This window comes from Pezoporus flaviventris, unplaced genomic scaffold (genome assembly GCF_033815535.1).
Source record: "Pezoporus flaviventris isolate CSIRO_AGI_PZ_B2104156 unplaced genomic scaffold, CSIRO_AGI_Pfla_v1 ptg000016l, whole genome shotgun sequence".
NCBI classification, from domain to species: domain Eukaryota; kingdom Metazoa; phylum Chordata; class Aves; order Psittaciformes; family Psittacidae; genus Pezoporus; species Pezoporus flaviventris.
Genome location: NW_026892564.1, coordinates 960,951 through 1,249,308, shown reverse-complemented (window position 1 = coordinate 1,249,308; position 288,358 = coordinate 960,951). Strand labels below are relative to the sequence as shown.

The 288,358-nt window shown below is 40.4% G+C and overlaps 6 protein-coding genes, 1 long non-coding RNA gene and 1 other non-coding gene across 13 annotated transcripts in view; 5 read left to right on the top strand and 3 right to left on the bottom strand.

Annotated features, from left to right (window-relative positions):
- Window positions 1-84,030, bottom strand: part of LTA4H (leukotriene A4 hydrolase) — a 128,491-nt gene extending 44,461 nt beyond the window's left edge. The window contains exons 1-19 of one of the 3 annotated variants that reach the window (XM_061454570.1): window positions 83,865-84,030; window positions 82,786-82,916; window positions 80,890-81,010; window positions 80,310-80,378; window positions 79,510-79,614; window positions 77,956-78,008; window positions 77,654-77,726; window positions 77,197-77,337; window positions 76,956-76,979; window positions 75,883-75,953; window positions 75,658-75,769; window positions 74,606-74,750; window positions 74,399-74,502; window positions 73,832-73,902; window positions 73,210-73,264; window positions 72,279-72,374; window positions 71,677-71,759; window positions 69,922-70,026; window positions 69,455-69,608 (exon numbers count right to left, since the gene is read on the bottom strand). In XM_061454570.1, the coding sequence (XP_061310554.1) occupies window positions 69,488-69,608; window positions 69,922-70,026; window positions 71,677-71,759; window positions 72,279-72,374; window positions 73,210-73,264; window positions 73,832-73,902; window positions 74,399-74,502; window positions 74,606-74,750; window positions 75,658-75,769; window positions 75,883-75,953; window positions 76,956-76,979; window positions 77,197-77,337; window positions 77,654-77,726; window positions 77,956-78,008; window positions 79,510-79,614; window positions 80,310-80,378; window positions 80,890-81,010; window positions 82,786-82,916; window positions 83,865-84,017 (1,833 nt within the window). In that variant the 5' untranslated portion in view covers window positions 84,018-84,030 and the 3' untranslated portion in view covers window positions 69,455-69,487. Of the gene's footprint in view, window positions 1-69,081; window positions 69,609-69,921; window positions 70,027-71,676; window positions 71,760-72,278; window positions 72,375-73,209; window positions 73,265-73,831; window positions 73,903-74,398; window positions 74,503-74,605; window positions 74,751-75,657; window positions 75,770-75,882; window positions 75,954-76,955; window positions 76,980-77,196; window positions 77,338-77,653; window positions 77,727-77,955; window positions 78,009-79,509; window positions 79,615-80,309; window positions 80,379-80,889; window positions 81,011-82,785; window positions 82,917-83,864 lie in introns of those variants that run through there. The other 2 variants (XM_061454569.1, XM_061454571.1) reach the window with 2 other exon arrangements.
- On the top strand, window positions 31,208-32,827 carry SNRPF (small nuclear ribonucleoprotein polypeptide F). The gene is made up of 4 exons (XM_061454514.1): window positions 31,208-31,228; window positions 31,287-31,469; window positions 31,693-31,757; window positions 32,646-32,827. Exons 1-4 carry the CDS (start codon window positions 31,208-31,210, stop codon window positions 32,710-32,712), a joined length of 336 nt encoding a protein of 111 aa, XP_061310498.1. The 3' UTR covers window positions 32,713-32,827.
- On the top strand, window positions 37,243-48,216 carry AMDHD1 (amidohydrolase domain containing 1). The gene is made up of 9 exons (XM_061454572.1): window positions 37,243-37,427; window positions 38,935-39,041; window positions 40,038-40,102; window positions 40,659-40,936; window positions 43,055-43,280; window positions 44,205-44,329; window positions 46,638-46,731; window positions 47,127-47,287; window positions 47,949-48,216. Exons 1-9 carry the CDS (start codon window positions 37,291-37,293, stop codon window positions 48,061-48,063), a joined length of 1,308 nt encoding a protein of 435 aa, XP_061310556.1. The 5' UTR covers window positions 37,243-37,290; the 3' UTR covers window positions 48,064-48,216.
- HAL (histidine ammonia-lyase) lies at window positions 51,314-66,866 on the bottom strand. 3 transcript variants are annotated; one of them, XM_061454563.1, is made up of 20 exons: window positions 66,403-66,865; window positions 65,917-65,977; window positions 65,717-65,744; window positions 65,349-65,423; window positions 65,171-65,243; window positions 65,021-65,087; window positions 64,795-64,832; window positions 64,590-64,715; window positions 62,837-62,976; window positions 61,301-61,348; window positions 60,152-60,299; window positions 59,972-60,067; window positions 59,827-59,885; window positions 58,962-59,042; window positions 58,000-58,065; window positions 57,728-57,893; window positions 54,506-54,640; window positions 53,301-53,409; window positions 53,150-53,219; window positions 51,314-52,088 (listed from the first exon to the last, which is right to left on the bottom strand). In XM_061454563.1, the coding sequence occupies exons 1-20, from the start codon at window positions 66,692-66,694 to the stop codon at window positions 51,942-51,944; spliced, it is 2,025 nt and encodes a 674-aa protein (XP_061310547.1). In that variant the 5' UTR covers window positions 66,695-66,865; the 3' UTR covers window positions 51,314-51,941. The 3 variants fall into 3 exon arrangements, with proteins under 3 accessions (XP_061310547.1, XP_061310549.1, XP_061310548.1); XM_061454565.1 differs by lacking the exon at window positions 59,972-60,067 and having other exon boundaries at window positions 66,403-66,866; XM_061454564.1 differs by lacking the exon at window positions 65,349-65,423 and having other exon boundaries at window positions 66,403-66,855.
- Window positions 84,031-84,244: 214 nt separating the features above from the next.
- TRNAD-GUC (transfer RNA aspartic acid (anticodon GUC)) lies at window positions 84,245-84,316 on the top strand. The gene has a single exon. It is a non-coding gene; the product is annotated as a tRNA-Asp (tRNA).
- A 28,123-nt stretch (window positions 84,317-112,439) lies between these two features.
- On the top strand, window positions 112,440-123,808 carry LOC133269879 (uncharacterized). Its single transcript, XR_009743583.1, has 2 exons — window positions 112,440-112,565; window positions 123,477-123,808. It is a non-coding gene; the product is annotated as an uncharacterized LOC133269879 (long non-coding RNA).
- Window positions 123,809-130,869: 7,061 nt separating this feature from the next.
- ELK3 (ETS transcription factor ELK3) lies at window positions 130,870-170,736 on the top strand. The gene is made up of 5 exons (XM_061454562.1): window positions 130,870-131,022; window positions 148,415-148,623; window positions 158,706-159,503; window positions 164,292-164,414; window positions 168,119-170,736. Exons 2-5 carry the CDS (start codon window positions 148,417-148,419, stop codon window positions 168,215-168,217), a joined length of 1,227 nt encoding a protein of 408 aa, XP_061310546.1. The 5' UTR covers window positions 130,870-131,022; window positions 148,415-148,416; the 3' UTR covers window positions 168,218-170,736.
- Window positions 170,737-173,751: 3,015 nt separating this feature from the next.
- Window positions 173,752-265,947, bottom strand: CDK17 (cyclin dependent kinase 17). 2 transcript variants are annotated; one of them, XM_061454560.1, is made up of 18 exons: window positions 265,477-265,947; window positions 229,673-229,821; window positions 225,100-225,138; window positions 215,356-215,520; window positions 208,580-208,713; window positions 192,413-192,538; window positions 188,512-188,568; window positions 186,132-186,246; window positions 185,522-185,616; window positions 185,039-185,101; window positions 181,800-181,923; window positions 180,717-180,837; window positions 180,091-180,188; window positions 179,746-179,851; window positions 178,929-178,971; window positions 177,644-177,734; window positions 177,346-177,423; window positions 173,752-176,959 (listed from the first exon to the last, which is right to left on the bottom strand). In XM_061454560.1, exons 2-18 carry the CDS (start codon window positions 229,788-229,790, stop codon window positions 176,922-176,924), a joined length of 1,611 nt encoding a protein of 536 aa, XP_061310544.1. In that variant the 5' UTR covers window positions 229,791-229,821; window positions 265,477-265,947; the 3' UTR covers window positions 173,752-176,921. The 2 variants fall into 2 exon arrangements, with proteins under 2 accessions (XP_061310544.1, XP_061310545.1); XM_061454561.1 differs by lacking the exon at window positions 225,100-225,138 and having other exon boundaries at window positions 265,477-265,943.
- Window positions 265,948-288,358: the final 22,411 nt, after the last annotated feature.

The window sequence follows — 288,358 nt, the reverse complement described above, 5'->3', positions numbered from 1 at the left end:
TTCTCTCCTTTCCTGGGTAAATTGATATGCAGATATCAAGACAATGATGAAATTTAAATGCCACAGAAACCCACAGCAGCAACGCTTTCTGTGTCAGTTCTCTGCTCCATCCTGTGTGCTACAAATTATTAGGAGGATTAACCTGCTGGCTGCTTCCTGAATGCCACCTCTGCCAACTTCAGCATCCAGTCAGCAGAAAGCCTCTGAAACACTCTTGGCAGCCAGGGACTGCAGCCAGTGCAGTGAGAGATGGCCATGGCAGTGGCACAGCCAGCTATAGCCAGCAGCATTGGGGCTGGCAGCAGGGCAAGACTGGCATGGACCTCCTGGGCCCTCACTGGCTCTTGTTTCAGCCCTGGCACCTGCCCAAAAGCTGGGAGGGGGGATTTGCCGGAGGGCAGCCCAGCAGCAGCCACAGCAGTGGGACGAGTGAGCTGGGGGGACAAAGGGAAAGGGGTTAAGTGAGGACACCTGCTGTTCCCTTTCTGTCACCCTCCAAGCCATATGGGGAGCTGGTCCGGACACTGCCTCATGCTGGAAAGCCCCCAAGTGCAGCAGGGTCAGCACATCTTTCATCTCTGAGGAATGCCTGGCTGGCCATGGCATATTGCAGCCTGTTTCTCAGTTCCTGATGGGAGCATGTCTCTCAGCTTTGCTTTGCCTCACCATTCATGTAAGGACAGCCAAACCCCACAGGTTCAGGGGTTCACGGTGACCGAGGGAGGTGTCCTTTCTGGCCGTTTCTCAGGCCGTACTTGCAGGCTCACAACATGCATTTCAGATTAACCTGGCTCAGAGGAAGCTTCCAGGCCATCCTTTGCAGTGTCAACCCAACCAGTGCGCACCACTCATGTCTTCCAGTATCAGCAAGGAGTGGGCATATGCCAAACACAGTGTAGAACCGCCTAAAAACTATTTCTTTGAACACGACCCTGCCATGAAAATAAGAGCAGTTATTGCACAATAGCTGCTGATCTCAGCATGCCAGAAGCACCAGAAAGGCTTGATGGTGGTCAATGATGGCACCTTGCCACCAGAGCTTTCAGTCACAGCAATGTCCCTATTTTCAGGCACTCAAAATGCACCCTCTTGGTGCTTCTGGTGGGATAATCAAAAACCAGGCACTGAAAGTCAAGCTGAGCTGGAAAACATTGGCCTTTGTCCTTGTCCATTGCTTGCCTGCTTTGCTTTTTTACTAGAGAGAATTGTGTTATAATTTCTTTGCTTTTGAATCTTTCTTTGGGGCATCAGCGTGGTCACACAGTCACTTTTACCAGTCCCAGTCTTGTTGCCTGTGCAGTCTGGTGACCCCCAGCATAGTGGAAGATGCCCATTGCTAGGGAGCTTCCTGCTAGTGCTGATCCTTTCCACCAGGTTCATTAAAAAGCCCTGCATTATTCCCAGGCACACAAAGTCTTAATTCAGTGTTATGTAGCTTGGTCCTTTTGTCCACTTGCGAGTGAAATTGTCACATAATGTTACTAAGAGAAACGGAATGTGACAGCACGGATATGGTGGAGCACCAGGCACTGGATCTGACAGTGGGCTCAGGCAGTGCATTTTGTGGTGATGGAAGATGCATAAAGGTGTAATTTATCTTGCTGGCTCAACATCATCTTTTGTTCTGTTAGCTCGGGGTCTAAAAAGCTGCTTTTAAAGCCAGCATTTAAGAATTTGCAAGACAGAGTGGGCATACTGGGATCCAGAAAAATGCAGCTGGAGATGTTCTAGACCTTTTTGGGCACAGAAGTGGATACCCATGCAGGCACAGCCATGGAGAAACCCTAGTATGCTGGTCATGTCTCTTTTGGGGTTCCTGTAAGTCATGCTATGTATCTGGAGAGCTAGATTTCTTATGGCACAGGCTGGGACTGAATTTGGCTACACTTGTTTCTCCCTATGGGACTATTGACATCTCTGCAGGTAAATAGTAAAAAGTGGTGCATGGATACAGTGGCATCATTAGTGCTTGCTACGACCTTTACATCTGAGGGGACTTAAGTATCCTCACCAGAAAATTAAACATCTCAGATAGTATGTGTATTCCAAGGAGAGTGTGAATTATATACAGTGTAAAGAGATGACACTCTTGACCAAGCTGTCTTTAAAATCTTGTCCTCCAGCATGCTAGAGAAGTCAGTCCATTCTCATGCCCCTTTCCTTAGTATCAAAATCTCAGCTCAATGTTGCTTTTGATACAGGGTCTTGGCAGCCCTTCTGCCTGTTCTAGACATTGTTTTGCTTTCTGCTGTATGTACACACAGGGTGACATCATGGCTATTTCTGGTCTCTGATAATAATCCCCTCTCTGTTGATAGGTAGAAGACAAAGCCCTTTCATACTTACTATTCCTCAACCCATATGGGACTGATGGGAAATTTGTACAGTAAGATTCATCACATTGGGGTGCAGTATAAAAACTCGGTGCCAGAACAAGCTCATGCTAGTCTATTGTAATGGTGCCCTCATTACAACTGGACTTCATGCTGAAGATTACTGGGAGCATTACTGGGTGCTGGCATAATTCATAGTGGAAAATACACCTTAAAAAAAAGGAATTTCTTCTGTACATCTAACAGAGATCTAGTAAATTATCTGGAGTATATCACATAGTCAAATTAATTACCTTCTTGTAAGTGGAAGTGGAAGACCACTTTTAAACTGAAAGAGCTCCATAAATGTGGAACGTGCTCTGTCTGTACTGTTGTGGCAGCATAACATAGCAGAGCTATGGGCTTGCATAGCTTTGTGCCTGTGAGTCTGCATTTAGACTAGTCACCCTTTGGCTCCTTTCAAGCTGGGATCACTAGGGAGCTTTTAAATATCACTTTTTACAGATAGCTAAATATGACAGTGTATCCATGGATGTAGGACACGTACAGAGTGGGAAGACAGCCAGGGAACCAGCCTAAGTAACACTATTCTCAACTGCCTTATTCCGGCACATGTTAAAGATGCCAAGGGCCTCATGACTTTTGCTCTGGTTGAAAATTGAGCAATTAAGCTAAATTAGCCTGTATTAAGCTCTTGTTTACAGCTAGTTTTGGTACCTCCAAACCATGCTGGAGGCAGCAGTGCAGACATGAAATACAAGCATGGCCAGAAAGAAGCCTGATCTCCTCTGAGAGAGTCCTCTGGGGGATCTCCATCCTCTTTAAAGCAGCTCAGATTTCCAGGCGCTGGTGTGTGTGCCTCTGATTCCACAACATCCAGCAGGAACTGGGGAGCTGGAGACATTTTGCATTACATACCAGTAAAACAACAGATTGTTACCGGAGGACTCTGCATCTTCCCCAGATGCATTCCCAGAGCATCCCTCCATGAAACAGCATTGGCAAAGACAGTGACAAGACACAAAATCCATTGTGCTTATGGCTACTTAGAAGACAGATTTTCATGCCAGCACCATAGATCCATCCTTTAATTTCTGCCATCATGGTCTTTGATTCCCTCCTCTTCACAAAACCAACCTTACCCCTGTAGCCTACACCTGATATCTGTCTTTCCACCCCTGATCTGTCATTCATACCCACACTCTGTATTCCCTTCTCTTTCTCTTCCCTCATTCCCCTTCTGCTGTATCTTTTTTTTACCAAAATAGTATAAGATTGTGTGTAAGGAATTACCTTTACAGAATATCAGACAATCAAATAATACAGGAAATACTCAAGCATGACTTTTCTGGATCCTTACTTTGTGCTATAAAGCATGAGTCCAAAAGCCAAGTGATCTGCCCCACTGAAAAATGTGAGACAATCACTCTTTGTGCTTTCTGTCCTTATAAAATGAGTCTAGACTTCTTAGAAAAATGTCCACTGATGGCCTTGAAACCTCTCTGTCACAGGACAAGCACAGTCACCACAGTGACGAAGTAACTATTGTGCTTAGCAGCTGAAAACAGTGAAGTCCAGCAATGCAGTGGCATGTTTCCGCCATCCTACCCATAAAATCTCTGAAAGACAACCTTGGGAGTAGTCTTGGCACTGCAGGAGCAGTACTGCAGTTTGTAAACAAATTCCCTGATAAATTACCTACTTACTGCTCACTGGTTGGATTTGCAGAGCAGTTCTGCCACATGAGAATAAGATTTCCTTTGAAGGCTACTAAACTAGATGCTCTGCTCCACATGAGCATCAAGCAGCACTCCAGCACCCAGGGGCGCATATGGGATCACACAAGCGATCAGTCCTTCAGGCGACTATAAACCACATGCATGTTGAGAACATTATAGTCCAAAGAAAACCCCTTGGACATGCATAGTGTAGATGTTGCTTTGATCTACTGATCATCTAACAAGATGAATTACCTGCTCATGTCCTGGATTTTTAAAGCCCTGACCCCTGTATCCCATTCCCAGGCACTTAGCACTCTCCATCCTTTTACAGGGAGCACACATGGCTCACTCAGGCCAATACGGACAAGAAGGTGGCAAGATGCCTAAAAAGCAGATGATAGGATGCTCAGATTTGCAATACTTCTGTCTATTTGTGGCTCCAGTGCAATGGAAATTGCATTCCTACTCACTGAAGCACTGCTAAGCCTTTCAACCCTAGTCCTTTAGCTAGAGTTTTACGATGCCAGGGAGATTAGGCTCACTGCCCACCAACAACACAGGCAATGAATTAATGTTTCTTATGCCCTAAGACCTTTTTTTTTTGTAATAGAAAAACTCCTTAGACAGGACCTAGAGGGCTGTTCACTACCTTGGGAGACCCACTGTTGGAAAGATGCTGACATGCTGAAAGTATTCGTACAAGAGCAGGAGGAATCAAAGTGGGAGGAGAGACCTCTGCTAGACAGGTCGAGAACTGGCTGATCAACAACTGGAGAGAAATGCTGATGGTGTGCTGGTGGTATATAAGTCACGGTATGGTTGTTCAAGTGCACAGCACAGCTGAGGAAAGAAAATCATAAGTGAATGCCAGGAAAAATGAAATGAAAGAATAAATGAAAGATGTTTAGAGGATTTCCTCTAAACTAAAAACCATAATAATGGATAATATAGGAATATCACAGCACTGGGAGAGTGAGACAGATGAGAGACTCCTTTTTCCATTTCCAGTTTGTGCATTTTTACAGACCATAAAACAGAATGTGCTGACCTGCAGCGCTAAGATTTTTAAGGGAAGCAATAAACACATACACAGTTCTATATGAATGGACAGTCTGTAGCAATAGACAGCATCAAAAACTTTCTTAAGACATAGAGCATACACTAAACTCTGAGGAATATTCCTAACTATGGTCAAATAGTTTTGTAGTTTTCCATTCTGGGATCACTTGGCTCCTCACCAAGTTTCAGCCACTCTCAGAGGTGGGACACTGAATGACTGAGTTATGACTGAGACAATGTTCTTCCTCGGTTTAGAAACACAAAGCTCCAGAAAAGCATTAAGAGAGATAAGCAGTGCTTAGGAGGAAAATTCAGAATGATCCAGGGGTTAGTAAGTCTGGGAATATTTTTTATAGCTTTGCAATTTTGGCATTGGACAAAACTGTAAATACATTCCTGACAGATGAGATCCCCAAACATCTGGGGAGATATGAGCCGATAAGAAGCCATTTATTCACATTTCATAAAGGATATATTTAGACATTTCTAACAGCTGGAGTGGCTGTGAGAGCTGGGCCAGGCTGTGGACATAAGCTGTCAGAAGTGCAGGAGGGAAACAGTCTGATAGCCAGGCTGGAGACCAGGGTTTTATCTTGCCACTGGCAAGGGGAGGATTTCCCAAATGCAAGGCAGTGCAAGGAGGTGACAGAGTTCTCCCCGTGTCCCACATGGACCACTGCAGATCCAGGTGGTGAGAATGAGTTCGTGCTGCTCCTGTAGGCCAGTGATATCCTAAACACCCTGTGGGTACCTGGGACAGGAATGTCTACAGGAGTCTATACACTGAAAACAGTGAACCTCATCCATGCCAGGAGCCCTCTGGAAACATATTGCTTTGGGAAGAGGGGTTCTAACAACCTTGGCAGTGACACGGGGTGCCCTCAGGTCCCTTTTTCATGCTGGGTCCAGCCATAGGCTCTAGCAGCCTTGTGTAACCCTGGTATTCGCGGGACTGTGCCCTGCAAGACAGGGGACAGCCAGGATAAAGCTCAGACCGTGAACCAGGAGGTATTTTGGCATCTTACTGCTCTTACCTAAATACATCTGAGCTTCTGGAAACCAGGCAGGAGTGGGAACACCACAGGACAAACAGCTTAGACTTTTAATGGGTTTAAAATAGGTTTGAAATCAAAGAAGATGAGATCCAGTGATCCAATGTCGACTGACGTTCCTGAGAGGCAGCCAAGAAAAACAAGCTGCTGTTCAGAAAGCTGCCGAAGAACAAAGGAGAGAAGAAGGAGATGAAAGGGAGAATGGAAAAAAGCATGAAGCCACCAGCTCAATACATGTAGCTAGCAGATGACTGCCATATCGGCACTAGTGTCTAATGAGGTCAGATGAAAAAGGATCCTTCATTCAATAAAAACATAGTGACATGTTTGAAATGTCTCTGATTTTAATAAGAAAATAATTTCTGATTTCTAAACACATTTCAAGCCATGAATTCCCTTTCCAGATTGGGTGGAAGCAGAACGAGTTTGGGGGTTTGACATGGTTTAAAGGGAATTAAAGGGGTCATTTTTCTTTCTCTACACATCCTCCAATGTGTATACAGCAATATTGCATTCACGTTTGCTGATCTGAAGTACCTCCCTTACCCTGTAGTCTTTATTTCTCATTTCTAATGTAGAAAGGCCAGAGAAAAGGAAGAAGCAAAAATGAAAGTCACTGTTTTGTTGTTTTTTTTTTTCCTAAAAGAGATTAAATAAAAAAAGCTTTATACTTGCCTGAAACCACGCTTTTTTAATCCATTTCACTGAAGTTCTGTTCTAAATTGTTTCAACAGGAAGTAATACTCCTTTTAATCTGCTGCTTTAATTAACATACAGCATGTTCCCCATTGCTGCAGTAATAAACCACCAAATCTGAGCAAACTTCACTATTCCTTGAAAGGCAAGGAGATCTGGAACACATTATTTTTTATACATGTTATGAACAGGAATACAGACAGTGAAGAGTATCCCAGCCTGCAAAGGAAGGCAGAGCACAGGTTCAGAACAGAGCCTGCAGAATAGTCAACAGTGACTCATCAGTTTGGAAGAGTTAGTCCCCACTCTTCATCTGCAGTGCAGTGATTTATATTTTCTATCTTGGGACAATGATTTTTGCAGTGAGCAATTATGTCGGGTTGCCTGTGGCCTCCTACGCACAGAAGCTCTGTATCCTGTGAAAAGCAATGTCCGGTGGGATTGAGCTGTCTGACAGCAGATTTTAGTGTTCAGTGAGCAGCAATGATTGCTTGTATTTTTGAAAGCGAGAGTGGATATGAAACACAGTTTGGGTTCCTTTCCCCTAGTGAAGTTTCAAGATAATTCTAAAAAACACTAAAGCACAGCTCCCAAAACCAGGCAACCAGTTAGCGTATGTCCACAGACAGACCATAATATCCATGGTGTTGCTGGGACATGTGCTGTCTTTATGGGCTCTTGGTGTAAGAATTTTAATTTATCTTAAGTTAAAAGTTTAAAGCTTGTGCTAGCTTGTTCCGAAGACCTTTTGTAATATTAACTGAATTATGTCAAGCATTTTCTGTCAGCCATGAGATTTGTCATAAATCACAAGAAATCTTGTAGTAATGTAGTTCTGAGCATTATGTCTCCAAAAAGTCCCTTTCATAACGGGAAATACTGTCTTATGTTTTCTAATGCCTTTCTTCCCTCCCTTCCCTTGGGCTGTGCTTTTTTCTTTCCTTTGTCCTTCCTAGGGAAATGAAAGCTTTCCTTTGGACTGGCTGGAGAAAACCAGCCATTTAGTTAAATTCTATGTATCTATGTATCTATCTTCTTTATCTCCCTGTAATAGAGGCAATTTCCTTTTATCTGCACAAATATTTAGTACACTGGACTCCACATTTACCATTTAGTTTCTCCTCAGTAATTGCCCTTGTGAGATCTTTTAGCAAAGATGGGTATGAGTGAGCATATGGAGAAGACTTATAGGTGCTGAGGACATTCTGTTTGGAGCCAAAGACACCTCCTGTGAATGACCAACACCTACAAGCATCCAACTCAAAATGCTAGAACCAGGTAATGCTGCCTGGTGGAGCAGATTCTCCTAACAAAAAGAGATCTGGATGTCACTCTCCTTCCTGTACATCCTTGGGAGACCCAGAGCAGAAGGTGCCATCCCGCTGGCACAAAGATGCCCAAGGAAAGAAGGAAGCTGAGCTGAGATATGCACTCTCTTGCAAAGTTTTATTCCCCTGGGCAGTGCTAAGCCAGGGCTGTACACTGCAGTCCATAACACTGAAGGAGCATGTGAAACAGGAGAAGGAGATGCTGGCACTAAACAAAGCCAGTGAAGGGCTGTCTTTGAGGAGGGAACCCATCCAGGACCAGCCGATGGGAGAGGCCATGTCCCAGCTGATGTTACCACTCTGCAGTGACTCAAGGCAGCTTTGGCTATGCTGCACACAGAAGAGTGGCTGGGACGTGGCCATTTACTTGTTTCAGATCAAAACATGAAAGGAACAGCTGCTGCAGCCTCCTCAGTTTCAAGAAAAGCCTCGCAGGATTGTGCAAGCTTGTGGGGAATATGTATGTGCAGGGCTTGCATGCTGATTCCCATACTGGTGACTTTGATGTATTTCTGTGGTGTACTGAGAACCCTGTATTGATCCTGTTGCTTCACCTGCTTCGTCCTTTCAAAGGGTGCCAGCCTGATCATAGGGTGATGGTAAGCTTTGAGGCCAGTCTGATCAAACAGTAGTCCTTGCTGAGCAGTATCTGCGTCCTGCTCAGAGCCACCTCAGCATGTGAGCCTCACCTTCAAGGAGGACAAGTGAACCTGGGTGAGGCTGTCAGGTCACCCCAAGAGAGAGGCAGATGCAGCAATGTAATGAAGCAGGCACAGATGCTGGGGCTTTGCTCCAGAGCCTTGTTCAATGTGGACTTTAGGCTCTGAAGTACCCCTGAAATTACATGTAGCCACCCAAAAAGGCTTTGAGCAGCACTGAAGTGACAGGCCGGAGCCTAGTACCAGCCCTTTGCAGACCCCCTGGTCAGAGCCACTCAGGGCAGTCACGCAGCAGAGAGAGCACAGTTTTGGGAAATGAGTCTGAAGCATTCAGTGGGGGGTTTTAAACATTAGCTGACTATCTGGGCAAGCAACTTTCCAGCTATGGCTGTCCTGCAGGATGTTCCACCAATGAACCTTTGTGACTGAGGTGCCTTGTGGATGAGCTAGTGTGGTTTCTGATTCCCTAAGCAAACATCGACGTTCCCTAGCATGAGGGAGTTGAGTGGTGAGCAGTGACTAATGAACAGCTGGTATGAATTCTTGACACTCCTGGAATCCAGAAATATGTTGATGAATTCTGGCCGCAGTCCAAATAGTTGCAAAGTAATGACTAAGGTGGTAATGAAATACAGCTGACTGGCTTATTCATGTTCAGAGGCTCAGTGGTTTATCCCAGCATACATCCAGCATCTCTGTCCCAGTTCTGAGTCACCTCTTCATGTCTGGAAGGTGGTGGGTGCCTGGGGATGCTACAAGCACTGCTGTAGGACAAGGACTCACAGGAGTGTCAGTGCTCGGCTGCATCATACACGTACTCCATCTCAAGGCAACCAGGATTCCTGGCTTGTATGAGGGCTCCAAGCCCCTTCCTTTCTGCAAGGCAAGGTGCACAAGTAGCTCTACAAACACGGGCCCAGGGAAAGTAGGTGCCACAGGGAAGGAGGAAACAGCATCAAATTAGGAAATGTCAGTGGCCACACCTTGTACAAGGAGCAGGACAGGGAAGACTAAAGTTGATGAAGGAGATGGAGTGACTGCCAGGCCAGCAGGGACTGAAAGATTTAGGATTAGATAATTTCAAACTGGGAAGAGGATTACTCTCTGAAAATACAACCTATAGATGAACAACTGAGAAGGATGGAAAAAAATCTATGCTAAACAGCAAAGATTCTACACTGTGAACATATGTATTTACAGGTGCTGATAGGCACCAGTAAATCTTGGCATCTTCTACTGCGTCACCTTTGAAAATAGGACCTAGGCTGACTTTACTTTTTTGAACACTCTGCTTCCTGAGGAATCATATGATAGATTTATGTCAATGCCCTGTACTCATTTCAGTAAGGTTTCTCTTGTGCACAAACATAAATATGAACAGATCATTCCTTGGACAATCTTCGAGCAGTAGCTGGGTATGCATATGGCTTGTCTTTCAGCCCTTCGGTGCAAGCAGATACATTCAATAACTGTTAAGACGGGCATATATCCCAGCATGGAATGGGACTGTCACTCACAGATTTCCTTGAGTAGATTCAGGCAGGCATCTCAAATAAAACTAAATGCAACAAATGGCCTCACTTTTCTCTTTTTTGAAAGGGATTTATTCTGACGATAAATGAATACAACTGGTAAGCAAAACCACAGATGGGCGAACATGACAGATTGATGTAGCCAGATGGAATCATGTTTGTTTTAATCCACAACCAGTAGGCACAGCAGTGACAGCCTTTTCATGCCGCTTTACAGGAATCAAGTGCTCTGAAACTTGATTGGAATTATGTAATGAGAAATAAATAGCCCAGATTAAGCCAGAGATAACAGAGGGTGCAAGGCAGTGGTGGTGCAACATTGCTCCAGGAGAAAAAATGTGTTTAGAAGTTGTTGAATGTAACCGATTCCTGCTGAGAGGAATAAGCTGACCTGGGTGGACATTATGGCTGTCACTGACACCTCAGCAGCCAGCAGTGAAGGCCTCTACAGCATTCAGGAGCAGCGAGAAACAGCCCCCAAATAGCAAAATATATTTCTTGGCAAGTGCCATTTTCTGCTGCTACAACCACTGTCCTCCTCCTCTGGCCTCACCTTCAGCTTGAGGCGTGGACCCCACTGATGCTGCAGGGACACGGATGCCACCATCCACGGCCCAGCTCCACTGCATGCACCTGCTGGATGGGAACTTTCTGCTCGCACACAGGGACCTTGCATCAGGGCAGAGGTTTACTTACATGAACCCCTTTTTGGTTTGCTCACCACCAGATCTGAAAGGCGCGTCTGGACAGCTGATAAAGTTCTCCCCTCTCTCCCTGCTGGAGCCCCTGAGGCTTTTGTCATGAACAAGCCACAGTTGTTAGCGCTTTCCAAGAAAAGCAGCAGTGTTTTGCTTAAAGTGCCGACTGGCAGCAGGTTGGCATTGGGCTTCTTTGTTAAAAGATGACAGAGCTTGCGTTTTCCGGGAGAAAGAAAAGTCCTATTGAGATAATAATATCATGCCAGGCAGACAGCCCTGCTTGTGTAATCCGCTTTGAGCACAATGCTGTGTTGTGGCTTGAGCATTGATTCCAACTGAAAAGTGGCTGTGATTTGTGTGGTCAAGGACCTTATCCTGACTGACAGGTCTACAAAAGGAGACAGCATGCATGGTGGGCTGAGAAGCTGGGGAAGTCCACCTGAGGGGTGAGGGGATGGGACAGGGACTGGGGTGCGAGGACCTGCCCATGCGTACACCTCCTTTCTGTGGGTGGAAAGTGTGCTGGGAGCATCTCATGGTGCTGGTGGCATCCTACAGCGATGAACTCCTGTTTCTCTGATGCAGCATGGACTCATAGCAAGGCTCATTGGATTAAACAGATTCTACTGCAGGGCACATGGCCAGACTAGAGGAGAAGTAGGAAAAGTTACCCCAAGTTCAATCCACTTTCAGGGCTATGGTTTGATACCTTACCAGAAATACGATGGCATCTCTGTTTGGAAAGACTGAAGATGCTGGGCACCTGTTCCAGGCAAAATTATTTTTCTTCTGGAACAGTCAAGATGTTTCTTTGCATGCTTTGTATGGAGTTATTGCCAAAATCCCGGTATGTCAAGGCAATAGCAAAGCTAGTTTATAAATGCAGTGACAAGCTCCCAATACCACTAAGACCTTCTTCCTTTTCTTGCTTTCCCAATAGGGCTATAGACACTGAAATGGTCCTTTGCTCCCAGAGCTATGATCCCTGAGAAAGGTGGGCATTTAGAGTGTGAATTGCGAGTTTATCACTGACAGTTGTGAAGGCACTCACATTTGGGATGAGTACTTTCTTCCTGCAGAGAAGTAGAAATAGAAATAACAGAAATTAATATTAGACTACAGCATAGCAGGTGGCTCTGTCACTACATTCACCACTAGCACAATGTCTTGTTCAATCAGATGTCCTAGAGGTCACAGTAAACAATGGAAAACATGAGCAAAGCCAGGTTGATTATGTACATTACTAACAAAGAAGAGAGAACTTTTTTATTATTGTAGTTAAAACATATCGATAGTTTCTGCCTACCTAGAATTAGCAATTAGCTGCAAGGGTAACACTGATGTTTGCAAATCTAACAGTATTATATAAACAGAATTAGACACTTCAAAACCCCTTAATTTTCACTTTGGATTTCTTGCTGTTTACTGGCTACTGAAAAGCCAAACTTGTTGGTACTCTCAAAATGTGTGATGAATGTGACAATGTTTCTTAATGAAAAGCTTAAAAGATAGTACCATGTTGTAGGCAGGAATCTGCACTTGGTTTACATCTGTAAAATGCCCCTTTACCTTCCATCTCTTTTTGACAATTCAGGTGATATCAGAATCATGTCATGACTTCAAGACATTGGTTCTGGCTTGCTTTGGATCAGACCTCAAATCTTTGGCAAAGTTGAACCTTGTGGGGCTTTCTGTCACCTGATGGGCTGAACTTTGTTTTCAACACAGCTAGGGAATTAAGAGCTGTTAGAGCTTTGTAGCAGAAAGCCGGCTGCAAAATTTAACTACTATATATGTACTAACCTTTCTCCAGTCATACAGCATTTGTCATTGGCAAAATAGTGTCTTCTATCTAAAGTGGTTTATTACAACTGTTTGCATTTTATTGACTAACCCTAAGCCGTTTACAAAACCTTCTTCAGGGCTAAAGTTAACTACCAGCTATACAGTGATGCCCAGTTCATACTAAAGTCTTACAGAGGTTGTTCACGGGTCTCATGATAGACATTTGAACAGAGGCTGAGTTTCACTCAAACCTGAGGAGCGTATAGCAGCAGCACGGCCAGATGAATGTAGAGATTTGATGCATAAGCAGGACAAGGAATACAGCAAAGAAGGGAATTGTTCTCCTCTTTGGAGCTTGATACCCAAATCAACTTCCTTCTTCCAGCAAAACATATTTCAGTATTTTATTGATCACAAATGAGCATCTGCAGCAGGCCAGCTGAGCCATCAGCATTTTCATTATGTATTCAGGGGATGGCACTAGGCGATGACGCTGTGCAGATGGCCAGCACATGTATTCTCCAGCATCAAAGTTCCCTCTTCCTCTGGATAGGAGTTTTCGGATTTAAATGCCAAGTAGCCCTGTACTGGTCTTCAGAACCAGGTTGCCTTTCCCTCTCTGCATGGAAAAATGAGCGTGAAGCTGTGCATGCAATTAAACCAAACTCTGCTCCAGATGTTCAAAACTGCCAAGCTAAGCATGGCTGGGACAGTAGTTGATTACTGAAAGAAGTGCATCACCTGCAGTCTCTGAGACCACTCCTAGCTAAGGCAAGTAATTTTTTGTCAACTTCCCATCTAGTACTGACCAGGCCTGAACATGCTTAATTAGTGATATCTGATGAGTGCAAAGCCTGGGGTTGTATTAGCCTTGCTTCTAAATCTGGACACATGCTTTGAACTAGCAATACAGGAGTTAAAAGCATCATGTAAACAGGATTAGACTAGGCTTGCAAAACTTTGGCTTCATCCTTGTTTGAGGGAATAAGAGACAGCAAGAAAGCACACAGTGGAGCAGATGCTTCAGACAAAAACAGCTAGTAACTCCAAAGCCACACCTTTCAACATCTATCTCTAAGCATGTAACAACATGGTATGCCTGGAGTCCCACGATGGGAGTCAGCACTTTCAGGTGGGGTGATGTGTCTGGGTTGGCAGTGGCACTCAGCAGCAGTGGGGAGGGCAGTCTGCCCATGGGCCCGCCAAGCACAGACCTGGCCACCACCTTCAGAAATAGACACCCATGGGACAGCGTTGTACATTTGCAGTGACTGGAGCAGCCAGTACTATGGAACACCCAGGAAGGTGCAGCTTGGTCCAACCTCCCTGCTGAGAGGGAGGTCGGGACACCTAGGGCCCTTACAATGAGCTGAAAAGCCACCTGCACAAAATTCCCAGGTGGAAAAAAAAGAAAGTGTACAGGAAAAAATACCCTTGTGATGTTTACCCCATTGCTGTGACATGGTGCCTTCCCTTTTCCCTGGTTCCAGATCTGCTGGACTTCAGAGATCACTGACCAGGCAACCACTGCTCTCAACCAGGGCACAAACACGATGCAGTGAGCAGTGGAGGAAATAAAATGCAGGAGCCTTCCCCTCAGCAGTCTGGTGTAGGCATTTATCCAGGGATTTGCTGTCTCAGCAGGAGCGCGCGAAGCAGACATGGAGCTTGATATGTTTGAAAATACATCAGACAGCACACAAACCCATGCATCGAAGGATATACATACCTTACTGTGTTTCCTACGTCTGAAGTATAGTTTCATGAGAGAAATTTAAGCTTCTGGAAGGGAGTAGGCTTAACATGTGTAAATTCAGCCTGGCACATGAGAATCCAGATTCTGATCTGATTTCTTGACATTTTTCTATAGAAGAATTAAATGATAATTTATCACATCTTCTGAATATGATCATAAATGCCTCCCAGTTTTGCAGCTCCAGATGACATGGATGCTTTTAGAAATGTATGGTCATATCATCTAGCATCTATCTCCCTGAGCAAGGATCTCCCAAGCTAGCCAGAATCACTTCATTTGCATTTCTGTTTAAGAGAGAGTTAAATCCCTTTTATGTGCTATTTTGCCTTCTTTTCTCTTTCTCATTTATCTGAAGACACTTCAGGACTAGAGCAGAGTGCTTAGAAAAAAATGTCCCAGCTGATGAACAAAAGACAGCATTTAATTTAGTTACTTTCAAGTAATCCAGTCACGCCATTCAGACATTTGTTGCCAAACAAGATCATCAAGGCTAAAAGTCTTGTATATACTATTCCTATTGTTCTGGTGAGTTATTTGCCTTGTACTCAGAGCAGTCTGTAAGCTATTTCTCTCTATATAATGAGAAAGAATTGTACACATGTAAAGAATTCTCCATGCTTTGCTTTACAGATGTGATTTAACAGTACTTGCTTTCAGAGAGCTTGACAGAGAAGTATCTGAGGTATCTAAAATATTATAAAAGAGGTCAGAAATGGCACCAAGAACTTAATGCTGGCTGCTTTTCTGGACTCATTCAGCCTGTGGCAGTGAAAGAAGTGCTTTGACTTTAGAAAAGAGTGTTTAATGTGCTTGGAAGGAAGTGTACAAATGCCAAAAACATCTCTTTGAGAATCGGAAAAACTTCCTCTTTTTTTTTTTACATGTTTGTTTTCCCATTGACAAGTAGTTTCAGTGGAACATATTGAAATGGCTTGCTGTGAAGGCTTTCCAAACATTATTAAGATACATTTTATATATAGCTTCCATATCATAAACTGGGATTACTCATCTTCTGAAGCCATTTTTTCCTTGGCTTATATACTTCTATATGAACACACCCCCAGAAAGCAGAGCTGTTCACGCACTAGGAGAAGTAACATCAGCTCCTTCCCTGAGGAATATGAGCTGCAGTTCATTGTATTTATAGAGGTGGTGGCCCTTAGCATCAGTCTCCTCTGAAGGATCCTTCTCCTCTGTGGATTCCTCACTGCCCTTCAGACTCCTGCATTTCACCAGGCACTTTCAGCTTTGAACACTGGATACTGCCTTGCTTGCAAATCTTTGGTCTGGATGCAGTGAAGAGAATATTGGTGCAGGTATTTTATTTGAGATTTTAAGATGTTTGAGCCACTGGGCAGCTGCAACCAACGCAGCTCTGCTACTGCCTCTGAAATGGCAATGCTGAAATCTTTGCTCCTTTGGATTAATCTCTCTTGGCTGAGTCAAGTTTTGAATTTCCCTTTTCCTACCTCTTAGCAGCCTTCCAGTATCTGATGGGGGCCTGCAAGGATGCTGGAGAGGGACTCTTCATTAGGGACTGTAGTGATAGGACAAGGGGTGATGGGTTCAGACTTGAGCAGGGGAGATTTAAGTTGGATATAAGGAAGAAGTTCTTTACTGTGAGAGTGGTGAGGGACTGGCTCAGGCTGCCCAGAGAAGCTGTGGCTGCCCCATCCCTGGCAGTGTTCAAGGCCAGGTTGGATGGGGTTTTGACCAACCTGGTCTAGTGGAAGGTGTCCCTGCCCATGGCAGGGGTTGGAGCCAGATCGTCTTAAGGTCCTTTCCAACCCAACCCATTCTATGATTCCAACTTGGAAGCAAAGCACCTTTTTTCTAGTTACAACTGTACTGTTGGAAAATGCGGCGCCATCAGCTGGAATCCATTCATGTACAAGTGCAGCAACCACATAAAAGAGCAGCTTTTAGCAAGAGTGCAGCCACTTTCAAATTTTAAGGCAATTAAAAAATACACAGTCATATCCAGGATGATTTTCCACCCCAGAAGAAATTTCCACACCCAAGAAGATCACTATTACAAAACACTTCAAGACAAATAAATCCAATAGAATGTTCATTTTCCACAGTAATTAAGTGTTCAGCTTTTGCTTTGGTTTGGTTTGGTTTTTGTTTTCCTGCATGAGCAAGCTTTCAGTACTTTAAGAAATATTCTTCGGTAGTAGTTTGGTAAGCCAGAGTTCCTTAGAAATAGATAATAATGCTGCTTCTTACTCTGTATTGTGTGCTTAAAGGCAATTCAGGAATATGAACCTGCTCCAGAAAAGTGGATGAGGGTGAATTCCCTGGAGGAATGCTTCCAGAGGAAAGCCTCTCAGCTGCAAGTGGCTGCCTCCCTCCCAAGACCATTTTACAGCTTCACTCCTGCCTATGCTGCTGATCATAATTCCTTCTTCACAAAGACAGAGTTTCTCCCTCTAGCAACTGAACCTTCCTGGTGGGAGGGACAAGATACTTCCGTGGTTTATCCCAGCAGGAGACTCTGACTTTCCCTGTCTTTGACAAAGCACACATCTACATCCACAGCCAGTTCATTCCTCTCTTGTTTGAGTCTCCCATGAAGGACTGCATCTAGGGGTATTTTTCATGTATTTCTCAAGACACAGTGGGAACATGTGCCTTGTTTACTTAGCAGTACCTCACCACAGTCTTAGACCATGTCAACCAGCCTTTTAATTTGGGTTAATTCAGTTTCTTTTTCTCTCTTTGCACCTTTTTCCATCAATAGCTATGTTTTAGGCCACTGGGATAGCATCAGCTGTCACTTGCCAGCAAGTGATGTCACTTTGATGTGTATCTGCAGGCCTCTATTTTCACAAGAGGTCAGCTCCTCCGGCTCTGTGGACAGACTGCATGTGTTGGAAGGAGCAATATAAACCCTAGATCAATATATTTGGCTTCCTTTTCAACAGTTATAGCTCCTGAAATAGAATTATTTCATACCAATTCTGCCAGATCCTTTTAATCTCCACATTTGTCTTTGAGCAATTCTTCTGCCTGCAACACATCCAAATGCAACATTTTCTACTAATGTCATGGACATGCCCCTCCCTTTCCAGTTCATTAAGAAAGTTGTTAAAAACCTTTTGTTGGCCTTCAATATGGTTCACTACATGTGGTTGCTTCCATGACTCAGGGGCACTATTAGCAAGCCTGGAACATCTCCAGTGTGCCTGGAATATATCTCTATCTCCATAGTTTAAGTCCTGCTTACAAGACAGGCTGCTTAGTAGACAGAAATAATAGAATAACACAGTTCTAGACCACTGCATGTGGATTCATCCCTTCTTACTTCCCTCCCTTCTGAAACAGAAGATGCTTCTTTGTGATTTTACATCCCCACACTACTTCAGCAATACCCGTGAGCTTTCCCTGACCACAACACTGGAGTACTTTAAGAGCTGAGACTCAGAAAGTCTTCATGCTTACTTCTAAAGCGATGAGCTATGGAAACAGCACACTGTGATGACTCTATTTATTTATTTATTTATGGCCCGAATTGTTTTTTATTTTCTTTGCTGTCAAATGAGATCTTGCTGGCCCTTGATTTAGAGTGACTGATTCATAGATGGCAGTGCAGCAAATGACTTCTCTCTGTTTCTTGTTTCTGCATTATAATTGTAGAAAACTCAGTAAATGCTCATTGTCTAGCAGTATGCAGCCAGGCAAAGACTTTATAAATCGTTTTGCTCTTTCTGACTCTAATGATTAAACTTCGAAACATCAGCTGGAGGACATGCAGTCCAAGGTTCCAGTTCACATAGATAATTGTGTTTTGTATCAAACAAGATATATGTAGCAAAGCTGAAATGTGTGATCCCTTTTAAGATTCCCCATGTCTTGCTCCCATCCCATTAGAAGCTAGGGCATCTTTTGCCTGTAATGACTGATCTACTCCACATTGCTCTTGGTGGGTGCTGTGAGCAAAGATCTCTCCTTTGTGAGCATCGGTCTCCAAGCCGGAGGTAAGGTAACAACATTCCATGACAGCCAGAAATAAAAGGCTCTTCATGGATAGCCCTCCACATACCATCCTGCTGAACCAGCCTGAGAAGCTTGTAGGTGATGGTTCCCATAGACCAGTTACACGCCAGGAGCATTTCTGGTGTACTCAGGAGAGCCCTGTCTGCCACTCAAATGACACAGGGAAGTGAGCAGGATCTCACATGTAGCTCTCAACTGGGTCAAAAATCACAGGGCGGCTCAGTGCACCTGGATTTTAGAAGACAAGCTGCAGATGATAGTTAAAATCAACATTAACAGTCTTCCTGGTTCTTTCCTTAATTTCTCTTCTGAGGCTTATATCTTGATCATGGTGTCCTGATGAAGCCTAAGAAGGAAGAGAGATGACGCTATAGGAATCAGAGCCAGGACCTCAGAACTGAGCTGCTGCCTCGAGGGCAAACAGTTGTGTGCATGCCTAAGGGAGAGAAGCCTCCCATCCCTCTGAGCAGCTGTGGCTTCATTGTAGTATCATTCGACTCCCTGCTGCCTTCGTTTTTCTCCTCAGCACTTCTTGCGCTGCCAGTTTTCCAGGTTTTTCTCCCCTTGGAATTCTTCACAGAGCCACCCTCTGCAGACACTTCTTTCTCAGGATGAAAGGAACTTTTTTGGTAAATGATGGCCCCAAAAGTCCTGACCAGTGTTGCCCTGCATTGTCCTAGTCCCTCTGCATCAGTGGTGGTGATCCGTGGCAGGAACCGACTGTATCTCAGGCTAATGAGTTGTCAGAAACCCGTCCCCATGCCTCGCCTCCCGGGCAGGTTATTATTATGAGGGCTGTCAGTGGCGGGTGAGGATGGGGCAAGCAATCCATTTCTGCAGCCAGCAGGGAGCTATGAATCTGTTCACAGGGGATCAGCGGGGTGCTGTGGGAACTGGCCTGCCCTGCAAGCGTCCACCAAGGGCTACCATTCAAGAGAGCACTGTGGGTTCATGGCGAGCGCAGCGAGTTTGCCTCTAATGTATGCCCTAATGAGTCGGCGGAGGGCGTTCTGCCTGCCTGAATGTCTTTAGTGCGGCAAAAGCAGAGTGGACATTCCCATACAATAGTGGGCTTAAATTCAGCTTCTCACCAACGCCTAATTCATGGGCGGAACGGCTTTTGTAATACCTATAGAAGAGAAGTACAGTAGGTCATTTCATCAACTAATTGGAGCTGACAATCCCATATCTATCCATATCTCAGAGCCATTTGCATGAATTTGGAAATGGAAGTATTTTGTCTTCCCTCATGTGGCCAGCCACCAAGGAGGGAAAAGTATACATTTGGGTTTGCACTTCAGACAGCCACAGCTTTGCCGCAAAACCCAATATATCCTGGCAGTGCCTTTTTCACTTCCCGAATGGCAGGTGGAGTATTAAGTGTTATCTTTCTTACCTCCATTCTGCACCTTTTAGATCATGTTTCCTTCTCCCCACCCATGGTCTGATATCTCTGCAGGACACACACTTCATGTTTGTCGGGTGCCCCACAGTGCAGAGCATCCATCTTGTGTAAGTCTTGTAAGTACCACCATAACATCAATAAAATAATGGGGTGATGGTCAGGATAATACAAAATGTCCCTGGTTTGCAAATGGGAGCTTAACAACTTGCTGAAGGCCACTCGCTGGACCAGTAGCAGGGCTATGTCCAGTCCCCAATCCCACACCTGTAATGACAGAGTGCATCGAAGCTGTCATTTGCTTTAGTCTTTTGGGGCATAGCATGAACTTCTGCTGTTACCAATACTTTATCCACTGGCCAGTTCAGATACAGAAGTTGTGTCTGAGCATATACACAGATACTATTAATTTTTCCAATTTAATTAGGCACGTAACACCTGAGAAAGAAAACTTTCCAAATCCTCTGTGGAAGCCAAACGCACACTTTGGAGTGTTGTGCCAGTTAAAACTGGATGTTCCCTTTTCTCTGGTAGACCATTTTGTCCTCAAAAGTAACCACAGAACTAAGTCATATCCCCACCTATGAAAGTCTTTGGGAGGAATTAACTGTGATTTGAGCTAACTTGGGGGATTTTAATTTTTTTCTGTTTAAATAAAGGCTTGGTTTTGTCCACTAGTCATGCTAAAACCTCCAGGCTTTCTCAGTGCAACCCTCAACTCCATTAACAGTCTATGATGAAAACATAAAACTAAATTAATGGCTTCTTCCATTCACTAAATGTTTATTTCACATGGGATCTGAAATGCAGAATGTGGTAAAATTGCCTGGTTTGTACTTTATACTGGGACTGACGGAGACTGTAACACCACTTGGATGGAGACAAATAAACTTTATGCATTGATCCTAGCGACTCAGAGGCAATTTAGTTGTTCTTGTTGTGACATGGGAGTTTTCATGCTGTAGAGCTAGGAAACAGTATAAAGCTGCCCAACAAATAGAATAAAGATGAGCTAAATCACCACAATTTTTTTTCCCCCAAATATGTTCATTAAGGGTATTACTTTGCTTAGGATGAAAAACTTTACTACGTTTTTGCTCTTAAAAAACAAAGATCTGCTGGGAGTGTGGGAAATATGTTTTAAAAAGCCAGTAAATGGAGCACACGTCAGTAAAGACAGCTCGATTTCGTTACGGTGGTGTGATCACAAAAACGTTTTCTACCATGCAACTTTTAATTAGTCTCGCAAAAAATTATTCTGCTTCACTTATACAGAGTACAGTACATGGCTATATAAATGCATAAGGAATGAAATAAATATGCTTTGTTCAAACGTGGTGACCTTTGGGAGACAAAGATGATAAGAGAATGAAGTTTCTTTCTTTTTCCTCTTGTATTTATCATGTGGCAAGTCAGTGTTCCCTCATGAAATACAGTAATTATGATAAAAAATAAACTGAAATGAACTTCTTCACTTCACACTTCAACAGTCTTCCAGCTATACAAATGCATTCATGCATGTATGGCTGTCATTTCCAATCCAGACAATTTCTGATAAGCTTTAGCCATTCTGAGGTGCTGCCAGTTTGAGTGACAACCTTGATACCTGCAACTAAACGGTTAATCTGTTCACCCTTGTGAATGTAATCATTGCTCTCAGACACAGAGGAATCCCACATTTTTTCTGATGTCTGCAATAAAATGGTTGTTAGTAAATAATGTAGAGCATATATACACTTAAATATATATTAACATGCATGGTATTGTCTGCACTGTTCTGTGGTATCACATGTATTTATATATATATGAGTACTAAACCAGAGAAAATACGGAAAGTAAAACATATTTTTAAATAATGTAAAATGGATTTGCCTTTGATGTAAATAAAAAATCAAAATAAAATTAATCATTGCCTTTCATTAAAACATTTTAACTATACAATTCACATCTGAGTCATATATGCTCTATGACTTTTAGTATAATTCAGAATCCAGTTCCCATGGAACTCAGGGGCATTCTGCCCTTGAATGCACAGTCATTACTTCCATCCTGCTGCTATTTAAACACACTTGGAAATGATGTATGCTTCCAAATGTGAATAAAGCAAAACCAGTGAAGGCAAAGGTTATGTAGGCAAAGGGTATTTCCCTCATTTGCTAAAGACATTACAGCTCTGATCAATGTGCTTAGCTTGCACATTTTAGCCCATTATCTGAGGCTGGAGTCAACTTGGCAACATCAAAATGGTTGTATTTTACAGTTATATAAGCTATTATATACCCATACATTTGCTCAGCATCAGAAACACTGGTCTGCAGTATTTCCCATGTATACTTAATTTACTGATGTTGACTATTCAGGGGAAAAAAAAACCAATTTCATGCAAATGAACTATGTATTTTCAGTATAACCCCCCTGAAATTCTGCCAAGTTTAGCACTGCAAGTAATGGACCCATATGGAAAACATATAGTATGGATAATGTATTAGAAGAATGGAGATCAGTTATATCCTCAAAGATAACTCACAAAATACAGGTTGCTAAGTCTAGTAACTATTGCTCCCCAAGTACCACAGAAAGTAGAGTCATAAGGTCATTATCAACACAGCCTGTGGGAATGTCCCTTCACACACCTAAATTCAGCTAATTATTAGCTGGTGAACAGGGACTGTAGCAGTCAGGTTTCCAGCCACTATTATCTTCTGCATGGGTAAAGTTTCAGCCAGGGTCTTTTGGTGGAACCTGGTGTCCCAGTGCACTGTCACCCGCTGCCATAACCATGCTTCTTGTCGGACAGCCCAGTTCAGAGTAGCATAGGAATTGCCATGTACTTGACTATATCATGACTTATCAACTACTTAATGTAAAGTCATACCTCCATTAAAATTCTTGGGGTCTCAACATGATAGTACTGCGAATTAAACTTTAACAAGACGGTTTAGCTGTGGATTTGAAGTCTGTTGTTAAACCAATCTTTAATTGTATCATTTAATCTTCCAGATCTTCTTTCCCAGAGATAAAAAATGATTAAGAGCTTCTTCCTGAGCATTTAAAGCAAGCACCCACAAAACCACAGATGAGTTGAAGTGTTTTATGTCCAATTCACAGAAGCATGTAAATCCATAAAGTGTCACAGGTATGAACTAGCCCCTTTCCCTTTCTAATTACATATCTTTTACAATCTGTCAGAACAAGTAGTCACTTGCCTCACGCAAAGCATCGTATGAAAGCAACATCAGTATCAGTTCACTGCAAACTACAACTGATCAAACAACCTTAAGGACAATTTTAGAAGTACAACATTTGCCAGAAAATATTCAATACTGTGCATTGATATGCAAAATATTTGTTTATTGTGTAGCAAAAAAAAGGTACAATTGTTTTGTATCTAAGATAGTGTTTATTATATAAAATCCGTATTAAACACATCTGTTTATTAAGTGAAGTTGGCAATGCTATTATTAATGTTTCACTGTTTTCCATTCTATGCTCCTCTTTCTTAGTGGCTTATAACTTTGGCAGCCTTTAACTGGTTGTATAAACATTTACAGGAGGCAGTTCTCTAGAAAAGCTTTCCTGGAAACAGGAAATATCTGCACCAAGCTGATATTTTTCAAGAAAATTTCAGCCAAGAAGGTCACTTCCAAGAATGCTGCTCGAGGAAAAAATAGGTTCCTTTTCTCTTATTATAAAACAAAAAAAAACCAAAACCAAACACAAAACAACAAAACAAACCACAAATTAAAACATGTTTCTTCTGGAAAAATGATAATGAGCTTTGGAGCAAAGATCTGAGTATTGCAATAAATGTTTTTTGTTAAGGGTTGTTAAGGGTACACCTTTTGCTATGCTTGTGAAATGTGGCCACACTCTCACCCTTGAACACAGCCCAGTCCTCCAAAGTATCACAGTTTGCACATGCTGGTTGGAGCGAGCCAGCTCAGACACCAGAATATGTTTGTTGGCAGAGAAGCAGGCTTCTTTCAATTGTTTCTATTACCCAAACTAGCCCAAGGATCTCTATCCTGCACTGCAGTGAGCAATATGGTCAGAGCCTGACCTCTTTACTCACCTGATCAGCACCTACCCTTTCAAGTGTGTTTGTTGCTATATTCCTGACCAGAAGAATCTGGGCAGCTTCTCTACTGATCATCTCTGGGTCCCATTACAGGAAAACACTCCACTAACCTACTTGGCCATTCCCATTACCTGTGGTGTAAATTGCCACAGAGAAGACACTGCTCTGGAGAAGGAAGGCACCAAATGGACACAAATGTTTCTAAGACCATGCTGCATTTCTGAGGCCACCCATGCCAAGTGTGGACAACAACAGTGGCTATCATAAAAGACTGAAAGAACAGAAAAGGACACAAAGAAAGCAGTGTGGCAGCCAGGTCACCCGGGGCATGCAAGGAGCATCGAGCACTGAAATTGCTTGCTGTGATTCTCCAGGCTCTTGGTGCCCAAGCAGGGAATTCCAGGGTACATCAGCCTCAGAAACACCTGACAGGCAAAGAGAAGGCAGCTTTTACCCTCTGTGCACTTTGGGAAAAACAAAGGAACAGTTGCATAAGTGACCTAACAGACTATTCAGCAAAATGAAAGCAGAACTGCCAAACTAAGTGACTACTTAAATGTTACACAAAGCACTTGTGACAAGAGAACACCAGCCCATCAACAGCCTGCTAGATAGAAATGAACCAGGTAGAGCTGGTCCCTACAAGCACTGTTGTTGTTGACACAAGGCAGTGGAAACTTTCATGTCAAAAACTCCAGTGTATTAAACTCTTAAGGCATTTTGAAGAAAGGCATTTCTGTGGCGACACACTGCACCCAGCACATAGAGCTGGGCACTGCCCCAAGAAGCGTGAAAGTCAGGTCACTAGTAATTTGGGGATGGTTGACAAAAGGGTAAACAGCTTGTGTACAGACGGCTGTCCAGTGTAAACAGCTATAGCCATGCTCTGTCTCCTGGAGTAGTACCAGATGACGTATGTTGAACCATGGGATTTTGAGTTACTTTCACCACAAGCATGCTGTAGTCTTTTGTACTGTCTACCTTGGGCATCCGGTCCTAACTCACTGACCATACTCAACGTTAATTTCTGGTCCCTGTAATCCTTCCTGTCTCAGGTAGGCTAAGCCTGTTTGGTTTGTGGGGTCTGAGGAAAACTTGCCCACCTACACAAGCTTGGGATCCTGCTTGTTTCACTCAGGCAATGGGATGCTCCAGAGTTCTGACAGCTGACCAGAAACTGGCTGCATGAAAGCCTCTCCTCCTTTCTGCTCCATGGGGAAGGTTGTACATGCGCACTTGACATTGACCATTCCCTAGCCTGAAAGAGACCATCACAGAAGGACCACTAGTTTATCAGAGAGGCTCCCTGGTCCTAGATGCAGAGTAGTGATCACTGCCTCCCCACTGAGATGTGGGCCCTGGGCTCAGGTTCAAGTCAAACACAAAGCACAGACATCGCCTTTGGAACATTTTCAGGGTACAGGGGGTTAGGGATTTTTTTCTGTCTGCAGATCCTTCCTGGAATTGAGACTTTCTGGCCCCACTGCTCCAGGACCAGCTCTGGCTCCCTTGGGAGAGGCACAAATGCAAATAGACCAACAGACTTTGCAGAGGCTCTGACCTCAAATCACTCTTCCCTTATGTACCACAAGAATAGACGCATCTGGCCAAATTAATAAAACCACAGCACATTGAAGCCTCAGGGTGTAAAGGTGGGAGTTCAGGACATACTTGTCCCTACAGCTGCCAGTCAGCCTCGATGACTCACAGGTTTCTTTGGGACCCAGGCTCCCATTTTGCTGCCTTATCTCTTCAGAATATTACTTGGGCTCTGACAGAATTTTCTAAGAATGTCGGAAGTCCTGGATTTAGCTCCTATTAATCCAGCAGCATTTCTCTCTCCTAATTTCTCCTTTCCAGCTAGTTGCCTTCTGCTCTTTCTCTGAAACAGTGAAGGACCACTTGTACAACAAATAGCCTCTCTTCACCAGTGATCCCACATCCAACTACCCTGTTATCTAACCTCTCCTTCCTCTTCTCTCCTCCTGCAAGAGTCACTGTTAAAAATTCTTTTCCTGCTTGTTAGGGTAACTATTTGTCCAAGAGGATTTCTGGATAAATGAAAGACCATTCAGGTTTAGAAATATTTGTACCACCACCACCACTGGTGTTTCAGCCATGGCTGAAGGTAAAAGGAAGAGAGGAGCAGCAGATGATCTCCTCTTAAAATATAGCTTGCACATAACACAGAGAACCTCCACACTTTCCAAGCTCTGCCCAGATTTCTCAAAGCATCAACTCTTGAACCACTTCTGTGATTTGGAGCCAGCTATTAGTTTCCATTAAGATGCTTGTGCAAAAGCACAGTTTCCAGGTTCCTTCTGCAGAATGCTTGATCCCCCCAGTCCTTTCTGACACGCACAAGAATGCCATTTTATTATTTATACAGATCACATTGTTTTCCTCAGAGCATAATTTCAATTCTAATTCATTAATGTCAAAGCATAAAAGAAGCAACAGCACATAAAACAACAGAAGTTTGCCAAACCCAGAAGACAACAGCTGATAATTAAGGATGTCCCATTATTTCTTGGCAAAGGAGCTTGTGTTTTCAGAGGCACATTCTCAAAGGGCCTCTCTTTAATGTAGCTGCATAATTTACATGAATTCTATTTGCACAAATAAAGGTTTTCAATCTGCATAAAAGGAGGCTTTAATGTTCCCGTCATATCTGTACAATACCCATCCCATGCCCCTTCTCCCTGGCACAGCCCAGCCTGATGACAGGTTCACAGCACAGCCACTTGGCAAACCTTAGGGGGAGAGGGGGCACAAAAAACTGTTATGACTCCATTGAGATCCGGGCTTTTGTTAGCATATACCTGCTGTCCCCCCAGGTCTCATGTCATACTGACGTCACTGCAGGTAAAAGGCACTGTGTTGACCTGAAACTGCACATAAATCCTCTACCCAAGAAGAAACACTGTTTAAATTTTCACAGGCTCACCTCTGCCTCCTGCCCTGGAAGCCCTTTGCAGCACAGTTTCTGCTTGCTGGGCAAGTCCAACCCAAACAGACTTCGGCATCTTGCTTGTGTTTCCTCACATCAGTACACCAGCCACCACTGGAGATGCAGGGCTAATGGCAAGTCTCTTGTCTCTTTTTCTGTACATACAAAAAGTCGTATTTCTTACTGAAAAAGGGTTTTAAACAAAATCATCAAATACTTTCTACAGAAAATTGGGCAAGAGCAAATTTTCAATTACAGTATGACTTATAATGGCAAATCTTCCATTAAGCCTGGTGCTAAAGGAAAAATAAATTTATTCCATAGCAAGATTCAGCATCAGTCCTAGATCTTCTTCACATTTTAGCAGTATTGCTACAGCAGCAAAACTCTACAAGGGTGCACACAGCCTCAAAATCCTTCTGGGTCCATGACAGTCATAACCACTGCATTCCCAAGCAGAATAGAGGGCTTCTCAGAAATCAGTTCCTGATCTGCACAAGGCTACTTATCAGCTGTCTAGCTTAGACTGAGGCATCATATCACCTAGTATTTTCAAGAACCAGATGCTATGGTCTAGGAGTCTGTCAAAGGGAAAGCAAGGAGGGTGGTACACTGGTACACCTCCACCTGGGACAGGTTCCTAGGGGGAGAGCAGCAAGCAGGTTCTTACACCGCTTTGTCAATTATGAACCCAACAGAACCAGAAGCTGAGGTTCATCCACCCCATAGCAGGAGTAACTCAACACTGCTACACTGGATTTAGTTTGATGCAAACCTGTCCTTTAGGGTACTGTCTCCTAGTGGAGCCTCCTTTTTGTTAACTCAGTTCTCCCCACTCATAACTCAGGTCTGTGCCTTCAGGTAACGTGCTTTAAGTGGGAAAATACTGTAGCAAAGCAAAACCCAATTTACACTGGCATATCACTAGGAAAAGGCACAGGATGGTCACTAGAAGTGCAGCCCAGAAGCTGGAACATGGGTCAGATCTGACAGTTTCCTTAAGAAATGGCACGCAGAAGGGGATTATTGCAGGGAGTTCCTGTCTCAGCAAACTCAGCACAAACAAGCAGTATTCCTGGGCAGCTCAGATTTCTCTCACTGATGTGAGGGTACAGAGGCTAGCCCTCTCTGCCTGGCATTATGGTGACACGGCATGTTAATGATGTCAGTGAGCATTTGCACTTAACACAGATAACGCCATCTAATGAGTCCCTCCACCAGAAACGCTGCTGCCGTCGGATGTCCAGCCGCTTAATGTGTTTCCTTAGGAACACAGGCAGTTGTGCTAAATTCCCACCACTGAGCTGCAAGAGAAAGCCTATCCATCCATGCAAGATCTAAGGTTGGTATTAATCTATGACAAAAACTCTTTCCTGTTCATTTCCTGTTCAGCAGCAGCCTAAATACCCTGACCCAAAGCCAGAAAAGAATGCAAACGATTATTTCCCCTATTACACAGGGAAATGCAAAGAGGACAAAAGGTGAACTTCACCCCTGTGCTGAAGGTCAGGAGAAGACCCAAGTAAAACAGTCTCTGAGTCAGAATGATTCAGTCAACAAGGTAAACAGCAAATTCCTCACATGGGAAAAAAAGGCCAAAGCTATTTTGTTTCGTGATTAACCAAGTTATCCAGTTAACTACATCAGATGTAGTCACGCATTCTGTTCTTTCAGTACTCCTTCCTGCCCTACCGCCACACAAAATTGCTGCAGACCCGGTCTACAGCTGATGATGTTACTGACGCATGAATTTGTGCACCAATTATGAAACTAGAAGTCAAGCGCTCCTGCTCTCTGACTTCTGTGCTGATATCTATGACCCTGGAAAATTATTCTGGATTTTGGTAACTTTATAACAACAGGGCTGGAATATTTATTCATCTGTCAGAGGGACAAAGTGTATTAAATGCAGAATGTGATTGGCTCCTGTATTTCTGCATACACAGTAAGTTTCACCAACATTAGGAGACATTGTGATCAAAACTGTTTCAATATTTAAATGTAAGAAGTGCTGTTTACAGACACAACTCCAAACCCGTTATATTGCTCTTCACAGATACACATATCCATCCTTGTCAGTTGTCAGGGAAGTGCAAAAATTACTACCACAGTATGATTTTATCCATGACACTCTAAGCTCATTGTGTTCTGTCATATTATACATGTTATCTCTTGAAATCAGCTATTCTTTACTGCAAGTGGCATGAAATCTTTTTGTTATATATACACCTTTTTCCATCGTGTTCATGCTTTCCTATATAGTCTCCACAGACTTCCATACAGAAATCTTGTAACTTATATTTCTTTCAGCTGGCCCATGCTGAGCTTCGCTCCCAGAAAGGCTATTAGCATAATTTTGATGTTGTCTCTGTCACTTATCCAATGCACCCAAAAAAGAAAACCATGTGGATTTCTAATGATCACAGAAACGATATCTGAGTGCACTTCTCATACATGCTAGTTAAAAAAGAATTACAATTCCAACTCTTGTTTGCGTCTATCCAACCATAAAGGCATTGCAACCACTGTGTGTGAGGACAGCTGGATCTGGGCAAGATGTTGAGTCGACACCAATAAACACTCCTATTTAGCAGGTGATGATGGTTTTGCTTTCAACACCAGGGCACTAGGCTGACCTTTGGAAGGTAAAGTGCGCAAAAAATGTAATAGTTCTGTTACAGAAAGGTTAGCTCCTGAGGGTATATTTTCCACATTCAGCATCCAATATATGAAAAATGAAGCGAATATAAATAAACATTGTGGCATTTGATGACTTCAGACAGGGAGTAGTAGAAGACATTAGTGTAGACATGACAAGTTAGTAAATGGTACAAATGTTGGTTCAACCCATTTGCTTGTCAAAGGTTGTCACAAATTAAAGCTAGAAAAGGACTGGTGTTTCATGAGTTCCTGGAGAGGGACTTTTCCTGGAGAGAGCACGCAGTGATAGGAAAAGAGTATAAAAGAGGGTAAATTTAGTTTAGATATTAGGAAGTTCTTCAGTAAGAGGGTGGTGAGACACTGGAACAGGTTGTCCAGAGAAGCTGTGGCTGCCCCATCCCTGGCAGTGTTCAAGGCCAGGTTGGATGGGGTTTTCACCAACCTGGTCTAGTGGAAGGTGTCCCTGCCCATGGCAAAGGGGTTGGAACTGGATGAGCTTCAAGGTCCCTTCCAACCCAAACTATTCTGTGATTCTGTTAAAAACTCTGGCAACTTCTATGCCCGGGAATCAAATGAGACTGAGTAGAGCACTTGCACACTGGCAAGGCCATCACTTAAGCGCTTTACAAGCCGTGAGGTTTTCTATCCATGCGTGTAGAGTACAGAACACAGACCGGTCCACACATTTATTCTTCCACGCGAACCGCCGCCGCCACGCGTTCATGGCCCTCAAGGCTGGCTGGTGGCACAAGGCTGGTCCGCAGCTCCCGCTACGTGCTGCAGCCACCGCGCGGGTCAGGCGCTGCCACCTCGTGGACACCCACCGAGAGGGATGAGGAAGAAGGAAATGCAGAGCCCCACCGCTTCCGAGCTGAGCACGGCCCTCGGAGCCGGGAAATAACCCAGAGCTAGAAAGTAAGCGATACTCTACCGGGAGGGACACAGACACAGTGGTGCCCCCATCCCGGCCGGCAGGGCAGCCGCTGCTCTGCCCGCCCCGCTTCCAAGAGGAGACAAGGCAGCTGGGTGTCCGAGGGGGCAAAGCTCGCCCTTTGGGACCTGCGGGACAGCGAGGAGGGCACAAGAAGGGGGTCGGGAGGGAGGGAAGGAAGGAAGGATAAGCCTCAGGAGCCTGAGGTACTTCGGCAAGCAGCAGCACCACCCACCTCTTCCGCCCCGGCGCGGTGGCCGCGCGCTAGCCCCGCCCCGCAGAGCGGTTGGTTAGGACGGGTGGAAGGACAGCCGGGCCTGCCAATGAGCGAGTCTTACGGCGCCGCCAAGCCAATGGGAGCTCCGCTTTTAGCTTCGCGCGTGGGGGAGTTTCAACCTATTGAGAAGTGCGTGGCGGCGGGGGCGAGGGGTCGGAGGTGAGAGTGGCGCCCCCGGAAGTAAAAGCCGGGTCGGCGCGGCGGTCCTTTCTGCTGCAGCTCCACGGCGCGCACGAGGCCTCCCCGTGTGGGCCTGTGTGTGTCGGGCCGCTGTCCCGCGCCGCGTCGCCATGGTGAGGGCGGTGTCGTCAGTGAGCGCGGGAAGGCTGGGGCGTGGGGCGCGCAGGCAGAGGGAGCCGCGGCCGTTAGCGGGGCGGGGGGGGGGGGGAGCGGGGCGGCCGCGCTGACTGGCTGCTCTCCCGACAGAGCCTGCCCCTCAACCCGAAGCCGTTCCTGAACGGGCTGACGGGGAAGCCGGTGATGGTGAAGCTGAAGTGGGGGATGGAGTACAAGGGGTACCTCGTCTCCGTCGACGGCTACATGAACATGCAGGTGAGGGATGTGGGATTGGAGCTGTCGCGCTGGCTCTAGGCCCCGGTCCTGAGGGGCCGGCGACGTGGGGCGCTTCTGAAGGGTCGGCGGCGCCTCGACGGTGAGGGCGGGGCCATTCGGCTTCCCTGCCGCTGGAGCGGGCAGCGGGGCAAAACCGCCGTGTGCTTTGCAAAGCTCCTTTCGTTGTAATTATTCTGATTTTATTGCTGGTTTCCTTCTCAAGCTTGCAAACACAGAGGAGTATATAGACGGTGCGCTGTCGGGACACCTGGGTGAAGTCTTGATAAGGTAATGAGAGTGTTGGTGGTGGGGGTAGGCTGTCTGAATCTTAGCACTTGTATTAAATTATACCACTTGTATTAAAACTTGTATTGGTAATGCTGTGTTTCTTGTCTGGCTAAGACACTAATGTAGCTCCATGTGAAGGCTGTGAATGCAACAGTGATGTTGATATCCCTTCTGAGGGCAGGAAGAATGAATTTTTAATATTTCTAAGGAAGCATTTATGATCCTGTTTTGGGTAACAGAACTTTAGTTTTCTGGATTATTTTGTATCTGTCAATCCTTTGGCATTAAAGCTGGAGAGAAACACTTTAAAAGGGTGTGTAGTGATAGGACAAGGGGGAATGGCTTTAAGCTAGATGGCAGTAGGTTTAGGAAAAACTGTATAATATGAGGGTGGTGAGGCACTGGAACAGGTTGCCCAGAGAAGCTGTAGATGCCCCCCCCCCCCAGTAGTGTTCAAGGCCAGGCTGGACAGGGCTTTGAGCAATGTGGTCTAGTGGAAGGTGTCCCTGCATGTGGCAGAGGGCTGGAACGAGATGATGATTAAGGTCCTTTCCAACCCAAACCATTCTGTGATTATATGCTAACACATTGTTACTGAAAACATTTTGTATGCTGAAAAGTTAAACTTGACTCTATCCGTTAAGCCAAAAGTAAAAATTTCTTGTACAGCATTGTCAACCAGTTATTGCTTTTATAAACTTGGGGGGTGGGAAGGCAGGTGTGTGCAGTTGTAAGGAACATTGTGGAAAACATGTACATGGTCAACAGCAGCAATTTGTCATGCAGGGTTTGGCTGTGGTCAGGCTACACTAGAGCAGGAAATGCTTAAGGCTTTATATGTGGGGAGGGCTATAACACAACTAAGGAAACTCTTGGTTTTGTTTACAGGTGCAATAATGTTTTGTACATCAGAGGTGTGGAAGAAGAGGAAGAAGATGGAGAAATGAGAGAATAGGTGTTTTGTATATCTGGAAATAAACTTTTTTGTTTTCCATACTTTTGTAACAAAGTGTTCACTTTTTCTTTTTTTCCTGTTTTAATATGGGGGAAATTAAACCTTAAAAAGGCCTTTAATCTTTTATAGGTGTCTGAAAAACTTACGTGGAAGGAACAGACAATTATTTAAATTTAAGCTGAAAATATTAGAGTGGAAAATGAGTATTTAAAAAAACAACCAACCAAACCCAAAAGACCCTCCCAAAACAACTTTTAAGTATTATCAGTGTCAACAAATGCCATTACTGTGAAGGGAAACACCTGAATTTTAGTGATTGATGGACTGAATTAAATCTGCAAAGTTGTGTGCTGTGAAGGTAAACAGATGTGTGATGCATGTGTCAGCTCAGTTCAGTGTGGCTGTCAGCATGCTGCTGTCAGGCAGACTAACACATGGAAGGTGAAGAAGGTTTCATCATATGTATGTTGATTTTCTGTTCTAGCCGCACTGCTGAGCGGACAAGGACCTGCAGGAATAGCTGTTTCTAATAATGATAACACATGCTGTGGAATGAGCAACAGAAAAACTTTTAAAAAACATCCTGATGTGCCTGCTGCAGACTGCTGATGATTTTTCTGTCAGCTCTGAATTGTTTCATTGAGAGGATGCAGCTATACTGCTTTGTGTCCTTATTTTAGTAGAAACAAGATTTTGACTCCAAGTGAAAAACTGTAACTCATTCAGTGTTTGCAGGAACCTTGTTCTTAGTTGTGTTTTCTGCTTTAACAGCTGAAGGCTGCAAACAAAACACAGTTATCTTCCCATCTGAAACACAGGGAAAATACAGCAGTCAAGACTTCTTACAGTATGTATGCAGTTACTATTCAAATATACTTAATATTTCAACCTGTCTATAAACTATTTGGAAATAGCTGTGAAGGCTTCACTGCAGGTGAGCTGTGAAGATCTGTTATACTACAGTGTCTCTAAGAAATACTCTGCCGCTTTGAGTCGCGAAGCTTAAAGCGTGGCTGTACAATCGTAATCAAGGAAGGACAAATTTGTACCGATACTAGCCAATATCCATGCAAACAAAAGGCCTCTTGGCAGTTACCAATTTCTGAGGAATTTAGTGGCCTTGGCAGAGTTAAGATGACACACTGCAGAATGGGAGTGTACACAGTCTGCAGAGAAGAGAAAGCCCCTCTGATACCCAGTATCTGGAGTGTTTTGGCAGGTACACAATAACCACGTTTTCCAATGTTAAGAGTAAACACTGAGGTTAACAGAACCCATCCTTTACCTGTCAGTACTTCTTGGTGAAAGCAGGTGAGTGCTTTGCAATGCTGCCAGTCAGAGACCCTCTTTGAAGGTCTCTGTGATGCAGCTCATAGAAGTGGTCCTGCAAACTGGAACCCAGACTGCTGGAGGTGCAGTTCATGAGTCTCAGTTACAGCTATTGTTACTCTGACCCTTCACTCATCACTTAACTGCTGTCAAATATGGAAGTACTAGCCCTCTTTGACACATGGGGAAAGTAAGAGCTGTGCAAAAATCAGGCAGTGACCCAGCTGCAGAAGTAACCTTGCTGCTAGGGAACTTGCAGCCAGATGATGGTCATCAGTGGGGCTTGAATTGCTGGGAAAGCTGCTGCTGTACCTGTACCTTAGTTTCCACTGAAAAATAGAAATTGTAACTTGTCCCCCTCAGAGAGTTTTGAAGTAAGTGAAAAAGTTCCATGTAAAAGCTGCACAGGTGGTAACTGGGTTGGCGCACACAGAGTGCAGATCTGGTCCTTCAGCTGGGATCATTCATCCCTTGTGGGATGGCTGGAGTGAAGAGTGCTGGAGGCTGTGGGCTCCATCAGGATATAACACTGGTTGTGTGAACTGTGGGGAAACCCCCAGCTTTTTGGGATAAATTCTGCAGAGAAATACTGCCCTGTTTCTTTCTCACACTGGAAGTCATCCCTGTCGCTCTGCATGTGTTCCTTTAATATTTACATCTGTAAGTTGTCGTAAAAAGTAAAAAATTACATTTGAAGTACTTATGAAGCCTTTCATTATTTAAACCAGTTCCTTTTTGGCAGCTTGAAGGCTTCCCAGCTCTCCTGGCAATTGTAAGGCAATCCCTTTGGGAAAGAGAAGAGTTGCTGAAGTTGAAATTGATACTGGCAGCTTAGGAATCCTCAAAACAGCTAGAGTATGTGTTCTAGTTAAAGTGCTTCCAGTGGCAGGAAGGAGGCAAAAAAGCATCTGGTCTGTGATACAGCATGGCCGGTTTAGCATCTGCATGATGCAGATCAGTGCCCTCTCCGTGTTGTCACTGATAATCACAGTGGGTTTGATATTGGAAGAGGAGAAGACTGTGACAGTTGCCTTCTCATCCCATCGATTCCTTCTCTGGAGCAGCCTGGTGCTAACCTGAAAGCTGCTCCCTCAAGTGAGGTAGAAGTGAGGCTGGTGGGAGCTGTTAAGTATGACCCTAGCACTGCATCAGCAGATGGTGCCATCGCTATGAGAACACACCATGTGTTTTAATCCTTCAGCTTTTTGGAATAATGGTTTGGGAAGCCCTGGTGTATGCTGAACCACGCCTGTGTCTGCAGCTGAATGTGACTGCTTCCTCAATAAAACAGAGGCCTCTGTCTGTAAAAAGATGTCTTCTGAGTTGTGCTGTACTGACAGCATGCTTAGTTCCTCTCATGAGGGTAAAGAATACCTGACATACCTGATGTATGCTGTGTCTAGGTGAAAACGGTGCCTAGAAGAAAAGCGAAAAGAAAGCTACACTAAGATGGATAATAAGATGAATAATAGAAAAGTATGATCTTAGTGAGAACTAAGAAAACATAGGTTTTTCTCCCTCTTTCAAAGACTGAGAGCACCTGCTTTATAGAGCCTTGGGTTTTCATTCTCAATGAAAGCATGCTTTCATGTAGCTTCAGATCCTTTTGAGATATGAAGTGTCTACAGGTTGTTTTGTTTTGATGAGTATATTCATTAGACTTCAAACTCAGAAATCTTGCATAGGACCAGGCATCAAACACAGTGACTAAATCATACCTTGGCATATAACTTCATAGCTAATCTTAGTTCTGATGGCCATGCACTGCAAAGATGGGTGCATGTGTTTATCTTCGCACCACAAAGCATTCCATTCGAGTGGGAGAACCCATGCAGGTAAAGCTGCACAAAGCCTTACATGTGCTTAATTCAGATTTTGGTTTTAGGTGGTATGAAAAGAATTGCCATGCAGGTGAAAGTAAGGTACTCTGAATATATCAATGTAATAGGGGCTGGTCCTTAGTTGGTATGGAGTAAGTCCCATGAATTCAACAGATTTTCCTTTCTCGTGGAGCAAGTCCAAAAAACAGAACTGCAAATGTTCACTTATATATGTATTAAAGAAAAATAAAATAAATAAAAGGGCTCATGATTCTGTTAAAATATAAGGTATACACAGTAACTGAAATTAAGATGCTTTCATGTGTTTAAGTTGCTCAAATTGTATATAAGATAAAAGAAATCAGACCAAGTAGCAGGACATTCCAGCAGCAAAAGCTGATACCCTGCAAAAATACTTACTAACTATAGTAAGAAGTTATGTAGTCAAAAAGAGCCCAGAAAGACTTACAGCAGGATATGAGAAATACAAAACGTGTTGTTTTGAGCTTGTTTGCATTACTCATTTGAGTACGGGTGAAAAGGTGTCTAAAGAAGATTGCCACCACCAGAAAGGTGTTTGAGGGACCACTCATTTGGAAAGACTCTCTGGGAATTGCTGAAGCCCTGTAAGTGCTATGAATGTTTGAAGAGAGAAGAAAACAAAAATCCATGCTGAGAATAAATACTTGCTCCCTGATTCTCCCATTCCTAATTCTGTAGGGGGCAGCAGACTTGCACCTTTCAGTCGTGGAATTGGATAAATATCTGCCTGGATATCTGGTTCGGTGAGAGAGGTTTTCGTCCCTCAGGCTGGTGCTGGGACACTGGAGAGATGATGGATGCTAACAAGGTGATGGACACTAGGGAGGTGATGGGTGCCAGGGAAGGGAGATGTGGGCAGACAAATGCTCCCAGTTCACAAGCTCTTATTTTCTTGGCAAAGTGAAATCTCCAGGTTGTGCAGTGTGGACAGAGGGCTTTGGGAATCCCCGGATGGCAAAACTGGTGCTTTGAAGCCTAACATAAACCAGCACCGTGTACAGGTATTGTCACGTTGCCCTGCACCACGTCAAGAACAGCATCCCTCACCTGGGGCAGGCAGCTGCCACATTGACCCTGCAGCTTTTTTTGCCCAAATTCTGCCAAGTGGCGGATGTGGCCGGGGTGTGAACGGTCACCGCCATCCACCTCACCCCTGCCCTGTCCGGGTAGAATCATGCGGCCCCTCCTGCCCTGCTGCCCACCTCCGTGCCTTCACCCTCTAGGGGGAGGTTGGTAAGCAAAGGCCAACCCGGGCACGGGCAGAGTCAGGGGGTCAGGGCCAGGCCCGCGGGGCCGCAGGCGGCCTCCCCAGCACCGCCCCGGGGGACTTTGAGCCGAGGAGCGGCCCCCTTTGCACCGCTCGTCATTGTCCTCACCGCCGAGGGCCATGGCGGGCCGGCACCGGCTCCTGCTGGACAACGCGCAGCAGCTGGTGCTGGTGTGCGCCCGGGGCGAGGAGTACCTGCGGCGGCAGGACGCGGGCAGCCTGGCCGTGCTGCGGGACGCCAGCCTGGTGGTGGGGCTGTGAGTGCGGGGCCGCGGGGCCGGGGCTGGCTGCGGGAGGGGGTTGCTGCCGCTGTCCCCGCCGCGGTGGCTGCCGCCGGCTGCCTCTGGCCGGGAGCAGGGCACTGCAGCTGCCTGCCTGTGTGGAGCGGGACTTTGCAATCCCCATAGGATCACAGCATGGATGCTGTTGGAAGGGACCTTAAAACTCATCCAGTTCCAATCCCCCTGCCATGGGCAGGGACACCTTCCACTGGACAAGGCTGCTCTGTCCAACCGGGCCTTGAACACTGCCAGGGATGGGGCAGTCACAACTTCTCTGGGCAATCTGTGCCAGTGTCTCACCACCCTCGTAGTGAATAACTTCTTCCTAATGTCTGATATAAACTTACCCTCTTTCAGCTTAAAGCCATTCCCCCTTGTCTTATCACTGCGGGCCCTTGTAAAAAGTCCCTCTCCAAAGTTCTTGTAGGCCCCCTTTAGATTCTGGAAGATTTCCCTGAAGTCTCCCTGCAGCCTTCTCTCCTTCAGACTGAACAAGCCCAACTCTCTCAGCCTGTCTTCAAATAACAAATAATTTTGACTATTTCAATCGAAGTCCTGATAACTTCCTTTATCATGCTGTGGTCACACATCAGCCTCCTGAAGATAACTTGTGCTTTTGAACACTACAGCTATCTTCTTCTCCCTCTGCTTTCTATGTGAACTGACATGAACTAATAGCAGTGGTATAAATAATTTGTATAATGAATGAAATTACAGTTAATAATGTATGTAATTACATCTCTGTCATTTCTAAATGCTCTAACTGCTCTTTGCATCTTAAAAATTCATCCATGTAGCGCAGAGGCAACTTCATTGAGGTTCCCATGATGACTCCCAGTTGCTGTTCTGGTAGCTTGAACAGAGCTGGAGAAAGACAAGGCTTAGAGGACAGAGGTACTGCACATGCCCAGGGAACCCTGTTGTGTAGGTGAGGAAGAACTCCCTGCATGGCTGGAGGCAATTTGTCAAGTGCAGTCTGCGGTTCCCAGTACCATCCTTGAGCTCCACTGGGAGAAAACTGCTGTTGAACCAATGATCAGTCCCAAAGAGGTTTATCCCCATGGCTTCCAAGGGCATGAGGGTAAGATTCACGGCCAGGCAGTGAAGGCTGGTGATGACATTTTGATTTCCATGAGAGGGAGAGGGCCCTGCAGATACCTGCTGGAGTAATGTTGTGTATCTGCTGATCCACAAGGGAAAAATAATGTTGTCTAGCAGAAATGAGAACAAAAGAGTACCAAGAGTCCAGAGGGATCTAAGTAGATGACATGACAAGTGTCATGGCAAACAACATGGAATGCATGGCATTACTCCACCATTTTCTGTGCGTCTGTAAGATGAGCAAACCACGTCCCGTGTGCATCTTCAGTCCTGCTGAAGGTCCCTACCCCTGCTTCCAGAGAGTTGTTGCTCCACTAGTTCTGTCAGTGAGCACTATCCTTTTCAGCAGGCTCATGATTCCTTTGTCCATTGTTGTTTGCAGAGATGGTCGTATCAAAGCTGTGGGCCAGGCAGATGTTATTCGCGATCAGTTTTCAGGAGCAACATTTGAAAGAATAATTGACTGCTCTGGGAAGTGCGTGTTACCAGGTAGGTGTATTTGTTCCTAATGACACAGTGCTGAATTGTGGCAAGTGCTTAGAGACAAAGTACTCACGTGTGCTAATGCGTGTTAAACATCCCTCCAGCCTTTTTTCTTCTATGTTCAGTACAGGTTTGGCAGTATCTTGTGCTGGGGCAGAGTATCATCGCTTCCTCATCAGGAGTGCTGCAAGGAGAAAATTGCAGCACTCAGGATGATTCTTTTGGGCTTCATGGTGGAGCTTTGTCTCCTCTTTTTTCATGTTAGAACTGTTCCTCTATCATAGATCACATGGTGATGTAGCTGGGTCACATAGTGACTTTCCACATTCAGCTCTCTTTTCTGTACCCTTTCTGCCCATCAGCAGTTCAGCCACAGAGCTCTGTCTCCCTCCTGCCCATGGCCAGTTGGAGGCAAAAGGGCAGCAGAAGATTTTAAGTCACATGCTATGCAACTTCACCTGATGGAAAATAAACCTGGGCAAGTCTATTGCATGAGCTTTGCAACTGCTGTTAGAGCATGAGCTGTTAGGCCTCTGTTATGTTTGCAATGGCCTTGGGCATGCAGTAGGGTTGGTTTTGCAGCTTGTAGAAAAAGCTGGAGTAAGTGGACTATTGTTAGAATAAGTGCTGTTGTACTAAGCCCAGCCTAAGCAGTTTGCCTTTTTAAAGAACACAGATGTAAACTCTAACAAACTCTTTCAAAGTTTGCCATTTATAATTTATTCCACAGTTTGAAAATGTCATCGAAACACCATGAAAACCTCAGCAACTGGTGCACTCACCCAGAGACATTTTGCATAATGTGTCACACCTAAAAAAGCTGAAAGAAAATTAATAGCTTTTAAAGAAAATCCTAGATTTTGTGCTGCCTGGATTTTTCTTTTTCTGTAACTAATAGAGACTTTATGGGGAGTTTCTGCTGTTTAATTTGCTTGCATGTCCATAACCTTTTCTCTTACACAGTGAAGTAACGCAAGTGTACATTTACTTTGTTTCCTTTAGGCCTGGTAGATGCACATACACACCCAGTGTGGGCTGGTGATAGGGTTCATGAGTTTGCAATGAAGGTAACAGCATAACATTACACATCTGGATTTTTATTTCCTCTTTCTTTTTATTGCACATAACTTTCTAGTGAATCCCATCTTTCATTTGTAGAAAAATGCATATAATCTAAGGAGGGATGATTTCTGAATAACAGTAGTCTGAGAGAGAAGTGTAATTGCAGCCTTTGCAGCCAGCCTTGGTATAGTTTTGCATTAATTGAAGCAATGCAGGAGTGCCACCTTCTGTACCATCTAACCTTGATTCCCCCACCTCCCCCACCTCCCTTTTCTCCACATAAATGACTTTTTGAGCTAGAGATAAATTTTCCCCTTGGGCTCGGGGGGAAGAAAATCTTCAAAGTAATTCTCTTTATGTCGCTTCTTACAAGACTGCTTCACCCAAGTGGAGGGGAGAGAGAAGAGGAAGGGGAGGGAGGAAGAATTAATGGAGATTTCTGTCCTTCCCCCGACTTCTTCTCTTTGCAAAGGGTTCTCAAGGCACTTTGCAGAATCCCTTGGATTCATTTAGCAGCTAAATGTATGTGGGTGTTGGGTTTTGTTTCCTTTTTTCCCGAAGCTGGCGGGTGCATCCTATATGGAGATCCACGAGGCTGGGGGAGGAATACACTTTACTGTGGAACACACTCGCAAGGCCACAGAGGAAGAGCTGTTCAGTACTTTCAAGCACCGACTCGAACGCATGCTCAGAACAGGATCTACGTTGGTTGAATGCAAGAGTGGATATGGCTTAAATTTAGAAACGGAGCTTAAAATGCTCCGGGTGATCGAACACGCAAAGCAATGCATGGACATTGGCATTTCCTCGACGTACTGTGGAGCTCATTCAGTGCCAAAGTAATATGACTTAATTCTTCTTGCTCTTGTTAAGTCTTACTGCTTTGCATTGAAAATTGCCTGTTATTTTCAGAAACGTTTCTTCTTCCCAGCCCTCCTGAAATACTTTATTTGAAACAATAGCCAGTGTTTACAGAAGGCTCTCCTAAATTTTAATTCGAAGGAAGACAGGGAAGCATTATTTAATGGCTACTAAATGCCAGCGGCAGTTTAGCACAGAATCCCTGCCTCCAGCTGAACCTCCACTGAATATAACACAGATTACAGGATTTCCTGTACAGAAAGTTCTTCTGCTACTCTCAGTCTCTGCCATGAACTTTTATTTTAACCAGCTAAGAAAAATAAATGGCGTATCTGATCCTGATATACCTCAGTAAAAAGCCTTAATTATGCTTCCATGCAATGGAGAAATGCACACATCTTATATGTATGTGATGAGTAGAAGACTAAAGTAAACATGTTTAATCACAACTATTGGCTCAAATAGAGATGCCATAAAGAGCCTTTCTCACTTTGGCAGTTTTTCCCTATGACTGGTTGGAAGGACCTTAAAGCTCATCCAGTTCCAGCCCCCTGCCATGGGCAGGGACACCTTCTACTAGAGCAGGTTGCTCAAAGCCCCTTCCAACCTGACCTTGAACACTGCCAGGGATGGAGCAGCCACAGCCTCTCTGGGCACCCTGTGCCAGTGCCTCGTCACCCTCATAGTAAAGAAATTCTTCCTAATATCTAATCTAGCATCTTTCAGTTTCTGTGGGACCATGATATAGAGCATTGGCAATAGGCAGCACTTACTGAAGTATGCACCAAATGGTGCAAGCTACTTCAGTCTGAGCCATTCTAGAAAAAAATAAGGCTGCCCTGTTTAAAATGATGCTTGTTCCTGCCCATTGCTTTCAAAAACTGTTTCCAGCCTTGGGACTTCCAGACTTGGAGTATCTGCAGTTCTTTAGGAGTTGAACCTAGAAAATTTACAGGAGGGGGACAAAGAAATAACTGTTCATCCCTTTAGTTGTCATTTTGAATCAAATTCATGGGTCTTTTTTGAAGTGATTTCCTGAGCAGAAGTCTCTCGCATTAAAACAATGAGTTTTGCATTCTTGGGCATTATGTCCCGCCAGAAAGTGAAACCAAGACTTGTATTTCCCTCATTTTTTTCTTGGCTCTGGTGCTAATCATTCCTCCAAATGCTGCTGAGTCAAAGAAGAAAAGGGAGAAAGCTTGGTGTGGTAAAAGCCTGGGCAACCCCTATGACTGTTTCAGTGAGAGTGAACAAAATAAGGGCCCTAAGCCGGGTTCTGCTCTGCCTTATAACTGCACAACCTTGTTTATAAATCCAAGCAGAATTTGGCTTCTAGAATTTACTGCCACTGTAAAACTCCCATGTGTGGCACTTGTATAACACCGCTCTGTGCCTGAAGTGGGGATTGAGATGTCACAGGCATTTAGCTGCAGTGTACCACTTACCTGCAGATCTTAAAACTGCAAAATACTAGCAACCCAACTGCATATTTTGGGATTGTTAGCTCTTTTGATCAGAGGCATTTACTGATCTCTTCTGGGTTACCTCCCTCTAATAGGAGGTTTGTGAATGGATCTGACTTTGATAAATTGAACCTTGGGAGGCCCCTCTGATTCAGAAACAGTTGCCTAGCTATCGCTCTGAATAATGCAAAAAGATGAGAGGTAAATTTGAAACAATGATTCGTGCTGCACATCCCCTTTGAGCGTTGATCCTTGCATAAACATATTGCATGAACACCACTGAACGTATTTAGATAATCATTTATGTATTTTAAATATCTGTGTTTTAGGATACAGGAGGTCAGAATACAGGAAAGCAGAATATTTTGTTTTAAAATATCGCATGTCTTGGTTAGCATCTAAGGTACCCACCTTATAAAAAATGTATAGTAATGTAGTCCAATGTTCTTTGAATGGATAGTAATTCATATTTGAGAATATGAAGCAGTTTTAAGCTTTTAATCTGAAGGGGTTTTGAGTGATTTGTATTTGCATCATTTTCTAAACAATGTGGTAATTGCATGTGTGATGTGAGTGTTTGCCAGGCTTCAAGGATGTTATTCTTATGGCTCCCTAACATTTTCTTTTCATTAGAGGGAAAACTGCTGCTGAAGCCACAGATGACATTATCAATAACCATCTCCCTAAACTGAGAGAACTCAAACTAACTGGTGAAATACACGTTAACAATATAGATGTGTTCTGTGAGAAGGGAGTCTTTGATCTGGAGTCTACCAGGAGAATTCTTCAGGCTGGAAAAGATATAGGGTTACAGATTAACTTCCATGGTGATGAACTCCATCCGATGAAATCTGCTGAGGTACATCTTTGTTAACATTCAGTGGAGCCATTTTTTGCTCTTGGAGGGGCTGAATCTTTGAAAGAATTGCAGTTTTCAGAGGTTTTCTTTTCTAAGGCTTTATAAAACAGACCATTCATAGGCATCTGCTTCTGTCAGACGATGGAAAGTGCAGCCCTTGTGCAGCTTTGGAGTTAAGGACGTTGGAGGAAGCCTTGACCTGCATGCAGTAACATGCAGTGCCTAATCAAACATTGACTTTGCTTATCTTCCACATGGGGTACAGACGGGGAAGGTGGATATCCCTGAACCCAACAGCAACTTGAAAAATCTTTTTCCCTTAAATGTTCTGTTAGCAGCAACAAGTCAGGTGTGCAGTGAGCGCACTCAAGAAGGATGGTTTAGTCAGGAACAGGCTCCCAGATAGATTGATATAGAAAGTCACTCTAAGACCACATTTCACCATCATTGCTTTCTTCCTGTGGGGTCTGCTCAAGTTATTCTTTGCTTTATTAGAAAACAAACCAAAACCAAAGCCCAAAAAACTTGATTAATCATAAAAGCTTTTTTGGTGCTTCACTGTTGAAGGCAGCAGTTGCACTACTAGTTCTGCAGCCAGTGTCAGTTTTGTCAGCTGTTTTCTGCTGGTTACTTTGTGAATAGGAGTTGATAATGGTTTTATTCATAGCTGTCCCACAGTTTGCTTGTCAGACGGCTGAAGACACCACTGAAGGTACGCTTCCACTCAGTGGATGGTCAATGCCTTTTCGTGGACAACTTCTCCTGCAATAAATTAGCAAATACTTTGTCTCTGCATTCCATTTGTAATTTCAAGCATTCTTTATGGGTTTTCTTTAGTAAATTTTACATTAGCAGTGAGTTCTCTCCTGCAGTCAATTGCAAACAACATTGCTTTACTGCACTAATTGAGAATGAATTGCTTAGCTTGGAGCTGAACTCGGAGCCCGGGCTATCAGCCACCTTGAAGAAGTCAGTGATGAAGGTATCAAGGCAATGGCAAGAGCTAAGTGTGCCGCTATCCTTTTACCAACAACTGCCTACATGCTAAGGTAAGGCCACTAGATTGATGGAAGACTTTTGTAACAGCAAAACTGTATGGTTTTAGGGTCTTTTAATGTAAAAGCATAAGCCTGTATCTATGCCTCAAGGATCAGGCTTGATCAGTGAAGACAATCACAAACACAAAGAGATGCATGAGCCTCCTTAGGTCTTGTTTCTGGTGGAAATTCTCAGTAATGAGGCAATATCCTACTTCTGAGAAGTCTCACAGGAGATCTGGAGTGATGCAGTCAACGCTGGGATTTAACCATTGTGACAGGATGAGGGATCAATCAGAAAAAGAAGAAATCTGGATGGTTTTCTTTAACCCATTTAGACTTTTAAAACTGAGTTGGCTTCTTTTCAGGCAAATTATCTCTGCAGTATATGTATTTGCTCTCTTGCAGAAGGTTTTGCTGTAAATGAATCCATCAGCTATCAAAAGAGCTGAAAGACTGTGGGTAGCATTTTAAAAAACTTATCTGACTTTACCCAGGCAATACTGAGCAGAATTCCCTTAAGAACACTATTTTCCTATGCATATATTACAGATAAGCATAGGTGGATCACCTACTTACCCCTAATGCCAAAAATAAGCCAACTAGATGATGAGGACCATAACCCAGTAATTGACTTGATTTTGGTTTATTTTCAACAGCCCGCTTTGTGAGTGCCATAGCCACTGGTGCTCATGCCTGTGACCATGCTTGTGCTTGTATTTGTGGTTACCTGTTCATGTCCTGCACAAGTGTTTTTGAACCACTGATTGCTGGTACATGCACTGCCAGAAGACAGATCTCAGGGAGGATGTGTGGTCCTGCAAAGTCATCCCAGGAGCAAAACACCTGATCAGGCAAACTGACCAGGGAGGTGAAGGAGACAACAGAGATGCAGCCACCAATAGAAGGGGCTGTGGCTATAACTCACGTGTTACTCCAGAGACTCCATGCACTGGAAAGTTTATAACCTCAGGATAAGGCTAAGATGGAGATAATAACAAGCCATAGGAAATGAGGCCTCATTTGTTGCAGTGTCCTGTTTACTGAACACAGGACTCCTAGTCTAAAAATGAAGAAGCCATGACTGAGAGACTTGTTAAGAGAGTATTGGAGGTCTGAGAGCTGTGCAGTGTATAAGAAGTTGCTGTGAGGTAATGTACATCCTTTGCTGACCTCCTTCAGCTCCTTCAGTACTAGTTATGAGGGCTCAGATCTCGGAAGGTCCTGCCTGTACACAATCCCTGGTTTGAAGAAAAGCAGTAGTGGCCAGGGATCCTTCACTGGCTGACCAGGGCTGGTGGTCAGTGTGCAGCTGGAGAGTTGCTTAATGGTAAGCACACTCTTGTTTTGGCCTTTGCTGACCATTGCCTGCAGTACTCCTAAGGAGTCTGGCAGCAGAGCACAGCGGGGGATGCAGAGGCTGGAAGGACATGTGAGGACAGGGAATGGCACTTCAGACAAATCCTCTTAAACACAATTAATTCTTGGAACATCGTGTTATCATAAATCTGCTAAGAGTATTCTGTAGGGAAAGGATTGTCTTATACTCAATGTAAGTACTTCATTAAGACCTCGTTTATTGTTCTTTTCTGTTAACTGCAATGCTTTTAATACTACTTTCTGAGCAGCAGTCACTCTAGTGTTTCATTTCTATTGTTACAGTGCATTATTTCTGGACACGATGTTTGGTGCTATTGGTTTTACAGCAACTACGGCTAAAACTTCGTGTATTTCCTAGTGCCCAGCCTTGCAAACACCTTCCCATATTAATCCAATGGCTAAACAATTTTGAAATGGCCATTCCGGATATTGAAATTATTAAAGGTTCCTTTTGCATTAACAGCGCTAAGTGAGAAAATCCTCTAATATACACGACTTTAAGGTCACGGCTTCAACTTAACATTTCAAATTGACAACAGGGCTGGGAAGGGGTTATTGCATTGCTTGTGCCAAGTATTTGGGAGCCTGCCTTTGAAGCTGTAAGGACTAGAAAACACTTCTCAGAGAAATGAAGATTTTCACCTATTAAATCCTGGCATGGCTGAGGTCTGGATAAATACCAGAATTTCAGTGGCCTGAAGCCTGATGGTTGATCCTGGCTGCTCCCACATGATACTTCAAAAGAATGGATCACAATTCCCATTCTCGCTATCTGTAGGGTGATAGGTAGAGAGCCAAGAGGAGAATGTGGGCCTTCATCCCCAAAAGAATCAGTGTAGCTGAATGCATGCATCTAGCCAAACTGAGTGGTGGCTTTTGCTTTTGTAAATCATCACATAATAACTAAGTGAATTGTACTGACAAGTGTTTTTCCCGCTAGACTGAAGCAACCTCAAGCTAGAAAAATGTTAGAAGAAGGAGTTATAGTTGCTCTTGGCAGTGACTTTAATCCCAATGCATACTGTTTTTCAATGGTAAGCTATTTTTCATTCTTATGACACCACAAAATTACGCAGTCTCTTACTAGTACAACTTATGTGTAGATCTCGCATGCTTAAAACTGTCTTTGTATCTGCAAAGAGAGCTGTATCACCTGATTAGACAACTGCTCATGCTTATTGAAGTGTGTTGGTAGTTTTTGCCAGCAATTCTTGAAACCAGAAGGGGTTCTATTCTTTGTATAAGCTGAGAGGCTTATAAAAAAGGCTCTCAAAGTTCCTGATTTTAGATTTCTGATTCTGGAGTTGGCAAGATTTACATTACACAGAACAACTCCTGTTGCACAAGGAGGGAGGAACGCTTAGGGATCTGAGGCACGAACAGCTTTATTTGTGTTACTGATAACTCCCATTTTCCACTTGCCTATTAGCCTATGGTGATGCATCTGGCCTGTGTAAACATGAAGATGTCAATGAATGAAGCGCTGGCAGCTGCCACCATTAATGCAGCTTATGCTCTGGGAAAATCGGATACACATGGCTCCATAGAGATGGGCAAGCAGGGGGATCTTGTGATCATAAATTCATCAAGGTTTGTTCTTCCATTGTCATCTGAAATGTGATTTAACAGAAGGGACTGGTTTTCACCATGTTTGGATAGTGGAGAGGTTAGTGAACTCCTCGTGCCACTAGCATTTTAGACCCACTTTCATTCTCCTTAATTGCTCCACTGGAAAATAAAGCCTAGGACTTTTGGCACTAATATTACAAATAATCCATGCCTAATTACAACTTCTCTAAAGGCAATACATGCTTATTTCATGGAAGGAATTTTCTACTGATTCAGAATCATAGAAGAAGTCACAGGATGGTTTGTGCTTGAGGGAACCTTAAAGCTCATCCAGTTCCAACCCCCCTGCCATGGGCACGGACACCTTTCCACTAGACCAGGCTGCTCCAAGCCCTGTCCAACCTGGCCTTGAACACCTGAAGAACTTCTTCCTAATGTCTGATATAAACTTACCCTGTTTCAGCTTAAAGCCATTCCCCCTTGTCATATCACTACAGTGATAGGGATGATCACTATCATTTGCACATGAACTCACCGTATTCATGCAAAAAGAAATCAACATGTACACCTGGAATAGTGTTTTCCCATGGTTCAAGCAAATCTTTTATAATTACCAGGTGTACTAGGTATATAAGCCACTCTAATGCAAGTTTGGATATTCTTATACCTCTTGTCTTTTTAGGTGGGAGCACTTGATTTACCAGTTTGGGGGACATGAAGCATTGATCAGCTACGTTATAGTTAAAGGAAAAGTCATCTATCAAAATGAGGGGTGTGAGACAATGATCAGTTACTGAGAGATGATAATTTAAGAATGATGATAATTTGGAAGCTACTATTAGCATGGAGTATTTCAAAGCAACAGACAAATCAGGTTTGTATTGTACCAGTAAATTGTTCGCCTGCTCACCTTACCAGCCTCTTGTTGAAATAAACTTTACCAAGCATTACCCATTTGGAACATTTTCACGTCTGTTGTCCTTCTCTCTACTACATGAATATAATTCCTAGTTGTATCCTTTTGAAATAAGTCAGTTTCAAAAAATGGTTTCTTACACAATTAATCTATTAAATCTATTCATCTATAAACTTACATATTGTATTTGAAAATAACCCAAAGAAACCACCAATGAATGAAGAAGTTCATAATCAGGTAAGATTTATTGGGAAGAGTGACCCGTGACAGAGGGCCAGAGGCTGAGACATGGACATTTGGAATGGTCCTTGGTGGTACTGGGAGGCCCAAGGCAATGTTCATAGCTCCTGGGTCTGCTCAGTCCCAAACTAAGCAGATACCAGAACCGGAGTCGTGGTGGGAAGCACAGCATCCGACCTCTCCAAAATACCCATCTGCTTTCTGCAGCCTTCAAACTCAGCAAGAGCCAGCAGTTGGGAGCCCAGCAAGGTGCTGCTCACCAGCTGATCTGCAACATCTTCCCTTGCCAAGGATCAACCAGCTCCTTTGGAGCTACAGGGGCAAGAAGAAGGAGGAGAGGAAAATGCAAGTACACTGCTCACTGGCTGCTGGAAGTTGGAGTGCACTGTAGGTTAGAGGTTGAGTCAGGCTTACTGTTGGAAATGAGTGATGCCAAGTCTTTACAGTTTACTCTTACAGGCAGTTAACCCAGTGAGGTCTGATGAGTGCAGCCAAACTCTCCAAATCTCAATTACCTTGGGATTTAAAAAGTCACATGCAGTGTCATGTTGATGTTCCAAAATCCACCTGATTTAGTTTATTTTAGGCTGAATCTGAAATAACACAAGACATGTTTGAAGACATGTCAAGTTTGAATGTGCTTCTAATAATCAGCTAAGTTTGAACATGCTTCTGACGATAAGTTGAGTGTATGACAACACCTACTCAGAGCAATGTCAGAAGATCCTGTTTTTTTTAAAGCTCTCTTTCTTTTTTTCTTTCCACTGCTATTTTTATTCTTTTTTTCTGGGGCTTCTGCCATCATTTGGGGAAGTGACATGAAGAAAAAAGGATGATATAGCTCTGGGGAGTTCAAGCTGCTGCAGTGTTTAAGCAGATGGTCTGGGGTAGGGAGGGTCTCTGAATACACACTGGCTGAGGCTTTTCTTCAACTTCAAATGGTGGCTACAGAAACAAAAGAACTTCATTTTCTGAAAGTCATAAAACTACACCTGACAAGCACTAAGAACTCAGCATCAAAAATTATATTGATACAATCAGGTGGCATAACCTGTGGCACAGAGTAGTGGTTTAGTGAACCAGACCCCTGAGGAAGAACGACAGTCTCATTCTGACCAACAGATAGTTGAAAGCCATCACAAACATGTATGAGCTTTATTATGACCTTCTGATCTCCCGACCTTTGGCACATCTGCTAACATCCAAAATACGTAAGCCCCCATAGAGTATCTTTGTTCCTGCTTTGAGCCATGCAAGCCAACTAAATCAGTTTTCAAAACAATTTAACGGCATTCCTGCCACTAGATGTGTTTTCCCGTAAGCAGATGTTGCACCAGATGTGGGTGTGGACTTTATAGAGCTTGGAAGAACACCTGAAGTATGCAATTGCACAGTCCGTTCTAACCAAGGCAGCCTTCATAAATAACATCCAAGCAGTCAGTTGGGGGAGCTGTCAGGGTATGAGTGTGTGGCTAGACCAGTGCCTCTTGGCTTTGCACAGGCACAGTGTGAAGCTGAGGCCACCGTGCTGCAATCTGTGCTGGTGGTCCCTTGGTCCCAGCCAGCCAGAAGTGGTGTGAGTGGGACCAATGCCTAGCACCTCCCCTGTGAAGTGCCTGAGGCATTGAGGGGCCCAAGATTGCATAAGAAAAACCTCAAATATTCTTCTGCTGGACAGGAATAGGCATTTGTGGCCTGAAACTACTGATGTGAGGGGATTCTTTTCTCATGGGAACCATAAACCATGTGCTTGTCTGACCAGCTCAGGCAAATCCAGTAGCCGTTTGGAAATACACCCCAGGACTGTAATTAATGGCAGGTTTGCAGTTAGAGCAGGCGGGTATACTTTGGTGATGCAGCTGGCTTCAGTGCTCCCGCACCTCCACCTTCATGGTCCTGCCACTGCAGTGTTACCACCATGCCATGCAGCTGTCAGGGAGGGCACATCCCACTGAAATGCAGTTTTTTGTTTGTTTGCTTTTCATGTGGGAGCAATGACGTTCACTCGCTGGCTCCCACAGTGGCTGGGGGTGGGACATGGAAACTTCTGCTGGCTTTGCTGCTGAAGGAACCATATGGTTTAGCCATAACATGAGGCTGAAGGCAAATGTTGGCCCTACAAGCTCTAAGCCTGGCTGCTTGTTCCCACACTTGATTTTAATTAATACCTTATTTTACACAGAATGGAACAGCTTCAGGGGGAGACTTGGATATGCCTGCTACAGAGCCTTGGGCTGAAAGAGAAGGGACTGAATTGGTGCAGGAGAGACAGAGGCCAGAGATGCTGCAAGTGAGATGCAGAAGGGAGATAAAAGTTCTTGTGCCATGAGTAGATACCCCAGTTGCCAGGTCTTCTGGCCAGGTTAGGTGTCTCCCTGCTGGCTTGCCAACAGGCATGGGTCCTCTCCTGGGGGCTCATGTAACACTGTAGCTCTCAGACACTTGAGGGCAGCCCCATACTAGGCTTTTGCTGTCCCTTGCAGCACAGCTGACAGCCTGGAAAGATTTCTAGCTCATGCTGAACCCCCTCCAGCCATGGGTATCAGGCCAGTAGTGCCAGGGCTGGTGTTTGTTAACCAATCTTCACATGTCATCACTGCACCGTGATGTGAAGTCCAAGTCCTGACTCTTCCCTTGCAAAACAAAGCCTGTACCAGAGGTCAGTACTGTAACACAGTACACTGTGACACCAGCCCCTCTGTGGCGATGGAGCCTTTGGATAGCTGGTGAGCCATGGGAGTGTAGATGTTGTGCTATTGCTTCAGCACCAGCTCAGATCTACAACTCCTACATCTCCTCCTCCCCCTTGCTTTCCTGGCCCCTGTTCCACCTCTCCTATTTCCAAATTAAGCTTTTGCTTTACATTTTCATCATCACACATGACAGGAAAATAGATTGCTGCAGTTGTATATGAAACCTCAGTTTATTTATTGCAGGTGTGAGCTCATAGCTCTTAGAAAGCTGCATCGAGTGTAGTTTATCACCAGAACACAATATATTTGCTCTGGAGAACACCCTCCAAAGTGCATTTTCATGCACACAGCTTTTGTGATTTATGAAGCACCTGCTCTAAAAATACAAGAACCTGTACCTCACACATGATCTGCAAGAAAGAGGATAATTAAGTCTCCTTAAGATAATTTTGTTGAGGCAGAATGAAGGGGACCATAGCAGTTACTCCAAGGAAAAAAAATAAAGGCGAGAATATCAAACCTAGGCTGTTTGGTATCATTGGCACAGCTGAGGAGAAAACAAGAGAAGAGCTGAAAAAACAAATACAGGATGCCCTGTGCAAAACATCCATTAATGCTTTGTGTTAGAAGCTCAGGAAATTCAGTCAAAACCACACTATCATGATAGACTGTCTTTCACATGTAAGGAAACTAGTGAGCCATTTCTTTACTATCTCTATGCGCTCCTGAGCTACACAGTCAAGTCCTTTGGTTCACCTGAAAAAAACACACTGAGTTCAAACAGAACAGCTACCCTTGGGCAAAGTCCTGGAAAGGATCTGCTCTCTTAAAGTTCGTTCTGATGCCTGTGGTCATGACCAACACCTATATGATCCAGCGATCCCAGGGAGAAAGCTGTTGGTGAAATGGGTCTCGATTCAGGGATGTGTTCCCTCCTGTACTTTTCAATGTAAGGTTCAGCCACTTCCCACACCTGCAAAACAAGAAAGTGAAACAGCAGAAACAGAGGCAAAACAAAAGGTCAGGTGAGACATCAACGCACAAGTTCAGGAAACCCTGTAGGAAAGTTACTGGGATGGATGAGAATTACAGCCCTATGCAGATACATTGTATGTGATCAGCAGGACCAGAGAAGCGGCCAGAGTGAGGTTTAAGGAAGTGCATGTGGATGGAGTTGACCGGAAAAAATACACCTTGGGGCCAGGGTGGGGGTGGGGGGGCAGCAAGGTGAAAGGATTAAAGGCAAAACCATTGCATCTTGTATTGCTACCAGGTTGATGTTCTGTGTGCAATAGCTGGGAGAGGATCACTGTCACTTCCTACAGAAGTACTTGGTTATGATGGGGATGAGGAAGGAAAATAGCAGCAGGCATGGACAAATTAAAAGGGGAGGGATGGCAGCTGGGGTTTAAGGCATAAAAGCAGTGTTCTACAGCTTCCTCCGTCTCTCCTTCTGTATGGGTTGCAAGAAGGTAAAAAAGAGGTGATTTTCTTCTCACATTTGCTTACTCTCTTCAATTCTTCTGTTGTATTTTACGAACAAATAAAATGGACTGATCCTATAGCTATGCGGACACTTGGCCCAGGTTAACAGATTTCACCACTACTATTCCCTCATCCGTGTCTCATTGCATCCAGACCACGCCCACGGGCCTCAAGGCTAGGGAACCCTCACTGGCCCAGGAATGAGGATCACCCTCTGGAGAGGCTGCTGATTTCTGTGAAGATCTGTGGGCTTATAGGACCCTGCCCTTAAGCAGTTCTAAGTTGGACCTATGCCTGGACACTGCTGGACTTAATAATGTAACCTATCTATTACACAAGCAATACAAGGGCGAGTTTAGGAACTGATTTCTAAATCTATCCCACTAAAAACTAAGGAAAAATCAAACACCAGAAATCCAGTGGGTTTGCCCCAGGAAGACTGCTTTTAGTGATCCCATCCAGTGAATATACGGAAGGTTATTTCCGAAGCAGAGCTGCAGTGTGCTCCTCAGGACAGTTGTACCACTCGTGCCGAGACTCAACACTCACCTGCTGCTCCACGAGCAGCCTATGAGCTGCTTCAATATCTGGGGCCATGAAGCGATCCTTTATCCAAGGCCTGTAACGAGAAGCATTACAGACATTGGCCAAACATTAACCACCACTGTCAGCAGCTGGGGAGACATTTATCTGATCTTACCTCACAACGGAGCGCACAAGGTCGTAGACCTTCTCCAATGGGGTTGTTGTTCTCAGAGGGCGTAGGAATTCAATGCCCTGGCAGGCCGCGAGCAGCTCGATAGCCAGAACTAGGAAATCAGAACAGTGAAAGGGGTACTTTGCAGGACCAGCTCAAGGCAAGGTTTCCCTCATAAAGCTATTGCTGGCATTTATTCTAGATCATATGATATGATTTTAGGCAATGTGAACAGACCAGTGGATCCACACACCCCAGAGAGGTGGCCCAGCATCAGGATTGGGTTATGAATGGTGCTGGAGGCAGTATCCAGCATTTTAGCAAGCAGATTGTGAGTGCTCTGCAGTTCAGTGTGCCAGGAACTCAAGGTCACCACAGCCTTAAATCCATAGGAATCTCTTCCAGGGTATTTTGAATACTCAAATTAATGGCCATCGCAATTAAGAAAATCTCTTCAGGACTGAGAAGAAAGGGGCCTGAGCTATTAAAGAAAGTTCTGCCTAAGAAACTTGCAAGAGCCCACATGGAAGCACCAGGAAAATTACAGAGGTTTGGAAGAGAGTCTTCTGTCCAGAGAAGTTTGCACGTTATCTACCCACCTAACACCTGATCATTCATTATTGACATTAGTTCCTCACTTTTACAAGCCAGTTCCCCCAAGGATCTGAACGAACCAACTGGATCTAGGACACGCTGTTTCTCAGCACACTGTTGAAACACACAGTTCCTCAAACTCTTTTCTTTATGCACAAAAAATAGTTTCTATAGAACTAAGTCTTCAGAGCACTCAACAGTATAAACTTAGTGGGTGAGTTCAGTATTTGTGTGCCATGTATTACTCATACTACCAGTGACACACTATATCTAAGCACATCATCTGCCAAATAAATAAATAAACAACCAAGAGAGCAACCTGTAAGCAAGATTTCTGTAAGCAATCTGTAATCCCCTGTAAGCAAGGGAGGAAAGTTTTGCTGAGTGTCCTGCAGTAAGAGGTTTTGTTTCATAAGAAATATTTAGTACCAGATTTACCTGATTACTGGTAGAAATGTCAAAATGCTTGTAAAAGTATGTGAACATTTTTGAGACAGTTCTTTCAGGTGCATTAACTCCTTTTTTTCTTAAAATATATCTAAAAAGAATGGCACCAATATCTTCATGTAGTTACACATTTAAGGCCTGTGAGGAAATCAGTGTTTTAACTTTACCTTGTTCCACATGTTCAATAACTCTCAAGGCTTTTCTTGCAGCCCATCCTCCCATGGACACATGATCCTCTGTAGCAGCACTGGTTGAGAGAGAATCGACAGAAGAGGGGTGGCACAAGGCTTTGTTCTCAGAAACTGCAAGAAAACAGTGCAATGAATTTAGGACAGAATGGGCATGAGACAGCAGAAGAAATGGCCATTCTGGAGCAAAGAGCCTGTCCACCGCCTCAGGTCCAACTATTGTTCCTCTTTTGAGGATGCATCAAAATCCGTAATAAGCACCTTGAAAACTACCACTGCCTCTGAAAACAGCAATCAATATCAGGCTTAGAATCATAGAATAGTTAGGGTTGGAAAGGACCTTAAGATCATCAAGTTCCAACCCCCCTGCCATGGGCAGGGACACCTCCCACTAGATCTTGTCACCCAAGGCTCTGTCCATCCTGGCCTTGAACACTGCCAGGGATGGAGCATTCAGAACTTCCCTGGGCAACCCATTCCAGTGCCTCACCACCCTCACAGTAAAGAACTTCTTCCTTATATCCAATCTAAACTTCTCCTGTTTAAGTTTTAACCCATTACCCCTTGTCCTATCACTACAGTCTCTAATGAAGAGTCCCTCACCAGCATCCCTATAGGCACCCTTTGGATGCTGGAAGGCTGCTATGAGGTCTCCACGCAGCCTTCTCTTCTCCAGGCTGAACAGCCCCAACTTTCTCAGCCTGTCTTCATACGGGAGGTGCTCCAGTCCCCTGATCATCCTCGTGGCCCTCCTCTGGACTTGTTCCAACAGTTCCATGTCCTTTCTATGTTGAGGACACCAGAACTGCACACAATACTCCAGGTGAGGTCTCACAAGAGCAGAGTAGAGGGGCAGGATCACCTCCTTCGACCTGCTGGTCACACTCCTTTTGATGCAGCCCAGGATATGGTTGGCTTTCTGGGCTGGGAGCACACACTGAAGCCAGCTCATGTTCATTTTCTCATCAACCAACACCCCCAAGTCCTTCTCCACAGGGCTGCTCTGAATCTCTTCTCTGCCCAACCTGTAGCTGTGCCTGGGATTGCTCCCACCCAGGTGTAGGACCTTGCACTTGGCATGGTTAAACTTCATAAGGTTGGCATCAGCCCACCTCACAAGTGTGTCAAGGTCCCTCTGGATGGCATTCCTTCCCTCCAGGGTATCAACCGAACCACACAGCTTGGTGTCATTGGCAAACTTGCTGAGGGGTCACTCAATCCCACTGTCCATGTTGCCAACGGATGTTGAACAAGACCAGTCCCTCCCTACACCAATCCCTGAGGGACACCACTCGTTACTGATCTCCAGCCGGACACTGAGCCATTGACCACAACTCTTTGTGTGTGGCCATCCAGCCAGTTCTTTATCCACCAAGTGGTCCATCCATCAAATTGATGTCGCTCCAATTTAGAGACAAGGATGTCGTGTGGGACAGTGTCGAACGCTTTGCACAAGTCCAGGTAGATGACATCAACTGCTCTACCCCTGTCCATCAGTTCTGCAGCCCCATCATAGAAGGCCACCAAATGGGTCAGGCAGGATTTCCCCTTAGTGAAGCCATGCTGGCTGTCACCAAGCACCTTGTTGTTTTTCATGTGCCTTAGCATGCCTTCCAGGAGAATCTGCTCCAAGATTTTGCCAGGCACAGAGGTGAGACTGACTGGTCTGTAATTCCCCGGGTCATCCATTTTCCCCTTCTTGAAAATGGGGGTTGTATTTCCCTTTTTCCAGTCGTCAGGAACTTCACCTGACTGACATTATTTTTCATGTATGATGGACAGTGGCTTAGCAACTTCATTAGCCAGCTCCCTCAGGACCCGCGGATGGATTTCATCAGGTCCCATGGACTTGTGTACATTGAGGTTCTCAAAAGCCTTGAGATGCAAATATTAACCAAATATAGAAGAACTGCTCTCTCCTCCCCCACCTTCAGGGTTGTGTTGCTTTGACTCAAAGGCTTGATGGAAACTGAAGAAAAAGAGTGGGCAGCATCACTGAAATACAAGCCTGGCATGCCTCTTACTCCAAGGCAACCTCTGTTTTCGGTCACAGACATGCCCCCCCCGGTTTCAAGAAGAGAGCTTGAGATCAGCATCTGGTCTCTTCGCATCAGAGCAGAGGCCCTTGCAGAACTTGCTCTGGGAAGATGCAGGAGCATGATACAAATCCTCTCCCACCCTCCTTGCCTTGCTATGAGACTGCCCATGTCCCTCCTCTGGGCACATACACCCACAAGTTGGAAGCACTCCAGCTTTGAAAGACAGGTGGAAGACCTGGAGTAAGTCTCTTCAGCTGTGCTCAAAAGCAAGGGGAATTTGGCTGCAGGAAGGACTATAGGCACCATCCAAAACCAATCTGAGCTTGAGGACTGCTCTTTAGAACAGCAGAAATGAAGTCTGCATTCACAGTCCTCTGGATGCATGCAGATCTTTTCTAACCCATGGAGTCCTGGTGTCAGCTCAGTGATGAGTTAGGAGGCAGGGAGGTCATTTTCATTCCCTGAAGGAAAGACCATAAGCACCCCAGAACCTCTCACTCCAGATTGCAGACGTGAGCTGCAAAACCTGAAGCCAAGTAACAGCTAACGCCTGGAGCCAACCTAAACTCTGCCCAGCCAAAAGGAAAAGTTTCCATCCTTCAAAAAAGGGGACAAGCACTTCAGCTCCTTTTCCAGACCCACTTCCAAAACCAGCCTCTAGGCAGTGCTCCTTTATCACACTGATTTAGTTCACCGACTATTCTTTCCTGCAAGATGTTTACGTACACATTTATCTGACATGTTCTGTTCCTCTGTCTATTTGCATCTCTTATAATTTACCCTCTATACTCACAGCATGTTTACATTGGCTCTTGCTCTCCTGAACCTATGAACTGTAATATCCCAGGGCTCTTATGTTGGTGACTAAATGAGAAAACTCCGTGCCAATCCCATAAAGATGCAAACAGGCAAGTGTTCTCACTAAAGTCCACCCCTAAGGGTTTGCACGCTCAGAGCACTAAACTTGTCCATGGGTCAATGCAGAATAAAGAATCCTGAGCTGAAATAACTGTAGCTGGACTGAACTTAAAACTTTGTACCCAGCTCATAGAGAAGAGATGGAAAACAGGAGTGAGATGCCTTTGTATCTATTACCAAATTACAACTGCCTTGACATAAAATGGTCTTTCTAGCTTTCTCTTGATATTGCTCAAGCACTCACCCAGGGCAGCTGCTGTGCAGTGTGCTATCATGAAGCCAGAGTTCAGACCTCCTTCAGTGACTAAAAATGCAGGCAGTTCGCTGAGCGAGGGGTTGCAGAGCCTCTCAATTCTTCTTTCACTAATTGCAGCGAGTTCATGCACACCAATTGCCAAGTAGTCCAGAGCCTATACAAGAAGATCTCATTAAACCAGATGACAGGAGAAACAAACAAACAAATAGAAAACCAAAACAGAAACCAACTAGTTTTTATTTCTCCAAATGCTTAATTACCTTTGCAGGATATTCACCATGAAAATTTCCTCCAGAAATGGTCTCTGCTCTTTCAGCAAACACCATCTTTAAGGAGAAGTTAAGGTAAAAATATGAGTGAAAATTCAGTTTACATGACAGATATCTGTCACTAATCAAGTATCTTAACTGAAGGAATGTTTGTGTTAACAGGTTCCTATTTGCAAGCACATTATATCTGTGTGTTCACTTTTGAGAAAATGAAGACCCAATCTCAGTTCTCCAAACTTACAGATACAATTTTGACATCTATTTTTCCAAATAGACTACATGAAATGAGGTCTTTGATCAAGGGTGAGAAGGGTGCAAAGAAACACACGTGTCTGGATCCTAACATAGTTTCTCAGTTCTCTGGTAGATTCTCTCCATGCTAGGTACAATTTTAGATAGGTTACAAGCAGTCATGCTTATTAGCAGTTGATATGGTGTTACGTATAGCAACATTATGCTGCTGAGGGGAATCCAGCCTTGCCCAGTGCCAATATGAGAACTGTACACAGAGTTTACGAGGCTGAGCCACAATGAGGCTTACCAGCCAATATGTCTTTTGTCTGCCTTCCCAGAGTGCAATTTAGTACAGGTTTCACTCATGCTGCACCAACAGATGTTTCATATGACAAATCACCACCTGTCTGCGTCCATTTGGTTGCCAAATCCCATCTATCTACATATTCAATATAGACATATACAATCTAATCTAGGAAACATTTAACATGCACTAAACCACATGCACATGTCATTTCCTCTCCCCAATACACGCTTGGATGCACCAATGCAGACATGGGAAAAGGAAGAGAAGTTGCTGTTGCAGCTTCTTGATTGTAGTAGTTCTTGACTGAAGGCAGTTACAATGTTTTTTCCTCCGATGCAAATAATCATATAGAAGAAATGGATAAAAAAGACAAAGCAAAATTTTACATAGTAAGAAGGTCATCAAAAGATACAGGGTTATCCGTGGCACTATTGATTTCAGTCATCATGATGTCCTTCACAAAAGCAATTGTATCGTTTACAACTCCATGCACCTAGAACAAAGGACATTAGCACCTGATCTTAGTATCCATACTTACTTCATCTTCAGGATGTTGACTGAGCTGCAGGTACTCTCCCATCCTCCCAGTCTCTAAATCCATACATGCAGATGGTCTTGGATTTGCTCTTAAAATAAGGATCATCTCTGCCCATCCTAGACACGCAGAAGACTGTATTTACTGTTATTATGGCAGTATCGCTAAAAGGGTTACTTGAATATGTCATTCTTTACTTGTCTGGGTTGGTTTACCCTAAATGGAAGATAGGATACTTACTCAGTCGTAGAAGTGTTATTAGGGGAGAAGTAGCTTCATCAATCCCCCACAGAAAACAGTCTCATTAATTAATTAACTTCCATTAATTCCACTGATTTAATAACTTTGAACATGCTAAAACTTATGGGATTGAGTTTTCACTATGTTTGAGATATTGCAATCTGGCTGCTTCTGGAACCACCTTTCCTCAGTTCATGGTCTTAGCATCACTGCAGAAGAAAAGACTCTGCAAAGCCCTCAAGCACAGAAACCAGCACCTTCGCTCTGCTTCTCACACCGTGGTCTCTTCTAGACATGAACGTAGCTTTGTTAGATGCTGCCCAATGGGTGCATGCATGGGATCAATAAATTACATGTGTCCATTAATATTAACTTTGAAGTGAGGGAAATGCAAAATAAAACCTCTAACAGAGTCAGACAACATATAATTGATGCATTTCTGAGGTGGGAACTTCACCGTCATTTATCTATTGCTATGAAAAGAAATAAAAGTAAGTTTTACCTGAGGGCAGCAGCGCATTGTGTATGCATCCTGAACTCGGTCACAGAATCTATGGCTCTCTAAAAGGAAATAAGAGAGGAAAACCCAAATATTCCCTCATACGAAAGCATACAGGCTACTGTTGATGAAGGGCAAGATTGTTCACCTGCTATTTCTGATGGATGATGGTCAGAATCTAGAAGGGACCTGAATCGAAATGCCACTTCAGCCTGCCCTCGGTGTGGGCGCACTGCATGGATATCTAGTAAATCAAATTACACTGTCAGGTTTTGTTTCTCTTGCCAACAGCTGTTAAGTGAATAGACAGGAAAGGCTCAGTACCCACCAGTGTCAAAGGCCCTCGTTGTACCCTTCAAGACTTCAAGCGTAAGGGCAGCAATTATGTCAGCTTGTCTAGCTATAGCACCAGCTCTTTCAACCGCCTCACATCCCAGCGAGGTGATCATTTGTGTCCCATTGATGAGAGCCAGACCCTTCAAAGAGAGGGCAGATGTTAAGCAAATTCATTGTGGCTATTCCACATGCTGTGATAATTCCCCATCTCTGTGATAATTGTTTATCTTGTATGAATGAGTTAAAGACCTTTGCTCAGCTTCCTGGATCGTCCTGAAATCATAAAACGCACAGCTTGACCTGGCATCTTTGCTACATAAATTGTCAGCGTTCATGACTACTAAGTCACTTTAGGCAGCATTGGAGCTCCAGCAGTTTCAAGCAAGAGGTTTACTTAATGTTTTTTCAAGTTTATTTCAAGCAAGTAAAGCACAGAAAATATTTATTCTTTTCCAGTCCTTTGGAAGTGGAATCCTATTCTTATTGTTTCTTCTTAAATTATTAAACCTCAAAAGTTATGAGCATGGGGGGGTGCAATGAGGAAGTAGTATATTAAAAGAGCATTAGAAGTTATAACTGCTTTAAAAGATTTGTTCTAAGCAAACATGAGGCCCATGGGAGCCTTCATTTGCCTTTAGAAGACAATGAATTTGGCTTCTTGCTCCTGGTGCTGTTTTATAACTACTGAGGTCCATTATCAAAAAGGTCCACAGCCCTCAAACCTGTTGTATTCCCATGTAAATGTTAATATTCAGAGTGAGATTCATCTCACCTAGTTTTAATGATCTAGAAGTCAAACACCTGGTTCAAGTCAGTCATCTGAGCTCCTGTTACAGTCAAAGGGCAAATAGGTACCTTGAGAAGGCTTCTTAGATAGCTGTTTCAGGATGATATAAAGAGTTTTCTGAAGATGCCTATGTCCACCAACTACAGAGCCAATCTAAACATGAGGCTTGGGTCTGACATTTCAAGTCAAATAGGGTGATACTAAGAGAGGTGAATCCCACCCTTGATAATATTTCATTAATATCCTTCTGGAGCTTGATTTAAAATGACTGTTAATTCATTTCATGCTTAAATTGTAAGCATAGTGATCGACTATGCTTGTTTTCCATCAGCTGGAATCATTATACTTTATTACCTCTTTTGGTTTCAAGGTAATTGGTCTGAGACCATGGGCTTCCAGGACCTGTGAAGGCGTTTAATGAAAGGGTAATTAATACAAAAGGTTTCCAGTAATTCATTCACCAAAAATATTTCAAATCTTAAATGTTTCCATAAATAAAAATATTAACAAATCCCTTAAGCAACAGGTGAAAATGACCTTTCTATACAAACATTTAAAATACTGTTTTTCTGCTGGGCTAAATAAAGGACAGCATTTTGGGGCTTTTGAACTAGCACTTCATTTCCCAGTGCCAATAGAAGAAAGTAGTAGGAACAGCGGAGCAGGACACTGCCACAGCCCATTAACATTTACCATGTGTCAGCTGATGGAAGAGAGTAATTGTAGCCAAGGCTGGAAACACCTTGAGAAGGTAGTTCTGCCTACACCCTGCCTCATAACAGGTTTGGCTTCACATAAACTACTCCTTTATAAATGATTCCCTAACCATTTCTATGGAAGACCTCCAATGATCGAAATCCTACTCGGTTTATTCTATACATGTCTATTCCATACGGCGATCACTCTTGTGAGAAATAGAGGAACGGTATAGCTTTGACTCTGGTTATAGTCTTTTCAACCTTTCCAACTGAAGAGGTAATAACGTCTCAGAGGTGTACAACTGTAACTTCTGGTCCCAAAGGTGCAGAACACACCAGCCTGCTTCTTTCTTACTTCTCTCCCTGTGCAGCTCTCAGCATTTCTCCAGCCTACAGCAAGGGTACAGCTACCAATCCATGAATAAATCTGGTGTTCAAATATTCATGGATAGGAGTGACAGATGTATCAGAACAAACCATCACAAAAGACTCTGGAGGGGCCAGACTTGGAGACACTCAAAGCTAAATCAATCTGCTGATATCTTAGTGGCAAATTCACAATTAATTGAAAATTAATTCCATTGTAAAGCTTCCATCTTGCAAAGGAGAGTGTTATAAATGTTTCTTGGAACCCTAGTTAATTTATCAAAAAATGAAATGTCCAAACGTGTGTGTTCACTTAAAGTCATTATAAAATCAGTAGTAATGCTACTGATATGAGTTACTGCCTCAAATACTCTCCAGTTGCTCTCAGCATTTCAAGGTTTGAATTTGAGGTGATCTTTTTTTTTGGAACAGTGTTGATGTCCATGGAGCTCAAGATGTAGTAACTATACTTTCATAGCTGGTATCATATTCTGTCCCTTTCTCCAGGTCCTAAATTACATCACCATGCTATCTTGTTTTGCAATACTATGGCATGGTATTTCTTTAGGACTTAATAACATGCTGCACATTCGTATCTGCTCCACTGAGTGTGGGTCAGATACTCCATTCTCATGGATCCACCTTCCTCAAGGTGGAGAATGAGTACTAAAAGAAACTTAGTCCCAGTTCAGACTGGTACAAAAAAATCCAAAGTCTTTTACATACTCTTAATCTGAGAGAAAGCTCTCTTTCTCTCAAGGCTGCACACAGTTTGGCAAATGAGCCAGCAAGTAGAAGAAAAAGCAATCGGCTGCATGAATCTTACATATTTAGCATCAGCCCAGCCGCTCTTTGGGGACCACATTTTTCCCTCTCCAATTAATCCCAGAGCAAGATGAGAGAGGGGGGCCAAGTCTCCACTGGCTCCAACTGTTCCTTTTTCTGGGATATAAGGAAGGCAGGATGCTAGGAAGAAAACAAAAATGACTCCTGTTAGAGCTGCCTCTTGATACTCCTTGGAAAACAGAGAAGCCAGCATATGAGTGCAGTCACAATAACATCCTTTGATCATAGTCAATAGCACCAACAGGATTACTCTTGTTGCAGACTGGGATTTGTCCCTGTTCACAGGCTAGCTGTAGTTTATGAAGAAAGTAATCCTTTCTGCTTTTAGCCCTGCATTTAGTTTTGGAGTGGGGTGATCACAGTCCAGGGTGATTGCAGGTACAGCCACACAGCCGGGCAGGTAAAACATCACTCTTCTCAGCTCTCTAATGCAGGGTGAAGACTGATGTGGACAAACCTACCTCCTCATTCTCACTCCACTAAACTCCTAGAAATCAGCTTATGATAGAATGATAAAATGGTTTTGGTTGGTAGGGACCTTAGAGATCTCTCCCTTAGTTCTAACTCAGCTGCCACGGGCAGTGACACCTTCCACTAGATCAGGTTGCTCACAGACCCATACAGTCTGGCCTTGAGCAATTCCAGAGATGGGGCATCTCCGAGTCCTCTTCCCTCCATCCTAGTCTTCTGAGCACTGAATGGGTGGAAATGAAGAAACTGAACCCAGGGAACTTCAGAAAAAGCAGGGAAGGAACCAGTCCAATTCTCTTCTTTTGCAGAGCTAAACACTAAATTGCAGCTCCTTCACCCACTGTTGGTGGAGGGGGGTATAACAGAAGGCAGCGCAAAGCCTGTACTCTTTGGGCCCCTTGTATATGAATGTGACTCTTCTCTCACGTGCATGATCTATAGTTTCACAACAATCTTCCAATCTATAGTTTAGGAAAAATTAAAAGAGAAGGAAAGTTGAATGTAATACTCTAACATAGAGAGAAGATGCTCTTTACTCATCACTGCTGCACTGGCATGCCTTCCCAGAGGGACCATCACTGGACATCAGCTGACAAACAGCACAGCCACACCTTTGGTTTCCCTGCCACAACATCCGTGGCAAAGCAACTTCAACTGCTTTGACAGTTGTGGCCACATAAGCTGCTGACCAGCCACACACTTCTGCATTGCTGCCTTGTAGCCCTTGATTACAAACACTTGTGTAGGTGGGGGGGGGGGTTCTACTCACAAAACCAGGTGCTGCTTAAGTGGATCTGCTTGACAAACACCAATACACACAGTTATCTACATGGTAATAGCTACCTCCCTCCCCAAAATCCCAGCATTCCTAAAGATGGTGGCACACAACAGCACATACCCAACAGGACATTAGACTTAAGCCCTTGAGGAAGAGATCACCCCAAATCAGTCATGCTCCCAGTTCAGCCTAGTATTGCACTAATTACCTAACCTCTCAGAGGCTCATTTCCTAAACTCATGCCTATTGAAGTTCATCCCTTTCTCTCAGCCTTTCCTGTCAGTTCTTCTCATACCCCTCTTTTTTCAACAGAGGAACAGTCTCTAGTTGTGAGCTTGTCAAGCCAAGCTCTGGTCCTGATCTCTCACAACTACGAAGTTGAAAGAGCAACATCCATAGCTTGACCCATTAAGCTGCACCCTTTAATGAAACAGTTAAAAGAAAAAGATTAGGGAAAGGGGACTTTCTTTAAATATCTTTTTACCATTAAATGCTTCAATAACTTGTTGGAGCGTTTCTAGAGATATTCCACTGTATCCTTTTGCCAGGACGTTGATTCTCAGTGCCAGCAGCATGCGAGACCTCTCTGGGCTTAAGGGTTTCCCCACACCTGAAACAGTAACCTTTTTGGTAACTAACCTGCTACCAGCAGTGACAGAAGAGGGAAACATCAGGTGATTTCTCATTACCAGCTGAATGTGAGCGAACCAAGTTCACCTGAAGCTCCCTATGAACAAAAAGGAAAAAAGTAAAACCCCAAATAAGTCTCATCAGGGTTTATTTTGCATGGAACAGAGGGAAATACTGAAGCAACCCTCTCATCTAACCACAGAATATAAATGTACAGGGTCAAACCGCTCCCTCTTCTTCCTTTCCTGAAAGGAAAGGATGGAGCAAGCTGCACAAACAACTTACCTCAGCTTACTGTTTGGGATGACTGTCCTGGCAAACTTCCCAAACCCTGTGGTGATTCCATAAACAACTGCAAGAAACATACACTGCTGGTTAAGGAAGGAACGCAGTTAAGTTTTCTGAACAATTAATAGCTAGACTAAAAATATTTACCTGTCTGTTCCTTTACGATCCTTTCAATCACTTCTCGTGATTCATTGACTTTTGCTTCAGCTTCAGGTGTGAGCTAAAACATGAGCAGTTTAAATATTAGTTTATCTATTTCTATTATTATTTAGACTATAACAAGATAAACATGCAATTTTTAGCCACATTTATTCAGAATCTTTACCTTGATCTTGTAGAGCCCCTTTCCTAAATTGACCAAGTCTTCCGTTGTTAAACTGTTGCCATCTAAAAAAATATACTACACCGAAGAACCACCTTTTAGTTCGGGATATGTATCAAGTTGCTTAATAATCAGAATTAAAACAAATATACTTAAAACTCAGCAATGACAGGAAGGTTGCTCATGCTTATTTGCAAGACAGGAACCCACTAACAGAAACATAATAAGCGCATTATATAATTGAATTTCCTGGGCCCAGCCAATCTAACAGCCCCTGCACTTGCGAATGCTGCAGTGGTTCAACTCTCTGCACGTTTTTCGGTGAGTAACAGGATTTGTTACTGAGTTGTACAATCACTGGTAGTTCCTACCTGTTCTGGCTCTCGGTATTTGCTGTATCTGAAGGTTCTGTAAAGGAAAATAAAGGGCAGACCGGATTTCACAGTAGGGACCATTTGACTAGAGCCGGTAATGTGTTTTAAGAATGAAGGAACTCTAAAAGAACAGGAAAATCTAGAGAATTATAGATCTGGAATTATAAATAGTTCACATAGCACCAAAAAAAGGATACAAATGAACTCCTTCTGGCTGAGATGGTATGAAATTTGGAGACATTATATCTCCTTCTATAACTAGGAGAAATAAGCAGAATAAACACAAGTGGAATTAAATTGCACTCTACACATAAATTACTTTGTTATTCATTCTAATACAACTTCAAATTAGAATTATTATAGCTGTATCAACCCTGAATGTATTTGTACGCGTATAAGAAAATAGCAAGCAAATATGTATTCATTTAAGGTACTCTAAAGGCAAAAGCAGAACAGCCTAACCCAAGCATGTATTATATATGAAACCATATGCTGGTGATACATCTAGAATCCTGTACTTTCTAAGCTTTATATAGTTCTAACATTCTTAAAACATTATGGCATTTTTTCCATAAAAGTCATAATGCCCTCTCAGACGCAATTTTAGATAAACTAAGACAGAGTTTGCTGACACAGATGCCAACATGGTCACTCTGCAATGTGTTGCTTAACACTTTGCTTACCAACTTCAACAAATTCATTATCCTCCAGAGCATCCTCCACTGTATCTTCAAGATCCAGCAGGCCAAGTCCCTTGCACCTTCGAACGTAAAATTTTACTTCTTCTACGGAGGAAAATCCCCCATTGTCAGGTTTGTTCTTCATGTACCGTCTCACAGCTTCCTTTCCCAGCCACCCAACTGTGCTGGTGCTGCTTTGACATGGCACTGCCAGCCATTCTCCTCGGACATGCACTGTGTATCTCGGCATGCTTTCTCCCCCAAACTGTCCCTTGACAGAGAAGGGCTGCAGCATGCAGCAGCCTTACATTTACTATGTGATGGCCTGAAGACAGCTTCTAGCTGGAGTCCAATGTCACAATCAGTGAGAGGCAAAAATCCACCCTCAAAATCTCCACCTTTGTAAATAAGTGAGATCAATGTATTCAACTGACTTCATCCAATCAAACCAATCCCAGGGAGAACTCCCTTTTCATAGAAAGGCAAGTCCCCCAAACTATTGACACAGGACTGTTTTACCCCAAAGATCACATCAGGGATATAGAAATGAAAATCCAGGAGCTGGGTCTTACGTACCAATATTAGATAAATAAATCAGACTAAGCTGGAATGCAACTGTTCTAAAAACTTAAGGGTTTAACAGGAGTTAACAAAGTTGTCACCTGGCGGTAGATCACACTGATGAAAACCTCCATGATGGACAGGGCTGGAAAAGTCACCCTGTTAATATGGGTTGGTCAGGGCCGCTAAGTTTGGAAGAAAACGGATTATACTACTTTCATACCTCTATGTACTGCACGATAAAAGCAGGCAGCAGAGGCAGCAAGCCCACTTTGCTCAGTCCCATGCTGAAGTCTGAAAACATAATATTTGCATTGTAGGTGAGAAAAACACCTAAATTTTCATTACCCTTTCATTTATGATCTGGAAGATGTTGCTACAACAGATAACAAGAAGCATTAGGCCACAACTGCACACTACCAAGCCTGGTGCTGCTATTTCATGCTTCTTTTGCTGGCAGATGCAGAGGAAAAGAAATGGAGAAATACCTATCAAAATGGTGCCAAAATAAAGTTTAGCAATAACCATGTCCACACAGAGGCTGAAAATACCTTTGTCTTTAAAGATAAAACAATAACACCACTTGTAGTCCATGCTATCCACAATAGTGTTACCAGACAAAAGCACTATCATAAAGTGCACTTACCTGTGGTTGACTTATTGTGGGCAACTTTAAATTGAGACCCACAGGTGGGAGTCTCTATGAGCGAGATTAGACAGACAGACTGCCCCAGCAGAGCAGGACACTAGTGAAAACCATGCCTACCACCAATTTTTTTTCTAGCTCTGACAGCAAAAATACCAGGATTATCTGGCAGCATGAACTGCCAGATCACTATGTATGATAAATGGGCTTTTATGACAATGTATTACCCAAAACTAGTTATATAAAACATTTCTAAAACAAAGGAGTTTTCATTGCAATCTGATAGCTTGGACCAGAACCAATTAATACCAGGGACCCCCTTCTCCTACCAGAGACTTGCCCAAGGGAAATCTCATTCGTTCAGGTGACGCTGTAGCAGATGCCTGATTAGGTTTTGGGAGTAAATGAAAGGAATTGCATAAATTTCTAACCTGAAAAATAGAAAAATTCCTTTCAGGAATTTTCCAGCAGAACTTATCACTTGTTTAGAGGAGCAGCAAGGAGGGAATGAATGGCCTATTAGGTCCTTAACACAAGCCTGTAAACACTTTACATACAAGGAAATTATGCTATTATATTTCAAAAAAGCCAAGATTTCATTGTGTTTATTAGAAGCTGAGTGTCACAACATTCATAGAAAGAATTTAAACTCACTTTTGAGCCTCATGGACCTAGGAGTTAATTTTTCAGTCATTTTTATTTAAACTACATAGATATATAGGTTAAAGTTGCATGGAAGAACTCGGGATGTATTGAATTAATAGAATCCAACAAGACCTCTTCATGTCTTAATTTATATTAGAGCTCTCAGCATGAAAAGATTAATTTCTTGGTAAAGTACATAACTTCATCTGCTTGAAAGCTTATACTGATCAAAACTAAGAACAGAAATAAACTGATAGGCTCCCACACTAACTGAAGTAACTAACCCTAAGTTATTAAATAACTAATTCTAAATTATTAAACCCAAGCCTTGTGCCACAACCTGTATTTGGTAACTTCCTCCTCTGAAACAGCACTTTGTCAAAATGATTTTTACTCCACGACACAGGGGTTATCTCTGCGTTCAACAGAGGCTAACTGATCATCTCCAGGAAAAGCAGTTCTTGCCAAACTCACTTCAAAAAACAATCTACAGATGGCAGCATTCACAACAGCTTCACCTAAACCATCCACTTGAACTGCAGTGCTGTAAAAATCATAAGGAAAATGGCACCTCTGACTGTTTTTAAACTTATCTCTAAGTTGTGATATTAGCATAAGGGGAACTGCCCAGAACTGCTAAAAAATCCAACTATTAAAAAAATCAAACAGGGAAAGGAAAGACTTGGGCTTTAAACCCTCCTATACAGTAGGTTGAAATCCATTTCCATCTTCACAGTCCTCTTGGACCTGTAATAAAAATTGCTCCCTCAACAAAGAGCAAATAAAACTATTATTTGAAAACTTTTTGTAGAGATCAATACACAGACAAGTAGACAATGTAAAGATTTATTTTTTAGTCTTCAAGCATGTTGCTACAAAAAAGAAAGCTGTGCACAATGAGCCATATCACTCACCGATTAATTTTTCTTGTTTTTAAATTCCATGACAGACAAATGACTACGTCTTGGAACAGCTTTCCTGTGCGTTCTAAAAATCACTTGTAACAAAACCAGTCTCCCAGATACAGAGATTTAGCAGTTTTGCTGTTTTATTTGTAAACGCAAAATAGGAAGTACTGAACTTGATTTGGAAAGTTCATTTTCAGCTAAATTAGTACCAAAGCAGCAGAGCATTTCATGGTGTAATTGAGCACACGTATCAACAGTTTGTGGAATCAGTCTCCTCTTCCAGCAGCAAGAAAACATCAAAAAAAAAAAAAAAAAATCAATAAATTTGTCACTGCTCCTGTTTTAAGTCTTTGCCCACAAGCATTGAAGTGACTGGGTGCATAGAGGCTCTATGCTCCAGAAATGTCTTGACAGTCAGATCTCGACACTTGTCAAAACTGTAAAGGTCCCTGCAAAAGGAGGAGAAAAAAGGCCCCATTACAAGAATACAGGGAAATAGTACAATGGGGATTTTATCTAGGTTTTACTTTTCCTTTGAAAGCCTCACATTAAGGTGCATACTGGGACACTAAGCCGCCTTCTACTAAGAAACATCAGCAAGTGGATAGTAACTCTGAAGAGAAGCTTGTTCACAGTATACAGAAAATTCTGTACTGTATCACTTTGAAGCATAGCATACATGTACAACGTCAAGTATTATACATTCCATAATACTAAAAATGCCAACAGCATGAGCTCCTACAATTTGGTAATTGCTTTTACCTGAACAAGGGTCGAGTAAACTTCATCCTGCCCTGATCTGTTGCCATTTTTAGAGCCAGAGGAATAGCTTCTTCCCACCTGGCCTTGATGCAGAGTCTCAGCCATCTGAGAAAAAAAATAAAACCAAAAAAACCTTATACTTTTAAAAATTTTTATTTGCAGTAGTTATCTTATGATTCTGTTCCCATAAGCACACTGGGCAGTGCTGTGTCATCATGGGAATGATATTCAAGCCAAGTTCAACATAAAATATTCAGTGTTTGACTAGCATGCTACAAAAGTGGGCTTTTCTATAAAATAAGAAAAAATTGCTTCAAGCTTTCTCCAAAATGGTTTGATCATTTTCTGCAGCTATACATGTCTTCTATATTACAGTGGTGTCCAGTTGCATCACTCAGAATTAGGGCTGAATTATATAGCACTTGTCATATTTTACCAAGTGATTAAAAAAACTCCTAACAAAAGCCACCCCAGAATGCCACCAAGCAACTGGCACGCTTGTTTTGTTTTAAAGCTATTAAGAAATTGTTCTTGTTACAAGAAGTAGAAACTAGACTGTATATTTCAAATACTTAGGGCTTTTGATAAGAAACAAAGAACTCTAAGTTCGTTAAGGCAGAAGTCGTGCATAGTCTAAGAGAGTTAAAGCAGAATAATCGTGACTATTGCAAATGTATCCAAGTATGTAACAGTCACAAAACACACAATACTTCAAGATACTTGTAAAGATTACTTAAGTCCTCAACAGTAGCTTTTTTTATCGTGTGACCTGTGGGAACACAATGCATAAATACAAATCAGAACTGATTAGGACGGCAGAAGAATCAAGCCATTTAGCCAGGAGCATTTCCTAACTGATTAGAAACTTCCTTTGATATGTACTTTTTTTTTGATGTGACAAAAGGTTTGTGATAGTGAGCATGGAAATGAAAAAAAATTTTCAAGTTGTGTTGAAAAAAACCTCACTGGCATCGCAGCAGAAGTGAGTAGGTTAGTCCAGAGACCCAGACCTGAGTAAATAAATATTAGAAAGATTTTTCAGGCATCTCTGATTCACAGAAAGGCTTCCTATTCTATTATCCAATACCACCCCCAAAATAAGTTGTCAGGTTCCTTTGCTAGTATGGCAGATGAAAATAAAACAGAGCTAGTCCACTGCTCATGTCCAGCTCTACAATCCCAGGCACAGCTACAGGCTGGGCAGAGAAGAGATCCAGAGCAGTGCTGCAGAGAAGGACTTGGGGGTGTTGGTCGATGAGAAAATGAACATGAGCCAGCAGTGCGCGCTTGCAGTCCAGAAAGCCAACCGTATCCTGGGCTGCATCAAAAGGAGCGTGACCAGCAGGTCAAAGGAGGTGATCCTGCCCCTCTACTCTGCAATGGGTTGCCCAAGGAAGCTGTGAATGCTCCATCCCTGGCAGTGCTCAAGGACAGGTTAGACAGAGCCTTGGGTGGCATGGTTTAGTGTGATGAGTCCCTGCCCATGGCAGGGGGTTAGAACTTGATGATCTTTAGGTCCTTTCCAACCCTAACTATTCTATGATTCTACACTGTATTTACTCAATTTGCGAGTAACAGTACCACTCTGGTAAGCATGTTTGCGCATGCACTTGCAAAAAAGCCCACAACAACAAAACACTCCCAAAAAACCTGCACCGGTTCTGTACAACAGTATGTCTCAGACGATTCATGAAGCAGGACACTTTGTTCTATGAAAGCATTTAAGATTAGAAAAATGCCCATACTAGAACAAACCTGAATCTTATTTCAGAATTGTTTATAGCATTGAAGTCATATACTTGCTGCATTCGCTGGACATGCGACACTGGAAGAGGAGACTGAAAAAGGAAATTGCTTAGTCAGAATAAGCCAGAAGCACACTTCAAGCCACATATATAAAAAATAAACAAATTCATCCTAGGAAATTGATGATACAAAGGAATTAAAAGCTTACCATAACAAATATTTGTATTTGTTTCTTTCACCTTCTCATTGTATTAGGGAAGGGGCAAAGAATAAGCCTTAGCAAATTCCCACATCCAGTACTACCAAAACATTCAAAACACAATATTCTGTTGTATTTATTGCTTATTCGCTTTGACATCAAACAGACAAATTCAAGCACCTTATAGTTTTGGTTTTACCTTTCAATCCAAAATACTCTGTATGTTGTTTGTTAGCTTAAGAGCCAAACATAATCAGGGAGGCACAGCTGAAGGTTTCAGTAACTATGTATGCTGAGAGAGGATTATCTTTGTAAAACTTAAAAGAAAATGGACAGCTTAATTCCAAAGCACACTGGGCTCCATGTCTCCTCTTGTGATACCAGAATAAAGCAACCCTAGGTGTGCATTTACCTCCAGAAGCAACAGGGCCAGGAACTCAATCAACTGATGAGATGACATTTCCTTCAGGTCTGCTGAGCTAAATGAGCCCAAATCACTCTCTTTTGCCTAAAAGGGAATGGTTACTTAAGTTTTTAATTGGTATTTCAAAGTACAATCAGGTGTAATTTTTTGTTTGGACTATTGAGCCATTCCACATTTTTTATGATATTGATTTGTATTCATGCAAGATGTGACAAGGGAAAAGTAGGGACTTAAGCTACTATCTGATGTTTAGTATTCTTTATTTCAATTCCCACTTGTTTTCTATCCACTGTCCTTCTGTTACAGTTAAGTGAAAAATCAAACACTTTCAATAGGAAAAGTAATACTGAGAAGAAGAATGTTATGGCTAACGTACATATTCAACAAAAAGCCACACAGCTAGGTAACAAAAGGAAGGTATGCTGAATTCTCTATTAGTTGTATGAGTTTTATGGCTAAAATTATGAGAAGATTGTATGGTATTAGTTACTTATTATGATTGATGTATTTCAGTTTTTGATGAGAAATGCATACTAGCTCCAGTAAAGCATACAGGAATTATTGCTAATAGAATAAAATCAGTAATGTAGGGATACTTTGGTATTTGTTTTTAAATCAAACCACAATATCAAGGTTTCAAAAACAATATTCTCAATTTGATTACTACATACAATAAAAAAAAAAGCTGGCTGTGTGCCCCTTTAAAATATGTACTGCACTTCACATATAGAAGTTATAGGAAGTGCTCTGATTCTATGATGAAAGGCTAGTCTATGAAATGCAAATAACCCTGACGGCCATACCATCACCATAAATACACTCTCAGCAAACGATGTATTTCAGAAGAGAATGGCTCACTTTGTATAAAAAGAGCTAGCTTTTCAAGATACAGACACCTCAGCGTTATTTAATCACTCACTTTGATCCATCTTTGGCTCAAGGCAACACAAGCATTTGCTAGTGTCATGTCATACCTGTCAAATATTAAAAACAAAGGATCACACTTTAGAAACACAAAAAGCTCCGGTAATGTTTTTACAGAATGCTTAGAAATTATTTTCAAATGGCTCCATATTTGTCTGTTGTAGCCTTCAACTCCATACTGCAGTACAATTTACAAAATATCTGTTATAATGAAACATATTTCAGTTTTAGTTAGAAGCACTTTGTGCACAGATGATACTTGATCCCATGCACTTCTAAAACAATCAGTACTTCTGAGCGTATAGTCTAGTTTATAGCTGAAAAGAGAATACTGTTGTAACAAACTGACAAAAAAAAAACAAAACAAACAACTCTTTCCTGGCATATTTCAAAGCAAAATGAATTTCCATCAGACTAAAAAAATCAAAACTATTAACAGTGACACCTTTTTCTCCTGTAAACACCTATATCAATTTCCACATAGTAGTAGGACATTTTCAAATCAAAAGTTTGTGGGAGGAGTTCTACCCTGTTTACAAACTGCACATAATTTTCCAAACAGTCATAAATTACAATCTGGAGAAGGAAAACATGGACTATAAAAGAATGCAGCTTACACAGGCATCACTGGTGGCATTCCTGGAGCATGAAACCACGAGTTCCAATCAACTTTATCAAGAACATCTACCTACAAAGCAACATAAATTCTTACTCAGTTTGAAATTCTTACTCAGTTTGAAATGTTGTCTATAGAGAAAAGCATGCCCTATGAAAACCAGTACCAATATTGGTTTTGGATTTTGGGTTTTATTTTGTTGTTTGTTTTTTTTTTTTTAACATCCCTCCAATTACTCTGGAGAATTCTATCCTTCAAAACAAAATATTCCCTTCTAGGAAAAAAAACAAAACAAAACTAACAACAAAACGAAAACACATTCCCTCCTTCTCCCCACAAAAAAACCCAAACAAAACCAATGAACCAACCAAGCAAAAAACAACCCAAAAGCCCAAACCAACATAAGAATGCAAAGCCATCTTTTGTAAGATGCCAAACAACATCATATTAAGGTCCTTAGATAAAAGAAAACTAAGGAATTGGTCCTTAAAGAAGGTAATTCTTGAGCTATGCCATATTTTCATGTAACTAAAAGGTTTCAAGCAATTAGTTTTAAATACTATCCAACCTTATCCTTGAAGTAAGAGTATAAGAACTTCTTCCAGTCCTCCGTTATTACGCTCTTATAAGCGAACTGTTGAACGTAAGCCTTCAAGAAGCCAATGAAGATATCTAGCAGTTACAAGACAAAAAAAAAAACCAACAAAACAAAACTGTTTCAGTTTTTGAAATTAAAATGGGAAGCAATAATATATGAAGTCTCACTAACGCCTACCTGGTCCTCCAAGAAGTTGTTCAAGGTAAAAAAGCAAAGCAAAGCCTTTCTCATATGGAACAGATGAATAGGCAACATCAGGATCTACTTCATTCAGATTAGGGATGAGGTTAGTTACAGGATTTTTATCTCCAAGAGTATTTATCTGTGACAAAGACACAAGAAAATATATTCATCTAGGAAACCCAGCACTCCTGCAAATCACTACTAATTCTATTTATAAGGGTACTGTCCATCCAAAACTAAGATGACCTCATTGCAAAGCATTCTTTCTCATTCTTTTTCCTGAAGTTCTGAATCTGCACAAAACACAGTTTAGCTGAACTTCTTTCTCATCTTGTTTTATTAGTGTCTGATCAAAGATGTTAAGATAAATCACCCTTTGATCCAGCTGTCTCAATGCAGTTAATTATTGCCATGTTTGCCAAACATGAGCACCTAGTAAACTATCTATATTTCATTATATATATTTCTATATCTTCATTAACAAACTATTTAAACTACTTGATTTAAATGGGTGCTATCAAGAATAAAATACTAGAAAATATTCATAGCACATCAGGTAAAAGTACATCACAAAACTGAATGAGAGGGCTGGAAATATCACAGGCCAGATATCTGAAAATTAAGTTTAACTATGCTACCTAAACACAAAACTAAAACACTTACAGATTAGGAATATGCTCAATTATAACACAGTACAGAGGGAAAATTTGCATGAGGCACTGGAAATTCTGATGGTCATGCTTGCAGATAATTTTGATAAGCTTTCAGCTTCAGCTGCTTACCAGTATGCTAAGAAGTATTACTGCAATTTAGCCATACCCAGAACAACTAAAAGAATCTGCAAAGGACAGCTTCAAACAATTTAAAAAGCTTTACCTAATCTGAGTATAGTAGGCTATTACCTTGGGAAGAGATCCTATACCTTGGAATCAAAGATGCTTATCCTCCAATTAGGAAAGTGTTAGGAAAGCTGAATATACAAGTCTTTGTGGGAAACACATGAAATTAGCTTTGTTTTATTTGGGTATATGCTTAAAAATATGTACCGTATTCTGCAGTTCCCTCCATCCTCCTAGGGCTTGAAAGTGCCTGAACTGCTCACCAAACAACCGACCACCAATCCTGCGTTCCAGGTATACAGTATGTCCCTCATTCAGCCTGGAAATATATTGATAAAGTCAGAACTACTAGAATGGAAAAATTAATTTAGTTGGTTTCTTTACAGATTGATTTTAAATTATGATTTGCATTGAACTGAACATCACACCTACCAAAAATGCTCCCATGTTTTATTTGTTACCAAGTTTCCTGTCCAACTGTGAGAGATTTCATGAGCAATAACCTAAAACACAGAAAATAGTGACAGATCTATCATTTAGAGTCCTCTGGAAAATGAACATCAAATCCCAACAGAAAAACAAAAGGGATCTCCTTTATTGCATTACATTCCCAAAGCTGGTTAGCATTCACAGTTCTATAAACTTACCCATATGAATTTTATTTAGAGCATTAACACTATCATACTGAACCTATTCCAGTAATAATTTTGAATGTCCAGCCTGCAAGTCATAGACCCACAATGATCAACAAAATTGACTTCTCTGGTAGCACAATGCAGGCACTTGTTTGTGAAATCACATTTCAGAATACTGGATCCAAGCCAAGTGACAGACTAGTACTACCTTCCCACCTTAGCGACTTCTGCAGTGCTGGGATGATCTAAAATACCAAACAGGAAAAAAAGATCACCCCTAAAAGATAATGATTCATGATACATTAAAAAGCATCCATGTCAGATATTTCAGTTTTCTTGGGATAAGGCAATCATATCCTCTTTTCTTTTCAGCACTGCATCAGTCTAGTAGAAAGACATACGAGATAAAACAGCACCCAGAGTACTCAATTTTCCAGAAAAATTAGAATTTACTCAAATCACACTCATTATTTCCACTTTTAAACTACACAGTTTTAGTATTGTTCTGTACTAGAACTGAGTTCTAGTGCACAGAGAAGAAAAAAATTCCCTACAAACAATTTCAATTAGATCAATTCAGTTGTGGTTTTTAAACATATCTATACACAGGAGAGAAAAAAAGCTATTGAGCAGCTAACTTCAGTCAGACCCTTATGTATACAGGCACCCATGTTACTTTCATCTGTTTGTTATACAAAATAGGTACATCTACAGTTTTCTACAGCTTACTTAGAACTAAAACTCACTTTGTAAGACTTCTTGACTTACTGCCTTAATTTTTAATTCTCACAGGTTATCTATTACAAAGGAAGCTAAGATACAACTTCAAGTTGTGTTTTACTTGAAGACATTAACTTATTTTGCACTTACATTTGACAGTGATCGGTCACCTGCCTGAAAAGAAAACAAACCAAAAAAAGGCAGTCAGTTCAAGTAAACCTCAAATTATACCACTTAATGCATTTCCATTATGATTCCAAACTCCTGAGGGGGAGGAATCTTTACAGTTCTTTTGAGGGGAAACATTAATCCCATTTGCGGGTTAATATCCATCACTTGATGGATAAGCAAGCCCCAAGAAAAAGCTGACTTTTATCAGTGTTACACTTACCAATAGTGTTGGAGTTACAAAAGTAAGACAAGGATTCTCCATACCACCATAAGGAAAAGAAGGTGGCAAGACTAACAAATCATACTGTCCCCATACGTAGGGTCCTGCTAAATCTTCTGCTGTTTTCAGCATAGCTTCAGCCTGAAACAAGAATTCACATTAGCTTCTAACATCACTTCTGGCTACAAACACTGAACAAATAATAAGCTATGGATTTCATACTTCATTCTCTTTCACCTTGGCATGTCCCACATGCAAAATGAGCACAAGACTGTACCAATATTTACGTTCAGTAGTAGTTTTGGGTGGTGATAGAACAGCAGCATTTTTGGGGGTGGGAGGAAGAGAAAAGAGAGCTACAGATGAACACAACACTGAACTGCAGCCTGTTCTTTTCCCAATGCTACGTGAAACAGTTAATTTACAAAACATTTCTTTGTTAAAAAAAATTGCCCACCTCAGCAAATTCATAGGCTGATTTATCCACTAGCTCCTTTTCAGCCCACACCAGTGTCCTTGGGCCAATCTTTCTGTTGAAAGTAAAAATTCCACTAAGACACTATCAACTAGAAATAATTCTATAGGAAGCTAACACAGGGGCAAAAGTGAATCAAAATACATGCAGTTTGATACAAATAGACAGGTTCATTGAACTTCTAAGACCTTTTAAAGCTAGAAACAAGACCAAGAAACAAGCAAAAAAATCTCCAAAGATTTATTATGATTACCAATATTTTTACTTTGTGCAAATTCACTCACCTGCTTTCTAAAGCTCCAACCACTAAAGCAATCAAATAGCAAGGTATGGGAACCTAGTGGAGAACAAGAGAAAAAAAGGAATTTCTTTGTAATGTGAGCAATCAAAACCACTTATTCAAAGAAAAACAAAGGTATGTAAATAAGAAGTGTGCACATTTCCTCCATAGTTTCTTGCCTTATAACAAAGGCATTGTTTTTTCTCACCAAGTGATACTCCTTTATCTACAAGTACTCATTTCACAGATGTTTCACACCAGGGCCACAAAGTTGTATCATTTCTGTTTGAAAAAAATCTGCACAAAAAAATGCCACTGCTTTCATCACTGTTCAAAAGAAAGTCAGTTTTCCATATTCATTCCAGCTCTGTTAAATGTTACAGAAGAAGGAGTTAAGACATACTGCTCAGATGAAGGGCAGTTGTATCACACAGAAAGACACGGAAGAGCTTTAATGAACTGAAGCAAACAAGAATATTTTTGGATGTAAAAGATTCAGCAAAATCAAAAACTATATAATTGATGTCCATGCGTGAAATTAAAATATTTAAATAAAAAATGCTAAATATTTGTTATTTTAATGAAAAAAAATCCAAAGCTACAGTTTCTTTATACAGAAATGCTTTCTTGTGCTGCTCTGAAAATAAAAGGGGAAAATACAACCATCCCTACAAAAGTTCCATTTATCTGACTAAACAATGTTGAATAAGTAATATCATGTATGTCAATATATGATATATATATATCAGTATATCAATTACTTCAAATCTCTATGGCTGTTGGGTTATAAATTCATTTTTACAGACGCTGCTCTTCACTACATCTCTTACTAGCCTGGACGCGCAGGACCAAATAAAAAAGGTAGTTTTAAGTGAGCTTAGCACACACAGGTATCACTGAATTTTATGTGTTACCCTTATTTGTCTAAGGAAACACTTGCCTTTTCTAACAAATCAGTCTCACAGTTTTCTACGTTAGATGATGTGGGTGCTTTTTTTAATGCATTTCTCTTTTTTGATTTATATATTTGGTGTTTAATGCATTTTACTTATTTTTTGTTTGTTTGTTTAATGAAACACATGCCTTTTCTAACAAATCAATCGAATGGTTTTCTATATTAGGAAGTGTGTAATTTCAATTTGACTAAATGTTATTCCTTGTACATGTCCACCAAACTTACCAATAGTGTATTTCTAGATAACATACAGCCCTGGTGTCATGGTTTAAGCTGAGCTGGTAACTCAGAACCATACAGCCGCTCACTCACGTCCCTCCCCCCTCTTCTTCCTTCCCCCAGCTCCCGGAGGGACAGGGAGGAGAATCGAAAGAATATAACTCCCACGGGTTGAGATAAGAACAGGCCAGTAACTAAGGTATAACACAAAACCACTGCTGCTACCACTAATAATAAGAGAAATTAACAAGGGACACGTGGATAACTTATAGAAGCCTTATGCACTAGACAGAGGCAAATGTTTTGGCTCCACAGAGAAAGCAGAACTGCATGCATTGGGAATAAGACGCCTTAGGCATCTGCTTACTAGCACAGAGCACTTACGTTCTGACTGAAACAGTATATCTTCTGACTGCTGTCCTCTGGGTCAGGCATCTCTCCATCACGATTAGCACTCATAAGAGCCACCAGCTCTTTAGGAACTGATATCTGAAAGGTTACCCAACTATGAGGAAGTCAACTGCCACAAGGGACCATACAATATACTAGAAACAGTGATAGCAAAAAGAGTAGCCCAGATTTGTTGTTAAGTCCTCTCGGTCAAGTAGAATGTACGGCATATAGAAAATACTACCTTAAAGGCTGGCAATATTTAATTAACCAGAAGGATTACCTCTGACAGAAATTAAAAAAAAGTTCACTTTCTTCAGACTACTGAATTGTAATATCACATTGCACATCTCACTTTTTGCTTCCTTAAAACAATCAGACTGCTTATGCCAGGACTGCAAAGATCCCCTGACTATGTATCTATGTAAACGGAACATATTACTTATGGCATACATGAGAGTCATTTAAAGTGTTTATACTTTACAGCACTCTTTGTTGTCTTACTGTCAGCTTTTCCTGACTTAAAAACATAATTCTTTCCTACTACAGCACTTACTTTTTTATTTTGGAAAGAAAGATATATGTGAACGAAAAATGAGATGATATATCTAAGAGAAAATGGTAAGGCTACAGAAGTGCCACAAGGAAGATAAGTAGGTTTTGGCTCTTACATTAAGCTAAAAGTCAATATTCTCTGGTTTTATTTTTTTTGTAGCTGGTGGAATGTGGCCTAGAATAATAATTCACCCATTGTAGTAGTTGTCTTTAGTTAGACACATGACAAGTTCATCTACCTCTGCATAGTAGGTTAGTTTCACAGCAGGTGTGTCTTGGCATGGAAAGATGGCCCTGCAGTGGATAGCCTGGACAGGAGAAAAAAAAAAAAAAAAAATGGGAGCTAAAACATAACAATGCTTCTGATACAGAGGACTAGAAATAAATCAAACCAATATACAGTACTGGAAATAGAGAAAATCTGTTATCTGCAAACGAATCTGCAAATTCTTCCTATCACTTACAGCTTATAGTAGTTTTCATAGTTAAGACTTTTCTGACAGAAATAATGGTAGGTAAGACAGATCAATAGCCGCATATATTGATCACACGGGACTGTGCGTACTTCAACAAGAATACTGGAGAGGGTAAAGCAGTTCTGGAATTCTTAAATTCCAAACATATAATAAAATCTCAGCAATGCCCTGACTTATTAAGTGCTTTCAGTTAGGACCTCTGATACACATGCAATTAGAGGTTATGGGTTACTGTACTTATACCTACCAGCCCTGCTCTATGACTCTTTGGAAACCTGGGAGAATTACAGTCGTATGTAAATAAAAAGTGTTAAAAGTAAAAATAAACAATTATCCACTCAACCTGACACTGGCTGAAGAGAAATGGGTGTTTCTTTCCAGAAGTTTGCTCTGGAGTAAACCATTGGAGAGCTGAAGAGTTTGGAGAGCTTTCAAAAGAGATTTCAACAATAGCTTCTTGTCCCCTGTGTAATAAGGAATACAATCAGACTGTTTTGACACAACTCTTAATCGCTATTGAAATTCCTCTACAATGATTTCTAGAAAATAGGTCTGCAGCATTGTCTCAAAAACACTAAAAATAAGTTCAAGTAGCATATTAAAAACTCTTCCCTTTCAATTACGATAGTAAAGATTACCTGGTTTATTTGAATGTCCCAAGACACTTCTGTTTTTTATTAACTAGAAACTTTTCCTCTCCTCTCTTTAAGGAGAACATGGACTTTTTCTTTAAACCATTTGGACCAGCTATATACATATATATTTTTTTGTCACAACTACCTAACATTTTACATGTAAGTATAAGACCAGCTTGCTAACAAAAGAACACACACAAACCTTAAACATTCATACTTTTATTTTGTAAGGACATATCATAACCATCACTGCCACTAAAAGCACACAGAAGTACTGGCTTTTGTTATCAGTAAATTCCAGGTTAGGCATGCAACTCTCTGGAATTAACAATCCAGCCACAAATCAGAACACACTTCAGCTGACCAGAGGAGTTGGACACTAGATAAGCTGCCTGGTATACATATCTGCTTTATAACCAGCATTCCAAAGTACATCTTTGACAAGAAAGGAGAAAATAATTCGTATTGCCTTAAGGCGCACTGCTTACTGAACAGTCAGATTTTTAGTTTTAACTCCTACCCTTTACTTTTCACTGATTTTTAATGAGTACTACATCTCACACAAGATATAAATTCTTATAATCACAACTCCCAAATCCCTCCTTGTAGCTTTTTCCCCTTACAGGGAAATCTAGCAATAAAACTGAAAAACAGAAGGTTGAAAGTCAACCAAAAGAAGCCATGTTTCTGCTGAAGCCTGTTCACATACTTCTCTTGTTCAGTTTCACATCACATCATAAGCATTTCCCCAAAAGGGACTGACACTGTATAACATCCCTTTCTCTTCCACATTACAGGTGGTTCTAAACTGCACTAATTCCTAGGACAGCAGCAACAGAAGAGGTAGTAGTTTGCAGAGGTAGTAACCAGTTTTGGAAACAAAATAGTAAGAATCAACATAGTATCCTATTTTATTCAAACAAGGAAACTTTCTGATTCAATCAGAGCTCTCAGCTTTGGCAGGCAAGATACCATGGAGTTACAACATACATAGCAAACTGTCAAAACATGTACTGTAATTTGATAACAACTTTTAAATTGATCCAACTTGGGTGGTAGATTATGATTTCTTGTCTCCATCATGCTGCTGAAACTCAAGTTCCAGTTTGTAGGGACTTGGTTTAGCATAGTCAATACAATACAACCTTTATTGTTTGAAAACAAGTTTCTTTTTAATCCTAGTGATAACCTGCAGTTCTACAGAAAGACAGGATCAACCCTTGCATGAAAGAAAGGCAAAGTATGCAACTTCACATGTGAAATACTGTAGCAATTCTGAACATGACAAAATTCAGGTAGTTGAAGCAGAAAGATTATTACTGATGAGAAGCACTGTAAAAATTGTGACACACTGCACATAATTTTGCGCTTACTTTAGCAAGTCATTTTCTACATGATATAAGACCTGGGGGTACAAAACCTCCTGAAGTCTCGGCTAATGAAAGCCAGATATCAAGTCATCTACAAGATTACATCAAATAAATGCAAACCCCTATTTATAAGTCCCTCTGCAAGGTTTACACAACGACCCTACAGGCAGACAAACGGTTTACTCAGTGCATTTTGGAAAACATCGAAAGGAAGAAGCAACAGTGTGCATGTACCTTCTTAGTTCAAACGGAAGCATGATCTCCAGGGGGGTCCCCTTGAAACTGTGCTTTTCTCCAAAAACAAATGTTGCATCCTGTCCATTCACGGTCGCTTTAAATACCTGTACGTCTTTTGTATCCAACACCTGTAATGAAGCAAATATTACACGCTTCTTTAGCAGTGTAATAACCTTAAATACATGCCTCTCCAAAGGAAAAAGTATTTACTCAGTAGAATCAGAGAAATCAAGTACCTATGTTGTGTACTGGGAACCAGCATTTTAGGGGAGCAGCAGGGAGCTTACAAAACTGGAGGGGGAAAAGGAAGAAAACCAACTTCTGACCATGAAAGTGGAAACAGGAGTTCACTAAGTAAACTACAAAGGTGAAAGACTTCATAGTGCTGCTATAAAATGAGGGCACGATGGAAACTGCCCTGCCAAGGCTTCCATCCTGGAACTAGGATGGATGCAACAGAAGATGAGTTAAATAATGCAGCACTCTCACATGCAGCACGAGTGAAGTTTCACTCTTCGTTGTTAAAAGGATGTTTGGGGTTGGTTTTTTGGTTTTTTTTTTTCGTCTAAATATAAGTGCCAATCACAAAAGGATTTCATGGAGGCTGCATGAAGCAAACCCACAAACCCCAAGCTTCACTTCACATATAAAGCGACGCCGAGGAGGTTCACACGTTTATGTGCATCGGTAACTGAGAAAGAAACTGCCACAATAAAACACGTGTGGAAAAGCCATAAGCATAGCTTTCCTTTACTCCCATTTTTTCGGCAACAGGCTCTTCGCCGTTTTAACAGGAAAGTACATATTTAAAATACATATTTATATTCTTCTCTCTAGGCACAGGAAACCCGGGCCGCCGAGCGCTGCTACCCGCGGGTGATGGGGCCGACCGCTGCAGAGGCTGCAGCCCAGCCGGGGGCAGGAGCGGAGGGTCCAGGGAGGGAGCAAGGACGGCCGGGCCGGGCCGGCCGAACGAACGGAAGAGGCAGCTAAGGGAAGGCGGCTACGAGCGCGGGCCCGGCCGCGGGCAGCGCGAGGGTCGCCCCTCCCTCCTCCTGCCCCGCACCCGCCGTTACCAGGCAGCGCAGCGCCTCGCGCTCGGCGCGCGCGGTGAAGGCCGCCGTGCCCCGCAGCGCCCGCGCGCCGAAGTCCACGCGGCAGCGCAGGTACAGGTGCCGCGTCAGGCAGCACGAGGGAGACGCGAAGGAGCTGGAGTCGGCCACCGCCATGTCGCGCCCGTCGCCCGCCGCAGGGAGGGAGGAGCGTGCCGCGCACCGCCCCTGGAACGCGTAGTCCCGCCCTCCCCTGGAACGGCGAGGGCAGCGCGTGAAGAACTACATCTCCCGGAGCGCACCGCCAAGCATGGTGGCTATGAGGGGCCAGGGCAGGGTCACCGCCGAGCTGTCAGCGATTAAATACCATGTAGGGAAGGCTCCGGAGTACTTCGCTGTACAGCTCCTCGTTAGTATAGTGGTAAGTATCCCCGCCTGTCACGCGGGAGACCGGGGTTCGATTCCCCGACGGGGAGGTACGAATGCTTTTCTGCCTTTTTCCTATTGTAGACTCTACCCTAGAGGCAAACCCCAGTTCTTTCCCAAAATCAAAGCTGCTGCCAGACGGCCTTTGGAAATGCAGCGCGGCGTTAAAACAGGAAGCGCAGAAATAAAACACAGGCGTCTCGTGGCTGCCTACCTGCTCCAGGCTCGAGGCAGCATGGGGCCAGCGAGGCCGCTGCAGCACTTCACAAGCTCAGCCGCTTAACTGCCAGTACGTGTGAGGAAAGCATTCTCGTATTTAAGTGGTTTGATCAGCTAAACAGCGGGGGTCATTAAGCCTTTCAAAAACATTCACCATTTTCCTTACTCCCCCTCCAAACCTCTGAGGTCAGAACAATGGAAAGAGGGACAGACAGGTAAAATGGACACATTAGAAGAAGGAAGGTGGAAGGCCAAAGGCCATCTTGTGGCCTCTGGTAATGCAGCCCCTCATTTTAACCCTCAAAGTGAGAACGTGGGAGACCAGGAAGCTCTGAGCCTGTGCTTGCAGCCAGCAGACCCCATGCCATCTGCTGTGCTAGCTAAGAGTGCACTGCAAAACAACTGTGACACTTCAGTGTCCCTGCTTGCATTTACTCAGTATCATCAGAAATGCTCTTTTAAGCACTCCCTCACTCCCCCCCCCTTTTTTTTTTACTCCCAATCCTTCTGCCAAAAGGCATTATTTATTTATTCATTCATCCATTTATTGACATTTCAGCACAAGGATGGTAAAAGAGACTGCCTCCCTTCTGCGGGATGCCGAGCAGTAAATGCGATCACCCAAATCCCTTCAAGTCAGGAAAGAAAGCCATGGCTGACCACACACAAACGGAGTGAGGAATTAGGATGGGAGACAAGAGGCCAAGGCTCCCAGGTGTTAGGAGTGAGGGCTGGGTGTGCCTGGTGTTCAGTGCAGGAGGTCCGGGAGGCTGTGCTCTGGCCCTGGCTTTGTGCACTCAGACAGTTTCAATACAGTTAATGTGATGCTCTGACCTGGGCATTTAAAGCAAATTTCTGTAGCACAAGTGACCTCACATCAGCCACACAGACAGCAGCAAGCAGTCAACTGAGGACATACACAAGAAAAATGATTTCTGTTTAATAAGATCTAAGATCCAATTTGACAGCAGTGTTTGGCAACAAAGGGTGATCACTCTTGACAAAACATTGCCATAAGCCAACGACGTGTAATGCAGAATGCAGAACCTAACCTTTGCCACCCTTACAGAGTAGTTCTGAGACACCATGTCTTCAGCCTGTGTATGCACAGCTGCGGGAGCAGCACACCAGGGGCTCTGGGAGCTGCAGGCACAGGAGGGATGCAAGGCTTGAGATACAGTGCAAGACTAAGAGGTGCTTTCTGTGGGCTCACCAGCTGGTGGCAAAGCCCATGGGCATCCTGACAGCATCCCACTGCCCCAGCTGTCCCATCCGGATGTTACCCTGAGACGGGAATGTGAGGAGCACATGAAGAAAAGGGGGTGTGACAGTGAGCGTCATCCGCAGGAACAGTGATACCCTGGAGCTTTGTATAAACTGGCTGGACTAGAGCAACATGCAGGCAAGCCCAGATAAACCCAGGCAGAAGAGGAAGGGAATTTCAATAGGTCTGTTATTGCATGTATTGGAGAAAGAAGGAAAAATAGCCCAAATATTTTCCCTTTCACAATTTCCGAATTTCCTTGCATGCCAACTTCCCTTTCTCAAAACCCACGTACATGTCAACAGATAGACAAGGAAACTGACTTTTTTTTAGTAGGCAGTTTATTTCAAAACAGAGAATGGACTATAAAATAAGATGTAAGAACCATTTAGAAGTTCATATGTGCTGGCATCCAGTCAGGCAATTTCAGCTGTCATAAAATAATAAGGGATTAGAAAAGCAATTCTTTCAAAACAAATATGCTGTCAGTGCTTTGCAGGCATAAAAAAGAGTCTTGCAAGCAACTCCATACCTGCTTAGTCAGTGTTTCTGTTTTCAGATTAAGCTTTCACAGTGCATAACAAACTACCCAAGAGGCAAAGTACTGCTATAGATGAGCAGCTTTGAGAGTCCCAGGGAGTCATTCTCATTTGTGTGGGGCAAAGGTAAAAGGAAGAGGAACAAGGAGCTCAGGGCATTGAACAGGGTGTCTCCCCCATCTCCCCCCAGGTCGGCTTAACCTCTTTCCCCCTTCCTCTGGTAGCAAATCTTTCCCACACACCTGCTCTGTGCTGTTGTACCCCACCTGGCAGTGAGGAGCCAGCACTGCTGGAACACCAGCAGCAATGACAGCAAGCCCAGCCACAGCTGCTTGCACCATCTTGGCTCTCCATGAACATCCTGGTGTGGTCCAGGCTGGGTTCCCTTTGGGCAAAGTGCACAGGAGGCACAAGGGAAAGGAGCACTGGCAGGAAGCTTTCTGCAGTGTTTGTAGAGTAAAGTTTGAATGAGGGCCAGCACTGATGAAATCTGGAGGAGCAAACACTACTGTATTGCTAGCAGAAATCTTGCCCTGATTTCTTCTTCAAATACCTGTTGAATTACCCATGTACAGCTTTCAGATGCATCTCTTTTTATGCTTCTAGTCATCTCACTCCCCACCTTATCAACAGTTCAGCATGTATTAGCCTTAGGGCTAGCAGAGAAAGCTGTGGCCCAGCCACCAAGACAAGAGTGGACTGGTAAGTCAACTGCTGCTTGCAGCCTTGCTGATCACACAGCATGATAGCAAAGCAGCGCTGAGGGAAGGTCTGGGATGGAGGTTCAGCCCAAGCATGTTAACAGCATCTTGTTAAAAATCTTGTTTGAGCATGTTCAAGCCCTGTGTAACTCTATGTATTCTGTCTTCTGTGTGTTGTAGCCATGTGTGTATTTAACTAAGTGTGGTTTATGTATGCTTAACTCTGCCAAAAGTTTTAATTAACCTTTGTCAAGAAGATTTTTGGAAGGCAAAAGATTGCTTGCAAATGTTGGAAGCTGCTTTATGCTATTAGCAATGATGAAACACAGAGAGGAGCACTGAGAATCGTGGAAGTTTTACATTGGTAGTTACTCTAAGGAGAAGGAAAATAAGAGAAGACCCCCTTCTTAAACTTAATAACTATAGCAATAAATTCATATTTTAAGACTACTTAAAATCTAGTTCTCAGCAATTGTTCTGGGCAGTCCCAATGGGAAAACTTAAACAGAACCAGCTACTAAAAATACACTAATTTTGATCTCATTTGGAATGAAACTTGTCAACAAATAGGGAGATCAGGTAGAACATAATAATAAATAAATAAGAATAAAAAATGCCTCCATAAGTGCTCAGCAAGGGCTAATAACAGGAATAGGCAATAGCAAATTGTTCACAAGTTTTTTTGCAGGACAGTACATCCAACATGACTGTGATGAACTGACAAATTAGGAGGGTACAAGTCCTCTATTCCACCTTGATTCTTCTACAGAGACTTTTGGTGCTAAACTTTTTGGCTGGTCAGAGAGAAGAACATGGTTGTCCCTTAAAAAGTGATAAAACAATTTATACCAGTAGCTGTTATATGCTTCTGATCCCTAATCATAGTGAACCATCTGACCCTTGAAGTATTTAATGTTCATTCCAGAACTTTTAGCCTGTCATCATAAGTATCCATTAACTGTTGGCCCGAAGGATCCCAATGAGTCTCCTCCCTGCACTGAAGAGTTTGGCTGCTGATGCCCCAACCAGCTCTGTGATGGTGCCAGCCTTGGAGCAGCAGCCTGCTCCCACAGCTCCCTGGCACATCCACCTTCACAGAGCAGGACATGTGCCTGTGAGCACAGCCTGCCACAGAAAAGCTGGCACTTTGGGTCCTTTCACTGAAAATTGCCTTTACACAGGTCTAGGTCTTCAGGTGCTACACATCGCTGCAACCCCACTTGGGTCAGTGGAGCAATGCTAATATAAGCCAGATGGGATGCTGATTTACCAATTAAAAATACCCAGGCCACCAACACGCATTCAATCCCAACGTGCATGCTGTGCTTTTATGACTATTCCAGACTAGCCTGGCATCTTTCAACATTAGCTTATAATAAGGGTAAATTAGATGTTCATTTTTTCTCCTGGAACTCTTAACACACTGAGCACTTAGTACTTGAGCACAATGATTTGCAAGGAACTGTTCCGTTTTGTACATGAACAGTTAGTAGTGGATCCCATTTCCTGGGACAGATAGGGTGGAAAATATTTTAAAGCAATATCTTATTAATAGATTTTTCTTTCTATTTTTAAGCAGCTTTAAAGCATCTATTACATTTCCTTTTTTCCTGAGATAGTTTCTTAGTCTTGAATTCCCTGCAGAAGCCAGTAACCATTTCACACAGCTGTGTTTCTACATGTCAAATGGTCTGTTAAATATGATTTCCATCATACTTCTTTTTACTTGGAGGGAATAAGTTTTGCAATTTTTTCAGTTCCTCCTTTGTTCTGAACTTTAAAATACTTTTGCAAAGGCAGTTTTCTTTTTTTTTTTTTTAACTTCCATGTTGTTAGACATGCACACAGCTTACACCTCTCCAGAGGATGCTATTTAACCATGTGAAGAGATCTGGCACTCTCAGGGTGCATCATGACAGGCTCAAGGAAGGAAAACTTCTGCCTCAAAACCAGAAATCCAGATGATGAAAAGTTAACTCCTCTGTTAATTTGATGCTAAGCGTCTATTACACCACTTAGCCTGCTCAGCATTTTAGGTTTTTCTCAGCTACTTTCTTTGTTAAAGCTTTGGAAATCTTCTGGATGACAACACGTCTTCTTTTTGGTCATGATATTCACATTTACCAACAGACGGTTGCAGCATCCATCCTTCTACATCTGAGAACCAAAATACACACAAAACATATACCTTATACAGCCAGAATTGTAGTATATGAAGAAATCATCTGTGTGTTCTATGTATCTGCAATTATTATTAGCATCATAATCTTACCAATTATAAATTTTAAAAAACTTCTGCTCTGGGGTGACTGGGTCCTTTTTGTTCCATGGGGTGCAAACAAAAAAGCTCATACTAAATTTTAAGCATCCAAGAAATGGCATTGAAACAAAAGGTATGGTATGTGTGTTTTGCACAAAGCATGTTCATAAACACCTTGCTTCAAGAGGATGCAGATGCCCATTTTCTTTCAGAATAAACTCCATGATGGCAAAAGGGATTTTAGTTTCTGTGTTTAATATCTAAGTTTTTGCAAGATGAGGTTTCATGTTTGTTTTCAGAGGATTCAACTTTAAGTGACCCTTTCCTTGGAGATCAATACAAACTGACCTCTGGATAAACTCTCTGTATTGTTTTAGGGGCAGGAGTGCTATTGAATTGTGCTTACATCTGGTAGTGACTTTCACTAACAGATGCACAGAGATACATCCATCACCTCCCGCTTCCACACAAGGCAACGGCTTCTGGTCAGTGTAACATGCAGTAATTGGCTGCTTTTGAGTTCATTGTTGGGCCAATAGTCTATGACTGTAGATCTGTAGGTTGGATTTCCTTTAATCTGACTTGATTTTTTTTTAAGTTAGATTCACTTCTTTGAGCATTTTTTTGATTCTTCAGAGAGACAGTGCAGAGCTTTTGTATGCAGTTATCTGGGTATTTGTCCCTCACATCCAAGTTCATAGCAAGAATGCAAACCAGAGCAAGAGTAATACAACTGTGCAGGAAAATACCATACTACCCAAAGGCTTCAGCAAAAAGCAGATGACTCAGATATCTTAATTACAGATGTCTTTACTCAAGAATGGGAGAAGAAATATTTACTAAACAGCAGTAACTTCTATTGACTCAGATATCTTAACTACAGATGTCTTTACTCAAGAATGGGAGAAGAAATATTACTAAACAGCAGTAACTTCTATTACTGTTTTGGAAGAAAATCTTAGTTGTGCTTTCCTCATTTCAGTCACTGTGACAGTATCTCTCTATACAATTTTTGAGGTTTCAGAGGGTTTGCTTATTTCTCCTGCCTGGTTTACTACATTCACATCACCTGCAGGATTCTGCTGTTAACACAGCACCAACCAATGGAGATTTTGCAAACCATTTGATTTTACATTTCTGCTCCCTCTTATGTGTAGACTTGGCATCACAGCAATGTTTATATTACTACACATGCTTACGTGTTGTTGCCAGTCCCTCCAAATTTCAAAGAGTTTGTGTCAAGCACAGAAGAATCTTATGTTTTAAAATCAGAATTTGCCTTTGTGACTCTTCTTGTAGGCTTTGCTGGGCAGCAGCATTGGCTTCAGCTTGTAGAGGCCAAGCTGCGGAAGTGCAGTTATTCCATGCCAAGGCTTAACAAACTCTTCTTTTTCAGAACAAGCAATGAAAGAGCAATGAAAGAGGTTTAATCAAACAGTAAGTTATTGGGGGGAAGAGGGGAAGGAGAGAGAAGAGAAAGAATACAAAAGAATTATCAAAAGAGCCAAAGAAAATGCTTTCTCTAAAATTACTGGATGACAGTGTGAGTTTTCACCACTCCTTAATGAAGGGCTGAGGGTGTGAACAGCAATCACTTGTTCACAGTTTGTTCTCCACTCTATTCCTCAAATTCAGGCGTGCCTTCACTTACCCTCATCTAGGCTATTGGTTAACAAGTCCACCATTTACTTTGCAGTGGTGAGCTTCTCCCCACAATGCTCTTCATTAGTCATCTCTGTTAAACCTTTCCCCCAGAGATCTCAGCTGCTTTGCGGGAATAACGATAAAGCCCACACAATGTTCTTGCCATGAAGGGAAGACTCTCTAAACAGATGTACTGGCAGACTTCTTCTTTGTCTGTTATGGGGATGCCCTGAGCCTGAGAGCAACTGGAGATGATAGTCTCCAGCAGTCATAGTCAGTTTTTTCACAACACAGGCAGTAACTTTCATATTTCTCTGATGGCTGTTTTTTGTCATGGCAATCTCAAAAGGCAGAAATACCTTTTTGCTTCTCCCTCAACTTATTGCTTAGCATGACCCATAGCATGCAGACTGATTATGTCTGCCATTCAAGTGACACTCTCTTCACTAAAAACCTATGGAGCAACCCCATCCCTCCAGATTTCCATGCCTGTGGCACTCTCAGCAGAGGGATTCACCTTCTCTTGGCCCACTATGTGTAACGTCAGCTAGCTGACATTCCTACACGAGGAGGCCTATAGCTCTGCCCTTTCTGTGCATGGATAGCTCCAAAACTGTGAAGCAGCCTCTTCCTGGGAAAGGCCTTGTACCCTGAGGAAAGAGCTCCTGTGTAGGTTTGTGCAGAGCTGTTCCTGGTCATGAACTGCAGACCTTTCCTCCTCACCCCCTTGGCTTCCCTGCTGAAATAGGTGGTGGACATCCCCAGCCCAAGGGGAAAGCTTGGGGCTGCATTCTTACTGCTTGAGTCTGGTTGAGTTCAGATGGACAAGGGCTGAGATGATTTTTCATTGTACTCAGCACATGACCTGAAGGAAGTCTTTGTTGAGTTGTCTAGGACTACCTTCAGCAGAGAAAAAAGTTCAGAAAAGTCCAAGAGATCAGAGCTGAAAACTTCAGCTGAACAAGAACAGCACTGAGGTACAGGCAGACCCTCAGGCATCTTAAGAAACACTGCTGGTGAGACTCCTCTGAAGATGAGGTCCTCTCATCGTGGACTCTCACCAGGTTGCTTGGGTAGATCCTGCACAGCCTGGACTGAAGAAATAGCATAGATGGCTCTCTTTAGCAGAAGCTGGTGTCATTTTGTCTCAAATGGTCTTACTAAAAGGAAATAATTGGTTTGAGGGACCTCTTCAGAAGACATGCCTAAATACATTTATTTTGTAAGTGCCTGACATCTGCAGATCTGTGGCTGAAGTTCCAGCCAGCCCATTTAGATGTTTGGGATCTGGTTTCAGGCACTTCAGCGTGGCCAAGGGGTCTGTGTCTCCTCTATAGCTCTGGGGATTAGAATGTGTATTCAGGACCAGTGGTGAGACCTTCCTCCACCCGTGCCCTCTGTGAGCCAGGAGAACAAAGAGTCTCTCTCAAAACAAAGGATTTGGTCTTTTGTGAGGAACACAGCATGCACTCCAGCTCCCCAGACTGGCACGTTCCACCCTGAAGTAGCTAGGACTGGGCTGCAGGGAGGTCTGTGTGGGCTCTCAGGAGATAACCTCAGTCACCCTCCAAGGAGTCCACACCCAACTGAGTATTGGCTATCCCCACCGAAGTGGGTCTCAGAAGCAGTGCAGACAAACCACAGCCTTGTGCCAAAACCAGGTATAACAGCTTAAAGCCTACACAGCATCCCTCTCCTCATGCTTTTAATGAAGCACAGCTCAAAGCCTTCTCAATGTCATTCCACTCCCAGAATATAAGAAAGAGTATTTCTACTGGGAGTCAGTAGTTGTCTCTTCTCAATGGTGTTTTTTTCCACTACTCCCCACCCCTGTTATGTGTTTATATACATATATATATGCATTGGTTTTTTAATTGGGTTTTTTTGTTTGTTTGTTTTTTTGGGTTTGGTTTTTTTGTTGTTGTTGTTTTTTTCTGGCTGATTCTCATCCTCAGCTTACCAGCATCTCCTGGCAGGGTAGATTTTACACCAATATATGGGCTGCCAGAAGGAAGCTGAAAGTCTACCAACCACCTCCAGGAAATGAGCAAACAAGCAGGCACAGACATGCTGAGCAGCCTTTGTTTCCTCTGGGGCAGCAACGTAAGTCTTGTCAAAAGCAAATCCTTCATATGACCTTTCACACTGCACAGCTCCCCCATATTTATTAGAAGTAAGCAGCTACACCCAGTTTTGACTTCAGCTTGTATCAATGAATAATTGCACACCATACTTACTCCCAGCTGGCAGCAAATCTCAAACCCCAGGTTGATTCCTGTACACACATAGAGGCACTGGAAGTTCATCTGCCATTCGGGGACTCGCACCCATTGGCAGGTGAGATTTTCTGGCTGTCAGTCCAGCTCATGGGCTCACAGCACTTCCCCTTCTTTCACTGCCAATATCCAGCAGGATTCCGCCTTGTCCTGAATTTTCCTCCAGTTAGTTAGGCTCTGGAGCACCTTGAGTGTCTGAGACAGTCCAATGAGGGAAGTATTCATCCAGTCTTGCTTTTAAATAAGTGCTTGCTACCAAATCCTAAAAAAGAGGAAGCAATATTGCCAGACAAATACATAAAACAATGCAAGAGGCTCACCTGGACATATTTGCTTTTGTTGCTAAAATATGTGGTTGGACAATAGCCATGGTAGGTTCTGACTCAAGTAATATGAAACAGGTTGTATGTTTATGTGAAGACATTGATAAAAGCTCAGGGAATGTATTTTTAAACATTTTTTTAAAATAGATGTCTGTAAAACCACAAGTGGCCTGCAGAAGATGAACTGGGAATGGTTATTTATTGTTCCTTATAAAAGAAGAACTAGGAGGCACCCAATGAAATTTTTGGCAAGCAAGCATGCAAAAGAAAGTACTTTTCTTGCAGTTAAATGAGTACAATTGCAGCCATGTAAACTATGAAACTCATTGCCACAGGATGTTGTGGACACTGGGAGTATAAGCAGGTTCAAAAGAGTTAAACAGTCATGAAGCCCAGATCTAACAGTGCCTTTAAACATTTTTGAATGGATGCAGCTTCCAACCCCTGAAATTTATAACGTGTGGATTTCTATAACCTGAGAGATTACACCAGGGGGAAAGTCACTCCATATTTCTTTCTTATGCTGTTCTCCTTAAACAGGGAGAAGACACTGAGTGAGGTGGGGTCTTGGTTTGTCCTGTTTCTGGCTGGAAGGACACAGCACTGCTCAGTGTGGATCTTGTCACAGACACTGACTGGGACTTTGGAGCAATTGTACATGTTCAGGCTCTGCCACAGACTCATTTTCACTAAATGACAGTAGTTTCCCCTTTGTCTATGTTGTGATTTTGACTACAAAGCTTTGTGAGGAAGGCATATGGGCTATATGCAGAACCAAGGATCCTGGAGCCTCTGCAGCCTCTTTGGGTACAGCTACTATAAGAAGTAAGAGTACATTGAAAATAAAGAAAGCACTCTAGCTTCCCCCTAATGGGAGGGTGGAAGGCAGGAAGAGAAGACTATTACCATGGGAGCCTCCCACTTTGTTAAGTTGGTGTTGCTTTCCAAACAGTCCAGAAGAGGTTGCCACATCAGAGAAATGACTCTGCCCACACTCAGGCCAAAATGAGCTTGCTGTCTGCAGTTAGTGTGACAGAGCACTCGCCCATTAGCAAAGATTACAAATATTTTTAATTCCACATTGTTACCCACTTTCTGTCCAACAGTCACTCGTTTGTGTTGCTAGGTGCATACTGGTTACAAGAGGAAAATTTTACCTTGGATTTCCAAAGAATTCTTGTTTTTTAAAGGTATTGAATTAATTGGAAAGTCGTTGCCAGTTGCAGTCTGGCAATTCATGCCCCTGCCCTGGCCACTGTGCTCAGGGGGCTGGAGCTCTCCCAGTCTTCAGGGAGTGGAGTCAGGCAGTGGCACCAAGAGCCAACAATTTACAAGGTTTGCCTGAGGTTTTGTTAGGAATACAAGCTGGCACAGACCTAATCTGGTTGATCTAGATGTTTTGGCCATTGTTTCTAGTTTATGATGAGAACTTCCATATAAAGACCTATTTAACTTCATGGAAATTTCAGTGAAGATTGCTGGCCATCCCCATAATGTGACCAGTTGACAAATATTTCTGTAATTTCCAGAATCTGTTTTGCCGAGTAGATGACACTTGCTTCTCATAAGGGTAATTTTGTACTAACAGTGTTTAACTCCCTGTAGTACAGTCTCTCCTTATGGGGAAACTGTAGAGCATTATGGTACCTGAGGCAGAGAAGAATGTATTTCAATTTGTCTTTTCATCATGAAACAAAACTAGGCATGTTGACCTCACTGTCACATGGGGCCCTGTGAATCCATAGATAGTGTTCGCTGGACAGGTGCAGATGTTGTGAAGCCAAGCTGCATCACGTTCAGGCTGATTGCCCATCAGGAGCAGCAGCAAAGGCTCACTCCCAGCCATGAGTGGAAGATGAGCCAAGGCATAAGGCAAGCAAGGCACTCTGGAGGCCAGGCTGGAGCTTTCCTTTGCACTGTTGAGGCTGAATGTACCTTAAGTTGGACTTCAATATTAAAAGACTGACAGCAAACTGTTCCAACAATGCCAGGGCTTTCAGGATCTGCTCAGTCTCATCCAGCATCACTCTTGCTGTCTGCTGCAGTAGCTTAACTTGTTACCTAGGAAAATCCTTTTGTAGGAGTAGCCTGGGAAACCTTAAGAAAGAAAGGCTGCGTTTGCTATATTAGACCAGATTTTCTAGACCTACCTCCTCAGGAAATCTACTGTTGTGAAGCGGTGACACCTAATGGTAGGGACACAGTGCAAGATACAGCGGGGGTACAAATGAGCTAAAATAAGTTACTCTTAATGGATACAAAATACATGTCAGGATATCTTATATTACATGCACCCCCCATTGTGCAGAATTTTAATACAATATCTCATTTTCAGTCTTTGCTGTCTCAATGTGATGTATTATTAAGATCTGCTTATGGGGACTTCATTTCAAGTTCTAATACTATACTAGCCCTTTCCTCCTCCTGTGTTATCTGCTGCTCTGTTGACTCTGGTCTACCCTTTTTATTAAACCCTGCAATTTGTAGCTTGTCTCAGAGCAGCTTGTTCAGATTAGACTTGCCTAGGGGCTAGTTTAAATTGCTCACATGACTTCTCATAAGAAACATTACACACATGTTAAATTCATGAGCCAAAGCAGGCTTGTGTGTGGAATGCTCTCCCTTTCCATTTGTCCTTTCCAGGTGGCTTTTTCCTCATCTTTCTAAACCTTTCCCACATTCGCCTTTGCCTGCCCCCACCACACATCCATGTCTTTGTGTGGAAACAAAGAGAATGTCATCTCTGTACAGTGAGATACAACAATCCATTCTGACTATTCAAATATTCAGAATTGGAATCTGCCCCTATAAATCTCATTTGTAGATGACTGCAATGGAGTATACAAACATACCTGAAATGTGGAAAAGGTGCAGAGGGAGCCATCCACATACCCAGTGCATTAATAGACAGGGGAGGTATTTTTTGCCTCTGGTTCTGGAAAGCACTAAACAAAAGTGGCTGCTCCCACTTAGATTTTGTTTCATATTGCCCAGTATTGTTTTCAGTGCAGAGAACAGCAATTTTCTGTGGCCCCACTCTCAGTATGACCCCCAGTGTGTCTTCCAGAGCTGAGAGCAGGAGTCACATTAGTTAGATTACTCAGGTACCTTTCCTACAAAGAGCAACCCTAGAGTGTCACAAATACCCACTTATGGCTCTGTTACTCTGCTATGTCAGGAAATACAGCCTTCTTCTAGCTGTAGATTCTTCTAGCTCTTTGCTGGAAATCTAGTAGGCAGTCAGGATGCTGGTGCAGGCAGACAGGGTTTTATTTTTGCTTGGGAGTGAGCATTTACAAACCAAAATCACTCTCAGTGTGTCAGACTAGTGACAAATAGAGGTTAACAAACAGCTATTCTTAGCTCAGCTACTGCAAACTGAAGAAATAATGCTCAGTAAAATCGAATGAAAATACGTCACTTAAAGGGAAGAAAAATCCTATATAGTGCCTGTATTGAAGGGAAGGCTGTGATAGTTCACCCTCTTTAGGCACCATGGAGGAGAGCTATTATAAACCATTCCTTCTCAGCAAGAGGGAAATCGTCTACTAGAGTTCATACCTCCTTAGATGCCAGATAGTTCAAACATGAGGCACTACCAGGCCTTCCTATTGCCACCTCACAATAAACTACACCTCCTGCTTCTAGTTACTTAACAGACCGTAGCTACTGCACGTGCAAGTGGCAATATGGCAATGCAATTAAGTCAGTCATCTATTCCAGCTAACAGCACAAAAGCAGACCATGTTTCCACAGTGGGGAGAACTGTCTGAAGGAATGACACAACTGCACCATTTTTCCATCTGGATGTAATCCAAGCTGTTAAGCACAACACTGGATAGTAAATGGTTTAGAGGCTGGTATTGAATGACGTCTTCCTCTACAGACCTCCACGGAAACTCAGATAATTGGAGGTATTTTTCCTGAAAGACTATAAATGTGCACCCAGGACATGACATTGACATTGGTCAGTTGCTGAGGTGAGCAGCTCGGGAGAGGACGCCTTCAACACCGGAGCGGGGGGGGAGATCAGCGTCCAGGAGCCGCAACTCAGAGCTGCGAGAGCCACCGAGGGAGCCTCAAGTCCTCGACAGGACCTGCCCGGGAGCCGGCAGCTCAGCTGACGAGAGCGAGCAGCTGACGAGAGCGAGCAGCTGACTCACACGGGGCGGAGCCTGAAGCAGCGGCACCAGCCCTGGCTGGGTAAAAGCCTGCCCCGGGGAGCGCGAGCGATCAGGAGCGGGTGGAGGCAGTTTGAGCGGGCAGGGGAGCGGGGTGGTGAGTGCTCGGCGTATGAGCAGGGCCCGGTCCGGGAGCTCTGCTCTGGCTGCCCCGGCGGTGGCCAGCGGAGGCACCCAGACAGAGCCGGTGAGAGGGGAGGCTGCAGTGCAGAGCTCGGTGTGTAGAGAGGAGAGTGCCTGCACTGATCTGGTGAGGGGAGGGTGCACAATGGGCAGGGCTGCACTCGGTGCTCCCTGGTGGAGGTGCTCCTGCAGCAGGGGCTGAGCTGCGGGATGCTGTCAATAGACTATGAGATGTCAGGGAAGCTGAGAGGAAGCAGGAATGCTTGCTCCTGGCCCAAACTGTGCAGGGGCCTCGAGCTTCACCTCTACCTCATGAAGGAAAGAAGGAGGCCGTTAACCTGGGAAGCTGGGAATTAGTGATAAAAAAAAAACCACAACAAAAAAAAAGAAGGAAAAGGACAACCAAAAGCAAGGGGCTTCCCCCTAAATCCCCTGTCCCCACGCAGAACCGCTTTGCTGTCCTGCAGGGGGCTAATGAGGAAACGCACTTGAGCCAGAAACAGCGGGCTGATGCACTGCTAAAGAAGATCTCTACTGGTGCTGCTAGGAAAAAGCGGCGGGTCGTAGGAGTAGGGGACTCTACACTGAAAGGGACAGAAGCACTCGTCTGCCGGCCAGACCCCGTCTCAAGGGAGGTGTGTTGCCTACCAGGAGCACAGATCAGGGATGTGGCAGAGAGGCTGCCTGCTCTAGTAAGTCCCACGGACTATTATCCACTCCTGGTGATACATGTGGGTGCTAGGGACATAGATAGTAGTAGCCTGGGGAACATAAAGAAGGACTACAGAGCCCTGGGGGAGGTGGTTAGGGGCTCTGGAGCTCAGATAGTCTTTTCATCAATTCTCCAGGATACAGGGGAGGACCTAAAAAAAGCTAGGAGGATTAGCCAGGTTAATAAATGGTTAAAAGGGTGGTGTCATAGTCAGGGGTTTGGGTGCCTTGAACACGGGACCCAAGCTTGTAGGCCAGGTCTAGTGGGGGCTGGTGGATCTGGTCTGATAAAGAAGGGAAAGAGCAGTTTTGGTAGGAGGCTTGCCAGACTGGTCAAGGAGGCTTTAAACTAGATGTGTTGGGGGAGGGGGGGCATCATTCCATCCCAAAACACCCAGTCAGTTGCCAGAACCTATAAGAAATGCTCTGAGCAATGTAGAGATATCCCAGCTGCTCCAGCCTATGAGCCGGTTTCAGTTGGAGCTCGGCTCAGATGCCTCTATACAAATGCCCATAGCATGGGGAACAAACAAGAGGAATTAGAGATGTGTGCACGTCTAAGGGGGTATGATATAACAGGCATCACAGAAACATGGTGGGATGGCTCCTATTGCTGGAGTGTTGGAATGGAAGGTTACAGGCTCTTTAGGAAGGACAGGCCTGGCAGGTGGGGAGGGGCAGTTGCCCTTTATGTTAGGGATAGGCTGGAGAGTATGGAACTCTGTCTGGAGACAGATGAGCAGTCCACAGAGAGTTTGTGGGTCAGGGTTAAAGGGAATATAGCTATGGGAGACATTACTGTGGGGATCTGTTACAGACCGCCTGATCAAGGAGAACCTGCGGATGAAGCACTCCAAAGACAGATAGGAAAAACCTCACGCTCCCAGGCCCTTGTTCTCATGGGTGACTTCAACCACCCTGACATCTGTTGGAAGGACGGTACGGCCTGGCACAAGCAATCCGGGAGGTTCCTTGATTGTGTAGAAGACAACTTCCTTCTGCAAGTAATAGAGGAGCCGACAAGGAGAGGTGCCATGCTTGACCTCGTGCTCACCAACAGGGAAAGGCACGTCGGAAATGTGATGCTCCAGGGCAGCCTTGGATGCAGAGATCATGAGATGGTCGAATTTGAGATCCTCAGGACAGTGAGAAGAGCGTGCAGCAAGCTCACTGCCCTGGACTTCAAAAGAGCAGACTTTGGCCTCTTCAGGAACCTGCTTAGGAAGGTTCCATGGCATACAGCCCTAGAGGGCAGAGGGGCCCAAGACTGTTGGTTGATATTCAAGGATCACCTGCTACAAGCTCAGGAGTGTTGCATCCCACCCAGAAGGAAGTGCAGCAGGAGGGCCAGGAGACCTCCTTGGATGGATAAGGAGCTCCTGAGGAAAAGTCAAATGAAAAAAGAGGCTTATAATAAGTGGAAGCAAGGACAGGCGGCCTGGGAAGAGTACAGGGATGTTGTCCGGGAAGCTAGGGACCAGGTTAGGAAAGCTAAGGCCCAGTTAGAATTAAACTTAGCTAGAGGTATTAAAGATAACAGGAAGGGATTCTACAAGTACATAGCAAATAAAAAACAGACTAGGGAGAATGTAGGCTCTCGGGAGGAAGCTCTCGGGAGAACTTGCTACACAGGATTTGGAGAAGTCTGAGGTTCTGAATGACTTCTTTGCCTCGGTCTTCACTGGCAAAGGCTCTGACCAAACCACCCAAGTCTTGGAAGGCAGACGCAGGGACTGTGAGAATGAAGACCTTGTGCCCACTGTAGGAGAGGATCTGGTTCGAGACCATCTTAAAAATCTGAACATGCACAAGTCCATGGGTCCTGATGAGATCCATCCATGGGTCCTGACGGAGCTGGCAAAGGAAGTTGCAAAGCCGCTGGCCATCGTACATGAAAAATAATGGCAGTCAGGTGAAGTTCCCGATGACTGGAAAAAGGGAAATACAACCCCCATTTTCAAGAAGGGGAAAATGGATGACCCAGGGAATTACAGAGCAGTCAGTCTCACCTCTGTGCCTGGCAAAATCTTGGAGCAGGTTCTCCTGGAAGGCATGCTAAGGCACATGAAAATCAACCAGGTGCTTGGTGACAGCCAGCATGGCTTCACTAAGGGGAAATCCTGCCTGACCCATTTGGTGGCCTTCTATGATGGGGCTACAGAACCGATGGACAGGGGTAGAGCAGTTGATGTCATCTACCTGGACTTGTGCAAAGCGTTCGACACTGTCCCACATGATATCCTTATCTCTAAATTGGAGCGACATTAATTTGATGGATGGACCAGTCGGTGGATAAAGAACTGGCTGGATGGCCGCACACAAAGAGTTGTGGTCAATGGCTCAATGTCCAGCTGGAGACCAGTAACGAGTGGTGTCCCTCAGGGATTGGTGTTGGGACCAGTCTTGTTCAACATCTTCGTTGCTGACATGGACAGTGGGATTGAGTGCGCCCTCAGCAAGTTTGCCGATGACACCAAGCTGTGTGGTTCGGTTGATACCCTGGAGGGAAGGAATGCCATCCAGAGGGACCTTGACACACTTGTGAGATGGGCTGATGCCAACCTCATGAAGTTTAACCATGCCAAGTGCAAGGTCCTACACCTGGGTCAGAGCAATCCCAGGCACAGCTACAGGTTGGGCAGAGAAGAGATTCAGAGCAGCCCTGTGGAGAAGGACTTGGGGGTGTTGGTTGATGAGAAAATGAACATGGGCCGGCAGTGTGTTCTTGCAGCCCAGAAAGCCAACCGTATCCTGGGCTGTATCAAAAGGAGTGTGACCAGCAGGTCGAAGGAGGTGATCCTGCCCCTCTACTCTGCTCTTGTGAGACCTCACCTGGAGTGTTGTGTACAGTTCTGGTGTCCTCAACATAAAAAGGACATGGAACTGTTGAAACAAGTCCAGAGGAGGGCCACGAGGATGCTCAGGGGACTGGAGCACCTCCCGTATGAAGACAGGCTGAGGAAGTTGGGGCTGTTCAGCCTGGAGAAGAGAAGGCTGTGTGGAGACCTCATAGCAGCCTTCCAGTATCTGAAGGGGGCCTATAGGGATCCTGGAGAGGGACTCTTCATTAGAGACTGTAGTGATAGGACAAGGGGTAATGGGTTAAAACTTACACAGGGGAAGTTTAGATTGGATATAAGAAGGAAATTCTTTCCTGTTAGGGTGGTGAGGCACTGGAATGGGTTGCTCAGGGAGTTTGTGTTCAGTGTTCAAGACCAGGTTGGACGAGGCCTTGGGTGATATGATTTAGCGTAAGGTGTCCCTGCCCATGGCATGGGGGCTGGAACTAGATGATCTTAAGGTCCTTTCCAACCCTAACTATTCTATGATTCTATGAGTAGTTTTCAGCAGGAGGACCTCAGCTGTGCAGCACCCTCCTCCCAGCAGCTTGTTAGACCTCATTGGTCTGTGGTAACACTTACCTAGCTGATATGATGCCTTGATTCCCCATCTGAATCAGCTGCCCTAAGGAGGCTGGCTTTTGTGCTTTTTGGTCCTTTGGTCTAAAGCTCTTCCAAAGTTAAAACTCAACTATGAGGATTTCCCCTCCTGAGAATGTTCCTGCTCTATTCCCAGGGCTGTAAGACCTCCACCAGCACCAGACCTAGACCCCAAACCTGCCAGCCTTCCTGTACCCTATACTCTCCTGCTCTACCACCCCCATGACTTCAAGAAATGAAGTCCATAAGAAATCCCTATCCTCCCCACAACAGACTGCCAACTGTGTGGCGCAGAACTGCAGGCTGTGTCCCCTCGCTCTGCACCAGTTTTCATTTCCCTGTGGAATGGCCTCTTCCTACACAGACTTCCCTGTGATCTTTTCTGTAACCCCATCAGGGCCAAGTGCTCTCCTGCTGAGCTGTGGAGAGACCTCCACTGGTTCTAAAAACTGTTCCCATACATGACCATAACGAATGACTCTTCACTTTCCTGGCACCCCCACTCCCACTGCTTTCCACTTTAATGAGCCTTTCCTTTAAAATTAGTTACTGGGAATTATGGGAAGTTCTGTTTCACACAACCAGCAAAGGACAAATATGTTTCAAAACAACTTGCTGTCAAGGACTGTGTTCTCTTGATTCAGCAAATTGTCTTCTGACAAATTTTCAGAGCTTGGTTACACAGATAAAACAGTGAAGTTGCAAGGGCTTTCCTTCGAACATATATGATGCCATCAGATAATGAGGACTCAGATATGCACGTAATTACTGACAGTAAATATCTACTTACCATTAGTGTGCCTGAAAAATATGTATGTATTTGCTCTTCCTGCACACTCACTGGGGGTCCTGGGATGCTTAGCCACAGCAGCAACATCAGAGCAGCAGCTTGGAGCTACTGTGAAGTAGGCAGAAAGCTACTAATACTAAAGGAGGGTAGCTTAACTTCTTCAAGGAAAACAGTTCAATTTGAGGCTGATACAATTTTAACTGAAAACACATAAACCGTATTCACCTGGAATGGGATTCCCATTATTTATCAGTGAATGAGAATAAACAATAGCTTCATGCAGCTGAGGGAGGCAGTAGAGCACATGCTTTCCTGGCATGCTTGGTTGTAAAAACAATTTGGTGTCTTGCATCACAGTGAACTCATAAATGTCTTTCTTATTTACTGCTGTATTAGTGATTCTTTATTTGGACTACACAAAGCTACTACACAAAACAATACACAGAAGATCAAATTCTCTTCTAATATAAATCATGTTAGAAGGAGATCATTTCCATCTACTGACATCTTGCCCAGTCCAGCCTGAGGCAAGGCTTCCTGATGACAGCCAAATGATACCATGTAGATATAGTACTTCATGGCTGTATTTGGTGTTAGATGGTTGAATATTTCATACAAAATTGTGACTGCATCTGCAAAGTGGCAGAAACAACTTTTAAAGAATTTAAGTTTCCAGGTTGTACGCAAAAGCTGATTGAGAATTCATTAATAAAGTTAGCACCTATGTGGAAAGAAGTTAGTCTTCAATGAGCCATACATTTTGTACTGAAGTACAGGTACAAATATCCTTATTATCTTTACAGTGTTATTATTAGATGCCCCTTTGATTCACATTCACAAATACATGCAATGCAAGTTATTTTACTTAAGAGTTTTACTTATTACGTGACTATTGCACAAATTATAGACACCCTCCTGCCCCAACACTTTTCCTCATGAATGTCTCTCTGGAGAGACGCACTATTATAATTTCTAATTCAATACATATTGTTGTGTACCTCCAAAAGATTCATATTCTAGTCGTGTTTTATTGGGTGCAGCCTTGATGCTGTGCACTGTATCAAAAAATACTTTATATTTTGATGTCCTGATGGTGGCAGTAAGAGATTTTACAACAGAAGACAACAATCCAGTGGTAAACTGCCTCATTATGTCTTCAAGAGGAAAAGTTGCCTAACACATTGTACCATTAGTTGTTTTGTTTTCTCCATTTGAACACAAGTGACACATTCTCATTTACACACATCAGATAAATAACCAGGAATCAGGAGCTCTTTACAAAGCACTGATAGAAGTAAGCAATTGCCTGAAGCACAGAAATTTCCCTCTGTAAAGTTTTCTTAAGAGGAGAAAGGAAAAAGTTAAAGGAAGAGGAAAGACAGAGGACCCCTATCCATGCCCTTCAGACAGCAGAATACACCACACACCAGCCGTCTTCATTAGCATTTCATTACCTGTGTCAGTGTACTCATCCTGCCCCTCTTGGAGAACAAAAGGAGGTTGTATCCATAATGGTCAGAGGCTGTCCATTGGTGGCAGCGGACAAGTGTCACCCTATATGATTTGTGTAGGAGGCAAAAACCTGCCGTGTTGCAGCACTGAGCACATGCTCTCCTAATGTTACCACCTGACTCACAGTTTGCTGCAGCTGGGCGGTGTGAAAACAAGACCTTTTTTACCTGTCTCCCCTTGCTGTGTGCTCTTGTGTTCTGGCAGTGTCTAACTTCGCTCAGTTGGCCTGGCATCCACTGAGTACATGAGATAGCTGGGACATCCATAGCCTGGACTTAGCCAGTCCTGGCTGGCTGGGGTGGGCACCCCCAGCAGCACCAGCCCTACTTGGAGATGGGAGAGGAGACACACCAGGTCCTTCACCATGCAGGAGGGGCAGCAAGGTTGGCTCTGAGCTGTCCTGATGACCGTGGCAGTGTGAGGATCACAGGTAGCAAGGGGCACCACAGCTAGCCATGGTGGGGGCCTGAAACGCCACCAGCAGAGGCAAAGGCCCTCTTTGTCCTGCATACCTTACAGTGCCAATGTGTCCATAACACAACTGGAGAAGGACTTGAAAAGATAAAAAAGCAGGGAAGTAGAGGTACAAACATGCCACAGAGGGACACAAGTGAGTAGGTGCACAGTCCCCACCTCTGCTGCCTTTGTTTGTCCTGCAGCTTACACAGTGGCCATGCTAACAAGGAGCGATTAACGAGAGACTTAAGCAGCTCACTGAGTCTGCCAAACTTTTTGTCCTTAAAAATTAACATCAGTAGTTAAAAGTGATAATAGGGCTGTAAGAGACATTAGAAAGCTAAAAAGGATATCTCCATTGAACTGCCAGAGACTCCTTAAAAATTATGTTACAGGCAATTAATGCCTTGAAATGAAGCAGAATGGATATATTCACTACCCATATTGCAGAGGCAGACTCTGCTGCATGAATGCTTGGGAAAAGAAGTTGCAAATGCCAACAGCCTCACCCTTATCCTCCACTTACCCTCATGTAAAGAGGGAGAAGCTCCACAGGGAGCTCAAACCACTCTAAAACTGATTTGCATGAGACCCAAATCACCCCATTTTGTGCCCACCCCAGAATAGTGAGCTGAGACTGATAAAACTGTTGCCGTGGCTCTTGTTAAAAAACTGAGATAATACTGAAAGTTAAACAAAAAAATTGTAGTAGGACCTTAATAACTGGAACATGCACCAGCTACTATTTCACAGCCTGAAATCACAGACCTATATCAGAAAATGAATTTGGAGCATTAAAAATTTATAAAGCATTTTGAGTCCCTAGAAAGATCATTACTAGGCAACATGTTGCTGTAGTTCCCGTCACAAGGCTCTGAGATGGTACAGAGCTGGCTTCCTATCAGCCCAGCTCCCTCCACCCTCGCAGTACAGGAAAGGGAGCCTACTGAACACTTCAGTGCCATAAAGTCCTTTTGTGCAAGATCTTTTCCACTGTGAGGAGCATCAAGTCAGCAGGAGTATGTTGAGGTATGCTGAGGACTGAAGTCTCCAGTTACCAGCACCCCTCGGGTTGAACCATAGCTGTGTTATTTCCCATATTTGCTAGTCAGTGTAGCTTTGACCCTTCCCCTCTATTTAGCACTCTCCCCCTCTATTTAGCAGTTTGAATCTGATGCAAAATTCCCCATGGGAAATACTTCAAATAAACAGGTTTCATAAACATTCTTTGACTCTAAAATTGTTTAGTATTTCATAGATACTGTTACTGACTACCTTCAGTGTGACTGCCCTTTTTATGGTGCATGCAGTTTTCCCATTTACTGCTGGGTGATTCTGTGGCAAAAGCACTCAAGGGGCTCACAGTCTCCTCAAGGCTCTGTCTTTCTCTTTCAACCAGAACACTGAATGTGACATTTCATCTGTAACAGCTTCTGTAGTTTTGAATAGGGAAAATGATGCACTGCTTCTCAGAAGTATCAAAAAACTCCTCATATTTATGAAGTGCTTTCAGTTTTCAAGCAAAGGTGTAATGTGCTGTAAATACAAATTATTAGTAGTTATTACTCATGTAAATAAAAGAGAATTTTTATTTGGCAGGTCTCTGGTGAAGTGAAACAGTCATGTTAAGTATGTGCTGTGTTAGTAACAGATGGGTTAGAGGAAAACCAAGACTGAAAACTGTTGTGACTGCTATCAAATCTATACACAAATGTAAGAGGTCAGTGTTAGGACTAAGGCTCTATAAAAAGTTAGATGGGATTTACGAGGCTGTTGCTCTCTCACCAAAAAGCTGTTTTATTTCTTATGTCCTTATATCCATTGCTTTATATTGTGTCAGTTGTTTAAAATATTTGTGCGCATTCAGGAGCAGCAATTTCATCTCTCTAGCAGAAAAACATTGCAGCTGGCAGTGGCTCTGGGCCAATAATACACAGGATGTTAAAGGAGCCCTGTGGTCAGTGTTCCTCTGCCCTGGCAATCTGGCTTATGTTTTTGTAAATTTATTTGGTCATGACATTCATGAAAATGACAAATTAACATCAGTAAGTAGGAGCTAACATGGTCTCAACATATCCTGGGTAATCTTTGCCATAGCTCTTCTGCTCAGCTCAGTCCTGACCCTCTAGGCTCCTTCCTTTCTCCAGGTTACGTTCCTCTCAAGACTGATAGTGGTGTTGTACCATGTACGCTACAGATGCTGAGGGAACTGAAGGAGAACTTCAAACTTGGAGAATGACAAAATTTGAGACTAGCATGAAACCTAGTCAAGTTCACCATAATGTGAGGAATATGATACAATGGTACTTCAGTGCAGTAGTAACTGACCAACAACTGAGATTTTCATTGAAGCCTTGAGTATTTAAGAATATGTTTAGCTACATTCTTACTTTGCAATGCATTCCTATGTTAGTTTAACTTCCTTCATTCACACAATCCTATTGATTGTTTATGCTTTAAGTGAGTAGTTACTTTTGAATGTGACTGTAAGATGTGGTCCTTAGATGAAGAGAGTTAGTGGTTGAAGACTGATACAAGAAGACAAAACAATGCTGTTTAAACCTGCAGTACTAATTTCACACACACAAACATAGCATTTCAATCTTCTGAAGTGTTTTTCTAACCATTTTAAAAAGTGACTCACTTATGCACTCTGAAAAATAATATTAGTCGTCCTCGTGGATTTTGGCAATACTGTAAGAAAACAACAACAAAAATTTAGCATATGAAAAAAAAACATTGCAAACTATCCTTATTTTACATTCACTAATATGATATCTCAAGAATGCTCCAGGAGGGAGACAGGCAAACATGAAGTTGCCTCAGTGAAGCCATTTACATGAGCAAATCATTACCTTACAGTGTGTGAGTCCAGATGACACTCATGTAACTAACCTGAGGAAAACAGTCACTTGTCCACTTGAGAACTGTTCAGCAGGTCAGAGCAAGAGAGATCAATAGAACCAACTTTCACCTGCATTTTCATCCTGAGAGTTTATAGGAAATTAAATGGAATTTGATAGTACTATAATACCATACTACCATTTAATTGCATGGTAATATATCATATAAAGCATTCCCCAAAGGTTAGCCTGTTAGTTCATTTGGTTAATTGAACATTTAGCACTTCCTCCCCTGTCTCCCTACCCTCTGCTCCCTACTCTCTGAAAGAAAAATGAATCAATTTACTCATTATTGGCTCCTGCCATAGAATAGTTCATTCTCCAGTGTCAGTATCCAAGTGTCCTTAACTGTTTGAAAAAAAGCCCAACAAAACAATAAAAGGATAAAAGAGAGAAATATTTTTTTAAAGGAAATCACAAGCTAAAAACCATAACACTTGCATAGACCAGGACATTTGAAATTTTAACATTAGTGTCCATTTCTGTGACAAGCTAAACAAATCCATCACATCCAAGCATTGCCACTGACCCCTCTCAGGCTCACCTTCACTCTGCAATTGCTGTTCCAGTTGTTTTACTGGGCAGGACAATTGGCTTAATCATATCCACCTTCCCAGCAGATGGGGAGGGAGGAAGGCAGCCTGGCAGCCTGCTTCCAGTGTGGGGTCATTGCTGCCTTCTCCTGCCTAGGTGCAAGCCCTCTCTGTGCTGTGCTCCAGCAGTGGTGCGTGCTGGCCTGCATCCCAACTCTGCACTCCTGCTGGCACACCTCTAGACTACCCACAGCCATGGATGCCACATGCTGCTGCTTCCCCAGAAGCAGGTTTGAATGCCTTCAACCTAATCCTCCTAGTTAGTTAACAGCTAACTAGGTGCTCTAATCCAGGAGTGGAATTTTGAATATGAAAATTTTAGTGAAGTCAGGCTCACAATATTTTCCTGAAGATTCATACAGATGCATTTCACCAAACACTTCCCTTTTCTGCTTCAGAAATTATGCCCAAACAATTTTTAAGGCTTTTTCTTGCTTATCTCAGATTTTCAGATGTTTGATAGCTATAGCTCATTGTACACCACTGTCTCAGAGTTGGGACTAATAGAAGATTTGACCATATTTCTAGATTTTGACCTCACTGTTAGCAGATTGCCTCTTAAGCCTTGTAAGACTGGTCATATGGAAATCAGGAGGAAAAAAGAAAACGCTTCAAAAATTAACTCAACACCATAATAGCTTACAAATTGCTAAGAAATATAAGCCCTCTAAACAATGTCCACTGCTTTTTGTAACTCAGAATGCTCAACTGGCAGTAGGCAGTACGCTCTGGAGTTGCAAAGTATTTCTAAAATGCGATCTGGGATTTTGACTCAAATTTCTGCCTGCATAGCATTAAAAGTCTCATAAAATGGCACAGAGTAGAGGACCTCACACAGAGGAAGCATGACCAAAGCTGTTGAAGTGCTTGTTGCAGGTGGAAAGATGGGAGAGTTGGGCAAGCTTCACAGAGAACAAAAGCTGTCTGATTTCATGTGAGAGCACTGGTCCAGTTAGGAAGTACAGACAGTCTGGCCGGTATGAAAACGACATTGCCGTGTTGCTCCAGCGGTGGCTCAAGCTGTGAACAGCAGCACTGTTTTTATTTTTCCTTGAAAGACCACAGTATATCCTTGCTGAAATGTAAAATTCTGTTGTAGCTTAGTTTTGGCCTCTCTTGGGAACCTCAAGACAAGACAAATATGACTACTATGTCCATACAAGGCACAGCAAACACATGCAGCTGAGAAGCTGGAAGCTTTTCTTCCTGACCTTGGGGAGGAAACAGCAAGCTCCTTTGTGCTGGTTTTCAGTTTTCACAGTGGGTTGTTCACATCACAAAGTCCTCCTGTGGGAATCCCATTCCAGGTGGCTCCAGAGAGGGGAGAGGAAGGAGTTACCAGCATCATCGTTAAGGTTGCTGATGGAAGAGCTTGTGACATCAGGTCCAGCTGCCTCCTTAGCATAAGGCAGGAGGAACAGCAGTCTCAGAAAGAAAGACTGTCTGTTCTCTTCCTCTCCTCAGCAGCAGGACTAAGCTTCAGAACACGTAATGAGATATTACTGCTTCAGGCTCCCTGGTATGTGCCTAAAATGCTACTAAAGAAACGCTGACTTGCAGAAATGAGATTTGCCTTTGGTTTCCACTCACAAAACCTGCAGTTGTTCCCATCTCTTCTGTGAGTAAGGGGCATGGATTAATCTAGTTCTGTTTCCTCTTATTGGTAATAACATTGCTACTCCAAGAGAGTGCAAATGTTAAAGTAAGGTGCTGTCATGGACAGAAAGGAGTGACCTCTCTCAGGGAGCACCTTCCTATCTTAAGACCTGGAATTGGACTTTACTTTTGTTGGTGACTGGTGCTGAGACAAGCATCAGTGTGATGTGACTGTGCTGCCCCAGTCAGCAAGCAAAAAACAAGCAAGCAAAATTATTGTACTGAAGGGAGCTTTTTCCCATTGTACAAGTACAGGTACGCCACCAGCAAATTGCAGCTACTGGATGAATTGCTGATACTAAAGATGCTCTGACACCGTGTCCAGAAGTCCAGCTTGCAGGCTGTTACATTCTGCAGGATGGGGCTGGATAGAGGTGACCTGGAAGAGGTCATTCACCAGCATGACAAGTGCACTTGACTCTGCACCATGATCTGGCTGATAGAAATCCAGCAATGGGCAAGATGTGCTGGAGCCTCTGTTTTGCTACTGACAGACCTCTTGATGGCAAAGCCGTTTCACAGGCAACTGTAAACTTTTCTGAACGAAAGGGTATTTAATGCTCTCATTCTGTCTAAGTCCTTTTATCTGTGCAAATTGTGATTCTATTTTATTTTTTTCCAATGGAAAGAGATAAAATCTAATCAGAAATGGCCTATGGCTATCTTTGTTATCTTGCTGGAATAAAATTTAGACCTCCAGAAGGTAACAGCCAATAAATATCATTACCTCTTTCATGGGAGTAAAGTACTCAGAAGCAAGAGGAAGAAATATGCAGACTAAACCAAAGCTGATGACTGAAAGAAAAGAAATACTAAAAAGACGGAGCATACCAATGTTCAGATGAATTGGCTCATTTATCAGAACCAAGGGTTCTCTGATATGAAAATGTCAGATTGAAAGGTTTGTAAATCACTATTTAAAGGGGCTCTTCTGTTCTGTGATGAACAGAATGTTGAGTAAACACCACCTTGTGTCAAAAACCAAAATATACAGTCACTTGGAGAGTTGTATAATTTCTGTGTATCAGCATCATAAGATCGATAAAAAGAAGAGATATAGGAGTGCAGGTGAATAGAAAACACAGCAGAATGACCTAGATGTGTTACAAAAAGTCAGACAAACCAACAATGCTGCTGAGAAGTGGTCAGACCAACAGTTAGGGGGACAGAACTGCTTTCCCATTTGAGATGAAGATCCAGTCACAGAGCTAATGGATGCTAACATGACTGCTACCCTCACCAAATTAACTTGGTGACTCAGGAAAAGTTTCCGTTACCGTCAGCTGGCTCACCTGCCAAGAGGCTACACCGCTACAGACACTCACACACACAATTATAATGTGGAACAGAAAAAAAAGCTTGTTGAATTTGACACTTTGTCGGGGCAGTTGCTCTGCTACTGTAAGGACATGAATTTCTTGCATGCTAGGTTATTATTTTAATGTTCTGCAGGAGGTGAATTATTCAGGATTAGGAAACATAAACTACTGAGCAATTTTGCAGGTCTGAGTGCCTCTTCATAGTTATAATGTCCTAATTGTTCTTTAAAATCTACTGTAGGGAGGGTCACTGAATGCTGTGTCTAATCTAAAATGGCCCATATGAATGTTTCCTGTAGCTTGAAAACAAAATAAGGAGGAAAAAAAAACAATAAACCCCAAAACCCAAGAGGACAAAGAGAAAACCAGGAGCTATTTGGTTTGATTGTATTGTTAATGAACCTTTAAATTGCTACTTTTGACAATCACTTCATGAGGAAAAAGTAAAATGGGGAAATGAGAGAGATTCTCTCATGCCTATTTCTAATATATCTTACTGTCTCAAAATACTGAGGATTCAAACACCTGTTCTGCAGGACAGATATCCTATAAAATACAAATGATGACGTCTTTGTAGCAGAGGAGGTTAAGCCAGAGCCTATTTAAGGTCAATAAAAAACTCCTGGTGCTTTCAATGGGCTTTGTTTGGGTCAGGAGCAAAGTAAGTGATGGGCATCTACGGGGTCTTTGCTCCCTGCCTACCTCTACCACAGGAGTCCCAAATGCCCCCCACCAACTAATTTATGGCTTATGCCTCAGTTTCCCTACTTCTCTGAGTCTTCTGAAGTGCCTACCCAAAGGCATAATCAGGCTTAATGGCTCATAATGTGATTGAAAAAATCTTAGAAAGTGCTATAGGACTGCAAGGTATTCCTGGTACCCAGCAAATATTTTCTTTTATGGCTGGTTAAACACTTAATGTTTAAGATATGGGGGGGGGTGGGGGGTGGTGAACACAAGTGTTAATAGCAGGTTCCTGTAGATTAGGTTTTCTGCTGTGGGTCTACTTTGAACTTCGTTCCCATGTTTATTTAGCTGTGTGTATGTGTGCGCATGGCCCTGCATGCAGCAAAAGGCCAGGAGGCCCCAGCCCCTCCCTGAGGAAGCTCGGACAGAGGATCTGTGCAAATGTGCTTCCTCTTCCTTTCACTCCCCAGCCCTAAGGTCAAAGGATCTGGAAAATCCTCCTCCACCCTGTGACTTGATCTGACGATTGTAAGAGAACCTCGGTTCCCCCCGCGCCTTCCGCTCCCCACCCTTCCCTCTTGCAGCCCAGTAACCCTTTAAAGCCTTCTCCAGATTGATGCCTGTCAATCCTGTCCTCTGAGGATGGACACGGCGGTGCTGGTGCTTGTGTTTTTACAAGCTGAGCAGCCCTGGGTTTCCCAGGTGGTAGGCTTTCTGTGACCCTCACGGGCCAAGGCAACATGTGAAAACACTGCCTCAAAGATTTTTCAGGAGCATTGCTTCCTGCTCCCAGCCAGACAAGAGTCAAGACTGGAAAACGCATCAATTATTAACTCAGTTGAAAAGAGTTAACTGCTTTTTATTTATTTCCTTTTTTTTTTTTTTTTTTTTTCATTCTTAATCTCAGTTGTTTGGACTCAGGTCAGCCAAGTCAGGAATTCCTGCCTTTAGCTTCCAGCTCAGCTGCGGTGTAAGGGGCCCCCATGGCTGCTGGCGGCACCGTGGCTGGTGCTGGTGGCCAGCACAGGCAGGACCACTGGGGCTGTGAGGAGGCTGGATCAGGGGTGCTGATTTGGATGGAGCTCTCCCACTGGGGTGCTTTCCCACAGTTGCTGGTACTACCCTGAAACAACCACTTTGAGGACTCTTAGAAAAGCCCTCGGGGACCTCCAGGTGGAAATCACAGGGAAAGGGACAGTTGGCCAGAGGAGTGTCTCCATGCCCACAGCGTGTGTCCAAGATGGATGCCAGGCAAAACCATGAGCAGCCTCTGCACCTTTTTACCACCTGCATCTCTGTCCACTGCCTCTCTGCTGCAGTGCAAAGGGGGTGGCAGCTGCATTTCAGCTCAGGGAATCACAGAATCATAGAATAGTTAGGGTTGGAAAGGACCTTAAGATCATCAAGTTCCACCCCCCCTGCCATGGGCAGGGACACCTCACACTAAACCATGTCACCCAAGGCTCTGTGCAGCCTGGCCTTGAACACCGTCAGAGATGGAGCATTTACCACTTCTTTGGGCAACCCATTCCAGTGCCTCACCGCCCTCACAGTAAAGAATTTCTGCCTTATATCTAATCTAAACTTCCCCTGTTTATGTTTGAATCCATTACCCTTTGTCTTAGCACTACAGTCCCTGGTGAAGACAAGGTGAAAGCCCTTTTGCCCCATGCTATGCAGCCACAGCGTGGCCCACCCCACCTTGGAGGAATCATGCATTAGCCTTCTTTGGGCTGGAGATGTCTGAGGGAAACCCACTTCCCCCTGCCAAATCAACTGTAATTTGAGTTGTTCTCATATGCTTGCTGGCTCCTGAGCCTTTTAGTCACATTGGGATCTAGAAAGTGACTTTTTCCTTTCAATGAAAAGCACAATTTCCACAAAGAAGAGCTGAGGTGCTGGGACAGACACCCCAGCCAACAGTAGACAGTACAAGCATGGACACAAAACACGTCCCAGCCCAGAGGCCTGCACTGTGGTTCAAGATGGTGACTGCCCCCCTCAAACTGTGGCCGTAGGCTCGCTGAGGAGAGTGAGGCTGATTCACAGCCCAGCATGCCCATTCCTGCCACCCAAAGCTCTGAGTACCATGGGGCTTTTGGACTGCAAATACCCCAGTGCTTGTCCTTGGCTGCCATTTTCAATGTAATTCCAGTAAAATAGGGTGCCCAGCTTCCTGGTGGAGGGAAACACACAGGAGCCCCACTCACACCGCAGCCTGCAGGGCCTCTCCTCCTTCCCCCTGTCCTCTGGAGATGTGGCCTCACATCCCTTCTCACAGCTGCCTGTCTGCAGGAAGAGACCTCGCAGCAGCAACATGATCACTGGCTACTGGTTCAGGTCACAGATTCACTCCTGTCACCTGGATAGCCAGGGCAGCTCTGCCTGCCCTTGAAGCAGCCGGGATTGCAGGAGGGATGCTGGAGACAGGATGGCATGGTGTGCCTCCAATGACAGCCTTTGTGCCTTCTTGGCTCCTTTCAGTGAGCAGAGGACCATACCCCTCTAGGATGGGACAAAGAAGGTGGCAGTGTCCCACTCGTGGGTGGACAGTTGACCCAGCATTTCCCAGTGACGCTAAATGCTCTTCCAGACTGAAAGTACACCCTCAAACCTGATTATTTCATATTAATCTAAATGATTTTTAATCTAAATGATTTTTAAGGAATCGTTTATTAACATTTGTTGCTTTTGTACTAAAATTTCTGGTGTTGTGTGTAGACTTGGCCTCCTTAAAAGGAGCAGAAGGTACTCCCCAAAGACCAAATGCAATGTGCACCTCCATTTCTCCACTCAGTCTAGACAGAGCAAACATTTTAGGTTCTATCAGTGTTTGTGGTCTGCAATTAGAGCAGCTGAGACAGATACAGGTTAGTCTAGTTCTTCTGTAGATTGATTTATTACGGACAGGCAGGCCAGGGGCTGCACACTACAGCAATACATCTGACACACAGAATAAGTGTTTTCTAATATTAGCATTGACCCAGGCAAAGTACACAGAGATGCCTGCATAATTATGCCTCTTTGAAAGGCCTTTCAGTAAACATATATACATATAAAGTGTCTCTCAGTTACAGAACTCAGTGTTTAGGGCCTTACTCCACTCCATTTACACTAAGGTGCTATTACTCTTCTGTGGAAGTGAAACTATACAGCGATTCAGCCCGGGGAAAACCACAGGTGTTTGTGTCCTGCAACAAACATTTCTGGGTGCTACACTAGCGTTTGTAGAGGTAAGCACAAAATGAGTTACCATGGGGCCACAAACCTAGCTATAAATATATGCACAAATTTCATGTTTCCTGAAGCAGGAACTGCTATTTATTGTGTACAGCACCTGACAGACACAATGTAGTCTTGACCTGGTTAGGGTTCCTGTGCTGTTCGGCAGTGAAGTGGTACATAAAATAGCAATCATGTTATTTTCTCCTTCTGCTCAGTGTTATTCCTAGGGTATTTTTGTTTAGAGGGTCTAATTAGCTAACTTGCTACTGAATGAAGAGGCTTTAGGAGAAGGCATGGTTTTGCCATTTTGTGAATCCTATCTACTTCAAAACAGGGCATGGGTTTCTTGAAATTCTGTGAGAAACAAACCCGTGTTTTCTACAATAGTAATGAATTCTGCGCAGTGCAAAAGGTCATGTAAAAAGCATCAGGAGGACAGGATGCTGGGACAAAACACCGAGCAGATTGACTCCCTAAATTAACTTTTTTTTCTCCCTTTTTTTTTACTTTCCCTGGGACTTTGTGGAATAACAGCATCTTGTGCTAGACAAAGGAAACAAAAGAGCATTAAGCACAGGTATGCTGCAAACACAGTAGGCAAAATACTGGGACATTTCTAAAGAAACCAAAGAACCTAATGGTGAATGAAGATTTAAGTGGAAACATACAATTCACCTTATCAGCAGCTTTACATTTTATTCATTGTCAAATGTATTGGGAAGATATTAAGTGGGCAATTATATGTAAAAGCTGTCAAATATGGTCAACAAGAATGAAGTCACATGAGAAGCTTGTATGCGTCTACCCACGCAAGTATGAAGTAAGGTTATTATAGCTGCCTATATATTTCCGTATTCTGAAGAGACTGGATTAAATTCTTCTCTGCCACAATTTCATCACAATCTTCAGACATTTATTAAGCTCATGTTTGCCTGGAGTAAGTGCCTGAAAATTGAAGCTCCAATAACACTTCAATCCATGTATGAAAGATGTATGAAAGTTTGATTTAATAAATATAAGGGTAACAAATTCAAATGTCTGAGATGCTTGGAGAAAGTTTTAATTAAAGACAGGTTTAACTCACTGCAGCAGATAATTATTTGCACCAGGTGCTTGACTCACTAAGAAAAATCTATGGCAAGGCATAAGATGTCATGACATAGACTTTGAAAACCTTACTTTGAAAACCTGAGTTTATGAGAAAGGCCTATATGCAATTTGTTGCTTTGCTTTACTAGCTGGGCACTTCTGCCTCTGCACTCAGCTGCCCCAGGCCAGAAGGAGCACTGGGACAGCTGGCAGTGAGACTTCCTCCCCAGGTCCTTGTCCGCTCAGTGGTGGGAGTAACTTACCTTACTGTCTAGCTGTACCTTCTGGCCAATGCAAGCGAGGCTCAGAGCCATTCCTTGCCTTTCCTTATCGTTCCACACACCAAGGAGATGTGTAAAGCAACCCTGATACCCCTGTCCATTCTTCTCTGTTAACCTCCTACTCCACAGGACTATTTCTAATTTCTTGCCTTGCTGTCACACTTGCTGTGCACACCCATTCATCCTCAGGTTCCTGTGGGATAAAAGGAGGATTAAGTTACCTGATTTCTATTTCAGGCAAGAGTTTCAGAGCCCTTCCCTCTCCCGAGTCCCCAGAATCCTGCAGGGCTCTCCAAGGATAAGCCTTTTCAGAAGAGTGGAAGCAGAGAAGACTCCCATAGCAACAGCCCTCCTTCCTTCTATCTTTTTGTACCTCTTTGCATGAACCCTCTGGATTTTCATCTGCAGAATGGCAAAAGATAAGCTTTGTCCCTTTCCTTTACAACAGGCATTGGAAGGTTACCAAGAGGGCTGGGAGGCGTAAAAAGAATAAACACAAAGGAAAAAGAGAGAGAGCTGCAAGATAGAGAAATATATATAAAAGGAAGAAAATGATGAAATGATTAAGAGTGAAGAAGAAGGTCCAGAAAGGAATCATGATCTTAAGTATCTGTGTATCTGAGGCTTCTACTTCCATGCTAATGTGCACTTCCTAGACTGACATAATTGTTCAGGAGCATTTAGTGCATAGAAACACTAATTCCAACCAGAACCCGTTGAAAGGATCACAGAACCCTCACCTTTTATGAAATGTGCTGAAATAGCTATATCCAAACTGTGGTTCCAGGGAACAAGGAGAAAAAGTCAGAACAGCGCGGTGGACTAGAACATGCTTCCACATTCTGCTTGGGATTGCTCCCCAAATACCTCCTACTGGGATAATTTAAAACTTTAAAGATCTATGACCAGTACATGCAAATCATGCCCTCCTTTGCTTTTTCTTTATCATCTTCCTCCCAACCTTCCTCTTAGCTCCTTGGGTCAAAAGGGCATAACTTCCTGTCTGCCTCCTAAAACCATAGTCTTATTTATTTTGAAACAAGAATGAGCTGAAAATGGATTTTATTTTTCAGATAGCTGAACATGAATTTGAATTAAACAGGAACAGAATTTGAGTGCTTTCATTAAAAAAAAAAGAAGGCAAGCAAAGTGCAGTATTCCCTCAGAATACTTGCAAAAAAGAAACAGATGTGAAGGAAATCAAAACGTGAATATAAAATAAAATCCAGACCTGTAAAACTTTTTTTTTTTTTTTTTTGGCAAAGGAAGCCAGATTTATTGATATGTGCTCAAAATATGAAAACAACATATCTTAAAAAGTGAAAAATAAGGTGAAAATACAGCATCATAGGCATGAAAAAATCAATAAAAAGAACAAAGTGATCAAGGATTTGCAGAAGCCATTTTTCACTGACATGACTTGAAGAGAGCAAACAAAATAATCCTAACTAGCCAAAGGAAATCTCTGCATCATATGTGAAAAAAAAACTAGAGGTGACTTCGAAAGATGACCTTTTATCTTCATCAAGAATTCGCTTGCTGAATTCTGGCCCTAACGAGGCTGTAGTATTATCTGCAGCTGATCATCATGCTGCTTAAAAGGTTGTTTGTTTCTTTTTTATGAATCAGAGAATAAGGCTACTTTGAAGTTTCCAGATATTAACATCACATACACCCTACCACAGTGTGTGGGTTGTTTCCAAGCTGAAAGGTTTAGAAAATTGTACAACTGATCTGCTAAACATAAGATTCATCCCAATGAGATCTGTAAGTCAATCAATTTAACAAGTATAACATAAACTGTTTTTTTTCTCACTATTTTAAGGAATAACAAAATAAAAGCCACACCTGAAAACCCACACAGAAAAAAAGTGGGGTTAGAAGCTTCATCCTTATCTGTTGAACACTTAGCACACACAGCTACAGTTCTTATTCCCACTAGCAAATTAATCTTTATTCTCAGTGAACTTTGATGTTCAAAATACAGGCTCCCTCAAAAAATACCAAGTATGTATCTGACTACAACCAGGGGTTTGGTTGTTACCCATTTTTCTTCTTCAGAATTTTAAGACATGTAAAATGTTACACACACAGGTACGGATTCTAATTCTTCAATGAATTTGGCGCATCAGTACAGGGTCTTTCTGAAGCTTCTTAGGCAATGATGACAGGTCAAAGCAGCCATTTCTAAGCTTTTCCAGGTCCTACCTAACAGACCAATAATTCTCTGCATCCTCTAATGTTGGACCCAGTAGTGTACTGTATTCTCATACAGCAACACAATAAGTACAGAACAACCCTGTGCATAAGCATTAATGTTAGAGAACACACAATTTCTGTTGGGTGTATAAGCTCACAAACAGCTACATTTGAGGGTATAACTGCTGATTTGGGATATTAATGTGTATATGGTGTAAGCTGTTAGATATAGCAGAACACAGTTCAAATCCTCTCCTCTCCTCTCCTCTCCTCTCCTCTCCTCTCCTCTCCTCTCCTCTCCTCTCCTCTCCTCCCTTTCTCTTGAATGAATGTGCTCTTTGCTCTACAGCTCTTCAGTGTAGAACTTGTTCATGCTGCATACAAAAAAAACCAGAAATAACAGACTTAAATTATTTTTGCATCCTTTCCATCTTTGATATTTTCTCTTCTATACTCTGGAAGAATCCCATTCTTAGGTCACAAACAGCTGACTCTTTGTCATCTCCAGACAGTGTGAGTCTTGCTTGAAGTCACTCAAATAGCATATACCTGTTACAGTGACAGGATGATTCATATCTTACCAGCAGAGATTGCCCTACCCTTTCTAAGCAATTTAATTGAAAAGTTTAGCAGGTAATGCCAGAAGCCTGAACTTTGACACCTGAGTTTCCACTCCCTCCTCATGTAAGTACAAAAACATATTTTCCAGGCAAATGACCCCCCTTTTTCTCCGGACCTGAGAAAGGTGACAATTCAGTAATTTGCAGATCACTGAAAGATAATGTTCTCTTAAAGATATAAAATATTCTCCTAGTTCAGCAAAGATCTTGGAACAGTTAAGTAAGTTCTCCATTCCTGAAGCAAAGAACCATTATCAATAACTGGCTCATCACTTCACTTCCCGTCACCCTTGCCATGGCACCCATAACGTCTCAGTTCCCTCTTTCACCCTACACAACAGTTACGCAGAACTTTAAAGAAAAGTGATGAAACAACATGCATCTTGGGAAAAAGGCACAAACTTTGTTTTGATAGAGCTCCATGGAAATTAAGCTGTTTTTTGAGCAGAACAACTTCTTAAAAAGGACTGAAATGCTACAATTCCAGATTTCCTGTTTGCCTAGAGGTCTCTAAGCTGGCAGACCTACCTTAAAAGAAGCTGGCAAAGCCGCAGTGAGGCAAGTCAGAGGTGATTCATGCTGGGAGAAAGACAGGCATCATAAAAGTTGCTGTTTCTTCTACTATACCACACATCCTCGAGGGCATCTGTTTCTAGATTATTAAATTAATCTTTAGCCTGTGATTCATTTTTGTTTCTTCACAAACTCCCTTGACAGCTGTTCTGCTCAACTGAGGAAAGCATTAGTCCCCAAAGGAACGTTTTTGCATGTGGGAGAGAAATGGAAGCGGGGACTGTGGAACCTGGAAAGGCAGATGCAGCCCTGTTCTAAATACAGCTTACTGCCATGTTTTAGTGATGTGGCTCTTGAGTGCATGGAAGTCTTGCAGACCATGATAACTGGGGAAGTACAGGGAAGAGAAAGGAAACCCTTTCAGCACCATGGTAAATGCCCAACTTGGTACCTCCCACAGGAGACACAAGTCATGATCTGGCTTCACTGTTTTCAGAATTACACAAAGCCGTGCTTTTACATCAATCAAATCCTCACAGAAACACTCATATAGATTTTTTTTTTTTTTAATCAAATTATGGAACAGTTTTTCTGGGATGAAGAAATAATTGTTTGGAGTTGCTTGCAATGAGGTTTAAGTGAACAAAGACATCTGAAAGTGAAGGCTCTGAAAGAGTTGCTAAACATTTAAGAAGTTGTTCTTTACCTTCAGTAAAAAGTCTTCCACTAGAGCATCCCCTGTTCACTGGCAGGAAGGTTGGAACTAGATGATCTTTAATGTCTCTTCCAACCAAACCATTCTATGATTCTATGAAAAATGCACTAATGTAAGCATTAAACGAAACCAACCACCTTCATGTCTCATATCTCTATTTTAACTAATGCTGGTTTGGGTACATAAAGGTTTCTGCTTCTCCTAGAGGAAAGTTTACAGTCCTAAAGGAGAGTTTACAGCCTTATGCATACATGTAATTGGGGAAACTAGTTCAGAAAGCCACTGGTTCAAAACTGTCTGGCCATGCAATGAGAGAACCCTCTAGAGACTGAAGCAAGCTCTTCACCAAGATACTTGTTTATATTTTTTTCCTCTATAAAACTCAGCTAAGACTGTCTAATCTAATATAGCTGATCAGAAATGTAACTGATAAATTAGGCTAAAGTATACATTTCTTTTGTTTTCATTGAGTTTTCACCTTGGTTTTAATAAATGTTGTTCTTGTTAAGATCACTAGCACACTCAATTTTACAATGATGCTCTCAAGGAGACTCCTGTAAGCTATGGGGGAAGATATTTTAAAAGTTTGCACTGCTTTTGAGGTTAATTCAGAGATCAGAACACAGTTATCTATACCTTCTGAAATGTGGTTTCATGAGGCTCTGATAGATAAACCAAGATTATCAAGAGAACCAGGACCAAAGAAGAAAGATATAATCACACAGAAGCAAGTTGAAGACTATTATCTGTAACTGGTGTAACACTGACCTGCAAGACAGTCCAATCTTTCCTAGTAGCATCCTGTGTGTGTTGGACAAAAAGAGAAGAGTTTATATCTCTGTGGAGCTGTGGAAAACAATTTGTTCCAGAAAGGAAGAGATAATAAAGTCTGGCTTCATAATGGTTTTACATATTTTGGCTATGTTTTTTGGTGCCTGATAAAAGCAAACTCCAGTTGACTCTAATCGCATAATTAAGGCATTTATCATCATGTGGACTCACTTGTGTCCATGGCTTGTGGAGCTCAATTACCCTTCCTCCTGATGTAGCACTAACATTCCAAGAGCTGATTTTCCCAGAATTTTCATAGAACCTACAATAATGTTGGTTGGACTTTTGAGAGTATTTCTGTCAATTTGGCTGAAATGGGAAAGCTGGGTTACCTGCTATCAGGGAGAACTGGCAGACACCACACAAACACATCAAAGTGTGTAAGTACGTCTACAGTCGCACAGATATAGGTTCTCTCACCTCCACTCACATAGTGTGGGATGACAAGACTCATTTCTGTAAAAAATGGGCTAAAGATTTTTCTGCCTCTTTGAAATTGGGAAGCCAATATTTATTTCTGAAACATCAACAAGTGTCTGAAATGGTCCATAATTAACCCAGTAAAAGTTCAGAGGAACACCAATGGTTTGACTACAGTTCTGTTAATTTAGACATGAGAGAGCCTGGTCAGAACTGGAATTGGAGTCAAATCCATTGCCACAAAAGCAAAATTCTCTAACACAATCATAAATGTTTATTACATGCAAAAGTGTATTTACCACTGCTAACTGTGATCTTGGAATTTGCCTAAAAAAGTGCACTCTCATCTCAATTTTCAGCATCATTGTAGCAGCTTTAAACACAGGGGATTTTCTTAGGGACCATTCTTTGTCTTGTGTTAGCCTTGTGCTAAGTTACTTATTATTAAAGAAATAATTTTTATAGAATTAAAGTCAGGCAAGAACATTACAATATAAATAGGTATGATAAAATGAAAGTTAAATTGACATATAATTCTTAATAAGTTTAGTAATCAGCAAAGGCACAAATTTTAAATAATGAATTTTGCTGGCTACATCCTTATTTTGTTCTTTATATTATTTATTTCCTACAAGTCAGAACATTTCCCCTTATTCTGTTTGTCTGTTATATTTAGCACAAGAAGAAAGATATACAAGCCAATAAAATACATACCTTGTCAGAAAAGGTGAGGGGAAAATAAAAGGCTGACAACTCTAAGAAACTTTTAACTCAGCAGATCTCACTCTCACAGAGGGAGGAGTTTTGTTCTGTAAATGTATATTTTAAATCATCTACTTTGTATTATTTGGTAGGTATTTCAACAAATTGTCTGAAACGTGCATATTTTTACGTCTCTGCATTTTTGCATTATTTCAATTTCACATCCCTGTGGATAACTTATTATTTGACATACAGAGACCTCATTTGAAATGAATAATCAGTTTGTTTTCTGACCTCCCTGTCTACCAGACTACAGAATAATGCTCTTCCATTTTGACCACCATCATGCCTTATTGCTATTGCTGAGGAAGAACTGTTAAATGTTCTGAATGAGAAACATACATATATACGTTTGTATTTAGATGTGTGTAGGCTTCCAACATACAGAGTTAAGTACAATGGTAAAAGCTCACACTGACTTCTCAGGAGAACGGTCCATTAACATTAACTAAGCTTTTAAAGACCTGTTCCTTTATTTTATTGTAAGTATTGGCTTTTAGAATGAATTAAAGCTGAACTCAGATCAAAGGCCCTTACCGATTTCCTTATTTATTACTGGGAGTTAAGAAATTCCCTTACAATTCCCACAAGGATGCAGACAGAGTCTGGACAGACAGACAAGTGAAAAGTGGGAGCTAATGAATATTGCTCTAGTGTCAGACAGGTAAAGCACTCCCCTTTTCCTGTTAATTCAGTCGAAACAATGAAGAGAAAAACCCAACCCACTCTTGTCTTGTTTGGCTTAGACATGAACCCTTGATAAGACTCTGGAAAACAAGAAACTTTATGGTAGATTTTAGCTACCTTTGGCTGAGAAACTTGTATATCATAAAAATGTAAAAATGGTGTACTCCTGCAACCAATGTAGCCAGCTTGATGTGTTGTAGATAACAGAAAATTACTGAGATAAAGAATAATATTTTAAATTGAATATTACATGCTTTTCATTTCTCTACAGAAAGGATATCCCAGCAGGAAGGAGAAAGGTGGAGCACAATCCCTGTAGCATTTCTTGTTCTGCATTGTACAAAACTTTGTAGGGACACAGGAAGAGGATACGGAAGTTTCTACAGGAAAACGGAGATAAGTTCAAACGTAAATAACATCCAAAAAATTTACCATCAGCTTATAACATTTCCTTTTAAAAAGTTTAAAGACACTTATGTTACAGCATAGTTCGCTACACATTATTATGTGTACGTAGTTTTGCAACTTCTCTAGCAATAGTATCTCAAAGCCATTTTTAACATGAATTATGCAAGCTATATTATATGGAGCAATGTAAGAAATAATCTATTTGGCGTAGCATCCTCCTTTTAACAGAATGAGCAAGTATCAGACTAACAAGTTGATACTGCAATCTGTGTAGGTCTTTGATGGAACTTGCTATTTAACCAAAGACTCCCTGAAAACCAGTTCCACAATAAATCCCTGATTGAAATCCACTGAAGTCGAAAGAAACTTGTCATAACCTCAACACCTTTACATAAGGGTGTAAGATCTTGCTTCAGCAAAGCTTAGGAATGTACTTAAATCTCGTGTTGCGTGCAGCTGAACTGTGGATGAGAGGGTGATAGGCCAAAACTTCTCCTCACACATGGAGCAGCCACGCCTCACTGCATGATGTCAGTGGTGCGATACAGCCATGTTAGCTATTTCTATAGGTTTGTGGTTGCTGAATTTATTTTGTATTAAGCACAACGTAAGAGCACATTGCTAACTTTTAAGAACTTGTTTAGCAAGTATGGACTTAGGCTTGTTTTCATAGTCTTTTGCTAAGTCTGGTTATCCATAACCAGAGCCTAATTCTGGTTGTGAAGGAGCCTACAGTTTGTACAAAAAAAAGCTTTCAATGTAAATATGGCATCTCTTGATAACACCCAGTCAAGAGTGAACAACAGCCAACGCAATATACATATTACTGTAGTTTTGGCTGCACATCAGCAGTCTTCTTAGAACTGTAACTGTCACTAGTATGTGATAAAAAGGTATCAGGTGGGCAAATAGGTATCAGCTTTTCAACACGTATATTTAAGGCACAGGCAGGACACCATTCCTGATCCTGATAAAGCAAACCACTATATGAAAGATGTATGAAATGGGAATTTTTGGAGTAACAAGATCAAGTTTGCATTGCAAGCCTATGTTACTTGATTTTTTTAGAGGGATCAAACGTTGTCACTTTTAAATGACTTAGATGTATCTCCTGAAAGCTTTTCATACTTGTAGTTTAAATGTACAGTGAAAAAAAACCTGAATAAACCCCTTTCATAGACGGTTGAAAACTGATTCCCCATTTCAGCTGTACTGAAGGCAGAATATAGATCTGAGGGATATCTGTGTCTTTAACATTAAGCACATAATCTGGGCAGTTGAGTTAGCTGAGGAGCCTTGCCAGGATCCCTGCGTAGTCAGTAGAGAGAAGTGGGCACCTCTGGATCACTCACACCAGGGTCCTAACTTACATGCTTTGAATTGTTTTCTGAAGTCTCTCTCTGCTACCATTCACCAAGAAAAATGAGTGTACGTGCACATGTAAGGCAAAGGCGTTATGACACATTCATTTTTCAACTTTTTGTGTAATGTGAAATGTGACTTAGAAAAAGGATTTTCTAGCAAGCAGAAGGCAGCTACAATTATGCTGACAGAAGTAATTTCCCATGAGAAACACATAACACATGTACTTTCTGGTCTGCACCAGTCATTGGTTAATGGGTTAGTTTTGACTTTTAAAATGTAAAGATATTTTTAAGATTTACTTGATTTTCAAAAGTGCCTTTTATATGAGGTTTATAATCAAGGCTATGGAGGGTGAGAATAGGGGGGGCTTTAAGAAAACATAATATAGATATAATATATGCATAATATAATATGATTTTATTAGAAAACACACATCAAGAACATGCATAATTAATTTGTAACTACAAACATGATAATACAATCATTGGAACATCATAATCAAATACAGGGTAATCAGAAGAGAAAGGAATATTGTCATTTACACTTAACTGAAAATTGTTAAGTAGAAATGTGTCCTAAAGTTTGTGTCATACTGGGAAATATAAAAGCTATAAAGTCACATGTTGAAAATAAGATCATTCATCATTCAAAAAAGTGAGAATTAGTGTGGGCTGAATAGAAGTGGCAGTGAGCTGCGCTCCATTTGACCAAAAGCACTTGAGAACAGTAAAAGTCGTTTAATTACGTTCAGATGCTACAGTGATATTTCACAGTAGAAACACCTTAGTTAAGTTATATTTAGAGATTAGGTTAGAATAAAGTAGACAGATGGGAGACAGGGCAAAAAAAAAGAGAGACCAATAAAATGTAATTAAAGTTCTAGCTCAGACCTTTAATTAATTAGCTTGGAAAAGAAATTGCAGTAAAACTGATTGACGGATTTCAGAGAAGCACAGTGACCTCTGAAGTAGTTAATCTTTCCAGTTAACTTAGTCCTCACGGTTATGCAAAGGTTCTTGGAATCCTCTTTCCCTGTTTTCATGGGTTGCTCATTTAGGTGCTACAGGCTCCTTCAACACGCAGCAACACAGCATTCCTTAAATGACAAAAAATCATCGGCAATTACACTGCACACAGAAGGTAATTCCTTATAAATCTTTCATTAAGAATGCAAACCTAATGAAATTGTACACACAAGTGATGCTTTTACTTCAAACATGTTGGGTCATGTGCTTTCTTCCACAACATACAGGGAAAGCAAAACATTCCGGAAAGCAAAAATGTGCCAGAGGAAGAGGAGTGCAAAAGCAGTAATTTCCCCCAAACACTCCTTCCTGATCAAACACCACAGCCTTCCGGGTGTGGGTAGGGGAGAGGAAGAAATCCTTGAGGTCTCCAAAACATCATTCCCTTAAGACTGAGGGAAGATTTCTAATTGCAGCCCAGCAGTAATTCTCATTCACAGCCTGTCACAAGGGACTGCAACATGGTCCTGGAGGAAGACAGAAGTCCCTGGGAGGATGGAAGAGGCTCCCGCTTTCTTGCCAAGGTCATACCATCTGCACAGGATACTTGTTTCATGGTGTGAAGAAACACCCTTCTCCTGCTTCTAACAGAAAATAGTTGAGGTTAAAACTTGCAGAATTTCTTTGTTCCAGAAAGTGTGGCATGAGGTTTCGAACCTTCTGATGATGACATGCAATTTTTTTACTGACTCATCTGATCCAACTTTGAACAAGAGGTTTCTCAACATCAAACACAGTTCTGTTGATGTCTTCCATCTAAAAATTTTTCTAAAGCTCACAATTTTACTCCAGATAGCTCAGCAAAAACCCCAGGAAGAAATAATGCTTGTCAGGGAACAATGCGCAGTCGAGTTTCCCTGGGCTTACAGTCAGTGCTACACCCTGGAGGTAGCACTTTACAGTACTGCAGACAGCACTTTTCTTGCCAGTGGAGCTGGCTGTGAGATGAGATAAAACTGAGGACCTGAACACTTTGTGAGCAGTATGGATCCCCCGGGATTTTTTGCAATAATGAAGTTGTTGGCTCTGAAGCCCATGTTTGTCCAGCTACAGGAAAGTGTGAAAGAGAAAAGCCAAACCTGCTAAAGGAATATTCGTCAATAGCGATGCAACATTTGCAAGGCATTTAAATAGTATGTTGTGAAGGGCAACCAAGAATCCTACGTGAATTAGGCCATCATTCCTACTTCTGTAATTAGTTTCTATATACCCACTTTCCAAAATCCCCTGGAAATCCCCCTGTAGCCTGGCAGGTGGTTATTCAAGCTAGAATTAGTAGAAAATAAGAGAGAAGAATGGTTACGAGTGATTCTCCCACAGGATCCATTGTGTTGGTTGTCATAAAGGCAGACACAAATCTGAAGCCTCTTTACTGCAGCGCCTGTCATCTAGAAAGAAATACAAAGTGTTTAGAGAGGGTGAGACAATGTATACATTCATTAAATAGATTCATAATTAAAATATTAAATAAAACAACAATTATTTCCAACTGCTTTCAACTTTGTTCTTGATAATTACACATAATTATAAACATCTATGTACGTTTAAGGAAAACTGTGTGCTACAGAGTGACATTACAATTATTTAATTTAATTTAATAACTTAATTACAGTGGGACTCAAGGCTCAGGGTGAAATTACTCATAAACCTACACCAACACAGATATGAGCCTCAGCCTGAAGAGCTTAAACAGATCTCTGGAGCACAGCAAATTTGCCTTCATTTTTTTGTTTCTTTCTTTTAGAGTGGTTAATTACAGCAGCACATGAGATTTATGAACAATTTAAAAATATGGTAGAAACAATCTGAAAGGACAGACAAAGCCTGGTTTCTTAATTGATGTAATCTAATAAAAATTAGCCAGAATTATAGTCACTAAGCTCGGGAATGCTTTAGGGTGATTTTTTTCAACAGAAGGACAGGTTTATAAATACAGGCTCTTCTACAAACTCTACTATCCTTAGATAAACAGGACACAGGGACATCCTGGGTGCATATGTTTGTTCAAGGATTGCCTGAACCCACCGGATTAGGTCTTTCAGCAGCGGTAACCTGCCTTACTTGTTGAAGGGGAGCTTTCTCTAGTTACACTTAGTCCTTCATGAATGCAACAGCTGTTGTCTGGACCAACTCTGAGCAATGAACAACAATTTCCAAAGTTAAAACCCCAAATCTTCACAGCTTGGGGACAGGACTAGGGCTTTAGAAATAACAGTTGTAATGATAATATGTGCTGATGAATGGATGTGAATTGAGACACAGACATTGACTCTACCAACAAAATAACTAGCATTTTAATGACTACGTTAACAAACAGGTTTTCTGAGTGAAACTGCTTTTGCAGAAGAAAAAGGCTCTTATGCAATGCAAATCTGCAGTTTTCTTTACTCATCCTTTTGTACTTTTGTGTAAAATAATCCGTAAGGATAACTGTAAATCTACATTAAATTAGCCAGGCAGATACCGCAGATGAGAGTTTCAGTAACCATTCTGTTAAGTACAGTGCTGTTATAAAGAACATGGATGTAATTTCAAAAAGTATTTTCCCAATGACATCCATAGTGCTAGAATCAGTAGCCCTGGCCAAGAGCTCCCATTTTCTTCCACATTCGTCAGAGCTTTTGGAATTCCTCAGCATATCCTGATGGCTGTATTCCATTAAACAAGTTCTGCACTTTCTTCTCCAGCATCTATAAGGTAATATGAAGAGCTCTCATCTAGTGGTCATCCAGCCTCCAGCAGCTTGGTTTAGGTTTCTACCTCACTATCTAGACAAAAGTAAGGCTGGTGCTGTCAAAGAAATTCCAGTGCTGTCAACCAAGTTACAGCATAATAAATATCAGAAACATTTCAAGCTTTAAACATCTCTTTAAAGTGTTTACTTTTTGTAAAAGAAAAGAAGTTATACTGTTTTTGAGAGTTTGTTCTCAGATCTCCACACCCACCAATAACCATTCAAGGCAACTCTGGAGTATCTCTGCTTCATCTCTTGTTCACAAAGTCAATGAACATTAAACGTGAAAGACCAATGCTGGTACCCCCAGCTGTCAGTCAAACGTGGTATATCAGCACCATAAGAGCTCCTCTGTCTGCCCTAGTTTTGCAAATCTGGGTCTTCAGTTGTAGTTCACAAACAAAGATTGATTCCTGTGTCCTAACACTTCCAGCAAGGACATTGTCCACTGTGTTTTGATCTAGGAAATACACTGTCTCAAATTAAGCATTTTAATGATTCTGTATTTGGGAAACACAAAATGAGGATTTAGCAGACCTCACATCTACATTCTAAAATTCAGAGTGACTTCTAAAAGGAATTATTTCAGGAAAGTTAAAGTTACTGCACCAGTACCGTATTCTTGCTCCTTCATGTTAGAAAGCAAGAAGGAAGAACCCTGATGGACTTCCACAAGGGACCTGCAATTTGCTCACCACCAGCTGTTCAGATGCTACTGACTAATGCTCAGGGGCCAACTGTGACGACCTTTTTAATTCCATCAGAGCATGCTTTCATTCCCAGTGACACCGTAAGCAAAATCCCAATGGAGTGATGAAAAAAAAATCATTGCTTCTGTGCCAATGCATGTCAAGAACATCCTGAACTGCAGTTATTGGGCTGGATTGATAAATCTTGTGACTGTTAAATAGCTGTGCAGTAACGATTTTAAATCGTTATGCATTGAACATCACTGATGCATTGGTCAGAGAGAAGATAATGTCACTCACTTTGAGAATTTCCAAATGAAGTTAGAAATAGTACAATGCAGATCTATGAGACACAAGTGAAGACACAAAGGATGCAAACTCAAAATACTGGAAATGTGTGCCCTTCAATAAATCCAAACCAACACTTTTATTCTGAGATCTACAACTTGAGGGTCAGAACCTAAATCCCAATTATCCAGCTGGCACTGCCTGGTCTGTCTCTGAGGTATGATGTGAAGCTGGAAGACCTGGCTTGAATTTGATTATTTGAGAACCCCTTGACTTTCAATCTATGTTGTGCAATGGGGCACTGTTTCTGTATTTAGCCATCTGCATGAGGTGCAGCTCCGGAAGGTGGCCAGCGCATCCAGCAAGATCCCACACACCACCAGCCCTTCAACCTCCACTGACCTGAAGTGGAGGCACCCAACACCTTGCTTCACCAGCATCTGAGCCCCCAGCGTGGTGGCACAAGAACAGACACCTTTACCAAGGCCAATGCCTCACTGAGGCCCCTCCTGATGCTCTGGGAGGACAAAGCACTGCTTGTAAGCATCTCATACCCGTATCCCAGCTGTCACCTGGGGATAAAATGCATGGTAGATGTGCCAACCCTGGAGACATCCAAGGCCAGGCTGGACGTGGTTCTGAGCAACCTGATCTAGTTGAAGACATCCCTGCTCACTGCAGGGGAGTTCGACTAGAGGACCTTTGAAGGTACCTTCTAACCCAAGCTCTTCCATGATTCTACGCTTTTGGGAAAGCACTTGGACGAGCGGGAAGGCGAGAAGCACCGGTGGGCCAAGCGCTGGTCTGTCGGGAAGCTCCTCCCCAGGGGTGTAGCACAGGAAGAGGTGGAGGTCGGGGGAGCCGGCGGAGCTCCTTGAGAGCCTGCGGAGTTACCGTTACCCGTTTTACTATGTGTGTGTCTTATATTACAGCCATGCTGCACATCAGTGGCCAGAGCGAGGGGAGAGGGGAGGAAAAGCCTGTTTACACAGACTGCAAACCGCCTGGGGAATAATGCAGGAAAGGAAGTGAGCCGGCTCTCTGTCTGACTGCTCTGACTTCCTGCTCGCTCTCTCACACGGGCACACACGCACACATACACACACACACACACACACACACACACACACCCGGCCGAAGGGGAAAAAAAAAGGAGAAAAAAAAGGAGGAAAAAAAAAAGTAAAATCAGGATCTCATTACAAGAGCAACAGAGCGTTTGCAGAAGACTGTCAGCATGGAGAACCGGGGGATTTTACCCGGCTCCCTCTAAACTACCAGGAGAGAGCGGAGAAGTCCCTCAGCCGCTGGGTAGGTACAAGTGCTGCTGCGCCTGCCCCGACTCCCGCGAAGTTTCGGGGGCTGCGGGAAGGGGAGTGAAGGGGAGGCCGGCGGCTGCCGCGGGGTTCGGTGCACCCCTCGACGGCGGGGAAGCGGTGCTGGCGGTGAGCAGCGCCGAGGGGCAGCGTGGAGCCCCACACTGGGCCTGGGGTCCCGGGGGTCCTGCCCTGGGGTCGGGCCCGGCCAGCGCTGCCGTGGTGGGGGCAGGGGGTGGCGGTCAGGGAGCGGCGGGTGGAGGGCGCTGGAAGGGGGGGTTCTGCTGCCTCAGGGGGCCCCGCCAGCCCCCGGGAGCGGCGGGTGTAGGTGAGAGGACGGAGCGTCTGTTGGGGAGCAGGCACGGGAGGGGTCGGGGTGTGAGGAGAGGCTGGGGGGGGGGGGTGTGTGCTGCCTGACAGGGAGCAGCGAATCGGGGGGAGCCCCGGGACCCCCGCCGCCCGCAGCTCCCTCAGCGGTGCCGGGTCGTGTCCGGCTGCCGGGGCCGCGCGGGCCTGCCCGGAGCGAGCAGCTTCGTGATAGCGGCGTTTGGGGCGGCGGGGGCCGCCCGGGTGCCGGTCAGGACTGCGGGGGCGCCGTGGGGTCCCCGGCGCCGAGTGGGGCTGGGGGGAATGGAGAAAGGGGAGGGAGGGAGGGTAATGTTCCTGCAGAAACTGCAGAAGGGGCTTTAAAAAAAAAGGGGGGGGGGGGGAGGGAAGTGTCGGGAGAGTTTCTGGCTTGTCTGGAAACAGCAAGACTAATTGCCATGCGCTTCCGGTTTGAAACTGGCAGCAGACAACATCTTGAAAATGAGTCACTGCAGCTCACAAAGAAACTCTGTGGTTTTCTCCCTCTCAGGTTTATGTATTTGCTCCTTTTTACAGTTTCCTTTGTAGTCTTCTGCATTCTGCCCGGCCCTCCCCCTCCCCGCTTTTCTTAGCCAGCCCCTGCCCCAAGACCCCTTGGCCGATGTGGAGAGTTTCCACGAACAACCGAAAAAAACACTAAAAATGTTTGTAAGGAAAGGAAAAAAAAAAAAAAAAAAGAAAAAAGAGCTAGAGAAAGGGAGAGAAAGTGGAGTTGTTTTTGGATCCAGCTTTGCTGAAGGTTAGAGGGACTCTGATGCTGCAGGGGGAAAAAGTTCCCTGAATTTTCCACTGGCTGCAGGAAGAGAGCCCATTTAGTCATGGCTAAGTAATGTCTGCACACACACCAACTAATCTCATTAGGAGTTTCCGTTCCCTAACACAGGAGGGTTTTGTGAAGCCCTGTCAGCCTTTCTAACATTGCAGTTGAAAGGGAGACAAGTTACATCTTTATTTACTTAGGGGTATAGTGCTAACATAAGTTTATGCAATGCAGCATCTTTTGGGTCATGACTCCAAAAGTCAGGTTTCATTTAATTTAAAGCAGAAAGTCGTGGTTCATCTCCTATTTTGCTCATTCAGACTTTTCAATTATTTCTGATAAGGTAGTAGTTTATGCATAAATAGAGAAGTGCAGAAAGGAGGTGCACAGGAAACTACTGTAAGCATATTCTGTGCATCTGTGACAGTTGCATGTAATTGCATGATTAAAAAGCTTGTCCCAAGATACAGAGGTGATGGGCATGTTTGAAAAGTAGATTCACTCATGTAACCTTCCTGTATTGGTGCTTTTGCGTATCTAATTTTCAGGTGATTTTGTAAACACCATTTTTGACTTGGTGGTTTATGTATTATTTCGTGATGATTTATTTTCATAGTGGTCACAAAAGAAGTCTGTGTTCTGAGACAAGGAGGCACAAAAGTACAACATGTAATCAGTTCTAAGTAACGTTAAGTTTGATGGCTTTGTAACGGAAAATAACTGCGATGCTTGGAGGTAGTTGACTTAGTTTCAGGGCCTCAGAGCCTCAGTACAAAAGGTGTGAGAAAAGCAGAATAGAAGGACAGGACCTGGGGATGGGGAGTATCCCGGACTAGCAGATGTCCAGGATGAGAGCAGTTAAACTAACTGATAAGTAGAAGGCCAGGATGATTGCTATGTTATTAATTATTATTACTAATGTTAATTAAGCTTGTTGGGAAAAGTAAATGACCTTTAAAGACCACCACATTTTTGTATGCATGCCGGAAACCTTTTGGAAAATGATGTAATATGCTCAGTAACCATATAAGGATGACCTGTATAGCAATTCGGGGACACACGTTAGGAGGAGCTATCCCCCGTGTCTCCCGGCGCTGCAATAAAGAATACCTGCTTGTCAACTTGAAACTGTTGGCAAGTTTGTTCCTGGAGTTTTCTCCGAACCAGTTCAGAATGAGAAAGATTTTTGTCATGCACCACTGATCTTTAAATTTAAATTAGAAGTTAACAATTTTTTGCAAACAAAAAAGTCTGGACCAAACAAAGAAAAGGGAGTCTTGTATTAAGTGGGTTTTATCTTAAGGAAATGTCAAAAAATGGGCATAAAATTGCATGTAATAGGAAGTAACACTTAGCTACTTACTTGAATTATAATGTGGTAACATTAAATTAGCAAATACTATGAAGAAAAGTAGTACTTGGATGGAGAACTAATTGCAGTGTACCACGTGTATACCTTTGAGGATCTTCAGTGTTTCCCGTACTTCGTATTTCCAAGCTGCGCAGAAAAGTTCATTAACGTCACTTTACAGAGGATGTTTACTAGTGGATCAGTGACACAATCTCTAGACACAGATACCTCTTGATTTCCTAGTTAGATGGAGAAGAATTTTTAGAACAGTGCGTAAACCAGAAAATGCTTAAGTTCTGTTTCAATCAAATGCGGTCATTGGGTAGTGAGAACCGTTTTCCGGTTCTGAAGTTTTATTTCTTTTGTCAAATTCTAAATTTTAGAGAGGTTTCTAATTGGGTGTGATGTTCAGAAATGTGCTGAGTGTGTTATGGAACAGTGTGGCGTACAACACCAAAACTCTCAGTGAAGAGCCCTTCCTAGCTCATGTTATCTCTCTTAGAAATACGGACATAATTTGCCCACTTATTGCATTAAATATTGCTGGAATTTCGGTGTGCCGTCTACCGAATCAGTGTAGGTGAAGCACACACTTTCACACACACAGTTATATATATGGTCTATCTACACTACATAAATTTCATATATTGCATTCACTCAGCATAAGTAAAACCATCTTGATGTCCTCATAGAAAAAAAGATGATGTAGTAATGTACCGCTTGTGTGTTCTGTATATTCGAAAGAGTGCATGAGAAGCAATCCATAGATATGTTAAAAATGCAACATTTCTGTTTGAAACAAAAAGAAAAAAAAATCCAGATATCAAGTAGTGCATGATGTTTCCACTCAGATAATAAAAGTGTCTTAAAGGTGTTTCCACCATATGATTTTGTTCTTTTAACTGCTTTAATTTAAAAAAATACAATAGTGTGTGAGAAGAATACATAGTATCTGCTAAGGGATGAGATATTATCATAATTGCCTCTATCTCAGTTTTCCAAATCACTTCCGTGAGTTGTTCCTAAAAAGAAAAAACCTACAGACGTAGAGCCTTTCTGATACCACCTAGATGCAACAGCTGAAATAAGCAACACATCTCAGCTGCAGCCTACTTTGTAACTCTGTTTATAAACCACTCAGCATATGTATGTTTTTATATGTAGAAACACAAATCTCTTGTTTTATTCACTAGCAGTTCTTACTGCTTACTGATTCAGAGTGGTTCTTTGAGGTGAGAGCCTTGCTTTGTTTTCATGATTTAAGTTTAATGAAATAATATTAAGCAACGGGAGCAAAGACTGACGTATTCCCCTTTGCTGTGCATGAAGACCATTTATGTAAACCTTGCCTTCTCATTGTAATGCCTTTCTTGGGATAGAGGCTTCTTATGATAGAGGTATTCTCATGGGAAGTTATTACTGATCAAGTGACTTAATACAAATGAAGCTGAAAACTGCCTTAGTGAAAAAATCTGTTCTGGAGAACTTAGCAGAAAATGAAAGTAATTTTGCAGGTTCACCAAGGTGCATGGAGCTTGTTGCTTCCTCTGAGGGCTGCATATTTATATGTAGAAAGATAGGTATACGTAATATGGACATGGAGATCCATCAGCTGTACAGAAAATACGAATCTTAGCCTTGGGAATGGAATTGTATAACAACATGTTGCCAAAATAAACAGACATTTGGCTACTAAAGATAAGGAAGAGTGTGATAAGGGTGGGAGAATCAACACACAGTTATTTAGGATGCATGTATTTATAAAAAAAATATTTTAGCAAGTGTATCTTGGTGATGTCACAGTTTGTATGGTCCTGTAGTTACCGTTATCTCTGTGAGTGGATCTCTGTCACAATGCTAAATAATCTAAGGTAGCGAAGAACTGATAAATTAGCTCATACTTCCTGCAAAGATGTGGTGGGTTGGGCTATTTTTGTGCAATTCAGACAATTTATCAGTCCATGGTTTTCTTCTGGCGGTGGTGGTTCCAGTGTGCAGCATGCCTCGATACTGCTGCTGGAATCCACCTGAGAGCCATGATACTCATTACTGGATGCTGTCAGCCTAGGCCTGTTTCAAAGGGTACTTACTGTTGGTTTTGAGCTGCTGCGTATCTTTTGCAACCACACCCAATGGTTCATGCAGCAGGCTGTCACTGATGGGCCTGTGTTGCACTGTGTATCCCTGGATTGATTCACCATGGCTTTTTCCTGGTGTTTCCCACAGTAGGGAATCTCACAGTCTTGAATCATTAGACAGATGTTTACTTCATCTGTGGCTTGTTAAATGAATCAACTAATATTCTGGAGGCTGCTGAGAGCTCATGAAAGACTGAATATGTCTGTTCTTGTGTTGGAGTATTTTGTTGAATAATGAATGATGAAAGAATTAGTCACGATTTTGAGGAGAACATTAAGGTGTAGGCACAGGAAGTCCAGCTCACTGCACTGTAAAATACAAGGCTGCATGTATGGAAGCAAAGCAGATGAAGCACAAAGTACCTCACCTGTGCACTTCACAAAACCAAAATTCATCTTTGCCCTTGAAACTTTCTTTAACTAATTGTGGGTTTATATGCCAGTAATTTATAGGCCAGGTTGGATGGGGCTTTGAGCAACCTGCTCTAGTGGGAGGTGTCCCTGCCCATGGCAGAGGTTTGGAAATGGATGATCTTTAAGGTCCCTTCCAACTCAACCCGTTCTATGACTTTAGAATTATATTAGAATTCGCATTCTTAAGGGTTTGCTGTTTAGAGTGGATTTAAATTTAAAAGCTCTTTGGAGGAGAATTGCTGCTTTTCTGTAAACAAAACATAAAGAAAATACCTGCCATCAGTATTAATATGAAAATATGACTAAGGAACTACATGCCAAATAATTCAATGCAAATTAGTAACTGTATAGTCATTCTGCATTTTTAATTTTGTATGTATACTGTGGTAGTTTTGCAGTACCAAAAAGTACCCTGGAACTGTTGATCTGCTTAATCAGCTGATGCGGTGCTGTGTTTTTGACTTTCAGCCTGGGAACAGTGCTGATAACACTGATGTTTTTAGTTGTTGCTAAGTGATGTTTACCCCAGCCAAGGACTTTTTGAGTCTCATGCTCTGTCAGGGAGGAGGGGAAGCCAGGAGGAAGCAGAGAGAGGACACTTGACCCAAATTAACCAAAGAGGTATTCCAGTACCAGTACCACAGCACATCATGCCTGGTACAGAAACTGGGGGAAGTTTCTCCTATGCTACTATTACTGTAGTAGTACTGTGGTATTTTTGCCTCTCCTTCAGGAGGAATCCACTGCCCCCTGCATGCATGGGTACATGCTGTATTCTGCTCACCTGTATGATGACACCTATGAACTTTTAGGAAAAATATCAATTATGTAAAGAGAAGTTTGTTTCTAAAGACTGTACATGTGCTCTGTCTACATCTGAACGGTTAGGCACAGCTCAGGGTCTTCAGAGGAAGAATTTCTGTAGGAAGCCACAAACTTCCTTTGTTTTGATCTTTTCAGGCACTTAGGCATGTATTTATTTTTGTGTGTGTCGGCACTTCTGTTAATGCACTGAGACAAACTGCATGTTGCAGACATTTAAATGGTAGCTTAAGCCTTGAATGTAGCTAAGGCATTGGAGTAGCTCTTGCTTGCTTTGTGCAAGTGTCCTCCTGGTCTTCCATAGCTCTCAATTTTGCAGTGTCAGGATGTGCTGAATGTGTGAAGGTTATCGCCCATTCTATGGCTTCCCTCAGATACATTTCAGAGAGTCGTTCCAGTCATGCCCATGTCTCTGCTTGCCAATTTACTAGACATTTGAAGATTCAGGGTATAGCTTGGATAATCTTTGCAAATACCAATTATTACACTAATGTATTTTGGCTTGCATGCAAACAACCCTGTCTTCATTTCTTCTGCTTTAAAGTGTACAGTTTTTTTAATCTTGTTGATCCTAACTTGAAGACCTACTGAGGTAGTAGGAGAGGAAAATTTGCATCTTACACATTGTCTTTAGTTTGAGCTGTCATTAAATTATGTAATGGATCATTTGATTGTAAATTGTGTGATTCTCAAGCATTCAAAATTGATAAAAGATTTCTAAGCACTAACCCAAGTATTAAGTACTGTTAATGTAATTTTACAAAATGTGTATTTCTCTGAAAGAGAGGTTTGTGTAAAATATGCTTTCACAGTTGTACCAAAAAGAGTAGGCTTGGATTATGTACTTCATCTAAAGAATCTAAATGTTTTCAATCAAATGTCCTCCTATAAGTTTCCCATCCTCATTTTGCAAAACAGCTGAGAGTTCATCTGGAAAACAGATTTCTGTTACACATCCATTTGCCTTTAATGTGGTGTCAGCACCTCTTTACTGTATCTCTGTGTATTTCTTCATGTCTTTTGTTTGTTTGTTTGTTATGTAGAAAATTGATCAGATATATTTCAGTTTAAGCTTTTTGGGAAGGATACTAATGAACGTTATTGCTTTTAAATGTTTATATTGTGGTAATGTTGAGTGGCCTCTCTATCAAGTCACAGTACAGCACAAACAAGAAGTTTATAGACTCAATTGCCACTATTATCTCTTCCCAGCAATTAAGAGTAATTCATGAGAAGAAGCAATCTTTAAAAAGCATTTAAAAAGTAGAAACAAATTCCTGTTGCAGATCTGTTAGTGAAATCTGGAGAAAGTTGACTACCTTCAGAGAATTTCTTCCATATTATGCTAATATAGCTGAGATGGGTATGTGAGTTTAGATTCTAGATATAGACCTCTCTGAAGTCTGGTGACTCAGAGCAGACTCAGAGCAGCTGGTGTGTGTGGTTAGTTTAGCAAACTGTAAGTGTGGAATAGGGCTGGTGTAGAAAGTATGACTGCAACATTCCTTCAGTACTGCTGCTTTGATACTGAAGCTCTGCGATGCAAATGCTTCCAAAGCAGAGCAGTGTCAAGGCTGGGTTGGTTCCCTGGGAGCAGGGCACAATAAAACTGACTCTGCAGTGTCATCCAAGTTGAGGAGAGGTAGTAAATTCTTTATGTTTTATTTAAACATGAGGTTTTATCCAGGATTCAGCATACAAGTTGAAATAGTGGCTGTTGGGCATCCTGAGCAGCAGACACTAACAAACACTTAGTATACAGCAAAGTTTGCTGCAGTGATTGAAATAGTATGCCATTTGTCTCACCTTCATAATTTGCAGCAGCCACAGGAAATAGTTTAAGCACAAAGGACACACAGACAGTCCAGGAGAGTAACAACCAGATCTTCTCTTGGTTGAAATTTCATATGATACATTCTGTTGGGTATTCCAGTGTTTAATGAACAATGTTAGGGGAAACATGTAGGTGTGACCTTAAGTTCTTGTTTGTGTAATAGACAAGTGAATAATATCAGAAGATAAGAATCTTTTAATCTGGTTTCAGTTTAGTTTAGCTCATGATAAGCATGCATATCAGAACTTTGATTAGCATTGAGAAAGCAGGAGAATAGAAAAGTTTCGAGATTTTGACATGTAAGAATGACAATTTAGGTTTTTACTATGAGACAATTGCACACAGAAATAATAGCATTTAAAGTGAAATACAGACCTCCACTAGAGTTGTGACTAGTTGCTCGTTTTTTATGACTAAGGAACTTCCACCCTGGCTCATGCTGCAAGACCTACTGTGATAGCACTAATGTTTTGGGAAGAAACTGTTGGGGTAAAACATCTCCATATGCGCATAGGTTACTACCTGCTGAATTGTGTTACACTGTTTTCCGCACAATGCTGTGACTGACTCCCTTTGCTATATGAAAATATACAGGCAAACCTGTATGTTATTTAATAGTTTAAAGGCTCATTTTGCTAATCCAGCAAATTCTGAAAATTCAGCATGCACAGGGAGGTGAGCTCTGACTCTGTGTAAGCTGCAATGATCCTGCTGTGCTTTAGGTCTCGCAGAAATTACCAGCCACCTTGGTTTGCCTGAACAGAACTCCCAGGACTATGTTTCCTGCCCTTTGGCCGGGTTTCTCTCTGCTCAAAGTGTTAAAAAGACCTGCTTGTTTATCTAAGTTTGCAGTCAAGGAAAAATCAGTCAGGAGGGAAAGATTAGTTTAAAAAAATTGAATATGAAATGTATTAAAAGTAACATTTGAGGCAGTTGACGGTATTAATACACAATTTAAAATAGTAGGACCACTAGTATCAGTTACAAAGCATTTGGTCTGCTAGTTTAAGAAGGGAGTATAGATAAGGAAAAAGCATGTACATTTGGGAATAATTATTGCTTGGTATGTCAAGTAAACTTTCAGAAAAGCCACTGTTGCTGAAGACTTGATCCTCTGCCCTCCTTAGCTATCTTTTTGTTTTCATACTTATTTTCTCTGAATTTATCAAAAGGACTATCAGAAATTTTAGATAGGACAGTCAATCATGATCTGTGTCCTACTGATGCTGACAAAAATGTAAAAGGAAGTCATATGGGAAAAATAAACATATAGGGCTGGCTTTGAAAGCACAAGTCCCTGGGATTACAGTGTAGCATATTGCCAGCATGTCACAGATGTGCACCACATGAGCAGACAGAAAGCGGTGTGAGGAGTCTGCGTTCATTTTATGTCTGTCCCAAAGTGAATGGTTGGAGCCATTATGGATTTATGTAGTTTTGTTTATGGCTAGCTTGAGAAAGAGTTGAGCAGGTTATTTTTTTAAGGCTTTCTGAGGGAGGCAACTAGCGATGTTCCCTCCTGCTAAAGGATTTAACTCCAGTCAGTTTAAACCTGTTTCTTGAATTGCATCCTCTGGAGAATCTGAAAACACTGGTGTTTTAGAGGCGATGTCATCACACCCCTGCTTGGCAGACGACCAGTCCTTTATTGTATTAATTTGGAGGTTACAGAACTTTCCTCCTTGGGACACCTGCCTCTGCCTTTCTTTGACTTAGTTAAAAGAATTAAAAGCTCCAAACATTGTATTACCAAACATGCCTACTGGAGGCGTTACTGGACATGTATGTTAGTGCTTTCTTTTCTGCAGTGGAACTTCATGTTATCCTATAATATTTTGCTAGATCTTGCTGCTGTCTCTTTAATGTTGCTCTTAACAACGGGACTCTGTTTATTTTTTTAAATGTGCCGGGCCAGAACAGTGGGTAATCTTGCTTGAGAAGGAGACCTAAATTATTACTGTAAATAAGCTTTTAAGTTAGAATATAAAGTTAAGACTGTTATGCTGGGCCAGCAGAATAGGCATGCCTCATGTGACTCCGTTAAGGATATCAGCCAGCAAAACCCTCTGTGCTTTTTTGGCACATCCTTGAACCAGCCTGGATTTGTGTGGCAGCATTACTGTAGTTCTGCAGCAGGTCGGAACTTGTGCGCCAGGCGCCCTGTAACTTTTTCTAATGTTTCCACTGGGTGGTGCTGCTGCAGGAATTCCTATTTTTTTTTTTTTTTTTTTCACTTGAATCTGCATTTCCCAGAAAGACGCCTCTGAAATATAATAGGAGGAAGTCCTGATTTAGAAAGTTTTTGCAGTTTCAACACAATGGAAGAGCTTGGAGGATGCTCTGGCAGGAAATGTCCTGGTTGCTGGATGTGGAAAAATTACAAGCATTCTGTATCATACAGTTCCCTAAAGTGCCCCGAGTATGGATTGCAGCCTTAATTTGAGTTATTAACTTTACCAGAGAAAGTTCTGCGTCAAGTTAAAACAGGTATATTTACACACTTGGTTGTGAGATTAATTTTTCAAGGCCAATTAAATCAGCGGTAAGTTCTTCTGATGAGTACTTGAAAACTTTCTGAGTAAACAAACTGATATTTGATTTTCCTCCTTTCTGGCAGAATCACTAACTTCTCACCAACCACATCCTATTTATCACCCTTGAAGCATCTCTGTTGAGAAATAAAAGTGTGAGGACTGAGTCAGACTTTTGCCTTGTTCTTTGAAATGTTTCTGAGCAAGCATTGGGGCACATTTGGCAGTTGTCTGTAACCTCTCATGATATAATAACTGTTACACGGATGAATTTTCAGTGGAAAATGTTACAGCTGACTGAGGTTTTGATTATTGTAGGGAGGTTTCATTTCTGCACCAGCACCCTTTTGCTTCTGTAATCAAATATGAAACAAGTGTGCTTCAATTTTTTATAGAAAGTGAAATGTGAAAGAAAAACTGGCCTAAAGGATTTGTAAGCTGTTCAACTTTCCGTGCAGATGCTCACTTTAGAACTATGTTAAAAATTTATATAGCTAAAACAGCTAGAGACTGCCTTATTCTGTATTTTTCTCTCTTTAATGTTTGTCGTTATGGAATGGGCTTGTTTTAGTAGTTTCCAACAAAAGGTTTTAAGGACTCACATAACTGTAAGTATTAATATACTTAAAAAAAAACTTCAGTACGGTTTAGCAAAATCTCAATTTCTAGTATTGAGAAACAGTGTTTTAAAAAAGAGTAATGACAAACCAGCCATGTTCTTGCATGTGTTATTGCAGCAGTCATGTCAAGGGTTAAAATGAACCTGAGACACTTAGAAAAATAAAACCAGAGCTGCTGTTACAAACTGGGACAGATGTAGGAGGCCAGGTTTCCTGTGGCTCATTTTCCAGTTTCCTGGCTGCAACCTGCAGAAATAAAGGAAGCTGAATGCTAACGTGAATGAGAAGCTGACAATGCCCCACATCACGCTGCTCGGAGAAACGTGCTGCTGGCCAGAATTAGGATACAAAAGCAGTAAACGGATGTACAAAAAATATACACACGTTTTCCAGAGGAGTTGAAAAAGGGGGTTGGGGGTGGGGGTGTGGGGGTGTGTGTATGTGGAAAAAAAGGCATCTGTTACAGGGGAGTGCTGTGTGCTTGCAGAAACACACGCTTGCCTGTAAGGGAAATGGAAGTGGAGGTGTGCGCCTGCTGTGGTGGGGCATAAGAAAAGGAGCTGAATCTTTTGCAGCTGCTTTGGCTAGAGAAGGAATCATCAGTTTCTTCATACACTAAGGGAAATGAATTTCCCTGCCCTGACTCTCCCTCTTAATCTTTTTCATGTATATGTCTGATTGCCATCTCTGTGACTACCTATAGTGCATAATGCTGGCTAACACTTTTTATGTCTTCCTGATTTAATTGATCTCCAGCTGATTTTCTCAGCCTTTAGGCTCTCCACCCAGTCTGTCCCACTCAGCTGTCCCTCCTCTGCCCCAAGTCCCACAATAGCTCAGAGCCCCAGATGTACACCCTCTAAAACAGCAAAAGGCTGGTTTTGATTCTAATACCTGGAGGGATTCTTAGTTTTAGCCTTCAGAACTTGTTCTTGTTGATTGTTCAGGATCAGCAGTATATCTCTATTTTATAAAGGGTGCTTGGGAGCTAACATGGAGTGGGGAGAAAGAATCTAGGTAGGAAACCTGGAGTATGTGGGAGAATGGAAAATAAGAACACAGCTGTAATGTAGTTGTATGAAAGCTAAGGTCCTCTGCAGAGATCCTGAATGCTACAGAGCTGCTTTCCAGCTTTCTGCCTTTTTCTTCTAAGTTTTTCTGTGCAAGAGTCCTACAAAACTTAATGCCCAAAAGAGTATCCTACTTAACTCACAGTTTATGTCATAAATCTTTCTGATGCTGAGCTTTGTATTTAGCTAGCTTTGTCTCTGAACCCCCTGGTTTTCTACTGCTTGGATTTAAAATGGCTTTCTTATTGGTTTCTTTTCCCCAGCAGGTCAATGACTTTCTTTTGGACCTGAATACCACTTTACTGACATTTTGTCCTATGGAATTTTGTATGTATTGTCTTGATTAAAAAAAAAACAACCAGAAGGTAAAGCAGTCACCAGCATGTGTATTCATATGTCTTAACTTTTCTAGTGTAACTTACATAATGTTTTCATAATGCTTGCTCGTTCCCGTAGAAGTCAGTCTCCATATATTAGGGGGAAAGCCAGTGTTTGGCCTGTGGGCCTCTCATCTAAGTGAGGAATTTGGGCACCTCAAAATTCCAGGAATTTACAGGAAAATAACCTCTTAAATGGGATGCTTTGCGTGTGGATGTGTCTGTCCTTTTCTCTTATTCTCTTCTGGGAGAGTTTACAGTGTTGACTTTGCTGCTCCGAGGTCAGGCATTTCCGGTAGTCCCTTGATTTGGTTGAAATGAATAGGGGCAGTATTATCAGCACAGATACTCTGTGTTGTGTCCTTCCCACATCAGTTCTGAACTTAAAATGTGATGTGTGGAGATCACATTGTACCACACTGACCATGCAGTTGGTAGGCTTTGTATGGGGGGGACGTGCTTTTGAAGGGAGTGTAAATGGGTAACACAGAGGGTGTTAGTGTAGTTACTTGTCACAGCTGCCTGAGAAATGGACTTTCAGAAAACTTGGTTCTGAAACATCCTTTTGCTGTCTAACATAGCGTTTCCAAGTATAATTCCTTCTAGCTATGCTGGTGATAATTTGTATCAGTGGTAGTGGAACTGATCACAAAGTAAAATTACTAGGCTATTTAGGTCAGGTCAACCTAGCTATTTCTATTTCATGGCTTAGAAGATATCTTTGACTCTCAAATGCATTGTGTAAATGTTTAAAGAATGGTATGATGAGAAAACCACATGTGTTAAGGTTAAGGGATGAAAAAATTAATGGCCTTTTTTGTGTATATGAAATTTTGACTAGGCTTTCTGTCAGGGTCCAATTGGAGAAAACCCCAGTGTTGGACCCTGTTATGTTCGTTATCCCACAAGTGGAATTAAGACGCAAACAAGGTCAAGTACCATAATTGATCAATTGGTTTATTATGAAAAGACAGTTATTATAAAAAAGGGAAACTATTGTAATAAAAGGGATAATAATAGGACAGATTGGAAAAAAGGCAGAAAATAAAGCAAGAATTCAGGGTGCAGAGAGGGAGTCACCACCGTGGATCCAGTGGTGTCCTGAGGATCTGTTGGTTTTGGTGGTGAGAGTTCTCCAGTGTTTGTAGTTGGTATCGGAGCAGAGTGTCCCCTAAAGGTCCATAGTAGTCGTTGGAGGTGGGTGTCCTCATGAAGGTGTCCTTCTGGAGTTGTCCCCTTGAAGGTACACTGTGGACTGTGTCTTAGGGAGTTGTCCTTACGGCAATGTCTGTGGAGGGTGTCCATCAGGGTCCGTAGTGGTCATCGGTGAGAATGTCCTCATGGAGTGTCCTTCTGGAGTCATCCTCATGGCAGTGGCTCCTTCTTGTGATTACTTTTTCCCCCTTTTATAATGAGTTGGAGGGAGTACCTCTGTTCTTCATGTCATGTATTACATGGTCCTGATGGACCAGTTTCCCTGGTCTTGCAGCAGTTCTTGGGATAATGGATAGCAATTCCTCACACCAATCCTCGAAGTAATGGATGGAAGAGCCTTAGCTCTTTCCTACTCATCCCTCAGGCAATGGATGGTGGAGTACCAGTTCAGCTCCTCATACCCTTCTCCCAGGCAATGGACATTGGAGTCGTAACTCCTCCCACCCATCTCTGAGAAAAAAGATAGGTGGAATTCCATCTCAGCTTCTCATACCAATCCTTGAGACAATGGACAGTGAAGTCTGATTTCAGATCAGTCTCTCACACTTTCCATGACACAGAATGCATGTTTCTTACATAGGTTGCCTGTCTCATTCTGTAACATAGATGGATGTCATTATCTAAATAAGTGATTTTTTTGTCTAATCCATGTAATTTAGTATGTGGCTCCATGTATAATTTATTGTCCAGCATTCAGATCCTCTATTGAGCACAGAAGTGATGGGAATATTTATTATTTCTATTTAATATTAACAAAGAGTTGAATGAAATGTGAAATATATGCCTGGTAGGAAGTGACCATATCCTAACATCCAATTCTGTTAAATCAAGGCAAGACACTGAATTCCCTTTGAGTCAGTAAAAATTCAAAAGAATTAGAAAAGGCATAGATGCAGTACAACCTTTTCTGAAGATTTGTGACTCCTCCCACTCATAATTCATAATAACTTTTAATACAGGTACCACATTTTTGGTTAAATTATATTTGAACCACTTTGAAAAAGGTGGCAGTAATCTTTTGTGTAATAACTTGATGGAAGTCACCTCTCCTTAGTCACTGGGGCATACAGTATGGAATGGGTACTCCTATAGGTTGTTCTCACCCAGGCTTGTACTGTTCATGCATTTTGCGTTATGCCTATGGCTGAGTCACCGTGAGACCCAGTAGGTAAAAATGGAATCCAAAACTGTTTACATTTTACAAATGATAAGCATCAGAAAACAGGTTCGTAGTAGAAAATGTAGTACAATGTTAGCTGTAGGTTACCCTGTGAGTGTTCTTGGGCAGAGGTGAATGGGAGTGGAGGAGACTGCAGCAAAATGCACTTCACTGTGAGTTCCGTTGCAGCTGAACTCTGGGAAGAGGCATTATTGCTCTGAAGGAGAATGTAATTTAAGGTCTGATAGAATTGCATCTCTGAAGTGTTGTACTGCTTTGGCTAATGTCATGGTGGTAAACTTTATATTAGTACTTCTATGGCTCTCTTCCACCTTTAATTTCTTCAGCTGAAGTTCTACTGACAGGTCTTTTGTAGTGTGGGACACCTGTACACATTGTAAGACAATTTTAAAGGAAGATATTTAGAAGTTGCTTCTAATTTTCCAGAGCAAAAAAAGTTCTGTTTGTGATTTTTTGTTTGGAAGAGTTGTATGATACAAGCTGAAAGTATGCAGAGTATTGCTGTATGTGATGAATGGAAACTAAGATTATTTTAAAGAGTATGACTGTATATACCTACACATGTTTAGTGAAATTGCAAAATTTATGAATATTAATTAAAAAGTGTGTATATATGTTGCCACTTTAATAGGGATGCTTTATTAGCTATTATATAGATGAATAATCCATTAAAGATGTTAATACTTGCACAGTTGGTGTAGTTTAAAGGAACTTTTTAAAGACTGTAAAGCAAGTGTATAACTTTCAGATATATTTAATTTATTTAATTCTAGCTATAGATTTTTTTCTTGCCTTGCAGTAAGTGGAAAAGAATTTGTATAAAGTAATAAAACATGCAATGAAGCAAATGTAAACTTTTGAAAGCACCAGATCGTTTATATAGGCGGTTCTGTTTCAGGGATACCTACCAGTGCTCGGAGCCTCTACCCTCTCTTGAAGGTGCTGCATAGTTCCTGTTTTACACAACTGGGTGTCAGGGATAGGTACTTTTGTCCTTGTCATTCAGACTGGATTCTCGGTTAAAGAAATGAGGCTTCTGCCGGGACAAGAAAACCATCATTAATTCTGCAAACCCTTGTTTGGCCACTGTTGAAATTATTTGGACCAAAATAGAGCTCCAAATTGTGCTTTTCTGTAACACTATTGACGACATTCTCTAGTGTCTTTTAGTTGCTTTTACACTATCTTCTGCGATTTATTTTCCTTTATACTAGTGGAGTTTATGCAGCATGATTTCCTTATTGCTAGTGAACTTGAAGAGGCCAATTTTCCTTCAGCTGCCTGCTGTACTGTTCCCTGCGGAAGACGGAAGTTTTGTGCCCTCTTGTGGTCAACACGCCAAGGAAAGCGTCAGGCAGTAAATCTGGCATGTTATGGCCCTGTTATCTGCTAGGAAGCAAACAGTAAAATATTAAGGATCAAGGAAGTTAAAAAACATAAGCTTGTTTAAAGACAAAAATATCCATTGTTACACGTACAAAGATAAGTCAAATAACACCATTAACATCATAGTCAGGTAACTCAGTAATACTGGCATCTTTAAACCTGCATTAGTTACACATAACATGTCCTAATTAACTATCAGAAGAGGCCAGGAAAAACATTGTTTGATACAGTGGTAACATACTGAGACTTGGAATGTTTTTGAAAGTGGGGGGCAACCTCATTTTTAGCTGCATCTTCATTTCATTAATAAACTGTCTTCAGTGGTAATGCTCCCAAGTTTTGTGTGTATTATGTCTTGTGCTGAATTGAAATATACTAACTCTTAAGTTTGTCTAATTATTTTGAATGCAGTGCCTGAAAAAGAGGTTTATTTAGGGAGGGTTCAGTAGCACAGCCAGTTAGCAGAGACAAAAGTATTCAAGCACCCTTTAGCAGAGACAAAAAATATATTCAATCACCCTTAGAAGTTAGACTCAGGCACTGTTAAAAATATTCCTAGTTCTCAATCATACGTATGATAACGAGAAATCCTTGTTAGAGAAAGGTTCAGGGTAAACAACACTTACTTTTCTGTGCTTAAGTGTACTGAACTTTCAGCATTTCTGCAACGTAGATAACATCTTCTGAGCTACTTGAAATGGCAAACAGAAGCAGGAAAGAGGCATTTCAGACCCTGGAAGAAACAAAATAGGCAAAGGCCATATGATACCAGCAAGGCAGGTGCCTGTGGTGAGGAGGAAAGAGTTTGGTTTCTGGTCCTCTAACCAAAGGCAACTGCTCTGGTCTTTCCTTTTCCTCCCCTTCTACACAGTGACATACCTGAAAGAGTTCAGTATGCTCCTCATGACAGTAAATAGCAGTTTTTCCGGCTCATTTCACCAGATAGTTACATCAAGTACTTTCTTCTCTCCCTTCACCTCACCTCCCCCGTATGTTCCTTTGAAGAGTGGTTGCATACACTGAATTGAAGATACTAACTGGAGATGACTGTACCGTATGAACTATGTGGGCAGTGCTTTTCTAACTACTTACTGTTTTATGTATCCCTTCAGAAAATAGCTGTGGAAAAAAATACTGAAACGGCAGTGCGAGACCTGTAGGTCTGGTGGATGTTTGGTTGTAAATGATACAGCGGCTTCCTTTGCTCAGTTATGTAGGATGATTCTGCAAGTTCTACACAGAACTTGTTACTGAAAAAAGCATTGAGTGGACCGCCTGCTTCTGAATGTTTTTCACACTGTTGCTCTCCTTTGTCCCTTGTAGGTATGGAGAGTGCAATCACACTGTGGCAGTTCCTTTTGCAGTTGCTGCTAGACCAGAAACATGAGCACCTGATTTGCTGGACATCTAATGATGGCGAGTTCAAGCTACTCAAGGCAGAAGAAGTGGCTAAGCTGTGGGGACTCAGAAAAAACAAAACTAATATGAATTATGACAAGCTGAGCCGGGCGCTCAGATACTATTATGACAAGGTAAATTTTGTTATTCTCGTGCAGACTAAGAAAATACAAACACTAGTATCTCACCTCTATGTGGAAACAATTCAAAACTTCCTCTAACTAGCTTTTACAACAGACAGCAGTACTGAAGGCAATCACAGTGGAGGTAAGAGGGCAGCTGAAAGGTGCACAGGAAAACACTGCACATCCCACTGCCTGAGGAGGGGAGGTTTTGACCTAGGTTTACACTTACTGATGCTTTCATGTGTTTATGCGTTTGGCTACCCAATATTTTCTGTAGCTTTTGACAACAATAAAATAACTGTTGATAACAGAGAACTGTTTGATTATTACAGCCTGATAGGATCTTCTGTAATGCAGGGAGGTGGTAGACAGCAGTAATAACTGCAATGCAGCAGTCAGAGTGTGGCAGCTTTACCAGCGGGTATCACCCGTGTCAGAACAAGGAAAAGACAAACAACTAACTCAGCAGCATAGAGGGTGGGGTTGAGGTTTCACAGTTTTCATGGGAAACATATTTTGGAACATAGATCCTGTTGGCCAGTGTTTTAGCTAGTCTTTCGTGAGCTTTCTGATAAATCATTTTGACAACTGTATCAGATCCTAATTTATTAGCTGGAAATACAGTGCCGAAACATTCCTACAGTTATGACTGCAGTATTACCTCAGCAGGATCTTACTGTAACTATTCCTTTGTTAATGCTCAGTGTTTCAAGGAGTTTGGACATTTTCCACTATGTCATTTTAGGGCAAAGTCTGTGTTAGCAACATATAACCTGGACTGCTGTTGAAACTATCACTTAATCAGCAGCGATATGTATAAGAGAGCACTAATGTCGTATCTTACTGCATGAAAGTGCAGAATAAGGGTAGCAAGCAGAGGGAAAAGAAGCAGATCAGATGGTGGGCGTCAGAGCAGGGATGTATTTGGGTCCATTTGTCAAGGCAGTAGTCTCGTGCAGAGTTCATCTCACGTGAAGACTGTATTTGCTGTCGAATTTTAAATTTACTACCACTTGGAAACTTACCCTCTGGGTATCTCAGGTTAAAATAATGAAACGTGCTTTTTTTGGGGTTTCTTCATCCAGTTTTTCTGCCCTTGCAAGACCTACTACATTTTGCTCCTTCTTCACAGGTACATCTGTTGAGCTTTGATAGAAATAATAAGACCCAAGAAATCAGCACAGTTTAGGCAGCCAACTTATATCTAACAAGCTGTGGTTATTTGTGTATTCTCAGAAGCTGGTTACAGGCAGATAGTGTAGACATACACTTAGCACAGTAGGGCTGTTGGCTGCTGAGAGCTCCACTTTCAGCCTCTTTATTTAAAACTGAAATCTGAAATAATAACATATTTAATACAGTAATCTGTAATTTTTTTAGATCCCTCAATTTGCTTCTGATTTGCAGCCATCATGAGCATGCCCACAATCTAGAAGAGGTCAGTAGAGGTTACTTACAGGTAACTCCTCTGGAAATAAAACTTCTGCAGTGTAGTGGGTGTAGATAAGATCACTGTCACTCTCATGAAGCCATACTTCACTTTGGCATTTAGTCCTTGGTCTTATTCTTCATCAGGAAGCAAGGTGGCAACAGTACAACAGAGAATGCAAAAACAAGAACAGTGAATAACCAGGTTATGTGTTAGATTGTTGGAAGAGACAGATATTTGAAGGAAATCTTTCAGACCTATCAAGGTGCTAGAAGGAAAAGAATGCAGAGCACACATATGGAGGTGCTAAAGATTTTGCATATTCACCTTTCTCTATTTTTGACTTCAACAGGTTCAAGGAGTTTCCAAATTGTTTTGCCACCCTTTTTTGGATTAACATTGTATTTTGTTTATTGGTTAATATTAAATCTGTTCAGGATTATTTCCCCTTAATTGGAGTTTAAAAAATAACATGTCTAAATTATGTCTAAGTTTTACTATTTTCTATATTCTTGAAGATTAAATATGGAAAAGGACTGTTATAGATTTTGTATACTAAAAAGGAAAACTTCATAGCCATGCTTACTGGTCTGTTCTCATCTTGGTTTCTCAGAAGAGGCAGCGAGATGAGGTTATGCAGTGAGTAACACCAGTGTTTGGCATGATTATGGCATGTTTGCTGTGTGCACAAGGCAGAGGAAACTAGATACTACTGCTGAACTCAGCTTGGTGTACTGTTGTCATGTATTATTTAGTGCACTAAATGTATTAATTATTGCACTAATATATGCAATGTATTAATTATTGCACTATACTATATAGTGTATTAATTACTGTGCTGTATGCATCTTGTATTAATTAGTGCACTAATTCGGGAAGGGCAGAGTGGGGCTGGGCACTATGCAGCCAGTCTAACACAGCAGTCAAATCCCATGCTGATTGCAAATTATCCGTGCACAATTGGATGGTTAGACTTTTCACTACTCACATTGGAATTTGGAAGAGCTCCTCCTGTTAATTTCAGGTTTAAAGCGTTAAGTTTTGCAGTGAAATGTTTTTAGTATTTTGTCAATTAGAAGTCAGGTTTTCCCAGTTAACAAGTTCAAAGGAGGCCTGACTGAGAAGCACAAAAGGATTCAGGGAGGACAGTGCAGTGGCTGTTCCAAGCAGTTGGTGTGATGAATTCCCCTTCACTAAGTGCTAAAAAGGCTTCTGCTCAGCATGGGGAAGCTCGCTTCATTATATGACTATAACCCCTCCGATTATAAACTTGACTGGGATCAATGGAGACAGAGTGCCTGTTGGTGAGTGAACAGCATATCCAGGCAGAGCCCAAATACACAGTGACCGGATATTGCTTAAAAACAAGGTACGAGAGATTTGTAGCACTTGTCCTTTGAGCTCTCTCTGATCTCTTCAAGCATAACAGCTCCTAGAGGCTCCCTTTCTCCTTTTATTCCTTAACCCTTACTTTCTTAACCCTTACACTGTTTACAGTTGCCCCCTCCAGCGCACACACACCTCAGTCATCTGTGTTGTCTCTGCTCATGCAGCATCTGCCAGAGGAGTGCCTCCACAGTTTCTCTGTCACCAGGGTGACAGAGTCAGCAGGGCTCTGGCTGAGGTGATTGCTTGGTGTTCTTACACCTGCTTTCTTGGACTGTGTGCTCTCTTCTGTCTGCAGATTCCATCTAGGTCTGGCACAAGGATTTGGGCTGTTTTTCCAGGAGTTCTGCAGCCCAGTGGAGGTCATAGCTCCTGTGGAGAGAAGGATAAGCTCCTTCTTCCTTCTGTATTGTGATCAGGGTTTGAACCCCAAGCCAAAACCATAGCTATTGCTATTTAAATTGAAGGAATAACTCCTTTAGCAGAAAACAGTGGGAGCTTCTTTCTCTCTGGGTGTGGAGTGTTGGGTCCTGTTGGCTCCCAAGCAGTGGAGAAAGGCAGATTGTTAGCAGAGTGCAGAGGGACAAAGAACTTCCAGCAGGTTTTGAAGTGTGAGAGATAGTGACGTAAGATAGCAGATGATGAATCCTAGTAGTCTGGCAGGGAGTGCTCAGCAGTGCGTTCAGTCCTAAATGCTTCCTATGCCTTCAGTTCAGTCTGTGCTTCATGGCACAGAAAGGGAAGAAGGTGATGAAGGAAGGAAAGGCTACTTGGCATTCTTGTTTCTCTTCTGAGGACATAAGGGGAAGGCCTGGTGAGGTGACTTTTGTTCTCCTCTCCCCTGGACCATTCACCATTTTGTGGGGTAAACCAAGAGCAATCTAGACCTTGAGGTAGCCTTAAAGAACCTTCTGAGATCCTTGTCCCTTACCCTTGCTATTGGCAGTGATGGATGCATTGGCAGCTGGATGTGCTGGGGCAAATGGGATACACACTGAGCAAATGGATAAACATTGTGCTGCAGGCTGGGGAGTGCCAGTGGGGAAGACAAGAGGCAGAACTCTGGAGAAGACTCCATTTGGGTCATGGAATTATCAACAAGGACTTCTTTACCTATAACCCAAATGGTGAGGCAGCATGTGAGTTTGAGGCAAGGGGCAGTGATCTTGTGGAGATCATGGTGGCGCATGGGACGGGCCTTCCTTTCTTGGGCTGCCCTCTGCTGCTGCTGCGTAGAGCTGACACAGAGCTACTGCTTCACGGTTTGTCTTTGAAATTATTCACCATGGAGAAGCAGAAACTGATCACTGGATAAATGCGGGTTTATGAGCTCTGCCTTTTGCTTGGGGGGAACACTGGCTTGTTAAAATTCATCATCTGGTTCAGCTGAACTTAAAAGTAAATTAATTCCAGTACTGGGGAAAAATAACAGAATTAGGACATGTTCTTAGCCAGGCTTTGAAAGCAAGCGTGACGTGTTGTTGAGGCTGATGGCTAGATTTGTGTTAAATTAACACATAAAGCACCCCAGGAAATGTAGCGTGGCACGTCTTGATTGTAATTTGCTACCATGATTCTGGTTGCTGAAGGTTTGTAGATAATCTGAAGACTTTCCATTTCCTGTTTCGTTTGTTATGTGAATTTGCCTCCCCCCTTCTTATTTAATGCATTACCCCTGTTGCCTCAACAGAGCAGCAGAACAGGTAACAGCGCTGAGGAAAGGCACCCTCCACTCTCTACCTACAGCTCGAGTAGCATGTCACACACTTCTGCTGTTCAGAAGTCTCTTGTAATGCTTTCAGGAAACACTTCACATCTATTCCCACACAGCGCACTTTAGCTTCACATGTAGAACTAAAATATAAGTAGGATTAGTAGGTTTCTTTCTGTTGGAGTTGCTTAGTTGCTTTGTTTTATGGTAGCTGTAATGACAGGTATCTTTTAAAAGCCTCTGGAGGTTTCAAGACTACTAAAGCTCTCCATGAATATTTCAAGATGACACCACAAGAGGGAAGCTGGTGAGTTTTCCCCATTAGGTTTTTAGAGGGAAGGAGGGCAAATCCAGGAAATTCCATGCCGATACAGACATTAATAGGATGTAACAGTTGTGGAATCAAGCCCTCAGAAGTTAGGAAATGCAAGAATCGCAGTTCCCTGGGTAACCTTAGTGTTTGCATGAGTTATGCTGCATCTTTAATTACACAGACACATACCGTTGCGATGAGCAGCTATTCAATATTTTTGCATCCTCTCTAGCAGTGTGTGGCCCCAGGCCTTGCTCAGTGAGTGCTATTCAGTCTGTCTTCTAAAGACAGAATAAATCATTCTAGTTTTGGTTAACGGCTGCCCGCTTATGCAGATAGGTTGGCAGTATGATGTATAGAATAGAAATAATACCAGCTTCTTTGTGCTTGTTGCAGTGCTCAGGGGACAGAGCTTCTCATGCTCTTAGGATTCAGAGGAGCCCATGGCATTCCCTTCTTTAACAAGTCAGACCCAGTAGCTTGGTCACTCATCCTGTTTTTAATGCCCAAGTGTGGGTGGCAGTGTGGAATAATTGTTTTGGGAAGAGGGGCCTTGCTTGGTCTGCTTAGAGAACTTCAGGGTATAAACGAATAAAGAAAACTTTTATTTTACTTTTGGGAAGGTCTTCTTTTGAGTTATGTCAGGGAAAAAGAACATTACAATAAAAGAACGGGATATGATGGTGCTAGAGTAGCAGCTCTACATTTTGTAGTGGTACAGGTAGGAGATGTTACAAGGAGATACTTGAAGGAGCATTAGAAAATAGCTTTATTGAGAAGTGGAAGGAGCTTTGTTCAAAAACAGTGTGCGGAAGTCAAGAAAGTGCTTGTGTGAAATGGCATAGAAGTGGTTATTGAGTGCTGTCCTTATGGAAAGATGGGAGTAAAGAATCTGATACTCAGTAAGGTGATGGTAGAGGAGAAAACCCAAGAGCTTCTCTGAAAGGAGTGACAAATAGCTCATGTCTGATGTGAGAGGAAAGGGACTTACCGTGAACTGCAGCAGTGAAAGCAGGGAACCTGACCAAAGGTGCCAGCCAGAGGAATAGCCTTTGTCTTCCAGATGGAGGTGGGTAAGGAAAGACAGAAATCCAGCTAAATGAGCACCTTGTGCTTCCAAAGCTCAGCATAGCTGCACAAGCTGGTAGCACCTGTGTCTCCATTAAACATTTTACAGAAATCTAGCTTCTACACACAGTGTAATAAGCAGAGCGCATAAACAGAATCTGCCTGCCTGCACATGCTGATGTGGACACACGGCCCCTCTTTTTTAAAGCAAATTGTGCAGCCACAGGTACCAGCATACGTACTTCAGATATTGGACTGTGAGCAGCCCTCTCTGGGTAGGGTTCCCAGTGCTTGGAGGTAGTCTTGGCTCCCTCCTGATAGAGTCCTGTGAGGAATCCATAGCCTAAGCATCCCTGCATATGTTGCATCCCTCAGTACTCTTGGAGCTAGGAAATGTGCAACACATCCAAATGGGAGTTAAGTGCAGCAGCTACAGTTCTGGTCCTTCTCCTTCTTTCCCAAGCAGGGATGTTTGATACCTGCAGACAAGTTTATCCTGTTCTGATGAGTTTGAGTTCTCAGGTCAGTTCCTGGGAGGAGGAAAAAAGTCCCCGTCTGGTCTTCCAGCCCCTGAGGCCCCACATTAGTCTGAAGTTCAACTAGGAACTGGGTCCCATTTCCCAGCTCAGTCTCCCAAGTGGCTCCTGCAGCCAGAAAACTTGCTAGCTAGCAGGTTTGAGCCAAGCCACTAAAATCCCTGTGTCACACTGGTCATATAGTTATACCTTAGCTCTAGATGGCTCAAACAGGAAGTAAGAGTCAGAGCTGATGAAAATAAAACGCAAAAACATGATAGTGGAAATGAAGTCTGAGTTGTACCAATGCGCAGGGAAACTTTGGGAACAAAGAAAAAAGTGGAAAGAAACTCAGAGGTCATATGCTGTTGAGACGGGCAAACGGCTCCTGTGTATTTTGGGAAGGCTTCCTAAAGTAGTAGTGCTCCAACCACATTATAGCCTGGTTTAAGCTGCAGGGGGAACCAGGCCACTGAGCCTTTGGCATCTAGCTCAGCCAGCTAGTCTGTGGAGAAGGATGGGGAGAGAGCCCTATCCCTCCGATTGATTTACAGCACTTGGGTAAGGCTGGGTTTGGAGGTGCATGAACTGAGGGTCTGAAGTGATGTGGTGTGAGTAAGTCTGAGCTCCCTAACGGCTGCTGTGCTAGAGCAGACATCAGGCAGTGCTGTACTATTTGTATTGGCAGCTTTCAAACACTTAGCAGTGGCAGGTACTTACATTTGCTGTCATCAGTTTTACAGACTGGGGACAGAAGAGGGGAAGTGTAAAGCATTCAAGTGAGGACCAGTCAAGAAGCCAAGGGAAGGGTGGCATTCCCAGCTCCTGCCCTCTTTCTGGATGCCAGAGAGTTCTGTCTCTTGATAAGATTTACCCTTTTTTAAGCTGTTGGACTGGAGCCCTGCTCCTGCTGCCCAGTTCTCCTCCCCAGCAGCTGCACTGCCCCAGCAGTCACCATCCCTGCCAGCGCAGACACCAGCACTCACTGCAGGCCTGCTCACGAGGGACCTACCTAGGAAACGCAAATAACAAACAGGCTAAATGTGCACATACACTTACTGTATGTCCTGCTACTGAGCACGTGGTTTACCAGTCCTGCAAACACAGTCTTTAGACAAGGAAAACATCTTTGCCCTTTCAAACTGAGGGTGGTGGAACCCCTGCTTGTCATGATGCCTGTCACTGTCTTCTGCGGTTTGAACCGTCGTCCACAGCTCAGGATGGTTCTGACAGATCACTGAGGTGATGGTAAAAATCAGCTGCTCTTTACCTTCAATTATTCAGGGAAGTCAGTGGCATTTTGGAGGCACTTACTTAATTTGCGTCCTTATTTTCTCTTACATGCAGATGGAGATTCCCTCAGGCTCCACATTTAAGAGAAGCCTGCAAAGTGCTTGTGGGATCTGCACTAGAATCCTTTTAATCTCCAGGCATCATTAAGTGGGCCTTTGCTGCAGGCTTAGGGGGTCAGAGGAGCTGTACTGAGACCTTCTAAAAATACCACTATATTTAATAATAACAGAGGAAGTATAAACTCACCAGCCCGTTCAGTTGCTTTTTATAGCAATGTTTCTGTGTTTCAAGCCTGCACTGGTATAGAAGTGCCACCCTCAAATACATTTAATCTTTTGCTGCTTGATCACATTTTCCAAGTAAGATCTCTGTTGGCACTGCTTGATGTAACAATAACTCAAAGCTGCCAGGAGCAGAAGGGAGTTTTTATCTTAAATAATAATTTAAAGAAAAAGAGAGAGATAGTTAAAAAAGAAAACCAGACCCTGTTGGGATGTTTGTTTGGGTATGTGAATAGTTTGGAGGTTTTGCCTTATTTCAAGAAGAATGTAACGTTGGGTGCAGAAGAACCGTGTCCATCCAATGTTTCACCTACTTAGCATGAAAAAAATGTATCTAGGCCAAAAATGTCTAACCCCTGGGAATTACAGCTCATGCAGACAGATCCTGCAGGCTGACTGAACTTTTAGAGGGCTAAAGTAGGCATTGCAGGATCCATCAGGTGGGTAGATGTGCAGTTTGGCATGGAAGAGAGCAGTTTTGTACCTTTAGTCTGAACTTGCTGTATTTGATTCTCCTCCTTGCTACAGATCCCTGTTATCAACTTGGGAAACAACTTTCTGCATTTGTGCCGTAGCTCCTGACCTGTGAAGCAAAGCTACATCCCAGGGCTCTTTGTAGCATTAGTTTCGTATTCAGGAAGGTGCCTGGATGAAATGTCAGGACATTCAGATAGATGAATTACAGAGTGCAGCAGCTCGGCTGAAAGACAGAAAAGGTTCCAGTACTCAAGTGCAGACTTTTGTTTCCCAAACTGAGCCTTGCTTTTGTGACAAAGAGGTGTAGTGTGGGCACTGCAAACACTGGGTACTACCCATATATAAATAGGGGTGATTTTGTATTGATTTTTCTTTTTATTTTCAATCAGTTTAACAAATCTTTCCTCTTCTGGTCTCAGGATCTGTGATAGAATGAAAAACAAATTAGACTTTTAGGAATCCTGTAGGTATTTACATTCCCATATATACAGCAAAGCAGATGTCTGTTTGCAGAGTATAACCTGGAGGTGCAGCAGATGTGCTGCACTAAAGGGAAGCTTCTTGGAAAAGGGGTTTTCACAGGTGGCTTAAAGATACGCTCTCCATCAAGACCTTCGAGAAGAGAGAAATCACTATGGAAATCTCAGGAAATACTGCCTCTTATCTGCCACAGCACTTGGCTTAGGGTGGGAAATGTTCCAGGCCCATTCTTAGGCTAAGCCAGCACCTGGTGCCATAAAGTGTCTCTCTGGAGGAGCTCACATCGTGTCCTTGGGGATACCATGCATTGTGCTAGAGCAGGCAGTGTACCCGGGTTTGCAGGAAGAGAGCTAGGACTGGGAAAAGGGCCCTCATGAGAGATTCCAATTTCAAAGGGAATCAGTTCTTTCCATAAAGGGACAGTTTTATTGTGATAAATATGAAGAAAAATTAAATAGTTCTACAAACCCTTGAGTGGTTTGGGTTTTTTTTTGTTTAATAATTAATTTCAGTGGCCACTTTAGACTGATGAAAAGCACCTGTCTGCACCAGTGATCATCCTCACCCTCATTCAAACCTGAAGACAGCACAGGGCATACAGTACATTTCCAACCCATGCAAGTGATTGCATTTGTCAGAGACATTGTTCTTGACTCTTGAAAGGTCACTGTCAGCCTAGGTCAAGTGGTTTTGTCCTTTTGAGATATTTCACTCAGGGTAGTTGGTGTCATTTCTGGGAGGCACAGATGAGGAAATTTGCCTTCATTGTGAAACTCAAATGGTGGCATGTCTTGAGCCTTCAAGGTGGCAGGATTGTTTCTATTGGAAAGAAAACATTCCCAAGCTACCTCAGCAGAAGTGTGGGGGGGGGTGGGGTGGGGGAAAGAGCCCACCAGTAGGTCTGTATCACGCAGTAATGGTGATTTTGTTAGGCACCATGTGGAGCAGAGATGGTTTCTCTGGCTGAGCAGAGGTATGGGAATGAGCCAAGGATGAACAGTGTTAGGAGCCCCATGGAATGACCTGCTCAGCTTGAGAAGGGAGCAGTGCCCCCCTACTCTTGTGAGCTCCCTTATGTTTGCTGTACTTGGTGCCTCTAAAATGCTGATCTTTCTAGCATCTGCTTTTGTGTTTGCAGAACATCATCAAGAAAGTGATTGGACAAAAATTTGTGTACAAGTTTGTCTCCTTTCCTGAGATTTTAAAAATGGATCCACATGCTGTGGAAATCAGCAGAGAGAGCCTTTTGCTGCAGGACAGCGATTGTAAGATGCCTTCCGAGAGCAGGGATCAGCACAAGCACAGCTTGTCAGCACTGAAAAGCACAAGCCGTAATGAATATATCCACTCTGGCCTGTACTCCTCTTTCACTATCAACTCTCTGCAGAACCAGCCAGACCCTTACAAGCCAATCAAAACAGAAAAACTGGAGGAGAAGTCAGAAGGAAACACACCAGTGGAAGAGGTTCGGACTGTCATCAGATTTGTGACAAACAAAACAGACAAACAAGTTATGAGGTCCATGGTGTCATTGCCTTCCACTTCCGAAACAGCAGCTGCCTCTGCTTTTCTCAGCTCATCAGTATCAGCTAAAATATCTTCCTTAATGCTACCCAACAGTGCCAGCATTTCATCTCCATCGTCATCATCTTCCTCCCGGTCACCGTCTCTGTCTCCCACCTCACCTCTCCCTGCAGATCACAGGAGCCTCTTCCTTGATTCCAGTTGCCACGACTCAGATTCCCTTGAGCCTTTGAACCTCTCCTCAGGCTCCAAGGCAAAATCTCAATCTCTTCCCCCAAAGGCTAAAAAACCCAAAGGCTTGGAAATCTCTGCCCCACCTATGGTCCTTTCCAGTACTGACATCGGTTCCATCGCCCTCAACAGCCCTGCACTTCCTTCAGGATCCCTGACTCCAGCTTTCTTCACTGCACAGGTGAGACCTGCCTGTCTCCTGTACTCTTGCTATAGCCAGGTATTCCCTCCGTGTGGCCAGGAGTGTTACCTCTTTGCGCCTGTCCACCTGGTGGGACAAAAACCAACATACGGGGAAGAGGGCAACATAGCAGAGGTCTGAAAAAAGAGTGGAAAGTAGGTTCTTCCTGGGGTTCCTATGTGAGTGTGGGAAAAGCTGTCACAGTTCACAGACTGCCTGGAAGGATAACAAGATGGGCAGCCATTAGTGAGCATGAGCGAATCGCTTGTCAGTTCAAACCAGGTCTACAAAACAAGCAGGAAAAATCCAACAAGAAAAACACAAGGGTTTTGTAGGTCATGACTTGAGCATGTGCCCTGTGGGATGCTTGGTTGGGTTTCAGACAGTGCGACCTTTTCATTAGCTTTTGAATACAGAGTAAATTAAGTACTTTCTAAGGCAGGCTCGTAAGCCAGTTCCAATTTCCAAAGTTTTGTGCATCCACAGAGGCCTTGCCAGAGCTTCCTTTCAGCACAGGCCTGCTGAATAACCAGGAGGTTATTTTGTTCTCTTTAATCACATTTGTGCAATCACAGTGGCACATTTTTCAAGCAAGTCTAGGAAAAAAAATGTAGGAGGTCAGAGGGGAAGAGGAAAATCACATAGGCAATGGCCTGGTGTGTGCATTGGTGAGCTGCTACCGCTGCAAAAGGAGACCAAAACACCCAAGAGTGAAATTATCCCACTGAGGAACACTCCCAGCGTCTCTCCCATCCTCCCCAATAAAAATGCAAATACTGGCATTGAATGCAACAAACTGAAAGTAAATAAATAAACACAAAGGGGTGGTGGTGGTGGTGGTGTGTTACAAGCTGTCATTTACTTGCAGTTCACACACCTGTAAGCCACCAAGATACCAAGGTTGTGTTGCAAAGGCAGAGGATTCTGTGGGCCGTTATCTGTCATTTTTGACACTCTGAAGCCTTGAAGTGAAGTTATGCTTGGCAGGAAGAATGGAAGTGTGGCAAGCCAAAATTGGGGTGCATTGACAGACTCTCATGACCTCTAACTGTGGTATAACCACAGTATTTTGCTCGTAGGGAGCAAATCTGACAAATCACATCAGATGCCAAGCAGACACAATGACTGACAACATGAGTTATTACAAACTGGTTTTAATTTATTGCTGCTCCAAAACTCAGTATGAACAGAGATTCATTTCCTCATTTTGTAATGATTTCTTTGAATGTTTTGTTTTCTCATTCATCTATAAACTGGTGTACTTACTACCCCTGAAAGACGTAGAAGGGAAGTAGATAGATGATTGTGGCTGTAATACCATAATGCAAAATAACTAAAGCCATAATTTAGGCTGGAAATCTGCAGTCTATCCCATTATCCTAGGAAGAGCATGCATCATTTCTTAGACGATCTCTGAGGTAGGTAGGTAGGCACCTACAAGGGCAGGGGTAGGTGCAGAACAGGATGTCAGACACCAGCTCCTGCTCCAGGAGTGATGTAGGCTCAGGACAGGTCCTGTTGCCTCAGAGGATGTTTCAGGTGGCTTTCCATTGTACCTGCTGGCCATGAGGAATACCCTTGTGAAAGGGCACGTAATACACACAACCAATTTCAGAACAGCAAAGTGGGTTTGAAGATGTCAGTGCATACAGTACCATAGTTCGGTAGAGAAATGTCAGCTTTCTATTTGGTTAGCTTCAAAGAGAGATATTTAGACTTGGTTCAGTACTTGCTTCTTTTACAGATTACTTTTGCTTGTTACTTTGTTGGCTCTCCCTTCGCCCATGTGGATATGTAATTTTGACTTACTCTTTTTCTTCAGGCTGCTACTTCAGCGTTTGTAACTTTTACAACATGCTGTTTCCTTATGGACAAAGTAGCGTGCCTGCAGCCAGCACGTGCATGGTCTGTGTTGTATCCACATACACCATCCGGGCTCCAGCACGTGCCTAATGACCTGGGAAGTAACGTATGCGTGACAGCACTTGTCTGTTATCTGACAGCTAGAAGAAAGATTGTACTTAGGTGCATTCTTTGTCAGGAGCCATGAGCATTGTTACTTAACGTAATCCTCTCTGTGCGATGAATTATTTCTATTTAAGCTGTTCCTTAGATTATAATGATGGTTTTTAAGCAGGAACTTCCCATTGGGTTCCATACGGAGTACCAGACGTACAGCTGCGTGAGGGCACAAAACAAAGCGACACTTCAATTTCCGTGTGTAATTTCAGGATAGCCTGTGCTCTGGTGGTGTTTACACTTACTTTTCCTGTGGTGGTTTGGATGCTTGACTGGTGGCAATACTGAGAACAAGCCTGGGAGGCTCTGTGCTCTTTTTGCATTAAATATTAAAGAGATTTGGAGACTTGCTGTGGCCAGCTCTTGGCTCTGGCAGAACTTGCAGACATTAGCACTCTGATCATCAGAGGACATGAACTCTTGCTTAGCACTGTTGTTAGGCATGTTAATGTGCTTCCAGAGGTGAATGGAGGACAGCTCAGTTTCAAACCTCCTGTCTCTCTGAAGACCTGCTCTGACTGTATCTAGGTAGGAATAAACACCTCAGGTTTTATTCATTACTTTCAGAAGACGCTCTCAAGAACTGCATTTTCAGTTGTGGATATCTGCAACTTCTCAGAGACAAATAACCGAGGCATAGCTTGCCAGAGCTCTAAATACAGTTGGCACAATACTGTGTCCTTAGTCAGCTGTTGTTGGGTCGTGCTGCTTACCTCGCCTAAGGTTAGTAGGCTCTTCTGTAAGTAGATCTCTTGAGTATTTATCCTGACCTAATTCAGTGTGTTCTTTGTTAGTCTTGTAAATCTCCATCAACAGCTGTCTGCCTGTGGAGATCGGCTTGTCATGTGGCACAGGAAGGGTGCTCTCACTGGTACTGCTCTTTTCTTGCTCCATGAAAACACAGTGGTCCTGGAAGAAGATGTTTGTGAGGGAGCTGATCACAAGGGCTTGCTTGTCAAGTATTTTGCTGAGATACCTTGAGCAGACCTGTCACTTTACGAGACCAAGACAGAAGTTTTCTCCTTGCCAGGCCACTCTTTGCCCCTTTTGATGTCATCCAAACGCAGAATCATAGAAAAGTTAGGGTTGGAAAGGACCTTAAGATCATCTAGTTCCGTTTTCAAACCCTGACCTTATTGGTACTCCTGTGACCACCATACCTGCTGTTCTAGTGCATGGCACCTTCTGCTTTCCCAGCAATACCACATATTTATTAATCCTTGGGACATAACTGTGGTTTCTTCCATGGGGTTTGGTGGTTCTGATCCACCTTCCTCAGCACAAGGGAGATGGCAGTGTCCTTTCCCATCACATTTCTCCATAAACCCCGCTTCGAGATTCCTTAAGAGAAACCGTTCCCTTCAAGAGCAGCCAAGCTCTTTGTATTAAACACCCTTTCAGACACCTTATGACAGCATCACTGGAGGACCTTAATTTGCCACTCCTTGTCTTTCCCATCTCTTCTGCTGGTGTTAAATTAATTGCTTGACCCTCCAGTGAACTCCAGTGCAAGCACGTCAGAGCAGGTTTGTACTCCTGTACATTTGCGTAGAGCCTCCAACACCACAGCCAGTCCTCAGGCACTGCTTTCCAAGGGATATGTCTGTCATACCTGAAAATCTCCATGACCCATGGTACCTGCCTTCCTGAGCCTGCTGACCACAGAGTCCTGGCAACGGGATGTAACAGCCCATGGTGTGAGCAGTTAACTAAGACCCCTGGTACCAATTGCTGTATGTGGGAGCTTGTATTTCTGGCCTGGTGGGAAGCTAGCAGGTACCAGGATGCACGACATGCTGGCTACTAGGGGGACATACTCCTTATCCTCTGTCTTCTAGCTTCTCGTTACGTATCTTAAGCTCTGGACAAACTGATGCCCCAGTTCAGCAGAGCACTGAGGGACTTGTCCTACACAGTGAAACACGTACTTACTTGCTAAGCATTTACTCAAATTCCATTAAGTGCTGTGCTAAATAGGACTGATTTGATAATTGGCATCAAGCTCACTGGTGATACTAACTCATTACGCCAAATTCTTTGTTCAGAACTGTCACATCACTTTCATGTTCTTTTTTGGAAAGATAAAAGTTACTCTGGATACAGAATAATTGATACGATTCTTCCTTTGAGTGGAGCTTTGCATGTGCTTTAACTCTTCCCCCCTCGTAGTGCTTTAGGAGTGCTGGGAGCATTCCCAGTGATCCTTGTGCACCATGGCACTGGAAGGAGGCACCTCCACATTGGGAAAAGCTTTAGATTCTTACTTCTTGCCATTTTGGTTCTTTTCAAGCAATGAGCTGTGCCCTCCGCTAGCACCCAGACCAGTTCCTTCAGACTTCTTCATTTTGAGCAGGCGCCATCAGAGGAGGTAACTTCAAAGGTTGGCAGCAGCTCTCTTGGCTCCATGTGCAAATGCTTCAAAAGCTGCAGCCAGTTCAAGCAACTGCTGCTCTTCAAAGGTAAAATGTGGCTCTGAAGGAGATTAGGCTGTGTTCAGAGACAGGGGGTGTTTTGTATGGTCACATGAGCGCGGTTCACATAAACAGTAACTGCTTCTCCTTCAGCAAATCGCAATAGAAATGAAGTCAACACGAAGGAAGATGACATGTGCAGGTATCCAGTACTGACCTCCGTGGGGACAGGATGCAGGGCTGGATGGCCGTGCTCTATGTCTGAACTCATAGGCAAAAGAGCCAGTTGGTGAAGCGTAAGACTTTTGGGTTTGTAACTCCTGAGGTTTGCATCATAGGGTGTTCTTTTGTATTTCAGACCCCAAATGGATTATTGCTGACCCCAAGCCCGCTGCTGTCTAGCATTCATTTCTGGAGCAGCCTCAGCCCTGTTGCTCCTCTGAGTCCTGCCAGGCTGCAGGGACCAAACACTCTGTTCCAGGTAGGTCTTGCCAATGCACAGGTTTCATTTCTGAAAGTGCATGTGTGGTAGGGACACCAGGGAAACATCTCACATCGGTCTGGAGCTTTGGAAACAGTTAAAGAAAATACAGGAGTTAATAGGCAGTTTGAAAGAGAGGCGTTCTTACTTGTACCCCCTTTGAATGCCTTGCACCACAGTCAGAACCTACAAGGCAATCTCCACCACAAGCACACATGTATTGTATGAAGGAAACAGAAATCAATGTTAGACCCCACTAAGAGCTCCCAGAGCTTCAGGAAGAGAGTGTAGACCAGCCAGAGATCAGCCGGGAGAGTGGTGGATCATGGACTCAGAGAAAAGCAAGACCAGTCTGGGGTCTCACACACAGTAAGGTGTGTGTAGATTAACCATTCTGCCTGAATGAGCTACCTCTCACTCAGAAAGGCAGGATTTACAGACTGCATTGACAGTAACGGCAGTCTGGACCTGAAGCCTCCATTTTCAATTCTCCTGCGAATTACCTATGAGTCCTCAACCAAGTTACTTCATACCTCTGAGCATGACCTCTCCTTATGTAACGGGAACGGCAGCACTGCCCCCTCTTGCTCATGGGTATTGGGAGAGTAAAAATGTCAAAAGTTAGATAGAGATGTAGTAAATAAAAAAGTTATGAAGTAAACCGTGGTGGCTACAGCATGCAGCTGCATTTGCTTGAGGCTTAGGAAGAGTATGGCGGGGATGGTATTAGCTCTAGCTGCTGCATAACAGCTGATTCAGTAATTCACAGGAGGAATGATGCTGATCGGCTGGTGGCCATGCAAACAGCTGAAGAATGCAGGTTCACCTCTGGAATGAACTCTCTGACCACTGCGGAGGACCAACACTAACAAAGGAGGGGGCTAGGCAGGGACCCTGGGTTGGTCTCTGAACCTTCAGGGAGTCTTGACAGCCCAGCTCTGGGGCTGGTGCTGGGCAGTCAGACTCAAGTGATCTGCTCAGGTGCGGTTCTCACTGGGGTAGTAAGTCTTCCTGCCTCCATCAGGACAGAGCCATGGGGCTCTTGTTTGTGTTTCAGATGAACTTATTTATCCTGGGACCTTACTTTTACACACATGGTTATAAGCAGCCAGACGTTTCATTCAGGAGGGAAGTGCCTGCGCCATGGCCTGGAATGAGCTTGTATGAACATACATTGGCCACGCCCGTGGGAACTGAAGAGTGGCCTTGGCTTTCTGCCTCCTGAGACACCCAAAGGGCCTTATCAGTGATCCTTGATTCAGGCAAAGGCCACAATCACAAGTGTGCAGAGCACAAAGCTTTGTTTTAACAGCAGGTAGGAAATGACAAACACAGCTGAAGCACAGCCAAGCCCACAAGAGCTACTGGGTCGACCTACATAGGCATCAGGGCAGAGCTCTCCGTGTGCTGCCTGCACAAGCCAGCCCGTGCTTCATGCACCTGGTCAAGGAACAGAGGAAAGAGCTGGAGCTCAGGTCGCTTTCACCTGGTCATTCGCACCAGCAGCTGAAAGAGCATTTGGTGGTTGTTGAAGGAATCAGAATCCTGCCAGGAGCTAGAGGCTGGGGCAACTCTGCAGTGCCTGCCTGCCCCTGCACCCTTGTCTGCTGGCATGCGTGGAGCACAGGTTGGGTTCCTGCATTTCTTTTTCTTTCAGGTGCGTGCTGCTTTTCAAGGTGCTTGACACTGCCTGCTGTTCTTTAGTGCTGTAGTCTTTGTGTAGTGCAAGGACCAGGGTGGGAGCCATCCGTGTCCTGGTCCTGCTAAACCCAGACTATGCCTATGGGAAAGTGCAGTTCCTCCTTTAACGAACCAGGAGGAGCCTGTTCTGTCCAACTATGTGCATACTCCCTCACAGAGCACATAGAGGCTTATTAACCAGTAAAAACTCTTCTTCAGTATTTATAAGGTGAAAGCAACTCCATAAACAAGGCCTGTGCACCCTTGCAGCCCACGTAGAGCATCACTAAAATCCGCGGTCTCCTTCCACACAGTTTACCTTGATACAATGACCTACCTGGAAGGTCTTCCCTCTGAAGCCACACTGCTGTGTAATTAAGCTTGTTTTGATGTTTCGCCATTAGTGTGAAATGACTGTATAACTGGAGTCACAAGAGACTTGCACAGAACTGGTTAATTCAAGAAAATGCGGTCATATGTAAGGATTGCCAAGTTAGCTTAGATTAAGTGCTAACTAAATGAAGTGTATTTTCTTTGTTGCTGCTGAATAGATGGTGGCACTGAGTGGGCACAGTCAAGTCCCAGATACCGACAGAGATGTACAAATAAAAGGCATCATCAGAGCTCCAGGGACTCTAGCAGGAAGAAGAACAAGAGCTGGGCTGGGCTGGAGACCAGGGGAAGGATGTTAGCATCGTTTGCATCTCAGGCCATAGTGCCAGCACGCCACCTGCCTCAACAGACACCAGATATCACACAGCCCTCTTTCTGTTAGCTTTAGAAATCACATGAAACACATTGCAATTTACATGTCTGGCTTTGGAAGCCAAGACAAGAACAGCAAGAGCTCGCAATCAAGCTCTGTGTTGTAATTAACCTTGGCAGGAGCAATGGAAACATTTCTCGAGGTTTGGCTTGGTTCAGCCAGAGGTACCAGCCAGTCCTGGCCGCACCAGGAGTGTGGAGCCAGACCCCTGCGGGCCCCTGCACTGCTCAGCAGTGGTTTTCAGCTGAAGGTTGGAAGAGAGCTATCATTAACCCGGATCTTAGTGGAAGAGTAAAGCTGTTACAAGCAGATTACGTGCCCATGTAGAGGTTGATTACAGCACAGTTGGCTTTTGAAGGACTGATCTGATCAGGGGTAAAACTACAGCAGACACTTGGAAGTTGAGAGCTGTTATTCCGCTCTGCCTCTCTCAAGCCAACAGAAAGCCAGCGGCAGCTCATGGAGCTGGGCCTTGAGGCCAGATCAGTATCTACTGCTGGGATAATTCCCACCTCATGCTGCAGCAGGTTTATTCTGCCTACTTGCTTTGGTGCTTCTCAGGTCAGATGTTAAGAACTAGTCAATACACATCACTGCAGGCAAGTTACAGTCAGGCTGCTGTCATGAACTAGGAGTATACAGCTTCTGTGTTGAACAAGTATTTTTTGCACAGTATTTCAGAAGCAGAAGCTTAATACTAAATGTCAATCTGTTCTGCTTCACATACTGAATGATCTGGTGTAGGTAGTTTATGGTTTCTTAGTGAATACAGGGAGAAACTGTAATTACTTGAGAGTAATTTTCCCCATGCTTTATATTCACAGTTGTGCTTTTTCTGCCCTAAATGTACACCTCGACTAACTTTTGCAGAGCTTTTTCCTGTGTAGCTTTTATTAAGGGCAGATGCAAAGGATGTATTATAATTAATATTTTGTAGACTGAAAAACATTTCTGGAAGCAGAATGGGTGGGAAAGATCTCTCTATAGTATTCACTTTCCCAGGGTGATGATAAACGTGTCGTTACGTTGCTATATAAAATATAGCCAGTAACAGACCCCTGTACATTTACAAGTTATTCAGGTTTTGTCCTCTATTTTACATTCCTAATGGCTGATGCAGACATTTGGTACACATCTTGGTGTGCAGGACTCAGAAATCCTGAAATCATCTGGAGTCGGTTCCTAATGCTAAATCCACGTGCTTCTGGGCTGAATGCTTTGAGATAGGGAGTAATTTTTACGTTTTGGCCTCTTGCAGTTTCCAACTCTGCTGAACGGTCACATACCGGTGCCGCTCCCCAGCCTGGACGGAGCCTCTTCTCCAGTGCTGCTTTCCCCTAACGCCCAGAAATCCTGATGACGCCTCATCTCGCCAAGGACTTATTGGTGGATTTAACACTTCATTCCTATGGGCTAGGTTTTTTATCATCTCCTGTGTCATGAGAAGGACATTGTGAAAACCCTCTATTACCTTGGTTTGCACTTTTCATTACATGGATAATCTACTTTTATTATGTTAGCATTTTAAACAGTGTTTATATATAAAAGTATATATAAATCTGTTTTGCATTAAATGAATTATAATTTTTTTATATCGTAGCTCTCAAGTGTTGAACACTTCTGTTGTTGATGAAGTACTTTTCCTAATGGACTGCAACAATGTATCTAATAAGGATGTGAAGCTTCTTTTTAATCCTTTTTCCTGCATATTATGCATTGTGCTTGTATAAACTATAACCGGCTGTGCCTTCTTTTGCATAATGTCATGTAAATGATTTATATATTTTCTAGTATTAAGATAAAAAGATGAAAGAAAAAAAACTAGTATTGAACAGCCCTATGGTAGTATTTCAGTATTTCTCCACGGATAGGCCATAAGCAGCAGTGTATTCATGTACCTTTGTATTAAGTGCTTTCAAATTGTATAAAAAATAGCCTTATAATTTTTCTTTGCTGAAGTGGAAAACGTAACCAACATTACAGTCACGAGATGCACTGAGGAGTAACAAAGCCACACTTCCACCTTTACGCCCAAGTTCTTCTGTCGCGTTGCAACAGGGAGGAACTGGGCTGTGTATTTTCACCAGAGATTTCCAGCACTGGAGAATACTTCTGTAGAACAGGAGAATTTATTTGGCCCATACTTCTTACGAACTGTCAGCATTACAGCTGGAAAGACAAGAGGTAACCTCTGTTCTCCCAGGGAATGAGGATCATTCCTGACAGAGAATTTCCAGGAGCTTTGTTCAGTCGTGCCAAGTGCCTTCTATTTCCCTGGAAAGATTATTCTAGCTACTAGAGCTCAGAAGGTTGCATCTCCCCTTCCCCCAAAGCTGGAAAAGTTACAGGACTGTAAATGAATGCCTGGTGCTTGTAAAGAGGCATACTGTACATGTGGGATGTTTATGTATAAACATCTGAATTCTGGATTAAAAACCAGCACTGCGTTACTATATGCTCGCAACTTGAATTCACTGGGTTTGTCCTCTACCTTGAGGTAATGGTTTAGTCATCTAAATGTCAGGTTAGGATTAGGCTAGACTCCCTGGCACCACAGATTCTAATCTTGGCAGGGCTGATGCAAATCTTCAGCTCTCTGAGGTGGCTAAATTGGGTTGAATGCAGCTTTACCGTGTAGGTAGGTTTTCCAGATGAGACCTTCAAAACCGAAACCAGTATCAGATCCTGTTTGCTGCAGGTCACTGGCGCTTCTACTTTGCTTTTTGGCCAAGCGGCTGGCCAGAAGTCCATTCTCTCTGGAATTTACACAGTGAGTTGTCTGCTGATTTTCTGCTTGGATGCATTTCAGTGCTGATGTGTGTAGTTAATTGTAAATTGCTTTTGGATCCTTCAACCTGAAAGGTGCTAAATAAACATTTTATTAATGCAGCTCTGATGTTGAAAAGCCATTTTTGGGGCAGAGGTTATCTGACAAAAGACAGCAGGAATTTTCCTCAGGCTACTGGGTTGCACAACCAAAAATGAGCTTCCCTCTCAGTAATTAATGGGATAAAACCCTGCTGTATCTGTATAAAGTACCAGTGCTGATAAACAGAGCAATTAGGTGCAAGACACAAGGAAAAAGAATGAAGTGCCTGGGAAGCCATTTGCTCGATTCAGCATTTTAAGAGCTCCAGGAGGTACCACCCTGAGGAGTCAAAACCAGAAGATGAACCTATGCAAAACCTATGAGCGGAGAGAAATATTTTATACGAAGTCAAATCGGAGTAGACTGGAAGAGAAGGCAGCGTGTAACTGAAGGGATTGACTAGACCAGTGGAGATAAATCACAGGGCTCACAGATCAAACATTCCTCTTTCAATGGATTCCTCCCAGGTACACGGAATGTTTTCATTGACTAAGTTGAGAGGCAATTACTCGCACTCCAGAGCCGACTCTCGTCTCGTTTTAAAAAGGCATAAATGCCTACTTCAGGAGAGTCTCACCTTGTACACGCCGATACAGCTAATGGGAGAACAAGGCATACAGATGAACTGTTTCTCTCTAGTTTAAAAAGTAAGAATAGGCACTCATGAAAATTTGGTCTTTGACTTAATAAGAATTGTTGAGTAATAACACTGCAAAACCCCCAGATGAACACGAGAAGAGGGAGCGTGTGACAGAGAAGTGATGCTTAAAAAGCATCCCAATTCTCATGGTTTTGTTTCTTCCAAGGTTCTACTATGAGTAAGGCAGATGTTTTTCTTTTCAAGGCTCAGCACACCCACACCTCCCCTCCCACCCTCCTGCCCTGTCAGTGACTTTTAAAGATAGCAGAAAATAGCAATCCTGGGACAAAAACCTATTTCAACAAACTACTGTAAAGGATTCGAAAGAGTCCAGGAAAACTTCAGGGAAGACACCCAGAAACAGGAAGTAAATAGTGCTGTCTTCTCATCCTCAAGCGGGTAAAAGGCAGCAACAGAATGCATCATCTTCTGCTACTTGTTTTTTCAATTAAAAAAAAATAGGATGTCAAAATGAAATCTGCCTTCCAAGTGGTCAATAATGTGGAACAAACATTCTTCTTACTGGTAAGGATGTATATAGAGAAAGTCCAGCCTCTCAAGTCACACCCAAAACACAAGATTGTTACACACCTTGTGCTTCAGAGAAAATACTCTATTGGTAATTTTCTACTGAATTTTATTAACAGGCATCTTTTAACGGTAGAGAAAAATCAAATAAATGTTTTTTAAAATAAATACTGTGAAAGCGGTGGTATTTCTGTGGCATGGAGAGCTCCAGCCAGCAGTCCTGGGGAACAAAACAGGAGTTACTCTCTCTTCTTGGTAGTATTGCAGTTTGATACTTGAGGGATTTTTGGACAAATTACACTTTATGCATGCTTCAGCAATACACAAAATGTTTTCTATACAGGCTGGGTGCACAATCAGGCTATTTCTGCCTTATCTTTACATTGCTTTCTCAGAAAAGCAGTATCCACCAGCAGGGTTACAGCAGCTACTGGGTAGCTTTGCCAAGAGATCGCACGCATCCTCTGCCCCAGCACAGGTAAGAGGCTCCAGTTCTACAGAAAACTTTCAAGGTGGGGAAACCAGTGATGGGTGGTAACAAACTTCAGAAAAGGAAAGACTTGACATGTGTCCGTTACATCAACAGTTTGGTTTGTCTGAGTAAAACTTGTCTCCTCAGACAGGCACTTGTCAATCTGGAGGTACCTACCAAAGAAATAATGAACTGTCAACGAGATGGTAAGTGTTTAAAGGGAGATGGTCCTTTAAAACAGACCGTGGCATTTCATTTTTACAGAGCAAGGATGCGTTAAGAGGCTGTGTGATGTTGTGCCTACAGGAAGCATCTTCAGAAGCCATCACAACCACCAAATGTGTTCAGAAAAGGCACAGCAACTACGGGTATTCTTTAACATAAGGGAATTACTGCTCCCTTCTGATCTTGAGACAGTCTCTATATCCTGTAGGATAAACAAACATGGGTCATGCAGGTTTAAGAACATCTCTACGAAGTTGTTAAAAAATCACAACTATTGAAATCCATTTTAGCCCCAAACTGTAACTGCTCCTCCCGATTAACGTGAGCGCTCTGTCTGCACAGGTGTAGTACAAACCCATTTCTTAAGGGCAAAGAGACTGACAGCATTAGTCAGGAGAAGAGTAAACTCACTTAAATGAATAAAGGAGAACAAACCCCAGGCAAGGACTCTGGAGCAATGAGCATCACAGCCTGCCTTGAGCACAGGGGGATAGTTGTAGAAAAGCATCCCTGAGGAGAGCACTACAGGATATGTTGTGTTACTTTTCTTGAAAGATTGCCATCGGTTAGTGTTCACTCTGAAGACGTGCAAATGAGTAAATGTAACCTTAATGATTCCTAACAGGGCTCCAGGCCAGCTGCCTCCTCTTGCAAAGCAAAGAAAGAGACATGGAATGGGGGTAAAACAAAGTCTTGGAAAAAAGAAGCCTGGGGTGTGAAAGGGGAGGAGCAGGCAGCACTGGCGCTGCCATGCAGGGCATGGAGGGAGGCTCTCTGCAAGAGTATGTTGCAGCAAGGATAGGGAAGAGCATTCTCGGTTTGCAATATGCAGTGATGGCAATTCCATCAGCAGGAAGATCCCACTGCAACAAACAGGAACTTCATAGCTCTCTAGGGAAAAATGTGTTTCAACGTATGGCATCTGAGCTGAACGAGACTCGTATTTCATTAGGAGGACCATAAAAGCCATCTGCTCGGGCAGGCCCACTTCTTAAGTGATTTTGGAGGATGCAGCCAGGACAATAAATTAAGCAGTTATTTACAACAGTATGTGCATATGTGTGCACTCACAATTTCAGCTGGCTCAAAAATGACAGAACTTAAACGAGTTGAGGGATTTTTGGAAACGTGAGAAGAGTGGAAAATTGTAATGTACACATTTTTCCACTGACATCAATCTTTTTCTTTCACTTAACAAGAGAGGCACAGTAGAGCCCACTGAGAACCACACACAAAAGATTAAGACAAATAGATCTGGAATAGCTAAACTCTAATCACAGTTCTGACAACACAGATTTCCACTGTGGCCTAGAACACGAGTGTGATTTCTGTGGAGCTGAACCCCACAGATGAAAAGGCTGCATGGTACAAAGTACAAAGCCCATGTATATCAACTGGGCTTTTACACTTGTTAAAATCATCCCAACTGTACAGTCAGAGCTTACTTTACCATTTAGCAATTAGCTCAACACTTGTACAGTGCTTCCTTTAGGTTTTATTAGCTATACCTGTTATCTCTTAAATTGGTCTGACACGGATGTTGGTGAGATACTTGGATGTTGCTGACCCACACACAAGCCGAACAGTAGCATTTAATCTCTAAAAGCCCTGCCTCTAAAATGACAAACACAAACAATCTGTAGAAAGGAAGTACTCGAGTTCCTCCCCGGAATTAAGAAATTTCACAGAAAGGTTGCATTTGTTTCAAAGCCAAACTTTACTAAGGAGAAAAAGGTACCAAAATGTGGTAAGGAGGTGCACAAATTATTTCAGCTCTGCCTGTTGGTGACCAGACAAAACTATCACGTCTGTGACCACACATTCTCACAGACAAGGAAAATCCCAATATTTCTTCAGTGTCTCTATGTGCTATAGCTGTGCATTTCCATACCCTCATTTGGATTTCATTCAAGTCTGACCTTAGCTCTGGGTATTTCCTGGCTTTATAATACTTGGCTTGCGGATGTTTACAATATACCTTTCATACATTTGTCCTCAATAACTGAATGTATTTTTAACCTTAATTCCATTTTAACATTGCAAAACAGAAACAATGTACCTTTATTACACTGGAAAACCCATGCACAAACAACAAGCAAGCAGCCCAAAGAACGCGACCTTGCAGTGTTTTCAAATGATTTGCAAATACAAAGTATGTTGGTTCTTCAACAACTGTTTATTTTAACTTTTATTGCCCAATTCAGGGATACACTCTGGCTACTTAATGCTGTGGTAAAGCAGCACAAAAATAACACAGCTGTGTTGAGATGCATGTTCCACTAGAGCACTGCTGAGCAGCTGGTTTGCCCCTTCCATCTCCCACTCTGCCCTGTCCCACCCTCTCTCCCGTTCAACCTTCCCCTGCATGTGCTTGCAACCTCATCACCACCTGCCTCCTTCCTGTCTTCAAGCCCACCTTGCTCCTACACAAACCTATCCATGCACCTTGGCATTCCAGCCCTGGGGTAGAAGGAATACACCAGGTATCTTAGAAAAATAGCTACTTAAAATCAGCAACAACTTGCAGGCCATCTCATTAACCAATCACTCATCTTCAAGCAAAGGTGTCATACCAAATCTCGGAAGTCATTCATTTTCAGCCACTATCTGCTTGGTTTTGTCATGGTTGAGGTCTTCTCCAAAAGGCCAACACTCCCTACAGTTCCTGGGGACAGTGACACCAAGTTTGCAGTGCCTGATGCTGTCAGGCAGGAGGCAGAACACTGAATCGCACGAGAAGGATGTCAAAGAGAAATGCCCAGCAATTTCATAGTCACTGACTATTGCCCCAAACAGGCAGCTGTCACAGAACTGTCTCTGCTAATGCAGGAATTTCAATTATAGACAATTAAACCAAAAGAAACTGGCTTGACCATGGATGCCAAGTTCTTATGGAAACATCCTTCTGTCAGCTGCAGCTGATCCCTTTCTAAATATATTAATGCACTTCATTTGACCAGTTAAACCTTTAAGTCCTTTACTCATTAGTGTCACATTATTACTTGTTCTTTTATAACCTATATTACTGTTCTAGAAATGCTAAACCTCACATTTATCCACAGTGAACATTTACTCTGTATCTTCACTACTTCTGTAAAAAAAAGAGGTTTTTCTGATACTTCTTCTTTCAACACCACCACACCTACAAAGTTAATCAGTATAAAATCTAGATCAGATCCATAGCAACTATAAAAAAATATATAACAACTATTTCAGGACAAAGGTTTTTCATCAGTGCCAAATCTGCCTCTGATACACACAGAACGATCCCACTGGAATCAGTGGGAGACCCACACTTGTATCCAAGACATGTATCACGCTCCTAGACCTTGGCAAGACTTCTGATACTGTGTGACATGCAGGACTCACGTGCCAATAGTTAGGCTGTGGACCATGCTGATGCTAAGATCCTGAACGGCCTCAGACATGGATAAGCCACATTACTTTTCACTGCCACTACCTCTGCACTGCATGGATCATTAAGCAGCCAAAGTTGAAACTGGTGACTCCCACAACACACAGACCTAGCTAAATGTTTCCAACAACGGCCCAAGAACCGCAAGTTCACTTAGTCTGTATTTTTAACAACATAGGGCCTTTGTTGTTATAAATTTAAAAACAAAACCAAAGAATTCCACATAATATTTATACTTTCAAAAGTACAATATTAATACAGGTCGGTCAGTTAGAAATAACAGCAGTTTGTTAGGTCTACAAGATTTAACGTAAAACCAGTTTACAAATGCTGAAAAGCAGTAGTGGTCCAATAGTCACCATTACACATGAATTTCTCTCTTCCAGAAAATAATAATAATAATAATAAAAAAAACCAATTCAAATTTACCAGTTTCAATGAAATATTAATAAAACACCCCCAAACATGCCACAATCACTATTCACAAATAAAGTTAAAATGAAATATACAAAAATTCACTTAATACTGTTAAATAACAATAAACTACAAGATTTCCTGAACAGAAATGGTAGGACCCCTGAACGTTTTACAGTGAATGTCAGGAAAAAATTAAGTTACCTATGACTATTTTCTTGATATACCAGCCAAAGATTTACATGACCATTTCAAAATATACCAATAAAGATTTACAGTCTCTTTAAGATGCACTAAACAAATAGGTTCATAAAGGTGAACACAAATGCTTAAAAATACTGTAACCATCACCAAGGGTGTACTTATGATACTCACTGAGATGCATAAGCATAGTAGTAACATGTTTACTATCTCTGGTAAACAGATAACATCTAAGATCTGAAAAACTCTCTAAGTTCCCACTGCAAAAGCTCTGTAGTATAGTGAGTTCTTATCAAGTACAAACTTGCATCTTTCCAGTTGATTTCAAGTGAATCATGCAAAAAATGGGAGAGCAACAAGGTGGGAAAAGTGTGACGTTATTTCCCATATTCTTGTAATTAGTTGTCCTGTTCCTCTGTAACAAAATTCTAAACTTCAAAAGTAAGCCAGGGTCCAACATATATGAATCACTGTTTTACTATTTGTATTTCTAAGGTAAAAACAAGGTAAAAAAGTCATTGCTTCTGCAGGCCCCATGTGCACAACAATGTGCAAATATCTTATGCTGGAGTAAGCCTGACAAAATTTATGATCCAGTCTCCATGCTCTAGTTTATCAATAACTAACGTAGGATCTGAGAGCAAATAATGGTTACTGTTCACTTGTTTGAATCAACTTTCACACCATGTGCTTTTCAAAAACATAATATGCATTATAATTTTTCAACTATTTCAACACATACTTCCAATGTTAAATAAGGAATTAAGTGCCATGAACTTAGAGCATTAAAGATGGTTCACCTATAGCCAAGCAAAGCTACGTTTACATTCCAGGAAACACTGCAGTTTAAGAAATACAAAAAAACCCCGCAGCAGTAGAACATTTTATGAAGAGAAACAGATGCATTCACATATTATAAAGCCATTGCAACTTCTTCAGGCATGGAACTGTTGTGTTAACTATACAGACAGTAGTTATTTAGCAGCAATGATTCCGCAATAAATAATGCACTGTGTTTCTCAGTCCTGCACAAAAATTGCAGCTACAGTTACATCAACAGCTGTAACCTACTGGCTCTAGTGGCAGAGGAGACCTTAAAACCAACTGTACAAAAATTTGTCACACTGTGACAACAAATATAAAAACATAATCTGCAGGTTGGAAATAAAAAGACTCCACTGTGAAGAGGACAGTGTAGACAAACTGCGATTCCAAGTCCACCAATAGAGAGCACTGCCTTCAGATCAGAGTCCTGGACTGACAGGATAGGCTTGGGCTTGACTCTGCGTAACCCACTTTAAAAAAGCATGCTCTGCCTTCTGTTCTTTCCATGTCCTACAATAGAACAAGGACCATGGTAAGACACCAAAGCATTTGCACAACAGAATATTCAGTTATCATCTGTATTTTCTGTCTTTCTATTTCAAGGTAATTTATTTTGTGATTAAACCAGTATCAGCATCTGTTTTTTAACTGCACTTACTGGGTTTAATTTTTTGTAAAAATGGTTTGAAACTCAAAGATGTTTTCATGTTAACAGCCCCTCTGCCCATCCCCAGTAAAACTCACCTCCTTCTGTGCATTCAGTTTACATGTCTCTACAGAAGTGTGGTATTTGTTTGCATACACACAGACCAACTTAAGAAAGTATTTTTCAGTTCCAAATGTCTTTGGCATAGCACTCCCTTTGCAGATGAGAGAAAATATTAAGCTTTCCATACCTGTCTCTGGGTAAGTGGAATTTCGAAAGCCAGGGTCTTTTTGCAGCTGAATCTCTTTTAGACTGAATATTGAAACACCTAGAATATAAAAAAGAAATTAATTTATATCCAAACATAATTATGCTTTACTGAACAAAGTTCTAGTCTTAATTGTACAGTTTAGATTAAAAAAATGTTTCCCATTCCCAAATATTTAAGTCAATATATACCAGACTTCTTTAGTAGATGACACTGAGCAATGTAATCAGCTTTAATGCACTATCTTAACAAGACTCTGCTACTTTATTTCTCCTCTTACTTTCAGGCAAAGTGTGTATTCTTGTTCCAAGACTTCTGAAGTATGCATGTTTCATGGCCTCCTCTGCTGAAATTCTCTTTTTTGATTCATACTATTTAACATAAAAGGAAACAAGTGTGTTAGTCTTCATCAAAAAACTCTGAATCAAATGATTTCAGCAAAGGGAGATATAAAGTTCTACTTGCTCAATATTTCTTACCAGCTCACTAGAACAAATTTGGTTTCGTTATTTTTACCTCATACACGAAAATCTTGAAGGTCCCTTCCAATTCAAACTATTCTATTCTAACATGTTATCTAATTTGGTATTACTGACATATACCAAGATGGCTAAAATAGTAAAAATAACTGCTGTAAATGGATGCAAGTAAAAAATATTCTTTATTTCTAAATGTAACAATGACTAGATGTCAGCCTTTTGTCTACACTGTGTTCTGATGCTAAATTGCAATGAAATGCTACTACATGAGATCACAAGAGTTTTTAATTTGATGGACTATACTGCAGTGGTGTGCATAAAATGAAACTTTAGACAACTAAACATGGTCTTCAGTTTGTGATCAAACATCTCCTGCTTGGTGTATGTGCACAATTGGACAACTGCATTTAAGAAGCTATACACAAGTAAGAACAAAGTCCTAACAAGGACTACAAGTACTGTTCTGACACAATGTGAAGACCTGGTGTAGAAATTTAAATCATAGGCTGCAAAGCAGGGTAACTACACTCCACCTTATATACTAAGAATTTTTAGCGCTGCGAAGTTACAGCACTTGTGCAACTATTCAAAGATTTAAGAGCTGGCCTTCCATCTTGCTTCTGGCTCATTTTTAATACAGATTAAAAGATTAAAACCACTTCACACTCTGAATGCATTTTGCAAGATCAAAGAGTAATATTACATCTTAGTAACTGCTTCTCACTGTTACAGGAATTTAGTATTTGTATTTAAAAGTTCTGTTTTAACGCCATATTTCACAAGAGATTTTCTGTCAGGGAATCACTAACATAGGATTGATTCTACTTTTACAAAAAGTAGTAAGAACAGTTTGAGGTGGGGGCGTAGAAATGTAAAGAAATTAAACACCAGGTTTTTAATTCTTACAGTACACAGGCTTCCCAAAACTGATGTTCTTCCCAAATCTGTCATTCCCTACAGACTCAGCTTGCATATTCCACTTTGAGACAGATCTAACAGACACTACAGCTTCTAACACATTTTTAAAATAATATATTAAAATTCTTAACTTGCACTTTTATGAAGTAAAAAGACAAAACATCTTACTTGAAGGAACTTTGCTATCAATTCAATGCCTTCTGTGTCTAGCCTAAAAATAAAAAGATTTTAAAAAATTAAAAGAGTTATTGGACTGTATTTACAACAAAACTGCAAAGGAACTGACTTCATTACAATACATGACATCAAACCTGAAAAATAAATTTAAACATGGATATACTTTCACCTAATCAACTCCTCTGCATGTTAATGTACATACAAGTACCAACACCTCAGAACAAGACTATTTGGAAAACACTAGTGACAGACAAATTGTGAGCTTTGGACTGTGATTTACTAGATTGACCTGGATTATTTATTTCAGCAAAAAAACCTTTTACGCTTAACACCATCCATTTAGTGGAAGGCCACAATGTTACATTTTTTTCTTCAAAGTTGATAAAAAATGTTTTAGTCCTTGTTATAAAGTTTGCTTGTAATAACTGTACAGTCTCTTCAAGTTCCTCATAATGGTTTTAGCATGGTTTCAACAGACTGCTCAAGAAAACTTTGCCATTTTAACAATGGGCCTATTATATAACAGAGGAGAACTGGGGTTATTTAGGAAGTGCTGTGTGAATACGCCTAATACACAGGCACTATTAATCAGAGTTTACAGTTCTACAGGTCATTAAGGAGCTGCATGCTACTAGACAAAGTAATCACATAGTATCAAGATTATGCTTTGCTTTACTATCTGCCCACAGTAACACACTTGATGCAGTTTTCCAGCATTCCGTAGCAGACTGTACTTGGAAACATATTCACATTTACAAATATGCAAACCACTGGGATGCATACTGTCTATTAATAAAATGCAAAGTACCTTGGTGCATGGTTGATGAGGGGTTGTGGTTTATATTTAGGAAAGTTATAGTTTCTAAATTCATCAGTGGAAGAAATGCCTGGCCATGTTTCTTGACATGGGGTTCCTGCATTTAAAAAAAGAAACAAATTCAACTTAAAAAAATGTAAAGAAACAACTTTGACAATAAATAAGCATTTAATCTTGTCAATAATTTTTCATCAAGAGTAACTCATTCACCTTAATTACAATATAAATGCAATATAAAATATCACTGTTTATACCTCAAGATCTACAGTTCTCACGGAAAAAGTGCTTAGAAGAACAAACACATAGCATTAACATTACTGCTAAAAGTATTCTTACCCAGAAGTCTGAAAATTAAATGCAGTTCATCTTCAACAGTCGAACCAGGAAAAAGAGGCCTTCCTGATGCCATTTCAAAAAAAATGCATCCGACGCCCCTTTAAAAAGCACAGAGGAAAAGATAAATCAGAAACCATCTCCCAGTTGAAGCTTTCAGCTCTTGAAGACTTCCACGATTTCTCTTCAATTAAAACAAATTAAATTAGTTGTTAGCTACACACTGCTGTTTAAAATGTTGTTTTGAAAGATATGTAGTAACAAAAGGACTGTCAAAGACTAAACAAAACCTGTCATAGCTATATCCTATCCTCTTCTTTCAGATGTCAAGTTTATCAATTCTATTAAAGTTCACAGTAAAATATCACATTATAATATCATTAGGAGAACATGTTTGTTTTTCTCCCCCCTAACACTGTGGGCCTAATGCCTGCTTACTCTATGTGATAAAAAGAGAGAAATAATAGCACCTTCCCTGGTTGCCATTCCTTTCTCTACAGATCTAACTCACTTGTAACCTTCAACAATTCCAAGGATGAGCATTTGAATGCTACTACATAATAATAAGGAGCTGACATTTTCCGTCTTGACTGAGAACAAGAACTTAAATTAGACAAAGCTATACAAACCACATGTCAATTTGAGTTGAATACTCTGAAGATCCAAGGAGAACATCAGGTGGTCTGTACCACAATGTGACAACTTCATTGGAATAGGTCTTCGTAGGAACAGACTTCGCTCTAGCCAATCCTTGATAAAAGGGAAATAAAGTCACGTGCAGTTTGCTGAAATCTTTTTTTGCATGACAAAGAATTCAGTATGAGCTAAATCAACCTTATTGTACTTGCTAAATACCTTCCCTTAATGTTCATCAAAAAGCCCTACTAAATACCTTTCTACCACTTGTGATTTGCTCCTTAGTATTTACAGCAATCTCATGGTCTGCATTTTTAAGCACAGAAGACAGGTAAACAGATAAAATCCTCCAGTAATCCTATAGATTTCATTAAAACAACTAAACATTAGATCAATATGACACCTCCCTCCTGTGAAAACCCTTCTGCAATATTTCTGCAAAGGGCAGATGGCAATAAGCAAATAATGAAAAAGAGGAAACAGACTAAATTAGTGTTGGATCAGCAAGGGTTTTCCATCCTAACACTGTCAAAGTTTGTCAGTATTACCTTCAAGGAAATTTAGGTCTACCGTGTTAGATACAATCTAAGCAACTTTCACTCACACCCAAGGGAGAAAAAACAACAGTGGTAGCATGACTTTCAAAGGACCTTCCTAACACAGAAGGTAACAGGAGTCTGTGAATGCCCCACTACCAAATATCCCAAAGGAACTTGGTGTATCAGTGATGAAGTATCACGTAACAATTTAGCACACGGACAAATCTGTTCTCTCTCCTGAGATGGTCACTCTGCTTCAGAGTGGAGTGTTAGGAAAAGCAACCTGAGCTCCACCTTAACGATCTGACTAAGTGTCAGCTCCGAATAAAGCTGTAAAACTACTTTCAAACAAGTCAAGTGACATTATTACCTATAGACATATTTGATTACTAACATCCTGTAAAAGGCTGACTTTCGTTTTCCACCTGAGAATGCACAAATGAGACCTGATGTTCTCCTCTTTCCTTTATAAGGAAAGATTCCTCTCTTTTGCTGAATGAAGGAAAACATTTGTTACAGAATATTTTCAAGCCATACCAAAGTCCGCAAGCTTCAGTTCTCCCTTCTCATTAATGAGTAGATTTTGCGGCTTCAGATCTCGATGTAATACCTTTCTTCTATGACAGTATGCCAAACCACGAAGAATCTGGTATAAAAATAGCTACAAAAGAGAACACTCATATAAATGAGACTAAAAATGTTGATGTACAGATTACATGACTGTAGCAGCCCATTTGGGTACTACAGTTAAGCCTCTGTGCTGCAAGCAGAACAGAAATACTTCTCAAGAGTAAGTTACCTTTCTTTATGAATACAATCCAGACATCGTTTAGATTTAAAAGCCCTTTATGCTAATGCACTGCTTTAACACCACATTTTACAATGAAAATTTTAAGAGCAATTTATTCTGCTTAACTGAAGTGAACTGCAGGGCTGTTTAAGTAAGCATTTATCAGTGCTCTTCTCCACGCTAGTATCTTTAAAGGTAACTGTCTCTGACTATATTAAAGTTTCCTTCTGCAACAGAATCCCTTCTGAAAATGCAACTTGGCAGCCTTTCTATCCAATTGTGCTAAACTAAGTATAAACTAAACATTTTGGCATGCTGTTTGAAAAATATGCTGGGATTCACAAGCTCATGAAACATGGAGAAATGAGAAATGAGGATTACTAAAGCAGCCCCAACTGCCTCTGGCATTTATATTCATCCCCTCACCTTGACACACACAGGTTTTAGTCCTTTGGAACAGCAAGCAAAGCAAACAACTTCAGTCATGCATATTAAGGCTGCACATACATAGACATAAAAGTAGTAAGGGAAGAAGAAAGGTTTAGCAGAGGGCAGTCAAGCAAGTTACTATATCACTGCATTAAGAACTACTATGTATGTATGTATGTATGTATAAAAGGTCTGGTCTTGAAAATGGGACTTCTGGGTAGCCACTGCTGGCATTTACCACACAACAGTCCTCAGCCAGTATAGGTGATCAAATATACAATTAAAAAAATGCAGAGCATTACAGAAAGCAATGTTTACCACTGTGACAAATTCAGCATGTAGCACAACTTTCAGGGAGAAAAACCAACATATTTTTATATGACCATTTCCTAACACATCAGTTTATTTTTGTGCCAGGTGGCACCACCAAACTCTTTTTGTAAACTGGACAAATACACAGCAGGTGTAGTTACATCCATCTGCTCTCAGTCTGCTCAAGTGGGATTTATCTGCTCTAGAAAAAAGGAATTGGCATTGATATTTTTTCTCCCCGTTTTCTTTTTTGAAGAGCAGGATAAGAAGCAACAAGTGTTTTTCCATCTACTCATGTCCATACTGTTGCAGGGGTAGTCAGTCCCAAGTGATATTAACCACACTGCTGTGGAAATTGATAGCCATCTCTAGTGTACACTGGAACTTAGTCAAGAAGGCAAAACAGATCATTCCACACAAATTGTGGATATTCACCACAGTTGGCAGGGATCCTTTTGGAAATGCACAGGATGACATGTATTAGCTCACAATTTTGTTCGAAACAGTAATACCTGCAGAGATCACGCACATTTTTATATTACACATCTTCATTTTGCTAAAACTAAAACCTGACAATTAGCAAAGAAATACGAGGAGAGTGATGACAGGAAGGTCTCTCAAACGTAAATAATGACCCAACCCTCCCAGTTATTTTAACGTAAGCACCTACAGCTACCACAGTTAAGCAGCTGTTTTGGTTTCCCAGTGCCAAAGGTACTGACCATACAAATCTGCTCCTAGGTCATAGCTTAAACCACAGGCAAACAAGGAAAAACAGTTCCTCTGCTTAGCTCTTATTACCACAAACAAATTCTGCTTGTTCTCTATCTGCACTTATTATAGGAGTCAGCATCCCACTTCAGCTTTTCTTAATTTTTTTTTAATCTTAAAGCCCCACTTACTAACTTGTAGTTAATTAAAAACACAAGCATAATTATGCTTTTTTGTTGTCTATCTGAAGTAGATATGAATTAAAGCATGTCCCTTTACACACTTTCAAAGGAAGAAACAGAGTAGGTTAAAAGCAGATGTCTTTTCCTAAAGATACTTACTGTAACGCGACAATAGAATAAATGGAAAAGCTAACCAAATAGTAACCAGCATTTAGACTGCATTCCATCTGTAATTCAACTACAAACGGATTTCTCAACATGCACCTAAGCAAAAACCAAGGATGACAAGTCTATTGGAATTTACACAAAGCCCGCAATATTCAGTACACTGTACTGTCAACCCTGTTTGTGCCGTGTGCTACTGTATAAGAATAAACGTAGTTTTCCTACCATGCGTACAGACTGATGTGTTTTTTTTGTTAGGACCACCAGTTAAAGTTAATTTCTTAAAGAGGCATGTAAGAATTCCTCAAACATATCTGCTATACAAATAATATCCTTATATGAATTATATACGGCTTAATGAAGAGGTTTTGAGAGTACAGTGCAGCACAGGCTGCAACACAGCAGGGTGCTACTGGTAATCCAGCCTTCTTGGGCAACTTCATTCATTTCAGTATACTATTGTTCTCCTATTTGGAATCTTGTTTATAAAGCCTTAAGTATTAAAGAACACGGAGAGTTATTCCAGTTTTCCAAACCAAAACCTGCTTGTTAGGAGAGAAGTAAAACTTGAACATGAGTTATTTTCATCAGGCTAGATTGGCAACTGAGTCATTTGACCTGAACACAGCCACAGTTAAAAGGAACACACAAACCTTAAATAATTACCATTTTATTATCAATAGAAAGATGAACATTACTCATTCTTAAATACGTATTTTCAATTTCTTACTTGTGTGGTAGGCAATGACATCCAAACTTACATTCACAATTGAGGCTAGATTTTCCACAGTGTGCATATGTAAGTTTTATTTGAGGATATGCCAAACTACAGCCTTAACTTAATAAATAAGTATAAAATAATGGAAGGACAAAGAGAGGTCAAAAGAGTTATGAAACTATTATTCTTTAGGAGATTTCTAATTTTAAATATATAACTTCAAAGAGAATGTAAACATATGAAGTTATATGATCTCCTGTTTTCAGCCATCAAAAGCAAAAAGAAAGACTCCATTTGATGTCAAATGTAGCTAAGCCAGAGCCAAGGGTCAAAAAGGAATTTTTTTTCTTTTTTCTTTTTCTTTTTTTTTTTTGAAAGCCCTAAACCATACAGCTCCTGACTATTAAATTCTCAGAAATTCTCTGAACAGAGAAAGCTGAAGACAGTCACTGCTATTCAAACAACTCACCTTTACATTGTGCATACTCATGATGTTACCACAGTCATCCATGTACTGCTTCAGATCCTTGTCCTGTCAAAACACCATCATCACTAGTCAATAAAATAGTGGACAGCAGATTATGCAAGTATTTATTGTTAGAACTGAAATAATTCATCAGAAAACTGAATTTTCTGTAAAAAATGTCCAACAGTAAAAAAAACGAAAAGCCTCAACATGCAGAAAACTGTGGCTTTTCAAATATATACATAAATGTATATAAATACCATATTTTTCCAGCAAACTGCATCATCTCAGGCAACATCATTTGATATTGACTTCTTCTCCATGTTGTGTGTGGCACAGTATGTTATGAAATTGCTATACTCTCAAATTACATTGGGAGTAAAGAGTTTTTCTTCATCCCTCTTATTATGCTCTTACTTTGTTATGTCTGTGTTACTTAGAATCAATAAATTGAATGTAAAGCTCACTAGTTGTGTAAGCACTTACCAGATATTCAAAAACAAGAGTCAAAGACTTGTCTGTGTGGACAATATCGTGTAATGTAACAATATTTGCATGCTTCAGATCTTTTAATAATGACACTGCAAAAGAGAATTGTAAGTATAAACAAATGGAAAACACAAGCAGTAAATGCATTTCTAGTAAGTTCATACATACAAGCTATTTATATTTTTTAATAATTAAAAAGCCACTTTTTAAGAACATAATACTCACAGATTTAATTAATAAGAAAGGTATTTAATCAAAACACCAGACATTTGAGTAACAAAGTGTAAATATTTCTTACATTATACATTTCAAAGAGAAGCAGCCATTTGGTAAAATGAATTCTGAATCCCTCAAAGTTACTCATTAACAATAGTATAATCCAGTACAAAATCATCCATTTAAGAACACATCCACCCCCCCTAAATAAATTTGAAACACTAAATCTTCCTAAGTGTAGACTAAAATTTTCCTCATCAAAACTAATACCAATTTCATTAATCTCCCATGTAGTGTATGTATTTCCAAGTACTAACAGAACTTTGGTAAAAAAAAAGGAAAATAATCCAGAAGTAACTGAAATTCTAAGAAATAAAACCAAAGTTATCACCTTCTCTTATAGCTGTACATGGTGCTCCCTCTTCATGTTCCAGGCGGATTTCTTTCAGAGCTACCAGGTTCTCTGTCAGTTTACTTCTCCCCTTATAAACTGTTGCATAAGTACCCTACAAAACAGAAAAAGAAGGATACTTTTACATGTTGTTCCTTTATTGTAAGATCAGTTAATAAACAAAATATAAACTTCTGCTTGAGGTTCTAATAGGTTAAATTTTGGATATAAATATTTTTTTTTTTTTACACTGTCTTCTTTAGACACATGTAAAACTACACAATTATTTTAATTATTTATATTAAGTTCAGGTCTGAACACACAAAAGACACGAGGGATGTATATGCTTAACAAGTCTGAAAATGACATGGAAAGCTATACACCATACAGCTGCCAAAGAAGCCAGATCAGGTAGCATTAAATTCACTAAGTTCACTGCTTGGATCATTTACCCTCTTGAATGTTTCTATTTGATTAAAACTAGCTCAGGTATCTCTAAACTGCACTGCCATTACGTCTCCAAAGGCTGCATACTCTTCAATTACTTTTATGAAAACACGCGACTTGTTTTGGTAGCTTCTTGACATCATGAACAGTGAGTATCATGAAGCTTATCTTTCTCAAGCTTTTTGTTTTTTTCTCCCTTTTTTTTTTTTTTTTATTTGGACAGGAAGAGATCCAAAATTCTCAGGACTTGTTACATAAGGGCAAGAAATTCTGACAAAACAGCAAGTAGGTACAACTAATCCCAGCAAATGAAAGAGGACACAACAGAATTACAGAAACTGCCCTAGGTTACAGTACAGTACTCTAAGGCTCTAACAGAGGGATCTGGACAGGCTGCATTTATGGGCTGTGTCCAATTGTACAAGGTTCAACAATGCAAAGTGCCAGGTCCTGCACTTGGGTCACAACAACCCCATGCAACACCAAAGGCTTGTGGATGAGTGGCTGGAAAGCTGCCTACTAGAAAAGCACCTGGGGTTTTGGCAAACGGGGCTGAATATGAGCCAGCTTGTGCCCAGGTAGCCAAGAAGGCCAAGAATATCTTGGCTTTTATCAGGAATAGTGTGGCCAGCAGGACTAGGGCAGTGATTGTCCCCCTGTACTTGGCACTGGTGAGGCTACACCTCCAATAGTGTGCTCAAGTTTTTTGCCTCTCTACAAGAAAGACACTGAGGTGCTGCAGTGTGTCCACAGAAGAGTAACAAAGCTGGTGAAAGGTCTAGAGCACAAGTCCTGTGAGTAACAGCTGAGGGAACCGGAGTTGTTTAACCTGGAGAAGGCGCAGAGGAGACCTTATTACTCTCTACAAGTACCTGAGGGGAGGATGGAGCACAGAAGTGGCTCATCTCCCAAGGAACAAGTGATATGACAAGAGGTAATCGCCACAAGCTGTGCCAGGGGAAGTTTAGACCGTATATGAGGAAAAATGTCTTCACTGAAAGGATTGTCAAGCATTGGAACAGGCTGCCCAAGTAAGTGGGCAGATATCCCCACAGATATTTAAAAGACATGTAGATGTGGCACTCAGTGACATGGTCTACTGGTAGGTTTGTCAGGGCTGGGTTAACAGTTGGACTCAATGGTCTTAAAGGTCCTTTCCAATGTAAATGATCCTATGACTCTACATACCTGGTGTTGTCCACTGAACTTTGTATGTACACCCACAACTATGACTTGATACCTACTAGATTAACATTTCTCCAAAGATATGCAATGTTATGTCATGCATAGTGATCCACCTAACAAGTACTGGAGACAAAATAAAAATAAATGCTCTTGGAAATGAAAACATTTCAGATGGAGGATTGGCAGCAATATTCACAGCAAAGACACTAACCAACCCTGCTTGCTTCTGCAATCTTCAGTGTGTCCCAGTGCTCCTGTGCTCCTTATTCATTCTTGATCCCACTGGCCAACCTCAATCAAACTGGACAGGACTGACACCTGGCTCCTCCTGAATTCCACTGTTTCTCTGGAAGTCAGAGGCTGAGTGGAGGTAGAAAGCTGTATCGCTGCCCTCCCAAGAAGGGCAGGCAAGCTCAGTGTTACATACTACACCTTGCAGCATCCAGCTGGCTGCCCAGCTCAGGTATATACTGGGTTCTCTACCAGAACACTGCTCAAGGCAGGAGGACACCAGGCTTACCTGATTTTATTACTGTCAGAATAATTATGACTAATTTTCTTTATGATACATGCATAGAACATTCGTGTGGTTGTGACACTGTTACACATGTGGACTATATCTGGTTAGCTGAAAAGATAAATCCAATGAACATTTTGAGGGATTCAGAGATTTTCTACCAACATTTATGTAGAATTTTACATAAGACATTGTCACCAAAGCACTAGTAATTTCAAAAGCTATACATACCTCTCCAAGCTTTTCTAACTTGATATAGGTTTCCATTTTTCCAAATCCAATTTCCGACTGCAACGAAAAGAAATTGAAAATTGGTCACTAAAATGGAACACTTTCTATATAACTTAATTGGTAAGCTAAACTTTGTTTCAGAAAAATACCTTACAGTACTTGATCAAGCACCACATAATTCAATTTTAAAAACAATGAAGCATATCATGATATAAATGTTCCAGCATCCAGGCCTAATCCTTAGCCTGTTGGCCAGTCCACTGTGTATCCTAGGAGGATTATGAACTGAGTTACATGTGGACCAAGAGCCTACATTAGCCTGCCTCTTACTTAGGTCTTCTCTACTATTCTGATCTGATTACGACAGATGAGGTCATCTCAACTCTTCCATCCTTTTGCTCAGCATAACCATGTGTTGCTGCTTTTTTGAAAATAACTTATTTGCTATGTTCAAGATCTCAGAGAGGTTTCCTCTCCCATTCTGATTTCCCACTGCTTTTCAGCCTAAACTCTGCCAATAAAATCCCTTAACATTATTCCTTCACATGCTTGAGCTCTGTCTCAACAATTTACATTTATTGGCTCACAACTTCATGTGATCGTATTTTACTTGGATCTACTCACCTTCTCTTTTTTTGTCACCAACTTAGCTCTGCAATGCAAGCTGGGAGGGTCTACTTGCCTATGTAACACCTTTTTCTGAAGACTGGAAGACCATTACTCTTTTCCTGTTCAAATCCACTGCTACTCTCATACTTAGTATGGTTATCTCTTACAGTTATTTTCATGAAAGACCACTGTCAATTACACCAAAGCTTTGTACTGTTCTTATTGTGAAGAATACTGAAAGTAGACATGTAAACCACAAAATTTTAAACCAATTTAGAAAGTCCTATAGCCTGGACACTGTCAAAACTCAAAACCAATTCAATTCATTGGGTTTTGCTTTACTGACAACTAAACATATACTAAGACAAAAAAGTCAGGTTTTCTCCCCAGCACCACCTACTCCTTCCACTTCCAAACATAGCTCTTCACTTGCTATTTCTGTCTAAGGAACGATACTTTGACCCTAAACTGACTTCAGCACCTATGTCCACCAGTCACAATATGCTGATTTGCTCCTAAAAATCTGATGGATATTAAAGTTGTATGTTATTTCAGGGTAACACAGTGTAACACAAACACTGCTGACTGCATTAAGATTTGACAACAATATGAAGATATACTAATAAAAGTTGGATTAATACTTAATTTTCAGAACACATGCATGAAAATATATCTGAAGTACGTTTAAGATCTTGTCTTTAAACATATCTGACATATCTAAGGTAAAAAATGGGAGCATAATTATGTTAACATAGTATTAAGAGTAAACCTGTTTTATTAAATTAGTGTTAGAATTTAAATAAAAAACCCCCACAACTGCATAAAGACACTTTAGCACAAGCATATTTAAGACCTGGTTGAGGCCATGCTGTTTATCCCAAAATACAAGCAGAGTTGTTATCTGGCAAACCTTATAACTCCAGTGAGATTTTAAACGTACCATTGATACAGGTACAATGTTAGTAAAGCAAATATGTTTCCAAAATGTATTTTGACCTACTTAAATATCTTGAAGTAAGTATTACATGGTATTAGAATTAAAAAGATAGGTTGCTTAGTTTACAGGAGAAACTAAAGGAGAACTCATAGCTACTGGCCTAATTACTGCAAGACAGTCTGGAATACAGCTTAAAAGTCTGATTTCTAAGAAACCTCAATATTTTTCATTAAGACTAATAAATTCAGGATCTTCTTTAGACAATAAAATGATACAGTATTTCCTACATACAAAGGACAGATATTCTATCTTTCAATATGTTTAATTCTGTCACATTTTTATTGCCTACCACTCAGAAGAAAAACTGATTTTTACATTCCTTAAACTACCATAAATTTTTTTCCAAAATAATTTCTGAACTATATAATTTTTTTGCTACAACACACATCTGTCTACCTCGACTTACACAAAACATTGATGCACCCTATTTACAGTCTCTCATTTCTAATGGCTGGTGCATAAGAGTTACACCTATACTACTGTGCATGCAATACTGTACACGTATACACGAAATACTATAAAAGCTAATTTTTCCCTTATATTTCAAAGAATAACACCAGGCCTGAAGTAAAACAAGTCCTCACTTGATACTTTTTATAGCCTTTTTCCTTTGATTCCTACTACACCTTGGAAAGAGACATGCCTTTGAAGCAGAGCACAGTGTTCACAGTATTGTAATTAACAGTCTGGTAGCAAGCTTTCAATGACAATCTCGGGATAATGAGTCGTTCAATTTCTCTCTTCTAAAAGTTAGTTTGAAATCATGAAAGGACAAGGCAGCAAACACATGCCTGCATACCACAGCACTGCTGGCGGGTTTCATTTTGGACCTCTTAAGCCCTGAAAGCATTTTTAAAAAGCAAACCGAAAAGCCTTGTGACAGGAAGCTGATTCCATACACACACCATACTCATTAGAGGGCACTCTTTTTCTGTCTGTCTTGCAGAAGGTAAAGAGCACAGAACTTGAACTGCTCTCAGGGGCCAATGTTAAATGAGTAAGAGGATTCAGCTATACAGGAAAATCCCCCAGCCCCCAAGTACCGAAATGGTACTTCCCCAGCATCTGAAAACAACGTTTTGGGAAATCTATTCCCCAGTTCAATGCTGCACCAGTAACTAAGTGGTTAACGAGCTACAAAATTCTGGCACAAATATTTAAGCTTGCTACATTATTATTACTTCCAGTGCTTTGATCCTATCTTTTCTTCTTTTAATATTGTTCTTGTAAAAGGCGACATGCAGATTAGAGCTTCAGTCTAGCACACTAAATTCTATTTTTTCAGGGGAAAAATACATGATAAAATTCAACCATCACTTTGTTACCGACAATAGTAATTCACAAAGAATAGAATAAAGATAATTCACAGTTGTTAAAACTAATTCACTACAAGTACCCTAATAATTATTTTTCAGCAAATAAGCCATTAAATCAAGAAAACAAAGAACAATGTGGATTACATAAACCTATCCAGTTTTTCTCTGTATAGAGTTTCTCAACTATGAATTTGCTCAGAAAGTCAGTAATGGTCTTGCAACTCTTTAAGACCACAATTAAGAAAGCTGATAGATCGAGTTATGATTAAAACACAGCAATTTTGGTAAAATAAAACAATAATGGTTTTCTTGGACTATTTCAGGGATGTGTATATTTTATATAAGAATCCAATATTTCTAGCATTTTTAATCTAATTACAGTATAGGAACCATCATTCTGCAACCTCCAAGGAAAAGGCTTATTTTTGAAAAATAACACAATCATCTAAAAAGGTGTATGCGAATTGATTCATTCATTCTCTCAGGAATTCACATATGCTTTAAAACAAATGAACAAACAAACCAACCCCCCATCATCTTCATAGCAATTTTGAGAGACAAAATTTGTTATCAAATACAAAAAGAACAGTGAGGATGATCTGCCTTCATATTATGCTGCTTCAGGGCATTCCTACTGCAGCATGTAAGAACCCTGGCCTTGACCTAAGACTACATGGCCTATTTGCTCAAACAGATCATCCCTGCTCTAAAAAGCAAAAGGATTTAAGTATACGTTGTGGGAGTTGAGTTTAGCCACCAATTCCAAAGGGTCAAGACCTTCACAAAGAAATGACCGGGCCTAGTTTGAAGAAGAAAAATGAAAGTGTAAAATTCTGCAGTAGATTTTGGTGGGTGCATGCTGGTGAAGTGGAGAAGGCAAAAGCCAAGCTGAATCACACCTATGGTACACAGACATGCAAGTCAAATGGAACCTGAAGACCCAAGAGGTTGGTTTAGCAAGGCAGATGCATGCACTTACTAGTGATGCTCTACGAGAACGTCGACTCATTGGCTGATCAAATGGTGGGCTGTTAATCTGCAGCTTTTCAAGATAGCCATCTGGTATCCTGATGTCAGCAGGCAGGGACAAGCGCTTGTTCAAATCCTGCAGGAAATAATGTTAAAAAAGAAGGGTCAGGTGTTCAAATATAATTCAGAATTTCCTAAAACACCTTCTAACACCTGTAGTGTTACTGTTTCCACAGTGTTAATATTTCAACTGCACATTTTTTTTTATTTATTTTTAGTTTGGCTCTAATCTCAAACATGCCAGAAAATGAAATACCAAATTCTCTCTTAAAGTGGCTGGTCACCACCACCACAGAGACAAAAGGGCTACATATCCAGACAGGGAAAATACGGGAAGTAATTTCTGAAACAACAGGAATTGTTTTTAATAAAGGCAGTTTTTCAGTAAAGGTATCCAAGTAAGGAAAAGCATGCTCAGCATCAAACTGTACCTTCCATTGCCACAGATTCTACCATGAAATTAAGAGGTCATCTCTGGAACCACCATTGTTTTCACAGTTTTCTCCAGCACAAGGGGGAAACTCCAGATTTCTGCTGGTGGACCTTAGGTTTAATAAATACTCACCTGAAGGCATTAAGTTCTTCCTGATGTTACCCTATTCTATCTTACCTATCACCTCCAGATTTGACTTCTGGGCATCCTGAGCTAACCTAAGCACTGGCAGCTACACCCCCAGTTCGGCTCCCCTCAGGCTTGGCCATGTGTTTCTACTTGTGTCCTTGCAGCAGCTTTGAACTATTTCAGCATGCTAAATCATCGAGAAACTATCTCAGGCGAAGTACATAGCTTCCTGCCAGCTTTGTGATCTGAACCGGTTCAGTGTAAGGTCAGACAAGCTCACAGCCTGAACACAGGGCAGAGAAGCAGCAAGGCAAGCCTGAGAAGCCAGCAGCTAAATTGGCTTAGGCTGCTACAGAACTCGATCATCAGATTTTCAAGACTGGAGATCTTGGGAGACAACTTGCTAAGCTTTCAGTGCCAATAATGTATTTGAACCACGTATATGCATGATCTGTACATGTACCTGAAGCAATAACTAAGCAAAAAACATCAGTTAAAAACATATTAAAATTAATCTAATTTGGCAAGTTGTTTAATTTCAGGTAGGACTGAAGTGCTAATATGCATCCCCTCGATGACTGATCTGTATTATGCTATTCACTCTGGCCACTGGATGCAAGCAGAAATTTTTGGAGAGATGCCAACAAAGCTTTAACTTCTGGCAGCCGATCCTCCTGTTTTCCTTTTGCCCCTCACACCTCCATGGGTGCAGAGTACAAAGTCTGGAAGCTTCCACTTTGCTGCCCAACATCAGCTTCTTTGCCTTACTAGAAAAAAACTGGTATCTGTGTTTCTTATTTTACACAGAAGTTTTAAATTATAATAGGAGCTAGGAATAATCCCTACAGTAAAACAGTATTTTCCACTAAAGAATTTTCTTCCTTTTGACACGTTCTGCTAAAGCCATTTTTGTAACAGTCAACTGAAATTCAGTGAAGGTAGAGCCATCTGAAAAGAGAAATGACTCTCCTCTACTGAAGAGAAATTCAGATTATGATTAATAAATAAAGTTACTGCACTCTTCAGAAAATTCACGTAGCTCATCGTAACAGATGAGTACAAAGGAAGAAGCTCCATGTTGCCTTAAAGAAAGCAACTTTGTCATATCACTGCAGTGGGAAACCACAGAACTGCTGGAATAAAACAGGGATGGAATGAAAAGGATCAGTTCCAATCTGCACTCCACCTTCTTATTGTAATCTCAGATGAACAGTGGGGCAATATCCTAATTTTCTTTCTCCCATTGCTCAAGAACATAAAGCAGAAATTTGACAAATTTCAAGACATATAAGAAAATAACATTGAGCTGAGTTTTCCAGTATAATTCGTATAGTCAGTAGATATCATTATCTTATATATCCCGTGGCAAAATAACTCCTATTCCTATCTATTAGCTCTATGGCATAGAAGCCTACTGCAGTGCTCTCTTCTTGCTGTTCCATTGTGTTTGTTTGATAGTAAGTATTTCAACAGAGTTTGTTTGTAGGAATACTGAAATCATGGACCAAAATGCAAAGGCCTTATAAAATACTGAATCGATTGTACTCCAGAGCTCTCCATCTCTTTGTTCTCTCCTCCCACAGGACTCATACTTGGGGCAGCCAAAGCAGTGCTTCACTCCTAGATTCACAGCCTCAAGCATTTCTAAGCATACTAAGTTGATCAGTATGTAGGAAGAAGGAAGCGAAGGCAGCCTCTAAGCTAAACTATGCCATTAACTATGCACAGTGACTGCCATCAACAACGATATACCCTTTCAAATGAGAGGGAAGGGAAACAAGTCTGAGATGCTTTACAGCTACAAAAAATTCATTACTTTGCAGTCCAGCTACCATAAAAACTGGAGATGATAATACTTTAGGCACCAGACAATATTATAATGGGAGCTAGTTGTAATTCTGTTACAGAATTCACCTTCCTTCAATCTCAAAATCTCTCCTCATGCCATTTCTGCAATAAGCAATTGCAAACACCCCCGTGACTTGCTTCAGAGATCCATGTGACATCTTCAGTTTTACACTGAGCTTAAGCTGCAAACTTACACTGGGTGATACGCAGTGCGCAATATAAATCTTGTTTGAATTTAAGTACTTAATGATGCAAAGGCCAAAATTTTTTCCAGTTGGGGGGGGTGGGGGGGAATCACAAACAATAGTCTAAGTATGCAACAACAACAACCTTCACCTCCCTACAATGTCTGTCTTAAAAAACCCCAAACACACCACAACCTGATGGGTAAAATAGGGAGAAAATCTTTTCAGAACTGCAGTATCTGTTTTTAATACAACTTTTCCACATTTATAACTTCTCTTACATTTGTAGTATAATGGACAGCAGTTATCACTCTTTTTCCCTCAAAAGCACTTAATACTCAATAAATTAATATTTACTGTAAGCTTTTATCATGTTGCAAATAAAACCAAACCACCATCCATTCTCCTGAACTTCAGAGTTGAAAAAAGTCTATTTTCTGAGAGGAAAACATAATTTCATGGAAACCGCAGCAGGAACTTGATAGATTTTTCCTCCTAACTATCTACACTACTACTCTTCTTTCAAAACTCATGCATATTAGGATGTGCTGAAATGTCAACCAAGCCACAACTTCCTTTTTCAAACCATATATTAAAATTGTTAGCTACCAGTCAGAAACCTTTTATGACACCAATATTTGAAAGATGTAATGTTACACTTATATGTAAATGTTACATTTATAAAGTTACATCATCTTTGTATTATAATCATTCTTTACCAAGCTGCCTAAAATAGGCAAAATTAAAGAAAGTCATTAAGACTGTAATCCCAAATACTTGAAAGACAGAAATTACTGTATTTTGTTTGTCTGTACCACCTTAATTCCTCCTAGTTCTTGCAATTCAGAGCAGCAACCACCGCTTGGGAAAAGAAGGCAATCATAATTAAATGCAATACAGCAACATGAAACAGGATTCATTAGACCTGCATGAGATTAATAAGCATGTTTCCTACAGGCTAAATAGAAAAAGTGGAAACTAAAATTCCACCAGTTTGACACAGTTAAAAAACCAGTTAATTTAACTGGGATTATGTTAAAAAGAAAAGCAAGAACCCTAGCATACACCAAACAGTTCTGAGCCTTGAGTGTTCAAGGCCAGGCAGTCTGCTGACATTTTGGCAAACTGTTCAGCTGATGGCAGCAGAAGACTTATTCCCCCACTGTGGGCTGACCCTGGTGAACAGCCAAGCTCACACCCACCTGAGTGCTTGCTCCCTTCTCCCGTGGGATGCAGAGAAGATGAAAGGATGGTGAGGAGATTGTGGGTGGAGGCAATGACAGTTTAATAGGGAAAGCAAAAGCTGTGTGCCCAAGGAGAGTGGGAAAAGGAACCGATTCACTGCTTCCCATTGGCAGAACAGGTGTCCAGCCACTTTCGCCTCAGCATGCCTGGTGGCGGCTCGGGGAGTGGAAGACAAATGACATAGCCACAAGTGTCTCCCCTTCCTCCTTCCCCCAACTTTTATTGCCGAGCACCACATCAGATGGTAGAGAATAGCCCTTTGGCCAGTTTGGGTTGGCTGTCAAGCCCAGGGGAAGTAACCAACTTCTCCACTGGCACTGAACGGCCTCCATGGAGAAGCTGGCTTTAGCGTATGAAGCCCAGAGTCATATCTTGGATTCAGTCACCATCTCATATTCTGCATGCTGCCAGTGCAGCTACCCCACTCCAATCTTGCTATTGCTGTTTCAGCAGCAACAAAACCTGCCCTTCTGAATCCCATGGTTTGCTACGATTTTGGCATGATGCCAGCTGGAGAGCAAGCAGCAGTAGGAAAAAGTGATTTTCAAGAATTTCTAATTCTCTTAAGCCTCTGTGGAATTTCATGAAACAATGAAAAAGACACTTTCTGGACAGAGGACTTTGTCCACACTAATTTCAACGACCAGCTGAACCTAATGACAGGTTAGCATTTGTCAGGAGAAAAAAAACACCTTAAACCAAGGAAAATGACTAAAATCAAGAAACCTTTTATAATGGAAATTATTAGCAGGCTGTTAAGAATGTAGGCTGTTGAAGGATCCTGCTACAATGCTGCTTAAAGAAGTAACAAGGAAGCACGTAAAAATAACAACAGGCCTGAATTTTCCCTTCGCTCTTTAATTTTTACTAATTAAGCTTTTGAGCTTGTCAACACAACAGAGTTAAATGTCCATTTTAATAGTAATGCATTCCGCATGCTTTTATGAATATTTTAAATTCTTGTTTCACGTTTTAGAAGATAGTAAATTAGACTAACTCCCTATGTTATCTTACATATCCTTTTTTAAACACAGCAGGTGCTAAGTGGTGCATACAGACCCTCAACTATGCAGAGGGAATGTGGGCACATTCCTTTGTAACTCCTTAACAAGCAAAGGTTTACTGAAGTTCAAAATCTTAGCTTTCAGGGACAATAAAGTACTTCATATAGAACAAACTATCTTTAGGGAATGAAAATGAAAGTGATTTCTTGTAAGTCACTTAAAGATTTATTTTTCCAAATGAGGTCTAACTTATGAAAAAGATTTTGTCAATTCATAACATTTTCTAGTTTGATTCTTTTATGGTGATCTTTAGGGTCAACTTGGAAAAAAAGTATTACCAGTGTTCAGTAAAGGTATTATAAAATGTTCAAATGCCTATAAGCAACTGTTATATCACTTAATGAGTTATTTTTTGATCCAGTTCCAGAATACATTCTGCAGAATATATTCAGGCACCATTTGCTTTGCTAAGGTAACTAGAATGCTTGTGGCATTTCCCCCCTCCTTCTACAACTTGAAAACACATTTTCTACCTTCATGTGCATACTTCCTCTCAGCCTTGCTTTATAACTGGTATTACTGGCAGAGAAATGCATACTATTTTTATAATATGCCTGAAATGAGAATTACATTTGTTCTACTCAGCTTCACGACAGATAAACACGTAAGCACTTGCGACACTAATACCACTTTGACTGCTGTGGAGATAAACTACCTTAATTCAGGCTCATCTTTACCATCTATTTCTATCACTAACTAGAGCAAATGCTCTGAGAAAAGCTACACTTTGTCAAGCCTTGTCTTTCATCTTGCTAGCATCCAACCACCTTGCTGTAACTTGTAACTTGCTGTAACTGTCTACCACTGACTACTTACATACACTTGGGCACAAGAAAAGGTGTTTCAACTTAAATCCTGCAGGTCCTCTGAACTGAGTAATATAAGTAAACAAACATGTCTAAAAGAGACAAACCAAATCTCCCCCAAAACCAAAACACCTTTTCTTTTGCTTTTCACACATACTTGTAAGTAAAAAAAAAAAAAAAACAACAACCCACCAAATCCCAACATTTTTGATTTCTTTACTTCTGGCCCCTTTTGGATGGCTGAAAATACTGTTGCAAATACCAGCTTCTTGAGTTCATACCCATAGTAAGCCATTCACAAAAGTTTAATACTAGAACTTTCTTACCACATTTTGTTTTTTTTTCCATCTGACTGTCAAACAACGCTATTCCTTTGCTACCTATCCTGTTCTCATCTCCTATTCCCCATAATACAAACTTGTCAGCTATTCCTAATTGCTAGACTTGGCTTTACAGCCATAGCATTACGCTTTTCAGAAAGTCTCATTTGTGGCCAACAGATCAATTTTCACTTCTCTTAAGCCCTGTCAAAAAAGTACATTTTTTCACACACAGAACCTATTTGTATTTGTGAAAGCAACACTGTTAAGTTTTCACACTTTAAATCAGATATTAAAATCAACAACTTCTGTTTTTCCTTAACTTACCATTTATTTTTTGCCAAGATGCGCTATACACTTCAGTAAATTTAACTGAAGTAAAATAAAGATGATTCTGTAACTCAGGATATAGAATGTTTGAACTCTACATATTAAAACTGCTCTAGAAAGAAGCAATTTGAAATATTAACATTTTTTTAGTCTGTCTTCTGATGACCCAAGTCATTACATCTGACATGTAGCACACTTAGAGAATAAACACTAATATTTTTTCGTATAATAAAATAATAATCAAAAATAACCAGAAAATTGCCCCAAGGGAAGATTTACTGAGGTCTTCCCAAGTCCAATTTTCACTATGGTACAAAAAGCAGAAAAAGAAAACTGAGACTACTTTTATTTTTATCCTTTAACAAATGTACCAATTTGCAGGCTGTTTCTTTCTTGCTGCAGTAGCAACAATAAATCTTTCTCCAGTCTACTGGGTTACAAATGCCATTGATCTTTCAACTGCTAGTCTGTTTCAAGCTGCTACTGCACTCGCAACTGCAGCAAAAGAAAAAAGGTTTGGGCTTCTGCCAATGAAGCAACAGGAAGCATAAAGAAGGAGCAATCCTGTAGTACCAAATGACTTGTCATAAAAACTTGAAGGGAAAATCATGACAGCATCAGCCTCAGTTCACTATTCCTTGAATCTTTCATTTAGCTCATCTAACAGCTGACTACCTTCAAACCTAGTATTTCATTGCCTGAGGCCAGATGTTCCCATTGCTTTTTGGAGGAGAATGAGCACTAAGATAATGATGTAGTGATGGGGTGTAAGAAGGTCAACTGGCAAAAGACTGCCCCTTCAAAACAAAGTGAGAATGCGCTGATGCAAGTTTAGGGGCCAAGAGAAGGAAGCTGGCTCTGTCAGAAGCAGGTAGTCAGCAGATGACACAAACTATATTGACAAGCTACATCAGTATAATACCAATCCTTACTGCTTCGGTTCTTCAGTTTATTGGCAAGTTACATTTCCATACTAATCATTACTTGAGGTATGTACTTACTACATGACAGCAAACAACATTCTCTCCACCTTTCCCTGGAATTGTAGCTTGTCTTTTATGAGTTAATATTGCTAAATTCCATCAATAAATTTTTGTTACAGCCTCACAAAGAAACTGTTCTTCTAAGTCTACAGACACCAGTCTGACAGCCCAAACAATCCACTACAGATCAAATGAAAATGCTTTGCTGTCTTGTGTAAGCATCAGTCTGAATTAGCCTTCTCACTAGTTCTAGCAAGCACCAGCAAGACATGTCAGCTGCAACCACAAGCTGTTCACTAAGTCATAGTGCTTTTGTTCACTAGAGAATACTTAATCAGATCTAAAATGCTACCATATAACCCTGTATGCAACACAGTTCAACTTCATGACATGCTAACTGCAAAAAAAAACCCTCTACTCTTCATAGTATTCTTTCCTTGCCCATTTTAAATAAAAATCAATATATTGCGCTACTTCATGACACAAAGCAAATTAATCAAACCCCATTTTTTTATGCCAATAAGAATTTAAACTTTCTAATATGCAACCTTATATGCATGCACTTACTGTTCCACTTTAGTATCAAATACAGCATACATCAAACACAGGGCATTTTTGTCAAATGACAGCACAGTTGAAGCCAACTGGAACCTCTGTAGAATGATGACATACAAGACTGCTAGAGGCAAAAGCAAACAGAAAAAACCCACCCCCAAATCAGAGAATATATTTATAGAGAATTCTGTTTGGCCCAAGGTCATGAAGCAAAACCACCAGCATACACACCCACCAAAAGAAATCTATAGCATCCTTGCAGCACATTATTTCAACATCTTTAAAAATAAACCTCGATTACTGTAACCAAAAAGACTACTTTAACAACTGGGATGAGTTATCTATACCAGTTTTCTTTACAGGCGTACAAAATCATTATCATTCCCCCGCTCAACTGACAAGTGTAGCTATAATTTCTCTGTGATGCAGAAAGCGCATTTTTTTTTCTGCCTTCTGCAGAATGGTTTATGCCTAAATACTACTTTTCCCTTATACTTTAAAGTTATTGTTATTACTTTACTGAAACCAAAATCATAATAATAAATTACTATTCTGTTGAATTTGAGGAAAGGGTCAAAGAACGTTTTCTTCTGTTAGAAGCAATAATGAAAACATAATCCTAAAACCCTGCTACCTTGCACTCCATAAATCCATACTGTTTTTCAGCCAGTCTACTGAAATGCAACACAATTTAAGAGAGCATCAATTTTGAGCACTAAATCAGGTGGCTTGTTATGTTTGGGACATAAATGACAGAAGTGAAAGGGAACAAAAATATGGAATTCATTCATCAATTAAATTAAGATTATTTTCAGGGACTTTATCATGAGATAAAGTTTACAGGCTATTTTAGAGCCAGAAGAAACACCAATGACCACAGATACTGTATGTTCACTGCCCCCTCCCAAACATAAACATAGTTTGCCAGATTTGATGTCGAAATGCTAGGAAAAGACAAGGAGTCAACTGTAATGAATGAAATATTGATATTATTAATAATTCTAAGGTTTAATCTCTATTTTGGGACTAAGTAATATTTTCCCAGCACATCTACTATTACCAAACAACAACACAAGGAGAACTTTACTGCCAGTAGTTCAAGAAAGTTATTGCCAGTATCTGTGGCCACTTATACATACACTTTTTTTTTTAAAGCACAGAAACCAGAATTGCAAGCAGACAGCTTTTATCTACTTTTGCACAACGAAAAACCTGTGAAATCGTGTAAGTATCTCTTCAGTAATATTTGTAACAACTGGTAATTTTGAACCCACAAAATTAGAATTACAGGTCAGTAGGATTTTTTCATTTAAGCAGTCAAAAAAAAATGAATTCTGAACAACTTCTTCAACATACTTTTAACAAGAATTTTAATTTCATGGATATGGTGCTTAAACTCCTGACCAGCTGAGTAAAATCTGTTCTTTCATCCTTTTTTTTTTCTCCAGAAAAAAACCCACAGACAGGTGTTTTTTACTTACTTCCTATCTGTTCAGCATTAATACAGTATTCAGAAACTGCATTTCAGGAGCTTCTACTCACAATCAATGAAACCAAACCAAACCTGTGTGACATAAAACCATAAGGAGGAATGAAACTCAAGTGTGAGTTATTACTTTCTTTTTATCAAGTGTATGAATACATACGAAATTTGTGATAAATTATGCCAGAAATACTTCAAAATTATTCTTGGGTATATTTCTTATTTTGTTTTGTTATTATTTTATTACATCTTGGAGAGCTCATAAGGGACTTCCTTATGAGACTATAAGAGACTATAAGACTTATAAGACTATAAGACTTATGAGACTATAAGAGACTATAAGGAAGAGTAAGAAAAATAAGAACAACCATGAAAAGATCATGTCTGATTTTGTCTGCCTAACTAAATTATCACTTTACAAGATTTCACTCTGTGACATTAACCTCAACATAAACCCTGATGAAATCCAGGGTCTGGTGGCTGTTTGACTCAGTGGTAGGTGCTGGGCAGTAACAGATGCTAATAAAGTAAGTTCTGCCTAATACACCTTCCTGATTTTTAAACATAGATTTCCGTATGTTTTCATCAGTTTCCATAGCAGGGCAGTAGGAGAAACTGCCCAAAAGAAAAAGATAGCTTAAGTTTATCAGATACAGAAAGAATGACGTGGAGGGGAAGGGAACTGGAAAAAAACATCATGAGAAATAAAACAGAACATACCACTATAAAAACGCAAACCTGGAGCCTTAGAACAGTTCTGTATAACATTAATTATTAACATGAGCTATTCACATCAACACAAAGCTGCGAGTACCAAAGGGAAAGCCCCATGAAGAAACTGGCTAACTCAAAATAAACAAACTTCTTGAATATGGAAACTGGAAATCTGACCTTCCTCGACAGGACAGTGAGGCTGGAGCGAGTGCAGGGTATGAAACCGCACCCAAGTACTGACTTCATATCTGCTGCATTCCAGTGGTTACTAGAGATGTGTTTTGGAGATGGCTGAACACATCCAATATGATAACAAAACTCTTAAATGGAACTTAAAAGGAAAATCGGGTTATGAAAAAGCAAAACAAACAAAGGTTGATATTCCATCCTTATAACAAGGGTTAAAAAGGGTTCTGCATAGTGCACTACCTTTTCTAAGAGAACTAGCATTTGCTAGTGGAATGAAAGAACTTTAGCAACAGGATTAAAAAGGTTCCTAGCAGAAGGGCAAAAAAGCATCAATTGCTGATAAAAGACAGTTACCCCTAGAAAATCTAGTAAAAGGCTGGTTAAAGAAGTCTTTCTGTTATCCAAGCTGAAGTAATTTTTATCAGTGCAGTGTCAGTTTTCTTTTGTAGAAGAAATGAAAAACCACCAATCAAACAGATCAAAAGGAAGTCCATCAGTTTCATCAAAACCATACTAGTAATTTAGAACATATGTTATTAGAAAAGGGATTTAAAAAACATCAAGCTTCAGGTGAACTTGAAAATAGGAGTTTACAAAAATAACTGCATATTTTTCTAGTGTAACCTTGCAAAAGGTTGAGGCAGCTGCCAGGCTGAATGGAGAAAACACACTGAAAACCAAAAAAGTCCTGACTGTGTTCAGTTTCAGTTCTTTTCTGTCTAGTACTGAAATCTTCTGGTAGGTGACCACATGTTTAGATGCACAGAAGAGACAATCAGAAGAAAAGCTACGCGTTCTCAGGAGAAAAGAGAAGAAAATTAGACAAAATCCAGTAAGTAAGGCAGAAGGAGATAAACTGCTGCCAAACACAGAAGAAAGGAGGAAGGAAGAACCTTCACTCAGAGAAGGCTCTGTGCATTGATGCCTGCAGGGTATCGAGCCTCTTGAGTGGCAAGAGATGTAGGGTTGAATGCTTAGGCTGTCTTTGATACAATGCTTCTGACTTCCAAAACTAACAACAGGAGAAAATACTGTTCTGTCCCTGACTGAAAGCCTGGGTCACTACTACCATGCAGCTAGCTGCTCAAGAATTCAGAGTGCCCTATTTACACATGTGAATGGGGACCTATGAACCACATTCTGATCTGAGACCTACAAACAGAAAATCTTAGAGCTTCATCTGTAGAAACATCAATTACTTTTTATGGGTTTTTCTCTGGAGAAAGTACACTTGCCCAGCTGGACCAACAATTGAGTTACTCAGGCTGTGTCAAAACTCCCAAAACAATCACACCCCTGGTAAAAGGTGGAGCTCACCAAAAACTTGTTTGTCATCTATGTTCTTTCTTTCAGTAGTTGACCAGCTCAATGCACACATGACCACAAGATCACTTCCTAGCTTTTGTATTTCTCCCTGTTCAGCTAAATGTACTAACCCTGCAGCTAATCCTCCCAGGGGAGAACTATATCCTATAGCAGCATGGTAGGAGCAGCCTGATCTGGAACACACTCCTGTCACTAGTGTGACAGTCAGATAGATAATAACTGTTTCTCAGGATAAAATATCTGGGAAACAGGCTGGTGAACAGTGGGTTATGGCCCTCTGCCAGTTCACATGTGAAGATAGCTTACAGACCCTGGACTTTTGGGAAAGGGAAACAGATGTTTCAATTTGCACAGACGGTATGTCCCTATTTTTTATCCACCAGTCTTAATGAAGCATTCACTATCCAGTGCCTGGGCACAGGACTACCAGTGAACACTTCTGGCTCGAAACATGAGTTTATATCAATGCATTACTGCCCATGTAATCTTTTCCAGCAAATCAAAATGAAAATGCTTTAAGCTGTAACTCTATGACCTGTAGAAGCGTTTCTCATTACATGAGATGAAAGCACCTATACTCAAAATATACCCATGTATCCATTCTTTGGCTGATTTGCTACGGGTGCTTGAAAAAAACATGGTTCCATATATCTGTTTTGATAAACAGTTGTACTGATTTACCAAGTAATAACTGGTATCAACATGAGATTAGTAGACATTTTAATTAAAACCTAACAGCTGTCTGAAACCAAATTCCTACACAATAGATACCTACCATCAGCATGGCTCCTGAATGAGGGGAAGGAAGGAGGGGGAAAAAAAAACCCAAGCAACTGCTCTATGGACCATTTGTGGCCTGTGGATTACTGACAAAATAAACGTGATCTAGGCAACACAATGAGATTCTGGTATGTTCTCTTTGTTTTCTAAGCACAAGATAACAATGAACAATCATTTAGGAAAAAAGAAAATCTAGTCTCACAAGTGCAGTGCTGTCAAATTCAGACGCAAATGCTCATCATCTCCCTGTCTGTAACAGTCATACTGGCCTAAATTTTGTCATTTGGGGGGCATGACAGATTGAAAGCGGATAAATCTCTACAGCTACTACTGTGGATGGAAAGTTTTCACCCCAGCAGATTTTTCACTGCAGATCAAGGTTCTCTCTCATTGCAGTTTACCACTTCAGATCTAAAATGCTTCATATTTAGGTTACATTGCAGTCTGGTGATTTCCTATCTAAATCAGGCCAACTTAAGTTTATGAAATTTCAGCTTTCTATTGCTATGGAGATTCTGCTGCATTTAGTTGCATCTCCACTGTCTATTTTGCACTCTCCTCTCTCTTTATATAGATACCTCTATATAAAAATTTTAGGAAGTCTTCTTATCCAACAAAATCTTCTATATACTCTTGACAAAAGAATCCGCTTTTCAGCAATGTCACAATTTTACTTGTGGCTCTGAATTATTAAATGAATACAGAGAAATAGCTTTATTATCACTGCAGCAAGGACAGACACTAAGAATCAAAATGTGTATCCTAATGTACAAAACATCCCAGGAATACTACTACCCAGTATTGGTAATTAGCATTTTGATTACAGTATCCATGTTTTTAGCAAGCATCTACCAAGGGAAGGAGGGGGGGAAGGAGGAAGCCCATTTTTTGTTTGTGTTTTTTTTGATGGGCTGCTAATTTTCAGAATTTTAGAGGAAGTTCAAATGAAGTATGAAAGATTTGGTTATATACACAAGCTATTACAAGAAAATTCCAAGGTTTTAGCTTTACCTGATTAGTTACCTTCAAAACGAAATCAGGTCTTCTCTCAATTCATCAGGGAAATGAAGTAATTTACAAAATTTTACAAATACAGTGAATATTGGCCAAACTAAACACAAAAAACCATACAGTTGTATGCTATAGTTGTATGACAGGCACATTCATCTTAACGCAGAGGAATGACAAATGTTGCTTTATTGAGTTTATCCAACTTTCTATATTTAATCAAGTACCTTCTACAATGGATTTCAAGTGTGACTAATGACTTCAGCAGACTACAGCAAAAATTTAACTGTTAAACACATACTAATTTACTCCAATCTGCATGTAGAGCATACAGCTGTAACTCATCCTAAATGACTATACAGGGAATATGGCCTCAGGCTACACAATGATGTCTACAGACACCAGATCCCCACAAAACAGCAAAATAAAACTGAAATAATAGAAACTTAGTTTACAACAAAGATTGTTTTCTTCTCTTTATATAATCAAATTACTACTACTGAACCAGTCAGCTGCATGGCACAAATCACTCCAGGCATGCAGGCAAGATCTGGTATAAGAGGAAACCTTTACCTGGTTCCCTCAAAGGCCAAGGAAGCAAGCAATTACATTCCATGAAGAGCAAAACTAGTAGAACCTGGTTTTCTATGGATGTATGTCTTGAGAGACTCGACTCATGTGGATACTGGCATGTTTAATATAAAGGCTGCATCTTTCCTAGCAGATGCATTAGCAATCTCTCAGGATTCTGAGTTTTTTTCACAGAAATTAATAGAAAACTAGCATCTGAGATTTCTATCCATCTATCAAATCTGACAGAAAATGACCCATGACCAAAACAGGAGAAGGAAAGGACAGGCAGACAATATAATCACTTAAGACCTTTTCACTTAGGAAATTAGAAATTCAAGCAGAAAGATTATGATTAGAAAGGTATTTTAACTGAAGCTACAAAGATTGTCACATTTTTTTCCCCTGGAATGCACAAACAGGTTAAACGTCCACCTATTCTGATACAAAGCATTTCCAAGAAATAAACTTGAATCAACAAAAAATATCTCTCAGTGACTGCATTCTTAAAATTCAGATGTAAAAGTATTTGCGGACATTAGCTTGAAACCTTAGTGGAGAAATCACCATTTCAATACTGAGGCAATTTGAGAGAAACACTGTAACTCTTACAGAAAACACACGAATAGCTGCCAAAAATACTGTGCCCTCGTTGACTAAGACAGCCAATGAGAACGAAGAAATAATGTTAACTTCAATCATCAGAAACAAGCATTTGGAATTTGGAGAAAAATGAATAAATTAGCATTAGATAAACAAAACTTAAACAAAAGCTTCCCAAAGCCTCTTAGAGAGTAAAGTTAGAATTGTTTTACAATTAAAAAGGCTAATAAATGCACAGGAATTTCCTGAAATGTAACGACTGTTCCTGTGTTCTTCAGTGATTTTTCTTTTAGAGTGTCTTGAATCCTAATCTAACAGATAATCCTTTAATGGTTCTTAGCCTTCTCTGCAACACTTCACATAGTTCCATTTGAATTTGTTAATTTCCTCATGTATCATTAATTTCCTGATTTCTTTTCCTGTTCTAAATGTGCATTTGAAAATGCAGAGGAAAAAGACAATGAACAAAAAGTAAATAATTCTTCTTAAAAACATTCCCTTGATGTTTAGTTTCTCCAGCACACATTCTGATGTGCAAATTTCACAATGACTTTTTTTTTTTAATTTAAGTATCCTGCATAAATCAATAGATCCACTTCAGTTCTCCAAAGGAAATGGTTCAACAGTCAACCTCAGATTAACATACAAATGTAGGAATCTGAAGACAACTCCCACCCCCCCAGCTGCAAGAAATGGTATAACTAATACAGCTAATTCACAAGTTCTTGGAATCATATCAGCATTACATGCTTGGAGTCTTGGAATTCCAAGCATAACAGAATGCCTCACAAATGAAAAATTTTTGGCGCATACACCCTACTGTAACTTATTCAGATCTGCTCCCCCAGTCCTGTATTTGCTATCAGGCTTTGAATAAAGATTTAAAATCTTAACGAACTATGCCTATTGGTATGTATGCTATAAACGGCAACTACAAAATTTTAAATGCTCCTGTAACAAAGGCATCATTATAACTGTAAGTTTTATACACTCAAGAAACAGGGAAGTGTTCTGTTTTTCTTCACCAAGGGAAATGACAACAAAGCAAGCACAAGGGTGGCTAGTATTCATAAGACTCATAAATAAAGGAAATTATGTGCACAGTTATTCATAAGGTACTTTTCCTCCTTTTGTTTACCATCCTGTAGAGTTCCGTTCATTAAAAAACAGGAAGAGAGGGGAAGGCTGAAGCAGTCAGGACCAACGCTGCTGTAGTAATAGTTTTACAGAGATGAGAAAGCAGTCTTAAGTAAAAAAATGTCTAAATAGTATATCTTTTTTGATATACTCAGTGAATTAGACAGAAGGTGACAGAAAGATATTCAAACCATACATTTAGAAAATTATTTCCCGCCCCCAAAAGTTTTAAAACACGTTCAGATTTTTGAAATTAACAGCTCATAAAGAATGCAAGATAACCATCTGATTTCTGTGTGACAAATGGAGATGGTTAATTAAGAAGACAACCACCAGTTAAAACAAACAATTCACGCAACCCCTAACTCTCTTCTCAATTTAAATGATCGTTATATGAGAAGTAAATTACCTCCATTGAGATTCGTCTGTGTATCCGGTTTCTGAGACAAACACCAGTAGGAGATTGAACTTCATCAGATGACGTTCCAGAAGCTTGGTCACTTTCACCATCTGACCCCATTTTCAGATTTTCATGAACAATATCTTAAAAAATAATCCAAAGAATTTAAAACAGTTAACTAGTATTCCACCAAATATCTCTCTTGTACAGATGGAAAACAACTGTATCATTACTGTTCACTGGGTTATATGGCAGACACTCATCACAGTCATGGTAGTCTTGATACATGGGCTCGGGAATGACAGAATGAACAGGATTACTTTATAGGACTTCTACATAAATTTACCATTATTTTTCTTATTTAGCTTGCACCAAAACTCAGTTTTCCAAACCAAAAGACAGACAGTACAATCCCAATTTTAATTTCTATAAGCCACCTTCCCCTCATGGATTCATTTCCCAAACTGCTTCACTACCTCATCTCTTTAAGCCGCTCCTGGGTATAAAATATTACTGAGAATACATAAATTTTTCAAATAAGACTACCTGATGTTAGCCTGAGTGTATCTTCAGAAATCTTAAAAAACTTGAATTATAGGTATTATTTTCAGAAATGCCAAATATGTAAACTTTAGATAAAAAAAAAAACCTGGGGTGCATGTGTAGAAGAAGGGAATGTATTCTGACTGTCTAAATAGAGGCCTACAATGTACAAGTGGATTCAGCAGAGGACCTGATATTTAGAAGCAATTACATGAAATTTGTGACCTTACAGAATAATTTAAACTCAGACTGAGCTATATAATGTTGCAGGATCTTCATGACAACTTAAAATTGGTGCTTTTAACACAATCCTTTAGATTCATCCACACAAAAGAGTTTATGTATATATATATATATATATATATATATATATATTGCTTTTAATCACCACAGGATCTTCTAGACTTCCAAAGACAAACACAGTAATGAATGAAGATCAAGGTGATGTCTTTAATAGCCGCAAAAGTCAAACGACTTGCAAAAGGACATACAATGGGAAACCGGTCATACAACCAATTCACTATGAGTAATGATGCATCATCACCTCTGAAATATTTGAACTCCAAATTACTATAGAGATTAAACACACATATAAAGGAGGTGCTTCCCTGCCCTCTCCTCATCCTTTGTGTTAGGCAACTATTAGAAATGCTAATATTAAGAAAACATACAGACCTCAATTCAGCCTTAACCACCAACATACCTGAAAAATGTTTAACACGTACACAATTTTGCAGCAATAAAAAAAAAAAAAAAAGAGAGAGAGAGGAAAAAACCGCAAGTATTGTTGCTATCAGCAAGCAAGAGAGCTGGACTTTCTAGACAAAAAATAGTCATTAGGCCAATGTCTTGTTATCAGCACATCTTCTAAAATGTTTGTCTAGTTTGGCTCACACAGAATCTTGTATACTTCAAAGGATCAAACTCTTCCTCAGTACAAAGAATTTCCTTTTACAGAAAACATAATGGATATAAAAAAAAACCAACAACTCGTAAAGTGTTGCACCATATATTTTAACTCGAAGTACTGAAATCAGACACACAAAGTAACCATGCATCTCATGCACAAAGCAAATTTTCCAGCAGCAATGTGGATCTATGCTGCATTTTGATTAAAAATCCACATTGCATCAGAATTTTTCCTTCAAATTGTGATCAAATTTGGACTGAATGAGAAAAAAAATAAGCTGCACTCCATGCATAATAAGAAGCAATCTTCTGGTTTCAAACAAAGTAACTACTTATTAATGTTAGATTGATAAGTAGATTGATAAGAGGTATGGTAGATTGAGACAGAGGAAAAGATTTTTCAGAAAGTGGTCCCTAAAGATCAGCCTTAACGTAAGCTGACAAAACGTGACCCTTTTTGGCCAAGTCTCTACGAAATCTCTCTTACTCTCTGTAGTGACTTGATAGCCGTCTTTTTAAAAATCTCTACCTGTAGGAAATTATTTTTAGTAATGTAAAAGCATTATTGAAAAGACTATTTGCAGCAAAGCTGTTATGCCAGCACTGTTGTATCTGGTAAATGGCATTCATCACATCACTTAATACAGATTCTCTTTCAAAATGCTTTTCTGAGAGGTCATGTAATCCATTTTAGCAATTACAACTCTCAAGATTCTGTTTGTAAAATTAAGTGTCATGGCTACCACCAATTGCTCCAGAATCTATTTTTCCGCATGTTAGTACAAGCTCACTTACAGGGCTCCAAAGTCTATTTTCTTCAGAGAAGCTAGACAGGAGACAGTTAGCTGGGCAACCATACAAAGTAAGACTGATGAAATTAAAGAACTATTGTATTTTAAGCCATGGAGCAATTACATCATTTCTTTTTCAAAAAGACTGACACTTCTTAAAGTAACCATGTGATTGATACTGTCATACTTTAATGTTCAATTCACAAAAGTGTACGTGTTATGAAATCACTATTAAAAAAATGACACTTTGAAATGCAATGCTCAAAATTACAAACAGCATCCTAGTTGACAAAGATAATTCTTCTACTAAGAAGACCCCCGTAAGGACTATTTCAACACCTAGTAACACAAACCCATATATTTGGGGCAGAAAATAGCTGCAAGGAGATCTGCTCTTTGTAAATCAGGAATACGAAGTGGGTCTGTACCACTCAAGTCTAAAAATGTAGTACTTCAGACTTAAAGACAAAAGTCAGTCTTTTTTGAATACTGCTGTGATATGTTTAATTATGTGGTAACTCTGGTAAAGCTATGTACTTGTAACCTAAAGAGTTTATGCAAGACACTGGTTGTAGCATCCAAAAATCTATCATTAAGCACATGCCTGAATTTCTGATGGGCTAAATACCCAATTGCTCCTATCTATAAGGGTTTGCAGATGTTTTAATTATATTCTATAGAGGGATACTTTTAAGCATTTTTTAAAATATCTTCACTGTGTTATCATCTCATATAAATGTGTCCTTTTATGCAATTAAAGAGGTATTAGTAGAGCCTTATGTTCATTATTTTAGCAGCATAATCCCAGGAATAAGGCATTAACCTAGTTGTCTGCATCATTTTACACAGGTGCGTGATCATAATATTTGATTAAGCAATGACAAAAATGATGCAAGTATTTCCTTAATTTCACCAAGCTCTTCTATACACAGGTTCACCTGCGCTAAAGCCAGCTTGCATGGTCTTCAGAGGTTTTAATGGTTCAATAATTTATTCAATTGCTTTTACTGAATACCCAACCCATTCTCTTATACAGACTTTTATTTTAAGGTACTCTTAAATATCCAGTATGGCCTTCTAATGAAAAGCTGTAGATGATTACAGTGTAACAGGAAAACTACGGAAGTACATGTGAAAGAAAAGGTCATCCTCATCTCAGCTGTGAGGGAAACACCACAGAAGAAATTCATATGGGGGATCTACAGTACACCGAATGAGAACTCCTCCAAGTGAGCTAAAATAACACCCACTAAGTAGTCAGCAGTGAGTCAGACTGCATAGTTTTTCGATCTCATTTCAAATGATCACAAAAATAATCACGTGACTTGCATGTTGGATTCCTTCCAAGGTGTGCAGTGGCTGCATCTTACAATCAGCTTTACTAATAACAATTCAAATTGGGTAAGCCCATAGTGAGCAACTGCCTTTGTTAACATTATCAAACTACGAAAGCTGTATGGAAACATCATTCTTTTCAATTCTGATATTTATGACAAAGAAACAAAACTTCTTCATAACTGCATCAACACAACTGGCAAAAGCAGGGATAAACTCCTCCCTGGCCACTACTGAGGTTCACCAGGAGGGTCAACTTCAGTTGGCTTTGCCCGTTCTAAGCACCTCCCCAGTGTTCCCAGTAATACAAATATGGAAGAAGGACAACTAAGTTGGCTCTGCCAGGTCAGGTCCAAAAAGGATTTTTTAGCTCTAGATCCATCACTGACTGCAGCAGTTAAATGTTTCTGGAGGTGCAAGACTTTAGAAGCTGTATAGAGATATATGAGCTAAAAAAACCTCAGCTAGACCTTCATTCCTATCAGTGGCATGGCTGATTCACAATTTGGCCTGAGAATCATCTGTAATATTTAAAATCATGATAACTGAATATTGAATTCAAAATTACTATAAAATTTTAAACAAATGCAGACTTTTCAGAGACTGGTTCAGATTTTTTGTCTTTACCGAACATTTTACAAAGCCTAGAGCCAACACAGATGTTTCCAACTAGAAATGCTTTAAAAATATTTTGGAATTTTACACATTACCACAATAACAGGAATTCATGTTTAGTGCTCAGAAAGCAAAAAAACTCCAAAACCCTCCAGGGCTTCTCAACCAATTTTTATACTGATAATCTCTTTTAAAGGAAGCAGCATGAAGGTGCACCTACGCAAGTCTCATTTTATCCTGATTTTAAGCAAACAGCCATCCTTTAACTGCCATAATTTTGTGGTGTTTCAAGGATCTCTCTCCAAAAGTATTTTTCCACCACTGGAATAGAGGAAAAAGTGGAAAGAGGATGAATGAAGAAGACAAAGAAAATAAAAAGTCTCATGTAGTATAGCATATTTGACTGTTTCATTTCTGATGTCTTTATCCCCATGGAGAAAACCTCAGCATCCTCCTGAATAATAACCATTCTCATGTGGCTGGAACAAAAGAAGGACAGACATGAAGAAGCAGAAAAAGCATTAGTAATTATACTTGTATATGCTTGTACTTGTGTTACCTACCACTAGATAACATGTACAGTAGGTGAAATTTTCATCAAATGAGTAAAAAAACAAGGCATCATTAACAGCATCATTACATCCAAAGTAAAAAGAGTTTTTTAACATATAAATACATACACTCAGTAAATCGTACCACTTTACTCACACCTCAGTAAACCATATCACATCAAACAAATTACAAATTCTACGGGACTCTGTCGCCATTTAAACATGTTATCATAACTTCCTACAGACTAAGACTGAAATTGAGTGCTATTTAAACACTTGATCACCTATAAGACTTGATCACCTGAGAAAAAGAAAACCAACTGCATTCTTCTGCAATACTTCCATATTACTATTGCAAAAAAAGACTTTGAGAAATATCATTAAAAGAACCCAAAACCTGTTCATTAATTCTGCTTCTGCTAATTTACTTCTGCAAAGTTCATAGTGAAATTTTGAAGAGGAATACATTATTTTAAAATGCTGTAGAATGTTTTTAAAGGCAGCACACAAGAACAACAGTACAAAAGTATACATTTCTGCTGTTCCTGTAGCAGTTGGTGTACATCTGGTTTGACAAGTAAACCATAAATTAGTAAATATTCCTAATCAAAGATTTAAGTACATAATATTAAAAAAAAAACCGAAACCCAAGCTGTGAACACTAAAACCTGTTTTTTGCTGTGATAACAGCTGCTAAAAGACCATTCAAGACAGAATTCTTTTCTTCAGCTTGTATGGCAGCACTAACAGTAAAAAGGCAAAAGTTTGAACATGATGATATTACAGCAGAGGATAATGTGAGCAGTTTGACCACTATCGTAAAGACTCATACCTTAATCTTGAAGGAGATCAGTTTGTCACATACTTTAAAAGGTGGGTAGAAGATTGAAAAATTCAGAGAATTCCAATTAAACTGTGACTTGCTCTCATTTTCTAGCATCAACTAATTAAGCATAATTTAAAACAACATAAAAGCAGGGTAAAGCATTCATTGTGACTGGAGGCAGCAACATAACAAATTACTTGAAGAAAAACATTTTGCTAACTTACTTGCCCCACATAACCAAGAAAATAGCTTGGGACCACAACAATGATAATTACAGCTGAGTGCCCTTAATTTGTCACTGATTTTTATTTTTTTCCCCCCACAATAATGACAAAGATATAAGCAAGAAGTTCTTTACTGTGAAGGTGGTGAGTCAGTGGAACAGGCTGCCCAAAGAAACTGTGAATGCTCCATCCCTGGCAGTGTTCAAGGCCAGTCTGGATGTGGCTTTGAGCAACCTAGTCTAGGAGTAGGTGTCTGGGCCCATAGCAGGGGGATTGGAACTAGTGATCCTTTCCAACCATAACCAGTCTATGATTTTGTTCTATGAAGTACCTGACACAGAAATAGTAGTTTGGTGAAATAACAGTATATCCTAAAATTTTAAAGAAACTGGCCTTATATAAATCAAAATATCATTTTTTACTCTTTGACATAACAGGTGGTATCAATGGGGTTTAGCATTTAAAAGGCTGAGAGACAGCATACAAGAACAGGGTTTTCCAAAGGAGGTTAAGAAAAAAAAAGATTTAAATAGCTAGTGAGAATAAATAAATAAACAAAATATCTAAATTAATTACTAAGATAACATCTGTTGCCTTTAAACTTTGTATAATAATACAAATTCTATATAAATACACCAGTTCTTTTTACATTTCACCTTTTTTTACATTTCATGTTTTTATTATATCTAATTTATTGTAGTTCCCAAAGGACACACACAGGTTTCTTGCAAAGTATTAACAAAGAATATTTTGTAACTTTTGTAACTTTGCAACTTGTCAAAAATTCATGGGTGACTTCTGTGTGTTCTTGCAACTGCTTTCTTCCTGAAAATCTTAGAGACATTCAGTACCTTAAAAACAAGTCTCCCTATCAACTTCAGAAAAAGATTATTCCCAGAGATTTATTAAAGCATTAGAGTAAGTCCATCTCTTGCTAAGAATCAATACAGACACAGAAAAATGAACTTAAACAAACAATGTAGTAAATTACCTAATCTGCTCCCATTTCTGGGCATTGCCATGAAAGAGCCGAGGCTGCCCCCTATGACGCTATGTGGTCTCCGTAAAGGGGGCTTCTTGAAAGATCCTGTGTACTGGTGAAGAAAGGAGTGCATGCTGTGAGACGTTGGAGGCCTGCCATTCTTCACAATAGGCTCTACAATTCACAAGGGTCAAAATATTCATTCCCACAAGCAAGTAGGAGTGTCAGGAACATGCCAGAAGGAAAAAAAAAAAAAAAAAGGAAAAAAGGAAAAAACAGTTACTAAACAGGCAATCACCACTCTGATAAGATTCTCTTTCATACTAACATCAGACCACCATACTGCTGCCATTTCTCTATTAACAAATTAATACAAAACATGGCATTAAGTATTACCCAAACTTCATTTTATTAAATTCTGTCACTCTGCTGGATCAGTAAATGACCTGAATATACAGTCTAAAAATGTAAATAAAACTAGAATGTAGCTTTTAATATCAGTAAAATTATTTTCTTGTGAATTAATGATTTGCTTTACTGCATAATGTTTCATCTTCACTAGAATTTAAACAGACCAGCTGCTAGATCAACTCATTTGATGAACAAATTCAACCACAAGCTTTTGGAGATACTCTTCCTCTGAAAATTCTTGGCCTTGCTACTGGAAACTGTTACACAGAAACATATGTGTCTATACCCAGCAGAGCTGTCATGCCATAATTAAGGTTAGTAACTCAAAGGATATCAGAATAATGAAGTACTCAATGTCTATTGGCTTGTATCTCAAAGAGTTCACTGTTCATAGACTTAAAACCAGGATTGTAAGATTTTAAAAAGAATTATTGTTGAAAAACACCTTGCAGAAAAAAAAATAATTAAATCTTATATACAAATGTGTACAGAAATTGAGTCTTCATGTTCTCTCAGCAACCTTACTCTGCACATAAAGACTAGCACTCAAGGACTGCCATGGTACTAGAAACAGTGTAATTCTAAAAACACAGGTTTTTTTTACCCCAGCAAGAAGCACAGATGTCAGCTTGTACTAACTGTCACAAAACTGGACTTATCAGAACCACTGATTAAATCATTCACAGAAGAAATTAAAGAAGAAATAGCCTCAACTATAGAAAAAATACCCAGAGATCAGACTCACCCAGCAGTTACATACAAGCATTGTCCCCGTACTAGGAAAAAGACCAGAAGATATGTCCGAAGAACACTTCAGATTCAAGTAATTTTCTATTTCCATCATGGGATTCTTATTACCATTACAGATACACAAGGTTTGGCATTACTGGGAAAAAAGAAAAGGCAGCAGCCATGCAGCGAGCAACTGTATCATGAGTGCTACTGAATGGAGCAGCATTTCCTGAGGTGTTTCTGGGGCCACTGCTCTCAGGGTGTAACACAGCTGGGATCTGCTCAGAGCTTCATTCACACCTGCTGGGACATGGAGCAATCTGGGACCCTACTTCACCACCCTGGCTTATATCCTCACATACAGGGACACAAAAAGAAAACAGCAACACAAAAAGAAAACAGCAACAACAAATACTTAATAACTGAAGCAAAATGGGATCCTGAAGGGAACCCCCTCCCTCCCCACATGCCCAAAAACCTTTTGGATATATTATGACTGGTCTCAAGTAGAGAGAAGTACACAGGCAGAACTATGCAAAGATCTGCCAGTGGCTTTAAAAGAATAATAATGCAAGGGTTTTTTGCACATAAATAATACGGTAAGACAAAGAAAAAAAAACACTTTAACTCAGCTGCTGCAGGAAAACAATAAAACAAAAATAAAGCTTCAGGCAGAAAACAGAATGTGAAAGGACACATCAACACTGTTATGAACCTGCCTGCATCTTTCAATTGGCATCCTTCATAAAACCAGCTTCAAAGTGGGTGAACATGAGAAAAAATAAACCATGTCCATGTGTAATAAATATGTCCATGTGTATGTTCATGAAGCATGATCAGCGTCTTCACCTTCAAAACTCTGGAAATCTCTGTCCCAAATTCTTGTTTCTGTTTCTAACACACTGCATCATACCTTTTGATTTAAGAGTGGTATGAGCTTCCTTGTTGTGTATGTTCAATAGCAGATGATTTATCCTAGGACAGCAGGTGGCAAATTCCTCATCAATTTCTGAATAGAATCTATTATTCCTTCCACATGACAAGAAACGGGCTGACACACAGCACAACTACTGCTTTGACTTCTTATATATTAAAATCTGCTTTTTGCTTTCTAATTTTTCCTGATCTTCGATTTGAATTTGATCTAGTTTCTAGACTAAAAACCTCACACTGAGCTTACACACACTGCTGAACAAATGAATAGTATACCTGATGATCATATAATCTGCTCTGTTGAGACAGATCTCACTGATTAAAACTATGATGCTTGGTGGGTTTTAGTGGCTCATTTGCATAATTTTAAACTTACTACTTCATTTGTACTCTTACATAAGCAATAAATAGCATATATTAAGCATGAAATTCTACTTCATTTTAATTGTTTCTAAACCTAAATTTTTATGAAAAAAGAGAGCCAACTCAGATTTTTGTGGGAAACTGTGGGAAACAAAACTCTCCTCACTTTAACCAAGCCTTGACACACCAAGCAAAGCAGAAGTCCCTCAAGTTTTTTGTCTTAAAGCCCTAATATCAACCTAGGAAAAATGTTCTGATTATTATTTTTTTTTGTTAGTACAGAAATCTACTGCTAAAAATCCCTCATATATTTTTTAGCTGTACCACTGGTGTCAAAAGCCTTAGACATTGGACGGTAACTCAAACTCTCAACAAAGTGCTGAGAGAGACTGATGCCTGGTAACTGAAAATGCATCTCCCATGGTTTGTCTTACACAAAAATGCAAATTACTTTTCTCATCCTAATGAGAAACCAAAGATGCCAGGATACATCTCCACGAAGGTCAAAGAAACACCAAAGGCATCACAGGAAAGGGGCAGGGCCATATGGCTGGAAGCTAAATGCCTGCCTGTGAGCATGCCAGTAAATGCCTCAGTCACCCTGGCCACCATACCAGCTTCTTAGACATTCACAGTTGCTATGGGTTCTTGTACCACTAACTCCACTGGAGTCCATGCACACATATGGCTATAGCTGCATTAAGAGAGAACAGAGGTGATAATTTACCTTACACGTTATGGCTTTTGTCTATTCATGCTAAAATGAATCTATCTTGATGACCTGTGTAGCATGTAAAAAAGGCCAGAGTTTACAAATACACTGAGACTGAGTTTTATGCTCACTACTTACATGACAGTGGGATGAACAGAGACGATTGTTAGAAAAAATTTGTTTTTCCTCATGGCACTGGTAGATTTGCACAGTTCTGAACAAAATTCCTAAAGTATCCTAACATATGAAGTTTGGTTCAAATATAAGTATAAACACAGATCACATTAATAAGCAAACAGCAAATGTATATAAAAAATTAAAGACAAATGCTTAAAAAAGTAAGATCCAATTACACAGAAATATCTTCTGCCATCGTAGGCAACTACTACCTACCCGTACTGTCGTAAGGACTGTTCTAAATTATGGAGCTCATTATGAAGTTTAGCACCAGTAATTTAGGTCATGTAGTAGGACAGCCGTAATTACCAACAGACAATGAAATGAAGGTTACAAAAACTCTTGGACTACTAGCATCCTTCTGACTAAGAGAAGTTTTATTAGTACTTATAAATGTTTCTTAAATTCCTAGTACACATTGATTTACATAAACGAGGGATCATATGGCAGTTTATGATATTATAACCTATAGGTTTATGGTTTGGAAAAGTATTTTTGTTAAATACAGTTAAGTTTGCATGCTAGAAACTTTTAAAGAAACATTCACAAGAATTCTCCATTTTGTGCTACCTCCTCCCTGCAAACATGAGAATAACAGCTAAGAGCCGGAACAAATACTGAAAATGACAAGCAAACTCTTGCAGGAAATGAATTTACAAAACTGTTTATATTGGCTTTATGCATTTATCAGATATGAGATTTAAAGAAAGTGCTTTTGAAAAACTATTTAATTCCCTCTGCTCAAAGATCCCCAAGTACTTCTTCCAAAGTTACCACATAATGAATTCATTTTTGTTAGGTTTATTAATATGTTGAATCATTAAAGGGTAACACAGCAACTTTTTAAGTGCAACTGTTTGTCTTGAATAAAAGAAGTAAAAACTGTAAAAGTTAAATGCCTGTGCTACATACTGCTTCTTGTAATTTCAATTATAGTCTTGGCTTGTCTAAAAAACTGTTTCCCTATATAAAATACACATATTCCTTACACTAGTATCACTGTACTTGGAAAATATAACGAAGTAATGACTCAAAGGCCTAGCTGACGTGATACAGGTGTTTACAGCAGGTATTTTCATGGTGCTGTTGGTTTAATATTTGGCCACAGCCAAAATGAATGATACAAATTTAGAAGGGAGCAGAAAAACACTATGCCACTCACTATGCAAGTGTATGAATCTATTGCATTTTGAGTACCATGTACAGCTCTGGTCTTCCTCTCTCACAACCCACAGACTTGCAGGAGGGCTGCAGAGGGCACCCTAGTGATCAGTTGCATTCACCTTCTTCAGCACAAGAGTGAGGGTCATGGAAAAAGCCAGTTGTGGCAGGTTGCATGCGGCACACCAAGTTTTTTTACACCGTGCAGTCTGTGGAAACTCCCCCCCACAGGATGTAATGACTATCAGAAGCTTACAAGACTCAAGGGGAGACTTAACAAGAAATCTGCTCAGGGCTACTAACAGTACAGAGACTTGCCAATTCAGGAAGTCTCTGAATTAGGAACTGGTACGGTACTCTGGGGAAAGAGTGATATATTTTGGGCTCTAATCTTGGACTTGCCCTTAAATGTCATCCTCAGAGACTGGAGAATAGACAGGCAGAACTCCAGCTGTCCTTACAGCACAAGACTTTTGCAGCACCTGGGCTGTTTGATCAGGCTGGCTCATGCTGTCACAGCCATTCCAGCCAGAGCCTTCCTAATTATTTAGGCCTGTCTCTCTTTCCTCACTCTGCTCTATAATCTGTAATTCCAAACTGATAAACCATTAAATGGGGAAAGCAAGTTGAGAAAGACACTTCCTAGTGGTTCTTTTTTTATTGTGTTTGGTCAGTTGCGACTGTATTCTTATTCTGGCTACAAAATGCCTTTGACGCATCTTTCAAGCGGTGCCATTTTAATTCTTGCATTTCTTCTCATGCAACCTACTAAGATGCCATGCAAATCTAGTCTTTTAAATGTCAAAAAAGTTAACTCAAACCTTCTGAATGAGAATATTTCTATTACACGGGTGTACAGGATGAACACATGGTTTTCCTTTCAATGTCCCTGAACACTTTTTGAAATATGAATGTGTCCTGGTTTTGGTTTTGTTTTTACTTCCTATCTATATACACATACACACAAACACATGCACATATATATATACACACATACATACACACTTATTTTTAATACATCCATGTTATCTTAAGTGCACATCTTCATCAAGGTTTAAAATTGGGCAATGCATGGTGACTGTGACTGCTGTATTACTTGATTTTCAAGTTTGGCAAATAACGAGCTGCTGGTTTATTTCATTCGGATCATTTTCTTGTATTTCTTGCATCCTATCATTCAAGCTCTGTTATTACTGGCATAATGCAAAATAACTACAACAGCATTATTAAAAGGAAAATACTGTTTAAAATACAACCAGCCTGGCTTACTAATGCTGTATGAGTTGCTAGACCATGCTGCTGATCTGTTTTAGAACATACACATATATTTCAAGAAAATACAGTACCCAGTAAGGTATCATTGCTTTGCAAAGTCCAAAATAACGGCAACATCAATGCTAATAAACATCAAGAACAAAAAATAGCTCAAATCAGCTGCTGAAATCCTTCAACTGTAAAGTGACAAAAATTTATGCTTGAATGTAAGTGGAACTGATTTTTTTATTTCATAATTATGAGAACTGCCAGAGTCAAGTAGAACAATAGTGTATATAACAAAGAAGCTTGTCTGAGGAATTAGTTAAAACTGACTATTTTAGGAGGTTATAAAGATGACGCCTCTTTTTCCTTTAACTGCAATTTAAATTAGGCACAAACTCTGACCTGAAATTACTCCCAAGTCAGGCAATTCTTAAATAAATCCCCAATGTTTCTTTCCCTTGTCCGTCTATCTTAAAGAGCCATGCTACCACTTTCTTTCCTGTGCTGGATCTACTTAACTGGATTTACCTATCTGAGCTCCAGAGAGCCTGCAGAATTGCCTGTCATTTCTATGCAAGACCTCAGCAACTGACATGCTGTCATACATCAGTCAGCTGATCCATTAAAGAACGTGTTTTCATTAGGAATGTAAATGCATTTTAAAATTTTATGAATATATAATGCCACATATTCAACTACCTCTTTTTTTTTTTAATTTTTAATTTTTTTTTAATGTCCCATGAGTATCTCTATCATAGGACAAAAAGACCAAGCTGGCTTTCAGATTTCACTGCCTAAATTCTGGAATATTTGCTTCAGCTAGCTTTAATAAAGAATCAAAATCACCGGTCATACATGGTGACATTTTCCCTTAAATCAAGCATCTCTGACAGAGCTAAGTAAGTCTGTAAGAAAATGTATTCTTCAGTAAACACTATCCAGGCTGATCACGGAAACCATACAAATACATAAATATTATATTGTAATTTCATACAAATAAAGTAAACAAGGCCTTTTTTTCTAATCAAAATGAAATATCAGAGAACTAATTTGGATACATAAGTGGACTGAATCCAGGTAGGCTCCATACTCTAAATAAGGATGAACTTTCGTGCAAAAGGAAGCTTGCCACAATTCACTGCTGCTACCAAAAAGGTGGCTCATGGTTCTCCCCTTGGCAAGAAAAGTGTAACTTTGGTTTAGATTTCTGAAGTATAAGATCCCAGGCATGCAGAGTGCTAGTACTGACAAAACGGTGGAGGCAGAACCTCACTCACCACTTTTAGCTGCAGCTTGACTTTGGACTAGCTCAGCTGTAACAAAATCCCACTGAACGCCCTGAGAATCAGCTACTGATTTTTACAGAACAGGTCTCTACACAGTTTCTTTTCCATCCACCTTGACCTCACCCTTGCTCCGGAAAACTTCCAAGGTTGCCCAGTTTGATTTTTTTTTTTTTTTTTTACTTTTCTGTTTTCATATGAAATTCGGAAGTGTCAAAACTCTACGTATGTGAAACTAAACCCTCCACAGAGCCTTCCATTCATGAAGCTTGCAATGCACCACAATAACCTTTTAAAATTATTTATACTGACTGTCTCAAATGCCACTGTGCTACAGCTTAATCATATTTTGGAATCATCTACTACGCATCCATTTAACTAATCTGAATGTATGCTCTATTAATAATTACTCAAATTTTACCTGTCTTCTGGCAAAAAAAAAAAGACTGCTTTTTTTTTTTGACTTTCAATACAAAATATTTTGAACAAACTGCCTTACTGAAGTAGCTGTTGTCAGAAGCCTGTTATTTCTTCAGAAATCACAGAAAGCAAGTAGGTGAATTTCTGACATTTTAGAGCTGGTATGCTGCACTATACAGAATTTAATAACTTGGCTATAAGGCTCAGACTCACTCAGTAAAATTAGTTGACTGTAGGTGATGGCTCTCATTGAAGAAATATTGAAGTAACCCAAAGCAGCTATACATTTGCTATATCTGTACTTTCAAGGGGCTGCATGAGGAACACTAGAAAACACTCTATACATTATTTTATGGGGTTGCTTCCTTGGACTCCATGATACTCAGGAAAACATTAAGTCACTCTAAAAATAGAGCCAACACCACTTAAAACTGTATTTATCCATTAAATAATAAGATGAAACCTTCAAACTTTTGACTATTACAATATTAAAAACCTAGTAGAACCTCAAGGGATTCCCCTATTGCTCAAAATTAATCCATTTGAGTACAGCACTCATGTCCAGAGCAAACACTTGTCAGTTTGTCACTTGGAAGACATAGGGCAAAAAATATTGCTAGCATATTTGCAGAAATCTGCTGACAGAAACTGAAGAAACAGCCTTCAAGTTTCCCCAAGAAATGAAGTACCTCAACGATTAAAATGGCGCTCTAAACTTTTTGTTTTGTTTTTTTTTTTAATTTGGAACAGAAAGGACAGAGATTTTTCCCAAGGTGTCTGTTTAAACTGCAAACCCAAGAGATAATACACAAGGCAAAAAAAAAAAAAAAAAAAGAAAAAAAAAGAAAAAGAAGGAAAAAAAAAAAAGAGATCAAAACATCTAAAAGACACTACAAAAAGCCTTTCAAAGTTAACTTCACATATAATGAGGTTTTGCCCTCAGCTTAGGTACGAAGGCAAAGAAAATCACAATCAAATGAAACATATTCAAAGCCTAAAAGTTGCATTTGAGATTTATGTATTTCATATTGTTTAAAAGGTAATTCTCAAGATAGTACTTCTGGTCATCAGAATATGTACTGGAACATCAGTAAGGCACTCCCATACCTCCGATCATACATACATGACACACCACTGGCTACTAATCCTCCCTTTAAAAAGCATAACTCCAGAAGGCATCACACTACAACAAATCTTTCAAAATACTGTTTCAAGTACAATTCGAAACAAAGTGAGTCAGCATCACAGGCAATATGCAAGTATCCCTGCATCCCCCTCATACAACTACACTGTAGCTCCCAGCGCAAGTAATTAGTAGGGTCAGACTGCCAAACACATCCAGAAACAGAATCTGCCTGCTTTATACCCTACTTTCAGAAATAACTGTGTTGACTAGCTATGTGCATTTCACTTTTCTGTACTTAACAAGTCCACCTGAATGCCATTTTGAGAATAAAACTCTACATATCCATCAGTGAGCCTACGCTAGCAGGAATTTGGTCTATTTACTGAGTCCACTTCTGCATCTAAGCATCACGCTCTCTTGCCAAAACTGCATTCTTCTTGTGAAGGAAAACATTTATGAGTGGACAACAACCCCCCTTCCCTGAGACTACTGGTCTCTGCAGCATGCTTTCAGGCACTGAATTTTCATGCTCATTTCACTTCATAAGCACTTCCACACATGAATAGAGCTTCCAGGATTTGTGGGAAGAAGCAAATTAAAACGGAAGAAAGAACACTATGTTGAGCAGCGTACGCGGGATGGAGAAACCATACTGAACAGTAATAACAAAAACTGATGTATGCCACAGCACAGAAGGGCACAGCCAGACAATAATAAAAACATTACCAGTACAGTAAAAGGGACAGTACCTGATTCGATACTTAGCTGTAACAGCTACCAGTTATTTCCAGTAATCTGTAGCTCTAGAATGAGCTCTAACATTCCGGGGACTTCTTCCCCCACCGATATTTTTATAGTGATACTTTCCTCCAGTATCAACAGAGAAACGTTTCTGATTTATTACCAGCAAGTATTTTTGTGCTTATATTTTCAATTCAAGAACATCTTGAAAATATGTTGCAACACACTGTTTTCCTTCCATACTCAAGGAATCACACATAGCAGATGGAATGGGAGTTTCTCAGCTGTACTGAAGATGATACAAAATGACTACAACTACAAAGACATTTGGATGTTCTGAGACAGTATTGCAATGTGTCAATTTTAATAAACATTCATTCCTCTTACCAGAGTATTAACTAGTCATTAAGGCCTTAAACCTAAAAGACACTTACGCACTTTACTGTAGCTGATCCTTCCATTATTACTCACACCTGTAAAATTACAAAAAGATTATGCAAGTGTTTGTGAGACTGGATCCTACGATCACACCACTGAGCTAGAACAGACCAAACGGAAATAAATATTATTGTAGAAATTAATGAAGCCATTTCTACGAGAAGCTCACTTTTTTGGTTTAGTATATATGTGCGTATATATTATCTATATATAAAAATTAAACTTGCCACTACAGAATGGCTTTACAAGTTACTTATATATTAACATGAGATCTGTGGATGTATTTTTGAACATACCTTGTCATTATTCTTAAAAGCATGCTTGGAGTTTGTGATAATGTATTTTGTAATATTAGACAATACAGTCACATTTTTCCCTTTCATTAGAGAGCATATTCGTATGTATTTAAAGTATTTGCATAAATTTCACAGTTAATTGGCCTTTAAATATGCATGATTTGGATGTTACTTCTAGCCAAATTTCATCAGTATGTCATTGGCAAGGAAAAAATTCAGGAACAAATTTAGTTGTCTACTGCTACAAATTACCATTTAGTATTTTTAATATTAATCTGAATACATATCACACATATTAAGGTAGAACCTAGAATTAAAAAAGCAAGCTGGCACATTGTTAGCATGCTTGAATCGAGACAGAATGAAAAATAAACAACAAAGCCAACTAACTGCTTTTATATGTTGAAATGTTAGAGACCATGAAAAGCTTCTGTACTTATGACAAAAGACTAGCCCAAAGTATACTTCATACAGTCCACAGTTCATAAGGCTTCAGATGTGTGTTAGGCATTTCACCCTCTCTTTTTATGGTTTATGCATCTGATTTGGTGATGCTTCCTCACCCAGCAGCCAATTATGATGAACATAATTTGTAAGGCAGCTTTAATTATACACAGGTTTCTGGTCACTGAGTAATTTGATGGTGCTCAAGGAAACCAAAACCAAACCCAGAACTGCTGGATATTCTACATTCAGTGCAATAGCTCTGGGCTACTGCATCAGACAGTATGTGTTGATCCCTGCTAATCCCATTTTGCTGCTGATGGATGAGTGCTGCATACTGAAATTGTACTGAGTGATGAAGGAGGTTATGTATGAAATGAGATTGCACACAAGCAGTTAGCTGATTCAGTGGTATCAATGCACTGCAAAGAAATGAAAAATTATGCATCTATTTTTATGTCCATGAACTACTAATGGGACAATCTGTTCTGCACTAGGAGTACTGTTCTTTAAAAGCAAATCTTCAAACAACCTACTCAAAGCTAGAGCTAATGACAAAGTGGGGCTCCGGACTGCAGCAGCAGTTAATTGAAATCAGAGCAACCGGTCTGAGAGAGGAAACATTACGCAGGGGGCTGAACAAGACAGGTTATTACAAAAGCATGACCTCAAGGAAAGGTCCCTGCTACTATGTGCATGTGATCTACATCTGGAATCACAGAGCTGAACTGGAACTTTATAATACAGATTTTACAGGACATGTATGTGAAAAATCAAAGAGATGAACATGGATTCTAGGTAAGCACAGATGTGGTTTTCTACCAATGTAGCTTTCACAACCTCTGCAGTTGAGTTACACAGCAATTTTCCAGGAAGGAGAAAATCTGGGTGTATCAAATTATATCCTACAGTGAACAGCCATCAGAATGGAAGAAGAGGAGACAAAGCAGGTGATTTGCTAGGAAGAAAAAAATAAAAAGCAAAATAGAACAACAGTGGAAGAAAATTCTGCCATAAAGGCCTTCAGTGTTCAGGGTCTACCTCTGTCTTGTGGAGCGAGAAGAACAGTTGCTATGCCCTTCAATCATCATTTCTCAAGTTCATGATGTAATAACTGCTGAAAACAAACCACATGTGAAGAACCACCTTCTGAAGACTGTTTGTGTCCCTGACTTTGATTCTCTGTAGATCAAGATACTGGCTTGCCTTTGATTTAACTAGTGCTTTTTAAGTTCCTTCAAGATCAGATCCAAAGCCTGCAAACTGGGCACACTTCTCTGCTCCACAGGGTAAAGGAGCTGTTTATTACTCTTAAAAGCAAAACTAGGGAGATTGTTACTCCTGCCTTCTGAGATCAGCACCACTGCAGTAAAGATGCACTTTCAAGATCTTAAAACTGTTCAAGAGACTACATCCTCTCATGTGTCTTGGATGGATATTTACAATTAGTAACCAGTATTCTGATTTTACAAGGCAAACCTTTCTTATTTAAGCACTTTAAGTGCTTACACAATTAAGTAATTTTTTTAAATAATGTCCACTGAAGGATGTTCCCCCCCCCCCCCCCCCCCAGTCTATCCTCTCTACCAAACCTGTCTTTCACCAAAAGAGAGAACTCATTTCCTGTTTTTTCCAGCAATTGTTTTTGCCCAAACCCCAATTCCTACAGTTTGCCTGCAAACTACTCCTTACAAAATATTTTGATCTGCAGGGAAGTTAGAGCTTCCTTTAGAAAAGCAGGATTAGCTGGTGTAGCACGCATTTTCCAACCCTACTTTTTAAGAAAAGTAGAGCTGGAAAGGAAAACCAAAGGAAAGCAAAAATCCACAAAGTAGTATCCTGTTCATCTCTGCAAGATCAATGATAGAACAGGTACTAACATATGCATTCTAGAAGTATCAGAAAAAGGAAGCAAATGTCATTAAACCTTTTTTAAATGACATAAAATTATGAGTTAAGATTACACACAGCAAAAGTATAGTTTATATTTATTATTCTTCCTCTTTCAAGAGGATCAACATCACCTCAGTATCCAAAGACACTTTACTAAGGCACCAACAATATTTCGCAGCTGTAAGCGTAGCATGTATTATATCACACAATATTAGCATATAAGCTTCCTTTTGGCCAATGTACTAATGTAGACAGCAAAATAAAAGGAGCACCAAAAGCTAAATAAGGAATTTTCAATTAGAAATGTTTTATCAAATTGTATTATTATCCCTTTTAGTATCTACTGAGAAGTTAAGTTTGTCAAACTTTGGCAACAAACATGCAGAAGACATCCAAGTATTGCGGTTTGAGGTACTTCTTGGATAAATATTACAAACTGCAAACAGATTCATACATGGTTGGAGGTGATGTAACTCATGCTTCTGTAAACAAGTTATTGTGTCCTCTGTCCCTTGAGCTGGCATCCAGCACATGGTCCAGTTTCAAGTAAGATCTTTTCATTCTTCCTGGATCCAGTTTTCAACTGAGTCAATTCAGCAACCAAGTTCACTACATTCACTGATACGGGTGACAATTTTTCATGCTTATTTTGCAGTGTGAAAGTAATATTCTTATTTGCATAATAAAATCAATCTGTCAGAATTATATCCAGGTCTGAAGAAAACACGCATCAGTCAGAAGGGTAATACGACTGAAACCATGTGGGACAACTGCTTAATGTCTCAGAAAGTACTTAGTAGATACCACTGCAAAAATACTTCTAATAGTGTTTCATATGCTGTTGCATCAGCATATAAGAAGTTGTAATAAATGTAATTTTCCAAACTACTGGCCATGGCCCATGATGATGACAGGTAAATATCAATAAATATACTAGGGGTTGAGTAAAAAAGGAAAACATGAGTATCTTTGTTTTGCCAAAAGTACATTAAGCTTTTAAAAGCGTGCTATGGAACAGATCTTGGATGGGGTTTTAAAAGCCTGCAGGGCAAATTCCATTGCCTCTACTTCTGCTTAAATTTCTCAGCCCTGTCAGTTTTCAGTGGGAAAATTCAGAATTATTTACTGGTGTGAAGGGGGGAGGGAAAAAAAAATAATAATCAGATCCTTTGATACTTGAGAAAATCTTAGATGTCAGCAGAGCAATAAATAACACTAATCAGCACTGAAGATGAAATATGACTTAGATGCTGCAGCCCAAGAAACAGAGCAAAGCAACAAAAATCTCTTCCAGTCATTATAATTGCAGATTGCATTCAAAAGCAGTATCATCATTAATGTGGACTTTAAAGCAGCCAGTACATTTATGGGATCAGCCAAAGACTTGCATAAGAATACACAGGCAAGCTGGTTATCTTGAATGTTTCTAGTCACCTCCATATTGCTGAAGTACTATTGAGAGACATGAAGAGGTGACAAAGTTCTCAGACTCGTACACTGCATCACCAATGATAAGGTAAACAGCTTTATTTGTAATATTTAAGCAACCACTATCGATAATATTACCAAATAATGATTTTGAGGAAAAAAACCTAAATTTGAAGCCATATGAAGTTGACGTGAGACCCACTAAATTCATACAATGTTTTGTTCACTGAAAGGGCATCTATGATCCTTGCTGCACACCACGTTAAATATCAGTGTAGGCAGCTTTTGATAAACAGCTCTATAATAGTTCAATACCAAAGCAAACTAACACATAACAACGTATCAACCTGTTAAAAGATCTAGGATATCAAATGTAAGACAAATCAAAAGAAAAGCTGAGCCAGCAAATCCATGCAATTGTGAAAACTGAAATAAAACCCAACAACGCCCACTTGAGTAGGGCCTCACAAAATTCTTACATTTTCTGGGAAGTGAAAGATATGCTTACCGTTATCTTTACTGCTGTTTTCTTCAATTGTCATTTGTTCTGCTAGCTCAGACAGAGATTCATCAATAGTCTGGCTTCCACGCAAGGTTAAGGAAAGTCTCCTCTTGAACTTTTTCATTCTATCAGTATTAAGTCTGGCTTAAGGAAGCCTGAAAAAAAGGGGGAGAAAAAATGAGTTCAGAAAACAGCATTTAATTACCTCACATAAAAATGAAGGAAGGCTTACAGAAAATTTAATTAATATGCAAGTCATCCATAAAACAATACCCTTAAAACAAGACTGCTCTATTGGCTGAAGAAGAATGTCTTGAGAGGTAGGTGCCATAACCCCAACAAAACAAACAAACAAAACCCCCCAAACAGCTAATTTGATTACTAATTTTACAATCCAATAATAAAACACACGGTCATCTGAAAACTTGACAGTATTCTGTTGCCTTCTCTGCAGCCTCTTTCACCAAACCCACTGAGGAGGAAGAGGTTGGAACTTTCTCTCTTTTTCAGCCCATTTCTTCATGGGCCAGAAGGTACTGAATTTCTCTGTATTTTGCCCTTTTCACAAAGGGAGGAAGGGGACAATACTAAAAGCCTTAAAAACAAAAGCAATTCTCAAGCCTGATCCCACCTAGGGAAATGGATAGCCAGGGCCTGATAACAACAGCTAGAATGGATGTTTCTCCACAGTCAGGCACTAAGACTAAACTGGGTACAAAGCAGGAGGCACTTTCTCCATGGAAAGCAGTAAGCAAAAAAACAGTAACAACTAGGGTCCACACCATAAACATGCTGCCACAAGTCTAAGCTGGCAAGTGAATTTTGCAGTATGCCATACATTTGCCCTTGCACGACAAGAAACACAATTCTGTCTTTCATTACTCCATATGGGCAATTCACCCTAGATGTTATTTCACAATAACTTGTTCATCTGCTCATAGCCTCCAAGAATCACATAGGCAGCGTCAAACACAAGCACAGCATACTTTTAAGCCTGAGCTGTTCATATGTTTTTTTCTTGCATCAGCCTCTTTGCACTCCAAAACACACAATTCACATGCAAAATTAAAAAATGTCTTCAAAGTTCTCCTTTAAACAGAAAAATGCAAAAGGTAGTATGCTGAAGATCTATATTTAGTAACAAATTGGAATACAATTACTTTTATGTTGACATTGTCCCTTTACATATATGCATTTCATCTATGTAGCTTACTTATGCTATGTAATAAAAAGGAGAACAAATCAGTGGAACAAGTTGGAAGTGGTTGTTGGTGGTAGGAGAATGCATATATACACTCAATCATTACAAGATTATATTACATAGGACAGTGAGTAACACATAAGGATGGATAAAAGACCTTTGGAATTTGAGCCCCAAAGTCTGAGATGAACAGTACAACCCCTGGCAAAGCAGCAGCTGCATCCAAGGGGAAAGCGGTGGATCACAAAACAGGGTAACATCTTAGACAACCACAGCTACTCTAAGCCAAAGTAGTCAGGCACCAGGTAAAGATACATAGGAAAGAAAAAATTATAAATGCCGGAGACAATGTTAAGGCAGCAGTTTCTAAACTGCCCTTTTAATGCACTGCTGTGTGTGCAAGAAAGCCACACCTTAGTATGAGTAATTTTTCTCTCTCTCACTCAAAAGCAGGATATTCTCATTGTTAAGGAACTGCATTCAGAGAACGTCCCAAGGGGAACATTTCCTGTTCAGGTCCTGCTTTAAAGACCTTACTTAAAATTGGTGTATTTCTGCATTTATTTTAATTTTTCCAAACCAATGGCCTCTGTTTCTCTTAAACCCTAAGATTTTGTAAAAGAGAGAGAGGGGGAAAAAAATAAATGAGGACACATCCTTTATATGTGGTTTTACTTAATTGTCCTATAGTGGGCTTGGAAACCTGCATCCTCCTACATGTATTATTCTCAAAAAGGATACATGCAATTTTTAGCCATGCAATGCCCTAAAGCTATATGACAGCATAACAATTTCTTTCCATTTTCCACTTGGCAGTAACTGAAAAAACAGATGCCTTTATACGAAAACAGGCCTTTCCTGGCTTTTGATCTTGATTTAAGCCTACATAATTTTTTACTCAAAAAGGTCTACTGATGAAAAATATTACATACAAATTAACAAACACATGGATCAGAGAACCCAAGAGACATTCTATATCTCAAGCTAATATAAAAGCAAGTATTTTGCTAACTATGGTTACAAAATTTCTCTTGTTAAAGGAAGGCTTCATAGAGTGCTGAAGCACCATTTTAACTAAGATTCTGAATGAAGTTCAGGGATTGATTTTGAAACAATTTAACAGTAAAAAGGAGTTGTGAGTGGAAATCCGTGTGTTTGTGAATGCTTCTTTCTATTGAAATCTAATCAGGTTTTTTACGCAAAAAGAGGCTCACTGATATGAAAACAAATTTTCCTCCTTTAAAAGCATCAGTATTCTTGCTAATTCAGATATGTAAATGATGACTATATTTAACGGAAAAAGGAAGGAAATTGAAAAAAAAAAAGTAGGAATGACCAGTATTTAGCACTTGGAAATGTCCTAATCTCTAATCTTTTTCCCTTCTTTATTCTCACTTCCAGCCAAAGTTGCAGAACCTACTAAATGTTGGTAGTTTCAGACAAGATCTCTAGGAACAAGCTTTGCAAGTATGATCCATGCAATCCAAAGCTAGCATAGGTACTCTAAAATGACAGCAATTTCACAGAAAATTCAATTCAGTTTAACAAAATTGAAGGGAAATAGTCTGCTATTCCTTTTCACCAATTCATAACACATGTACTTCTTTTCTCCATTTAATAGTAATTTTAATGTAAATCCAAAATTGAGTTACCTGATTAGTAATATGTATCTAGTGGCTATGATTAAATGCAGTAAGACTCCAGATGTTCCCGGAAGTTTTTACAATTGTGAGAAGAATATGTTGTTATTTCTGAGTTTCAGAACAGAGCCTGGGGCTTGACTATTCTATTCTGTAAATTTATTTATTCTGAATAAGTCATACCCAAATCAAATACTTTAGATGCCAAAGCAGATAGATGCGTGTACTTGAACACAACTAATGCAAATTCTAGTCTTCTGAAGACAGAATGAGGACAAGCAATCTGATACAATACTACCTGATACAACCCAGAAACAGCGACATACTTGTTCACTGGAACAGGCTGCCTGAGGAACTTGTGAATGCTCCATCCCTGGCAGTGTTCAAGGCCGGGTTGGACAGAGCTTTGGGTGGCATGGTCTAGTGTGAGGGGTCACTGCCCATGGGAGGGGATCTGGAACTAGATTATCTTGAGGTCATTTCTAACCCAAATCATTCTAGGATTCTGTGATTCAGTCCTTACACTGACATGAAATGTAAGAAGAGACAATGTTTTAAGGTAACTGCTGCGTCTTATAAATGACCTCCAGTCTAACCCTGAAAAGTTGGTGTCTTTGTCTTTAAAAGCAAAGCCAGTTAATCCTTGAAAACTCCGCTAAAATTTACCTTTCATATACTTTTTTTTTTCCTCCTTAAAACCTGCATAAAAAGTATTTTCCAACATTCAGTCATTAACACAGTTTGCTTCAATAGTTTTAAACTGCTGCTTTGCTCTCAATGTCATTTAAAAGTGATCTTTATAACAGACTTCTGAAAACAAACTTCACAGTTCTAAATCATCCAGGTGAGATCACACTTAAACAAGTGGGTTCTGGCTCCCTTTCTCTATAGCAGGCCAATCCTCCCCACAATGCCTGTAGCAGATCACTTTGCAGCTAGCAAACACACTGCCTATGCAGAAGACAAACATTAAAGCATTTTCATTCCAAAGGAATAACTCAACTAGATTCTGCACTCATCTATTCACCAAAAATCAGAGGTGGTATAATGCCAATGGCTAACATTCTCAATAAATCCCCCAAGCTCCCAGACCCTTGGTACCTTGAAAGTGAAAACAGGGATACAAAAGATCTTTATACACAATTAACATATGCAGCGCGCTTAATCCTTTTAAATTTAAACAAGCTCAGCCAAAAGTTTCAAAAGCAGTAAAGTTATTTAATAGGTTAAATTTCGGCCAGTTTATTTCAGGAGGGTCACAAATACCTAAAGCTCACTCAGATTTTGCTGATTCAAAGCCCTTTGAAGTCAAAGGGAACCTGTCCTTCAACTTCAGTAAGCTCTGGATCAGACTAAGTGCTGACTGTTCTTTTTCCAGAAGTTATATTGCATTAAAATGCACCTACATAGAGATTAAGCATTATAAAATTACTTTCCCACTTAGACACACACTGAAGTAGCTGACTGTTCTTACAACCTGCTTTACAACACAGTAGGTGCTTTCCAAACATCTACAGACAGTTCTTGTTCTGAAAAACTCTTTAGCTGTCACCTCAGATAAAGTGGGAGGAAAGGACAGGAACAGGAACCCTATGTAACAGCAAGACATGGACAACAGCGTGAACACAGCATGGTCCTTAAGGATGGGTTAACAAACTAAAGCCACAGGCATAAGACATCAAAGAAAGCAGGCAACAGCATTCCATGTGAACTAGGACAGGAAGAGCTGTAAACACGTGTGGGATGCTCAATCTGATTTCATAAAATCACTACAGGTGAATGTTTTGACAAGATCTGAAGATTTTGTCACGGGATTTATGTTTTTTTTAGGATCTAAGATGGAAAATAAAGTGAGGTATTATCAACTGGAGAATAAAAACTCTACCCAACAAAAAAACAGAGTAACAAGAATCATGAAATCCTTTCTTATATGGCACTCAGCATTACAGTTGTTAATGATTCTCAGAAACCATGATGTCACTCACTGTACCATTAAAATCTAAAGGGATAATAATTCAAAATTCCAAATTTCCGCATTTTAATTATATCAGTTACAGGTCTATTAAATATTTTCATGCATATCATAAACTGTAGATCATTTGTTTGTCTGATTAATAATTTTAGATGCATCTAACTTAAGAGTAAGTATTTCTGAAGGTGAAAATCCAAGCTTGTGTTAGAAAGAAGAGGTCTGAAAAGCTTGGAGGACTGCAAACAATATTAATTAAAAACAGAAACAGGAAACACTTGTAAAGGATATTGTCCCCTTAATCTAAAAAGAAAACCAGAGAGTTTGGAGTTTTTTCTGAGAACAGAAAACTGTTCTCAATCTACCTGAATTAAGGAGAAAGAAAAAAAAAAGCAGCTACTGATCACATAAGCATGTTGCACATCAAATATAGAGCAATCTATTAATTACACTAATGAGAAATATATGGCTAACTTAGCTAAGATCACCAACCACCAGCTGGAGCACTTGTAAAATTCACTTCTAACACAGATGCACTTCCTTACAATCACAATTCTACTCTACAAGAATGGATTATAAATATGGCATCTTACTCACTACATCTGTACTTTGTCTCAACTCACATTTGTTCACATTGGTGAAGAAGTTTTCTATTGCATTTTTCCACGCTCTGTCCTTAAAAACATTATTGCTCTGGCCAACTAGACTCTTCTCAGGAACAGAACTATTTAAGGAGTTATTACCTTTTATACTGCATTAGTTCAAAAAACTGACATCGTACTGATATAAGTGACATCTGACAAACAATGCCTTTGTTATAGATGAAAGAATTGAGAAATGAAATATTACAGCCTAATTTGACCTCCCAGTGAAAAAAGAGCAAAAGAACCCTCACAGCCTTTTCCTTATGAATAAACTTATATTCAATATAGAATTGAACTTTTGGGATTAAGCCCTTTTATATGTGTTTATAGAATTGCACCCAATTCACAACGGTTAACTTCTTATTCAAGGCCAGCTTTCCTAGTTAATACAGGCACAGAGATTCCTCCCAAAGTGACTAAGAGCATCTATATTCAGCTTCTGGTCTAGATCATCAATTGGAAGAACCTCTGCGAACAAAGGAATAGATGGAAATTGACATGTCCTAATTTAATTTAGATTGTGAATAGGTTTCCTTATCTTTACCCTCCCCCAATCCCTTTGCCTTTAAAGAGTAACAAAGGACAAAATAAGTTTGGGTTTTTGTAAAATAATTTTTAACTTAAAATAAATATTTTGATCATTACTACAGGCATATTTAACTCTACTAATGGTACAGAATTCATAAAGAAAGAAAAACATCTGCCAAAAAGGTCAAATCTTGCAGCCCTTTTTTCATATCTTATGCTTATCTTCTTTCTCTTGTACTCATAAAGCTTTATTTTGATAATCAGGGCAAGTCTGCATTCTTTAAAATGTACACATGTATCCTCTCCCATATACATATAAGCAATATCAAACAGCAAAATCAAGAGACATTCTTTTGATAGATCTCTCCAGATAAGATAGATTGTACTGATGAATAGCTCCACATTAATTATCAAAGGTTCTGTTCTTTCAACAGCCAAGTGAAAAAAACACAGTATGAGTCTTGTTACATTGGCTGACATTTAAGCTAACAAAATGAATGAGCTGAATGGCAAAGCTTCTTGCATTTGCTGTCAGACCCATAAACTGAAAAGACTTTTTTTTTCCTCTTGAAGGGGAATGCAAAAACCAGAAGGTTACATGGATGTAGCATATATACTACCAATGAGCCATGGAACTTTCCATCTCAAAAAATATGCTGAGCACTGGAAACCAAAGGCAATCTCTGTAATTTTATGAGCTTTGATTAATGAGCAGAAAGCCTTAATAAAGCTTTCAGGGGAAAAAAAAAAAGCTGTGCACACAAAGCTTGCTGCTCCCTAAAACTGAGATTATTTTAGTGACAGATATACAACACTGCAGTCACCACATCCTCCTTTTGCAAATGAGCCATTTTTTGGAAGAAAACTGAGTGGAAAACCTCTACTAGGCTCAAGCTGACATGTCAGTTAAAATGTTGATTCTAAGACTGAAAAGCATCTGCAATCTTTTGAGAGCCTGAGAAACTATAGACTTCCAAACCCTAAAGGCTTGCTTCCTCTCTGCCCCACAATTCACCCACCAAATCAAAGACTGTCATAGTGAAGAGCCTTCTCTCAGTCTCCAGGAGGTCTCAGCCCAGCACTCCCTGTCCTGTAAGCATCTGAACTCCCATGAATCTTCAACATTTGCTTCTTGCTGTGCTCACATAAAAAGTATAGTTCCAATCCAAGACCTATGGCAACAAAAAGCTTTCAATTTATTTCAGTATTCTTGAATTGAGCACCAAGAGACACAATGAATACACCACAGCAATATAAACTCGGATGAAAACTTAAGACCATCCTGATTTGGATAAACAGAGGACAGTGGTACAAATTTCTAGGCAAAATTAAAAGAAGTTTTGGCCTTCTTCCCTTAAAACAGAAACTAATTACACTGGAGAAACTGTTGAGGAAACCTTATCATGGCCTGCCTGGGAATTAACAACCAAGAGCTATAACAGCTCATCCACGCAAAAAGGCTTTTTAATTATTAAAACTGCAGACAAAACAAAGACCATAATATGTTTTCTTTTTTTCTGTGGTTAATTGGTATAACTGCTGTAAATTTACAGCACACAATTTTTCTTCCAAATGTCAAAGTTTTGTGTTCATTGCTTGTTGAACCTCAATACACATTCTGCATAGTGGGAACACAAATAAAAACCTGCCAAACAACTCATAGAAAGGCTTTACATTAAAAGCTGCATGGCAAAAATAAAACCAAACCCTTCCATAATTATTACATGCATACACATCTGCACATATGAATAATATCAAAGAGTGAGGAATGGTTTAAAACCAGACTTTGGATGCATTTCTCTTACACTGCTGTGCACATGCAGAATAAAATAAATGTTGCAAGGGAAACAAAGCTGTTTCACAGTAATTGAGGAGTTTGTTGGATGTTTTTTGGAAGAAACCACAATGTAACAACACAGGAGGAATTTTCAATACACAAGTAAAAGGCTCTATAAGCAGCATGATATAGATAAATATTCTAAAGTAGTGACAACATATACGAATAATTTTTCTCAAAATAACGGGCCACATTTAAGATCTGATGCACTGAAGGCATTACGCTGTGCCACAAAGACATTGAGAAAAGACTGGTATGATACAAGAGACTCTTTGGAGACTTATTTAATGCACAAGATTTATCAGTCTCTTCCACACTACATATTTTTCTGGAGATTTCTGACAATAATAGGCTGTGGCACAATTACTATGTCTGAAATAATAGAGGAATGGAACATCTTGGCTACAGCTAAGAAAGCAACTAATGATGGAAACAACAGCCAAACAAGTTTCTCATACTCAGGTCGAGCACACATACCTCCAGGGAGATATTTTACAGATCATTTCGAAGGGGCAGCAAGTAAACTTGTTCTTGCAGTAAATAATTTTTGAACTGTGGTTCAAAAATTTGCTTGAATTAATAAACATCTTTTACCTAAACTTTTAAATTCCTCTGATAAGATATTTTTTCAAAACTCACTAATTATTGTCTTTTCTTCCCTTCTCCAATGCTGTAATTGGTACAATTTCTGAGATCTTCCTCACTGGCAAAAAAAATCTTTGAACAACAAGGCACTCACAAATTTTTCTACTGTATTATTTTTTACATAGCAGTCAAGATGTCCCAGCATGGGACCAATTTGTTCTATTACCACATTCAGACAAATGTTGCTTCATCTGTCTGAAGTGTCCATGCTGCCATTTAATGGTCAACTGGATATGCACACATGGATCATGTCAGTATTCATTGCCAAGGATACTAAACACGTAAGAAAGCCAGTATTCCTAATGCAAATTATTATCTAGCTGACAACCTGGGAGAGAAAGAAGAGCTTTGACATATGTTTGCCAAGTGGCTTCACAAATAGTTATGCTGGCAACAAAAAAATGCCCTACAAGGCAAAGAAACCATGAGCCTGCTTAAGCCAATTTAATACCTCCACGGAAGTAGAGCACTGATCACTAGTGCTGATCAAACACAAGGTAAGACTGCTCACTGGGAGCAGCGTGATATAAGTGATGTGTACCAGAAAAGTAGCCTGAAAAACTGCAGTTTTGCCTTGAGCTTATTTAGCCTAGCTAAAAAAAAAAAAAAAAAAAAAAAAAAAGAGATCTGGAATAAATGCAATCTGTGAACAAAATAAAGGGCAACAGCAAATGCTGTTAAGGAAAGATGACATAGAAACACAAGAACAAATGGGTATGAAATAAAGTAAAGGCATTCAGCACAAGTGCCTTCATTCTCTGAAATAGGTTCAGGCTATTATGATTCCCACTACACAACGACATGCAGATGCTTCTTTCTTTGTCTCTATACTTCTCCTGCAGCAACATCCCACTCCAAAATTAAGCTGTCCTGCCAAACCTCACAAAAGGTATTTTTCACGCTATTTTCAAGGAGTAGGAAGGAAAAATAAAACCAACCAAACCGACCAACCAACCAAAAAAAAGAAGAAAAGAAAAAAAAAGGTACATCTTCATTTAAACATAAAAAAATGAGGCAACTGCCAGGCATGAAGCTGTCACAACTGTCACTGTTACCTCAGAAAAATAAGAACCCTACATAGAGACTAACAGATCTTGAGAATTTTTTTTTTATTTGAGATTTTTTTTGCCTGTTCAGGTAATTGTTCTCTGTGTGTCTTTTTAAACACAACCTTACACATTGCTCTTCCTCAAGGTAACTGAGGACTGTGCAGACAAAGGTCCCCAAGTTCTGAAACTAAGCAGAAGAACTAAATTACAAACACGTAATTTGGGTGACTTCAGTTAATAAGTTTGAGAGGCCACTCCCCTACTAGGCTGAGCAAGCAGTCTAACACATCAAATGACACCACTGAAGCTTTACATTACCTTATCTTAGTATAACCAATTCTCTACCTGAAAGTATCCAAGCAAGTTTTCTGGACCTTGAACAGAGATCAGCAGAAGGTTAAGAAACAACAACAAAGGTTAAACGGAAATGAGGCAGTGACAAGATGTCAGCCAAACTCCATGAAGAGTAGACAAATCACAACCATTAAAGGTGGAAAAATACTTATCTGTAAGTAAATGACAGATCATTAAGACAGCATTACTATATAGGAAACCTGGGAAAGTAACAACTATTAATGTCAGTCAATAACATTAAACCAAACATGAATAATTAGCAAACAAAACCTAAAGGACAAGTAGTGACTCGCCAGATTATTTTTTACCAGAATTAAAACAGGTAAAATAACTGTGACTAATACTAGGAAAGCAACACTGATACCATCAACAGAAGCAGGCACACACAAAGAGCAAAGCAGACTTGCTCTAGTAAGCTACAGCTGAAAGGCAAAGTAAGAATAGCTGGGTATTACAGGAAATCCCTGTAAAGAAACAGCAGAAGTATCACACATATATACAGAGAAGCACTGTTCCCAAATACGTTTTCTTGCTCGGCAAACCTATTTGCCCTCTTGTTTCTCTGGAAGAAGAAGGAAGTGAAATTTTATGTTTGTCTGCAAAATAATTTATTCTGAATTACAAATACTATCATTCTTCTGATGTTATAGCCTAACATTTACACAGTCCCATCCTGCCTAAGTAGGACAATAAATTTACAAAAAAAAAAAATTATCTGCATTCTAAGCAATTTTTTCTTTTTTACTACACAATTATGCTACTTTTCAATATACCCAGTATACTGAAGAGTAACCAGCAGAATCCTCCCACTGCAGTTTATTTCCTTTTGATAACTAGGATCCATAAGCCTGAAATTAAACACTCCAAGAAGATTCTAGCTATCACTTGTAGTACTTATAATTCAGATCTATAGTTTTGCTTGCTTTAAAATCTATCTACATTTCTCTTTAACAAAAGGGAACCCAAGAGAATGTCTTCAAAAGGACTAGTTATTTATGCCTCATTAGTAATTTGTAAAAGCATAGAATAATCAAGTACTATGATACTGAAAGTTCAAGTTGTGCATCTTGAATGCATTTTTAGCCCAACACTTGGTAGCCAGATTTGTGAATTAAATAAAAAGAGCTGTTAATTTGATTTTATTATTAAAACCAAACTATATTTGCTTCGAAAGTAGGTTTTTATAAATAACTTTAAAAAAATCCTTTGTGCTACACACGAAACCCAAGTAAGCCAATTTCAGCACCTCCAACAATTTACTACACATACTACAATCAGGTCTTTCTTATGACTATCCCAACAACTATACTTTCCATACCTATGAATGTATTCTTATTGGGGAAACTCCGACAAAATGCAGATGAAGAGCTCAGGATATCAACTTAATTATGAAAACCTAAAGGAAGAGAATAGCATCCACCATCCACAGAACTACATGTCATAATACATTATGCTAATTAATTGTTTCAGAAATCAAGAGATCTTTGGCTCTTTACAATTTATCTCTGCTGTTGGAAGAAGTATCCAAACTGCAGTTTTTGACCCCTCCCCCCACCAAAAAAACCACCAAACCCCCTCAAAAATAATAAAATATACTCAACCCCAGATACAAACTGTTATAGGATTATGAAATATTTCCCTTCTGAATTCATCAACCTTATTGAAAGACATGCTGTAGGAGAAACTTGATGATGGCAGCAAAATGTGGTAGGCATAAAGTGCCTTCTGTCTGACTAAAACTGCAGTAGAAGCACATGCTCAAATTAATGAAAGCAAAAGTGGTTTCCAAGAATCAGGACTAAATTTGCTAAATTGAAGAGGGTTGTTACAGAAAATCCATTTCAGTTTTCAGAGAAGTAGCATGTAAAAAATATATTATCTTAGTATATTGTTCCTACATAATAAAAACAGAGTAAAATCTCATACAGGAATTTTTGAAAGTGGCAAGCAACCAAGTAAACATACAAGAACTGCATATGTTATAAAGATCAAAACACAATCCTAATTTCACTGTGATGATTACTAGCTAACAGCTTGACCTGTACTTTGCTGTCCACAATATAAAAACTATTTCAGTTGTCTGCTTATCTGATCAGTCTTCAACTATAGCAAAGCACTTGAGCTACTGAAGAGAAATTACATTCTATCACCATGCAGACCTATGGAAAAAAAAACAAAAAGTATCAGCTATTTTCATTGCAAGTACCCTACCAGTATTTAAACGACTACTAAAAAAAACTGTTAGCAAATTATATATCAGTAGCAGTACATACAAGCTTGCTCTAGTTAGGGAACTTACTCTGGAATCTACAATTTAAAATATTAAAACAAAACCATTTTTGAGGCTAAAATTATAGTGATGTTTCCATGAAAAAACAACTGGAGCCACTGGAAGAGGAAGTTTGAACAGAGAACTGCAATGGACAACATATGACAGAGATACAAACTATGAAATGACCAAAGAGAAACTGAAGTAGAGAGGACACTCAAGGTATTGAAAAGAAAAGAAGTGAAAGCAAGGACCGGATTAAGCTGCATGCACCAAGTTCTCCCACCAGTAAAAAGGGAAAATGATGACAGAGACCTGATATACATCTCAAGACAGTAAACCAGGTATTAGGCTGCCTAATTACTAGATCAAAAACTCACACATTCATGTGATGCACAGCACCACAGCAATCTGGCTTCTCTGCACAAATTACACTTGGGAAGTGTAATTCTATTCCAAACCTATGCTGAACAGAGCATCAGCTGTCCTACCAATGCTGAAAAGCAGCATTGTTAAATGTTCTGATCAAGTGAACAGAAGTGTTATTATTTGCCTACACTTGATCTGGATAAAGTTCATACTGATGGATGATCCTGCACTGAGTAATGAACAAATCCGCTAATGGCAGAGGTGAAGCTGTGATCTAAGGTAAAGGAGCCTGCATAAAACTAGCTTGTACACACAGCACTCCAAAGTAAAACAGCAACCAAAACACCCTACAGTCTCCTGAACAATCTTACTCCAGATGTCAACAAAACAAGTCTTCAAAAAGTCCAATTACACGTTAATATTCTTACTTTGTATTGTGTTTAAAGAAATCTCTTCCACCATTACTTGATACAATATTTTTATTTATTTCTATCATTGAGCTAATTACTTTCACGCTGAAGACGTTAAAACTCCCATCAACTTCCATGAGAACCAGCAGGCCAATGTAAGACAGCTCAGAGACCAACAGGCTTGCTTTAAATTTCATTACTGAATGTAAATTTTCCAAAATTTACATCAGCTCAAGAAGGTTTATATTAAAATATGAAATTTTCTATTTTCCAAACCTTCACTTTCCCAATTCTCAAGTGCCTTCAAGAAATAAAAGTTTAAGAACCCAATCTGTTATTTCACAGGACCATTTTGAAACTAAGGCTTTGATTTGCATAGGAGCAAGAACTGAAGCATTCAGTCTTCTAACTGAGTACCATTCTCCTCTTTACTCAATGCATGATTATTACTTTTTACTTGACTTTGCAAAAATTAGTCAGGTACCTACAAAGTGTCTAGTCTCAAGGGCTTGTTCCTTTAGAAAAAACTCCTAAGGACACGTAAGATTAAAGGACAAAGTTGAGCTAATTTGTACTTATGAAGTCTTCTTACAAAAATAATGCAAGAAAGGCTGAAGATTGAGCATCACATTTGCTCTATCACAAAATATGCTAACGACCTGCCACATCCAGTTAGCAAACCCTTAAGTGCCTATGGCAGGTTTTAATCTTTAAAAGGGAGACGCAAGATCTCCAAAGCTTCAAAAATCTCTGGTTTCCTTTACTGTACAAAGGAAGCCTTAAGTTAATGTAGCTTTACTATCCAAAAATCATTTGAACATTTAGTCAAAGGAATGATGACTAGTGATACCACAGAAATTGGTCTACTTCCTCAGAGACGCAAATACCCTTTGCAAGCTCTATTTTGGTACTCTCTTCACGTATCCCACCCTCAAAGAAAATGGAAAGACCAAATGTGTGGTAAAAGCAGAAGTCAGGCCATGAAAAAATTTAAGTAAAGAATGAAGTCCAAGAACAGATTTAGCAAAAGCCCTCAAAACTCAAAAGGGAATTTTGTTCTATGCAGAAATAAGGTAATATTCTGTAACAGAATTAATTGTCACTCATCCCTGCAGGTAAACCAACAATTTCTTTCCTTTTCAGAGAAAGACAAATGCTGTGATTTATGTGAGGATGCTAGCAGAAAACCAACTGACAACTCTTAAAGGCAATAAAAAACAGAGCAGTACGCAAACTTCTTACTTACATGGTCTAGCTAACATTTTCTATGTGTGCCGCACCAAAAAACTTACTATTTTTATTAGATATACCTTAAAACAAAGGCAAAACACTTGATTTATTAATTCAGTTTTAATATCACGTATTCCACTGCTCTTAAAACAGCTTGCTCTGAAAATGTTTGAATTGTTCTAGTCCCCGATTTTAAAGCTATTTACTTGCCTGTAAAATCAGAGTAGTCCTTTCAACTACTAAGTAAATCACTAGCCAGCCATTACTCTGCCATCTGTGTTCAGCCCCTTAGCCTAGATGGCCATTTAAATTTCAAGCAGCTGAAACTACTCAAGTAAAGATACTGAAGAGTGCTATTATTTCTAATTACCTTGTACCCTGCATTGCAGTTTCTTAACTTTGCAATAGCTTAAAAAAAAAAAGTTGAGAGAAATATGTGACTCAGCCAATTTGACAGGAAGGCTTGATATTTTACATAATTCACACTTCCCACAATACATATTCATATCTGGTTTTAAAGCAATTACAACTAAAGTTTCTAATACAATAAACTACTAACCCACAACATTTTTTTAATCAATCCTCAAAATCAGACAAACACACTAACATCTGTACAATAACGTCTCCTTCATACTAAATATTAATGACAGAAGTGATTTCTTGGGAGCAAAAGATTCTTATTTACTATGAAATGCAATATGCTACAGTTAAAGGCTATATGGTGATCAATGTTGACTTTTCTGTTCATTTTCTTAATGCTTAACTTCTATTTTAACCCATGAACAACAGGAAACAAAACAACTCTGACTGGGAGTAAACATATTATTACTGAAGGTTCAGTTATTTAAAACAGTTACTGTATTTGACTATATATAAGAGCAGGCATGGCTAAACAATAAATAATAGAATAGAAAAAAAATATATAGCAATACAGACACATTAACCAGCTACTTGATGCTTTCACCACTGAAGATGGAGACTCACCATTTTGGCCTAAATGGATATATTTAACAAGAAAAATATTAACACTGAAAAAATTATAACTTCCTTTACTGTATTTGCACAGCTACTGCTGAAAAGTATATCATCAAGAACAGTTCTTCTGGAAAGAAAATAACATAAACAACATGCCAACATACTAAACTTCAAAGAAGGATCTGCTCTGGACAAATGTATATAGCAATCTTCAGTTCTCTGTACGGATCATATAAGTCATGCAGTAGAGAAACTGTAATTCAACGCTAGGGTGAAAAGTTTTCAAGGAATTGAAACGTGGAACGCATTCAGAATAGTTAAGCATCAAAAAAAAAAAAAAAATAATCAAACAACAAACAGTCTAGTGGTCAATAAGTCAATACTACAGAAACATACCCATTTTTCCTGACAATTTTGAGGACAGATTTCCTTGCTACAGATTTAAGTAAAAGCCTGACATGAAAGCATAACATCTAAACGTGGTTTTAGAATCCATTTCTCCATGTTCTTCCCCATTAGATAATCTATGATTATTTTGTTTTATGTGATAGTATAATCAACTACTAATTCAGAAGCTCCCATTTTGTTGTTCTAACAATGGAAGTAAATGCATTTTACAGTTGCTTCTGGTCTGATCCAGATTCCATTATGACGGACACCACTCAGAAAAGCATTTTCAGAGTACTGAGTATGCCTCAGAGGTAGTGAGATTTGTATGTGTGTTTATCTTTCTCTCTCCAAGAACAAAAAAAAATCCCAGTAAATAATCCTCAAACCTTTCAAACACTGAAAAAGAAAGAACACTGACAATAGACTTAGTGTCTCAACCCTCAGTGATCTCTACAGAATCAAAAGTCTCATGCTCAAGATAAGACCATTTTGGTTTTTAACTGCATGTGTTTACAAAACCATATGAAAGTGCCTTTACAAAACCCACACCACTGAGCCAGCACAGAGTAAAAATATTCTCCTTATATAAATGCACTTAATATGCATTTCTGCTCTTTAGTTTACTCTTCCTTGTGTGTCCCAGCTTATTCTTGAATGCAATAGATACATGAGACATTAAGTTCTCCTGCTCTGCTGAAGGTAACATTTCTGCTATAGATACACACAGCCAAATAAGTCAACCTACCATGAAGATTTGAAATCTAAAGAATAAAATAGTAATTTGCGACCGAGGATTCTACTGAAAGCATCATAAATTACCGTACTAAAAGGCTCAAATCTTGACAAATACTTTCAGTGCTCTTTTTCTCTTCTAGCATTGATTTTAAAAATTGCCACTTTCAAGCTAAGCTAGTTTGTTTAAACATTGGCTGTAATTTTTATTAGAAATTAAAATATTCAACATTGCATGCTTACAATGAGAAATTGCCAAAAAAAGAGAAAGAATTTCACAGATCTATTTTTAACATTGAGAAATGCCAAGTGAATTACGTAGGAAATCTTATCCTTTTCATGATACATAAGAAATTAAAGTATCATTTTGCTGAAGCTCCTAAACTTGACTCATGATAAATTATTGTGAAGAAAAACTGAAGAAACAAACAGGGATCACAGTAAAGATATACACTATCAAGTCCTTTGAAAAATAAAATCACATTTGCTTAGCTTTCCTGGCTAAACTCTGTAAATCTGAAACACTGAATCGATTTCTTTACCAACCATCAAAATATTCACCTCAAGTACTGATCCTCAAGAATCAATACTTGTTTGTCATATACACTGGAAATTCAACACAAATGTGTTAAGATTACAACTTGACCTTAACAATCTTAGCAGTTGCTTGAATCTAAACAAATTAACTCCATAATCTTCAGCTTAAAAATGTATTCTTTTTCTTTTCCATATGAAGTTATATCTCAATCTTGCCATTGGACTTGACAATATGAAAGTCAATTAATGCTAACAGTTATCATGCTTGTGGACGCCTGTTGCCTGGAGATCAGGCAAAATAATTAAGCTGTTAAATAAGAAAAAAAGGCAAAAGAGACTTCCTGAAGCCCAATTACTTGACTTTTGAGATGGAGATGCAGGTCTAAAGGCAACAAGTTGCAAGCAATTTTCTAGTTTAGTAGAATAAAGGATCAGTAATGCCACGCAACCTGTTTTATAACAGAACTCTTACTGATGATTCAAACAGAGATCGTGACCACTTAAGTACAAATACTTTACTGAACACAAGGAAGTTATAAGCTGTCTACCCCCACAAGAAAAAAAGCCTACTAGCATAACAGCAGCAAAGGGAAAGGCACATTACAAGGGTTGTCAAATATTATTTCCCATGAAATATTTTGTTATTGCATATTTCAGCACTGACTCTAGAATACTTCTACTTTAGCTTTGAAAACTTGGAACATAACAACAGAACACATGGTTTCCAAACAAGCTCTTGCTTCATGCAGCCTCAGCAAACATCTCAACTTCAGCATGACATGGACTATTTTTATTCTGCTGCATATTTAGACTGTATTTTCAATTTGTATAGCAAATTCCTGGTGTGAAGGGGGGAAAAAAACATTCACTGATCACTTGCAATCTCAGACCAAGAAATATTAATTGCTGAAAAAGAACATTTACTCCAGTTGCAAGTTCAATGGATTCAAGTTAAATGGATTGTGGAAAAGGGAAGGTTTTTAACCTGCAGGGAATGAGAAACTTCAAGGCAGCAGGTGACTGAAAGACTTCATAGAAAGTTTCTAACACTTTTTGCAACTACTTCCAACAAACTGTTGCTGTTGGTAGCAGTATGCAAACCAATTACTTTATAGCCAGCTCAGGTATCACTGCTGCTGTGACTGTAGTGCAGACAGAAGCAGAAATGATGGAAAAGACATGCAACCCAACACATTAGAGCTGTGACAAACTATTTCCTCTTATGTTTTTGTTTGAATTGTTGCTACCTATAGTGTCCTTGCAATACACCCAGGTACAAATAGAATTCTATGCCTCCACAGTTTAGGTTTTTACTAAGTTTTAGAAGTGCCTTGGCTGCTTGCTGGGAAGCAGCCAGCGTATCAAGTGCAACTGCTTCTGTATTGCAGGTACCTTTCCACTTAGAAATGCCTTAATCAAGTGTGCAACATAGATACATGCTAGCCAGTCCAAGTACAGGCAAATGACCTATGTGGAAATATTCTCTGTTCAGCAACTCTGGTGTTGCCTGGCGCCCTAAAGACAGCAAGAAAAAAAATATTATTTTTTCCCCCCTTACTTAAAATGTAAAGCAAGGATTGCTGTCTTATAGAATTAGACGCTAACCTGGCTTATTTCCTCTAAAATTTATTTTAATTTTAGCCTCTATCACTATCTAATTTTTGATTCCCTCTCCCTCCTCTCAGTGTAGGAGGAAATCCTAACCCCCACTGACAAAAGAGATGGTGGGAGGTAGCAATTACTAATGAACTAGCAAGACAAGCTCTTCATTATAAAGCAAGAATTTAAGAGACTGTGAACAAGGACAGAAGTACCCACATTTTCCCTTGGTGACAATAAGGATGAAAATACATTTTGAACTCCCCAAGAGTTCAAACTACATTCCCAGAACAATGCTTCTGCTGTCACATATCTCACATGCTGAAAATCTGGATAAGAAAGCATAAATGCTTGTACGTGTATTCAGAGCATGTTTTCCAGACCCATACCAATTAGTTCCTTCCCTTCTGTTTCCTATCACTTGAATAAAAACATTGGGAAAGATCCAAATAATGACATTTTGGTAGCAAAAAAGCAAAGGCATTCAAACGTTTCTGGTGCAACTCCAAAATAAACCAAACATGGAGGTACCTCTTTTCCAAACGCCTGTCTCCCCGTAACACGCTTCATGAAGTCTAACCAGCTCCTTAACAAAGTTCATACATCTCTTACATGCAACATGAATTCTGTAGGTACAGACCAACTACATTCCCAAGAATCAGTCTGCACCTGAAATAAGCCTAAAGAACTTCACAGTGTTATAGGGAAAAAAAAAAAACAAACCACAACACCCAAAACCAAACAACAAACCACAAAACAAATGAAACACCTGAACATACAAATACAACTATATGCATCTTACATGCATACACACATACAAGATCTTAAGAGTCATGTAGAGAACAGGAATCATGCAGATACATTTATCTTGCACCTGACAAAGTGATGCCTGAAAAGCACCTGCTTCCTTCAACAGGGAACAAACTACCATATTTGTACATTTAACTTCTGAGCTGACGCAACTAAATATACAGCTACCTGACAACCTGCGAGAAAAAGCTCCAAAGTTTGAATTCGGAAGAGTTTAAAGTAGCATGAAATTTACTACTTGTCCCATATTAGACATCAGAGGGGAAAAAAATTCAAAGTTCATATGCTGAATGTCACACACTCAGAGCAGGGGTGCCCTAGGGATGAGACTGACATCTATATGAGAGCTGTCCTTTTTTCCCACGTCTGCATTTCATGCTTAGTGACCAGTCTAACAAGGCTCCATAATAAAAACTATCATCCTATTAAAGCATCTCCTATTTACAGGTTTATTAAATTAACATTGATTTGGTTTTCAAATATATATTATCATTTAATCGGTATGTTAAAAATTCAAATCTGATTTACAAAACAAAGAAAAGTTGGGACCAACACTTTTAAGCCTATTCTTGCTACACATACTCTTGCTATGTTGCACAAACTTATTACAACAGTTACATAAATGAGGCATCCTGCTTCCTTCCAGACTAGGCTAGCTCTTGCTTACGATTCAAACAGGACAGCATAAGAGACAAAGAGGAAAGCCAAGCAGAAGAGACTTTTAGTTGATCAGAAATTCCAATATAAAGAAAATTAACCTTTTAAAGGCTCACGTGTAACCTAGCAATGATGTAAAATATCAAAATATAGTAGGTTAAACTAACTCTTTTATTTGATAGAAGCAACACAGCTTTTGAGAGAAAAACCAAACTGTAATCTAAACTAAGCTACATACATGTGGCATCCCAATCCCAATGCAACTGGTATAAGCAGAGGCCAAGTACACTTCTTAAGCCAAATCTATTGATTTTTGAGCACTGAAATATTCTCCACATCTTGTATCATCTCTTTAAAATACGTATTATAGTTTCTTCACAGTAATACAGAGCAAAGGGAACACTGAAAAATAAGGGGAGGCAAAGAACTGAAAGACAAATACTGCCTCTTATACTAGAAAGAAGCCCTGCTAAACCTTCCGTTCTCAGGTGTAGCAAAACCACATCTGGTTGTAGTAAGTACCATGCTGAGCCCCTTGTACTCAAACCACTCAGTCTTCACAATAAAATATAAGCAAGAGTAAGGATCAAAGTCTTTCTACTACAGTCAAAACAGTATTATTCTATCTACTGTTCAACAAACTTCTGGAGCACCACTTCTACTGTAGTTGATATTTTGCAAACCACCACCAAAAAAAATCTTACTGAATTTACTGAAGCTCAAAAAGCAGCTTGTTTTGTTATGACTTACAGGATTGACGTAATTTGTTTCACAATTTATTATGATACTTGAGAAATTGTTCAAAGTGTTTTAACTATGTATTATCCTAAATGACATTTAATAAAACATGATGAGGATATGAGTGTAAGTGTAGAATAAATGTTTCTTCTTAATTAAGCTTGTAATGACCACATTTCATGCGATCACTTAATTTATAACCAGTGTCCAAGTATCCTCTGTGAGAACTACCTAATTTAGTCACCAAGTCAATTGAAAGCCCTAACCATCTCCCTTCATTATGTTAACACTACATGTACTTTGCAGAGCATCCTGGAGGCGCCAAAGTAAAAATGTGCAACTTCTTGGAATGTTCATGTTTGATGAACAGCAGTTCAGCACATTAATGTTTAGGTCAACAAGCATCTACAGCAGATAGCTTCACAGCAAATAACTGATGTAAGAGAAGAGATGACTAATCACAAACTCCTCTAAGTGGCATTAAATTAAGCTACCACCCAGAGAGAGAGAGACAAGCACTCCTTATCTACCACCCTGTTTGCCGCCCTACTGTCAGAATCCTCCTGTGGTGAAGTCTGCAGGGCAGGAAAGCTGCCCTGGAGCACCAGGTAATGGAAAAAGCCATCTTTTTGCCCCATCCTCATGACCACCATATTGCATAGAAAACACAGGTCGGGGGCATACCCAAAGCAACTGGAGTTACTGTTATGCATGCCCATTTCCAGTTTATTTTTTCTGCCTAAAAAGTCTGCCTATATTTTCAACCTCATGTACAGTGCAACACGGGGGAAAAAAGAGTTTACTCAAATAGGTTCAGCTTCAGAACTGTCTAGTACTAAACACACACAAACCTCTCCAGACTTTTTATATAAAAACCAGAGCTGGCTTACAATCAGTTTTTCCGCTGGATCTGTAGAACAGCGGGGGATAATGCCAGCCACAAATCCTCAGTTCAAGACTCCTTTTTAGAGTATCAAAACTAAATTTTTGTTTCTGTTTTGTTTCACATTACAACTTTATAAACTAAAACAAATGTCAGAAGAACACACTTTTATATGAACAGGTAGAGTTAACTAAGGAAATATTTTACCACAAAAGGATCCTGTCCATATTGCCAGATAATCTAGTCAGTAATGACTTTTGGAGGTGACAGTAAATACATATTCATTTCAAAGCCTTTTTGCTCTTAAGCCACAAATTCTTTTTATCCTTAAAACAGATATGACACAAACAGCTAAAATAGCCTGCAAATGAATGTTCATGTAGCTCACAATATTCTCAACCTGATCTCTTCTCTACAGAGAGAAACCTTTACCTTGATACCAACATCAATTTTTTCTAGTGTATGCGTGCCAACTAAGACCACCAAATGACAAAGTTAGCAAGAATATAGACAGGAGTGGGAAGACAGGAATTGACCAAATATTGCTCTTCTAAAGGGGATTAACATAGCTTAATACTTTTTTGAGCTTTGAGGTAGCAAGCTAGTTTTATGATTACAGAATGCACCTGCTAGAGCCATCACAAAGGGAGCGCTGGTGTCCATGCCACTCTCCCTCGCACACCCAGGCTACCAAAAGCCCAGTCCCTGCCATGTCCTGACCCCTGCCAGCCTTACACACCTCAGGACAGGAATGCCACTTCCAGCTCCCTGTACTCCTAGAGAGGCAAAACCTTTGTAAAAAACTTTCAAACCATTGGTTTTAATTCAAATTATTTATGTTGATCTGACTGTATAAATAAAACACCTTGAAGATACTGCTATTATTATTAAACAATCCTAAATTACAGTGCATCATTTTGATAAACAGTACATCACGTGCTACAGATCAGCTTAAATTTTAGTACTGTACACCATTTCATACAAAGAAAGCTTAAAATAAACATTTAACTTTGAATAACTACAAAGAGCTGTTAAAAAAGCAACTTTCTCTTTTAACCCTATTAAATGATTAACACTCTTGTTTTGAGACAGGATGTCTAAATTTGAGAGACAGTTTCACTATCAAAAAGAACAGTATTTTTAATATAATGCTTATATTAAAATTCCACTTTAGCATGACTTGAGTAGTCTTTATTCACACAGTGGATTTCAGAAAGTGGCCCCTGTATGGCCCATGCAGCTGAGAATATAAACACATAGATACTGCTGATGACAGCATTTAGGTCTTAAGAGAATTCACTTACTCTCTCAAGTGCTGCTAGACAATTCTGTGTAATGAGCAGTGAAAATACCGAATGAAGTATTTATGACTTACACAATATAAATCATATTCTGATATGCCAGACATGCATTTTTAACATGCCCAATGTACATTAACTAATCATGAAATGCTCAACAAAAGTAACTGCAGAAACTGCTTAGAGAACGTGCTCTCATATGTGTAAAGAAAATGTGGTTACATTTCTTTACATCTCATTTGCTATACACAAATTTCACTCAGCCATAAAATTGTACTTTTAATCTCCTCTTCTCAATATATGTGAATGTTTTACTAAAGAAATACCTGAACCTTTCAAGTAAGAATGGTTTGAAGTACTTCATAAGCAGGATTTTCTGTAGCCCAGAAAACAAACTAAATCTAAAAAACAGGTCACACATATTCAAGTTACTTCCAGATCTCTTAAACAAAATATACAAAGGCCTATGGTGCAGAAAGCCTGGTAATGCTTATTATAATCCTAAATACCCTCTGTTTTTTACAAGGTCATAATGTCTTATCCATCAACTGCCTTTCTATTTTCTGAGTTTAACATTTAATATAGATTATGTTTTCTCTTTTGGTTTGCATTTAGTTAGGTTACACACCACTTTAAAAAAAAAACAACAAAAAATAAATTAAAAAAATCCCTTCAATATAACAAATGGCTGTCTCTAAGTAGTGTCTCAAAATGACACAGAATTAAATATTTCTAAATACAGTTCTATTGTTTCCAAACATCACTTTTCCATTCTAGGAAATTATATAAGGTGCAAGAAATGCATATAAATGCATAATAAATGTTAAGTTTAAAATACATAATTTTCAGATGAAGACTCCAGCCTTCATCAATACTATTAAAAGCATACACATGAGCAGAGTTCCAAACAGGACCTATGAAAAGAATTAAAGCCCAAGTTATACACTGCGTTACACTGTAGGAAAACAAATACCCCTAAATACTGTACTACTGCTTAATGAAATGTCAGTATCCTTTTAAAATGAATCATTTTTAAATAAATCAAACAAAAAATTAAGCCAGCAAAGTTACATATCAGAAGCTACAAGTGCCATCTTTATCATGGCAATACAAATTCTGATAGGTAATATCATGGAATTATTTGAGTAAATAAACTTCTGCACCACATAGGCAGGAAAGACAGAAAAGAGCAAGGAAAACCTGAGCTAAGAATAAGACATGATGAACTTTGCCACTCAGCGATCTTAGATGCTTGAAGTAACACCAAAAAACACCAGCTTTGCCATCTGATAAGCAAGTCAAATTAAAATTATTCTAAGAGCTCTTGCAAATAAAATAAAAAAAAATAATCTAAGATTCAAGTAATTTCTGTTAGCATCCAAATTACTAAAAAAGACAAGGACAGGTAAACCGCAAAGATCTATGCACATAAACATACAACATAGCATGCCTCTTGTGATGTTCCTTAGTGACATGTTTTTAGGAAACCCAGTACTTCCCAGAATACTGATGACCAAAAAAGGTAACAAGATAACAAAACCATATTGCAAATCAAGGAGAATCTTGCCTTTAGGAAGCTTAACCCTTATTAATGGAATTCCCACTACTTTAAACTTTCATACGCCTAAAGCTTCAAGGTATACTTAAAAAAGAATAGAAAGTAGTACAAGGCCTTTCCTAGCATGATTCTGATTATGGGTACAGAGGCACAGAAGTAAACAGAGTTCTGACGAACGGAAGGGCTGGTCAACTGTGTCAGAACCACGGGTAAGATTAGACTGGTATCACTACAAGATAATGCATTAGGACACATAAAACACTTTTTACCCTCAATTCAATCTCCTCAGCCAAACCAATTCTGATGCTGCAGTGTGGGTTTGACAGCAATGAACAGCACCATGCAGCAACCACCTCTAGTTTTACCTACAACATTATTCAATCTACAGCTTTTCATGACAGGAATTTTAATTAATTAGTTAAGATACTGGGATACAGCCCTATGGACTACAAAAGTTCAAAACATTTAATTATCTTTAGAATACATAATCTGTGTGTATCATGTGAATAATACTGTACACAGCATCTCTCAAAGAAAACCTGCAGTACAGGGATCTAAGAGCACATTTACATATGCTGTGTTACACTATATAAGCACAGATGTCTGACTTTTTGGATCAAAATACTGCTGATAGCACAAACAGCAAAGCCCTAACACAACCCCTAGGCCTTCCTGTGGCTTAAGAACGGAACAAAAAAACAGCACTAGATTCCTAGTATTTCACAAGAATGCACTCCAGTAACACCTGATTCTGGACACAGCATGCCAGAAAGCCATGCCCTGCCTGTAAAGCTCTCCTTTTGTCCCAGCTATGTACTCCTTCCCTCACTTCTAACACCTCAGTTCGTCCCCTTTGCTATCCAACAAAAACCACTACTTACCCTAAGGTTTAGTTCAAAAATGTAGCAGAGCTACTCATCTAAGAAGGCGGAAAGGTCATTATTAAAAATAAAAATTCAACCCTGTGTTGTAAAAGAGTGCAGCTTCTCTGTATTTCAGACAGCTTAATCAAACAGCTTCCTAGCTGCTTATGATAAAGAGCCATGATAAATCAATCTAACTGGAATAATGTTACTACCTAGCAGAAAAAGCAAGGCTTACGGACACTGTTTGAAGGAGCTTTGGCAGGAGTTAAACAAGATGAAAGGACCATTATAAATGTCTCCCACTTTTGCACAAAACAGAACATGTTATTTTTCTAAAGCCTCTTACCATCAGAGAGGTAAGTATTCTTAAATTGGAACGCAACACAAATAATGCGGCAACTACCACAAATAACTGAAAGGATATTAACTAGGATAATTTTATTTATCCCTTTTAAACTTCTAATATAGGGGAAAAAAAAAATTATGTCACTAGGATGCACTAACAGTTAAACATATTACCTTCAGGGTGTGGCTTTTCTCATAAAAGTGACTATACAGAAAAGGAATTTTCTCTGTCAACAATTTTGCTTCCTGTGCTTTAACAAAGGTTTGAGGTTTTTTCCCTCCTTAGTTGACAAAGACCTTTGCTTGTTTTTTTTTGTTTTGTTTTTTACTAATCTAGTACTGGAAGCTCTGTATACCCAATGTAGTTAAGAGAGAATATTCTCTGTAGCAGACAGTCAACAGGACTGTTTTCCAAGCGTATGTTTCAGGCTTGCCTGGAAGCAGAGAGGTTACCTATGATGTGTTAGTTCTGTTTGAAGCACCCTGGAAAAGGCCCTGTGCAATAAACTAGACTGATTTGTAAAGCATTAATGTAGGTTATAGTCCAGGACAGATTCATTTACATTGGTATAAAAAGACTGAGAGCAAGATACCACCTAGTCACAGAAAAGCTATCATACTGTGTTAGTATAAAGATGGTTTACCAGTATTTTCTAAGTGTACCACCTTCTCCTTCAGTTGTTTTTTAGAAATATTTACCAGAATCGATATGACTAGGTTTTCCGACACTGTTAGGTTATTATTTCTGTTAACAGGTCTCTGTTAAGGCTGATTTTCAAAACATCCTCAGCACTGACACCCTGAAGATTAGTATCTTAAAGCCTCAAGTTAAGCAATCAAAATTTGACATCATCCATTCCTACAGACTTCTTTAACTAGTGATGCATTACCTAACACGAGAAGTGGCCAATATCATTAAACAAAAGGCAATTATATCTAAAGTAATGTCTTCAACAGGTTACCTAAACTATCATAAGACTTAGCAAATAATATTAACCAATCCAAGGAAATAATTCTCAAAAACAAAAAACATTTCATATCCTATCTGCCAAGCAAAACCAAAAAAATCTCTGAATTAAGATACAATTTCAGTTACCAAGAGCAAATACAACAATCCAATCATGTAGAGATGTAAACTTCTGACTAAATGTGGTGTAATGTCATTAAAAAGTCAATAATGAATATCAACTGCAAGTGTGTATGCTCAAATCTTACTAGGCTTATTCTGTCATGGAGAAGCAGGTTCTCATAATACAAAAAAAAAAAACAACAGGTAATTTTTGTTTGTCCTCGCAACTCTAGTCTTAAATTGCCATGAAACATAAAATGAAAACAGATCATTCAGCAACTTATTCTGATATTAAAATTTACTATCATTACTACTCACATGACTGGAATTTTAATTCATGCTAAGCACCTTCAAGCAGAAGTGAAGAATAAAGAAAAATCTGCATGTTTTCTTGCTTACATAATAAAATTAGTTGCATACATTACAGCGGGGGGGTGGAATTCACACTATTCATCTTTATGCATCTGAAGCACTTAGGAGAAAGTTCTGTAACAGTTTTCAGGTCAATTAACAGTTTCCCACCACCAGTAAGAAAATGCTTGGCTCCATCCACCAGACACACTTTCTGCCTTCTTCACCATCAACCATCCAATTCCTGCAGTCTTTCTTCCCTCCACTAGTAGTGAAAACCTATTCTATTCAGTTTACTGATGCAGAAAAATTATTCTGAAGCAAACACCTAATTCAGCTCAAACTGTAATGTTGTAATACAAAAACGATGACTGTGATGGGCTCCCTCAAAGGTAGATATGGAAAGAGAACAGCTTTATATTAAGATCTTTATATTATCCTCTGGACCTCTTTCTCATTACTGAGTATAGAAATAAGCATTTAAAAAAAAAAAAAAAAAAAAAAGGCCAAACCCCGAATCAGTTAATGTGGCACAATCCATATTTTACGTGCGAATAAATTATTTGCTGGAAAAAAAATTTAAAAAATCCAGGTTTCATCTACGCACTCTTGGAAACAGATGATTTAAAAAGAATGTAGGTATCATCACTGGCTATCCATCAATCCCCAAAATAACTTCTAATAATGATAAACAACTTTCAACTTGAATCCTTCAAGTAATTTTTACCTCTTTCACTATCAGAAATATTCACTAGTACAAGGGAACCAAAAGTTCTGCTATAGAAGACCATCAGAAAAAAAAAAAAAAAGGTCCATTTTAGAGGAAGCAGCTTCAGAACACTTTGCTAACACTCAAGGATTTGCATTTTATACACAAACTAAAACCAAACACATTTTAAAATGCAGTAACAAAGCTTACTACCAAAGCGTATCAAATCTATTTCTTCGGAACTCATAATCTACTTCATATTGCTCCTAAATACTAAAATTGCATAATTCAAGAAGAAAAGCACATACCTACTGAGCAAACTAACTGCTACAAACCATTATGGTGTTCCTCCTCTGCTGTCCAGAAAAAAAAACCAAAAGGGTATGCTTAATAACAAAAGGCTGCTTCTGCCTAAATACATTTCAAAGCCATTTCTTTGGCTTCTGGAACAAACATTCTACTTTTGAGAATTATATTGAGATATATCAAGAACAAGACACAATAAAATATTTAAGTTAACTGCATTCCCTGATAAACAACCCAGAATTACAAGCAGCAGGTTTAAAAATACTGTGACTTGTGCAAATGGGAACACTGTAAGCTGTTTATCTTGTTTAATCCTAAAGGCAAACAGCATAAGCTTTAAAATATTTTGCTTCTTTGCCTTAACCTACTGAATCCTGCTAACAAAGGTTATGAAGTACTATGGAGAATCTTAAACTTTAGGAATTGCTTTTGAAATTGTTTCACCTGAGTACTGCTCAGGACATTATTCTCAAAAACACTCAGTGTACTTTTCAGGGATTTAAATCCAAATCGTAGCTTCAATGAAACCAAAGATCTCTAAAGGTGATTACTTCTTTAGAAGAAACAAGGACCTTGCACAACTACTTTAACAGGGCCCCTTCAAAATATGACCACTATAGTTATTAAAAAAAAAAAAAAAGGGCTTTTTTTTTGTTGTTGCCTATTCCAAATATTTTTCAACTCCTACCACAGCCCTATTTCAGCTATGTAGTTCAGTTTTCTGATATTATTTTAAAGAAAAACATACTATCTTCAGTTTCCTTACATTTCTTTCCTCAAACACTACCAATTTCCAGACCAAAAATCCCATTTCCTTTCAAACTCAAACCTCAAAGGCCTATCCATGTTTAAGAATGTATTTTATAAGATATATTAGTAATTATTTTACCACTGTCCCTTCTAATTCAGTACCAAAAAAAGTTTCCAAGCTCCTGTTTTACACATCATTTTCTAAAGACTTGAGTACAGCATATATGTCTGATATATTTAGCAGTTGATGACCTCCTTTCCTCCCTGTACAACATGAAGTTTCCACTCCCATCTGCTCAGGATACTTAAAAAAAAAAAAAAAATTACAAACTGTTGTTTTTCCATTGATTGCACAGAAAGTGACTATTATTCGCATGTAAAAATGAAAGTAAAGTTTAACACAAATGCCCATTATAACCTCCATGAGTTCTCTGACATAGTCAAATGGTTATAAGACACCTGATGCTACAGGGCTTTAAGCAGCAGTGCCGAAGTTACACCAGTTCAAACCCTTCATGGAGCAGCAGTTATTCACAGGCAGCACCAGCCCAACCTTAATCTCTCACAGTCGTACTGGAAGATTTAAGTTTTAGATTTAGTTTTCAGAGCAAACATAAATAAGGTGAATTATGAAACAGTTTCTCATTTTACAAGCAGACACTTAAACAATTTAGTAAGATATTTACAATGAAGCTTTCAGACTGAACAGTAGTTAAGAGAGAAACAAGCTCCCTGCAAATGTAAATACTCTACTGCTGTTTATGACAACCAGATCTGAGGAAGAGAGAAAGAACAGAGGAAGCAGCTCTGGCAATAAACTAAGGCCAAACTGAAAAAATGGCTTTTCATTTTCCAGAGTTTAACATATACATGGTCACAACTTTTTGGGCCTACACATAATGTTTATGAATTCTACATTTAGAAATTTGCATCAAGATATACAGAAAATTGGGGGAAATATAATAAAATGTAATCTATTACTTTATAACTGACTCTCCTTCTGTATATCACTAATAAATTATTAATTATATTATATTTTTAAAATAAAAACTATCCCTAAACCCCACATATCAAATGCAATAAACACTCGGTATCTGCTCTGTATTATAAATGAGAAACAATTCCAAAGCTTTGCAAAATAAATTCCCAAACTAAAAGTTATGATTAACAGCTGCTTATATTTGATTTAATTACAAAATATCATTAATTATTTAAAAAGGTTAATATGCTGTATTTAATCTCGTAAAGTGTAATATAAAATGCCACATCAAAACGGCCATTTTCCCAAGCATCCACCTGCACTAATGACCCGTCCTGCAGTATCTACTGTTTTCCTAATTTTCTGTGAGCTACAGAAATGATCAGCACCTTCCAGTGGCTTTCACTTCATTAGTGGGAATGTCACAGGTTTCACAGTGCCTCTTCATGAATGTACTTTGATGATGAGAACCCCTCATCACACCCAGTTACGTAACGGCAACTATTTATAGCTAACCACTTGATCCATATTATCTGCCCAGCTTTAAACCATTTCATGTGTAGACACTTGATCTATCATTTTAGTTCTTTAATCAAAATGTCACATAACAGCCAAGTAAAAGAGAAGGCTATCTGCAACATCATTATACCACACAATTTTTTTTTAACCTTATCAAGAGAACCCATAAGTTTGTTTCATAAGATCAGTCTTCTATAAATATATGCTGAACAACAGTTACTGCTTTCAGAGTCCTGCTCTCTCAATATCAATTTCTATGCATATTAATAACTTTCAAAACCATGGAAAGAAACCTTAAATTGTGCTAAAATTACATTATTTCTCACTGTTGTAAGACATACTGAAAAACTCCATCAGCATTAACAATCCAAAAAGCACACTACTGACTTTGACAATTCCTACCATACAATTTCAGTGGCAGCTGTTTAACACCCTCAGGTTCCCTTAGGAGGAGGTCTCAGGAGCATCACGGACGACTATCATCTGGTTTACTTCTGAATAGAGAAGTACTTAATGAACATCAGCCTCTTCTGAAGATCACCAAATTCCAACATTTTCTTTAACACATGTAATAGTCTAATGGCTCTGTTAGAATTCCTTTTCCTCCTAAAAATACGCCTTGCCTTATTGTCATAGCCTGTGACAGCATGTGTTTTCCTCAGTCTTTAGCTTCCCTTATCAATCATATTCACTTAATTTCAACTTCTTAAATTTTAAAAAAATTGGCTTCTTTAATCCTATAGGCCACTGTAACTTTTGAACCCATTTTTTTTTCTCAATTACAGGACAATGGGTTTACTAGTAATATTCTTCAATAATTCTCAGTAATCTGTATTTTCCAATGATCTTTATTTTAGTGAACACCAGTTAGCACCCATTACTGTATGCCACATTAAATGTTACCTTTAATGACTTCTGCATAAAAAAAAGTCTTACATATACTGGAACAAAATGTAAATAAATTAATATACTTCCATATAGGTAAGGTAAAAGTAAGAGGTCAGAAATACTTGTAAAGAGACATTTCTGAAAGAAGACTGGAGTTTATGCCACTATATATGATCACTATCATATATCAGTACAGCTACATGCTAGCAAAATGCCCTAATCCACTGAGCACAAAGTCTTGATCCTCACAACTTTAACACAAACTGAAAGGATGCAAGTACCCTCAGTGAAGCTGACAAAGCACAGATGTTAAAAATCAGAGACCATCATGCAACTCTAGCAAGCCTTTAAAACAGCAGCAGTCAGAGAAAGGAGTACAATTAAGAGGTACAGATTATAATTAAAATACAATGAGAGGGCACAAAGTAACGTTCACTTATGCAAGATACTTATAGCAAGATCAACCTAAAATACCAAGTCAGGCAAGAACTGTAGCTAGGAATGTAAATGAAAGACATGTCGTTTGTTTGTTCTCGTATAACACAGCCTTGTTCATCATAATATATGCACAACTATATGTTCCAGAAAAGATTAAAAAAAAAAGGTCCCAATCAAAACTAGGATGAAACTGTTCTACAGCTTACTTTATTGTCAAGGTATTACAGACAAAAGCAGAAAATTGGCCTGAAATTCAAAGCCTTTGAGTGTTTATTTAAAAAGTTATGAAGTTAGCATTTTCACTGTTCTTAAAACCATTATGCCTAAATCTGCCCCCTCACACGAAAAATTAAAACATTATTTGACAGTTATTTCTTCTGCTGCTGCATTTTTTAACAATGCTACTCACACGTTTCTTTTTTCTCCAATATTCATGCTTATATATAGCACCCCCAATAACCTGATGTTCCCTCCTGAAGGAAATTTCTAATCCTTTTAAAACAGGCACTAGACCACAAAAGCCCAAACATGCCAGTAAAACACAGTTTCAATGATTTCCAGTATCAGTGTGTCTACAGTTACTTTATAATACAGTCAGATACAGAGTATAATGATCTCCAAGGAAGTGGCAAATGCCTTATTATCCAAGGACTGATGGATGTATGAAAAGTTGGTCTGATGCAAATTACCCAATCTATGCATCTATGCTCCAAGTTTGCAAACTAGTTCAAGTTCCAGTTTTGTTCATTCCTTGTGACTATCAACATCAGTGGTTAAATGATCAAGGTTTGAATCGCTGTTTGTAGATGTTTTAATTGGCCAATTCTACTGAACTCTGAAGTTGACACTGCAACTAAAATGAATTCAGGAAACCACCAACTGTGGAAGACTTGCCAATCCATTGGGTCAGTTAAGAGTGTGCATGTGTTGGATTTGTATTCAATACAGAACTGTAAGTAGTCATTTGCCTGAACAAGCATTAACTGCCACTTTTCAGAAAGAGGCTGTCAAGAGTGTTTCATGACTCTTCACAAAATACACACAAAAAAGAAAACATCCCACACCATTAGTGAGCATTTCTGGTCATCTAATATTTCTGGAGGAAGCAGTATCTGTTTTCCCCTGCTTCATAGGAAAAAGCATTCCTAGGCCCCAAGAGGTAACTACAGCAGGATATAAAACACTTAATATGTTTATTAAAAATCCCCCAGATTTAGAATTTTTACAGGTTTTTAAAAAGTAAATGAAAATTATTGCCTAGTGATCAAAACATATAAACATAAAATGCTTTTACCTCTAACATCCAAGATAATCTCTACATCAGCATGTGAAGGGGGGGGGGGGAGAATCCAGTTCTTACATGCAGAAGGAAAAATCCATAGTGATAATTATGTGCATTGCAAAAAAGACAATGATCACTAGCAATACACTGGTTTAGTCTGGTCTTTAGCTGTGAAGCATAGCTTTCAGGGAAACATTTAGAATTTTAAAAGCATTTTTACATGCTAAAGTGGTTGAGTATTGTTTTATATCAAATTCTGAAGTGCCACTGATTAGACTGGTGTCCAGCCGCTGTATCTGATACGTATTCAGAGCTTGCTGTAAAAAATAAAAAAGCAGGTTTTGAAAAGCATGCAGCTAAGAGCTGAAGATGCCCATAACTTTAGAACTATAAGCAACATTTAGTTCACAACTGGAGAGTTTATGCTGAATAATAACAAAGCTTTTCTAGCTTGATTTTTAGACATGATCTAGTCCATTTTCACAGCGCACTAGATTATGCATTCAATAGAGACACACCCTTAGGCCAACAAATAAAAGCGGATCATTATGTGAAATATCAACAGCTTTCATTAAATGTGAAAAACGGGTAAAGAGCAAATTCATGGAAAGGTTTTAATGCAGACTGTTCATGGAATCAGCCTCCAACGAAGCAGTTTTTAGGTGCAATTGCTCAAATATATGGTACTGAACCAAAACTTAAGACTAGTGAAACATTCTTATTTTTTTCCAATGGCACATAGGCATTTAAGAAAGAGGAAGACTTTGTATGTTAGTAAGCCATCCAAAAACATTCTGCACAGTTTTACTGTAAGAGCTCCACATTGTAAAAATAACACAGGCATAGAGAACATCTTAACATCCATGTCATAAGCTGTATCATATTTTCACACTGCAGTGTTAGACCGAAATTGAAGCCAGAGCCATTCAGGGCAAAAACACAGCCCTGTTCTAGTTTTCAGTTATTCTCAATCTACTTATATTTGGAATCATAAATCAAGTATTTCACTACACGTTAGTGGCATTTTACACATGAAAAATGCACTACATCCTCAGCCAAGCTTAAAATAAATGACTTGCCATTTTCAAACTGTAATTTTCTTCAGACAACACAGGCTCCAATTTGCACACTCTTCAGTACAGATGTAGGCAGACCCCACCTACTGATCTGTGTAGAGCTCCAGCCCCGGTAAAGACAGGGTACACCACACAATATGCAAATGTAAAGTATGAACTTTACTGCGTAATGCTTCTTAAAGATCCTTCCTAAAGACTCATTACAGTCAAAGCAGTATTTAAATAATACCATGAAGATGCTTTCATCTTTCAAATTTAAGTGGTCCTTTTAATGCCAAAGTAACATTATAATGGTTTCTCTATGTTGGAGAAGTAAATTCAGTTTGTTCTTTCAAGTATAAATCATTTTTAAGGAAATTTTTCACTATGCATTTCAAACATATGTTTTTATGTTTTCAGGTCTGTTACTTCTGTGTTAATTACTTAAAACAAGTTTCACATCATTTACTTAAGTGCAGATATAAATAACAAGAGCTGCATATGAGGATACAGAATTTCTACAACAAAGCAATATGGCAATTTAACATCTTAAGTACTTATAATACCAGATCACCTACTTCACTTTTACCCAATTCTAACAAGAAAACAAACCGAATTTGGTACCAAGTCTAATTTCACAAATATATTATTCTGACCCACATCTTCCAAGTATTTAACCTTTGGTCATCTAGTATCCTGTTCAATTAATACAATTAAAAAAGGAGGTAGGGTGGGGGGAATGGAAGAATGTCAAACCAGACTTTCTTTTCTCATATCTATGCCATGATTGCTACGAGAAAATTGCTATCGATCTGTTAAATTACAAAAAAGAAAACAAATATATATTCACCAAAACAAAAAATAATATATATATAAAAAATTAAATTGATGCTTTTAAAATTACTGAGTTTGGATTATGATATACTTCAACCCTATTTCCCTTACAACACCCCTAATACTGTTACCACCATTAGCGAAGTGCCAGAGACAGGCAATGAGTTCAGAACAACTCCAGCCAGCTACCGAAACTGTTGCAATAAAGACAAAGGGGATCAAGGTCAGCATTCCTCTAACGTAGCAGCTAATCCACTCCTCTGAACACGGTACTGGAACCGGTGGGCGTGAAAAATTCCATGAAATAGAAAATACACCCAATGTCACCTAATTCCTTCTGTCCTTTGGAGAGGAGAACCATTTTCCTCTCACTGGACTCAAGCCATTACATATCTGAGAGAGGAAGGGGAGGGAGGACAGGAGTTCACAGAAGTTCAGGGTCAGCAAATGTTCACATATCCTGTAATCTACGAACTCGAAGTTGGGGGCACAAAACCTCTTATGCCATGCACAGAAATCTACACATTTTGGGTTTGCAGGGGGGGAAGACGGGAGACCTGCGATAAGAGCGAATGTGTCATACTTGCGGAGGCTGCGAGAAGAGCTGTCAGGAGAAAGCAGTCTCGTTTGAAGGGGAGGAGGCAGTGGGGAAAGGACGGTTACCAACACCGGATCACCAAAAAACTCCGCGGTGCCCACCGGCTACCAGCCTCGGCTCACGGCTCAGACCTGGCTTCCCTCGGCTCCCCCCGCAGACCGAGCTCAGCCTCCCCGAGCTGCCCCCAGCCGCGGCACCGGCCCGGCGGAGCCGCTCCCAGCCGCCACCGGGCAACGGAAATCCCCCACAGCCCAGCATGGAGGGGCAGAGCAGTCCAGCCAGCCCCGACCCTCTCCCTCAGAGGACTCCCCTGGTACCCCCCGGCCCTCCAGCAGGGCGCCTCCCGCCCCAGCTCCCATCACCCTCCCCCTGTCCCCGGTACAGCGGTTCATCTCACACCAACGCGGAGTCCCACGCACTCGCAGGCCGAGGCCCCCCACGGCCCTGCGGGCCGAACCCGCACCCCGGGGCTGGGAGACAATGAGCAGCTATAACTCACCAGCAGCGCCGAGGCTCCGTGAGTCCGGGGGCGGTTCCTCTCCCCCTTCTCTTCCCCTCCTCCTCCGCCCAGCAGCCGTATCCGGCCGCCGGGAGCCGAGCCCCCCTTTCCCTCGCTGCCCCGAGAGCCTCCGCCGGGCCGCCGGCCGCGCTCCCTCCCGAGGAAAGTCACTTTATTCCCCGCTCCAACATGGCTGCTCCCCCCGCCGCCGCAGCCTTCGCCTTGCCGCGGCTCCCCGCCGACGGAAAGCAGCCGCAGGCCGTGCTCGGGACCCGCTGGAGGTGTTGAGAGCTGTCCGGGTGGCCTCGAGTCAGCGGGGCCGGGCTGCAAAGGTGTGCGAGGCCAGACCAGGCCGAGCCGAGCCAAGCCGGGCCGCGCTGCGCGTCTCCGCCGCCGGCTTACGCCTCCGCCCGTTCGCAGCGCGGAGACTCGCACTGAGCAAGCCCCGCCAGAGCGCAGGAGGGGCCGGCGGGCAGGCCCGGGCACTGGCGACACCTAGCGGCCGCAGCGGCTCCTGCACAAGCTGAGCCTGTGCCTGCGGATGCAGCGGGGTGGCCCGGCCGGGGGCGGGGGAAGTTTAAGGCGGAGCGCGGAGCCAGCGCCGTGGGGAATGTCTCGGGTGACGGCGGGGGGGCTCGTGTCACAGCCCTTCCTTGGGTTGCCCACCCTGCCGACGGCGGAGCCGAGGGGGGCGCTGCTGCTCTCTTCTCAGCGGCCTCTCGCAGGAGGAAGTGGATTCGTTCAGCGGAGGCTGCTGAGGCTCGGGAGGCGGCCCGGAGGCCCTGCCCGCCGGGGGTGTCCCTGGGCGGTTTCGGGGAGAGCACTGTGGGAGGGGGCGTTTGTTCGCCTCGTGTGTTCCGGCTCCTGGCAGTGGTTCCTTTTGGGTTTGCTGGTGATTTAGCTGATCTGTGAGGTAGCATGCGTCTGCTCTCCCCCACGCGCCGGCTGGCAAGTCAGTAACTGAAGCTAAGGGAAGCTGTGGCTTTTGAGGTCGATTTCTAACTCATCCCTTCCATGTTCTTGCGGTGTTTTCTTTCTTTGTCTCCTGCATTCATCCTGTGTACCATCCCACTTCTGTGATGGCTCTGCCGGCACAACCATGCTTCCTTCCTGTGCTTAGAATCGTTTTCCTTTCACAGTGGTCTGGTTTGTGTTCTCTTGCTTCTCAGCCCCATCCACCCGTAAATTTATTAGCTGTTGTGTGTTACTGGGGGGGGGGAAGGCTAAAAACTAGTCTTAGGAGGCAGTTATTCTGCACTATCTTCGTTTTTGTATTTCCACCACACAAAGGGCAAAATATAACAGGAAGGACGAATGTTAAGTGATTTTAGTGACATGAGTTTGAACTGCAGGTACCAGTCAAAAATACACTTAGGGCAGAATTTGGCAAATTGTTTTTGGTTTGGTTTTGGTTTTGGTTTTTGTTGGTTTTTCCACCCCCCGTCCCGTTCTCCCCCCCCCCCCCCCCCCTCCCCCTTTTAGACATGGCTTCTCCTGCTTGCTTTCTCTCTCAGTTATCAGCTGAAGTTAAATGTCACAAGCACTAGGACTTCCATCCACATGGGTCTCCCCATCATCGTGCAGATCAGAGCTACTGGCAGGATATGCCAGCCTATGTCAAGGGCTCTTAAAGAGGAACTTAAACAGGTCTTTCCAGTCTTTGCTTTGCTGCACTCCTGTATTTGTGTGAGGGAGGCCAAAGCTCCACCATTCTGCAGGTGGGGCTATGCTATACTGTGTCTGGGTGAAGACCAGAGTGTGATTTAATTTATAGCAGCAGCAACAAGCTCCTCATCTTGAGGAACTGCAGGTGCAGCTCATTCTAGCCAGTCCTTATCCATGGTAGGGCCAAGTGGGAGCTGCCTTTGCAGGAGCAGTGCCAGCTGAAAATTTCCCTTCTTTCAGCTCCATTGCACCATTCCAGCAGCACAAGCAAACAGAAAAGTAAATACAAATCACTTGTTCTTGCTTAAAAAAAGGAGTGCAAGCATAAAACCACTTCTTACACACACAGAAATTAATTTTGGTCATGCTAATGTAGACTTATGTTGAAATAAGTTTAGGATAAAAATGAGTAAATATGACTCAAAACCAAACATGCTGTTTATAGAGACAAAACGTGATTACTAAGGTCTTCTTGAATGTTTTTGAGATGTAGGATAGCTACATATTTTTGCAAAACTTGTGGGATTTCTAATAACACACAAAAAGAAGACACTCCAGCTTTGAACCTCCTGGTAATGCAAAGAATCCCTTACAGGTCTCCTTTATAGCTCAGGACCTCCCAGTTCTTGCTAGACCTACCAGTTCTCCTCATCTTTGAATGCTAACAAGATGATGTGTGTTTTGTTTTATCTTACTCAATTTGAAGGCTATTCTAGGTAAGTAATATCATTATAAATGATTGTGTGCAACTTTGTTATTACATACATGATTTGTAAAACAAGTTCTTGAGATGGTTCACTTATTGTAGTGCATCCAAGTAAATTATGATCCATAAATGAGGTATAGAGAGAAGCTGAGTTGAAAATTTATGAAGCTTCAAGTATTAAAAATAACAGTAAAATATGCTTGGTTTATACATATTCATGTCTGCCATTGATACTTATAATAGGAAAAGTAATCATGACAAAAGAAGAAACTAAAAAATGAACCTTTAGGATGACTAACTGGCCCAAGAAATATGGGGTCAACACTGACTGCGGGGCAATAAGAGTACTTTAAGTTTTTCCATCTTTAATGGGGAGAATAGTGAGTTGTTAAGAGGGAAAACATTTGATAATACTGTAACACTTGATACCCATTTGGCCTTTGTATTTACCACATCTGGGTAAAAGACAGTGCAGAAGCAGGATAGAGTGACAGACACAAGTTTGAAACATAAACACCAATTTTGATTAATTTATCCCATGAGTCTGGTTTTATTACTATAGCTATTGATTTCTTTTATTATTTAGTGGAACATGTAGCAATCAATCACACTTCCATCTAGCTAACCATGATTATTAATATTTTAAACTAGTTTTAAGATATATTGGCTGCTGAGTGCAGTAGGTTTGCTCTCTAAACCAGCAAAAACGGAGTATACCCAGGTTACATGGAATGAGTTATTGCCACTGGACAACCTGATGAAATCTACATCAGCCATGCAGTAGGAATACAGTGCTGTCAGGGGACCAAGATTTCCTGCTTTGAATATGAATACACTGGCTTTGCCTCTTCATTTATTGAACAGAAAGACATAGTTATTTTGTGACAGTAAAATTATAGAAGTTAAACCAGTGAAGTTCACATAATGGTAGATGGAAATCTTACAGGAGTGTATGTATTTTTAACACAATGCATGTGGAAAGCAGTTACTTTCCTGCCAAGATCCAAGTTCAGGATTCTGTGTCACAGCAGCCAGAGTCAGCAACCACTCAACCAGGCTGCAATGTGGGAAAGCAATGTGCCCCACTACGAAGGATGTATTCCTTTGCAGGGGAAAGACTGAAAGACTTGGGAGGTAATTAAGAGGAAGTGATTTTAAAATACAATATTTTGTTTTGAAACACGATTTTTTTTTTCTATTGGATGCCAAAAATTTCTAAAGAATTCAGTATCCTCTAATTGTATCTGAGCTCTGAGAGCCGAAACAGAGCTATTGTTCTGCTTACAGCATGAGTAATTTATATACTAGTCTGTATAGCACTTCTTTCTGTGATGGTCATCTACCACCTACACAAAACTCCATTTAAAATAATCAAATTAAGATACTTTCTTGCTTTCTTATACCAAGCTGGTATTCACATAAAGTATTTTCCAGGTTGCTTGGATTAAGTAAAAAGTAATTCCTGAGGCCCTTAGGCTAAAAAAAAAATTAAAAAAAAATTCTCTTAATGTCATTGCAGGAACAAACCCCTTCCTCTTTGAATGAACGGAAGCAGGAAGTAGCAACAAGAAGGTCACTCTTGCAAGAAACAAAAAGCGATATGCTGCTTCTCCTAACATGAACTGTAGCCATGTGTCGAGTAACTGATAACTGGTCATTGACTTAGTTGCACTGTATATTTCAAATAGAAACAGGGAGAGCAACTATTTGTTCTTGGTAACCTTGCTTGTTTGGCAAGCAGAAAGAGTTCCTGAAGTGCAAATAGTGGGGTGCTCATTATCTGCACTTGAGATTTGCATTTGTGTAGTTATACTGGTGTTTAGAGATTGATTAACTGCTGGAGAAAGTACCATTACTGTGTAATCCTGTGCTTTTCCTTTCTCGCTCTGTTATTTTATAGCATATATATATTTATTATATATCACATGACACATACATATGACGTACTATTGTCACTCTTTTCTTCTTCCTATTTCTTTATGTTAACCTTTCAGTTCCCATCTGTAACTTCATAATATCAAAATGCTACTCTATTATTTCTCGCTTCCCTACACATTGTATCACTAATTTTTGAATATTATTTTATCATTCATGTAGATAAGAATTTATGTCTTTACAGTGTCTCAGTCAATGCTTTTCTTTATATCCAGCATTTCTGAGCCTTGGACATAAAAAGTGTCTACTGATTGTGCATATTTTCAGGATATGTGTCATTGGTTTAGTGGGAAATCTAATTTGATTGCTTCATTTCTAGTATAAATAAAGTCTCCATTGACTTCAGCAAGAGTCAGGTTAATCCTTTTAGAAGGAAGTTAATAGCATGGAGAGAGACTTTCTGTACATTTCTGCCCAGTTTTGCAAACAAATGGCTAGACACTCCTTTATTTCTCTGCTGCTGCTCTGAAAGGCAGGGCATCCTGCTTTTCAAAACCAAAGATATTAGGCTTACCCCAACCCAGTACAATTATCATAGTCAGATAGGAAATGGTGAGGTACTTTCTATAGATTGTCTAAAAATGAGCTTTCTGCAGTAGACGATAGAGTTTCACTATAAAACTCTAGCCTAGTGAAAGAAAGATTTTTTTCTTTTTGTTTACATCTTGTGTTGGAGACTAAAACAGATTAAAAGAATTTGAGAGAAACAGTGAAGATCTGCAGGTAGTGAAAGCAGGTCACTTGTGTATGCATGTCTGCTGCTTCTCCTTTTCTAGTACCATTCAGGGATACACTTTTCCCTTCATGAAAGAGAGATCTGAAATGGCAGGGGAAGAGGCTCCTGTTCTTCTCTGATTCTTTCACGCAGGTTCAGTGTCTTGGACAGAACAGCAAGCATCTCTTCTTCATTGCAAGTAAATTGCTGCATAGAAATTTGCAGTCATTACTCACTGAATTGATTAGAAATGCCATCAGTGAGTCTCAGAACATTTGTACGACTGCCAATTCGAAGTACTTAGTGGATTTGAAAATAAAGCACAAAATACACAGACTCCTGCAGTTACAAGATTATAGGCGTCACACTTACGTTTTTTTTTCCTTATTGTAATGGTTGCTCTCTCCAGAGAGTTTTAGGACTTAAGTGAAATTGCTTTCAATCATGACAGCTGGTTACTTTTCTGTAATCCTTTTACATAAAAATGAAATTTGTTCTAGTAAAGATGATATCTGTTCCAGCAAAGGTGAACCCAGATGATTCTCAAATTTATGTTTTTAAGGCTAGACAGGAAGGTGTGGAGAGACACGGGAATAAAATAAGTGGGACCAGAGCTAAAATCCAATTTAGAGAATACAAAGAGTGTAAGAAAGGGCACATGAAAACTGAACCAGTATACATAGTGGATGTTTGAGATTAAATGAAATATAGGAAATCTGAATGAAATGGGTTGAGGGGAACATAGGCTACTGTAGGAAGGACTGAGTGCTTCACACATCTCTCTGTGCACCACAGGTCAAGGGTGTATGACGTGTTGTTGATGTGCAGAATGTTCCTTATGTATTCTATGCTAACATCAGCTATATTTTTGAGCTTTTGTACTGGCAGCTGGCTGTCAGGATTGCTTGTAAATTTGTAATGGTAGCTTTTGAGATGTCAGTGAGAGATAGTCTATGCAAAGCAAGCACTAAGGAAAGAGAAGTGGAACAGGAGGAAAGCTGGGATGGATGAAAGAGAATGCATGAAGATCTGAAAAAAGAATGCAGGAAATTAGGTGTTATGTAGATGTAGGGCTTTACCTGGTAGTCTAGGCCAAAGGCTTTTACTATCTTGTAATCTTATCAACACTAACTATGCTAGGTAGATAGGTGGAATTAAGATGTTACTTTTTAATGCATTACTGCCCCAGCTAGTTGCCCTACCCTTCTGCTGATAGTTGTTACACCCTGAGGGAGAGGAGACAGGAATCATACCCATTTCCCTGTATAGTGTGGCAATTAGCTTTAACCACCAGTGAGGACATCGAGGCAGGTGAGTCAGATGACTGTAGTTTCTTCTGCCACGACTCCTACCTTCTGGCAGATGGGAGGGACAAAGCAGTGTAGTCTGTAATTCCTTCTTAAATATGCACAGCCAGATCAGTCAGACTTCTCTCAACTAATTTTTGCTGTCCTGTGAATCCTCCTGCTTTAGACAGCCATGCGTATATTCATATGTTGGTGCTAGATTTGGAAGACTGCAACTAAGTGAGACAGAAAAAGGGTGGCATAAAATCAGAAGGGTTTATATGGCAGCTTCTATGCTCACAGAAAAAAATGTTTCCTCTTAAGTGCCAGTGAGAAACTTCACATTTCTGCATGTGCATTTGAGGTTGAATTTTTGTCTTGGGCTGGCTTTTCTTATGAAGAACCCCAGAAAAAGGTCAATTGATTAATATTTCTGACACTGAAAATATTAAGGTGCATCTTCAGATGAGATGAATAATTTCTACAAATGTAAAGACAGAAAAAGAAGATGTCACATGTAAATTTCTACAAATGTAAAGACAGAAAAAGAAGATGTCACATGTAAATTTCTACAAATGTAAAGACAGAAAAAGATGTCACATGTAAATTCCAAGTGGTTTAGTTGTAGAATTCCCCACTGATTTCTTTTTTTCTTTTTCTGTAGCTTCTTATTACTTACTTTGCCAAATTGTTGATTGATCAACTAAACTGTTCTCTAAGTCAAGCATGGCATTTTTCTAGGTCTGTTTCAGCACAGTATAAAGTAATTAGAGCTATAAACAAAAAAGAAGCAGGAATGCCACAAACCCCCACAAATCTATTACTTGTCATGTGTAGAGTCTAGCTGTTACCACAGAAGCATGTTAAAATTAAATGCTGAGTTCTATTTAACATACTTATTTGTTCTCTCCTTCTTTACCTTTACCATTCTTATTTCAAAGCTCTTCGTTCACTTCACAACATGGCATATTCATGGTCATGTAGATACTTATAATCTACAATAAATTGCTGTATAATTATTCTTGGCTTTTAAAAACAAACAAATATTCAGTTGGAGCTTTTGTAGCCACTGCCTAGGTGGCTGTTACAGTTAATCAGGTATTTTGCAGGACAGATATTTATTTATATCCGTTTGTAGACCATACAGAAATTAGGATAAATGTCTACTAGAAATTAAAAATGATAAAAAAGAGGGGGGAGCTATGTTCTTGAAATTCTGCATTGACGTGATTTCATAGCGTTAGCATGCTAAGGCAATACTTTGTTTTAAAAATTAATTTACCTTTTTTATAATTCATCAAAACAGTTTGTTTTGCCCACCAATAAGCTTTCCATAGAAACAGTTGTATCTTAGTAACATAACAAGAATAGAGTTCAGGGAATACACTGCATCTGTATATGCTACCCTTAAAGAGACATTTGTCATTGTTAAAGGGAATGTGAGAGTTGTCTTTCTGCAGTTGAGCAGGAAAATGACTGCAGTATAACATGTAAGGATTGATCTCCTTACACATGAGTTAAGGTCACTTCTATCTGCATTATTCTTTGGCCTTCATAGACGCATATCAGCAAAGATGCAAACTGCTGTCTGGTTTTATGTTTTGGTTTTAATTGGCTGCTAGCCAGTGAGCTACACAAGCTCTTTTTGCTTTTGGCCATTGCAAGATGAATTCAGATCTGTTTTGGCTACTGCCCCGTTTTCTTTTGGTTGTTTTTTGTTGTTTTTTTTTTTCCCCTCATTCTATCTACATAGAAAAATCTTGAAAATCTAATTGCTGGTGTCACCTCATGCAGGCCTGTAGTTGCTCTGTTGTCCACTGCTTTTCCATCATGTCCACAGACCAGCTGGACAGTCCCAGATGACCCTAGTTTTATCAGCCCTCTTACTGCTTTGCCTCTCCTTTTTGCCCTCCTGTGGTTGCTCTAAGGCACCTCTTTGTTCTCTGGCACCTAATACTCTTATATTGTTGTCTCTCCCTCCACAGAGGCTTTTTAAGATGTCGCCCAACAGAACATCTTATCCTGGGTTCTGATTGAGGGCAAGACTGGTTATCAGGTTTAGTTTCAGGCCCAGACTAACTGAGGGGATGAAGACAGAGTCAAGATACCTCTCATTGGCATGAAGTTATTAAAAGAACATGTCTGGAGGCAAAAAAGAGGCCTAGGAACCAGGAGAAACCAGGCACATTTAAAAATAAACTCTATTTCCCTCTGTGTGGGGAGAATGAGGCAGGAAGAAAGCATCTGCTGAAAAGTGGTTTTAAAAATTCCACATTTGTCAGCATTTGCAGCACTAGAGGGTGAGCTACTTCAAAATAAGAAATTGGGACACTGGGAGGGGTCTTTTTTTTGTTATTTCAGGAGAACGTTGGGGTACTCTGAGCTGCCAGTCATGTTTTAGGAGGCTGAGTGAGGATGGAAGGAGGCTGAAGTGTGAAAAAAAGCAGCAAAGTTTTAGAAGCCATGGGTGTTTTTACACCCCTCTCTTACCCTAGAGACACCTTTCCCTCAGTTCTCTTTGGCTATGGCTTCATGAGGTCTCATGCAGTTGTCAGTTCTCACTCTACAGCCTGCATCATCTTTCTGCAGCTGCAGTTTGCTTCCCTTACCTTCCACATGGGTAGTAATGAGACAGGCCAGGGATATTTTCCTGGTGGTGAGAATGGATGTGGGAAAAGGGAGAAGACATAGCACTGATAGGAGAGCAGGAAGGCATGCATTGATGCTGAAGGGTGGTCTATATGGAGGGAAGAGATGCAGCCTAAAGCGGCTGTTTTCCTCTCCTGGGCCCTAACAGAGCTGGCAGATTGCTGCCCTCAGCAGCTGTCATAGCCTGTGTCTATATTAGCAATTCCTTTCAAAGCAATAGCACAGTTTGGAAGAAAAAATCCTATCATTGTCTCCATTTACCATGTGTTGTTTCGGTTCTCAGAGTGGTTTTGGTGCATACAAACTAAATTCCTTAAGGAGGAAAGAAAGCAGAAGCTCTGCTTTGAATCTGCTCCTCATGCACCCTAGTGCTAATGGGGACAGTAGGTTCCAGAATACCATGTGAGCTGCATCACCGCAAAGTCCTCTAGCACATACCTAACACTTCTTCTCCTCAGAAGGCTTTAAATCACATGTGTAGCAGAGGTGTTTGGTTCTGGGGACTAGGCTAAAAATAATGTAGCATAAACCCCCAAAACACATATAATGGAAAAATGGGGTGCCTCAGTATCAACTGTTTTATTCTGCTGTTCCACTCCTAATGTGCTGAATTACTTTCTCATGAAAATACTGCTTGCTTTGGCTGTACCTTGAGCTGGCTTTGGCGTATGGCAAATCTAACATAAATATGTACGCAGAACATTTATTGCATCTGATAGGGGGGATGTGCACCCAGTTTAACTATATATATTAGCTTTTAAGACAGCTCATTAATCATTGTTAATGTTGCTCATCTTAACTGGAATGGAAGAGATAAAGCAAAACCTGCCAGCAGTCACAGTGGTAGGTATGCTGGTACCATAGCCGAGGATGCAGAGAGTGCTGTGGAACTGTACCCCAGGATGGATTATACGCACATGGGCTGAAAACTGTGACAATATCATATATGCCTGCTAGAAAGGTAGAAGAAACCAAACAATGTTTAATCCAGAATGATGAGTAAATGCAACAGTCAATACTTACTAATATAGTTACAAAATTATATAAATTCTTAACTGTTGTATTGTTTTTTTTTTCCACTTTTCCTATGATTTCCATTTATTTGCATAGCTCAGTGACAGCACTGATCTAAGCTTACCCAACTATCTCTGTGCTCTGTGCTGTTATTGTCACTTACAGTCAAGATTTGGTTACAGTGGCTCCCAGGAGTCATAACATGCCTCCATCCCTCACATATCCTACTGTGAATTGAAAACATGTTCTAACAAAATGTTATGAAAAGGCATGCAAGATTACAAAGACATTTTTTCATAGGGAAAATTCTCATGTAATTTGTATAGTTTAATCTTTTTTTCTTGCCATGTCAGATAAACCTAGACATTCTGCTCTCAGATGATAACATGTTTGGAGATCTGAGAGAAACAATGTTGCTGCTGGAACACATTGCAGAAGCTTAAAGCACTTAGCAACAGAGGGAGTGTGGGATGCAGTGACAGAAGCCGGAATGTGGAAACAAGTAACACTGAGGCGGCTGTTTGGGAAAGAAGAGCTTTTACTTTGTTTATAATTTCAGTAATTCTAAAGAACTTCACAGTGTGGGAGGTCACTGCGGTCTCTGACTGTGCATATATTCTTCTCTGTGTGACTGTTTTTCAAACTCTTATGATAATTTATTTCCTTTTGTATTTCCTGTTTCTCTCAAAACCCAGAAAAGTAAAAATCAGGTATTTATTTTGCTTCAGTTTATCCTGTTAAAGCATACTCGTGGTGTGCTATGAGGAGATGCATATCAGGAAATAGCTTGATTGTAGAGCTTGATTCTCCACACACTAATATAATTCTCCACGTGCTAATATAACTCTCCTTATGCATACAGTGAAGCAGCATTCTTATTTTTTTTTGACCTATTAGGTCCACTCTTTAAAATCATAATGTCTTCTGGAGTGACACAAACATTCACCACAATGATTTTTAGTGCTTTGCACCAGATCTTCCTTTGCACCAGATCTTCTTCTTATTAGCGTACAGACAGTGTGCACTAATAATGATGGATGCCAAGTAACTACTAAAAAGAAGACGGCTGAGGTGCTGATCAGGATAAACGGAATTTAGATAGAAAAAAAAGTCAGATGTTTTTTCTTTGACATCAAAGTGGGTTTTAGAAGGGTATTCAGAAATTGGTGTGTTTCTAAGCTCTGCAGGTCCCACTGCAGTAGAAATGACCTAGAGAACTGGAATTTTATTCACCAGTTACTGGAAACTATTTTACTGAATGCATATGCATCTGCAAATGCAAAAATCTTTCCTCTGAACAGTTATTGTGCATTTTAAATGGAGGGGCTGCACAGCTCCAGAGTTGAAACAAGGGCTATAGGCTATGCAAGATGCTTAAGAAATTTAGAAACCTTATCATAAATGTTATATTTTGTATTTAATGAGGGTTGAACTAGCCATTAGCTTATATTTTCTTTTTCCTCTCTGTAAATCTCTCTTGTGGTTTGCATTATTTAGTAGTCTAACTGTGTCCACTTTTCAGGTATTCTCTACTGAAAATAGTAGTCAAAGGAAATGACAGAGATATACTAAATTGTGGTAACAATAAAGATGCTACAGAAAAGCATAGAACAGGAAAAAAGAGATTAATAAATTCCTATATAATAATGATCATAAAATGGTTAAGGTTGGATTATGCCTGAGAAAATATTAGTATTGAAATCTAACTAGTTTATCTACTCATTGAACAGTACACTGTAGAATAGCTTCAGGTGACTGCTGAGAGTCTTTAACTCCACATATGACCTGTCACTGGGTAAACCAGCCTTTTAAAGGTAACTGGATTCAGCCCAGCTAGTGATCAACTGTTTACTTCCAAAACACTGCAATGATTTGAGTTATTAAAATGCAGTAATCACCTTACACTAGATAACAAAATAAAATTAAAAAAAAAAGTAAAATTAAATAAATAAAAGGAATCAAAATGAAGTCACCAGAGCAAAGCTGGGTAACAAATGTATTACCAAGAAAATTACTACAGTACAGAGACGTTTCTAGACTGTCAGAGAAGTGAAATGTAGACAAGGCATTATCAAATCATTCAGGATACAACAGGGTGAACCTGAAAAGTCATCCCATGACACTTGTCAACAGACATCTCTTCAAGCCTTCCAAAACACACTGGGACCTCTTACAGCTCACTAATGAAAAGATCATCTTGGCCTGAACCTCCCTAGCTCCCTGTGCTTAGAACAACCCTGAAAAAATGCTCCATCATTTGTACCCACAGGGCAAAACACTTTTCCTTGAGGAAGTTTCCCACAGCTCCCTGTCTGAAAACTTCTCAGGGACTAAGCGCCAGACTGTCTCTCTACATGTTAATGTCTGTCTTCCATATTAATAGCTACAGAGCCCCAGAGAGGAAGTATCACCTGCTGAAGAGGTTTAGAGACCTGAAATTCCAGCACCATTGCTAAAACACATGGCTTGACATATTCCCACTTCAAGGATTTCCTTTCTTCTTACTCTCATCTATTGCTCTTAGCTACTGCCTTTCTCTGCGCCTAAGGAAGACCATTATCTCAGATCTCTGCTGCACCCAGCATACATAATTGCCACCATCAACCCTGAATTCTCTGACTCAGAAAATGTAAGTCAGAGGCTTGAGGGAGCTCCACCCGCTCTGGTGATCTGTCCGACCCCCTCACCTTCCCATTCAGCACTCCCACTCTCTGTCTTGTACTGCAACTGCTTCTTAAAAACATCTTAGATAATGCAGATTTTAGGAGCAGTAACATTAGCCCCCCCCACCTTTGCCTCTGCTGAAAATCTCAGGGTTTTTTAAATGGTGTAAAAGTTTTTCCAAAGACAAAAAAACCCTCCAACACTTTAGGATGCTACTGATGTCATATTCTTCACAATAATAAATTAAGGCTCTTTTCCCTAGAAAATGAAGCTGGAACCCCCCTTTTAATGTGTGAAAGCAGCCACCATCACTATCACACAGGGAGCTGGAGCTAGATAACTAGTCAGTGTTGCTGTTATCAAAGGGAAGCTTGCTGTATTTTAGATATGAGAAGCTGAGGCGTAGTGTCTGCCACAGCTAACTTGATCTTGTTTCTTGCCCAGAAACCCCAATCACGGCAAACATATATATGAAACTGAAAGTATATATATATATTTTAGGAAGAATTCTGAAGAAGGTATATTTTTTTTCTTTTTCATGTCTTTCCCTCTTCTGTCCAGACTGTCTTTCACTATTCTGAGCAGCCTCCATGGCTTTATTTGAGAGACATACTTCCATCAGTGTTTAAAGCCTGATTTATTTTCTCTTAAGGAAAGATTCTCCTCCTGAGACCCTACTCTTAAACATCATAGGCACTTAGGATGCTGCAGCCTGTTTTCCTTTCCACTTTTGTTCCTTGTGACTTCTCCCCTTCACTCCTTTGTTCTGTCTTTGCCTCCTTGCCCAGTGTTTTCTGTGGATTCCTATATTCTAGCTGGGCTCCCTCCTCTTCTTCCCCCAAAAGGGAATATCACTTGCATGCTCTTTTCCATCCCCTACAACAGTGCTTGTACTATCATCTACTACATTTCCTTCTCCCTGTATGCCAGATGCCACATCTTACAGCCCTTGAGCTTTCCAAGGCAAATTAGTCTTTTACTGCATCCCACCAGCAGCACTCTCTCCATTCTTGTTATCTCCATATTTTTATGTTCCCAGATCCCTTGCTCTGTGCACCTGTGGTACTATGAATACTGGCCATTCAATGTGCACCCACACTATGCAAAGTAGCACCCTATCAGAAAATATACAACATGATCCCAGATACACTAACTTCAGAGACAGACTGTTCTGGTACATCCTTCTGCTGTAATTGCTTTGTTTTGGTATTTCCACACAGCACAGCACGATGCCAAGTGGCTAAGCCTGTTTGGAGCTGGCTCAGATGCTGCATCTGATGTCAGATCAGACTGGCAAGAGAATCATCCGACCTCTAACTGAAATTGAGATTTGGCATTATGGCACTGGTCAACCAATTTCCTTTTCTTATATTTCCCTGAAAACACACCAGTTTTCACTCTCCCTGAACTATAAGGCTCTTGCAACCATAAAGATGCTAAAAAGTCTCATAGGAGAGGCACGTTCTTTGGCATGTGCTTGTTGCCGAGTGAGGACTAAGTGGGTATTGCTGGGATATCTGAAAGAACAGCAGGAGCAGTGTTATTGTCGGACAGACATTACTCCTTAGACTTGCTTCTTCATATGTGTTTTAGGAAATTATTATAGGTTCTCTAGAGAAACCATGCATATCAGCAGCATGGATAAGGGCAGGCTCTGCAAATGATAGTAGTAAAGCAGTGTGAACAGAGCCATCACAATGAATCTTCCAGTCTGTGACTGATTTGCTGCCTACCAGCTGAGCTGCACAGACAAGTGATCTCTGGGTTAGGGACAGCATTTACATGCAGATGGATGATAGAGAGTAGCCTGAAAACAATGGAGTTTCCTAGGAATGTACATGATGCGTTGTTTGTTATTTTAAGGAAATAAACCAAAGATCTAAAGAAAACAACCTTTTAATACCAGAGCTGCAGAACACTTTTTGTAGCACAGCTTAATGATGTGGCCCTTTTTTCTTAACTACTTCATGAAACAAGCCACAAACCAGGGGCATAGGCCATATTTGTAAACTTTAACCTTGAAACAGAGACGATACAATATGCAATGCGCTGGCATGTTTTGTTAGGTGTTTTTAATCACCACACTTTTGTCATTGATGCTAGTATCCCTGAGGCGATACTGAAAATCTTCTCTAGCTCTTTAAGACAGCCAGAAGATACAGCTCTGTGACAAATAAGAAATGTTTAACTTGTGTCAAAGTCTGTAAGCAATTTCTTTTTCTTCACCTTGCAAAGAAAAGTGGAGGTAGCAGTGGTGTTGTAGAAGGCTTTTTCTTCAAGTATACATATTTTAAAAAGCAACGCTCCAGAAATGGCATAATTGCTTTTCACATTGCTTAAAAAATTTCTTCCTAATTAGCAAAGTAGGCTATGGCTATATTAACAAGGAATGCAGTGCAGTCAGCACAGATATGTACTGTGAAGCAGATGTTCACAAATAATGCACATTTTGAGGTTTTTACTTTGAACTTGTTCTAGTCTGTTCCTACAGACTGAATCTCCAGCACCAGTTGGAGGATGTCAGGTGTGTTCATGAAGTGCCCATTTTAGTTTAGTGCCATTCAGCAGGAGTTCAACCTTTACACTCAAGGTAATTCCATTACATGAAACAAAGCAGGAGTTGGGGAGGCAGCTTGCAGAAAGCTTCAAAGGTGCGCTCTTGATCACAACCAAACTGCTAATGTCAATGCAGCCATAATCTCAGACCTACAAATTAGCTTGTTTTATTTTTTTATTCATGTTTGATACCTAGTGATTGTTTCTCATGACTAAATTGTATTTAAGTTCCCTTCGTACTAACTCTGATGGAAGTATAATGCTTTATTTCAGTGAGGTTGTGTCTACCTTCTCTAAGGAATCATTCTGTCAATCTTATAATGGAATTGTGCAGGTACAACATAACAAAATTTGTGCCATTAGGGATAATTTGTTAAACAACTCTATTGCTAACAATACAGAAGAAGGAATAAGGTAAATGCCATGCTTTTGTCTCTAAATGTAATAGATATGCCAGAGTATATAACATAGATGCACTGAGTGAAAACCAACCATTATAATATATCCATAACTAATAGATGAAGAGCCATATGTCCACTTGAAAGCATTTTAGCAAAATTTTCAAATCTTGCTAACAAAGTTTAATCTACATTTTTATGGCCAACGTCTACATGCATTTTATTATTGCATCAATTAAACATGGCAGAGTGCTGATAGCAATTTCTGTTTTTCCTGAAGTGCCATCATGTAGAGAAAAGGCAATAGTTTGATCTTTATAATTTGAAATTATGAGGCAGAAAAGGGTAAAGATTACAGTATTATTCAGAATATCTTTTGGATGAAAACACAAAATGTAAAAAACAGACTGATAATATTCAGACCAGAAATATGTATAGTTGTATATATAATGTATATAATTTCTTTTGTGTTCTTTAAAATGGCAACATGAATTGCTATGCTAAAGGAATAGATAGTAATATTGATATAATTATAAGGGGCTGCATGGGTTCAGAGTAATCTTTGGAGAATGGGAAGTAAAAGTTTTTTGTACATGGATACTGTAAGAGTTTTCAGCTTGGTGTTTTAAGACTTTAACAGAATGATGGAACTGCAAGAATTAATACCTATTGCCTTTTTTCTCTAAAAAACTGTAGTAGGGACATTGAAAACTCATCTGAAAAATGGCATATGTAAGATTTCAAATTAATAAAATGGTTGATTCTTCATGTACATAACTTTCCGAAAATCATATCACTGTTTGTCTAACAGGGATTCCCAACAGACTACATATATTACAGCTTATTTACTGATACTGTTTTATTAATTTTTTTCTTTGTTATACTTTGATGCTAGATAAAATTGTAAGTTAAGGCACACAAGCTAAACTTTATCAAATTACAATTAACTAAGACCTTTATTCCATTATTGGTATTTCATGTAGGTATGTATCTTTTACTGCTTACTTTTCTCTCCATTCCTTTTTGTTCATCTCAAAAGAGAAAGCTCTCAGCCTAAAGTTTCATGAGTCCAGCTCAGCCCTAGAATACTACTCCATTCAAGCTCTCTACATTAGGGAGAAGTTCAAATGTATAGCTAATAAACTTCACTTAATTTGCCTATTATGAGAGGTATGTTTACAACTTTGTGGAGGGTTTTTCAGTCTGAGGAATAAGGATTAAACTATCTCATTCTGATTGCTGAAACAGTGTTTCCAAATTACTCTATTGACATTTAATATAATTTTAATAAAGTATTATGAAACTCTAAAGTATTTTTACAGTAGACTAAAAGTTGCTAAATATAACCCCTAGCCAAAACTTCTAGTAAAGAAACAACCTGATGATGAGGTGCAGACCAAACACCAGGAAGAGTAATTTTTTTTAATCTAATAAATGCAATCCACTCCCATTAAGCATTTGCATATTAATGATGAAAATAATGGTCTGTCCTTTAAAGTGTTTAGGAAAAAAAGGCTAAAGGAAGGCTTACTTCAACCATATTAGGCTTAATGTCTATTTCCGCTCTCCAGCTTTATTTCTGACGGCTTACATAGCAGTGGCAATCAGTGGTTTACCACCAAAAGAAGTCAGAGTCCCTGTGGGAAACACCTGCACTTCTACCCATTCTTGTTAGCTGCTTGTTAGAAGCGAGTCTCGGATTTTAATATTACTTCTACCAACTATTTATTCTTCTTTAGTGTCATTGTACTTTTTGGTAATTGTATCTTTTCTTATAGCCCTACTAGGGATTTACTGATCCAGTGTCTGCATTTCTATAGCTATACTGTTAAACATATAATCCTGTTTCTGGACAGTTTTTATTTATTGAAATATAATCAGTCAACAGCACCAATTGCTCTAAAAATAAATTATTCTAATTTTTACTTAAACTGAAATAAAACAAACATGCCCATGTTTTACTGTTCTAGAAATTAGACATGTATGTAGAATGTGAAGGAATTACTTGTTCTTAAACATTAGTTTTCTAAAATTCTAAAGTATTGAGATAAAAGCTCACAATTACATAATTACATATGTAGTCATTAGAAATAATATATACCAAAAGCTAAGAATGTTATATATTCTATGTAACTACATAGAATTATTAAAATTATTGTTGAAAAATAAGAAACATTCAAATAACTATGTGAAGAGAAAGATTTTTTTTCTACTTTCTTGAATAAGCAAGACTTAATAACTAATACCTACTCTTCCGCATTCCATAATTTCCTACTGCTGACTTCCAAACTGCTAAGTCTCCTAGTCCAAGGTCAGGTTATTGCCCAAACAATTTCTGTCAGATGCTTGAGCAAACCTCTATCAGCAGATACTTTGAATTTGGAGTGGAAAATTCTGGCAAGTGGGTGAGAAGCTAATAAGAATGGAAAATTGAAGTAATGATTTTGGAAAGTTTCAATATTCATATTGTAATGCAATAAGAGATGGCCTGAACAGAAATGCATTGATCTAAAAATACTGGACATCATCACCTGGTTATTTTAGGTCTCCCTTTGTTTGTTGCCAGCGGTTAATTTGTAGAAGAGTCTATTTTGATCCTGTGAGCACTCCCAGACCGAATGCACCACAGAGAAAGTGTTGTGATAAGGATGCATTTGGCTACTCAGGAGTTATATATAAAAACAATAGTGTTATTTCCTCAAGCTGATTTGTATTTGCATTTGTAGCAGCTCAAAATTAAAACAGCGGATGTGCATCAGGAGAATATGAATAAAAATGCACTGTCACATTTGGCTTCATGAGAGATTTGGGAAGGTCTTCAGAACTAATTTATTTCTTGGAATAGGCTATACTTCCCCTCATTTAAAGTTTGTCTTCAGAATCTTTATGAAATGAAGAAAATGCATGAAGTTTTTTATACAAAACATGGCACTACTTTTTTTTTTTTTCAAAATCAAATCCTAACTACTAGATGCGTAGCAATCAGCTCAAGCTGAATGCAGCTAAAATAGAATTCATTTCTGTGCTCCATCTCTGCTTCTTCTTTTCTCACATTTTGTAGAAAATGTAATCTGCTCAGTAAAGTGGATGTTTTTAGCTCAGGCCTCTCTCTAGGATTTTATAAATACAGCTAAGTGTTCCATATTTTTAGTGTGTTTCTAAGATGCAGCTTTCATGCACATCACTGCAAATCTTCAGACTTTCACCATTGGAAATGGTTTACAGGGCTTTTGTGCAAGATTTCTTTAGTAGTTCTCTGAACTAGCCCTAGGCATAGGTTCTTCTTCATTAGAAGAACCCCTACAGCTTCCTGAGATTTGAGCCAAGTTCTTTGAGTGAGACAGGAAGGTTACCTCCATGGTCTGTCTAGTGAACCAAGATTAGTACATCCTCCGAAGAAATATTTGCAGATCCATGAAAAAATTTTCAAAATAAGCTACATCAATTAATGTCTAGTTGAGTAGAACACATTGTATACAGGAGTAAAGTATATCTTAATCAAATAAAGAAAATAATGGAAATTTTAGGCAAACTATTTCCTTGAAGCAATAGTTTCATCTTTTGGAAAGTCACTGATGGACTTTGATGTGTCCAACTGCTACCTTAGGTACTTAAGTCCATAAAGAAGATCTCAGAATCTGTTGTGTTTCAACTTAAACCTCTTACAATCCCAAACAGCTATATAAAAAAAACTACTGTATCTCAATCCCCAAAGACTAGTTAACCCACTAGTAACTAACAATACAGCCCGAGTGGGTGAATCAAATTTCAAAGATTGTTCACACAAATATTACACATTCCTACCCTTTCCTTGGGTGGAAAATAAACCCCAAACAACCAAACAACTGAACAAGATCACTTCTCCCATGTAACACATTTTCTGCAAATCAACTGAAATTGATCTATATCCTTAAGAATATTTTCCTAATGGTAAACAGAATTAGAAAATCTTTCTGTAAGCATTCATGCTCACATTAAAATAAAATATTACTTCTGTATGATAAACTTGAAAGCTTACACTTCATCTTTAGAATTTGGCACTGAAACCTTTCATATGATAGAATCAAAACACAGTGACAATTGTCACCCCAAACTTGAACACAGCTCTGTAAGAACCTGGCAGTTGCACAGTTCTCAGTCACTGCAGTTCCTTTTCGTATGGATCACTCTTTTCCCTTCCTCTTACTACACTGGTGCACTAGATCAGAAAGGAAGCCAAGAACCATTTTCAAATAAAAACTTAGCATTTTCCTTCTCTTAGCATTCATTCGCATTAAGAATGTCCCAGATCTGCTTTCACCATATCTTAAAAGAGCATCAATTACTTGTCAGAAAACTTAACAAGCTTCAGCTACTTAATGTATGTTAATGTATGTTCCAGAGTTCAGAGACTGTTCCATTGTTTGACATATTTTGTATACTGCTCAATGACAGGAAGAGTGCTGGAATACTTTACAAATATATGTCAGCTTCTCAGTAAAGGACTCCACCTGCTGCTTTGCTTGAAAAGCTATATCTATTGTGTCCTAAATAAGTCATTTCCACCACCTTTTCACATTTCCCTACCTTTGCAGTCAGGCATGTGCATTCCTAATTCGGGACATGTTTGTTAATGGTAGAGCAAAAATTACAAATGCTATCACAACATGACAGTGTATCTCTCTGATCTCCTTACTAACTTTTCCATTGAAAAGGTAGCCCTTAGATAAGGTTAGGAATCCACTAATTCTGTTTGAATATAAAGGCAGATTTAAGTAAGGCACCTGAGTCTGAAGAGACTATCAATAAGACACAAGCAGCTCTACCAAACAAGCCTAAAACACAAAGGGCAGGAGGATGGGAAGAAAATGATGACAGTATAATCCTTCATAACTACTCATAAAAGCTCTTTATTCTCATAACTGTCTCATCAGTTGTAGGTATAGACAAGTGCCACAGATTGCGATAGCCGTAAACTAAGCTGTCTGCTTCCTGTACAATTAGTTATTGGAAAAGTATATTGATTCCAGCAAGCGGCTTAACTCCTGTAAGCTTAGTACAAGTTCTTCCTTTTTCTCCTCCCACGCACTTATAGAGTCTTCTCCTGGCATTCTGTAACTTAGTTCACTTCTTCCAATTATCTGATGGCTTTCCAGGGAGCTTTATCAGACAACTTGGGGCTATCCTTTTTTATCGTATCTGATTCTCTTATGCCATGTGAATAGAAAATGGTGTCCTGTCATAAAAGACATTTTGTTTCCTTGACCTTGTTTTCCTTGCCTACCTCAGAAACTAAATTTATCCAGAAGAATCAGCACACAGCTGCTTCTTTCTCTAGAATTACTTTTATTTTTTTAAATCCAACAATGCACTCCCACTCAAAGTTGAAGAACTGTAGATTCTCACTGGCGCTTAGAACCAGGCAAGCATACCACAAGTTGAGTAAATGCAGATCCCCATTCTGAATATGCTAGTCCATAAATACATTAAACATTAATTTAAAGCCCCATGTCTTCATTAGCCTATCAGCCTGAAGATGCTGAAGGCCCAGATTACCTCAGTCTTTTTTCCTAAAAGAATCAAGAAAGAGATGACATAAATTCAGCTCTTTCATCCCTAGAAACTGTCAGATTCCCCTGCAGAAGTCTTGGTAATACAGCATTCATGACTGCCTCTTGTCTTTGAATATCAAGCAGTAAAATCTATAGGCACCATAATTCAGGTGTACATTTACTACACACATCCCAGGAAGGGAACCCAACATGCATCTCAGATTACTCATAGGAAACAAACCTCAGTTGATGTACTAAATAGGGCTTGACAGACGTTACCTCAGCCCCTGTACTCTGATACCACTGGACACTCTTCCTGCCCAACTCTGCTGTGATCATAGAGTGTTTCCCCTCTTTGTTTGCTCTTAGTAACTACTGATGTTCACACAAGTGGAACCGTCACATGAGAAGTAAGCAGGCAGCTTGATGAGTTGGCAGCAAAACTTTTCCCTTTTCTGACTCAAGCCTACTCTTGGCCTTATAGCCGTAAGCACAGAGACTTCCTATATGGGTTTTTACTACGTTAACTCTTTGTGGGTCATTCTATTTCTGAGGCAGCTTCCTCCCATCTGACCTGGTGGTATTAAAACCCAGGCTGCTAGGAACTCTCTGCTTGGGTCAATGGATTTACCTATATTTCATTTCTTGGGATCCTGTCTGTGCCAACTCTCCATAATCTCATCTTTATTCCTAAATTTACTGTAAATCAGATTATTATCCAAATGTTCACCTATCAATGAAGAATAAATCATTAGCCTTCCAATCAACAAATCACATTTTTTAGGGTATAAGGACATATGTAATTCAAAGAATCTCTTTAAACTTTCCAAATCATACAGGTACTGATATGTATACTCCATTTTTGAGGAAATTTTCCTATCACAGTTGCAACTTCAAGAACCATAACTCTCTGTTTTGTGTATGCCAAGCTTTTCTATGTAAACATCAGATTATGCACACTGAAGGCTCCTGAAGAATCTATTATCTTTCTGAAGTTAAAAAGTTCTATTCTTTTAACTATAAACCATTCTGACTTTTGGATCCATTAAATGTTCAATCCATTAAATGTTAAATGGACACTATGTGAACTGTAAATTTGAGTCTTATCAGCAAAATAGGAGTCAATATTGTGAGCATCCAAAATTGAAATAACACACATGCCACAGTGCTTGCTGCGGTGTAGTTCCCAGCTACGGCTCTCCATGGCTTTCTGCTCCGGGTGCTGAGAGGGTCAGAACTACTCTCCTTACACTAAGCCTCCACCTTGCAGGGAGTGCATACTTGAACCCTGCTGAGCTCTAACCCAGGAATTTTAGACTAAACACTCTTCATGAGCTGGCTGATCAGCTACGCCCTGGTTAATCTCCCAGTTGTTAAAGCTTTATCTTTACATAGTTCTGTAACCTTTCCTTTTGGAAAATGGCTATACTCCCTTTCTGTCATTGTTTTGACTCTCTTTCTGTGGCTGAAAAACTAATTCAGACTGCTAATGTTACATCCCGTCCACTGTCTGCTAGCCGAATACAGAGATATGCAAAGTTTCACTTAGCAGTCTCGTTTCCAGCCTCTCAAATCCCCGTTGAAGCTCGTGAAGATCAGGCCTGTGAGATACAGCACCATCTTGTGAGGCAAAATAGCTTAGATCTTCTTAGGGACTTGAAAGGGTTGCCGCCAGCAGTACTCACAGTGGCACAAGCTGCCTTTCACAAGAGGCCAGTGTTTATTATCCATCTGGAATCCAGCACAGGAAGCTCTTTGGTTAG

Bases quoted from the DNA above. Each gene is read 5' to 3' on its own strand.
- HAL (XM_061454563.1), bottom strand. From the start codon at position 66,694: ATGCTGCAGCCCTTCTCTGTCAAGGGACAGTTTGGGGGAGAAAGCATG. The intron at 65,424-65,716 runs GTAGGAACTACC...TCTTCGGTGTAG, and splicing joins AATACCGAGAGCCAGAACAG to TATATTTTTTTAGATGGCAA. The intron at 60,300-61,300 runs GTAATAAAGTAT...CTCTCTTTGAAG, and splicing joins TTACCTTGAAACCAAAAGAG to GGTCTGGCTCTCATCAATGG.
- ELK3 (XM_061454562.1), top strand. From the start codon at position 148,417: ATGGAGAGTGCAATCACACTGTGGCAGTTCCTTTTGCAGTTGCTGCTA. The intron at 159,504-164,291 runs GTGAGACCTGCC...TTTGTATTTCAG, and splicing joins CAGCTTTCTTCACTGCACAG to ACCCCAAATGGATTATTGCT. The intron at 164,415-168,118 runs GTAGGTCTTGCC...GGCCTCTTGCAG, and splicing joins GACCAAACACTCTGTTCCAG to TTTCCAACTCTGCTGAACGG.
- CDK17 (XM_061454560.1), bottom strand. From the start codon at position 229,790: ATGAAAAAGTTCAAGAGGAGACTTTCCTTAACCTTGCGTGGAAGCCAG. The intron at 181,924-185,038 runs GTGAGTTGTTTG...TCTCTTTTGTAG, and splicing joins TGAGTATGCACAATGTAAAG to CTATTTTTATACCAGATTCT. The intron at 180,838-181,799 runs GTATGGCTTGAA...CCTTTTATCAAG, and splicing joins ACTGAAGCTTGCGGACTTTG to GATTGGCTAGAGCGAAGTCT.
- AMDHD1 (XM_061454572.1), top strand. From the start codon at position 37,291: ATGGCGGGCCGGCACCGGCTCCTGCTGGACAACGCGCAGCAGCTGGTG. The intron at 39,042-40,037 runs GTAGGTGTATTT...TGTTTCCTTTAG, and splicing joins TGGGAAGTGCGTGTTACCAG to GCCTGGTAGATGCACATACA. The intron at 40,937-43,054 runs GTAATATGACTT...TCTTTTCATTAG, and splicing joins GGAGCTCATTCAGTGCCAAA to AGGGAAAACTGCTGCTGAAG.
- SNRPF (XM_061454514.1), top strand. From the start codon at position 31,208: ATGGTGAGGGCGGTGTCGTCA. The intron at 31,229-31,286 runs GTGAGCGCGGGA...CGCGGCCGTTAG, and splicing joins TGGTGAGGGCGGTGTCGTCA to CGGGGCGGGGGGGGGGGGGA. The intron at 31,470-31,692 runs GTGAGGGATGTG...TTCCTTCTCAAG, and splicing joins ACGGCTACATGAACATGCAG to CTTGCAAACACAGAGGAGTA.